The following is a 288,358-nucleotide window of genomic DNA, read 5'->3' as shown; positions in this document are numbered from 1 at the left end:
TGTATACCTGGAGCAGCGTCTCCACCCCCATCATTCAGCCCAGACACGGAGGTGCTCAGAGACTTTCCAGGCACTGGTGCCATGTCAGTAAGCTCTGATTTCAATGTACACCTGCCCTACCAAGAAGGTTCAGGGCAGGTGACATCACCTGCCTCCACCACCATTGCATGCCCTTCCCACTGCCTTGCTAGAGGTGCAACCCCATAGGCTCACCTTCCTGTTCTGGCCGCAGGGCCTCCACCTCCTCCCTGCTCCATGGCTGCTGCCTCTCAGGGGAGGTGCTCACGGAGGAGCTGGTGGTCATGTCCGCTAATGCTAAATGATAAAGAAGAAGGGAGAGGCTCAGGGAGTGTGGACTGCTGGTTACTCGAAAACCTGAATGCTGCGTCCAAACCGTTTCCCCCTCGATGTAAACAAAACCCACGGCTTACACATGGCAAAGATTTTCCCATCCTCCGCCTCTGACCAGCTCCTTTTCCTGCTTCCTCCAGTCCGGAAGGTGGAAGCGCAAGCGGAGGGAGCAACTGGAGGGCTGGATCCGCCTTGTGTATCAGCATTTTCCAGGCTAGGGGCATGCAGGTCCTCCTCCACTGCATCAATTTTAACTGTGCACAGAAATAAGGAATCAGACCACTTCCGCCCCAATCCAAAAAATAACCCATCACGGTGAATTTGGGTCCCTAACTCCCCGAGGGTTTGAGACCCATCAGCTACCCTCACCTAATTTAACTGGCCAATCAAAGCCGTTCTCTGGGTGAAGTAGTGTTTATTTGCTAATTAGTCAGTTTAGTTTATTATTTGAGTATTGATAATGTTCGCTCCTATTTATATGGATGGGATGCTTTTTACAGCCTATGGCTGTTACGCTATACGATTTCCCCCATTCCTCCGCCCCCATGGTATTATTGAAAAACCTGGTCCAACCCCTGCAACACAAGGAAGTCCAAGCTAGGTGCCAGGGTGGAGCAGAAGGAACTGCTGGGCATCCTTAAACCGGAGTGTGTTTTTGCCCTGTGTTCAGACCCACCTTGGCCAGGGGGAGACCCATAGGTTTCTTTCCTTGTCTTCTGCTGCAGGGCTGGCTGCTGGCTGCTGCTGCGGTGCCTGCGGTATATGCGAGGGCAGTAGCGGAGGACCAGTTTCCTCAGGAGATTCAGATCCCCTTTCAGGGGCTTCTTCTTTCCTGAGCAAGAAGAAGAACAAGCCATGTCGTCATTTGGGGAAGGGGCACCAAGCCAGGCTGGGAAAGGAAGGTGAAGAAGACTCGGGAATTCCACTGCTATCCAGAGGGGCAGTGCAAACTGGTCAGCCTCTGCGCGTCCCAAATGGGACCCCGCCAGATTAAGTATCAAGGTGTCTGGATAGGCTCTGATAAACAAAAACAGGCACCCGAAAGGAATACAGCGAAGGCACCTGCCTAACAGCTACAAGCAGCGAGTTCCAAAGTTTAGGCACTGGCATAGTAAGAATGATTTCTGGCAAGTGCGGAATGACTCTTGCCACTCTTGCCAATGAAGCTGAATGGTTAAGCCACAAAGCCCTTTCCCCAGGTGTCCCCCCCCCCAAAGGAAATGCAGCGCTGAGAGGGGGATGGGGTCCTTGGTCAGGACAGAGATGATCCAATATTCTGGCAAAGGGAAACGATGGAAACAGTTGTTAGTGCTTGCTTGGTGGGTGGATCTGGGCTGCGACCACAACTGCCCAGCCTCACCGCCTCCCGACAACATCACCCAGCTGAGTCTGACCTTTCTTCTTCCTCTTCTCCCGGGAGAGCCTGTCTTTGGAGCTGCCCATGGAGGAGGTGGTGGTTGATGCAGAGGGCTGGCTCTCCAGGTCTTGCATGTAGGTGACACGTCCTGGGGGTGGGGAAAGAGGGAGAGAACGGTAAGCCGGCTCCTAAACCACAAGGCCTGAAGCTCAATAAGAACTTCCAAAGAGTCTGCTGGATCAGGCCAGTGGCCTGTCTAGTCAGGCATCCTGTTCTTACAGTGGTCAACCAGATTGTTATTATTTATTCAATTTGAGTTCAGCCTTCCATCCATAGATCTCAGGGCAGCTCACGACATGAAATTGCATTTCCACCATTCTGTGTGTTTACCTTGGTGAATCCTGGCACACACGGCACACAGGCAGGAAAGCCGAGGCTGCTTCGCAGGTGTTTCAACAACGCAGGTCTCTGGCCCTCGAGGGAGCAAACTCTCTGGAAGAAATGAAAACAGGAGGCCATCGGTCCCTGTTCAGACGGCCATCGCTGCCCCTCAAAGAATGAGCCTTTTTATTAGGTTTTTCACATTAAAATTTTACAATCATAAACATACAACATAAAGACAAGATTCCCTTGGCGGCTGATAAAACTGAAGGCTTTCTTATTTGGGAATCCAGTTGGATACTCTGACCATTGCTCTTGGTCGCCCTTTCTGTGCACACTTAGCAAGACTCTCTGCAGGCTTGCATTCACCCCATCATCGGGTGCGATTGCTCAGCGAGGTCAGGGCAGACCTTGTGATGTGGCTTGAATTCATGAGGGAGTTCAATGGGGTATCCCTGTGGCAGGACACATTTCCAGGTCCATTCGGACGCAGCTGGATCCTTGGGTTTGGGGCATTGTTTCCATGGCCGTTGGTGTGCTCAGTCATGGCCTAGAGCACTGGGAGGGCACAGCCATTACCCGTGATTTTAGGTTTCTGGAGTTCCCTCCCGCATTATAGTAGCAGTGCACATCTGGACCATGGAGTTGAAAGACCGGTGGGTCTCTTTCTGGTCCGATAATCAGGCCGTTGTGAGCGTTTTGGCAAAGCAGTCGTCACGCTCCAGTAGAATCTCTGCCCTTTTGTGCACGTTTCTGCTGCGGTACCTCAGTTTCAACATTGTGTTTTCTGCCTGATTCATTCCTGGCGCTTCTGATGATATTGCTGATGCTCTGTCCCTTTTCAGATGGAGCGCTTCAGATCACTGGCTCCGGATGCCCAGCAACTTCCGGAATATTTGGAACCTTGGCAGCAGCTAGTCCTTCAGGGAGTAATAGCTTCTGTTTCCCCTTCCACATTGAGGTCTTATAAGAAGGCCTGGATGGACTTTTTAGCGTTGAGATCACAGCATTTGACAAGCGCCAGTACGGTACTGATTTGTTTCAGGCACAGTGGTGGAGGAAAGGGACCGACTGCCCCGTGTTTCACCACTGAGGGGGGTGACCAAAACCCAGGTGGCACTCAGCGTGGGGCCTGCAGTGCGCCCAAGCCACGCGTCTCTCCTGGGAGAAGCATGGTGGCTTGGCATGCACAGGCTCCACATTATCAAAGCGCCCCACTGCCTCCCCCCCAGTTGTAGGGCGGCTGAGTGGGAGGTGGCAGGCAGACTTCGCCCCTGGGCTCCCAAGCGGCTTCCTCCGACGCTGTTCAGGAGCGCCAGTTTCCCCTCTCGCTACGAACATGTTAGATCCCTGCTGTGTTAGGGCCCGGAGACAAGAATCCTCGTGACATAGGGCCCCCGATAACAGCAGGTGGAACCATCCCTTGGTCCCTCCCTGATGTCCCTCCCAGACACCTCGCTTCCTTCCCTGAACACATCAGTTAACAAACTGGCATACATATGCTATAATGTTATTATTTTCGTTATATAGAGCTTGTTTAAATTGTTATTAAGGAAATGATGGGTTTTTCTCCTTCCGATAAGGTTTAGCAGAAAAGTTGTCCTAATAGAAACAGTTAACTTATTAAACCTCACGATAATTTCATAATTATCCGTCTATGTATTCATCATCATCACCATCATCATCCACTATAACTGCATGTACTTGACAATCGTTTTTAATTGTATTTCTAGGCAATATTACAGACAATTTACTTTTAGAGGACATCTGAAGGCAGCCCTGTTTAGGGAAGCTTTTAATGTTTAACAGACCATTGTATTTAAATATTTTGTTTGAAGATGCCCAGAGAGGCTGGGGAAACCCAGACAGATAGGTGGGGGTATAAATAATAAATTATTGTTGTTATTGTTATTCTAATATCATCATCATCATCATTATTATTACCAAGCAAAACTGAATCATACAAATTTTACCAAAATATCTTAATTTTAATTGATTTAAACTTTCCCTTCTGAAAATAAATTATAAAAATAGTATCAGTATATAGTATAAGTACTTGGCAGTCCTTTTGAATGATTTCTATGCCATTTCACACACTTTTTACTTACCAAGCGAAAGTGAAATAAATATTAATTAAGCCAAAATATCTTTCGAACTCCCAAGTGAAGTTGCAACGTTTTAGCACCCCTCCTTTTGGGAAGTTGACAGCTGACCAGACCCTTTCTGCTCATACCAACCTGGGATTTGGGAATCCTCCCCTTCTGCCCTGGCAGTGCTGGCCGCTGTGCCCAGGGGGACGGGGTCTGCCATGTTTCCCAAAGGGAGCAAGCTCTCCAGAGGATCTTCTCTTCTAACTGCAAGAACAAAGGAAATGGACAGATGATTTACGGATCACGAAGGGATCCTTCCCTGGAACATGACAGGGAGAGCTGAACACAGGGTCCGATTCTGCCTTGGTCAGAGCACACGTGGCGTCCTGTGTCCAGCTCTGGGCACCCCAGTTTAAGAAGGATGTTGACAAGCTGGAAGGTGTGCAGAGGGGGCAACCAAGATGATCAAGGATCTGGAAACCGAGCCTTATGAGGAACGGTTGAAGGAGCTGGGCATGTTTAGCCTGGGAAAGAGGAGATATGAGAGCCATCTTCAAATATCTCAAGGGAAAAGGGAGCAAGCATGTTTTCCCCTGCTCTGGAGGGTAGGACTCGAACTCATGGCTCCAAGTTAAAAGAAAGGAAGTCCCAACTAAACATCAGGAAAAACTGGGGGTAGGAGGCATTTGATGGTGCAATGGACCCCCCTCAGAAGGCAGCCGACTTTCTTTCACTGGAGGTTTTTAAAGATGAGGTTGGATGGCCACCTGTCAGGGATTCGTTAGCTGTGATTCCTGCATTGCAAGGGGGTTGGACTAGATGACCCTGGGGGAGCCCTTCCAAGTCTACGGTGCTGTGATTCCAGCACTCCATTTCTCTTCCCACTCTTACCGTCCCGGTTGGTAGCTGGGGTCAGGCACCTCTCTCCCTCCTCAGTCACGACCTCCAGAGGGACCCTAAAACACTTCCCCTAAAACAGAAAAGAAAGCTTCAGGGAGCTTGCCCCAGCCTGGTGTGTTTCTGATGTTTGGACTGCAGATCCCCTGGCAGCAATCTGGGACCCCTCTAGGTCTGTCCTTTCCACTGGGCAGAGGTGTGGGGGGGGGGGGAGGCTTTAAAAACCAAGTTTCTGGTCCTCAATATTTCCTTCTGGCTGGTTGATGAAGGATGACAGCTCCACCAGAGGAACAGAACGGCCCGTTTGCAAAGCAGAAAGGGGGTGCTAAGTTTGAAACTGGGAGCTCAAAGCCAAGTTACAGCTGTGGACACCAATAAGGTTTTGGGGGGCCAGGAACTGTGTGTGTCCACTGAGGGCTCTCTGACCCACTCACAAAAGGGGACGCTGCAGGGGGTTGGACTAGATGATCCTTGGTACCCTTCCAACTCTACTATTCTATGTTTCCATGACACAGAGTTTTATAACTTTGCCTCATTTGCAAATTTCTATCCCATTTTCAGGACGAGAGATCAAAAATAAATAATTTGCAAAGGCAGAAAACGCTACAACGTGACAGGGTCAATCTAGTCAGTTCAGGCTAGCTGGATTTTCAAAGCAGAGAAATGGGAGGGAAACCTACAAACACAAAGGGATGCAACTCAGGGCAAAATTTTGCTGCACAGGCTCCATCAAACTGAATGGGGGATGCGTGAGAGCTCTGGCAGGAAAAGTAATTCCTTTTTGGAGCACAGCCATGAAGCTTTGTAACGCAGAGGGACTGGGAATCTACTGGTTAATCTAATTCAAGCGTTTGAATGAACTTCTACTACTTTCCATTAGTTGCTGCTTTCATTCTGTGTTATTGATTGTATTTTTTGTAACTGCAATGATTCTTTTATTTATTTAATGTGTTTAATAATGTGTTTTAAATTGTTCTTACATCTGTGGCCTTGAGCAAAGGAACGTTCTGCCGCACAGCAACATTATGCCTTACAGCAATCTAATAACTCCTGTCTTATGATTTTTACTACTTTTTCATTTCCCACAGTCCATGTTTCTTATTTATTCAAGCAATAAAGCCTAATCGACGGTGTACGAGAATGATCTTGCACATCAGTCAAAGCATACAATACAGTGGTACCTCGGTTTACGAACTTAATCCATTCCAGAAGTCAGTTCTTAAACCGAATCCGTTCTTAAACCGAGGCATGCTTTCCCTAATGAGGCCTCCTGCCGCCAGTGCCCTTCCACCGTTCGTAGACCGAGGCAGAGTTTGCAATCCGGAACACTACTTCCGGTTTTGCGGAGTTGGTAAACCGAATAGTTCGTAAACAGGGCTGTTCGTAAACTGAGGTACCGCTGTAGAAGCATTCTAATTCACAATTACCTCGTCGTCTGCAATCCTTCTACCCAGATTCTACTTTTCTGAGACCCTTTGCTTTTACGAAAAAGCGACATTTTCTTTTCTCACAATTTCTACCATGTCGCCTCTTTGAATTGGGCGTCACATGGCTACTATTCCTGTGTAATCGTGGAGCTTTTGGCCTGGGGCCTATTCCAAGTCCCCTCCATAGTTGCCGCCCTTCATCCTAAGGTCCCAGTTTGGGATACAACATTAAAACGCACTATTGAAACAACCTGCAAGCGTAAAAACGAGCCAGGTCCTAAAAACAGATACCTCAGGCGTCAGAAGCCGGTGTCTTCGGTATCCTCTGGAAGCTGTGCAAAGAAGGTGTCAGACGTACCTCTTTTGGGAGGTAGGTCTACAGTTTAGTGGCCACAACAGAGAAGGCCCTGCCGTGGGGGGACACCCCACTGCGAGCCTCTGAGGGCGGCGAAATTACCAAAAATAAGCACCAAGAGGGTCTGTAAGGAAGGACACGGAGAAGAGGGTCTGTAAGGGAGGACACACAGAAGAAGGTCTGTACGGAAGGAAGGTTCTGGAGGGTAATGGCTGCGTCACTTTGCTGGAGGGAATGAGGCACCCCTGAGCGTTCCATTCTCACACAGTTCCATAACTGCCAGCTTGGAGGCAGCATCATTTACCTGGTTCCACAGCAACTGGCAAAAGCAAAGGAGGCCGGAACGTTTTGCCACATTTCTCTCTCTTTTAATTTGTTTATTGAGTATTACAGTTTTATATCAACATAGTCATAAACAAGAAAAAACAACAAGAATGCATAATTCCCATTCTCCTCCCCACCCAGCGACTTCCCTCAACTTCCCCTTCTGCTTCTTTAAGTATTTGCTACTTCTGCTTACACTATTTTACCTTCATTTGAAAACCTTTTAACTAAATGCTCTTATTTTCTTGTCATTTTTGTACCGTATCATTCAGATTACATCTTGCACTTAATTGCTTTTCAGATGATTGTTCTTTATCTTTTACATTTATTTTCTTAGTTGTGTTTACTCAAACCCTGCTAGCGAGTCTATTTCTTTACAATATTTCTGCAAGTGCAACTTAAATGGATCCCAGTTTTTTTTAAATGAAAGTCTCTACTGTCTTTGTCTCTTAGTCTTCCTGTAAGTTTCGCCATTTCTGCATATTCCATCATTTTAACTTGCCAGTCTTCTTTCATTGGTATCTTACCATCTTTGCATTTTTGAGCTAGTAGAATCCTGGCCGCCGTTGTAGCATACAGAAATAAGTTCTTTGATTCTTTTGACACAGGTGGGTAGCCGTGTTGGTCTGCCATAGTCGAAGCAAAATAGGAAATTCTTTCCAGTAGCACCTTAGAGACCAACTGAGTTTGTTCTTGGTATGAGCTTTCGTGTGCATGCACCCATAACCTGGGGCCTAAGGCAGCGCCCCTGTAATCTTGTGCACCACCCTGAGATCCTCGGATGAAAGCTGATACATACATACATACATACATACATACATACATACATACATACATATGTACATACATATATAACAAGCATAAATGCAGGATTTTTTCTATTTTGGAAAAAAATATTTATTTTTTCACAATTCAAGAAAAAAAGAATCCACGAGAAATAAATAAAGGGGTGGGGTACTAAGGAAGAAGGAAGAGAAAAAAGAGCTAAAAGACACTCCCTCAGTATTATATCTTAACTTTCATTCCGTACAAAGGAAGGTTTAGGGCTGGATATTGTTTTAATTGCCAGCATAAGTTTGGCAGCCATAAAGAAGTGACTAGGAGCAGAGGACCACAGGGAGCCCTCTTGCTCTGCATCTCAACAGATCTCAGGGCACAGATGAATTTGAGGTCTTCTTCAGTTGCTGCTTCATTCTTTACTCTGGGGAGAAAGAGTGGAGGTTTTTGTCTCAGTTCCCCATCAGATTGCATCACTGTGGAACTTGCTACTACCAGTGACCTCCCAGGCACCACAGTAATAAACAGCCTCATCTTCAGCCTGGGTGTTGGAGATGGTTAAATAGCCTTTGTTCCCAGAGGCCGAACCTGTGAACCAATCTGGGATCCCTTCTTCCCTAGTGCTGGTGCTGTAGAACAGAAAGAGAGGAGCCTGTCCAGGTTTCTGTTGATACCAGCCAAAGCTGCCCCAGCTACCACTACTACTAGAGCAGGGGAGTTACACAGCACTTGCCTAAATGTGCTCAGAGTCTCAGCTAATATTCTTGGGTTGAAAAAGTTATTTTGGGGCCCTCGAGCTCTAGCCATGAGTGAGTTGCAGTGAAAAAGCACCTATGCATAGCCAACATTTTCCTGCCGTGCCCCAGGTGGAATGGGAGTAAGAGGTCTGTTTTGTCATCCTATTCTGCCAAATATTGAGAAGATGCATCAACATCTCCCCTTAAAGGTTGAGAGCTGGAACCGCAGGCATTGCACACAGGCAAGAAGATCTGACCTAGAACTGTCATTGAATGTTCAGAAATAAACACAATTTGCAAGGCAAATATTCAGATTCATAACATTGTGAATTAACCTTTGCAAACCCCATTGCAAAGTACAGAGGATCCTAACGATGGAGACTTGGCCATGAGCTTCAGTTTAAATATCTGGATTTGCAGCCAAAACCTGGGCACATAAATGTTTTTAACAGACTCTCTATGCCTGGACAAGCCAGCCTGAGCCCATTAACCCTCCATAACATAACTAGACCTGAGCAATAACTGAGAAACACGAAGAAGAGAACAAGGATCCAGGCCATGTGCATAGCTGTCAACTTTTCCCTTTTCTTGCGAGGAATCCTATTCGGAATAAGGGAATTTCCCTTAAAAAGGGGGAAAAGTTGACAGCTATGGCCATGTGGAAAGTCCAAATTAGGGTGAGCCTGAGAGGCAAGCAGCTCTCTGATCTAGCTTCATCTTCCTTCTGCCTTTTGGAATAAAATTTATCATTTATTTATAGGGGGAGGTGTAATATCTCCATCAGTTCTAATGCCGTGTTTGCAACTTCATGACAACTCCACTTTAGAAGTTTCTGCTCTCCTGTCCTGTATACATTGAAAGACACATAATAGCTCAGTGGTGTGAAACACATTCATGTTTGTTGCACGCATATCCATTATTTCATGAATCTGTGTATGCACTGGTTATTTTTGGAAACCTGGAGTTTCCTAAAATCAAATAAAACAAAATCAAATCAAATAGCAATGCAATGCAATATAATATAATATAGTATAATATAAATATATATTATATAATATTGTTCAAATGGTAGTTTATATAATACACTAAATAGTTTATTGATACTTGCTTCATTTTAAGTTCAAGGAGAGAAAACCCATGCAGAAAAACTCATCATTGAGAGTTCAGTCTTCACTCTGGTAGAAAAGCAAGTTGCATTCGGAGTTCTTGCGAGGTCTTGGCCCTAATCTCAGAGACCCCGTGAGGCAAAAAGCTCTCTGGTCTGGTCTAGCTTCACCTTCCTTCTGCTTTTTGCAACAAAATTTATCCTTTATTTATTGGGGGGGTGGTACAATATCTCCATCACTTCTAATGCCATGTTTGCACCTTCATGACAACCCCACTTTTGAAGTTTCCCCTCTCCTGCCCTGTATACTTTGAAAGACTCATAATAGTTCGGTGGTATGAAACACATTCATGTTTGTAGACACACATATCCATTATTTCATTAATCTGTGTATGGATTGGTTACTTTTCAATACCTGGACTCTCCAATAATAAAATAAAATAGCAAAGCAATATAATATAATACAGTGGTACCTCGTGTTACAGACAGGAACCATTCCAAAGGCTTGTCCATAACGTGAAAAGCCCCCAACTCTGCACAGGCATGTGGCAGTGTGGCACGATTTGGTGCTTCTGCACATGCCCGAGCAGAGAAACCCAGAAGTAACCCATTCCAGTATTCCGGGTTGCAGCGGGACACAAAGAATACAAAAACACACAACCTGAAGCAGACACAACATGAGGTATGACTGTATAATTATAATAATATAATATAATATAATATAATATAATATAATATAATATAATATAATATAATATAATATATTGTTCAAATGGTAGTTTATATAATACACTAAATTGTTTGTTGGTACTTGCTTCATTTTAAGTTCAAGGAGAGAATACCCATGCAGAAAAGCTCATCATTCAGAGTTCAATCTTCACTCTGGTAGAAACAGGAAGTTGCATTCAGAGTTCTCGCAAGGTCTCGGGTCCTAATCTCAGAGACCCCATGAGGCCTTGGAAGAACCGCCGTGCCGATGACGCAACATGACATCATGACATCACGACATCATGTTACGTCACAGGTTCCATTGGGCACCCGGAACCTGGGGCCTAAGCCAACTCCCCTGTTGTCTTGTGAACCACCCTGAGATAGTCGGATGAAAGCTGCTACATAAGCTACATACATACAAAACATACACAAATGCAGGAATTTTTTCTTCTATTTTGGAAAAAAACATTGAATTTTTCACAATACAATAAAAAAGGATCTACAAGAAATAAAGAAAAGAAAAGAAAAAAACTATAAAAAGAAGGAACAGCTACATGATACACCCTCAGTATTATATCTTAACTTTAATTCCCCACAAAGGAAGCTTTAGGGCTGGATATTGTTTTAAATTGCCAACACAAACTTGGCAGCCATAGAGAAGTGGCTGGGAGCAGATGACCAAGGGGAAACCTCTTGCTCTGCATCTCAACACATCTCAGGGCACAGGTGACTTTGAGCTCTTCTACAGTTGCTGGTTCATTCTTCACTCTGGGGAGGAAGAGTGGAGGTTTTTGTCTCAGTTCCCCATCACATTGTATCACTGTGGAACCTGCTACCACCAGTGTGCTCCCAGAACCTGCTAAATATGGACACAAAAGTTGATCTTTTGGGGGCAAAGTTGTTGAGCTTTGACCTAGCCATCAAGCAGAATTAAGAACTGAGGGCTGCAATTTATTGGTGAGCTGTGCCAGATTTTTACAACAAGGCCATTTCATAAGTGCATTCCTTGTCTAAATAATCTGATATCACTCTACATTCCGTTCAAAAACAGTCAGAGCTCATTCAGGCCCAAGTCTGCTCTCAAGGAGTTCAGGTTTCGTTGTGGCAAGAAGGGAAAGCAAAGGTTTTTGTCGCAGTTCCCCATCAGATTGTACCACTGTGATACTTCCAGCTACCAGTGGTCTCCCTGGCACCACAGTAATAAACTGCTTCATCTTCAGCCTGGATGTTGGAGATGGTTAAAGAGCCAGTGTCCCCAGAGACTGAACCAGTGAATTGATCCGGGATCCCTTCTCCCCTGGTGCTGGAGCCATGCCTCACAAAATGAGGAGCCTGTCCAGGTTTCTGTTGATACCAGTTCAAGTAGCCCCAGCTACCACCACTACTTGCAGAGCAGGAGATTTTCGCAGTCTGACTAAGGGACACAGACTGGAAGCCTGTCTGAGTCACTGTTGGCTGTGAGTTGGCACCTTTTGAAAAAGAAAAAGAAAAAGCATGATTCTCCATCCTCTGTGTTCGAAAACATCACTGGAGCTTAAAGTTTCCATAATAAATAAACAATACAAGTAATTTTGGTTTTATCACTCAGGTCTACATCAGGTTACCTTTTTGCATCCTTACCTGAACAGTAATTGAGACGGGCCAGGAAAAACAGAGTCTGGGCCATGGTGAGGGGCTTTCTGAAATACAAAAGCAACTGGCTGCGATCTCACCCTTTGCTTTCTTAAGTCCTCTAGGGCCGAGGAACGCCCCTCTTCATGCAAATGCACCCAGATTTGCATAAATGATTTTTTTAAATTTAAATGAGAATGGGTCTTGTCTTCTACACAGTGAACATTTCCCACCATGGAAACATGCCTCGCAAAGGATGCAACATCCTTGCGCCCCTCGTCTTTGTGAGGCTGGGCTCATTCATCTGATCTCAGCAGGGCTGGCTCAGGGAGGGCGTCATGAGCAGCTCACCCCCCCCCCCAATAAAAAATGATCCCAGGGCAATTGCCCCGGCAGCCCACCCACACATTATCTCTGTATCTGAGATCAAGAATTGCAGTCACCTGTGTATGACAGTGTGGCGTCTGCTCTCTTATGCTAGTGATGTCATCCCAGTATGAGAGGGAAAGAGTTAAATGTTTGTTAAATGACTGTCCAATGAAGACCCAGGGAGTCATCTGTGGTATAAGACTGAAGCACAGGGGGTTTGAGAGTCAGATGAGTTCAGTCAGGAGTTCAGTAAGATCAGTTGTCAGTCTGTGAGTTGAGTGGAACAGTGTGTCAGTTTAGTCATTGAGTCAGTTTGAGAGCTTTAGCTAGTCAGACAGTATGAGCTAAGAACCTAGACAGTTTGGTTGGGAACTGGGAGGTGGTTGGTTCGATAGGAAGGTATAGGCCGGTATAGGAACTAGCAAAGAGATATTGACAAGATATTATCTAAGAACGTAAGCAAAACACTGTGTTCGAAACCATAAGCTTGTTACTGTGTGAAAAATAAACTTATTCTTTTTGGTTCAATTTTAAAAACCTGAGAAGCCCTCAGAAGCAAGCATATTTTATCCATCCAGTAGAGCAGAATGAGCCTAGTCAAGCTGCCATGGCAACGGGAGCACAAGATAGGCCGCAGCCTGCTGAAGAAGTTGAAGCATTGCTATGCCATTAAACAAGATAATTTGTGGTATAAGACTGAAGCACAGGGGTTTTGAGAGTCAGATGAGTTCAGTCAGGAGTTCAGTAAGATCAGTTGTCAGTCTGTGAGTTGAGTGGAACAGTGTGTCAGTTTAGTCATTGAGTCAGGGTGAGAGCTTTAGCTAGTCAGACAGTGTGTGAGAGTCTGAGCTAAGAACCTAGACAGTTCGGTTGGGAATTGGGAGGTGGTTGGTTCGATAGGAAGGTATAGGCCGGTATAGGAACTAGCAAAGAGATATTGACAAGATATTATCTAAGAATGTAAGCAAAGCACTGTATTCGAAACCATAAGCTTATTACTGTGTGAAAAATAAACTTGTTCTTCTTGGTTCAATTTTAAAAACCTGACTGGACTCAGTGATTTACCAGGGAGGACCTGGTTGGTGGCAGCGGGACTGTGGTGGCACAGGGATCAATAGTCCGTTCAACGACCGGGGACCCTGTGTGAATGCCACAGATAGCTATGTACATGTTACAATCTTTTATGTGCTGAAAGCTGCCCAGAGTGGCTGAAGAAACCCAGCCACATGGGCGGGACATAAATAATAAAACCACCCTCATCCTCATTATCATCATCATTACACCCCTGTAGATACATATATTGTCTAATGATAATGTATATGATATGTGAGAATTGCTCCTTTTTAAAACATCTGCTGCTGAGACCCACACACCCCTGATTTGCAACAGCTGCTCTTGGCCCCTGACCTCTGGGTGGGGTGGGAAGATTAATTAGGGGGGGGGTTGTTGGTTTGATGGGAATGTTTTTTGGACGAGGGGAAGTTGAGGTTTTGTTTATTTTTGTTTATTGGTTAATGGGTCTGATTATTGCTTTGTTTATTATTTGAGCGTCTTTTTTAATAGATGTTATGTTACATGAAATATCAATGCGCTGTTAAAACCAGGAAAAGGTGGGGCAGTTAAAAGACTCCCACAAAATCCCAAGTCCACACCACCATCTTGAACTAAGGCTAAAGGAGTGTGACTTTCCTTCTGAAGGAGACCTAGTTGGGGGCTCTTCTTCCTCCTTTCCAAATTCCCCAAGAAATGCCAAGCAGGTCCTTCATGAAAATTTATTCTTTGGTTATTGGACCTGCCAGAATGTCTTTATTTGCTTGCTTGGGGGAGTGCACAGCCAATGCTGATTAGATAATTTTGCATAAAACTGTTGTAGGCGGTCCTCACTTTGGCCAGGATAAAAGGGAAGTGGCAATGGTACAATCAGGGCAGGACTTGGGGGCAGGCAGATGCCGTGGACCAACTCCACAAAACGAGGGTCTCTAAAATGCAACAGTACTGGTTCAACACACTTTGAATTGAAGCAACACATATTTCCATATAGAGAGCCACCTTCCCAAGTTAGTGCATTAAGTCCACAGCTGAAAACGACCTTAATTAGGGATTGGGAAGCTTGTTCAGAGTGGCGGCTGCATTCCCATCTGGGCAAGGCAAAAGTGGGCAGAGTAACTCAGATAAATTTTACCTTTGTATCATAGGCAAGATTCTGCACCCTCACACTTCTCTCTTTCCTCGATTCATGTCATCAAAAGGTATTATAAGGGTTCAAGGACAGACTATAGTAGACCAAAAACACTCCAGGAGATTGCAAGCAGTGGAGTTAGGGAATGACCTGAGAAGAGTGTGATGCATCAGCTACAGAGATCGGGGGGGGGGGGGGCTGCATTTAGGATCCCAGATCGGAAGCTTGCCACCTACAGCCTAACTGCCACCCTGTAAAGCGTTTTTTGATTGTTGGAAAGGCTTCAAACCAATTTCTGCACACTAACGGAGCCCGGCACACTTCCTCTGTGCAAGTACCTGCCTGAAGCGTTTTTCCTTGCTGCCGTCTCCTGTGCTATTCAGCAGTTATCTTCTTATCTTCTCTCACGCAGCGGGGTGTGTGCATGCCAGCATATTACAGACAACAAAGTCCGGCTTCTTTCTAATCTAGAAGCTTTATTTTACAAGGCATAAATCATTACATTCCGGGAGAGTCGCAAGCCATGTTGGTGGCTTCTCCCTTCTCTCCGTTCTCCGGAAAACAGAAACAGAAAGTATCACATTACACAGTACAACAGTACACAGAGCATCCGGTGACGCTCTTCCTCCTGTGGGTGGGACAATCTGGTTGAGCTTGTTAACTCTAAAAGCTCCAAACCTCTACACCCCCTCTTGTCCCGCACACAGGGGCATTGTAAGCTTGCAGCTTACCTCACACAAACCCTCACAGAACTCCCCATGACGTTGGAAGCTCAGGGGCTTCGTGAACCCAACCTTCTGGTTCACCTGACCAGGACAGTACTTCAGCTTCTCCAAGCCGGTCTGAACGCACATGTCTCGAAAGAGAACGTCTAGGTGTTTGGGTCTGGCCTTGACTTGTCCAGACTCTGCCACCAACGAACAGAGTTGGTTGTCCTCCCAAACCATCACGGGCAGGCAACTCTGAACGCAGATCTCTTGGACCAAACACCTATAGAACTCCAGTTCCCTGCAAAGCACTGACAACGCACTGTACCTGGCTTCTGCACGAGAACGAGCAATGAGGCTCTGGCACCGGGACTTCAGCCCGCCTAGAGCTCCTCCACACTGTACAACCATTCCAGACACAGATTTCCTGTCCTCGGAATTTGCCCAACCGCCGTCGCACCAGTGCGTGAGCTGGGGCTCACCGGTAGCTGACAACTCCGGGCAAAACTCCTTAGTCTCCTGCAAACTCTGGAGCACTCTCACCATGCCATTCCAGGCATGCATGCTGGGATTTGCAGCCACCTTGCTGAACAGATCCACAGCAACTGCTATGTCAGGTTTGCTCAACCATGAAGGAAACAACAGCCTCCCAGGAGCTGACCTAAACACCTCGGGGCTCTCGAACTCAGAGCGTTCCCCGGTCTGACTGTCCTCACCTAGACACGTCTCCATGGGTGTTCTGACACTAGCACATTCAGACACTCTGCACTTCTTCAACGACTGCGCTACCTTGCCAGTCTGATTGAGCAAGACACTATCGTCTTCGGCTCTGTCTACCTGCACACCTAGGTAAACACCAACAGGGCTTAGGTTCCTGAGCTGGAAAGACTGACCAAGCTCCTCTGCGAACCGTTGCACCTGTCCCCTGGTCTCCACCAGGTAAAGCATGTCCGCACCGGATTGCCGAACTAGCTCCTGCTCTGGACTTACTCCTGCCAGAAACAGGCTATCAGCACAACTCTGGCTGACACCTAGCTTACTCAAAGCTTCTTGCACGCCTGAGGACCAATCTCTGGCTGACTCCTTCAAGCCAGTGATTGCCTCGTGCAAATTCCACACCTGATTCGGCCTGTTGTCCTCGAACCCTGGCGGAGGTACCTCGTACCTCTCCTCATCCAGGTCGGAATCCAAACAGGCACCCAAACCAAAGTGGCTTGCCTCAAAGCTGCTTTGAGTCGCGACCGCTAACAGCATGCGCGTGGTTTCGCTTCTGAGAGAGAGCGCGTCCAGTACCTCGTAACAATGGACCCCCTCCTCCTGAGTGAAACCTCTGGCTACTGACCTAGCCTCGCACTGCAACTCGCCAGTTGCTGCCGTCTTGAGTCTGTACACCCAACGACCTTCTGACAGCGTCGTGGTTGTGCACACACCCAAAGACCTCATTGAGCCTACCTGCTCTACCATGGCATCCTGCCATTTCTGGGCCTCACCTTGAGATACCCATTGAACCTTCACAAGGCTCTCCGGTTCACACTGAACCAAACAAGCACTCACGCTAGTGGCCGTGAACCTTTCGGGCAGAATCCCTTCAGTGGATCGTGCAGACTGCTGTGATACCACTTCAGATTCTCCCTCTGCTCCAGTTGCACTGGATTCCACCTGCACGTCCTTGACGTCAGGCATCTCACCTACAGACTTGCTGTGCCTGTGCATCCTAACTGAACCACCCAAGGATGACGTTGGCGCACCTTTGGGCTCCTGCTTCACTCCCAAAGAACCCTGCTCTTGCTCCAGGACGAGACCTGCGCAAGGCTCTCCTGGAGAAGAGTTGCCACACAAAGAGTCACCAAGCGTGGCCTGCCTCCTAGTCCGTGACATAGGAGTTGCGGGTGCACTCCCAGGCTGCTGCCTTGGAGTTGCCCCTAGCTGCGCTGCACCCTGGTGATGACCGGGAACTCGGCCCGAGCCACCAGCAGGTGCCAAAGCCACAGCAATACCCCCTCTTGGGGCTGATCCACCTGGACCACCACCGCCACCAGCAGGTGGCGTATCTGCCTGTCCATCACTGACAGGACCATCCAGAACATCAGGGCTTCTAGGGATGTGTTCCAATCCATTCTGCTCAAATAATTCAGCACTCCTGCTGACTAGAACCTGGGTCTGGTCACTATCTGGGCTAACTAACCTCCAGCTACGCAAGCTGGGTTCGTACCCACAGAAAAACACTTTCAGAACCTTGGTATCACCCAGTTCCACCTGGAACCCTTGTGGAAGCTCTGCATCCAAGAGCATGTCTTCAGTGGCAGCATGCAGCATCCTTTGCTGGCTCTCTGCAAGACCACATACCTGTGAAGAAAGCAGGTTAGTCACACTGTGCTTACTCCCCCTCTCACTGAGGACCTGGGAACAGCCTACTCCAGTAGAAACCTGCTGTTCCACTGCAACCAGTGGTGCTGCCTCAGTTGGCTCCTTGAGCAACGCAGACCACATGTGGTGAGAGAAAGCATCAGCCAAACACTCAGAACAACACGCTCCCCCCAGGTTAGCTTCTGGCATCCCTTCAGAAACAGCCACATGAACCAGGGAAAAAGGACGCGTGGTTTCCCTTTCAGACGTGGGGTAGCAGGATGTCGACTCCTCGACCTTGCAAACCCTGCAATCAAGAAAGCTGTTACATGCCCTTAACTTGCACCCTTCAGAGAACTCAGGCTGCTTCAGCACACTGTCCCAGTGGCGATTTGCCAGCCTTTGGTACCACTGACACAAACATAAGTGGTGCACGGGCACATTGGCGCATTGAGCAAACACTGCATCAGTGCCACCTTCCGCTGTTCTTGCTTGAGGCCCCTCGACAGCAAACAGCCCGTCCTGGCTGCATTCCATGCGTAGAAGCATCTTCTGGCCCCTGCAAGCAGAACAGGTGATAATCACAAAGCAAACAGCAAAAACATTGGACAGAAGGTTTGACATAAACAGATACACAGCCACGTCAGCAACCAAAGAAAACGCCAGTTCTGTCCCTTGGATCTGTCCCTTGACTGTTAGCAAAAAGTCAAGCCTTTTCTTGCCTCCAACAGTCAGTTCTCCAAACTGCTCTATAGGAGACTCGCAGTTCCTCACATGTCCACCAGGAGGAACGATGACGATGCAAAGAGACGCTGCACAGGCACTCATCACTCGCAGCCCACCAGGGTTGGCCTCTCTCAGCGTTGCCTCGGTGACTGCATCACAACAGTAGGGCTTATCTCGGCTCCATCCTTCAGTGGCATCAGGCTTCTCACACTCAGCTGGGCACGTGACCTGATGGCTGTGAGAAGCGGCCTTGCCCTTATCTTCAGCCATGCACGTCAACAAAAGACCAGGTGCAGGCTACGTGCCAAAACACAGCTCCACATTCAAGGCGTTTACGCTGGCTTCAGACTTGGAAACAGCCCCTCCCTTTCTGGGAGCAAAGCCCACGGCGATCTGGCCCCCCTCCTGCTTTCCATGGCACTGTTGCTTCTCAACAGCCATAAGCCGAGCTGGGGGCGAGCTTTCCAAAGCCACTTCAGCCAGTCCCTCAGCCCCATGAAACTGGGCTAGGGTCTTCTTCCAGGCTTCACAAGCACTGGCCAGACCTTCCTCCTCACAGGCGTTGGCCAAAACATCAACGCTCTCAGGGAACAGCCCTCTGCATCGAAGCTGTGAGGCTGGAGGTGCTTGCAAACAAAAGCTTCCCTCCTCCTTGCTGGGAATGCTATGGCTCCCTCCATCTTGCCCAGGGGTAGCGTACTTACGAATCTGTAGCTTCTCACCCGGCTCCACAGATGGGGGTTTCACCAGAGAGGTACAACTGCTCCTGCAGCCCTCGATCTGGGCTTCCCTGCTGCCTTCCAACCTCTGGCAGCAGGTTTTAGGCTCCTGAGCCATTCAGCAGACTGCTGAATGCTCCTGCTGGCAAAGCAAACTTCCCTGGATGCTCCATCACAGTCCAAACCAGGGAGGCACTTCTCAGCTTGGCACACACGTTCTGGATCCTTGGAACTGCTCCAGAATCAGTCCAGAATCATAAACAAGCGCAAATATGGGACACCCATAACCTGAAGCGTTTTTTGATTGTTGGAAAGGCTTCAAACCAATTTCTGCACACTAACGGAGCCCGGCACACTTCCTCTGTGCAAGTACCTGCCTGAAGCGTTTTTCCTTGCTGCCGTCTCCTGTGCTATTCAGCAGTTATCTTCTTATCTTCTCTCACGCAGCGGGGTGTGTGCATGCCAGCATATTACAGACAACAAAGTCCGGCTTCTTTCTAATCTAGAAGCTTTATTTTACAAGGCATAAATCATTACATTCCGGGAGAGTCGCAAGCCATGTTGGTGGCTTCTCCCTTCTCTCCGTTCTCCGGAAAACAGAAACAGAAAGTATCACATTACACAGTACAACAGTACACAGAGCATCCGGTGACGCTCTTCCTCCTGTGGGTGGGACAATCTGGTTGAGCTTGTTAACTCTAAAAGCTCCAAACCTCTACAGTTAACCTGATTCAGGGAGGTACTGTTTGGTGGGGAAAATAAACCAGACAGAGGGCCTTCTAGGTAGTGGCGCCCACCCTGTGGAACACCCTTCCACCAGATGTCAAGGACATAAGCAGCTATCCTATTTTAAAAAGACGTCTGAAGGCAGCCTTGTTTAGGGAAGTTTTTAATATTTAATGCTGTATTGTTTTAACTCTCGATTGGGTGGCTGGGGAACTCCAGAGTGGCTGGGGAACTCAGCCAGATGGGCGGGGTACAAATAAATTATTATTATTATTATTATTATTATTATTATTATTATTACTATTATTATTATTTATATACAGTTGTGCTTTCATTCGGCATTCTTGCCAAACACATGTTTTAAAGAAGAAAAGAAACATTGGAATAGGTAGTGAATTTTCTGAATGCAACATGAGAATAGGGCTTCCATATGTCCGGGGTTTTGCCTCAGGAAATCTCATCCAGGGGAAATTTTCAGTGTTCGTGAAAATGTCAGGTAAATCCCAGCCGTATGGCAATGGACGTTTTTGACAAATTTTACCTAACTAAATATTTTAATGTAGATTTACAAAAAAGGTGTCCAAATTTTCAACTCTACATAAAAAGCATTTTCTTTGGACTCTGTTGTAATCACTGTCTGCCTCATTTCCAAATAATTCAAAGAAACACACATGTAAATATGATTTTGTGTAGAGCACCCCAACTGGAAACTGTCAAAGCTTGATCAAAGAGGGAGCTGGGAACTGCAGCTTTGACCTGACCATTGAGATCAGTCAAAAACTGGCGTGCCATTCATTGATGAAATATATTTGATATTTAAGGTGAGGTCCTTTCAATAACAGCACCAGTGTGTCTGTATTACCTAGTATCATTGCATGTTCTTGTTAAAAATACAGAAAACAGAAGGAGAGTGAAGGTTTTTGTCTCAGTTCCCCTTTAGATTGTACCATTGTGAAATTTGCTACCACCACTGAGCTCAAAAGTACAACAGTAATAAACAGCTTCGTCGTCAGCATGGATGTTGGAGATAGTTAAATAGCCAGTGCTCCCAGATTCAGAGCCAGTGAACCAATCTGGGATCCCTCACAGAGCACAAAGCAAGGAGCCTGTCCAGGTCTCTGTTGATACCAGTAAATAGTGTATCATGACCACCACTTTGGGAGCAGGAAAGTTATCATATTCTCTGTGTGGAATAACCATTCTCATATAACCAACCTACTTAAGTTTAATTAACATGTGAAGGGGTTAATACCATAGAGTAAGCCATGCTGACAGGCATGTCCACTTCCCTTCACCTTGGGAGAAACTAGGTCATCAAGCCTTTCTTAATCCCCACACCCCAAGTCTACGTACAAATTCAGTGATATGAAAAAGTTTGAGCTGGTTGCTCCAGCTCACACCGCATGGCTTTTACAACCCTCTCTATCCTATGCTAATCATCTAGGAACTTTTACCACTTTGGAACTAAGCTGAGTTTTACTGCCTGTGCAACTTTCTGCAACTGAAACTGACCTTTGAAGAGTTTGGAAGTAAACCAATGATCCACTTACCAAAGGTCTGGTCTTTTCCTATGCTGGAGGAAGAGGGAAGTTTTGGAACTCACAATGACATATTTTTAATGGCTAACAGCCTATATTTCCATGCTTTACTCTCCTGCATATTTTGTGATTTTAAATCTCTGCTGAAGTTCCATGCCCACCGAGTACTTTCCCCAAACCCAGATCTTGGCAACAAGGAAATTCACACTGTACACACATTCACCAACACATAGCTATTGTTTGGCTTCTGTGCATCAGTGAGTAGGAAGGGCAGTGGTGGGTTGGTGGAATCCTGACCACAAGTGTCCTCTTGAGCAGAGTCCTGCTCTCTATGAACTGTAAATTTACAAGAAATATGGTGAAAGTTGTCCAACATCCCCTCCTGCAGGTCAAAGGGAAAAGAGCTAGCATGCAGAGCAAGGCTTTATTTCATAAAACTTTAAAAAAATAATGATGATGGAAGGGGTACAAATGATGAAGTCCCGCAAGTTAATAAGAAAAGCTTCAGTTGCAGATCTTGTTGCAAATAACTAACAGACTGTGGCTTTGGCTTACCCAACACTTGTGCCTTGACTCGTTTATTTTGGGGAAACCTTGCAAAATGTCAGATCTTCCTAACAAACTTTGCCTCTCAAATGAGTACTGCTTGTCAACTTCCCGCCAAAACCTACTGGAAAATCACTTGCGATATTTAAGGCGAGGCCCTGAATTTGCTTAAACTTGAGGTAGGGAACCTCAGGTATGAGGCCAAACCTAGGATTGGCACCTGTCCTGTATAATCCAGCATTGTCCCTCATTTCAATGCCAAATGTGATGTCCTGTATTGATTCAATTGAGGGCACCCTTTGTCCTGCATTCCCCTCATTTCCATTCTGTACCCCCTCCCCCATCTCTCTGCCAGGTTGGGGATCTTCTCCAAATGCTCATCCCTGCTCCTACAGGGAATGCATTGCTGGGCTGGCTGAGAAAACTGCCTCTTGCTTCTTTCATTTCCCTTTTTCTCCTCACTCCCTCTCCCCATCCTGTACCTGAGAAGGAGCAAACAGTGACTTTCATGTTGCTGCTTCCAGTTTTAAGGTGGCCATTCACAGAGCTGCAGCCTGGGAGTGCCAGAGGGGACTCCTCAGAGGGGAACAGGGTTTTTTTTTGTCTTTGGGATAAGCATTTTTGTTCCAGTGTAGCCCAGAAGCCCCAGTTATGAACATGGTTCTGCATGATATTTGAGAGGAGGCTGGGGGAGAAGTAGACCCCCACAAGGCTTGCCTCTCCCCATTCCCTGATATATATTTTTCCTCTCTCTCTCATAAATTTAAAATGTAGAACAAAACTTGTCCGTTCATCAGACTATGCCCCCTATTTATTTTTGCCCTGGTGTGCAGGTATTGCTGTTGTTGTTGTTGTTGTTCAGTCGTTCAGTCGTGTCCGACTCTTCGTGACCCCATGGACCAGAGCACGCCAGGCACGCCTATCCTTCACTGCCTCCCGCAGTTTGGCCAAACTCATGCCAGTCGCTTCGAGAACACTGTCCAACCATCTCATCCTTTGTCTTCCCCTTCTCCTTGTACCCTCCATCTTTCCCAACATCAGGGTCTTTTCCAGGGAGTCTTCTCTTCTCATGAGGTGGCCAAAGTACTGGAGCCTCAACTTCAGGATCTGTCCTTCTAGTGAGCACTCACTATTGCTGTAATGTACTGCATTTGTGTGAAAAGGTTTGTGAAAGGTCTTTGTTCTGGTAAAATACAGGACAGGACAGCGGTGGGCAGGGGAGTTGGGGGTGATATATTTTTTTCACCCGGTGCTGAAATGACTTCAAAGCAATCCATTTCTTAACACAGGAAGAGAACCATCTTCAATGGGCTACGCTCTAGCCATTTCCAGTCTGATTCCCTTGAGGGAACAATCAAAATCTGTGCTCTGCGTTCCCTGGATTGGGGGATTCACAAAGCTGTCCAAAGCCTGACTGTGTGCCAAGGCCCCGGCACCCACAGTTCCCTTTGATAATAAACACATGGACAAGAGTATTTAGGTTTTTGGGATTAAAAAAGGCCACAACTTTGTTGGTTACAGATGTGAGCGGTTTGTCTTAGGCATTGGGTGAAGCCAGGCTATATCTTGACTCCCACCCATTTGCAGGGAATCCAACCAGTGCCAGATTTATGTATAAGCTAAATTAGCTATAGCTTAGGGCCCCACTCTCTTGGGGGACCCCCAAAAATGTAAAGAAAAAAACTGGATGCACATTTCCAAAATATAAGATGAAAAACAAATAAAACAAAAACTACATACAGTGGTACCTCAGGTTACAGATGCTTCAGGTTACAGACTCTGGGGGTAGGTACAAGGGGGGTGTCACCCATCCGCCCCCAGCCGGATCACTGCAAGGACCCGGATGCCCGGCTGCAACACCACCCACCGGGGAAAGTGAGCTGATTTAGAAGGGCGCGAGGTTTCACTGGCTTCTATTGTGTGCACACTTCTCATTAGTGTTTGATTTCCGTGTAGGAATGAGGAGACAGGAATGGGGGGGGGGAGAGAGAGAGAGAGAGACATAACCAGATATGTCGTCCGGGGGGGGGGGTGTACTGCTTCAATCGCTCCGGAGGTGAAAGTGGTGCCCACAGTTGTATAGTGTGTGCATGTGCACCCCTCCCCTTCGCGCCTGCCCTGCCCCCGCCCCCACCCGGCACATGAACATCCACCCATCAGTGGCAGGGACTGGGTGAGTGTGGAGGGTTCCCTAAAGCCTGTGACATCCGGGGGGAAATCGTGCAACATCTACTCCTACAGATAAATATAGATAAATGGAAGGTGAGGAGCAGGTTTCTGAAGGTTGTCGAGGGCCTAGTTGCTGCTGATTTTACTACTGGGTTGTTTAAGAGGGCAAGTAATTGGTGGTGTGTAAGCCAGGACATTTGGGTGTCCCCTAGTGTGTCTTGTATTTCTTGTGTTGATATTTTTGTGGAAGTCTGCTAGGTGGCAGAAGCCTTTGGCTTGCCAGGTTTTTATCTGGAGTTTTTGCGCTGCGTGTTGGAATAGTGGGTGGTGTGCCAGGCTCAACATCCCCCCTTCTTCTGTTCTATTATTCTGCATTTTATATCTTTATGACTTCCCGTCTGCACCTTTGAAGAACACAGATTGTAACTAGAATAATTTTTTTAAATGATCTCTATTGGTTTTACAAGTTTTACAGTCATACTACGTATCTTATTTCTTTTAACCTTTTTTTTCCCCAAGTGTTTTTTATTGCTTTTGTTCGTTACATCAACAAATTCACATAAAGATAATAAAAACAGTTCCAAAACTTATTACACACCATTATGAGTTCAGACATTTTCTTTGTATATCCCTATACTCTGCCGAGTATTGTGACTTCCCTCCCTTCCATCCCTGGGTTTCAATCTTCTCATCCTTCTCTCGCTTTAGTTATTGTCCATTCACCATTGATATGTACATTTTTAATTTATTCTTATCTACATCTATTATCGAATGTTCTCACATTGCAAGTATTTTGTTAAATCCTACTACGCATCTTATTTCTTTTAACCTTAATACTTTTGCTCTGTCAAGCTTGTACTTCCCTCCCTCCTACTCCTGGTTTCTCTGTGTTTCCTTTATCTTTACACATTTGTTATATTTACAATCTACGTATATGTGATACTATAAAATAATACGGTTCAAGTTTCTTTTTCAAATTAAATTTTTATTGAATTTCTCATATTGCATTACCTTGCAATCTATATATATAATGCAAGTGTCACTGCGTCCAGTCCGTGTGTCTCTGGGTTTGCGCTACTGCGCATGTGCCCCAGGGACACAGGGATTGGATGGAGAGAGATCGGGCCGCGAGCAGCGTCGGCAGTTGAAGTGGGGCGGTTGAATCGGAACGCCGGCGCTGCAGAGGACGAGGGGAGGCTGAGGAGGGAGGCCACGCTGCTGCTGTCGCCGCTGAAAGCCGAGCCTCGAAGGCTAACGGCCCAGGAACAGCACAGAACAGCCCGCCCCATGCAGCGCCGACGTTCCGCTTCAACTTTGTCGTCATCCCCACCCTGCCAGTTTCCCCACTGAAACCCAGTTGCTGAGGATGGAGGCGGCGCACACACAAAGGGGCTTTGCCTCGCCGCTGCCGGGCGAGGGGGGACCCCCCTCCCGCCCCACAAAGCCCGGCCCCTGGGTCCAGGGATGCTGCCCCATCTCTCTCCCTCCCTACCCCACACTCTCACCCAGAAGGGCTCAGAGGCGGCCGGGCCCCTGCAAAGCCGCTGGACGTCCATGGCGGGCGTCGACGTCGGGGCTTGCCCATCCTGGCCGACGAAAGCTCTGCCTCGCTCGAGGGAAAGGAAGAGTCTGCCGGGGAGGAGGAGCCGCCGGCTGAGCCGGGCCAGTGCTGATTGGGCGGAGTGGCCGGGGGCAGTGAGGGAGAGGCTCCCCTCCAGCCCAGGAGGAGCCGCCTGACAGTGACGACCTAGGCACACCCTCCTCCTACTCCTCCCCGGCCCTCGCCCGGCAGGGGCCTCTGACAGACAGGGAGGGCCAGGGGAGGAGGCCACGTAGCGGTCTGTGATGGCCTGGGAGTCAGACTCTGATGCTGAACCTGAGGGATCCCAGCCTGCACAGGATTCCCCGCCTCCAGAACCAGCTGAGCCGGGGCCAGGGCTTGAGCCTGAAGGATCCCCACCTGTGCTGGATCCCCAGGTGCAGGCATCAGCAGAGTCTGCTCTGGCTCCTGATGGGAGGGAGGACCCATTGCCTGCAGGTGCTCCACTCCCAGCCTCTTCAGAGGAAGCTGAGGCAGCCCCTGGGTCCAGTAACCCACCAGCCGCTCCTGAGCTACAGAGGCTCAGGGCAGAGAGGCGAAGGGAGTTAAGTGCCTACAGGAGTGCTCGCCTCCAGGCCCGGAGGAGAGGCGAGTCTCCAGAGGATCGGGCCGCCCTAAGCATAGGGCCAGATAAAAGCCAGCCATACCCAGCCCAAGTTGCGTGAGCAACTTAGTTGCAAGCGTGTGCTCAACCTGCAACCTTGTGCCTGAACCTGCCTTGGACCTCGACCTGCTCCCTGCCTTGCTCCCCGCCGGACTGACCTCCTTTGGACCCCTAGACCCAGGACTGGACTTGGACCTCGCTTCACGGACAAACCCTTGGGGCCAGCACACGGCCCACGGGCGCCTTGCTCAGAGTAGGCCCCCTCCCGCTGCAACCGGCCACGCTCAAAGGACACCCTCCCGCTGCTGCTGCTGCCGCCCTCCTTCTCCTCTTTCCGGGTCTCGCCCAGGCAGCTGGCGGCGGAGGAAGAGAGCCGGCAGCGAGGGAGGGAGGCCGGTCGGCTGAGGTGAGACCGCTGGCGGCGGCCGCGCTGAGGGATACGCACTGTTCTAGCGCCCATTATTTTAACGGGCTGAAACCACTAGTATAATATAATATAATATTCCATTGCAGTACATATAAACCTAATCCACACCCATTTTCTCCCCATCCTCCCATGTCTACTTCCCCCAACCCCCACTTAATTTCCATCGCAGCTCTATATATTATATATTATATTATAGTAATCTGTATTCTTCTCAGATCATCGTTATATTCTTGTTTTCTTTCATTATTAATTTTCCTTCTAACAAATACTTCACATTTTAATCCAGTTTATCTTGGCCAATCTAACTGCAATCCATTTACATTTACATTCTACATATACGTAATACTATAAAATAATACTGTTCAAGTTTCACTAATAAACAACCTTCAATTGTTGTATTATGTTCCTTCAATTGTTGTATTAAGTCAAACCAAATTGTTTTTAATAAAGATTACGAGGTCTTTATTAAAGCAATTAAAGCTGCTGGCAAAGGAAATGCTAGGCGACAGAGCTCCAACCCACCTCGGGCAGAGCAACAGCTTTATCGAGGTTATCTGAGGTCATAAGGCAAGGTCAAGAGCCAAGGTCATAAGCACGCTCAAATTCCAGACCCCACCAGCCATGTGCCCTAATTACGTTGACTTCAAACACAATGGCAGCAGAAACAACTGACACAGAAGGAGTAACTAAAAACCAGCCGCAATGAATAACCCCCATACAAACCTCCCAATTTCCACTAAAGGCAAACGGACTCACTGAGAGGTAAATGGGACCCAATTAGCACGAAAAGAATGATAATTCTGACTAAATATACCCTGGACTCGATATGAGCCTATTGCAAAGGGTGTAAACAGCCCCCCGCTTACGCCGCGGCTGCTGGCAGGGAATTCCACAGCTAAAGTAAACTCAGGAAGCATGATCTAAATTGGTGACCAGCCACGTGCTCTGTACCTGTGCCTGCCATGGGACCACTTTTTCTCCGCCTTTCCTGAGATCTTAGCCATCAGAAGCAGAGAGAAGATGTCTACATAATCGCCATTCGATATTTTTGCCCTTTTCCTTTCCCCGGCTGCGCCCTGCCTTTAAGGGGGCAGGCCACACACCTTGACCAACCTGATTGACCAGCAAGGGGTGCAACACAGCCAGGAATCCCCCAGTCGTGTGGGGCTGGCCTCCCACTACGCATGTGGGGAGGTCATGAAGCCCGCAACCCCACCTCCTCCATAGGGGGAAGTGGCTTTGGGGAAAGTGGACGCCTGGCTCTGCTATGTGGTGAGCATTGCAGGGGGTTAGGCTAGATGACCATTGGGGGTCCCTTCTGACTCTCCAATCCTGCAATTCACCCCTCATTTCCAACACAGCCTGGAGCCCAGTGACCAGCCCAGGGAGCTTTAAAAAACAGGTGGCATGCCCACCAGGCACATTACTAAGGCTTGAGACGCTCCCTGCAATCTCCTAAGCCTCTCCCACCCTTGCCAGCCACCCAGAGGGTGAACCTGATCTTCTCTTTCCTCCTTTCAATGGCTCTTTTCCTCCACCTTCTCTTTTTCTAGGTGCAGCCTGAGGCCTGGGGACACAGATGTCCTTCTCGCAGCTTGGAAGGCCATGGGGAGGGCTGGTCACTGGGCTCCAGGCTGCAATGGAAATGAGGGACAAATTGCAGGATTGGAGTCGGAAGGGACCTCAATGGTCATCTAGCACAACCACCTGCAATGCTCACCACGCAGCAGAGCCAGGCGTCCACTTTCCGCAAAGCCACTTCCGCCTATGGAGGAGGTGGGGTTGCGGGCTTCATGACCTCCCCATGTGCGCAGCCCTGCTCGACTGGGGGATTCCCACCTGCGTCACACACCTGGCCGGCCAATCAGGTTGGTCAGGGTGTGTGGCCTGTCCCCTTAAAGGCAGGCCGCAGCCGGCGATCTTCCTCTTTTGCGCCTGCCAGCTGCTCTGGTTTTTCCTTCTAAGCTGCTCCAGTTTCGTCAGATCTATGAACTTTGCATCATGGGATTTATTCCTGAGTGGAAATCACTTGTGGAGCTGAATCACTCTTAGGAGCTCATTTAGCTCCTTTCGCCTCCGGTACCTGTTTAACGCTGGCCAGCTGGCTGCCAACTCAGGATCCGTGTTCATCTACCACTTTGAGCACAGCCGCTTCTGCGGGGATTTGCAGATCTCAGGAAAGGCAGAGAAAAAGCGGTCCCATGGCAGGCACTGGTATAGGGCTCCTCAGGCAGATAGGACTTTTGAGAACTGGTTGGACAGGTTCCATGTTTGTATGGGGGTGGTCATTGCTGCTTACCCCAAACGCGCTATGCATCTTTTAGTTTATATGTACCATGTGAGGAGGGCCTTTGCTCTCGCGGCGGAGTCAGCAGCTTTAACGTATGATGAGGATTTTCGTAGAAACGCTTCCCTATCAAAGGCTGTCAAGTCAGACCTTGAGGTTTGGTTAAAGTTTCTGGATAAATATAATGGCAATTCCTTATGGCAGGACAATTTGAAGTTGCATTCAGATTTTCAGGTACAATCAGATGCAGCAGGTTCCTTGCAAAATGTGGCAGGATGTCTGCTTTGACAGATTTAAACTCGGTGGATCTGGGCTTAGGACCCATGGAAGGGATGGGGGAAAGTCAAGAGATTCAGAGTAATTCTCAGTATTTGGAATATGAATCGTTGTTTGTTGTAGGTTTATATTTAAAAAAAATCAAAGGAACAAATTATTAAAAAAACTAAAAGTGAAGGAATGTATGGGGGAGGGAGGAAGTCTGGCTGGGTGCAACACAGTTTGCTGAGAGGGGTTTGCATGGGGTAATAGGGGGGAAGGGGGAGAAGGCACGATCTACATCGGACAAATTGTTTCCTCCTGCATTTTTTCTAATAATACAAATCTAATCTCCATTATATTCAAAATTCCACATAAGTGTTATTCCAATCCTACTCACAATTTTAACTGTTTACAATGGTTTTAAAGGTAAATTTTCCTCATTCATCATTTTAGGAGGCGAAACTTAACAGTTGTTGATTTCTTCGGTGAAGGATCTTAAAAATATGTTTCTGGGATGTGAGGAATTCAAACCTGCTATTGTTTTTTTGATTGGACAACATTTAGCTTGGCAACTCTCCATTTGTCAAAGAAGCACGTGAAACGTTTTTGGAAAACCAAAGAATTCTAATTGTACCTTCAGGGCGAAATTAGGTTTTCAATCTCCTAGGTTTTCAAGTCACATTACAACTTTTTAGTTCTCTGTGGGGGGATCCTCCAGGACCTCCTCTGTTTGGCTCCGCCTGCCTCCACCACCATTGCCTGACAAAGAAGCACATGAAAAGTTTTCGGAAAACCAAAGGATTTTAATTGTACTGCCTTGCTCGAGGTGCAACCCCAGAGGCTCACCTTCCTGGGCTGAACTCAGGGCCTCCACCTCCTCCATTGTCCACGGGTGCTGCCTCTTTGGGGAGCTGCTAACAGAGGAGCTGGTGGTAATGTCAGATAATACTAAATGATAAAAAATAAATAAAAATAATAAAAATAATATATCCTAGAACTGCAAGTACTTGACAATTATTTTTTGCGATTTCTATGCCATTTTACACGCATTTTATATAGCAAGCAAAATAAAATTGTATTAATTTAAACAAAATATCTGTTTTGTCCAAGTCACATTACAACTTTTTAGCACCCCTCGTTTTTGGAAGCTGGAAGCTGAAGAAATTCAACCTGCCCTAATGGGTTAATGGAGTGGGGGACCCCCAACTCCCCTGGAACTTTTCCTCTATGCTGACATCTCTCTTAACTCTTTGATGCTTAGAGGGATAAACCTGAGTTTGCCTCCAGCTTTATAGTTCCCTGCTCCTCTTCCCATTCTTAATCTGGACCTTGAGGGGGAAGGGTCCTCTTGGATCTACCTCCTGAGAAGAAAGGGGCAAGGCTGTTTTTTTCTGCCATGCCAACCAGACAGCCAGGGCTATAGAACTCTTTTTCCTAACCCTTAAGAAATGTAAGAAGGAAAGTTGTTGTTGTTGTTGTTGTTATCTGCACACAAACTTCGCTTTTCCAAGGGATCTAAGTCAGATCCAATAGAATCTGCGCCTTGAAAACCTCAGAGAGAGAAAACAGGATGTGGGAAAGGGTGTCTCTCTTCCCCACTTGCGCCTTCAGCTCTGTTTACTTTCAGAGAGGAACAAAAGATAACCTCCTCAGCCCTTCACAACTAAAGGGGGGGTGTAGGTGCTCAGAGGCTTTCCAGGCACTGGTGCCATGTTAGTAAGCTCTGATTTAATTGTACACCTGCCCTACCAAGAAGGTGCATAGCAGGTGACATCACCTGCCTCCACCACCATTGCCTGGCCTTCCCACTCCCTTCCTCGAGGTGCAACCCCATAGGCTCACCTTCCTGTGCTGGCCGCAGGGCTTCCACCTCCTCCATTGTCCATGGGTGCTTCCTTTCTGGAGAGCTGTTCCCGGAGGAGCTGGCGGTTGGATCCCGGGACTCAGGCCTCAAAATATCTCCCTCAAAAGAGCAGGTGGAGTCTGGCAGAGGGGGGTGGCCAGTATCTTCAGCATCTTCTGCTGAAACAAAAGAAATCCAGGAATGCACTGCATCAGCATTTGGCCTCTCCTGCTGGAAGTTCAGCTGTAACTCTTTCCATTAGATGGGAAGAAGATAAACTCCCTCCCAGAGAAGAATGGCAGACCAAATGGATGGATTATGCAGAAATGGCCAAAATGACCGGAAGAATCAGAAGACAGGAAGACCAAAATTTCAATAAGGGATGGGGGAAATGTTTAACCTATCTTCAAAACCATTGCCAACAGTTAATCGTTAGTAGGTTTGGAATATCACTTGCAGTTTAAGGGTGAATTTTGGACACAATAGAGATGTAAAAGATGTGGATTATCACTTTTTAGCACCCCTCGTTTTTGAAAGCTGAAGAAATTAATCATGCTGTAATGGGTTAATGGAGTGGGGGACCCCCAGCTCCCCTGGAGCTTTTCCTCTATGCTGACATCTCTCTTATCTCTTTGATGTTCAGAGGGATAAACCTGATGTTGCCTCCAGCTTTAGGATTCCCTGCTCCTCTTCCCATTCTTAGTCTGGACCTCGAGGGGGAGGGGTCCTCTTGAATCTACCTCCTGAGAAGAAAGGGTCAAGGCTTTCTTCTCTGTCTCTCCAGCCAGACAGCCAGGACTATACAACTCTTTTCCTAACCTTTAAGAAATGTAAGAAGGAAAGTGCCAGTGGGGGAGGGGGGAACTCTACCCCCTCTCTCCATGCCAGGCATCAGTTTATCCATTGGATTGGACTGTGGGGTTCCCTCTCTTCTTTGTACCTCCGTGGGGGGATACTCCAGCCTCTTCCACACTGCAGGGCGGTCCAGAGGTTCTGTGGGCGTGGCCTGAGGAGGAGGCTTGGTTTGCATACTTTTTGGGTTTTTACCTTGCATTTATATGTTGTGAACCTCACTGAGAACTATGGAGGATGAACAGCATACTAATGAATTAATTAAGGGCAAGGTGCAGGCCCTGAGTCAAACCTACCGTCATTGTTGTCCAGGAATCTCTCCTGGATGGGGAGGGGGGAGTGCGACGACTCTCGGCTGCTTATTAGTATAAACTCTGGTTCTAGGGCAGAAGGAAGAAGAGTTTGGATTTGATATCCTGCTTTATCACTACCAGAAGGAGTCTCAAGGGGGCTAACATTCTCCTTTCCCTTCCCCCCCCCCCCAACAAACACTCTGTGAGGTGAGTAGGGCTGAGAGACTTCAAAGAAGGGTGATTAGCCCAAGGTCACCCAGCAGCTACATGTGGAGGAGCGGGGAAGCGAACCCGGTTCACCAGATTATGAGTCAACTGCTCTTAACCACTACACCACACTGGCTCTTTCCTCCTCTGGAGCGAGCAATGCGCTCCGAGGCCTGAACTGTGTCCCCTTCTGCCTCAAAGTGCAATCTACCTCCAATCCCCTGTCTAGGAAGAATGAAAACACTCCAACTGACAGCCAGGACTATAGAACTCTTTTTCTAACCTTTAAGAAACGTAAGAAGGAAAGAGGAGATTGCTGGGTCCGGCCAATGGCCTTTCTAGTCCAGCATCCTCTTCTCACAGGGGCCAAAGAGATGTCTGCGGTAAACCCTCCAGCAGGACCCGAGCTCAAGAGCTCCCTCCCCTCCCGCGGTTTCCAGCAGCTGCTAATTCAGAGACATTGCTGCCTCAGACCGTGGAGGCAGAGCAGAGCCATCCTGGCCAGGAGCCCCCGACAGCCCTCTTCTCCTCCATCCTAGCCCTTTTTCCAAGCCATCCAAGTCACTGGCCATCGCCGCCGCCTCCTGTGACAGGGAGTTGCACAGTTCAACCTTGTGTTGTGGGAAGGACTTCGTTTGATCTCCCCTGAGTCTTCCAACTTTCAGATTCACGGCCAGGGTGATATTGGTTATGACATTGATTTGATGTGATTTTCAAAGGTCTATCAGCATGGTCAAGTACAAGGGGATACAATGTTGACACTTTCTTGCAACAATGCAACGCGTTTTGCAAACAGAAACCAGATGGGATACAATTGGGGAGCTTTCTCCTGGGGTTTTGAGGGAGGAGAGGTGTGGCCCCCCTTTATTTCCACAACAAGTCCCTTGCTGTTTCTGCACTGTACTCTGAATAGTGACACCAGAGACCTCGAAGTAGCAGCGCTTGTCAGTCCAACCCCTGCAGAGTCTCATCAGGGCTGCCTTAAGGCAATTGGAGCAATTGGGCCAAATTGGGCCCCACTGGCTAGCCCTGAGTCATCATCATCATCATCAAAATTTTATTCGACCGTCATTCAGAAAACAAGGATTTATCCATACAAAAATTAAAACGACTTAGCATCTAAAGGAACATGACACTTAAGCCAACAATAAAAGTAGATTATACATTTAGACCCATGTCAATGCTGTCAATTTTAACCTTCCGGCGCTTAAGGGCCAAAAACAGGAATTTGGCCACCAAGGACGCTGTTGGTCCAGTAAAGTTATTCAGCAAAAACAAAACCTGTTTTTCTCTGTCTACAGGACTAGCTTGGGGTAGCAGTGGAACCAAATTTTTTTGTCTAAGGTCTACATAAAATGGGCAGATCAGAAGAATATGTTCAGTTGACTCAACCTCTCCCAAGGCACAGGGGCAAAATCTCTGGGCTTATGGGACTCCCCTGTACCTTTCCAACAAAACCGCTGATTCCAGCATATTTAACCTGGCAGCTGTGAAAAGCCTATGGTACTCCACGTAGTGGATTTCCGCCAGATAAGGGGCTGGTGAAATCTGAAATATCTGGTCCCCCCAAAACACCCCACGTTTCACAAGAGCAGTGTCCTCTTGTCTTGCAATGTCCCTCAATCTTTGAGAGATCACAGCTCTAGCTTGACTGAATGTCATAGATTCCAGGTAAAGATGCGACAATCCGCAAGCCTGTACTTCATGTATAATCTCCTTTTCCCACGATGATTGGAAGTCATCCCTCAGTATCAAGGGGGCAATGCCCACCGGGTTAAAACATAACTTGAGCCATTGCCAGAGTTTTACCTTTAAGGCGACATACCGGAAAGCTTGCCAACCCACCTCTAATCTCATGACCGCGCCCGCTACAGAAGGGGGGATCCTGAGGATGGCTCTAAGAAATCGTGATTAGATAGATTCCAATCTAAGAAAATCCCTACGTACGCCCAGGGAAGTGCCCACCAACGGAAGAGGCAGGACTTTCATTTGGAACAATCTCAAGGCAACTTTCACTGACTGAGCCTGCTTCTTGGCATATAGAGATCTAATCATCACGGCTGCTTTAGATGCATTTGCGGTTAAATACTCTCTGTGGGCCAGAAAAGACCTATTTGATCGAATTACTTGCCCCTAGATATTTAAAACAATTAACCTGCTCCAATGTAGTACCATTCATTGACCACAAATGAAGTTTTGGTCGGGCGGAGAAGACCATAATCTTAGCATAGTTGAGTTGAAGCTCATGCTGTACACAATATTCATGGAGAGCTTGTAACATTCTCCTCAGCCCAATGGGAGATCTAGCTAGAAGTGCGGCATCATCCGCATACAGAAGAACATTTAGTAATCAAACAGCAAATTTGGGAGGATGGAAAGCATTATTGGCCATGTTGGTCACCAGCGAATTAAGATAAAAATTAAACAGTGCTGGGGCCAAGAGACATCCCTGTCTTACTCCCCTGGAGGTGGTAACAGGGTTAGACACTAGACGATTGTTGTCTAGCCTAACTCTCAAAAAGGTGTTCGAATGCAGGTTAATAATCAGATGGAGAAGGCGACGATCAATTGTTGCAGCAGCCAATTTCTAGCCCTGAGTCTTATACTTACTGGGCCCGAGTTGCCCTGCCCTCGCATGAAGTCTTGGGTTTGCAATTTTGGGAGAGGTGAGACTGCCTAATGGGGAGCAGGCGGGCTGGTGAGGCCCCCTAGATTTAGAGGCCCTAGGCTCCGGCCTACTTAGCCTATACATAAATCCAGCCCTGTTGACGGGACATTCCTGGGCGCCAGTGGGGGAGGGGGGAAAACTCTACCCCCCCCCCTCCATGCCAGGCATCAGTTTATTCATTTCCACCCTGTCGCCTCCTTGAATTGGACTGTGGGGTTCCCTCTCTCCTTCGGGCCTTCTCTGTTTGGCTCCTCCTCTCCCACTGCAGGGCGGTCCAGAGGGTCGGTGGGTGAGGCCTGAGGAGCAGGCTTGCTTTGGATACATTTTGGGTTTTTACCTTGCATTTATATGTTGTGATGTGATCCCCGCTGAGAACTAGGGAGGATGAACAGCATACTAATGAATGAATTAATGGCAAGGTGCAGGCCCCGGGTTAAACCTACTGCCATAAAGGGCTACCCACACCCTCACTTACTTGTGGGATGTGATCCAACCATCCCTTGCCGGGATCCCCTGGGTGCCACATCGCCTGGACCCTTGGCTTCGTCAGGTGGGATGTTGGAGGGGAGCAGCTGGCTTCCCATCAGATGTCAAGGAGATAAAGTACTATCTGACTTTTAGAAGACATCTGACGGCAGCCCTGTTTAGGGAAGCTTTTTTTTTTTTTAATAAGATTTTATTCTTTTATCATAAAACAAAACAAAACAAGAACAACATTACATAAACACAGTAGAAACATAAAACACAATCAACAATAAAAAACACAGCAATACCATACAAAATAAAAAGAAAACTTATACATACCTTACCAAAACCTTATCTTAATTTCTGAACTTGTTTTATACTTCTTAAGGGGGACTTCCCCTGGTCCCTCCTCTGTCTTCAAATACATATATACTTTTTAGGTAGCTTCATTTCTTTCCCATTGACTTATACTCAATATCCTAATGTTCTTCCAATTTATCTAAACCAATAAATTTCTTAACTTGTGTTCTGTATCTTATCACCTTCTTATACAGATAAATCTAACATATCAAAGTTTTTCTCTAAACCCATTGTAACTAATCTTAAACTTCTAAAGCCGATTCTTTTATATATTTCTGCACAAATATTCAAACATTCAATTTAGCATGCTTAACTAAATATTCTTTGAATTTCTTCCAATCTTGCGACACCTTCTCCTCCCTCTGGTCCCGGATTCTGACGGTCAGATCTGCGAGCTCCATGTACTCCATCAGCTTCATCTGCCATTCTTCAATTGTCGGTATCTCTTCACCCTTCCAATTTCTTGCCAATAAAATTCTAGCCGCTGTCGTGGCATACATTAAAAATACTCTATCCTGACTGGGTATCTCTTCGTTGGTCATGCTCAAAAGAAATGCCTCTGGTTTCTTAGAAAAGGTAATTTTCATTACCTTCTTTAGCTCATTATAAATCTTATCCCAGAAGGCTTTTACCCCTGGGCACGACCACCACATATGATAAAAGGTACCTTTCGACGATTTGCATTTCCAACACACATCCGACATTTTAGAATTCATTCTGGCTAATTTAACTGGTGTCAGATACCATCTATATATCATTTTCATTACATTTTCTCTTAGACTATTACACGCCGTAAAATTGATACCTTTCTGCCACAATCTCTCCCAGTCATCCATCATAATATTATGGCCCACATCTTTGGCCCAATCTATCATTGTTGATTTAACCAATTCATCTTTCGTATGCCACTCTAGCAACAAATTATACATCTTGGAAAGGTTTTTGGAGTTCGATTCGATCAGTTCTGTTTCCAGTTTTGATTTTTCCACTTGAAAACCAATTTTTTTGTCTAGTTTAAATGTTTCGTGAACCTGATGATATTGCAGCCAGTCAGGGACTTGACTTTTGACCTGATCATAGCTTTTCAGCTTAAATGAGTCCCCTTCCTGCTGCAATATGTCCATATATCGTAACCAACTTGCAGACATGTTTGGTCTCTTATAGGCCTTGGCCTCCACTGGTGATATCCATCTAGGAGTCTTTCTCTCCAATAAGTCCTTATACCTGATCCAAACCTGATACAAAGATTTCCTAATTATATGACTCTTAAAAGTTCTGTGGATTTTAACTTTGTCATACCAAAGGTATGCATGCCAGCCAAACATATTATCGTGTCCTTCCAAGTCCAACACATCTACATTTTCTAGTTTAAACCAATCTCTTAACCAGCAAAAGGCCGCAGCTTCAAAATAAAGTCTTAAATCCGGCAGGGCAAAGCCTCCTCTCTCTTTAGAGTCTGTCAATACCTTAAACTTAATTCTCGGCTTTTTGCCCTGCCATATAAACTTCGATAAGTCCCTTTGCCATATCTTAAAACAGTCCATTTTATCCAGAATTGGTATGGCTTGGAATAAAAACAGCATCCTTGGTAGGACATTCATTTTAATCACGGCAATTCTTCCCATTAACGACAGTTTCAACCTTGTCCATATCTCCAGATCTTTTTTTATCTCAGTCCACAGTTTTTCATAATTATCTTTGTACAGGTTCACATTTTTTGCTGTGAGATTGATACCTAGATATTTTACAGATTTAACAAAACTAAGGCCTGTGCCAACTTGTAATCCTTGTATCTGTTCTGCACTCATATTTTTACTTAAAACTTTGGTTTTCTGTTTATTTAATTTGAAGCCAGCTACACGTCCAAATTGTTCAATTAGTTCCAAGGCTTTGGGGACACTGCTTTCCGGTTCTTGTAGGGATAGCATCAGATCATCTGCAAAGGCGCGTAATTTATATTCTTTCTCTCCCACCCTAATTCCTTTTATCTGTTTCTCTTTTCGTAGCATATTTAAAAGGACCTCCAGGACCGTAATAAATAATAAAGGGGAGATAGGGCACCCTTGTCTTGTTCCTTTTTCAACTTCAATTTCCTCCGATATCACACCATTTACTATTATTTTTGCTCTTTGTTTTGTATAAATGGCTTTAATACCATTTAAAAATCTTTCTCCAACTCCCATCTTTTCCAAATTCTTTTTCATAAACATCCAAGAAATCTTGTCAAAGGCTTTCTCCGCGTCAATAAACAGTAGTGCTGCCTCTGTGTTTATGTTTCTTTCCAGTTTTTCTAAGATGTCCACAATAATTCTTGTATTGTTGCTTATTTGTCTTCCTGGAAGGAAACCCGCTTGATCTTTATGTATATAATCCTTCAGCACTCTTTTTAATCTTGTAGCCATCACATTTGCAAAAATTTTGTAATCCACATTCAAAAGGGAGATTGGACGATAGTTTTTCATTTGCGTTCTATCTGTATCTGGTTTTGGGATTAGTGTGATAAAGGCTTCTTTCCACGTCTCTGGTGCCCTATCTCCTTCCAATATTTTATTGCATACTTCTTTCAAAGGCTGCGAAAGCCAATCTTTAAGAGTCTTATAAAACTTTGCTGTTAGTCCATCTGGTCCTGGTGCCTTTCCTAGTTGCATGTTCTTAATTGCATCCTCAATCTCTTGGGTCGATATTGGGTGGTTGAGAGTTGTTAGTTTGTCCTCTGGGACTTTTTGCAGACTATGTTGTTGCAGAAATCGGTCTATCTCTTCTTCTTTTATCCTCTCCTCCTTGTACAGTTGCTTGTAGAATTTTTGAAAACACTTTCTGATTTCATCCGGGTTCTCCACTATTTTTCCGTTTACTGCTAAATTACTAATGACATTTGCCTTTTGTCTTTTCTTCAGTTGCCAAGCTAGTAGTTTTCCACATTTGTTCGCAGATTCAAATGATCTTTGTTTCATCATTTTTAATTTCCATTCTATATCTTGATTCATAGTTTTAGCATACTGGGATTGTAAGTATTTAATTTCCTTTTGAATTCTTAGTGATTTGGGATGTCCTCTTAACTCTTTTTCTTTGACTTTGATTAATTTCAACAATCTTTCCATTTCCGCATTCTGTAGTTTTTTTCTTTTTTGCTTTTTCACTTATAAGGAATCCTCTCATTACCGCTTTACTTGCATCCCAGGCAGTTCTTTTTTCTACTTCCGAATTCCAATTGATTTGAAAATACTCCTTCACCTTTTTCACAGCTCTTTCTACTAGCTTGGTGTCTCTCATCAACGCGTCGTCCATTCTCCATCTGAAGGAACCCTTAGAAACCATCTTGAGAGTTACCTGTACAGGGTTATGGTCCGAATAAGTCTTTGGGCCGATTTCTGCTTTTTGTATTTTCGGTGCCAATTCATTCGATATCCAAATATAATCTATCCTCGACCATGACTTCTGGGATTCACTGAAATAAGTTGCCTCAGTGTCGGTGGGATTTTTTAACCTCCAAGCATCCTCCAGATTTAAATTATCCACCATTTCAAAAAAAGTCTTAGGTAGTTTCCCATCATTTGTTAGTTTAGTTCTTTGGGATCTATCCATTAAAGTGGAAACTGCTCCATTAAAATCTCCAAGGCAAACTAGTTTATAATCCAAATAGTCCAACAGCAGGTCGTGTATTTTTTTATAAAAAATTGACTTTCCATCATTTGGTGCATAAAGTCCCAGAATCAAAAATTTTTCGCCTTGTATTTTAATTTCAATTGCGATGTATCTCCCTTCTTCATCTTTAAATAGCTGTTTTGGGCTATATTTCTCCTTTGCGTATATTACCACTCCTCTCTTTTTGACCTTGTCTGATGATATGAACTCTTGGCCTAGCTTTTTATTTTGTAGTAATCTTCTATGTCTCCGAACTATGTGTGTCTCCTGTAAACAAATAATGTCCAAATTTTTCTTTTCCAGTCCATGAAATACTCTGCGTCTCTTTGGTCTCTGGTTCAATCCCCGTACATTCCATGTCATTAGCTTGAGCGCCATTTTCCTTTGTTTTAATCCTCTCCTCCAGTTGCTTCTGGTTTCTTGCCTTCTTCTGGGTCCTTTTCACTTGGTCCTGGTGTCCCTGGCGGTGGAAGTACTCCTGGACGTCTATGTAAAGATGATGGGTCGAGTGGCCCTTTGAGCTCTTCCAGATGTTTTTCCAAAAATTTTTGCTTTTCAGCCAGGGATTTAATTCTTATCTTTTTCCCCTCGAATGTGAATGCAAGACCTTCTGGAAATTCCCAGCTGAAGGAGATGTTATTTCTTCTTAGCTCAGCAACCAGGTCGTTGTATGGAATTCTTTTGTCCAAAAAGAATCTGGGGATATCCTTATAAAAAATGACTTTACTCCACTGTACCACCAGGTTATTTTTGTAATGCAGGTCCAGAAAGAAATCCCTGTCGTTTCTATCATGCAACACAAGCAAACAGTCACTGACTGTTTTGGTACTTTTCTTCCCTCTGGATCCTCTAGGCCCAAATCTGAAGGCCTTCACTATGCGTGCTGCAACGTTTACTTCTTCCAGTTCCCAATATGACGAAAATAACTTCACAATGTAGGCTTTCAGGTCTTCTCCTTCCAATTCTGGAAGACCCCTGAGACGGATGTTCCCCTCTCTCTGGTGGAGTTGAAGAAAGGCAAGAGACTCTTCCACAGTTCTCTGTCGTGTGCCAATTCTCTCTAAATTCTCCAAGTCTATGTTGTCCAGTTTCTGTTCCACTTTTTTTATTTTTTCCTTAACCACTTTAAATTCCTCAGAGTCCTTTTTCAAAGTTGTTACCTCCTGTGCTATTTTATTTATTTGATCTCTGTTTTTTCTTACGTTCTCCTCAATTTGGCCAATTGATCTCTCCAATGTGTCAGTGGAATTTTTAATGTCAGCTTTTAAATCGACTTGGAGTTTTTCTATTGCAGAATTAACTGTAGCATTAACTGATGCACTAATTGTATTAACTGAAGCCTGCGTTTGCTTCAACCCCTCTGTCACGCTTTTAAGTCCTTCTGCTATTTCTGCAACGCTAGCAGTTAGTTTCTCCATCTGTTCTTGTAAAGATAGGGAAAAAGAGCCTTTTCTTTGTAAAGAGCTAGATGTTTTGGATCTAGTGCTCTCATGCATGTCCTGTGAGCTCTGCAATTGTAATCTCAAGGTCACTCCAGTTGCTGTGGTAACCGTTTCAGACATTCACAGCAGAAAGCCAGCAGTCTTAAAAGTAAACACCAGGTGGCCAGCAGTTCCCTTCTGAGAACAAAGAGACTGCTGAGCCAGGAGTCCCACACAAGTCCAGTATTCAAACTTCTAGGCACAGAGTTCACAATTTTAAAGTATCAAAGTATTTTACAGTCAAAAAGAATAGCTTTTTAAGTAGCCCAAGCCAGTAACTATATTTCCTTTGCAGTGTTACCACCAAGTCTTCATATTAAGCTGTAGCTGGCCACAAAGTATCTAAAGTATCTCCACTGGTAAACAGTCACTGATACAGTAGCAAGGAATAAAAAATGGCAACAATTTACTGCAGCCCGCTACCGACCCGGAATCCTAGTCCTGAGGGAGAGCGGTGTCTTCTTTTGCCATATCTCCTGCTTTTCAGTCTTTAAACGCCTTTAAAACAACTTTTAATCCACTTTTAAAAAGTTTGGCAGAGTTCGCAAAACTTTCCCGTTAGTCGCGGCTTTAATCTTTTAGCGCTACCAAGCTCCGGCAAACAGTTCAAAGGGAGCAGGCTTCCTTTTAGCTTTTCTCTGTAAGTTATTATTCTTCAAAGCTCTAAATCAGTACAGAGTCTTTACTTACAGAGTTTCTTCTGAAGTTTCTAGGTAGGAAGTGTCGGGTGCTCAAATCTGGCGGGATCGCTGCTTTGATCCTCCGAAGGCAGTCACCTCTTCAGTCCCGTACCGGAGCTCCGCTCGCCTGATTTTCCCCCTTACGAGGGTCGATCAGGAGCGGGGACAGCACGTCTGGGACCCACGAGGAAAACGGTCCACGGGACGCTCTTCCCGTGGCTTTAAGGGACCCGTGGCGCAGGCACGGTAATCCCTAAAGCCTTGCGGAGGACGGAGCCGTCGGACTCCCGTCCGCCATTGACCGGCACCAAACCGGAAGTGTTTAGGGAAGCTTTTAATGTTTGATGTTTTATTGTGTTTTCCATATTCTGTTGGGAGCCACATGGAGGTGGCAACCCAGCCAGATGGGCGGGGTATAAATATATTATTATTATTATTATTTGCACACAAACTTTGCTTTTGCAAGGGATCTGGGTCAAAGTCAGATCCAATAGAATCTGTGCCCTGAAAACCTCGGAGAGAGAAAACAGGATGTGGGAAAGGGTATCTCTCTTCCCCACTTGTGCCTTCAGCTCTATTTACTTTCAGAGGGAAAAAAGATAACCTCCTCAACCCTTCACAACTAAAGGGGTGATGTAGGTGCTCAGAGGCTTCCCAGGCACTGGTGCCATGTTAGTAAGCTCTGATTTAAATGTACACCTGCCCTACCAAGAAGGTGCATGGCAGGTGACATCAAAATAAGTTGTTGTTGTTGTTGTTGTATATTTTTCTTTGCTGTAAGTCACTTGGCAAACAACTGATAAGTTAAAATATAAATAAATAAATAAATAAATAAATAAATAAATTCTTTTTAAAAGATTGTTCCAAAAACCTCCCTTAATAGAATCAAGAATTTTCCATCCTCGGGTGGTTCTTCCATTTTAACTGTTGCAAAGAACCAAAAGGGGGGGGGGCAAGGTCAAAGTGTAGCCAGTCCTCATCTTATTTCTTCCCCACCTCCTACCCTGCCTGAGAATTCCAGGTATTCCAAGGCAAACCATATTTGGATCAATTCCTTTGGGAGGAACAGAATCCAAACATACATTCACACCACTGAAGGCCCTTTGAGAAGGGCCATAGCAAAATGTGGCAGAATATCTGATTGGAGAACTGGGCCCTGTGAAGGACCCTTTTATTTCCAGTCTAAGAGCCCTCACACTGTAAAACGTTTCCCCAGACCGTGTCTCTCCCTAGGTTTCACCGACGACTAAAATGAATCCTAAAGTGATATTATGAGAGATGTCCTCGGGGTACCTCAGTGCTCCACGTTCGAAAAAACTCTTGCCACCTTGGGACCTCCCGCCCTGGGTTCCCAAACTACTGCAGCTTGCCTTCCCTTTTTGTCTTGGCAACTGCGTGGCACCTTTGGCTTCACTGCCCAGCCCTCTGTATGATAGGAAAATAAGCCACCCGTTCCCTCTTCCACAGGAAACCTTTTGTGCTTTCCCCCTCAGCCACACCTTGTGAGGCACTGACGCACTGCCAGAGTCCACAAACGTTGAAACACAAAATAAGTTTATTGAGGTAACTTAAATAACATGGATGTTCAGGTATAATGCGGTTACAAATCTTCTTTTCAGGTACATAAGCTTGGTTACAACATTAAACAGGATAATAGCCTTTCCTTCCCTTGCCTAAGCCTAACCTCCAACCCGCTCACCCTCAATCCCTGACCCACAACAACCGCCCAACTGCCATTCTCCCCCTTTTAAAAGGTCGAAAAGCCCCGCCTCTGCGATTGAGCTGCCAGTCATCTAGAGTGGGTGTTAACTCTTTATGCTCTGGGCCACTGACCATACCCAGGCTCAGGCATGATCCGTCACAGGCCCAAACTAACAGAATGAATTTCAGTAGGGACAAATGTAAAGTTCTTCACCTAGGCAGGAAGAACCAGATACACAAATATAGGAAAAGGATCTAGGAGCCTTGCTGGACCACAAGCTTAACATGAGTCAACAGTGTGATGCAGCAGCAGCAGTGGGGAAAACGCTAATGTTATTCTAGGCTGCATCAACAGAGGTCTAGGGCCCTGATCCAAGGAAGTCATAGTCTCTCTCTGTTCTGCCTTGGCCAGACCACACCTGGAGTCATATGTCCAGTTCTGGGCACTACAATTTGAGAAGGATGTTGACCAGCTGGAAGGTGTACAGAGGATGCATGTTTTTTTCCGGATAGGCAGAACCCTTGGAACCAAGCCTCCGCATACGATGCGATCATACTGTACTCCAGAACTGACCCCCTATACCCCACCTAAGGGAAGGGGCGCCCCTAAACCTGTGTACCAACTTCAGGCATGACAAAGCTCTCTGCTTGAGCATTTCAACTGTTCAACTTACAAATTTAACTGATGTTTTTAAAGAACCGTTACCAAGCTTAAAGTGTTGTCTTGCAGGACAAATGCATGTACAGATGCGAAGAGTTGCATGCATTCACACAGCATTGAAACAGACTTGGAAAACCTTTTACATGACACATTAAGCTCGCATCCAAAGCATTCAGATAATTTCTCCACAGTGTCTGCTGTCCGAACATCACCGCAGTCTCTCCGCTGGGTATGTCCCATGGCAAGAGCCCCCTGCTGATCCCCCTTCCCCCGTGGTGATCTAGTCTACTGCCTTTAAGAGACCGGGATGCTCTCCTGAGATCCGGGAGAGGCTCAGGAAAGTGTGGATTGCTACTTACTCGAAAACCTGAATGCTGCGTCCAAACGGTTTCCCCCTTGCCTCGCTCCTTTCCCAGGGAGAACCCACTCTAAATCAGCACTAAATCAGAGTGGACTCAACCCCTGCTGAGACCCACACACCCCTGATTTGCAACAGCTGCCCTTGGCCCCTGACCTCTAGGTGGGATGGAAAGATTAAAGCGGCGGGGGGGGGGGGGGAATTGTTGGTTTGGTGTGGATGTTTTTTGGACGATGTATTGTACTGTTTCCTCTGACAATCCAATATAGACAATGGTAGAAACTTCACAAATAATTAACAAAATTCAAAAGTTTGACCGATTTCCTTGGTTACAACGGCTAATGACTCCCCCTGCCTCCATAATCCCTTAAGTATAAGGTCACATACTCCTTGCCCCCCCCCATAAGGCATGAACTTAGCCTCACAATAGCAGGCAGGAGGCACTCAAGGGCAGCACATAACCCAGACAGAAATCCATCGGGATGGAGGATTGAATCTTGCTACTTTCAAAAGAGAAGCACAGGAAAACCTTCCAGCTAGGGGGATGTGCCAATACTTTTATTGTTCTTTGGGGAAGAGGAAGAAGAAGAAGAAGAGTTTGGATTTGATATCCCGCTTTTCACTACCCGAAGGAGTCTCAAAGCGGCTCACATTCTCCTTTCCCTTCCTCCCCTACAACAAATACTCTGTGAGGTGAGTGGGGCTGAGAGACTTCAAAGACGTGTGGCTAGCCCAAGGTCACCCAGCAGCTGCATGTGGAGGAGTGGAGACGCGAACCCGGTTCACCAGATAATGAGCCTACCGCTCTTAACCACTACACTACACTGGCTCTCGGTAGTTAAAAGGTGCTGGGAACTGGGGCTATGGACAGGGATGGGTGATGGGCTCATGTTTCTACATGCCAAACACTCCTACTTTGTGACGTATTTGTGATGTATTGATGATGCTTTTCAAAAATGTATTATGGGAAATGGAGAGGGATCTTAAAAGTTCACACAACCCCATGCTCAGGTTTCCTACTCTTTGTGTGCTTGAACCTTGTTGCAAGAAATAAAGATCAGGTCTACCAGGGGCGTACCCAGGATCAAAACTAAGGGGGGGGGGCAAGCCATGGTCGTTCAGGTTGTGACATTTCAGCACGGAAAGGCGAATGAAACCAAAATTTTAGGAAAATTATATATAATTACAGTGGTGCCCCGCTAGATGAATGCCTCGCTAGACGAAAAACTCGCTAGACGAAAGGCATTCGCTAGTGGAAGGCTGCCCTGCAAGACGAAAAAGTCAATGGGGCTGCCTCGCAAGACGAATTTTTTTTTTCGTCGCGAAAACCGCTATTCTGCCTTAGTGCTTCGCTAGACGAAAAATTCGCTATACAAAGACACTCGCAGAACGAATTATTTTCATCTAGCGAGGCACCACTGTATAGCAGTGCTTTATTATGGTAGTTATTAAAATTATTTGCTTGAATTTTTTTTTTAAATTTTTATTCTATGTCTTATACCAGGGGTGGCCAACTCCCAAGAGACTGTGATCTACTTTCAGAATTAAAATCTGGCGGTGATCTACCCCCACCTTTTTTTAGGGGTTCAGTTCATTTTTAGTTGTTGAGCTTTTTTTAGGGACTAGACCTTCTGAAGTAATTGATTTAAAAACTAACTCAGCAAGACAGAAGGCTGCCTGCTTTGTAAAGTGTGACAAACTTTGAGGTACAAAACACCCAGACAAGGAGGACCAACTCAGCTACCTAGTTTACACAGATCTGAGGAGCCAGTTGATGCGTGCCAGGCCTTCAATTTCACATATGGTGCCCAAACAACTGTACCCACCCCACACTACCTCCAAAGTAAACCAAAAAGCTAAAAGCAAATGCAGTAGCAAACCTCAGAACTGAACTTAAAACAAAATCTGTATTCCCCTGCAACTGCACAGGCAAACCACCTAGAAATCAAACCTTGCTGCAAAACAATGCCACCCCCAATGGAGACTGGAACCTGCCCCACAAAAGGAACCTGGGACAAGCTGAAGCACCAATGGCTCAATTACCCTCTTTGGTAACATAAAATGCACAATGATTATTTAAAAAAATATTTATTCCTTATAATTAATTTACTAAGCACTAGAAACTTTAGCAAGAGCACACTAAATCCTGAATTATTTGATTACTGACCACATTATGTAAACAGCAAACAAAAACAGCTTCAAAAAAACAGAAAAACTTCCCCCCCCCAAACAGAAAGCCCCAAATGGCTGAAAAACTCAGTTTCCCAAGATCCTCAGCCCTCGCAAAGGAACTACTCACCATGCAAGGGAACTCAGTTTCCAAAGCTCCCTTGCAACGATCAGCCGGTGCAACACACACACACACACAGTGTCGGCTCAAGAGCTCAATTGTTATTGAGATTTTGGGAGCGGGAGAAAGACCAGTAGTAGAGCTTTTTTCCCTTTTAGGCTGCCAATAACCATTTAATTTTTTATTTTATTTTTGCTTCTAGGGGGTACGCCCATGAAATCATCCTAGCTAAAGGTAAAGGGACCCCTGACCATTAGGTCCAGTCGCAGATGACTTTGGGGTTGTGGCGCTCATCTTGCTTTACTGGCTGAGGGAGCCGGTGTACAGCTTCTGGGTCATGTGGCTAGTATGACTAATCCGCTTCTGGCGAACCAGAGCAGTAACAATGGAAACGCCATTTACCTTCCCACCGAAGGGGGATACCTATTTATCTACTTGCACTGTGACGTGCTTTCGAACTGCTAGGTTGGCAGGAGCAGGGACAGAGCAACAGGAGCTGACCCCGTCGCGGGGATTCGAACCGCTGACCTTCTGATCGGAAAGCCCTAGGCTCTGTGGTTTAGACCACAGCACCACGCACGTCCTAATAAAACCATCCTACCCATTCCCAAAAGGCCAGCCTCTGTGGGTGCAGCAGAGATCCTGCTGGCACCCCCGATAAGGAAAAGTCCTCTTCGCCAACCCTCTGGAGGGCTGAGCGTGCCCAGCTAGCCTTGGTGCTGCTGGCGTGATAATTGCCGCGTGTTTGTGTCACGCCCGCGCTGGCTCTGCAGTACCTTCCTGTGGCCACCGGGTGGCAGCACCTGCCCCTGCTAGTACGCCTGTTGCCGGAGCAGCAGCAGCGCTTGCTGACGCTGCTCAGCGAATGATGAAGGTAGCAGCCGGGCTGAGTTAGCAAAAGGGTGCTAACTCTGCTGGGACTGCACTCAGGATCAGCCCCCCTGCTCGCCGGCATGTCCCCCCCTTTTGTTTCCTCCCTTGCCTCTCTCTCCGGCAACGAGGGTGGGATCAAAACATGAAGGCTGGGCATGTGACTAGCGCGGGGGAAGAGAGAGACGCAGAGCGGAATCCCAAGTCATAAAAAAACAGTTGCCTGCGGCAGCTTAGTAAATCAGGAGGAAAGAGAGTAGCAGCATGAAGCGTGTTTGCGTTTCCATGTCCTGCCAGGGACTCAAGGCTGCTTCTGGGGGGGGGGCAGCTGGTTTCTAGGGGGGGCAGGTGCCCCCTCCTGCCCCCCTGGGTACGCCCATGAGGTCTACTGACCGCTGTTTGCTTCTTTAACATGACTGGAGAATCCTCCTTTGGATGACCAGCGAGACCCATGGGGAGTGGCATCCCGGCGAACCGGGCAGCGGAGTAAATTTGCACCCCCCAAAATTTTCCTTATCAGCATTAATGTATTATTTGATTCCCCCTACTTCCCCCCCCCCAAAGTGTTGTGTACTGTATATCTTTTTAATGTCTCTTGGAGATCTTCAGGTGACAAGTGACTAATAAATGAAATGAAGGAGCAAAATGGGACTAAGAAAAGGTCCATCAAGATTTGGGGGGAAATTTCCTTTCTAATGGGGTACAGATTGCTGGTGCAGTTGGTTGGTGGGTGGGTGGGTGGTCCTGCCATTGACAAGTGTCTGAGCCCAGATGGCCTCACTGAGCCTTACAAATCTAGATATCAAAAGATATTCTGGCACAGATGAAATTAAGCGCCAAGGACCTCATCCATTCTGCACTCTGGGGAGGAAGAGAACAGGTTTTTGTCTCAGTTCCCCATTAATTTGTATCACTGTGAAACTACCAGTGTGCTCCCAGTCAACACAGAAATAAACTGCCTCACCTGCAGCGTGGATGTTAGAGATGGTTAAATAGCCAGTGTTCCCAGAGGAAGAGCCCGTGAACTGATCCTGGATCCCTTCTCCCCTCTTGTTGGCACCGTAGAGCACAAAACGAGGAGTGTCTCTGGGTTTCTGTTGATAGCAGTAAAAGCTGTCCAAGCTCCCACTACTTTTGGAGCAGGGGAGTTTAGTCACCTGCCCCAGAGACACAGACTGGGAGTCTGGCTGAATGACCGCTGAAACCTTTACAGAATGGACACCTTTACAGAAACAGACAGAAAAAGAGAAAGAAACTATCCTCTTCATAATTTGTCCCATCCAGCATCACAATGGACTGTGTGGACTCATGGATGGTTGGTTGGTTGGTTGGTTGGCTGAGTGGGTGGGTGTGTAAGTCCTGCCATATTATTTATTTGTTTAAAAATATTTATACCACACTATTCAGGGGGCGGGAAACATATCACAGCAGTCTACAACAATCAGATGTAAATCATACAGTGGAAACATAAACATTTAATATCAGAGATCAACTAACTCTTAGAGGAGAATATTTTCTTAATTGTCTGCGTAAGATGGCAGCCACAGAGGAGTAAGCGCACAGCCCTTTGGCTTGAGACTTTGAAAGATCTTAAGGCACAGAGAAAATGAGATCTGCTTCATTCTTCACTCCAGAGAGGAAGAGCAAAGGTTTTTGTCTCAGTTCCCCATCAGATTGTACCACTGTGAAACATGTTGCTGTCATACTCCCAGGCACCACAGCAATAAACTACCTCATCTTCAGCCTGGATGTTGGAGATGGTTAAATAACCAGTGCTCCAAAAGGAAGAACCAGTGAACCGATCTGGGATCCCATCTCCCCAGGTGCTGGTACCAGCAAACACAAAGTGAGGAACCTACCCAGGTATCTGTTGATTCCAGTGAAACCTGCTCCAGCTACCACCACTATTTTGAGAGCAGGAGAGTTTCACTGTTTCACCTGGGGACACAGACTGGGAGGCGGGCTGCATGAAGGTTGGCTGTGAAGTGACACCTTTGCAAAAAAGGGAAATGGAGGAAATCAAATACTTTGATCACACTTCTCTCTTTCCTCGATTCAGGTCATCAAAAGGTGTTATCAGGGTTCAAGGACAGACCATAGTAGACCAAAAACACTCCAGGAGATTGCAAGGCAGTGGAGTTAGGGAATGACCTGGGAAGAGTGTGAAGCATCAGCTACAGAGATCGGGGGGGGGGGGCTGCATTTAGGACCCCAGATTGGAAGCTTGCCACCTACAGCCTAACTGCCGCCATGTAAGGGGAGTGGAAACCTGACTCAGGGAGGTATTGTTTGGTGGGGGAAATGTATACAGTTGTGCTTTCATTCGGCATTCTTGCCAAACACATGTTTTAAAGAAGAAAAGAAACATTGGAATAGGCAGTGAATTTTCTGAATGCAACATGAGAGTAGGGCTTCCATACGTCCGGGGTTTTGCCTCAGGAAATCTTGTCTAGGGAAAATTTCCGATGTTCATGAAAATGTCTGGTAAATCCCAGCTGTATGGGAATGGACGTTTTTGACAAATTTTACCAAACTAAATTTTATAATGTAGATTTCTTTTTTTAAAGTGTCTGAATTTTCAACTCTTCACAAAAAGCATTTTCATTGGACTCTGTTGTAGTCACTGCCTGCCTGATTTCCAGATAATTCAAAGAAACACACACATGTAAAGCACCCCAACTGGAAACTGTCAACGCTTGATCAAAGAGGGAGCTGGGAACTGCAGCTTTGACCTGACCATTGAGATCAGCCAAAAACTGTGGCGTGCCATTCATTGATGAAATGTATTTGATATTGAAGGTGAGGTCCTTTCAATAACAGCACCTGTGTGTCTGTATTACCTAGTATCATTGCATGTTCTTGTTAAAAATACAGAAAACTCATTTAGGTTTAACTCTGCTTTTGTGTGATTCTGTGGTTTCCTTGCTGTGGGGAAGGAGGGTGAAGGATTTTGTCTCAGTTCCCCATTAGATTTTACCATTGTGAAACTTGCTACCACCAGATACCTCATAAGTGCAACAGTAATAAACTACCTCATCTTCAGCCTGGATGTTGGAGATAGTTAAATAGCCAGTGTTCCCAGATTTAGAGCCAGTGAACCGATCTGGGATCCCTTCTCCCTGGGTGCTGGTACCAGCAAACACAAAGCAAGGAGCCTGGCCAGGTCTCTGTTGATGCCAGTCAAATCTGTATGAGGAATCACTGCCACCACTTTGGGAGCAGGAAAGTTTCACAGTTTGGCCCAGGGACACAGACTGGGAGGATGGCAGAGTCAACGTTGCCTGTGAAGTGACACCTTTACACACACACACACACACACACACACACAACACACAAAGAAAGAAAGGAAAGGGGAGAGGAGAAAAAAAGCCCACGATATTTTATTGTCTACTGCATCATAAAAGCATCGCAATCCTATGATGAATGTTGTTGCTGTTGTTCAGTCGTTCAGTCGTGTCCGACTCTTCGTGACCCCAACCTATGATGAATATATAACATAATATATAGCAAAAAATTGGTGTAACATAATATATAGCAAAAAAATTGGTGTTATATATTCCTATGATAAATATATAATACCAATTTTTTGCTGTTTGTTCCTATGCAAAATAAGATTCCTTCTCCACATCCTTACCTGAATAGTAATTGAGAAGGGCCAGGAAAAACAGAGACCAGGCCATGGTGAGGTCTCCAAAGCAGGGTGGTTCTCTTAATCTAATAGGCAACTGACTGGGACCTCACCCTTAAATCCCCCAGATCTGATGAATGGCCCCTTCATGCAAACCATCCTGTGCTCATTGGCTCTGCTATCACTGCGTATTGTCACGCAAGCACCGGGGGAGAAAAAAATATAGACCAGAGGCAATTGTGTTTCATCCAGCAGAGCTTTACTGATACTGAAGGCAACTGAGCATATTGGTCACAAATCCAACGCATTCAGGATTGGCACAGTCCATAAGAAATCCAGTTGCAGCACTTAAGAAAACCTTACACTTAAAAGAACTTAGAGCTGTACTGAAGTACCGAAGGCTATTTACAAAAGCCAGACAATGTCTTCCCTTCTGCAGTGCTGGATGGCAGATTGAGAGGTGTTCCTTACCAGGACAGACTATGCTCGTGTGACCAAGACATTGACTCTATAAAACATATTTTGCTGCACTGTGTGAAATTTGAACAAGCCAGGGCTGAACTGATATTGTTAGTACCTTTCCTGGGAAAATCAGAGACTTACTATGTCAGGCTCCTACTGTATACAAAACTCTTGCGACCAGACGCCATCTCTCTCTTTTGGATTCGTCTCTTCAAGGAAGAACACCTTAGGACAGAATGCTCTCTTGGCCTAGTGAAGCCTGCTCCCTTATGGAGATAGCTTCACCCACATGCAAATAGATTTATCTAAGCTAGCCTGCCTTCTGAGACTGTACTGTAACTCAGGATGATTGTAAGTAAATTCTTTTTATATCTTTTAAAGAGCACTGTGTTGTGTCTTTATTTTTAAGAGGGAAGAAGGGGAATATACCAGGAATATATATATGTTTTGACTATGGCAGACCAACACGGCTACCCACCTGTAACAGGAATATATATGTTATTCTGAGGCTTTAGCAAGCCTGTGCAACCGTTTCTGCTGTGCTTTATAAAGGGAATGCAACTCTGCTAAGTTTGGAGCTTGTTAACACAAGCTGGGATAGGATATCTTAATCAATATATCCTCATCCACATTCCTAAGCATTCCCAAAGGTCTGACAAGAGCTGCTACGTCTAGGTCCCTGGTGCCACTATTCAGAGTACAGACACAACAAGGGACTTGTGGAAATAAAGGGGGGGCAGTGACTTGGATGGCTTTGAAAGAGGGCTAGATGAATTGATGATGATGATGATGATGATAATTTATTTGTACCCTGCCCATCTGGCTGGGTCTCCCCAGCCACTCTGGGTGGTTTCCTACAAACATCAAAATACATTAAAATATCACAGATTTAAAACTTCCCTAAACAGGGCTGCCTTCAGGTATTTTCTAAATGTCAGGTAGTTGTTTATCTCTTTGACCTCTGATGGAAGGGCGTTCCACAGGGCGGGTGCCACTACCAAGAAGACCCTCTGCCTGGTTCCCTGTAGTTTTGCTTCTCGCAGTGAGGGAACCGCCAGAAGGCCCTCGGAGCTGGATCTCAGAGTCCGGGCTGAGCGATGGGGGTGCAGACGCTTCTTCAGGTATACAGGACCGAGGCCGTTTAGGGCTTTAAAGGTCAGCACCAACACTTTGAATTGTGCTTGGAAACGTACTGGGAGGAGGAAAGGGCTGTTGGGGGGTCCTGGCCAGGATGGCTCTGCTCTGCCTTCACGGTCGTTGGCAGCAATGCATCTGAATCACCAGCTGCTGGAAACTGCGGGAGGGGAGAGAGCTCTTGGGCTCGGGTCCTGCTGGAGGGTTTACCACAGACATCTCTTTGGCCACTGTGAGAAGAGGATGCTGGACTAGAAAGGCCTCGGAGAGAGAAAAAGAGGATGTGGGAAAGAGTGTCTCTCTTCCCCACTTGCTCCTTCACCTCCATCTACTTTTCAAGAGGAAAAAAAGATAACCTGCTCAGCCCTTCCCAACTAAAGGGGGGGGGTGTAGGTGCCCAGAGGCTTTCCAGGCACTGGTGCCATGTTAGTAAGCCCTGATTTAAATGTACACCAGGAAGGTGCAAAGCAGGTGACATCAAAATTTGTTGTTGTTGTTGTTGTTGTTGTATATTTTTCTTTGCTGTAAGTCACTTGGCAAACAACTAATAAGAAATAATATTTTTCCTCAAAAAAATTTTATTGGTTTTTACAATTTAAGCACATTACATACTTGTTAAATTTATTCATCCCCCACCCCACTCACTGGGGGGAGCAAATTTCCACTCCCGTCTCCCACAGGGGAAAACATTAAACATTTTCAAAATTTAACATTTTTAACATACAAAAAAATCATAGGTTGTGTCTGGCCTATTTCCCTAGGTCAAACATTCATCTTTTTTTTCTTACCGTAATTTCATTGTTGATTGACTTCCCCGAATCCCCCCCTATCAAATCTATTTTACCCACCTATAAAAGTTTTACCTTTATCCTATTACACAAAATCCATTAATATATACTCAAATCCTTATATTTCTTACCAAACCTCGGCTCCTAGACACTTTTGAACCTTTCCTAAACCCTGCCAATTTTTAACCCACTCCCACCCTCGCAAATTCCTGAACCCAAAAGCCACAGCCCACCCCAGCCCTCCCCAAATCTTTGGCCCTTAATTTAGTCATATCTATCTTTTGTTCTCTTTTCATCTTTTACAAGATGTTGATCCATAAGTCCTGATATTTATAAACAGGCCAGACTTCTTGTATCCTTCTTCTGTCCATTTGCAGAGTGGAGTCTTTATTTTCTTTCTCATTTTCTCCTGCTCCCTTTATAGGTAATAAGAAATAATATAAATAAATAAATAAACTTCTTTTAAAAGAGTGTTAAAAAACTCCCTTAAAAGAATCATGTCTTTTTGTTCTAAGAAAGTCTTGAAAAGAATCCTTATAAAAAAAATTAAAAAACATTTCTTCAGAAGTACCTTACAGACCAACTAAGTTTGTTCTGGGTATAAGCTTTTGTGTGTATGCACACTTCTTCAGATAGAATAATAATAATAATAATAATAATAATAATAATAATAATAATAATGGAATTGTAGAGCTGGAAGGGACCCCAAGAACCATCTAGTCCAACCCCTGTAATGCAAGGAAGTCCAAGCGTGGACCAGAAGGAACGGCTGGGCATCCTTAAACCGGAGTGTGTTTTTGCCCTGTGTTCAGACCCACCTTGGCCATCAGGAGACGCACAGCTTTCTTTCCTCATCTTCTGTGGCACGACTGGCTGCTGGCTGCTGTTGCGCTTCCTGCGGAACATGTCAGGGGGGTGGCGGGCAACCAGTTCTTTCAGGCCCTTCAGCACCCCTTTCAGGGGCTTCTTCTTTACCGCCGCTTCTGAACAAGAAGAAGAACAAGCCATGTCGTCATCTGGGGAAGGGGCACCAAGCCAGGCTGGGAAAGGAAGGTGAAGAAGACTCGGGAATTCCACTGCTATCCAGAGGGGCAGTGCAAACTGGTCAGCCTCTGTGCGTCCCAAATGGGGCCCCGCCAGATGTTGTGGACTAGAACTCCCAACAGTCCCCCCCAAACAGCTGTCTTCAAATCTCTGAAAGGCTGCAACACCATGGAAGATGGAACAATATGGGTTCCTGCTGCTCCAGAGGGCAGGACCTGAACCGATGGATTCAGCTGAGAAGGACAGGTTGGGAGAGGCTACGGAAAACAGATTTGAAATTCACGGCATGTTGTTCACTAAAAGAAAGCTACATGAAAATGATGTACCAGAGGTATTTGGGTCCTGTTAAATTAGCAAAAATATACAGAACGAGTACAAATACTTGTTATAAATGTAAAGAAAAAGAAGGTACCTTTTATCATATCTGGTGCACATGTAAAATAGTAAAGAAAAAATTGGGAGATGATGTACAATGAAATAAAAAAAGGTTCAAAATAATAGGACTAACAGGTACCAGTTTTCCAAAGGATCAGAAAAGATTGTTTATGTAGGCGACAACAGCCGCACGGATGCTACAGGCCCAGAGATGGAAGGAAGAGACAACCCCGACCAGAGAAGAATGGCAAATCAAGATGATGGACTGTGCCAAAAGGGCTAGAATAACTGGGAAGCTCAGAAATCCACAAGGCAATAACTTTAAAAAAGAATGGGGAAAGTTTATCATTTATAAACGAGACCACTGCAAGCAGGTTAAAACATTGGCAGAATTTTAAACACACTTGTAATGTAAAGGAAACTATGGACAATTCAGAAGGAAAAATACTTGGATAAATACTGATATGCAGTTGTATTTCTTTTCATTAGGACCCATGGAAGGGATGGGGGAAAGTTAGGAGATTCAGAGTAATCTCAATATTTGCATTCTGAATAGTTGTTTGTTGTAGGTTTATATTTTTTTCAAAAAAAAATCAAAGGAAAAAATTATTAAAAAACTAAAAGAGAAGGAAGGAGATTCTGATTCAGTCACAGAAACAACTTTGTGACGAGAAGAGCTCTTTGATGGTGGAACAGGCATCGCAGACCTCAGACAAGAGAACAGGTCCGTTCCTTTGTCCCAAACCTCCCGAGTTTACGAACCTTCCGTCAGGCTTGAGTACGAGCAATGCGGAGCGTCTTCTGGGCAGGCTGTCGGATCCAGCGACTCGGGCACAGCAATATCTCCCCCAGCAGGGCAGCTGGACTCTGGCAGAGGTGGGTCTGCAGCAGCTTCTGCTGAAAAAAAAGAAATCAAGGAACGCATTGCATCAGCGTTTGGCCTCTCCTGCTGGAAGTTCAGTTGTAACTCTTTCCATTAGATGGGAAGAAGATAAACTCCCTCCCAGAGAAGAATGGCGGATCAAGTTGATGGATTATGCCAAAATGGCCAAAATGACTGGCAGAATCAGAAGACAGGAAGACCAAAATTTCAATAAGGAATGGGGGAAATGTAGAACCTATCTTAAAAACCATTGCCAACAGTTAATCGTTAGTAGGATTGGATACTCCGTTGGGGGATACTCCAGGACCTCCTCTGTTTGGCTCCGCCTCTCCCGCTGCAGGGCGGTCCAGAGGGTTGGTGGGCGTGGCTTGAGGAGGAGGCTTGGTTTGGATACATTTTGGCTTTTTACCTTGCCTGCATATGTTGTGAACCCCACTGAACACCATACTAATGAATGAATGAATGAATGGCAAAGTGTAGACCCCAGGTCAAACCTACCGGCAAGGTTGGCCATGAATCTTTGGAGGATGGGTAGCGGGGAGGTCGATGAAGATCGGCTGCCCATGCTGAGAAGCTGTGGATCTCGGGCAGAAGGGAGCCCCCTTTCCGCCTTCTGCCATAAAGTCCAATCTACCTCTGATCTTGTGTCTAGGGAGAAAGAAAGTACTCCAAATGAAGGCGCTGAAGGATGGAACGCCTCTCCTCTCCTCTCCGCTCCTCTCCAAGGCCCCCGCCCCTGGCTGATTTGGGACTACAGTTCCCATCATCCCTGACCAGTCCAACAACAACTGGGGATAAAGAACTATCTGACTTCTGGAAGAAATCTGAAGGCAGCCCTGTTCAGGTAAGCTTTTAATGTTTAATGTTTTGTCGTGTTTTTCATATTCTGTTGGGAGCCACATGGAGGTGGCAACCCAGCCAGATGGGCGAGGTGTAAATAAATAGTTGTTGTTGTTGTTGTTGTTGTTGTTGTTGTTGTTGTTGTTGTTGTTGTTGTTATCCGCACACAAACTTCGCTTTTCCAAGGGATCTGAGTCAGATCCAATAGAATCTGCGCCTTGAAAACCCCAGAGAGAGAAAACAGGATGTGGGAAAGGGTGTCTCTCTTCCCCACTTGCGCCTTCAGCTCTGTCTACTTTCAGAGAGGAACAAAAGATAACCTCCTCAGCCCTTCCCAACTAAAGGGGGGGTGTAGGTGCTCAGAGGCTTTCCAGGCACAGGTGCCATGTTAGTAAGCTCTGATTTAATTGTACACCTGCCCTACCAAGAAGGTGCAGGGCAGGTGACATCACCTGCCTCCACCACCATTGCCTGGCCTTCCCACTCCCTTCCTCGAGGTGCAACCCCATAGGCTCACCTTCCAGGGCTGGCCTCAAGGCCTCCACCTCCTCGATTGTCCATGGGTGCTTCCTTTCTGGAAAGCTGCACCCGGAGGAGGTGGAAGTTGGATCCTGGGACTCAGGCCTCAAAATATCTCCCTCAAAAGAGCTGGTCGTATCTGGCAGAGGTGGGTCTGCAGCAGCTTCTGCTGAAACAAAAGAAATCCAAGAATGCACTGCATCAGCGTTTGGCCTCTCCTGCTGGAAGTTCAGCTGTAACTCTTTCCATTAGATGGGAAGAAGATAAACTCCCTCCCAGAGAAGAATGGCAGACCAAATGGATGGATTATGCAGAAATGGCCAAAATGACCGGAAGAATCAGAAGACAGGAAGACCAAAATTTCAATAAGATAGGTTAATCTTCAAAACCATTCCCAACAGTTAATCGTTAGTATGAATGAATGTACTTTATTCGGTCACAGACCAGCATAAAACAAGATATTTACATTTATAAAAACAATGTAAAAAATATATGTTTAAATGGGTACTCATTACATGATGAGGGCATATTCAACATATCCAGCCCAACTTAAACCATGTCCTTAAAATCATTGATTAAACATAGATATAACTAATAAAATTTAGACTCGGGTATCGGTTCTATGAGATAGGCTACTAAAATATAGATCCAACAATGTTTTAGGCCACTATTTAAAGTCGATTTACATCACAGACCATCTTTCGACGTATATCTATCAAGCCTGCACAGAATCTGGCGACAGCGTAAGTGATTTCTGGGCTTTCATCCTGTAATAGCAATGAGATATTATGTTGTTCTGAAAGCCCAGGAAACTTATCTAAAATGGGTTGGATAAACCTTGCTCGGACGTCCGTATAATACTTGCAGTAGAAGAAGACATGTTCTAATGTTTCCTGCTGCCCCGCACCACAAGGGCATTTCCTTTCTTCATGGGGTATCTTCTCATAGCGGCCTTCTTGCATTGCTGAAGGTAATGCCCGACATCAGGCCAAAGTGAATGCCCTTCGCTGCTTTGGAATTTCAAGATTAGCTACATATGGCATTTGGGTGGTCAGATATCGTCTATTTTCACTAATCGGAAATCTTGGGGAGCTGGCCAAGTCAGCTTGTCTTTGAGTGTCTACCACTCGCTGTTTAATAGTGTTTCTTGCTCCTTCATACCCCATGGCAAGCAGGGTTTGTGGATTAAATCCCAGGGTTGCTATTATTTTTCCCACTGCTCCTTTCCATGTTGTTTGGAAGTCATCTTTGATGGTCAACGGAGCCAGGCCACTCGGGAAGAAGACTAGTCTCAGCCAATAAGACAGGAAGACAGGAAGACCAAAATTTCAATAAGGAATGGGGGAAATGTTTAACCTATCTTCAAAACCATTCCCAACAGTTAATCGTTAGTAGGATTGGAATATCACTTGCAGTTTAAGGGTGAATTTTGGACGCAATGGAGATGTAAAAGATGTGGGTTATCATAAAAGATGCAGGAGCAAATGGTTAACAGCAGCTCCCACAAAGGGGAGGATAGAAGCCCAGGAGATTCCTGGGAATCTTGTTTCTATGTTTGATATGTGGCTGTAAAGTTTCAATCTGAAAAACCAAATCAATACAGTGGTGCCCCGCTAGACGAATGCCTCGCTAGACGAAAAACTCGCTAGACGAAGGCATTCGTCTAGCGGAAGGCTGCCCCGCAAGACGAATTTGTCTATGGGGCTGCCTCGCAAGACGAATTTTTTTTTTCCGTCTAGTGAAAACTGCAGTTTGCATTGCCGCTTCGCTAGACGAAAAACCCGCTAGACGAAAATACTCGCAGAACGAATTATTTTCGTCTAGCGGGACACCACTGTAAATGTATGGGGGAGGGAGGAAGTCTCTTTGATATTTAGAGGGATAAACCTGATGTTGCCTCCAGCTTTAGGATTCCCTGCTCCTCTTCCCATTCTTAATCTGGACCTCGAGGGGGAGGGGTCCTCTTGAATCTACCTCCTGAGAAGAAAGGGTCAAGGCTTTCTTCTCTGTCTCTCCAGCCAGACAGCCAGGACTATACAACTCTTTTCCTAACCTTTAAGAAATGTAAGAAGGAAAGTGCCCGTGGGGGAGGGGGGAACTCTAGCCCCTCTCTCCATGCCAGGCATCAGTTTATCCATTGGATTGGACTGTGGGGTTCCCTCTCTTCTTCCTACCTCCGTGGGGGGATACTCCAGGACCTCCTCTGTTTGGCTCCGCCTCTTCCACACTGCAGGGCGGTCCAGAGGTTCTGTGGGCGTGGCCTGAGGAGGAGGCTTGGTTTGGATACATTTTGGGTTTTTACCTTGCCTTCATATGTTGTGAACCTCACTGAGAACTATGGAGGATGAACAGCATACTAATGAATTAATTAAGGGCAAAGTGCAGGCACCGGGTCAAACCTACCGCCATTGTTGTCAAGGAATCTCTGCTGGATGGGGAGGGGGGAGATCGACGACTCTCGGCTGCTTATTAGTATAAACTCTGGTTCTAGGGCAGAAGGAAGAAGAGTTTGGATTTGATATCCTGCTTTATCACTACCGGAAGGAGTCTCAAAGGGGCTAACATTCTCCTTTCCCTCCCCCCCCCCAACAAACACTCTGTGAGGTGAGTGGGGCTGAGATACTTCAAAGAAGGGTGACTAGCACAAGGTCACCCAGCAGCTACATGTGGAGGAGTGGTTAAGCGAACCCGGTTCACCAGATTACGTGTCGACCGCTCTTAACCACTACACCACACTGGCTCTTTCCTCCTCTGGAGCAAGCAATGTGCTCCGAGGCCACCAAGACCACATAACACCGCTCCTGAAAGACCTACGTTGTTTCCCAGTACTTTTCTGAGCACAATTCACAGTGTTGGTGCTGACCTTGGTCCTGTATACCTGAAGGAGCATCTCCACCCCCCCCCCATCATTCAGCCCGGACACGGAGGTCCAGCTCCGAGGGCCTTCTGGCGGTTCCCTCCCTGCTAGAAGGTTACCGAGAACCAGGCAGAGGGCCTTCTCGGTAGTGGCACCCACCCTGTGGAACGTCTTCCCATCAGATGTGAAGGAGATAAGGAACTACAGTGGTACCTCAGGTTACAAACGTTTCAAGTTACAGACTCCGCTAACCCAGAAATATTGCTTCAGGTTAAGAACTTTGCTTCAGGATAAGAAGAGAAATCGTGCTCTTGTGGAACATCGGCAGTGGGAGGTCCCATTAGCTAAAGTGGTGCTTCTGGTTAAGAACAGTTTCAGGATAAGAATTGTCCTCTGGAACGAATTAAGTACGTAACCAGAGGTACCACTGTATCTGACTTTTAGAAGACATCTGAAGGCAGCCCTGTTTAGGGAAGCTTTTAATGTTTGATGTTTTATCATGTTTTTCATATTCTGCTGGGAGCCACATGGAGGTGGCAATCCAGCCAGATGGGCGGGGTATAAATAAAAAATTATTACTATGATGATGATGATGATGATGATTTGCACACAAACTTTGCTTTTTCAAGGGATCTGGGTCAAAGTCAGATCCAATAGAATCTCTGCCCTGAAAAACTCAGAGAAAGAGAAACAGGATGTGGGAAAGAGTGTCTCTCTTCCCCACTTGCTCCTTCAGCTCTATTTGCTTACCAAGAGGGAAACAAGATAACCTGCTCAGCCCTTCACAACTAAAGGGGGGGGGTAGGTGCTCAGAGGCTTTCCAGGCTCTGGTGCCATGTTGCTAATCATTAATGGGGGTCCAGAGGGTCGGTGGACGTGGCTTGGGGAGGAGGCTTCGTTTGGATACATTTTGGGTTTTTACATCTTGTGAACCCTGCTGAGATTTATGGAGGATGAACAGCATACTAATGATTGAATTAATTAAGGGCAAGGTGCATGCCCTGGGTCAAACCTACCGTCATTGTTGTCTGCTGGATGGGGGAGGGGGGAGATCGACGATTCTCGGCTGCTTATTATTACAACCTCTGGTTCTAGGGCGGAAGGAAGAAGAGTTTGGATTTGATATCCTGCTTTATCACTACCCAAAGGACTCTCAAAGCGGCTAACATTCTCCTTTCCCTTCCTCCCCCACAACAAACACTATGTGAGGTGAGTGGGGCTGAGAGACTTCAGAGAAGGGTGACTAGCCCAAGGTCACCAGCAGCTGCATGTGGAGGAGCGGGGAAGCGAACCCGGTTCACCAGATTACGTGTCGACCGCTCTTAACCACTACAGCACACAGGCTCTTTCCTCCTCTGGAGCGAGCAATGCGCTCCGAGGCCTGAACTCCGTCCCCTTCTGCCTCAAAGTCCAATCTACCTCTGATCCCGTGCCTAGGAAGAATGAAAACACTCCAACTGAATGCGCTGAAGGATGGGATGCCTCTCCTCTCCTCTCCTCTCCTCTCCTCTCCTCTCCTCTCCAAGGCCTCCGCCCCTGGCTGTTTTGGGACTGCAGTTCCCATCATCCCTGACCACTGGACCTGCTAGCTAGTAATGATGGGAGTTGCAGTCCAACAACAGCTGGGGACCCAATGATGAGAAAGACTACATCACCTAGCTGCAATTGTTCTCCAGCGAATTGCCTCGCCAGGGTGGCACATGCTCCGGTTATCTCCATCTACAAGGGGCTACCTTTGAAGGTGACCCAGAAACTACGTCTCAGCTAGAATGCGGCAGCTAGACTGGTGCCTTGGAGTGGCTACCAAGACTACCTAACACCGGTCCTGAAAGACCTACATTGGTTGTTCCCAGTACTTTTCTGAGCACAATTCACAGTGTTGGTGCTGACCTTTCAAGCCCTAAATGGCCTCGGTCCTGTATACCTGAAGGAGCATCTTTCAGCCCCTGAACTGCCACGGCCTTGTATACCTGGAGAAGCGTCTCCACCCCCATCATTCAGCCCAGACACGGAGGTCCTCAGAGGCTTTCCAGGCACTGTTGCCATGTCAGTAAGCTCTGATTTCAATGTACACCTGCCCTACCAAGAAGGTGCAGGGCAGGTGACATCACCTGCCTCCACCACCATTGCATGCCCTTCCCACTGCCTTGCTAGAGGTGCAACCCCATAGGCTCACCTTCCTGTTCTGGCCTCAGGGCCTCCACCTCCTCCCTGCTCCATGGCTGCTGCCTCTCAGGGGAGGTGCTCACGGAGGAGCTGGTGGTCATGTCCGCTAATGCTAAATGATAAAGAAGAAGGGAGAGGCTCAGGGAGTGTGGACTGCTGGTTACTCGAAAACCTGAATGCTGCGTCCAAACCGTTTCCCCCTCGACGTAAACAAAACCCACGGCTTACACATGGCAAAGATTTTCCCATCCTCCGCCTCTGACCAGCTCCTTTTCCTGCTTCCTCCAGTCCGGAAGGTGGAAGCGCAAGCGGAGGGAGCAACTGGAGGGCTGGATCCGCCTTGTGTATCAGCATTTTCCAGGCTAGGGGCACGCAGGTCCTCCTCCACTGCATCAATTTTAACTGTGCACAGAAATAAGGAATCAGACCACTTCCGCCCCAATCCAAAAAATAACCCATCACGGTGAAATTGGGTCCCTAACTCCCCGAGCGTTTGAGACCCATCAGCTACCCTCACCTAATTTAACTGGCCAATCAAAGCCGTTCTCTGGGTGAGGTAGTGTTTATTTGCTAATTAGATAGTTTCGTTTATTATTTGAGTATTGATAATGTTCGCTCCTATTTATATGGATGGGATGCTTTTTCCACCCTATGGCTGTTACGCTATACGATTTCCCTCATTCCTCTGCCCCCATGGTATTATGGATGCCGAGACCATATCACACTGGTCTTGAAAAACCTGGTCCAACCCCTGCAACACAAGGAAGTCCAAGCTAGGTGCCAGGGTGGACCAAAAGGAACTGCTGGGCATCCTTAAACCGGAGTGTGTTTTTGCCCTGTGTTCAGACCCACCTTGGCCAGGGGGAGACGCACAGGTTTCTTTCCTCGTCTTCTGCTGCAGGGCTGGCTGCTGGCTGCTGTTGCGGGCGACCAGTTCTTTCAGGCCCTTCAGCACCCCTTTCAGGGGCTTCTTCTTTACCGCCGTTTCTGAACAAGAAGAAGAACAAGCCATGTCGTCGTTTGGGGAAGGGGCACCAAGCCAGGCTGGGAAAGGAAGGTGAAGAAGACTCGGGAATTCCACTGCTATCCAGAGGGGCAGTGCAAACTGGTCAGCCTCTGCGCGTCCCAAATGGGACCCCGCCAGATTAAGTATCAAGGTGTCTGGATAGGCTCTGATAAACAAAAACAGGCACCCGAAAGGAATACAGCGAAGGCACCTGCCTAACAGCTACAAGCAGCGAGTTCCAAAGTTTAGGCGCTGGCATAGTAAGAATGATTTCTGGGAAGTGCAGAATGACTCTTGCCACTCTTGCCAATGAAGCTGAATGGTTAAGCCACCAAGCCCTTTCCCCAGGTGTCCCCCCCCCCCAAAGGAAATGCAGCGCTGAGAGGGGGATAGGGTCCTTGGTCAGGACAGAGATGATCCAATATTCTGCCAAAGGGAAACGATGGAAACAACTGCCCAGCCTCACCGCCTCCCGACAACATCACCCAGCTGAGTCTGACCTTTCTTCTTCCTCTTCTGCCGGGAGAGCCTGTCTTTGGAGCTGCCCATGGAGGAGGTGGTGGTTGATGCAGAGGGCTGGCTCTCCAGGTCTTGCATGTAGGTGACACGTCCTGGGGGTGGGGAAAGAGGGAGAGAATGGTAAGCCGGCTCCTAAACCACAAGGCCTGAAGCTCATTAAGAACATCCAAAGAGTCTGCTGGATGAGGCCAGTGGCCTGTCTAGTCAGGCATCCTGTTCTTACAGTGGTCAACCAGATTGTTATTATTTATTCAATTTGAGTTCAGCCTTCCATCCATAGATCTCAGGGCAGCTCACGACATGAAATTGCATTTCCACCATTCTGTGTGTTTACCTTGGTGAATCCTGGCACACACGGCACACAGGCAGGAAAGCCGAGGCTGCTTCGCGGGTGTTTCAACAACGCAGGTCTCTGGCCCTCGAGGGAGCAAACTCTCTGGAAGAAATGAAAACAGGAGGCCATCGGTCCCTGTTCAGACGGCCATCGCTGCCCCTCAAAGAATGAGTGGGGGTGCCTTTTTATTAGGTTTTTCAGATTAAAATTTTACAATCATAAACATACAACATAAAGACAAGATTGCCTTGGCGGCTGATAAAACTGAAGGCTTTCTTATTTGGGAATCCAGATGGATACTCTGACCATTGCTCCTGGTCGCCCTTTCTGTGCACACTTAGCAAGACTCTCTGCAGGCTTGCATTCACCCCATCATCGGGTGCGATTGCCCAGCGAGGTCAGGGCAGACCTTGTGATGTGGCTTGAATTCATGAGGGAGTTCAATGGGGTATCCCTGTGGCAGGACACATTGAACCTGCAATCTGATTTCCAGGTCCATTCGGACGCAGCTGGATCCTTGGGTTTGGGGCATTATTTCCATGGCCGTTGGTGTGCTCAGTCATGGCCTAGAGCACTGGGAGGGCACAGCCATTACCCGTGATTTAAGGTTTCTGGAGTTCCCTCCCGCATTATAGTAGCAGTGCACATCTGGACCATGGAGTTGAAAGACCGGTGGGTCTCTTTCTGGTCCGATAATCAGGCCGTTGTGAGCGTTTTGGCAAAGCAGTCGTCACGCTCCAGTAGAATCTCTGCCCTTTTGTGCACGTTTCTGCTGCGGTACCTCAGTTTCAACATTGTGTTTTCTGCCCGATTCATTCCTGGCGCTTCTGATGATATTGCTGATGCTCTGTCCCTTTTCAGATAGAGCGCTTCAGATCACTGGCTCCGGATGCCCAGCAACTTCCGGAATATTTGGAACCTTGGCAGCAGCTAGTCCTTCAGGGAGTAATAGCTTCTGTTTCCCCTTCCACATTGAGGTCTTATAAGAAGGCCTGGATGGACTTTTTAGCGTTGAGATCACAGCATTTGACAAGCGCCAGTACGGCACTGATTTGTTTCAGGCACAGTGGTGGAGGAAAGGGAGTGCAGTTGGGGCCGACTGCCCCGTGTTTCACCACTGAGGGGGTGGCCAAAACCCAGGTGGCACTCAGCGTGGGGCCTGCAGTGCGCCCAAGCCACGCGTCTCTCCTGGGAGAAGCATGGTGGCTTGGCATGCACAGGCTCCACATTATCAAAGCGCCCCACTGCCTCCCCCCCAGTTGTAGGGCGGCTGAGTGGGAGGTGGCAGGCAGACTTCGCCCCTGGGCTCCCAAGCGGCTTCCTCCGACGCTGTTCAGGAGCGCCAGTTTCCCCCCTCGCTACGAACATGTTAGATCCCTGCTGTGTTAGGGCCCGGAGACAAGAATCCACGTGACATAGGGCCCCCGATAACAGCAGGTGGAACCATCCCTTGGTCCCTCCCTGATGTCCCTCCCAGACACCTCGCTTCCTTCCCTGAACACATTAGTTAACAAACATGGATACATATGCTATAATGTTATTATTTTAGTTATATAGAGCTTGTTTAAATTGTTATTAAGGAAAAGATGGGTTTTTCTCCTTCCGATAAGGTATAGCAGAAAAGTTGTCCAAATAGAAACAGTTAACTTATTAAACCTCACGATAATTTCGCGACTTCCGGCGAGGACGCCATCGTGGACGGTCGTGGGTCGCTTCGGCAGCGAAGCGACCCAGGCCGGCCGGGGGTAGGAGCCCCGCTACCGCAAAGCGGGGCTCCAATAAGCCACGGGAAGAGCGTCCCGCGGCTTGGGCTCTCCGGCGAGCCCGTTATGGCTCCGAACCCTTCCCTCGTTCCCCCTGTAAAGGGGGAGCGGGGGTGAAGGGACCACGGAGCTGGGCTGTGGAGGTACGCCCCAACCGGTTCGGCGAAGCGGCGGCCGCCGCTCGCGATGAGCGAGTTCGTTCTACCTGTCAAAGGGAAAAAAAGAAGAAGCCCGTTGGCCGTGAGTACGTTTAAATTGGATTTATCATCGGCATTTGGCGCTCCGGGAGCTATTACGAAAAGGAAGCCCGTTTATCTCCCTTTGTGTGGAGTGAAAGTAACTGTTTCTGACAGCTGCTGTTGCAGTGCTGGATATAATGTTTCGAATTTTGACAAGTGAGACTGATTAGATCCCTTTTGAGGGATTCAAGTTAGTGGAAATATTTCTTCTTAAAGTGGAAAGAATGTAATCTTTTCGCCCTGACTCCAGGGAAAATGGCTGCGGAAATCTGTGGTTGAGATGGAAAAATACTGTGACTAAGATGGGAAAACACTGAAATCTGATACCTTATACCCACTTGTACCATGTTGGGTTTCACTTTCAAGTTGGCCTTGGACTCTGGATTAACCCACGAACAAAGGACTATTCTTTTGAACTTAGAATTGCTGAACCAGAAATTAACTTTGCTGACCCAGGATGACAATTTATACATCACAAGAAAGACTATTCAGAATATTGCTTAAATGGAACAAAACCTTGGCAGGGAACTCAAGGGAATTATTGAAGTACATACTACAATGCTCTGGCAACTCCGAGAAGATGAAAAATCCTGTTGGGGTGAGGGACCCAGGATTAGGAGACGGTTTATATCCAATTCCTGGGGTGAGAGTCCAGGAATGATGGGGAAAAGATTCATATATCTACAACTAGAAGACGAATGGAATTTTGAAGCGGAGATGCTGCAAGGTGATGATTTGTGTACCCTGATGCTCCCTGCAAGGATTGTCATAGACTCTGTCTGGAACTGTGGCCATACAAGGAAAGAGGACACTTTGAAAAAGGGTTTTGGCGTAAGATGGAGGAATGTTTGTGAGGAGATCCAGAGAAGGCACATGAAAATGGTTAGAAATGGGATAGGGTGAAATATATTAAATAGAATTAGGATTTATTATGGTACCCTGAAGCCGGTGTGTTAAGATTTTAAGTTTTTGAACTAGAGAAGAGATATTTGAATTTTTTTATTAACAGCAGTTTAAGTGAAAGAAGATGTATGATTTGAAATAAGAAGTAATTTGTTATGTTATGAAGTTATATTATTAATTAATATGAAGTTATATTTGGAATAGATTGGATTTAAGCTAAGAAGTGATTAGTATTCATTTTTGAATGATTTAATTTTTGAGAAGAGAAGTTACTAAAGTAAATTAGAATTGGAACCAAAGGAGGGAAAACGGGGGGAAGTCACCTAGTAAAGATTCGAACTAGAAAAGTTTTTGTTTTGTATAAACAAGAAGAAGAATTGTTGGTGTGATTTATATTTGTTTTATTATGTTTTGATTGTGGGGTTGGGTTTTGGTCTGTGTTAGTGTATGTGTTGTGTTGTTTTTTGCTTTGTAAAAACCAATAAATTCTTTTAAAAAAATAAACCTCACGATAATTTCATAATTATCCGTCTATGTATTCATCATCAGCAGCATCATCATCCACTATAACTGCAGGTACTTGACAATCGTTTTTAATTGTATTTCTAGGCAATATTACAGACAATTTACTTTTAGAGGACATCTGAAGGCAGCCCTGTTTAGGGAAGCTTTTAATGTTTAACAGACCATTGTATTTAAATATTTTGTTTGAAGATGCCCAGAGAGGCTGGGGAAACCCAGACAGTTAGGCGGGGGTATAAATAATAAATTATTATTGTTATTGTAATTATTATTATTATTATCATCATCATTATTATTACCAAGCAAAACTGAATCATACAAATTTTACCAAAATATCTTAATTTTAATTGTTTTTAACTTTACCTTCTGAAAATAAATTATAAAAATAGTATCAGTATATAGTATAAGTACTTGGCAGTCCTTTTGAATGATTTCTATGCCATTTCACACACTTTTTACTTGCCAAGCGAAAGTGAAATAAATATTAATTAAGCCAAAATATCTTTCGAACTCCCAAGTGAAGTTGCAACTTTTTAGCACCCCTCCTTTTGGGAAGTTGACAGCTGACCAGACCCTTTCTGCTCACACCAACCTGGGATTTGGGAATCCTCCCCTTCTGCCCTGGCAGTGCTGGCCGCTGTGCCCAGGGGGACGGGGTCTGCCATGTCTCCCAAAGGGGGCACGCTCTCCAGAGGATCTTCTCTTCTAACTGCAAGAACAAAGCAAATGGACAGATGATTTACGGATCACGGAGGGATCCTTCCCTGGAACATGACAGGGAGAGCTGAACACAGGGTCCGATTCTGCCTTGGTCAGAGCACACGTGGCGTCCTGTGTCCAGCTCTGGGCACCCCAGTTTAAGAAGGATGTTGACAAGCTGGAAGGTGTGCAGAGGGGGCAACCAAGATGATCAAGGATCTGGAAACCGAGCCTTATGAGGAACGGTTGAAGGAGCTGGGCATGTTTAGCCTGGGAAAGAGGAGATATGAGAGCCATCTTCAAATATCTCAAGGGAAAAGGGAGCAAGCATGTTTTCCCCTGCTCTGGAGGGTAGGACTCGAACTCATGGCTCCAAGTTAAAAGAAAGGAAGTCCCAACTAAACATCAGGAAAAACTGGGGGTAGGAGGCATTTGATGGTGCAATGGACCCCCCTCAGAAGGCAGTCAACTTTCTTTCACTGGAGGTTTTTAAACATGAGGTTGGATGGCCACCTGTCAGGGATTCGTTAGCTGTGATTCCTGCATTGCAAGGGGGTTGGACTAGATGACCCTGGGGGAGCCCTTCCAAGTCTACGGTGCTGTGATTCCAGCACTCCATTTCTCTTCCCACTCTTACCGTCCCGGTTGGTAGCTGGGGTCAGGCACCTCTCTCCCTCCTCAGTCACGACCTCCAGAGGGACCCTAAAACGCTTCCCCTAAAACAGAAAAGAAAGCTTCAGGGAGCTTGCCCCAGCCTGGTGTGTTTCTGATGTTTGGACTGCAGATCGCCTGGCAGCAATCTGGGGCCCCTCTAGTGCTGTCCTTTCCACTGGGCAGAGGTGTGGGGGGGGAGGCTTTAAAAACCAAGTTTCTGGTGCTCAATATTTCCTTCTGGCTGGTTGATGAAGGATGACAGCTCCACCAGAGGAACAGAACGGCCCGTTTGCAAAGCAGAAAGGGGGTGCTAAGTTTGAAACTGGGAGCTCAAAGCCAAGTTACAGCTGTGGACACCAATAAGGTTTTTGGGGGCCAGGAATTGTGTGTGTCCACTGAGGGCTCTCTGACCCACTCACAAAAGGGGACGCTGCAGGGGGTTGGACTAGATGATCCTTGGTACCCTTCCAACTCTACGATTCTATGTTTCCATGACACAGAGTTTTATAACTTTGCCTCATTTGCAAATTTCTATCCCATTTTCAGGACGAGAGATCAAAAATAAATAATTTGCAAAGGCAGAAAACGCTACAACGTGAGAGGGTCAATCTAGCTAGTTCAGGCTAGCTGGATTTTCGAAGCAGAGAAATGGGAGGGAAACCTACAAACACAAAGGGATGCAACTAAGGGCAAAGTTTTGCTGCACGGGCTCCATCAAACTGAATGGGGGATGCGTGAGAGCTCTGGCAGGAAAAGTAATTCCTTTTTGGAGCACAGCCATGAAGCTTTGTACCGCAGAGGGACTGGGAATCTACTGGTAAATCTAATTCAAGCGTTTGTATGAACTTCTGCTACTTTCCATTAGTTGCTGTTTTCATTCTATGTTATTGGTTGTATTTTTTGTAACTGCAATGATTCTTTTATTTATTTAATGTGTTTAATAATGTGTTTTAAATTGTTCTTACATCTGTGGCCTTGAGCAAAGGAACGTTCTGCCCCAAAGCAACATTATGCCTTAGAGCAATCTAATAACTCCTGTCTTATGATTTTTACTACATTTTCATTTCCCACAGTCCATGTTTCTTATTTATTCAAGCAATAAAGCCTAATCGACGGTGGACGAGAATGATCTTGCACATCAGTCAAAGCATACAATACAGTGGTACCTCGGTTTACGAACTTAATCCATTCCAGAAGTCAGTTCTTAAACCGAATCCGTTCTTAAACCGAGGCACGCTTTCCCTAATGAGGCCTCCTGCCGCCAGTGCCCTTCCACCGTTCGTAGACCGAGGCAGAGTTCGCAATCCGGAACACTACTTCCGGTTTTGCGGAGCTGGTAAACCAAATAGTTCGTAAACAGGGCTGTTCGTAAACTGAGGTACAGCTGTAGAAGCATTCTAATTCACAATTACCTCGTCGTCTGCAATCCTTCTACCCAGATTCTACTTTTCTGAGACCCTTTGCTTTTACGAAAAAGTGACATTTTCCTTTCTCACAATTTCTACCATGTCGCCTCTTTGAATTGGGCGTCACATGGCTACTATTCCTGTGTAATCGTGGAGCTTTTTGGCCTGGGGCCTATTCCAAGTCCCCTCCGTAGTTGCCGCCCTTCATCCTAAGGTCCCAGTTTGGGATACAACATTAAAACGCACTATTAAAACAACCTGCAAGCGTAAAAACGAGCCAGGTCCTAAAAACAGATACCTCAGGCGTCAGAAGCCGGTGTCTTCGGTATCCTCTGGAAGCTGTGCAAAGAAGGTGTCAGACGTACCTCTTTTGGGAGGTAGGTCTACAGTTTAGTGGCCGCAACAGAGAAGGCCCTGCCGTGGGGGGACACCCCACTGCGAGCCTCTGAGGGCGGCGAAATTACCAAGAATAAGCACCAAGAGGGTCTGTAAGGAAGGACACGGAGAAGACGGTCTGCAAGGGAGGACACACAGAAGAAGGTCTGTACGGAAGGAAGGTTCTGGAGGGTAATGGCTGCGTCACTTTGCTGGAGGGAATGAGGCACCCCTGAGCGTTCCATTCTCACACAGTTCCATAACTGCCAGCTTGGAGGCAGCATCATTTACCTGGTTCCACAGCAACTGGCAAAAGCAAAGGAGGCCGCAACGTTTTGCCACATTTCTCTCTCTTTTAATTTGTTTATTGAGTATTGCGGTTTTATATCAACATAGTCATAAACAAGAAAAAACAACAAGAATGCATAATTCCCATTCTCCTCCCCACCCAGCGACTTCCCTCAACTTCCCCTTCTGCTTCTTTAAGTATTTGCTACTTCTGCTTACATAATTTTACCTTCATTTCAAAACCTTTTAACTAAATGCTCTTATTTTCTTGTCATTTTTGTACCGTATCATTCAGATTACATCTTGCACTTAATTGCTTTTCAGATCATTGTTCTGTATCTTTTACATTTATTTTCTTAGTTGTGTTTACTCAAACCCTGCAAGCGAGTCTATTTCTTTACAATATTTCTGCAAGTGCAACTTAAATAGGGAATTGAATCTGTATCAGGTGCACTCAAAGAGATCTCTGGGTGTTTGATTTTGATAAATGAATGAGGACATGGAAGTGAGGGAAGGATCCTGACCCTGCAGGGGCTGAACATACATGTGTGTGAATGTGGTGCAAAGAGTTTGACATTTTGATTAAATATAGGAAACCTGGTCCAGCCGCTCTCCTCACAGGTCAAAGGTCAGAGAACTGGAAGATCAACAACTGTGATTACCAACATTTCACATACAAAGTTTTGGGGAAAGCCAAAACCTGAAAATTTACCCATTAATCCAAGCTGAAATTATAAGGGGAATACAATATAGGGTTTCCTTCATACCTATAATTTCAGCAGAGCTCATCTAAAGTGCACATTTGAATTCATGTCATTCCAAAGGAAGTTTTGATCATGATGTCCGGTTTTCAAATAACCCCACCCTGCCCACTTTGGGTCATTTTGCATTTTGCTGACATCTGTTAGCACAACCTTATTCAAAACACAGTCCAGACCCATAGCCTTTTCCTTACGGAATGCCAGCAAGGCCACACATGATAGGTGAGGGGCTTGCCAGTACCATTTCACTTTGCCCAAGACAGCAAATCAAAAATTGTGAAGTCCATTTATGGGAGGAACATGTCAGCTGTTAAGGTGAGATCATTTCCTTAATAGCACCAATGTGACTGAATAACCTAATATCATCACACATTCCTGTCAAAAACAAAGAACGCTCAACTATGGCCAGTGATGTTTTTGGGAGGAAGAGCAAAGGTTTTTGTCTCAGTTCCCAGTCAGGTTGAACCACTGTGAAACATTTTACTGTTGTTCTCCCAAGCAAGACAGTAATAAACTGCCTCATCTTCAGCCTGGGTGTTGGAGATGGTTAAATAGTTAGGGTTCACAGAGGAAGAAGAGCCAGTGAACCAATCTGGGATCCCTTCTCCCCTGGTGGTCCCATAGAGCACGAAGCAAGGAGCCTGTCCGGGTTTCTGTTGATGCCACTGAAAGTAGTACCAGCTACCACCATTACTGCCAGTGCAGGAGAGTTTAGCTGTTTGGCCGAGGGCCACAGATGAAGAAGCAGGCTGGGTCACTGTTGGTTGCGAAGTGACACCTTTACAAAAGAAAGACGGAATAAATCATGACTTTGTTAAGTTACACAAATATCACAAAAGCATTTTGTTCCTTTAATGAGTACATAGTGAAAAGAGATTTGATATTGGCCTGTGTTCACCAAGTCCTCCATACATTTGTTTTCAGAATGCTTGAGAGCCTTGAGATGCTCCCTGCCACCTCCTAAGCCTCTCCCACCCTTGCCCGCCACCCAGAGGGCGTACCTAATTTTCTTTTCTTTCCTCCACTCCTTGGGTTTTCTCCTCCACCTCCTCTTTTTCTAGGTGCAGGGCTGGTCACTGGGCTCCAGGCTGCATTGGAAACAAGTGACAAATTGCGCGATTGGAGAGTCGGAAGGGACACCCAACGGTCATCTAGCCCAACACCCTGCAATGCTCACCACGCAGCAGGGCCAGGAGTCCCCGTCCCCCAGTGGGAAGCAACAGGGTACCCAAAGGCCCTTCCCATCGCAGATCTGACGCACCAACCTTTAACTCCCCTTCTCCAGGTAACTAGGGAGAGAGGCCCCCAGGGAGGCCAGGATGAGCCCCCTTGGTGAAACACAGGACCTGGCTAAGTATGGACAAGCCTAGATCCCTTCTACCTTCTCCAGTCACTGTGAGTGCTTCACTACTCTATTCAAATACTCTCCCAACCCATGTTTTCGGAACCAAAGAGTCCATCTACCTCACCCTCCGAATACTGGTCCCACACCCATAGGTCAATCTCTGTCTCTGGGCTGCCTTCAGGGAGTCTAGGTGCCTGGTGTCTCTGCTCCTTGGTGGTTTCATTTAGGTCTTCAACAAGGTTCCCGGCCTCAGATTCTTCTGGCATTTCAAGTGTTGCAAAGCAACGGGGGGGGGGGGGGGACGGGACAGGACACCAAGGTCAAAGTGGAGCCAGCACTCATCCTTTCTCTCCCCCACCTTCCATTCTGCATGAGAATTCCCAGTGCTCCAAGGCAAACCATATTCAGATCAATTCCTTTGGGAGGAACAGAATCCAAACATACATTCACACCCCTGAACATACATTCACATACATTCACACATAGCAAAATGTGGCAGGATATCTGCTTTGACAGAGTTAAACTCGGTGGATCAGGGGAATGCTCTGGGCGTAGGACCGATGGAAGGGATGAGGGAAAGTCAAGAGATTCAGAGTAATTCTCAGTATTTGGAATATGAATTGTTGTTTGGTGTAGGTTTATATTTAAAAAAAATCAAAGGAACAAATTATTAAAAAAACTAAAAGTGAAGGAATGTATGGGGGAGGGAGGACGTCTGGCTGGGTGCAACACAGTTTGCTGAGAGGGGTTTGCATGGGGTAATAGGGGGGAAGGGGGAGAAGGCGCGATCTACATCAGACAAATTGTTTCCTCCTGCATTTTTTCTAATAATACAAATCTAATCTCCATTATATTCAAAATTCCACATTAAACTATAAGTGTTATTTATTCCAATCCTACTCACAATTTTAACTGTTTACAATGGTTTTAAAGGTAAATTTTTCTCATTCATCATTTTAGGAGGCGAAACTTAACAGTTGTTGATTTCTTCGGTGAAGGATCTTAAAAATATGTTTCTGGGATGTGAGGAATTCAAACCTGCTATTGTTTTTTTGATTGGACAACATTTAGCTTGGCAACTCTCCATTTGTCAAAGAAGCACGTGAAACGTTTTTGGAAAACCAAAGAATTCTAATTGTACCTTCAGGGCGAAATTAGGTTTTCAATCTCCTAGGTTTTCAAGTCACATTACAACTTTTTAGTTCTCTGTGGGGGATCCTCCAGGACCTCCTCTGTTTGGCTCCGCCTGCCTCCACCACCATTGCCTGACAAAGAAGCACATGAAAAGTTTTCGGAAAACCAAAGGATTTTAATTGTACTGCCTTGCTCGAGGTGCAACCCCAGAGGCTCACCTTCCTGGGCTGAACTCGGGGCCTCCACCTCCTCCATGGTCCACAGGTGATGCCTCTTTGGGGAGCTGCTGACAGAGGAGCTGGTGGTAATGTCAGGTAATGCTAAATGATTAAAAAAAATAAAAATAAACTTGGCAATCATTTTTGTGATTTCTGTGCCATTTTACACACATTTTATATAGCAAGCAAAATTAAATTGTATTAATTTCAACAAAATATCTGTTTTGTCCAAGTCACATTACAACTTTTTAGCACCCCTCGTTTTTGGAAGCTGGAAGCTGAAGAAATTCAACCTGCCCTAATGGGTTAATGGAGTGGGGGACCCCCAACTCCCCTGGAACTTTTCCTCTATGCTGACATCTCTCTTAACTCTTTGATGCTTAGAGGGATAAACCTGAGTTTGCCTCCAGCTTTATAGTTCCCTGCTCCTCTTCCCATTCTTAATCTGGACCTTGAGGGGGAAGGGTCCTCCTGGATCTACCTCCTGAGAAGAAAGGGGCAAGGTTGTCTTCTCTGTCTCGCCAACCAGACAGCCCGGGCTATAGAACTCTTTTCCTAATCTTTAATAAACATAAGAAGGAAAGAGGAGATTGCTGGGTCCGGCCAATGGCCTTTCTAGTCCAGCATCCTCTTCTCACAGTGGCCAAAGAGATGTCTGCGGTAAACCCTCCAGCAGGACCCGAGCCCAAGAGCTCTCTCCCTTCCCGCGGTTTCCAGCAGCTGCTAATTCAGAGACATTGCTGCCTCAGACCGTGGAGGCAGAGCAGAGCCATCCTGGCCAGGACCCCCCCCCCCCCCCCGACAGCCCTCTCCTCCTCCATCATCCATTTGTCTAGCCCTCTATCAAAGCCATCCAAGTCGCTGCCCCTCCCGTTATTTCCACAACAAGTCCTTGAGTCTGTACTCCGAATAGTGACACCAGGGACCTAGAAATAGCAGCGCTTGTCAGCCCAACCCCTGCAGAGTCTCATCAGGGCTGCCTGAAGGCAATTGGAGCAAGTGGGCCAAATTGGGCCCCGCAGGCCACTCCTAAGGGGCCCCCCGCACCAGGGCAATCTAGATGGATTGTATTTATATCTCTAAGATTCCAAGTTGGGCCCCACTGGCTGGCCCTGAGTCTTATACTTACTGGGCCCGAGTTGCCCTGCCCTCGCATGAAGTCTTGGGTTTGCAATTTTGGGAGAGGTGAGACTGCCTAATGGGGAGCAGGCGGGCTGGTGAGGCCCCCTAGATTTAGAGGCCCTAGGCTCCGGCCTACTTAGCCTATACATAAATCCAGCCCTGTTGACGGGACATTCCTGTGCGCCAGTGGGGGAGGGGGGAAAACTCTACCCCCCCCCTCCATGCCAGGCATCAGTTTATTCATTTCCACCCTGTCGCCTCCTTGAATTGGACTGTGGGGTTCCCTCTCTCCTTCTCTGTTTGGCTCCTCCTCTCCCGCTGCAGGGCGGTCCAGAGGGTCGGTGGGTGAGGCCTGAGGAGCAGGCTTGCTTTGGATACATTTTGGGTTTTTACCTTGCATTTATATGTTGTGATGTGATCCCCGCTGAGAACTAGGGAGGATGAACAGCATACTAATGAACGAATTAATGGCAAGGTGCAGGCCCCAGGTTAAACCTACTGCCATAAAGGGCTACCCACACCCTCACTTACTTGTGGGATGTGATCCAACCATCCCTTGCCGGGATCCCCTGGGTGCCACATCGCCTGGACCCTTGGCATCGCCAGGTGGGGTGTTGGAGGGGAGCAGCTGGCTTCCCATCAGATGTCAAGGAGATAAAGTACTATCTGACTTTTAGAAGACATCTGACGGCAGCCCTGTTTAGGGAAGCTTTTAATGTTTGATGTTTTATTGTGTTTTCCATATTCTGTTGGGAGCCACATGGAGGTGGCAACCCAGCCAGATGGGCAGGGTATAAATATATTATTATTATTATTATTATTTGCACACAAACTTTGCTTTTGCAAGGGATCTGGGTCAAAGTCAGATCCAATAGAATCTGTACCCTGAAAACCTCGGAGAGAGAAAACAGGATGTGGGAAAGGGTATCTCTCTTCCCCACTTGTGCCTTCAGCTCTATTTACTTTTCAAGAGGAAAGAAAGATCACCTGCTCAGCCCTTCCCAACTAAAGGGGGGGGGTGTAGGTGCTCAGAGGCTTCCCAGGCACTGGTGCCATGTTAGTAAGCTCTGATTTAAATGTACACCAAGAAGGTGCAAAGCAGGTGACATCAAAATAAGTTGTTGTTGTTGTATATTTTTCTTTGCTGTAAGTCACTTGGCAAACAACTAATAAGTTAAAATATAAATAAATAAATTCATTTTAAAAAGATTGTTCCAAAAACCTCCCTTAATAGAATCAAGTATTTACCATACTTCCTTTGATTTCAATATCCAAGTGCTTTTAGCTTGCTTGGACAAAGGGAAGCGAATGCTTCAGTAAACGGAAAGCCAGATGATGATCTCAAAGCCACTAAAAGAACAAACTTTGTTGAAAAGCTTTAAAATATACTAAATTTAAAAGATAGAAAACTAATTTTATATGTATGGGTAACCCCGGAAGGCGTTGTGAGAAGGAATGCACTGTCCTTTCACATTTTTATGCTGTGTGATGTTAAATTTACGTTGTGTGATTCTAGAAGAATGTCATCTTTTGCCTTGGAACTAAGCTCGACCGCCGACCCGAGGCTGCTGCAGCCGGAGCGCGGCGTGGGCGGACTCCGCCGTTGCCGTGGCGACCCCAGACCGGGCTGCGCGCGCGCTCGGGGGGGGGGGGGGAGGCAGTTCCCCGGCGTCGCCCTCGGCGGCTGATGCGGCGCTTCTCCCGCAGCCAGAGCGGCGGCGAGACCCTCCCGGCTGGCCTCGGGGGCTCCGTCCGTGCAGCAGCCGCCGCCGAGGACGGAGCAGCCGGCGAGGGCAGCGGGAGCCCCGGGGTGGTGGTGGTGGTTTGCAGGGCAAGCGGAGAGTCTTTGCCGACGTGGACCTGTTGGATTTCTGCCTGCCGGCCGTTTTCTTCTGTTCCTCGTGGCGCTGCGCGGCTACCCTCCGTTCTCTGTCTTCCCCAGAGGGACGCTCGTCTCCCCTCTCTTGGAGGATTGCAGCACGATACCTTTGCGGGGACAGCAGCCCACCTGGGGATGCGCGGAGACTTTTCTCGCAGGTTTTTTCGAGGGTTTTGTTTTTCCAGTGCCTAAGACGCTGTCCTGAGCCTGCTCACCTGGAAGCAGCTGGGGAAATTTAGGCTTGGCTGACAGTTCGCAAAAAGGTAACACTGATTTATCATTTTATTTATTCCTTATAAAAATACAATAGCATCATGAAAATTTTAAAACAAGTTAAAAGCAAAAATACATTAAAAACAGACATCAGTAGACCATGCTTGGAATCATCCTGTTCATTATCTGCATAAGCCTGGTAGAAAAGTTTTCAGCAAGTGTTTAAAAGTTGGCACGAGAGGTGCCTGGTGACTCTCCAGGACTGGGCCAATGACACTTCCTTATCAATTGGTGTACTGGGCAGTCTAAAAGAGGCAAGGCTTCATGACAGCAGGACATGTACAGTAGTACACAGTGCGGTCTCCAGGGAAGGAGCGCCAGACCTTTATTTAGAAATATGTCAGCCAGGATTGGCAAGGAGGCATCACACTTTGTAGTTACTTGCACAAAAATGAATTTTTGGGTGGACGTGATGGTAGGGCATCTCATGGGTGACCCAGAGCTTATTTTGGGGGCAGAAGTATGCACACTTCAGTTCTGTATTAAAGCTTAATAAGCAAGTAGGAATCACATTCAGCCGCAGGGTTTTGAATTCAGAGTTGCCTCTTTTTTTAACCCCTGGTTTCCTGCCCAAGTGCTAGATCAGCCAACCAATGCCCCTTTTATGTGCTACTCAGGCAATCCCTGCTCTTTGTTGCTAATAGACAACTGCTTGTAAACTATGCTAATTGAGACTTCCCTTGGCTGCTGGGAGCAGCTCCATTGACTGATTCACTGGACCACGTGGTTTCACAATCAGACTCTTGTGTGCTCCACAGCAGCTGGTCTGTGTGGTTGAAGTGAACTTGCACCATGCCAGCTGGGGGAAAGAGCTCTTCTGCTCTGCACCCAGAAAACTCAAAACCTGAAGATCTGTAACTGCCTGTTGCTGCTTTTCATCATTATTCTTTCCCATCAGTTTCTTCAACCAGTTGCTCAACTTGGAGGTATCTGTGTCAGTTTGCATCAGCAAATGTTTAGGTAGCTGGGCAGCCACTTGCCTTTATTCCAATGCTCTTGGGGCAGAAATAGTTAGAGAAATGTCAGCTAATGAGAAAAGAACATGGTTGTGGTGAGTGGTGACTGAGGGAGGGGGTGAGTGCAGATTATAGGAGTTTGCGTGTGCCTCTGAAAGGGATTCTGATCCAGAGCTTCATGTCTTTTGTAGTACACAGATGGAGCTCTTGTGCAAGTAAGCTTTCCCACTGACTTTACTTGCAAGGCACAGCTCCATGTGATCCATGGGAGGTTGGATTCCACTCCATCACACTAAGAGTCCCAGTTTTGAGCCAACTGCCTCTATGTCTTCAGTTGTGTCTTTTTACAGTCATGTGAAGTGAACTACTCATTTGCTTTTTGTGTGTCAGGTGGGTTGCAATGAAAGTGGCAGTTCTTGGAATCTGATGCCTGTGTGGAGCTAGTCATGTTGGCTCACCCAAAATGAATGCCCTGCTTAGTGTAGAAACACTGAGAAATTATGTCCTGGGGAAAACATTAGCAAGAGCTTCAGGAAGGCAATTTACAAGGGTGTTGAGGTAATAAGCAGGGCTGCAATATTTAATTGATTAATCTAACCAACCAATGGAAAAAACCCTTTGATTACATAGTACTCCTTGATTAATCTGTAGCAGATTTGACATACACATAATCTTAACAATATGAAGTACCCATAAAACTGAATTTGCCAACTACTGTTTCCCTCTCTTCAGCAAGGAACTTAGTTGTTGCTTCAGCATTATTTTTGCTCAGATTCAGATTTGTTTAATTAATTTGCTGAAACTTATACTATTTATTTGCTAAGATGTCTTTAATTGGGTTGACAGCCCAAGTAATCGGGTGTGGGGTTGTGTGATTTTATGAAGGCAGTAGGAATCCCACCTGTGCTCATAATATTTCAAACAGAACAGATTGTGTGCTCACTTGCTTAACGTAATACAGAGCACATGGAAAAGTAACCTCACAGTTGTCCTCCGTCTTTGCCATGTAGGGGTTCAGTTCTCCGACATTAGCTGAGATGCAGACCAGGATGAGAAGATTATCGGTGTACATCTTACCAGCTCTATTACTTGCATGCTTGGTCTACTTAAGGAGAGATGCCAAGCTGGTTTCATCTTCGGCAAACAGAGAACTGTGCAGGCCAAACGTGAGTGTTCCCAAGTTGGTGAAATCAAGCAAATGCTTGCCAGACATGATGGTTGCGAATTCCTTTCTCTCCCTCCCTGAGGTTCACCGTGTTTTCTTAACCTATAAACACTGCCGGAACTTCTCGACATTGCTGAAGCCCTCCAGATGTGCTGCAGAGACCTTCCTCCTGCTAGCAATCAAATCCACCCCTGTGAACATAGACCGCCGTGCAGCCATCAGGAGCACCTGGGGGAAGGAGGCCATTATTGGTGGGAAATTGGTGAGGCTCCTGTTTTTGCTTGGCCGCTCAGAGGTCAAAGTTCAGGCTCACTCCCTCCACCAGCTTTTGGCCTATGAAAACCTGGAGTTTGACGATATCCTCCAGTGGGATTTTGTTGATAACTTCTTCAACCTCACACTGAAGGAGCTGCACTTCCTTCGGTGGGTGGCAGAGGACTGCCCCCATGCGTGCTTTGTGTTGAAGGGTGATGATGATGTCTTTGTGAACACGTACAACATTGTAGAGTTCCTTGAGCATCTGGACCCTGACAAAGATCTTTTTGCTGGGGATGTCATCAGCAAAGCTCAGCCAATCAGGAACACCAACACAAAATATTTCATCCCAGAGTCAATGTATCCGGCATCTTTCTATCCACACTATGCTGGTGGCGGCGGATATGTCATGTCACGGCTGACGGTGCAGCAGCTGCAGGTGACAGTTGAGGACACTGAGTTGTTCCCAATAGACGATGTCTTTGTTGGGATGTGCTTGGCCAAAATGGGGATCATCCCAATGCACCATCCTGGCTTTAAGACCTTTGGAATCCAGAGGCCCTTTAATCCCTTTGATCCCTGTCTGTACAAAGAACTGATGATTATACACAAACTGAACCCAACGGAGCTGTGGGTCATGTGGACGTTGCTGAAAGACGACAACCTCCGATGTGCCATGTCAGTAACTCAGAAACTATAGGATAGATTAGGATGTGTCTAATGCAGTAAAACTGCCAGACTAAGACTTTGATAGGAGCTGGCTTAAATTGATATAAAGAGAGATCTTTCCTTTTTTTTAAAGATTGTTTAGGGTAGAATAATTTTATTGCACTGATTTCCCACCCCCAAAATTGTTTACAGATGCCATGCCGAGGCAGCTGCTGCGGAGCAGGGGTGGGGGGAGGGTTTGCTTTCGTGCTTTTCCTGGTACCATCTTCTCCATGGTACTGGAGTAAATGGCTGTGGCCAGGCCCCCCCTGCATCCTAAAATAAAGTCGTCTCTTCGGGTACCTGCTGGAAGTACTTGTCAGGAGTACATTGGTCCATAGAGAAAAAACTTCCAACTGAGAGAAAACATTAAAAAATCGTATTTTCTCTGTTGAAGCACTATGGTCAAAGGTAAAGCAATCAGTGTAATACTTTTGGCAGTCTTTGTAAATGTCTCACTAGTGAAGATGAGAAGTCTCAAATATTCCGGGGGAATGTTGGTTGCAGGATGTGGTCTGAGGGCACACAAAATGGAGCTAAGCAGGTTCGGTCTGTTCAATGCCTGATAAGGCTATCAAAGACTACCAGCCATAATGACTATATTCTTCCACTATTGTCAGAGGAAACGTCCCTCTCAGCACCAGTTGCTGGTACTTACAGGTGAGGAGCCTGCTATGGTACTCAGGTTCTGCTCATGGGCTTTCAAGAAGAGCAGGATGCTGGCCTACACAGACCATTGGCCTGGTCCAGCAGACCCTTCTTTTCTTATGAGCAGAGAGCACCAGTGGATACCCAGGGTTTCATGATGGTGAAAGGCAGGATGGTTTTTGTTTTTTTTAAACAGAAAAAGCACAACTACAGTGGTACCTCAGGTTAAGTACTTAATTCGTTCCGAAGGTCCGTTCTTAACCTGAAACTGTTCTTAACCTGAAGCACCACTTTAGCTAATGGGACCTCCCGCTGCCGCTGCACCGCCAGAGCACCATTTCTGTTCTTATCCTGAAGCAAAGTTCTTAACCTGAAGTGTTATTTCTGGGTTAGCGGAGTTTGCAACCTGAAGCGTATGTAACCCGAAATACCACTGTAATAACATTCCCCATGAGACTAATCCCAGGGTGCGTCCTCTTCTAATCTGGCACCAAGACATGTCTCCTCTACACAGGTTTAGATCAGTTTAAAACCTGTTTAATCATTTTCATGGCTTCCAGGCTAGGGATGAGCTTGTAAAAGTACAGATCCCATAATTCTCACGGAGGACCCACAAAAGCTAAACTTGTTAAAATGTCTAGTGTTGCTAGACCATTGGAGTCTCCTACAACAGCAAGCCACCTTGGCCTTGACATAAAGTCCAGGGGTATTTTGAGTTGTTCTCCAAACTCAGGTGCTTCTCTTCCCAATTTGAGGGCCCTCCAGATGTTTGCACTTCATTAGCAGTGGACAGGGGTTAAGGAAGATGGGGTGGTAGTTAAGCATCTGGAGGAAGGCAAGTGCAGTGCGCTTCACTAGGCCTGGGTAGCTGGGCTCTTTGAAGATAAAAACCCCGAATCATGCCTAACCAAGAGCCATGTCTTGATGGTTTTCATGTTTCAGTAGTCATTTTTCTCACTGGAATTTGGGCAGGAAAAGCACTGTGTGTTGGGGGTGGAACTGCAAATAACCCTGGCTTGCTTCGTTTCCTTCCCTTTCACACCAATGCTGAATTATTTGGAAGAATAGGGGTTGAACTCCCATGTGACCACAGAGAAAAATGCATAGAAGAAATGCAGCATTTAAAATTAAAGCTTGCAGGGAGATGAGGAATAGAAAATGGGGAATGCAGCTGATCACCTGCATGTGTGAAGTGTCTCCAGGTGACTAACTGGTGGTGGTGGTGGGGAGATGTTAATAAATAGGAAAACCATGGTTTTTTCTCTCTTCTCCCCCTCACCCATTTTTTAGTCTTGTCAGCTCCATAAATTTACATAAACAGGGTAAGTGAACCGGCTAGTAAAGATGTTAATGGGCAGGTAAGTTTCCTGGGCTTAGTTGTAAGGGTGATGTGGTGCATTACAAGCACACATAGACACATCTTTTCATATTATTATTATTGTTGTTGTTGAAATTAAAATCCTAGTTCAAATTTCTGAATAATTTTTAAAAATTATTATTATGCAATGTCATCAGCTAAGTTGGATGCTCCCCTTCTAACATTTTCTCAAGCTGCATCTTTTGCATTCCCCTCTCCTGAAAATCTCTGGGCCTTCCATGCTGCAGTTTTTGTTTTGATGGACTGTCTTGTCTCCAAATAAGCATCATGCATTGTCAAACAGCAGAAATCCAAATAAATCATTGCTGACAAAGCCCACAAGTCCCGGCTGTTCCTTTTAGCATACCTTTCCTGTACTTTAAAAAAGAACTGTGACTACTTTCTTTTCTGATGCAATCTGATTTATGCTTCCCTAAAGTTGGGAGCTGGTGGGTGGAGAATAGAACATTAAATTTAGTTTGCAATCTATGAGAACGGTGTCTTTCTTGGGGAGGCATAGATGTGTTAAATTTTTGCAATTAGTGTGTTCATGTAGGGCTGCAATTGGTAGCATGGGACATTCCATTATGGTGGTATGAAAAAGATGAAAGGACACTTGTGGTGTGTCTTTTGAGCCATGATGTGTGTAGCAGTGAGAAGTGAATGTTTGTGTGCAACAGTTCCATCTGACCACTGGAAGTGATTCGCCTTTACAAAAAGCCTATCCCACCTTTCTTTCTTCACTTTTGGCATTACCTGGCTCACATAGCATTCCAAAGGCTTCTCTTCACTTTGTGTTTGAGCAAGATAAAACCTACCTCTGTATCTCATAAGCTCCAAGCTATATAGAAGTGTATTTGATTTGAAATGCAGTTTTGTTGGAGTTAGATTAAATGCACTTATGAGTAAGTCATATTGAATGTGCAAGATTGCACTGACAATTTAAATCACTTGTCTCGAAAGGTGCCTTTTAGTATTGTGATAGATGCGGCACAACCTATTCTCCCCATCACCTTTTGAATTTTTTACTCCATGATGTTAGGACAACAGATTATTCCCACTGCTGGGTGCAGCTATCTGAATTGAGTGATTAAATTGTTGTTGTGTGACTTCAACTGCTGTGTGCTAGCATGTAGATCACCCGTGCCATATTGGGACTATTGTCTGCATAGTCCACTATTGAGCATTTGCCTTTAGCTACAGTTAAAAGGTAGAAGTCCCGCTAACTTTTATTTTTAAAAAGAGGTTGCTAAAGTTCACATAATTAGGGGGGAGCATATACACACACAAGTGACATTTATCTTTTAAACTGACTGTCTGGCAACTTACCATAGCTGTCAAGTTCTCCCTTATTTTAAGGGAAATTCCATTATGCCAAATAGGCTTCCTCATGAGAAAAGGTAAAACTTGACAGCTATGCAACTTACTTGTGAAATTTCAGGTGCAATAATAGTTGGCATGACTTCCATTTCCTTTACAACCCAAGTAAATATTTTCAAAGAAAAAACCCAACCCTTTTGAAATTGAAACTACAATTAGCTCCAGGCTTTTGAGAATTTGAGGACCTGTTACTGAATCATCTTCATTAGCCATTCTAACAATAGATCTCCACAGCCAAGAAAGGACCCCTCAGCTGGCTACTTTCAAATTTGCATAGTTGATTTAAGTAGAAACTCTTTCCCACATATCAGAAACACAACTTCCAATGTCAAAGACCTGCAGCTAACAAGGTTGGTATTTCAACTTGGTGCCTCCTTTCCCCATCAAAGTTGGGGGCAAAATCCTCAAGGCTAGCAACACTTCAGTCTTCACGCAGATAGGCTTCTTCATCGGTTTCCTCCACGCTGGCTTGTCGACCGGCTGGCAGCAATGGTGGCTCTTCTGTCAGTTTCATGAGCTCCTCAGTTTGAACTTCTGCCAGCTTAGTCTCTGCTTTCTGTGACAGCTGCCGCACCTCTTGCACTTGGGTTTTCACCAGCTGAATGTGGTTATGTGTTGAAACGGATGCTTGATCGGCTCCTGAAAAAGTAATGTTAAAATCAGCAGTTTCACACCACAACACTGATTGGACTTGGGTCCAGGCACAGATCCAAGGGTGTTCATGGATGGGCACGTCATTCACATTAAGACATGGCTGTCATATGACAACAACATGCAGACATACATGGTTGCAGACTTTCCTTGCACCCATATTGCACAATTCCTTCCATTATTTTCTTTCACCACATCACAGGACAATAAATCCTGAGGCTGGTTTAAAAAGATCTCTCCAAACATGGTCTGCATTTGATGAAACACATATGTGCATGTTGTGCTATTTTCTTTTAACACCTCCAATATGCTTTTAGAATGGGGGAGTGGGGGCCTTCTACGGTACAAACCAAACTCCAAAATCAGTTTGGACCAAAGTGTTTGAGAGACAATTCAATGCATTGTGAATACAACTTGTCCTAAGATGCAAATGCCTTGGAAAGGACAACAGTAGGAAACTATTCAATGATGGGGATATGCTCCAGTGAATAATACCAGACTGATACGCTGCTTCTGCTGCCATCTCTGAAAGGCGCAATGCAGTCATCCACCTGGATTCTAACTTCAGGAACTCCTGTTGCTTTGCAGTCATCTAAATACAAAAGCTACTATGAGAAACAGCATCTGAACTTGCTTATTTCACCAAAAATAAACATTTTATAAGCAGGTTAAATAAAAGCAAACTTCTGATTTGGCACACTTCGTTTACAACCACTCTCATTTGAACTTACAGCTGTATATCTGATCACTGCTAAGCCTGCTTTTTTTTAAAAAAAGGCTCTGTATCAAGTGAGAATGGAGCAGGGAATTTGAAATCAGGCCTCTGGGGTCCACATCCAGAATATCAATGTTGGAATACTGGTTCTTGAAAAAGATGCATTGAACCCAAGTTTCTTGCTGGTTCCTTACCTCTACTCGAGCACCAATGATCACCTGCCATACTGCATCCTCCTCATTGGAATTCATTTTCCCAAGGAGGTGTGTGTATTTCTGGTACAGTGACACCAACGTGTAAACTGCCTGCAACAGGAAACAACCCATACTCAGTAGCACCCAGTTAACTAAAAGTTTGTGTTATGCTACAGAATTCAGAAGTTCAGAGACAGAGAGCATCTTACCGTTGTATACTCTGTTAGAGCTTCAATTAACGCATATGTTGTTTGAGAGAGAAGGGTACCAGCGCTATCGGTTACTAAAGACACAGCTCTTCGAATTAACGCTTCATTGCTAAGTGAGCTTGGATCATGTTTCTGAAAGACAAATATTATGCCTTTTCAAAATACAGTAATAGCTCTTCAAAATCTGGAAACCTGACGTGGCTACTGGCAAAAAAGGAAAAAGCCAGAAGTCATTACCGGTAACTTTAAAAAATATTTTATTAGCGTAACAGTGAGTACACCAATCAAAAGTATAAATATATATATAAGTATATGAATGTGTAAAATATATAAAATGATACCAAAATGATAATACTATCTGTTACTTATAAAAAAGTGACCTAAAACAACTGGAATGGTTAAACCAGTGTTCACTCAGATAAAAACCATTTAAATTAATGGACCTAAGTTAGACATGTCCATTAATTTCAGTAGGTCTATTGTGAGTAAACCTGTTAACTGATCATTGAAACCTAGTACAATATTTACTTATCCTCAGGCAATTCCTAATAAAGTATGTGGCTCAACATTATCCCATATTTACATAATTAAAAAGTCTCTACTTTTCACTGAACAGATTGCCAAGGCTTTTCTTCTGAGTTTGTCAATTTTATCACATGTACAATATCTCACACCTTAGCTCTCCACTCATCTAAAGTCAGAGCACTGGGTTTCCCCCAGTTATGTGCGGCTGTCAACAGATGAACTGTTAGTTCTTTACCTTCTGCTAAAACTAAAACCTTTCCATAACCAAATAAAAACTAGAAAATTCATTGGGAAAACATAACCCGCAATTACTTCTATTTTGTGAACTACAGCCATACAGAATATAATAATTTTTGGATAAGACAAAATTATATGGTGCATATCTGCAGCTGTAGCTTTATACCTCCAACATCCTTCAAACTAATACTAAAAGCTTGATAGGGCTTTCCATCACCAGTTCCAAATATCTGGAGCTATTTCAACCACCCAGATCTTGAAGGTTTTACCATCTCCAAACTGTAAATCTTGAGGGTGGTCCAGCAACACTTCCTTGCATAGCAGAGTGACGATCACACAGCTTAAGCACTGAAAGAATCAAGTTGTGTACAGCCAATGGCAATAAAACACTCATGGAAGCAGTAAAGCTCAGTCAAGCCTTGTTTACCTGAAAGGTAGTAACAATCTTGACAGTAGAAGACTATTTACAACTTTACGCACAGAAAGTAAGGCACACTTCAGTCCTACATGCTACCTGCACTCAGCTCAGCAGTCTCTCCCCTGCAGGAATTGTGAAGTCCATAGATAAGTGCTCCACAGCTATTTATAGCCGCTGTAGACTAAATAATCTTGCACCTCAATGCTTCAAGAATCTTCTCACAGTTACTGGAAACAAATGGCTCTTTCTCACTTGCTCTAACAGTTCTTGCTCCCATTTTAAAGTTTGGTAACTAAATGACACCTCTTGCAATTGGGTTTTTACCAGCTGAATGTGGATGTGAAGGACACTGTCACTCTTAAGAATTTTGCTGTATCACAACAAAGATCCATCATGTCCAGCAGGCTGTTTCTCACAGAACTCAGCCAAGTAAGTACTGTATGTCTGAAAAGCCCCCAAGAAGAAAATGAAGGAAAACTGCTTTCAATAGCCACCAACAGATCTATTCTCCATTCATCTCCCCCTTTAAAGCTAGCAGGTATCATAAACGTTATCTTGCAACAAATTTCATAAATGAATTATGCACTGCATGAATGTCTAATTGAAAATTCATATTGAATCTACTGCCAATCACTTCAACTGGATTGCTTGAAGTTTAGTGTTTCATAAAAGGAGGAGCAGGAGGAGGAGGATGGGGGCTAATCTGTGTGCTTAGGAAAACATTAAAAAGTCATCACTTTTAAGATAGCTTTACTGCTTTTTAGAGTACAAAGAACCCTTACAAACCTCATCTAATGTTATAATTACTCTAAAAGGTAGATAAGCCGCCTGGAACACTTCATACTTTAAAAAAATTTCATATTCCACAGTAAGTGGAAAAGCTCAACAGAATCTATTCATTCAAAAGTGTTATTGGGCTCACTCTAGCATTACTAGAATCCTTATTTCTCTGGGTCTTTGCTGTAGTGGCTCCCCAGCTGTGGAATACCCTCTGGTGCCACCTTAAGCTCAGTTCCATTGCCAGGTAGTTGATTTCTCAGGCATTTCTGAATTACAAACTTTGCTGTGCGACAATAAGACAGGAATGGGGAAACTGAGGCCCTCTACCTGTTGTTTGACTCCCAGCTCCCATCAGCCACAACTTGCATGGCCAATGGTAAGGGGTAATAGGAGTTGTAGTCCAATAACATAACTCTGTCCTAAGATACAGGGTATGATACAGGGTTAGTGTTATTTAAATATTTTATTAATTATAAGGAAATAAAGTATGACCACCCCAAACAACACTATTAACAAAGTTTTACAATTAAAAACAGTAAAAACAAATTGCAATGGGCTACTGCAAATGGTTTGTTTCACACTTCCACTTAATTCCATCGTGTCTGCATATAAAGAAAGCCAAATGTTGTGATTTCTCAGTTAATTGTATGAGAAAAAAATAAAGCAGCAATGATACCTTAGCAACTAGGTGCTACATGCTTATAATAAGAATATAAGAAAAGCCTGCTGGTTCATGCCAATGGACCATCTTGTTCTCACAGTGGCTCACAAGATGCAGGTAGGATACCAGCAAACAGGATTCAAGCACAAGAATTTCGTAGTTTCCAGCAATTGGTATTCAGAAGCATTTATGCCTCCAACTGTGGAGGCAGAGCACAGTGTTGAACCAGACCAACAAGGATGAGCAACTGAATTTTTAGTTCTTTATTTAGCAAAGCACTTGGTTACATTACAAGAATACTCATGCTGACTAGCTGTCTAGGCACCTACGACTAGCAGACCCGTGCTCCGTCTTGGACAGCTGGAGCTACAGTGTGGCCCCATCCCATCCTGTCTTAAACTCGCAGTGCATTCCCATCCTGTCTTAAACTCACAGTGCACCTGACGGATCCTCCTCAACAGCAGCTCTAGCTGTTCCCAGCACTACACGCCTCTCCTTGAGCGTGGAGACAACAAAGTGGGGTTTCCAAAGTCTTGACTCTCTGGAAGCACCTTGGTCTCTCCAATATTTGAGGCCTCCTGCAGCTCTTCTGTCTCTCATTGCCATGTCTCCTCTTCCTGACTTTCCTTTTCCACCACCATTCCCTGCCTCCCTCAGCCCATATATCACCGCCCCCACCCCACCCTGTTCCTCTGGCTCCTGCCCATCCCTGACAAATAGCCACATTTTCACATACTGTTTAAACAGCTGCAAACAAGTAGAGACACAGGTGTCAGAAGGCAGCAATTTCCAGATAAAAGAGTAACAAGGACAGAAAGGCTGGAGGTGTAAATAGAAAAAAAATTCAACACAAAATGGAAGGGAAATTATTTGTTTTAAAAAAGAGACTACCAAATAATTTAACAATTAAGTTGAACCTTGGGTCCTGACATTGTAACTGATAAATATTTCCCAGAGGGTTACCTGTGTAATAGGAATTGCAGACAAGGTTACTCCAAACCCCAGTGCTACCACTTTGCTCCATGGTCTCCTCAATCCTGACATGCAACGAGCTTTACCATTTGCCAGGATGGGAAAACTGTGCCTGGGGGGAAAACACATCCATCTTAGGTACAAGTGCTATAAGCAATATGAATTCTGGAGGACTAATAAGCAAAGATCCACCATATTTGGAGTCCACTGCTAGCCAAGTCCTGCTTACAGTCCTCTCATTTCAAGAGCCAGGCTGTTAGGAAACTGAGCAGGAACTCCTTAACTGTATATCTGTCACTACAAAACAGTCTACCTCCTCCAGGATTTAGACTATAAAACATTTTCAAAGATACATTGTACCTTTGAAGATGCAGATATTGATTTCTTTATTTGCTCACGATGCAATACAAGCAAAATAATCCAAATAAAACAATACAGGCAAACTACGTCGAGAACGAGCAGTTAAAAATCACAATAGCAACAGTTAGGAGATTTGTACAGTGAATACAAACTGGGTTCTGTTGTACTTAGCTGGGTGTCCAGATCAAATTTCGCTTCAATTATCTACCGAGGATTTACTAATTCACTGCAGGGGCCGCTCCTATAGGAAGCGGCAGCACCTCCGGAAGCGAATTCACCCCAGGCAGACGTCGCTATGGAAGTAGACTGAAGCAAAAGGCACGGCTGGGGGGAGACTTCACAAAGCTGCGGGGGCGGCAGAGCGAAGTGAAGGAAGCTGGTTCCTTCCCACAGATACCTGAAGAAAGCGTAGCAGCTCCGCAGCCACCGGTTACTCAAGGCCGCCGCCATCTTGGTTCGGTCAAGGCGCACCGGAAACACGTCATCTCCAGCGCCACAGCTAATGCCATAGAGCTGATTTCGTAAGGGGGAGGTGTAGCCCTCCGCGCCCCTTTTCTTCTTTGAGAGTCCCGGTCTTCACGTTTCGCGCCGTCGCCTTCATCAGAGACTGATCCCGGCTGGGTCTATGAGGGATTTATACAGCTAGAACGCCGACAAAAATCCACATTATTAAAAAGCCGCCGCCTTCTATCGTCACTTCCGCTCTGGAACGGATCTGGTTCTGTTTATGCCTCTACGCGGAGCAGGAAGGAGAAAATACGCACTACAGAGATGCGAAAGGTTAGAGTGGCGCTCTTCTATGGACACGGCAAGCTTGTGCCTCCGAATCCCAGTTGCTGGAAATCATGAGCGAGATGGAATTGGCGTCGACGGCTGTGAGAACGGAGCGTCCTTTCGTCTGGTTCTGCAGAGTCCATCTGTAATGATCCAGCGGCTGTTTCTTTACGGATGTTGAGCCCTTGTAGCTTTGATATTTTCTGGCTCTAGGAGGTTTCAAGCAGAAGCGCTTGGACGAGCATTTACGCATGCGTCGGAGTCAGAAGGGGGGGCGAGAGGGCCGTTTGCGTGTTAGCACGTGATCCTTTCACCGGGAAACCTTTTGGCGGGAGAGACTCCATGGCGCGTGCGTGTTGCGAGCCGCCCCTTCCTTCTTCAGCTGATAAAGAGACCCGGATTTGTTATTGTTTGTGTGTGTGTTTTATGTTTAATAGACAAAACAAAATAGAAAATTCCTTCCCGTAGCACCTTAGAGACCAACTAAGTTTGTTCTTGGTATGAGGTTTCCTGTGCATGCACACTTCTTCAGATACACTGAAACAGAAGTCACCAGACCCTTAAATATAGTAAGAGAATGGGGAGGGGTATTACTCGGAAGGGGGGTGGGAATGGGGGATTGGCTGATAGGCAGGGGCGGGAGGGTGGGCCGCCCCGGGTACCGCCCTGGGGGGGTGACACTTGGGGCGGTACCCCGCCCCTGCAATCGGCGCTGCTGGCTTGTGTGGGGCGCGGCAGGTTTTAAGGCTGCAGTGTGCGAATAGCACAGACGCTGTGCTACTATTCGCACGCTGCAGCCTTAAAACTTGCCATACCGTCACACGGTTGGGAAGGGTGCCGGCCGCTCGCACCCGCCATCTTGGATGGATTGCGCATGTCCACACATGCGCAGTCTACTTGGGATGCTGCGCGCGCTGACATCACGGTGCATGCGGTGTGACGTCAGGGCACACACCCGCTAGGGAGAGGCCCCGCCCCCAGGGGATGCCCCTGCATTTGCCACCCTGGGCAGCAAGGCGGCTCCCTGTGCCCCTGCTGATAGGTGTAGTAAACCTGTTGATGACTGTTAACGACTGCAATTGGTTTTACAGGAAAAAGCAAGGGGTGAGATAGGTTTGTCATGTATAATGAGATAATCCAATGTCTTTGTTCAGACCAGGTCTCTCCATGGTTTTAAGTTTGGTAATTAATTGCAATTCAGCAACTTCTCTTTCCAGTCTTTTTTTGAAATTCCTATTTTTGTTTAATAGAATTTGCCTTTTGCTTAATTTTGTATAAGTAAAAACATCACTTACACTTAGCTGCCAAACACTGAGAATCCTGGCTAGAACTTCAGGGCGGCAACTTCATGGCATCCTTCCTTGCAAATGTCTCCTTTGTGAAAGGAGTCCCTGGGCTTATCTTTTTCCTCTTCCCTCCCTCCCCTCTTTTCCTTTCGTGTCATGCTTTTCAGGCTGGTTACTGGCAGAGACCATCTCCTCAATATATTATTATTTACTTCTGGATAGTGTTACTCAACTCTTTTACCGGACTATCAAAGCACCATCTTGTGAACTATTTTTTAAAAAACAAATTTAAAATGTAAAAGAATTTAAAAATGAAATGGACCCCGCCATGAGATATGGGATAAAGGGGGAAGAGGCTGAAGTAGAAAGCAATGAAATCAAAGCAGGTGTGGAGTTGATCACTGCTGAAAAACTTATTTAATTTGCCCAGAGCTAATTAATCTTCTGTAACTGAAATAAATGCATATTTTCATTTCCTGTGTGCCTCTAACTCCATTTCCCTCCTCCTGTGTCCGGTCTTGGGGCAGACTTGTCCTTTTTCATTGTTAAAGATTCCATGATCAGTTCTGCTGAAAGAGCTGCTCCATTGCGCCTTCTCTCTCCTTCACTTGTCTGTCTCCTGCCATCAAGCTCCAGCCATTGGAAAGGGGGCCTTCAGGCGGAGAGACCAGCTCCACGGGATTCTCCTTCTTGTTCTTGTCCCTGAACTGCTTCCATTCCACCTGGTCACAAAAACTTCCTGTTTAACTTTTACAAATGGGTGCCTAAAGTTGCTCCTCTCCTCGCCCCCTTTCCCCTTTTGTGCCAGGTCTTTTGAGGTGATAAGCTTGCAGGCAGGGGACCGTCTTGTTTTATTTTTATTTTTATTTGCTTGACCCGTATTGGTACCACTGACATCAGTACTGTACCAGTATTATAATAATATTTCTACAGATAAAACAGATAAAATCATTGGGGGGAAGCAATAATGAAAAACAATTAAACATTAACAGAACACACACACATATAGATCATTGCAACAAAAGCATCACAGCACCAGCCCTTTCCTTAAAAACAGTTGGTTACCAAAAGCCTATTGAAACAAAACTCTCCAGCTGCTGGTGGAAGGTCAATAAGGAGGAAGCCAGTTTAGCTTGTCTGGGGGGGGGGAGTTCCACATTCTGGCTGGGGCAGCCACAGAAAAGGCCCTCTCCTGTGTCCCCACAGGATCAGAAGAGCCTGCTGGATCAGGCCAAGGGGGCCCATCTAGTCCAGCATCCTGTTCTCACAGTGACCAATCAGATCATGCCTGTGGGAAGCCTGCAAGCAGGACATGAATATAACAGCACACTGCCCAGCTGTTTTGATGTTACAAAGTGTAGTGATATGTTTTTCTCCGATGTTCTGCTCTGCAGTTATTGAGGATTTAATGCAAACAATCTCAATCTGAACAGCATAAATTATACAAGACCCACAGGTAACTCGGTTGCTTTTATTTTTAGAGAGAACAATTGCACTGGGGTTTAATCCTTCTCCAGACAGCGTTGTGCCAGAGATTTTGTAACAGAGAGAGAAATTAAAAGCAGAAAGCCTGGAGTGTATGCCAAGCGAGGTAACAAATCATAATTTAAAAAGTCAACATCTGAGCCTAGTTACAGCCTGATCAACTAGTTTCTGTTTTATAGTAGTACTCCCATGGAGAGACAAGAGAAAGAAGATGAATTTCAGAGGATAAATTTGTAATTGATCTTCTACCTGAAATACCGAATCCTGAAACAATATTCAAAAAGCACAATAAGATCTGCACCACCACTCGGTACTTCCAGAAGGCTGGAGAAGAGACTTACCACCATTGCCCTCCCTGACATTTGCCTTTTGCTGCTGTCAGCCTCCTCTGGAGTAAGGAAATGGGAGGCAGCTGTACGTCATCTAGCCTGAAAGCCAGCAGTATGTCATCTACTCCTCCCTTCTGAATTGTATTTAATTAAGCCAGGCTCCTTCGAGTGCAGCAAGACTAGAACCTTTATTATTGGTTAACTTGTTTTGCTATGTATTTATGTACTTAAGCCTATATTGTTTGGGGGTGGTTTTGTTGTTGTTGTTTTGGTAACGTTTGCCAATTGTTTATTTATTTTTTGTTATTTTGATAGAATTTACTCACATGTTCTGTATTTTGTATATTTGTATATTTCCAATGCTCTTTATTTCAGTGTTTTTTAATGTTTGCTGTGAAACTGCTTTGGGTACAGAAAAGCAGCATATAAGTAACCTCAATCAATCAACCAACCAAAAATAATTCAAATAATTTGCCTTGCATTTTATATATCTAAAAGGTACACAATTAAGCAGGTAACAAAATAAACTTGTCGAGTCTCTAGAATAGAAACGGAATTGTGTTTATTGATTGGGTGTTGGATAGACAGTGCATCTGGGCTCCATCTGTAAGCTGCTGGTGGAAAACATGAGCTGTCACTTAAGCACCAGGAAATAAGTGGTCCAGCCAGCCAACAGCAGCGCCCCTAACAGCACTGTGTAACTGAACAGCACAAAAGCCAAGAGTTCCTTCAGCACCTTAAGGAAATGGACAGCAAACGATTCCTGCATGATTCTGGCTTTGCAATGTGGTGGAAATAAATGCATGGGAATAGTCTGATCTGCAAGGGAGACAGAGACAATACAAAAGGAGGATTAAAGATGTATTGTAAAGCAGAAACTGATCTTGTGATATACAACAGTAGCCTAAGTCGATATATATAACAGAGCAATCACATACACGTTAACTCATAAATAAGTTCTGCTGAATTCAACGGGGCTTGACCACAGTCTAAGTTGGTTAATAGCTAGAAATCTGTGTTCAGGCCGCTGATGGTTGCAGTACTCTGGACAGATCTGAAGGTAGTTCTGCAAAATCTAAATTAGGAGTTTGAGACCAAGTAATATGTCATCGACACAAATGATTACCTACTGATGCAAGGGGTCAGCCAAACATGAGGAAATTAGACCCCGCAAATGGATTGTGTGCAGTTGGAGAACAAAACCTCTCAATATATAGCTGATAATGCATTAATACTGCCTAAATGCACCAATAAAAAGCAGTCTGTTCCTCCAAAGGGAGGGAGCCTCCTTTAATATTTAATGTTATAATTGCAACTAATGGACAGACTGGCAGAAAACTTTTGTTTTGATTTAGGGTTGAGTACATATTGTTTGGCTTGCATCTTTATATCTGCCCCAAATAACCAGAATTAAAGTGGGAAATCCATTCCTGGTAAAATTGATATACAGCACTACTGCAACATAGCAATCTGCAGTGGTCCTTAAACTTTGGGAAAGTAAGGGTGCTGCACCTTTTCAGTTCCCAGGGCTTTGGAGCTTATATGCTTGGTTGTCCTATTCCATACTGCACATTTTTGCCATTATTAAGATTTGATGAGCCAATTCAGTATAAAGATAAAAAAAATCCTGTTCTTTCTCATGGTGTTTGTATATGGAAGGGATTTTTTTTTTAAGAGACACACACACACATTGAAAGGGTCACAGACTAAAGAAATGCACGTTTGTCTCAACAACAGAAAAATAAAGCCAGGAAGCTAATCCAGGAAGATTATTTTTCTCCCACACAATATGAAAGCTGTTGGAAGTGAACTGAGTTTCCATAATGCCAAGTACCTGCAATAATTAGTAAAAGCAATGATCAGATAAATTTGTAAAGCTGTGTTTAATAATTTGTTAATTATTCTTAATATCAACATATTTCTTCTGATCTCATGCAAGGTTTTATTATATATGTGAAGAAAACAATATAGTAATCAGACCACAAGTTTTAAAATATTTTGCATGATATAAACTAAATTATAAGAAGTTTCTTACCCTGGGCAAATGACGGCATTTGCTTAAAGTTGCTCTGCGCCTTTGTTTCTGGTCTCTCCCTGGCTCGTGGGGAGGCTGGTGATGTAGCTGGATCTTCTTTGAGTCTGTTGATCTGGAGAGGCAGGCATAATGACGCTGTATTTACAAGGCAGCTTAAGTAGGAATGGACTAGGTGTGGTCAGGGACAGGACCACAGGATATACATAACTCCTTTGTTCATCTTCATTGTCCACACAAAAATATCGCTAGTGGGTTTGTTAAGTGAAAGTTTAATGCACACAGCCTGGGTGTCTTAAAAATTGCATTGTATAATTACTGTATTTCATAAACTGTCATTCCCCCCACCATTTACAATTGTGCTTTTGTTTCTGGTTCTCCCCGTCCGCTATTTTCAGTAACAGTTGTGTGTATGATTTCAGTTATATATAGCAGCTGCTTAAGACAGGCACAGAAACCAGCAGGCTGGGAAGTTGTGGCCCTCCACATGTTGTTGGGCTCAAGCCCCCCCAAGTCTTAGCCGGCATGGCCAGCAGTCAAGGATTATGGGAGTAATAGTTCAACAGCAACTGAAGGGTCATAGGTTCACCAGCCCTTTAGAAGGAAAATAAGGCTGCATATTCCAAACTAAAATTTCCTCCAATCATCATTGACAACTATTGGCCTCATATATCCAGCTCAGCTCCAATGTTTTTGGAAGCTTATGATTTCCTGCACATTTCCTGTTACAATCTTTTTAATGGTCCTGTGCATAGAAGCCAACTCCTAGGGGCCTGGGGGCTTTGCTCTCCCCAATAAAATATTTGAGGGGGCCATGCCCCGCCCCAGTTGACAGGCATTGCCATTCAAATAGTGTGTGTACACCGCATCGTGTGATCAATTATGCAGGGTGGGGCTTACCTGGGCCACCACAATATTTTATTCAACTTGACACCCCTGGTCCTGTGTGTTGAAGATTAGCACCAAAGGCACAAATCCCCTTGTTTAAGAAAAATGAGTGGATGACCAGTGATGGTAAAGTTGCTGTATGAGATTTTTAAAAACAATATATTTTTTAAATTTGCTCCTAATCGGTCATAAATATTTTCAGGAGAAGGCTGATGTACTGTCTAACTTTGCCTTCTACCCAAATGGTGTTCCCAGTAGCCGTCGCTTTGCCTCTTGAGTAACTTCATATGTATGTTTTTAATCATAGTCCAGCTTTCTTAATACAGTGAAACATGTCAGCTTCATTAACTATGAACCCCCAATCTGGAATCCCATAGAAACTGGTGTCAATAATTAACATCCAAAAGTAAATGTTGTCTGATTCACTCCAAACTGGCACCAAAGTCTGCCAAAAGTTTTGTGGTGCCCCACAAACAGAGCAATTGACACTCAAAATGGGGGTCATCAGGTCACCCCAAAACCCAACATTGTACAATTTGTTCCAAACTGATGCCAAATTATGGCAAAAGTTTTGCAGCGGAAACCACACATTTTGCAGTGCCCCACAAACAGAGTGGCTAAATATTAATTAAATATAACAACTGGAGGATCTGCACAACGAATTAACTAGTCAGATTCTACCAATGTAACCAAATCAAATTAAGTCAGGGCAGGTGTTCATTTCTACCCCCATCACCTGGGCAAGTGAACAACCGCACACTGTGCTCACAGCAGTGTTTCCTATGATTCCTTCCTCCCCACTGCAACTGCATGGACCTTGGGTGTAAGAGCCCAACAGGCACACCGTAGCCCTACTGGCCAATGTTCAACCCAATGGGTGAGTCCCATAAACGAAAAATATGGGGAATAAATCAATATATTAGTTGTTGTTTTTTAATAATTTTTGTTTCAGAATGCCTTTAAATTTTATGTTTGTTTGCCACCCTGGGCTCCTTGGGCTATAAATAATATAGTCCGGCACCCCGTTCTCAGCAGGACCCAATGTCAACATTGTGAGTTTCATGGTTCTCAGCTCCATGGAAAGCAGTAGCACTTGACATGTTTGGGCAGGTTCCTGGGCTGTTTCCATAGCAGGGTTCACCAATGCTGTAATTTGGCCCACTCACCTGCCTGGTTCTTTCCACTTGGGATGATGGTGTGATTGTGACGCTGCTTTCTCAAGATGACTGGACCACCCAGCACCCTATTGCATCAGAGCAATGGCATCTCCATATGTTTTGGATGACAATTCCCATCACAGATATCTCATTTCTTGGTTGAATCCAGAGAGACTGGCACAAGGCCCATGGCTGATTATTTTATTAAGAATTTGCATTACTGAATTGGGAATAAAAGGCATCTTATCTCATGACAGCAGTGAGACAGGCACACCTGTATTGTGTTACACAGACCTCCCATCTCAAAACAGCCATGCTTCCCACCATAAAACTACCGGGTATATTATAAATTATGTGTTTTTAAACCAACAGCTTTATGTCTCTTGCCATAAACCAATAACACAGTAAGTTTATTTTAAATACATTGACTACACATAAATTGCAAACAATAAAACCATCAGTTATGTAATGGCATAATGGTTGCGGACAACTCTGGGGTTTTGGCGCTCATCTCATTCTATAGGCCAAAGGAGCTGGCGTTTGTCCACAGACAGCTTCCGGGTCATGTGGCCAGCATGACTAAGCCACTTCTGGCGAACCAGAGCAGCACATGGAAACGACGTTTACCTTCCCACCAGAGTGGTACCTATTTATGTACTTGCACTTGAATTGCTTTCAAACTGCTAGGTGGGCAGGAGCTGGGACCGAACAACAGGAGCTCACCCCGTCGCGGGGATTCGAACCAAACAACCTTCTGATCGGCTCTGTAAGGCATACATGTAGTAAATTGTTACTTGAAATCGATTAGTTTGAACAACTTACTTTCTCGGGGTTTATCCCTGAAAATCGATATATTTTCTAAACAGATAGGGAAAGAGAATGTAATACTGTACTTGCTTAAATTCTGTTTAGTAAAGGAATGCATTTATCTACTTATTAGCCTGAGGTTGGTTTCTCAACCTACAATTTTTGTGTGCTAAAAATCAGGAGGCTAATTCTTCCTTTAATGCAGTATCTGTTGTAGACGGAAGTTAAATGATTGAGCAGGTGGTTGCTGAACAACTTCAGGCGCAGCTGGAGGATGCGGACCATTTGGATCCCTTCCCATCGGGATTCAGGCCTCATCATGGGACTGAAACCGCCTTGGTCGCGCTGGCTGATGATCTCCAGCGGGCTATGGATAAGTGGGTAAGCTGTTTCCTAGTTCTGCTGGATCTCTCAGCGGCCTTTGATACCATCGGCCATAACATCCTTCTGGACCATCTAGAGGAGCTGGGAGCTGAGGGCACTGTTATACAGTGGTTCCGTTCCTTCCTCCTGGGCCATGTTCAGAAAGTGGTGATGGGGGATGAGTGTTCAGACCCCTGGGCCCTAACTTGTGGGGTGCCTCAGGGTTCCGTCCTCTCCCCCATGCTTTTTAATATCTATATGAAGCTGTTGAGATAGATTATCAGGGGGTTTGGGCTGGGTGTTCATCAGTATGCGGATGGTACCCAGCTCTACCTCTTTTAAATCAGAACCAGTGACAGCGGTGAATGTCCTGTCTGGAGGCGGTTGGAGAATGGATGTTTTGGGGGGACAGGGGGCGAGCAGGTGTGAAGGATTCCCTGGTCCTGAATGGGGTAACTGTGCCCCTGAAGGACCAGGTGCACAGCCTGGGAGTCATTTTGGACTCACAGCTGTCCATGGAAGTGCAGGTCAATTCTGTGTCCTACCAGCTCCATCTGGTACGCAGGCTGAGACCCTACCTGCCCACAGACTGTCTCGTCAGTGGTGCATGCTCGTTATCTCCCGCTTGGACTACTGCAATGCGTGGGACTACCTTTGAAAGTGACTCAGAAACTGCAATTAATCCAGATTACAGCAGCTAGACTGGTGACTGGGAGTGGCCGCCGAGACCATATAACACCGGTCCCAAGAGATCTGCATTGGCTCCCAGTACGTTTCCGAGCACAATTCAAAGTGTTGGTGCTGACCTTTAAAACCCTAAACAAACCTCAGTCCTGTATACCTGAAGGAGCGTCTCCACCCCCCATCATTCTGCCCGGACACTGAGGTCCAGCGCCGAGGGCGTTCTGGCGGTTCTCTCAGTGAGAAGTGAGGTCACAGGGAACCAGGCAGAGAGCCTTCTCAGTAGTGGCACCCGCCCTGTAGAACGCACTCCCATCAGATGTCAAGGCAATAAGCAACTATCTTACTTTTAAAAGACATCTGAAGGCAGCCATGTTTAGGGAAGTTTTTAATGTTTAATGCTGTATTATGTTTTTAATATTCAGTTGGGAGCTGCCCAGAGTGGCTGGGGAAACCCAGCCAGACAGGTGGGGTATAAATAAATAATAATTATTATTATAAGTGTCAGACCCAGAGTCTGCTATATACGCATCACACGTAGAAGTCCATTTTGCACAGAGGAAAATTTGTCACAGCTTCTCCAGAACATTACAGCAGCATTTAAAGGCGACTTCTGCTGTAAACACAAGTCTGGTTTCCTGAGCTCAATCCAATATATCTTTCCTCTAAACACCACATGGCAAGTGCTTTCTCAGCAGGCTTACTGCTCAAATTCTGTCTGTACACACCCTTTATCAAACAAGTACCACAGTCATCTACCCTTTAAAAATAAAGTTTATTTTTGACCCTTAATGCTGCCTGCCTCCTTCTGGTTATTTCAGATGAAAGCATCTCTATTTAAAATGACATGTTTCACTGAGATGCATTACAGCTTAGCAAATGGACTCTAAATTTAATCAGGCACCCTCATTATCAAATTATTAGCCTTGGGAAAAGCAAGGCCTTCCCCACAAACAGATCAAAATCAAGCTACTCAGGAAGCCAGTTGGGATGCAATTACTCCCCCAATGATATGGTGAAAAGTGCCAGCTTTCCCCCAGTAACATACAAGCTCTTCCTCATGTACGAATCTATTAACTGACCCTGGAAATTTGAAGAAAGCAATGAAGGGCACTATTGCCTTTACAGCAATAAATGATGCTTAATGTGAAAGTATTGTGTACTTGTTCTGAAAGAGATTCATTTACCTGTGCTTCTGATACAGAACAATTAGTACAAATTAACAATTGCAGCAAGAACTATTTTCCTTGCGAATTTGGCACTTGCGTGTTTTGCCTGAATTATAAATTCTAGTAGCTACTTTTCTTGTTTATCTTTATAGTTGCCCATTCTTTATTGGGAAATCCAGGGAAGGCAAAAGAAACCAAATTAATTTAGTGTCAGGGCACAAAAAATTACTTTTAGGGAACTTTTAAACCCATACAAAAATTGAGTTGATGGAACAGTGCTACAACACCGGATTTGCTTTGTGAGAATGCTTGCTCCCTTTGGAATACCCAAGAGAATGTGCTAGAACTTGACATGCAACACAACTTAAAAGTTAAGAGCAAGCAAGTCTCCAGGAGCAATGACTGAGAAAAGCACAAGGTAGCAGCATGGATGTTCAGGTGAACTGTCAGGAGAAAGGCGAATCCATCAATTGTGGCTTTTCTCAGTTCTCATTTTTCCCATCTTCAGTTTTCTACATTGCACAATCAGTTTGAGGATTTTAAAAAAGTGTTTATGACATTTCATGAGCATTTAGTGCAAATTCTTACTGATATATTTTTTTGTATACAATTTTGAGTAATATACACATTTTTGCAAAGCAGTGTCCCTTGATTTAATGCGTTTTTTGTAGGTTATTTTCAAAAATATATGCATTTGTTACACATTTTCCACCAGTACATTTTTTTGGTACACATTACTTGGGCTGGAGAAGTGCAAATTTCAAAGGTTGGTTGTGTTTCAGTAGATGTGGATTACATTGATTTGCCTTTAAATACCAACTGAATCAAATTTCTCCACTATCCCCTAATTGTCAGAGACAAAAGTCATGATCTATCATTCTCCCTCCACAACCCAAGAGGTGCAAAAGTTCCTACATGTTCCACCATCTCTCTGTGTATCTTTACCAAGATTAAACAAGTCTGACCACAACACTCTGCAACAGCAGTGCACTGAAATTTACAGTAAATATCCGAGATTGATGACTTTGACTTGAGAACTTATTTCGAAGGAATAATAAAGACAATTTAATACTTATTTGCATGTCTAATACAACATATACACACAATGGAAAACCGTTGGAACTGCATCTTTATAATCAACATTTGTCTCCTTGAATTTACACATGAAGTGAAGTATCAGGGAAATCTTCCTGAGAGGTATGGAATTGTGGAATATGTTAATTCCCAAAGAGATGCTTAGAAACTGCAATACACAGATAGATAGATAACCTGGGAATGAAGATAGTGGATGCACTGCAGGGCCCAGTCAAAGCACAGGCCACATTATTTAAGTTTCCTCCCAAGCTTATTTTTCAGGAAGCAATGTAAGGAACTATCTTCAAGGCATTTCATTTCTTTTATTGTTCCCTTTCAGAGAGGTATCAGCCCCTTGCAAAGTTATGGACAGAGTTGATGGAGGAGAACAGCACGCTTTCTGCCCTGTATCCAGCAGCAAGGCCAGCTTCCATTCGCACTGCCAGCACACCTCTTCTCTGCTATGGTGTCTCTTGATCGCTGTGCAGATTCTCGTTCTAAAAGGGCGGAGGCTCCAGCTTCTCCATTAAAGATTTGACCCAGCTTGTTCCATTGATGAGTTTAGTTGTTGCAATGACATATTCTGTTCCCCCATCTTCCATTTGAGACAGAAAGCGGAGGGCTGCAATTTCAGCATATGTCACTCCACCCAGGAAAAATACCAGAGTGACTCTGTTTTCTCCGTGCTGACCTGCATTGTTTACAAGGTAGAGTGGAAAACTGACTTTGAATTTATTTTTTTGTGCAACACAACACCTACCCAACCCTCACTTCCCCAAGCTCGGTTTTAGATTGGTTATTTGACAAGAAGTTTGCTATGCTGCAATTTGGAAGAGGGAAGCTAACCTAGGCAGAATGAAGCAACAGCGAATAAATATGCAACATCTATCACTCAGATACAGGGCCCAACCCACTGGGAATGCCTACGCTGCATTGAAATCAGTGGGAGTTGTGGGAGGCTGAACCCATGCATCTGATCCAGGGCTCCGTATGAGCTGCAACATGCAAGAAGAGCGGCTGAAATTGCATGGCCATTTAAAAAGCAAGTCCATACAAATTTGCACCCTCTAGGAACAAGGAAGCCTTTGTTTACACTGGAGCTCCAGTGTTAACAAGAAGCCTCTGTACTGTAGCTGAAGCTGCAGTTGTCATAAGCAGCCCTTTGAGCACAGTATTACAACACAAATTGTGCGTCCAGATACCTACGTTTTTTTTGAAGCCCTGTTGGCAATTGCTGCCTCTCTTCGAAGTGTGGTCCTGGAAGCATCTTTAACACTTCTTCTATGCTTCGCCACCCAGGACGGGCAAGCAATTGTGCCAGGCGCACACTTAGAGGAGCATAGCCACTGTATACATAAGAGATGTCATTGGGATTCTGCAGGAAGGATGGAAGGAAGTGGGACCAATGAAGAGCAGCTTATCACCACAGTGCATTTCATAAATTTTTTTAATCAATGCCATAACTGTGTGATGAAGTGCTTAACTTACCTGTTCATTGACATCATCCATCCATAGACGCAGAGTTTTCCGAATTGTTGGGTAGTTGTTTCTACTGGTTAACTGGGTCTTCAAGAGTCCAGCCTTTTCTAGATTATTTAAAGTCAGTATATGTTCATAGCCATAAGTCTGTAACAAGAACATGTGTTGTCAGGGGTACCAACTTGAATAAAATATTGTGGGGGCCCAAGTAAGCCCCATCCCGCATAATCAATCACACAACACAGTGCACACACACACCAGGTGAATAGCAGTGCCCATCAACTTTGGGGGGCCCACCTCTTCAAATATTTTTTGGGGGGAGAAATCCCCCATAGCCTCTAGGAGTTGGCTCCTATGTGTGCTGCTTAATATTGGTTGTATTGGTGGACTGGTGATGTTGTTCGGATGCCTGATTATTGTTTTCCAAAGCAACTACTCTATTTCAAACTTAAAAATGGAAAGCGTAATGCTGGTGGTCAACACAAGAAGTTTAAAGACTCTCTCAAGGCAAATCTTAAAAAATGGAGTATAAACACCGACAATGGGGAAACACTGGCCTGTGAGCGCTCCAGTTGGAGAACAGCCTTTACCAAAGGTGTCATGGGCTTTGAAGATGCTCAAACTCAGGATGAAAGGGAGAAATGTGCTAAGAGGAAGGAATCCTCACCGTGATCAACTCTCGCCCAGAAATCTATGTCCCCACTGTGGAAGGAAGTGTGGAGCCAGAATTGGTCTCCACAGTCACCTACAGACTCACTTTTAAGACCATGTACGAGGGCTTGCCAAAGAAGAAGGTATTGTAATTAACTTTTTTTAGAAAAATGTTCTTTTAAAATTTATATTTTATGGATTTTCAGTTACAAATGAATTAGATATTAAAAAGAAGAAAAGAAAGAGTATAAACAATAACAAGTTGGGAGTACTGAGACATCACACACTAAAAGGGAAAAGTATTACAGACGCTATCCCAGTTGTACAGTTGAATGTACTTGTCAGTCCACTATGTTCAGCGTGATGCTTTTGGGGGGGGGGTGGAAGTCATGAGGGTGGCAGCAGTTACAAGTTATAGGTCTATCTTACTATTTAATAATACACAGAAAAGGAACTGAGGCAAGTAGAGAACAGAGGAAGGGGATGGTACTGAAAACCATTTGGGGGAGTGTCAATAGTACTATACCATATTGTATTTTATATAATATGTATGAATTGTCATTTGACCTGCTTAAGAGATGCACAGTCTATCTGCAAGAAAGCAAAGTCAGGTTTTTCAAAACCATGGACTGATTTAGCATAACCAGTCTTGGGTTCATTGACAGTATGATCCTGTGTACAGTCGTACATTCCAGAAGTCCGTTCGACTTCCAAAATGTTCAAAAACCAAATCTTGGCTTCTGATTGGCTGCAGAAGCCCGTCGGATTTTCAGGTTCCAAAAGAATGTTCACAAACTGGAACAATCACTTCTGGGTTTGCAGTGCTCGGGAGTCAAAATGTCCAAGTTCCAGGGCGTTCGAGATCCAAGGTACAACTGTATGTTGTAGGAGCCAATGTGATCAAAGGGAATTCCTCCAAGGTAAGTCTACGTAGTGCTGTAGCCCGAGACTTCAATCAATAAACCATCTGATTTAAAGCTACAGTGAGGGGGGAAAGTATTTGATCCCCTACTAAATTTGCCTGTTTGCCCCCTGACAAAGGAATGACCAGACCACAATTTTAATGGTAGGTTTATTGTAGCTGTGAGAGACAGAATAACAACAGGAAAACCCCCAGAAACCCAGAAGACAAAAGTCAGAGATTGATGTGCATTATAATGAGTGAAATAAAATTTTTATCCCCTTTCAACCAGCCAGATGTCAGGCTACCTGGTATCTTCACTGTATGTAATGAGCTGAGATTAGAAGCACCTGCTGTAAGGGAGAGGTCTTGCCTGTAATCCCAGCTGGTTACAGTACCTGTAGAAAGACACCTGTCGACAGAAGCAATCAATCCAGCAGATTCCAAAGTAGCCACCATGACCAAGACCAAGACCAAAGAGCTGTCCAAGGGTGTCAGGGACAAGACTGCAGACCTGCACAAGGCTGGACTGGGCTACAAGACTATTACCAAGCAGCTTGGTGAGAAGGTGACAACACTTGGTGCAATAATTCGCAAATGGAAGAAACATGAAATAACTGTCAACCTCCCTCGGTCTGGGGCTCCATTTAAGATCTCATCTCATTGAGTTGCAATGATCAGGAGAACGGTGATGAAGCAGCCCAGAACTACACGGGGGGAACTTGTCAATGATCTCAGGGCAGCTGGGACCATAGTCACCATGAAAACAGTTGGTAACATACTACACTGTGAAGGACTGAGATCTTGCAGAGCCTGCAAGGTCCCCTTGCTCAAGACAGCACATGTACAGGCCTGTCTGCAAAATACTTCCTGAGATGTGTGCAAACCTGGTGGCCACCAAGTACTAAGTCATCTTTTGCAAAGGGATCAAATACTTATTTCACTCATTATAATGCACATCAATCTCTGACTTTTGTCTTCTGGGTTTCCCTGTTGTTATTCTGTCTCTCACAGCAGGGGATCAAATACTTTTTTCCCTCACTGTAAGAACACAGTGAAAAGTAAAAACAGGAGCTGAGCAAGTCTAGATTGAACCAAGATAGATAGCTATACAACGGGCTATAACAACATTTCTTGATATTTTTAACAAGCTTTTCTGTGCCACCCAATCCTACAGAGGTAACATTCAATTTAAAAATGCAATGCCCACATCCGCATGTAACAATAAATCATGGGTCAATGGCAATGTCAGGATCGAGCAGTGTACAGAGTCCCCAAAAGCTCTTGCTTTGCTCCTGCCTCAGTGTGAGCAACAGGCTATGAAGCCTTAAGTTATCATTATGTCTGAACCTGGAATTGTGGTTTGTTTCTCCTGAATAACCATGAACATGAAGCCACTGTTCCTGCTTTTGCAATCATGGTTCATACAAGAGAAACAAACCACAACCATGGTTCATATATTGGTAAGTCAAGGTTGCCTGGCTTGTTGCTCTCACTTGCTCCAGGGAAGGAAAAGAGCAGCACGAACTAGCAGACTGCACAATCCCAATAAACTATTAACCATGTTTGTTTCTCTTTTTATTTATTATCCTTTAAAAAAATACAATGCAAATAGAAAATATACTCCATCATTAGAATAAAAATACACCAACCTTGACATTAGATTCTAATTACTGAGAAGAGTTAACCAGCAGCTGGCCCAATGACTTGAGTTTCCCCACTAAACAACCGTGCATAAGGTTCTCCCAAGAGTGATCTATATTTGATTTGGCTAACCTGGAGAATCTCTCTCTTATAATGATCCAGGACCTTCTGTTTCAGTCCACTGTTGCACACCGACTGCAGACAAACAAGTCTTAATATCTTGATCAGGGGATGCTTTTGGGCAATACAGTCTTCAATGTAGTTGTTGACCTAAACAGAAAAATCAAACCAACAAAACTACACCAACTGCTGAAATGGTAGCTAAACAAAATGTTTAGCTCTTATTCGTAGGGATGCAAAAGAGGACATGGAACCTCCTCCATCACAATATCAAGAACAATTTGCATCAAAGTGAAACCAGCCACAATACAGGATGCAATTTTTGGTGAGCAGTTTTTCCTCATCAATAAGAGAGGTTGCAGTCTGGGGCAGAAGGACTGCAGCTGCAGCTGGTGTTGAGGATGTTGGACCAAGGAAATTTAGCTTCCAGAAGATTCAGTGGAACAGAAACAGGTTCCATTTAGCAAAAATGACACCCACCATTATTCCAAGAGATACTAGGTAACAATGGGGGGGGGGACTATTTTAAGAGCATTTTCACCTACCTTATCAGTGTCTATTCCTGACATAAACTCTTGTTCCACTGTTAAGTTATCAAAGAAGTCTTCCGATGCTTAAATAAATAATAAAAAACAGTAAACAAACATGCTGCATTTGAAAATAGTTTTCAGTCAGGAACAGTGCTGATATCTGGCCACTGGCAGCTTATTCACAGGAAATTTATTAAAGCTATAGCTGGAATAGAATACTCTGTAAGCCACCTTGAGTCCCATATGGGTGAAAGGCAGTGAGTGAGTGAGTGAATGAATGAATGAATGAATGAATAAATAAATAAGTCACTCACTAGTGATATCTTTGATGAGCTCCGCAATGGAAGTGTGGTTAGCTAAAGAGCTTCTTGCTGCTTGCATGTGCGGTAGCTGTGAGACAAACTGTTTGATCTCTCCAACAGTTTTAGCATGGTGTCTTTCCTAGGAAAATAGACCCAGCAGTTAGCAGTTTAGAGTCAATCCCCAAGGGCACATGGAAATCTTATGTGTCTCATTTACTATGTTCACTATTTTCAGTTAAGGAAAAAAATAGTTAAGCTGCTGGTGAGAGAATATCCAGTTCCCCATCCAATAATCTTTTTTTGTTGCATAATCAGTTTTGCAGTGTAAAACAGCTAAATGAATGGCAAACTCTGGCAGCATGAGCAATTTCCTACCTAACCATTTCTAACTAACTGGCATCTTTTCATGCATGTTCCAGTTTTACACATCTTAAAAGCATTCTTCCTTTTCTAGCATCAAAAAAGCCTGTGGGGCCGTGGAAACTGTGCTGAATCAGGAGCTGCCTGGGGTGAGTATGACCAGGTTGGATACCGGCCCCAGCAGAGTAAAACTCTTCTCTAACCTAATGAACTTGAAATATGAAACGAGCAGGGGACATTGTAATTCACACCGAGCTCTTATGACAGAGTGGAAAGAAAACCTCCATTTATAAAGTCCAAGATGCGCCCCCGCCAAATTACTAGAATACACGTGCCTTCTTTAATGACCACCATTCACTCTCATGGTTACAAATTGTCCATTGTTCGGATGTTTGCATTTTATTGATTTTACGTTTATTTTGTTTCTAAATTTTGCTCTTTGATTTTGAGAACTTTGATTGAAAAGCAGGTTATAAATGATCCAAAGTGAGAAATTATCTGACAGTCCATAAGAATGTTTCCTGAAGAGACATAAATCTTGTTATCTCAGTAATGATGAAAAGCAAAAAGCTTAACTCTAAGGACTAGATTGCCAGAGGTGTCTAATGACCTATTAATAAGGACAATCCAGATGTATGTATTCCACTTCCAGTTTCTATCAGACCAACAAGAAAGAACTACACACAACCACACATCCAAACACATTTATTGAAAAGTGGAATTTGGTTGAAGTGTAAACTATATGAATGGCAAGCCCAGGCAGGAAGATAATAATGAAGTATGCCATTAATAAGCCTTTTGCTACCCACAAGCTGCTGTTTCATTATCACCTATTATATCTGACAACCTTGCACTCTCTCTTGTTCCTTCCAACATAAAAGTGCCAATTATAGTACTCAATTTTAAATGGTTCCTCTTTCAATAGGCAAGTGCAGCTGCTCTGGCCTTCTAAAGGAGCAGAAAGAAATGCAGAAAACGTGATCAGATTACACAGCTCAGCACACAGTCATCTATGCTTTTATGTACCATCATACTAGGCCAGGCATGATGGAATTTCCCGAAACTGCACAACATAGAAGCACACATTTGTGACTGACTGCCAGGACAAAGCCACATGCCCAAATTATTATATGGCTATACCATCCCATGAGATATGTGACATCAGGAAGATACATCTGATTCCAACATGCCATAGGCAAGTCCACATGTATGCCTTGGTAGTATGGAACTGGGGGTAGGATTCAGTTCTCTAAGAATCTCAGCTTTCATTAAAATGCAAGCAAGTTTCCAGGTCTTATGAATGTAATGACATGTTCAAAAGTGTGCTTTCTGAATTCTCAGAAGCTAAAGGGGAGGGCTTCAGTGTCTTCCATGACTTATTGTCTTTCTTCATAAGCAGTAAAACTGGAAGGGTACAAGATGTGGAAGTATAGATTGTGTAGATCTATACACTAATATGCATAACACATATATGTTGCTGATTCAGGTTCCTCTTGGTGCGGGGTTTGGATTGCAAGGGCACAAATTTTCATTGTTTTTACAGAACACACAGCCTTGATCAAGACTAGTGCTGAAGCAAAAGTGCAAATCTGACTTCTGATTTGACCAGCATCCTGCAACTGCAAGGTGTGTATGGAACACTTCTGAGGCGGAATGGACAAGCCAGTTGAATCTGGACTCATCTGTGGGGATACAATGACACAGGTCCATTACCTCAAATGCAGCTGAGATTATTTTGGCTCTCTTGCTCAGCACAGAGCCCACAGCATTGAAATTCTTGTCCCGGATCTCTGCATAAAGCTCCTCAGCAGAATTCAGCTGCAGCTTCTTGGGCTCTGTGGGGAGATCCTTGCCACCCTCCCCCTGCTTCTTGGGGGCAAACTTTTCTGGAGGGAGTTTCACGTAAGCTGCCAAAATACAAGCCAAAGAAAACAGAGCTGACGGCTTTCCAACACACAGAGGAATAAACGCAGGAAAAATAAGGAAACTGAGCTGCCACTTGGCAAGTGCTAAGCTAGCTCTTGAGGGGCACCAGTTTTATTTTTTTCCAACCAAAACTGATACAGGAGAAGCATCTTATTCCCCCTCTTCTCCTCTGCCCACTTGTGTAACACTTTCCATACCAGATAATACCACTGGACAAAAGAGCAAAATATTTCCCCATTAAGTCAGGTGAAATAAATGAGAGTTACTAAACTGCTGTTAGAAAACTTGGGTGGGATGGGGGTCCTGTGGCCCTCCAGGTGCTTCTGGACCATTCTGGCTGGGGCAGTCCAACAACGGCTGGAGAGCGACAGGTTCCGCACCCCTGCATTAGACAAGATGAGGAGAACTAGGGTCATCCTGTCATCCCCAGTGTCTCTAAAATGCTGCTTAAGGACACGAGAGTGGGAGACCCTGAAAAATCCTCTGAGGAAGAAAGGAAGGAAGGAAAAAAGAAAGAAGGCAGAAGACCTACAAGGAAGAGGAGTGGCCTTGGCTGGGGGAAAAGAAAGGGGACAATGACAACAAAAGACCAATTGGCATATTGTGAGGGAGCTGAGAAAAAAACCTGTTACTGGGGATTGTTGTCCCTCCTCTGAACAGAACTGCTTACCTACTCCTTGACTAAGGAAAGGATGTGACCTGTAAGAAGAAACTGTCCACTACAATAAGAAGAGAGAATAAAGATGTATGTACTGGTCAAAGACAGGGTCTTTTCCCATCTGAGAATCAATTACTCAGTAATTTTGTTACATCCTGGTCACAGCTGCTAACTTACTATTCTGAATTCCGTATATCTCATCAATAAGCCCCTCATAAGTCAGCTGTGTGGCCAGAGGTGACATCAAGTCTATGTTGCGGTCAAGCAGCAAGAGGGTATCAAAGACTGGGAAGATTGGATTCTGGCTCCCAGAAAACTCCCGCTTCATCCTGATCATCATATTTGCCACGTGCTGAAGAAAGAAGTGTTTGGAAGATTATGGCTCAGGCTACAAGCAGCAAGTAACACATCAAACATTGTAGACATCTTTGAATATGCACCTCTCACTTCCTGTGGTGGTGAATCAAGCTCTAGATTGGTGTTCTGTCATCCTCTTTGTGCAAGAGACAGGCCCAAACTGACTGCTGCTCCTCAACCTCCAAGGACAGGGGCAATAACCAAAATCGGCAGCCTTATCTTCTTCACATCTCTCATATACACCTCATATACCCACACACCCATCCATTGTAACACAGAGTGTGTGGATTCATTAGACATTAAAGACCACATGCCTCTTTATAAGCAGGGTTAAGAAAAGAAAGAAAAAAGTAGAGCAATTCCAAAGTGATTGTTGTCCATACAAAGAGGCATTCACACAGTGAAATGGCAGACAAGGGAGGCATTCTAGATCATATTTACCCTTGCACATTCCCCTTTCCCAAAGATCTGTGGGATTGTTCCATAAAGTGCCTGGAGTGTCATGAGTCCCTTTGCTGCGTGATAGAGGCTGGTCTGGTCATTTTCTAAGTAACACTCCTATATTTTCAACAATGACAAAGAAAGGATGGTAAGAAACTTAGGATGCAGGTGGTATCCTCGGCTTACAGCAACTGAAAATAAAAAGGCATCCTATAAACACTGTACAGTACTTTAAATAAACAGGATCAGAAAACTGGCACATATGGCAAAGTGCTTCCTTGTGCTAATAGGTGTGTGTGTCAATCTGAATTTATTCTGCTGGCTCTCCTAGCTCCACGGACGACCTTCATTTAGTGATCACAAGAAATGAACACACAAGTATTAAGGATAGTTAAGGACATGGATACTCCTCCTCCCCTCCCTTTCTTAACTTACTAGCAGTATGGGTCCTGCTGCCAAAATTGTCACACTCATTTCTGTAGGCTGAGACTAGGTAGAGACAAGGTGTGAAAGTTAGGTAGTTCCTGCCTGCTTGAATTGTAATTTTACTGTCTGAAACAGCATTTATTATACATGACAAAGCTATTTTAGCCATCTCACCCCTTGCTATTTCCTGTAAGACCAATTGCAGTCATTAACAGTCGTCAACAGGTTTTCCACATCTATCAGCCAATCCCCCATTCCCACCACCCTTCTGAGTAATACCCCTCCCCACCCTCTCACTATATATAAGGGTCTGGTGACTTCTGTTTCAGTATATCTGAAGAAGTGTGCATGTACATGAAAGCTCATACCAAGAACAAACTTAGTTGGTCTCTAAGGTGCGACTGGAAGGAATTTTTTTTTTTTTTTTTTTTTATACTATGGCAGACCAACACGGCTACCTACCTGTAGCATTTATATACAGTGGTGCCCCGCTAGACGAAAATAATTCATTCTGCGAAAATTTTCGTCTAGCGGGTTTTTCGTCTTGCGAGGCAGCCCCATAGACAAATTCGTCTTGTGGGGCAGCCTTCCGCTAGACGAATGCCTTCGTCTAGTGAGTTTTTCGTCTTGCGAGGCATTCGTCTAGCAGGGCACCACTGTATTCACTCAATTTCATTTCATATAATAAAGCAAGCTTTCTTTGTCAATGTCTCTCAATAATCTTACTGTAAAGCCCTTTGTTTGCCTCTAAGAATTACTGGGTTGCCCATCTGGCAGTTAATAGGTCTTTAGGATCACCAGCCCCAAACAAAAAGTATCAGGTGTCAGTTTTATTTAGGCAGGAATGGAGGCAAACAAATGTTCATAAACAGACACACATTATAATGCTAGTAAAAGATCCCAATCCTCTTTGATGGTGTGTGTATGAATACACATGAGTGGTGGACACGCATGTGAGTTCAGACACATACTGTAACACCTCCAAGGTGGTAAAATTTGCTGCAATTGATTACTATATACTGCACTATATATATTGGCCAGCTTCCTTTTAAAAACCTCCAAGCAGAAGGCAGCCGCCAGCTAATTGATTGTCATTGTCGAAGAGGGTTTCCATAGTATTTGTCATTTTAAAATATACATACCCCACTTTTAAATCAATTTTTTCAAATTAGCTTATATAAAAAACACAGCATGAACAAAAACAAAACAAAACACTTAACACACCTAAATAGAGCAGCACTAAAATCAGTTTAAGGCCTGGGTGAAATTTTCACCTGTGGCTCTGGGAAGATCAACCGATAATCAACACTCAGAAGAGGGTTCTCTTCCTGGTTACCAACACTCAAGAGAAGTGAAACAGTCCTTAATGCATGGGAAGAAGGAAGTGACCCTCTTAATATGGAACCTTTATCTGTTTCCTTGCAGTTGAAGACTTGTCATACAACACAGAGAATAGTTGCTTTCCTTATAGCACTGAGGTGGTGGGGCATACAGAAGATCTGGTTCCAGTCTAGACCTCAAGTCAACAGGAAGCCAAAGCCACTGCCAACTAATGACTCCTATGAGTGAGCACTGGGGTGCCAACTGGGGGCTATCAGGAGCCAGTTTAGAAATATACCCCACACTGCAAAGAAACAAAATACTGACTTTGAAGGCACTTTCAGACTCCATGGATAACAGGTCTCCATCAAATGGAATGAGGTCCAGACTATACTCCTCTCTGTGAATGAAGGAGCCCAGAACTCCTTGATCCTTCAGTCGCTGCTCACACAGCAAGCTGCGGCGTGGCACAAACAGGATGTGGAAATCCCTCTGTGGACAGCGGACTCTGTCTTCACTAGAAAGGAGACAAGGAGATACCTTAAGAAATATAGAAACTACCAGTTAAAGTGAGAAGTTGGCCTTCAATAAGTGATGTCACCTGAGTTAAGGTGTAACTTTTCAGTCAAGGAAAACAAATAAGGGAACCATGAAGTTTCTACTCAGTCTGCAGAAAGCAAAAAGGTAGGTCTGGAGAGCTACTCTACCTGAGCACATTTTCAGCAATGATGTCCATGAGTTCTAGCCTTGGTCTGACAAAGAAAATAATATTCTTGACATCTGCAGGTGGGAGGCGGCCTGCTTTGAGAGTGAACATTTTCTCCACCTCATGTTCCTGGAAGGAGACAAAAGTGGAATAACTACCCTTTATCCTAGGACACCAAAAACATTTTTTCCACACATACTGGATAAAACTCTCAACAGGAAAGCACACTATTTATGGCAAAAATCAGACTTAATATATTTAAAAATCTTGCCCAATCCTACCTTTAGAAGTGAATATTGTGCAATCAGCCCAAATGGACCTGTAAGATACTCATCCCACACAATGGCCTATGAAGAGGAAAGCAGAGAATCAGCTGACACTTAAAGCTACATCAAGTATACAGAAGTGAGTGGGGTAGAGGGAAAGTCTCTGACAATTCTATGCAGAGAAACTTCATTATTTGTATTTCTAGACTGTCCTTCATCTAAACCTCTGAACATGGGCTCCTGCTTCATTTCCCCAGATGGTAAGTTACAGAACAGGGGCTCCCAAACTGTGGTCCACAGTTCATTCAGGAGGTCCATGACACCCATCACATTAAATATCCATTTTGATCTTTAATTATGTTTTTCACATCAATATTCATATTGATCTTAATTGTATTTTTAATACAGTGTAATACAATGAGAAATAAAAGGTAATAAAATTTTGACTTCCATATATAATATCTAGCCCAGTGCATTTGAATTGCTAAACAGACAGAAAAATCATTTAAGAGACACAACAATTTTCAGGTAGTTGGGGGTTTAGGAGTATTAAAAAAAAAAAAACCATTGCCAGAGAACAAACTTTCACTACAGCTTATGGTTTGTCAACATAAACCATAGGCTCAGGTTCAGACACAGTGCTAAGCCAAATCATGGCTTAGCTCCCAGCACTGAAGCAACTGTAAGACCAGAGGATGGAAGAGCAAAGTAGCTGCCATCTTCTCTCTGGAAACCTGCAGGTTTAGTTGTGCCAAGTCATGGTTTGGCTTAGTGTTATGTGCAAAACCCATCACTGCATGGGCATGTATGAAAACATTAAGTAGTAGATTCTGAAAGCACACCTTAAAGATCATGCTCTTCCCAGGGAGGTTCAGCTAGTGCCTTCATGATGCACCTTTAGGCACCAGGCAAAAATGTTCCTCTTTAACCAGGCCTTTGACTGACATTCAATGCCCTTTTAAGTGTGTTGTGGAAGAGGGATTATTGAGTTGTCTTTGTTCTTATTTTTAATATGTATTTTGTGTTTTTTATATTGTAGTTTTATGTTGTGAAGTACCCCAAGATATACGGGTACAGGGAGCAATAATTTTTTAATACTACTACTACTAATAATAATACTAAAATAGTTACACAAAGCACATTATAAAGCTAATTTTGGCCATCTCATCCCTTGCTTTCTCCTGTAAGACCAACTGCAGTCATTAACAGTCGCCAACAGGTTTACCACACCTATCAGCCAATCACCCATTCCCACCCTCTCACTATAGATAAAGGTCTGGTGACTTGTTTCAGTGTATCTGAAGAAGTGTGCATGCAATGAAAGCTCATACCAAGAACTTATTATATATATATTTCTACTGTGTCAGACACAGCTACCTACCTGAATCTATAACCTAGTAGAGTAAGCTTCATTGAGGTGGTAAGGTCCTGTGAGAAAGCTAGTGCATGTCTGTATGTATGCACCATTTTACAGCAGAATTCTGTGCATGTTTTTTAAGAAATAAAGCTCACTAGGCTCATTAGAATTTACAGTGGTAATTTTAGACCCCAGATGTAGTGGTTTTACGAGGGGGGGGGGCTTTAAACAGCATTTTAAATTTTTTAATAAATGTTTTCAGCATTAGGTCAACAGAAATAAAGCCCATTTTAGTGACAATTTAAGTGAATTTAAAATGCAAAACTGTGTGTGCTCAGAATATTTCTTGTTTTTAATTGACAAGCCTTTTGTTTTTTGATCTAACTTATCAGGAAGGTAGAGACAGCTTAGCCACGACTACAGAAAGTTTCAAAAGTGAGCAGAAAACACCTAACGAAGGAAAGTCAATTTTTTACAAGAAGATACACGACGTGCTAATGGACTATATGGATTACAAAATAGTTTGCCTTGGTGACTTTAATGGGGCAGTTTCCACACTCATGGATAGATCCCAAAGAACTAAAATGACAAATGAAGGGAAACTGCCCAAAACTTTCTTTGAGATGGTGGATAATTTGAATTTGGTAGATGCATGGAGATTAAAAAATCCAATGGACACTGAAGCAACATATTTTTCTGAACCTCAGAAGTCGTGGTCGAGAATAGATTACATTTGGATTTCGAATGAATTGGCTCCTAAAATACAAAAAGCAGAAATTGGCCCAAAGACATGTTCAGATCATAACCCTGTGCAATTGAACTTAAAAGTGATCTCCAAGGATTCCTTTAGATGGAGGATGGATGATGCGATGATGAGAGACACCAAGCTTATCGAAAAAGCTGCTAAAAAGATGCAAGAATATTTTCAGATCAATTTGAATACTGAGGTAGAGAAAAGAATAGTATGGGACTCAAGCAAAGCAGTAATGAGGGGTTTCCTAATAAGTGAAAAAACTAAAAAGAAGAAGCAACAGAATGAAGAAAAAGAAAAAGAAAAGAAATTATGAGGTCACCCCAAAAATCAGAAAATTCAAAAAGAAATTAAATTCTTGCAGTCCCAATATGCTAAACTATTGAATCAAGAAATAGAATGGAAAATAAAGTTTATGAGACAAAGAACCTTTGACTCGGCCAATAAATGTGGAAGATTGTTAGCTTGGCAGTTAAAAAAGAGGCAGAAAGCAAACATCATCACTAATTTAACAGTCAACGACAAGAATGTGGTGAATCTGGAGGAGATCAGATGGTGTTTTCAGAAATTTTTTAAGCAATTGTACAGGGAAGAAAAAGTAGAAGATACAGAGATTAGCCAATTTCTGGAGAAAAATGGATTGCAAAAGGTCCCAGATGAGAAAAAAAAACTTTACTCAACCACCCAATTTCAACTCAGGAGATAGAAGAAGCAATCAACAACATGCAGGTTGGAAAGGCCCCAGGACCAGACGGACTTACTGCAAAATATTATAAGTCCTTAAAAGATTGGTTGGTCCAGCCGTTGAAGGAAGTGTGCAATTGACTGCTGGAGGGAGGTAGGGCACCAGACTCATGGAAGGAGGCCTATATCACACTAATTTTGAAACCGGAATCGGATAAAACTCTGATGAAGAATTACTGACCAATTTCACTTTTGAACGTGGATTATAAATTTTTTGCTAATGTCATGGCTATGAGGCTAAGGAGGGTGCTAAAGGACTATATCCACAAGGATCAAGCAGGTTTTTTACCTGGTAGACAAATAAGCAGTAATACAAGAATCATTGTGGATATATTGGAGAGACTAGAAAAGAATATAAATACCGATGCAACGTTGATGTTTATAGATGCAGAGAAGGCCTTTGACAATATTTCTTGGACTTTTATGAAGAAAAATCTAGAAAAGATGGGAGTCGGTCAAAAAATTTTAAATGGCATTAATGCCATATATACTGAACAGAGAGCAAAAATTATAATAAATAGTGTGATATCGGAGGAAATTAGAATCGAGAAAGGAACGAGACAAGGGTGCCCTATCTCCCCCTTATTGTTTATTACGGTCCTGGAGGTCCTTCTGAATATGATCAGAACAGAGAAACAGATAAAAGGAATAAGGGTGGGAGAGAAAGAATACAAGTTAAGAGCCTATGCGGATGACCTGGTGTTATCCCTACAAGAACCAGAAAGCAGTGTTCCCAAAGCTTTGGAGATAATTGAATCATTTGGTCGTGTAGCAGGCTTTAAGTTAAATAAAGCCAAAGCTAAAGTATTAACAAAAAATCTGAATCCATTGCAGATGCAGAAATTGAAGAATTCTACAGGACTTAATTTTGTTAAAAAAGTAAAATACCTAGGAGTCAATATAACCCCGAAAAATCTCAACCTGTTCAAGGACAATTACGAAAAACTATGGGATGAGATAAAGAAAGACTTTGAGATATGGTCTAGGCTGAAGCTTTCTTTGATGGGCAGAATAGCTGCGGTAAAGATGAATGTGTTACCAAAGATGTTATTTTTATTCCAAGCGATACCAATTATAGACAAGTTAGATTGTTTTAGAAGATGGCAAAAGGATATGTCGAAATTTATCTGGCAGGGAAAGAAACCTAGAATAAAATTTAAAATATTAACAGACTCTAAGGAGAGGGGAGGTTTTGCCCTGCCAGACCTAAGAATTTATTTTGAAGCAGCTGCCTTTTGCTGGTTAAAAGACTGGTTTAAGTTAGAAAATACAGGTGTTTTAGACTTGGAGGGACATGACAATGTGTTTGGATGGCATGCCTATCTTTGGTACGATAAGGTAAAAGCCCACAAAGCTTTTAAGAATCACATTATTAGGAAAGCCTTGTTTCAGGTTTGGATGCGGAATAAAGATTTGTTGGAGAAAAAGACTCCTAGGTGGATATCCCCAGTAGAGGCGAAAGCTTACAAAAGGCCAAATATGCCTGCAAGGTGGTCGAAATATGCTGATATACTGCAACAGGAAGGTCAAACTTTTAGGCTTAAAAGCTATGAACAAATGAAGGAGGAAGTTACCGACTGGTTGCAGTATCACCAAATAAATGAAACATTTAGGTTGGACAAGAAAGTTGGCTTCCAAATAGAGAAATCAAAGTTGGAGACAGAATTAATTGAACCGAACTCTAAAAACCTTTCCAGGATGTATAATTTGTTGCTAGAGTGGCATACGAAAGATGAAATGGTAAAATCAGTTATGACAGACTGGGCAAAAGATGTTGGACATAATATAATGATGGAAGACTGGGAAAAACTGTGGAAAGAAGGTATTAAATTTACAGCGTGTAATGTCTTAAGAGAGAATATTATGAAAATGATTTACAGATGGTATTTAACACCAGTTAAGTTAGCTAAGATGTATCATCGATTAAGTAATGTTTGTTGGAAATGTAAAAAAGTGGAAGGTACCTTTTATCATATGTGGTGGACATGCCCAAAGGTAAAGGCTTTCTGGGAGTTAATTTATAATGAACTTAAAAAAGTGATGAAAGTGACTTTCAGTAAGAAACCAGAGGCTTTCCTATTGGGCATGACCAATCATGAGATACCCAGGCAAGATAGAGTGTTTTTTATGTATGCCACAACAGCTGCTAGAATTTTGATTGCGAAAAACTGGAAAGGTGAAGAGTTCCCGACAGTAGAAGAATGGCAGATGAAGTTAATGGACTATATGGAATTGGCTGAGCTGACCGTGAAGCTCCGAGACCAGAGGGAGAAGGTGCAAGAAGATTGGAAGAAATTTAAAGATTATTTAAAAAATCGTGAAAAATTAGATATCTGAAGCAGAATCAGTGAATATTGATGGCTTTAGTTATAAGATGTTAAAGTAAAATAGTATACTACAAGTAATGTTGATGAAAGATGTATGCTATTAATTGTGGTAATAAGTAATAGGTAATATGAAGTAAGTTAGTTATTTGAAATTGTAATAAGAATAATGATGGTTGACGGAAATTAGTTACAAAGTTACTAAAGTAAATTAGAACTGAACGTTGTTGAGAGAACGGGGGAAGTCCCCCAGTTAAGATTCAAACTAGATTTAAACATTAAGCAATAAGTATTTGAGAGTTCCTGTTTTGGTATGTATAAGTTTTTATTATTTTTAATTTCTCATTTTCATATTTTGTTTGTTTGTATTTGATGTGTTTCCATTGTGTTTCTATGTTTGTGATTTATTTAATGTGAAAACCAATAAAAAAAATTATTAAAAAAAAAAGTGAGCAGAAAGGATGCTGAGGCAGCCAGCATCAGCCATGGCAGCCCCCTTGAGTCCAGGGTCGCCCCGGGAGAAGGCGGGCGACACGCAGACTCAGAAGGGGAGCGATTTCATGTGGGCCTGGCTGCTCCCGGAGCGATGCGTCCAGGGTGGCAGGCCCCCGAAACACACCTCCTGCGTCGAGGGTCCCCAAAGTGGCGCTCGCGGAAGCCCTGCTCCTCTCAGCTTTTAAATTTTGTTTTAAATGGGTTTTATGGTGGTTGCCGATTTCCAGGCGCGCGAATCGCAATGTGTGCGCTTCGCCTGCCTTCTCCGCCTTCCTTCCTTCCTTCCTTCCTTCCCAAAGGGGCATTTTGTGAAGCTAGCTCCTTGGCTTTGCCAAAGGGGCCCAAAGAAGGCCGAGGCCCTTCTCTGAGCAGCGGGCCTGGCTCCCGAGGAGACAGACCCCGCACTGCACCGCCGCCCGTGTGGCAGACGGACCCCCGGCGCCTCCCGCCCCTCCCTCCCTCTTCAGGGAACGTGAGGCGGAGGAGCGGGCAGGGCGGGCCTGAGGGGAGAAGGACGCAGGGAGTAAAGCGCGCGCGGAGCTCAGCCCCTGAGAGGGAGGCAGGAAAGGCGCCGGCTGCGCGCGGCCTCCCCTCCCTCCCTCCCTCCCTGGCTGCCGCCCGCCTCCCTGCCATCCCGGGCCGACCTTGGATCCGGCGCACTTGTCGAGGAACTCGCGCAGCTCCTTGCGGCCGGCCTCCCTCAGCGCCATCAGGTTAACCCGGCCCGAGTTCAGGTGCGCCGCCATGACAGCTCCTCGCCGCCTGCCTTCTCGGCTCCGCCTGCCGGGCTGCCTGCTTGCTGCCAGCCCAGCCCAGCGCCAGTCATGTGGAGCCCGAGACCGACGGGAAGGGACGGAAGGGGCCGCCGCCTCCGCCTCCTCCAGCTGGGCGGGCCCAGAGCAGCGGCCGGCGCGCGTCCCGGAGCCCCTCAGGCGCTGCAGGAAGGAGATGCTGGCTGGCTGGCTGGCTTGCTTGCTTGCTTCTCCTCCTTCTATCCCTCTTAACCGAGTAAGATTGTCTTCCATAAACACCGTCTTAACAGTGAGTCCGTAAGTGACTGTGGAGGTCAATTCCTTCCACTGTGGGGACATTGGTTTCCTGGCAGGAGTTGATCATGGTGAAGGTTTGCCAAGTGCGGCTTCCTCTTAGCACATTTCTCCCTTTCATCCTGAGTTTGAGCATCTTCAAAGCCCATGACACCTTTGGTAAAGGTTGTTCTTCAACTGGAGCGCTCCAAGCCAGTGTTTCCCAGTTGTCAGTGTTTATACTCCATTTTTTTAGATTTGCCTTGAGACAGTCTTTAAACTTGTGTTGACCACGGGCATTACGCTTTCCATTTTTCAGTTTGGAATACAGTAGTTGCTTTGGAAGACAATAATCAGCACCCGCAAATAACCAGCGCAAAATAAGGTCTGAAGCTCAACATCAAAAAAACTCAGATCATGGCACACACGAGGCAGCCTTGAGATACTAGCTCCCCATGTAAGGCATAGAATCCAAATCCAAAGCCATATTTGTAAATATGAAGAAAATGTAAGTAAAGAACCTTTTTTTCTGTTTCCCAATGGGACCTCAGTGTCTTTTATTTACTCTTTTATGCAATGATAGTGATGTGTGAATGAGACAGAGGTGGTGGAGGAAGGATTGGGTAGATCCAGCTTCCAAGTTTTTAACTTTGCTATATAAACTGTAAGCCAGTTTTCTTTTTTTTTAAACCCAAGAGAACTTGCACAGGTGTTGTCTCTTACAGCCTGTAGTGCTAGTGGTAGATGCAGAAGGCACTGGGGAAGCAAAAGTAGTAGAAACTTCTCCCTTCAGCATGTCACAAAGTCAATCAATCAATCAATTTACAGTATTTATTGCATTAGCCATATGGCCATAGCACATAGTGAGAGACCAGGCAGTGACCTGTCACAATTATACATGGAATACTACAGATACAGTTAAAACATTAAGTGTAAAATCATGCTGAGTAATACAGATAAAATAAAGAGCAGTAACAGGGCATGTCGACTGTGTCTATGTCAGGAAGTTACATAGGACTAGGGCTGAGGCAAGTTAGCCAAAAAGGTGGCCCTGAGTTTCAGGGCCTGTAATATGTAGATGGCCACTCCATGTGAAATCGGGGTTGGCATCCGCCAGTAAGTATTTCATGCGGTCATCGTCCCGGGCAATGATCAGCGGGATTAAAAGGAAAAGTCTGGGTCTTACTGAGACATATAGTGGGCAGTAGAAGAAAAAATGAATAAAGTCCTCTATCTTTCCCTGGTTGCATGGGCAGAGTCGAAGATCCAGAGGAGTATTAGAAAGTCACAAAGTCTCCAAAGCTTTTGTTACTGAATACAGTGGTACCTCAGGTTAAGAACTTAATTCGTTCTGGAGGTCCGTTCTCAACCTGAAACTGTTCTTAACCTGAAGCACCACTTTAGCTAATGGGGCCTCCCGCTGCTGCTGCACCGCCGCTCCCCAATTTCTGTTCTCATCCTGAAGCAAAGTTCTTAACCTAAGGTACTATTTCTGGGTTAGCAGAGTCTGTAACCTGAAGCGTCTGTAACCCGAGGTACCATTGTATGTGTCTAAATGAGAACTAGGACTTGGTGGATAAACCACTAACTGGATTTCTTTTAGTGGCAGCACATATGAGTTATAGCCACATTCTGGAAGGACTTAAAAGGTGAGAACTTGGGTAAAGAATGTGGTGTATGGCCCTCATGGAAAAGCTGACTTGCAGAGTAAGACTGGCAGCGGAACAAAGCACAAATATACTGGTACCTTTGCCTGAGAGGGGTAGAGCTTCATTTTGTTTACAAATTCTCCAGAAAACCGAAGACCAGTTCCAAAGGTTTAAACTAACTTGTGGATTACTTAATAAAGAAGATGTGTACATTGCAAGTTGTGGTGTATATACGAGAATTCAGGTTTAAATAATGTATTTTGGGGGTAACTAGGGAAATAAAAAAGAAATTTCCCCCCAGCTGTCAGATGCTTCAACTGCACTGGAATGGTTATTTTTGTAATGAAAAAATATAAATATAAAATGAACTCAATAAGATTATATATATTTTAAAGAGTGTTGTGTATATGTTTGAACACAAAGTTTAGAAATAACATTCTTTTTTAAAAGATCTGCTGCTAGTTTCATTGGATTGAGGCATCTGAGCAACTAGGTTTCAACTTTACTTTCTTAATGCTGCTTCTCTGAAAAAATCTCTCTTTCTTTGGAAGTATAAGAAAATTGCCTTGCATGCAACACAACATTTTTTTCCATGTGGTGTGTACTGAAAAGTCATACTTTCCAAAAAAAAGAAGACAGTAGCAGTAGTAGGGAGAGTGAGTGCAGTTACCTGCTATAAAACAGATACAGAAGTATGATAAATTGTCTAAGGCGGGGCCAGAAGATACACTGGTTTGGTATATCCATAAAATAGGGGCTGGAAACATTGGTGAGCTTGGATAGAATGCCTGAGTGGACGGAAAGTCATAAATGGTGTCAACATGTGCATTGTAGGGGAGGGGGTGATATATAGGCCTACTTCTGGGCAGTCATTAGATATTGGAGTGGGCAAACATTTTCCTGATTCTAGGTTCAGATTTCTTATAAAGGGTTCACATCATGGTATTCCTTGCTCCTACTGGAACCTTAAGAGGCTAGCTTCCCATCTCTCTCCCTCTTCCCACCTCTTATCAGTGCAATCTGATGCATGTCTAATCAGAAGGAAGTGCTACTGCGTTAACGGGGCTTACTTCCAGGTAAGTGTGTATAGGACTGCAATCTAAAACTCTCAAAGGTTTGTCTTAGAGCAGGGATAACTAACCTGGCACTATCCAGATTTTGCTGGTGCTGGGAGCTGGGAGTCCAACAACATCTAGAAGGCACCTGGCTACCTACACCTGCCTGAGACAGAAGTAAGGACACTTGCTTCTCACATCCAAATTTCCCTTAGCAAACCTGATGAAAAACCATTGCACCATAATAAGATAATTTAAAAACATGCTTAGGATTATGTGATGACCACAAACAAAAACAACAGAACCTGTCACAGAGCCGACTTAACACTTTCTTGGGCATGGTCCCAGTTCATAGAATCCTAGAGTTGGAAGAGACCACAAGGGCCATCCAGTAACCCCATGCCAAGCAGGAAACACCATCAAAGCATTCCTGACAGATGGTTGTCAAGCCTCCGCTTAAAGACCTCCAAAGAAGGAGACTCCACCACACTCCTTGGCAGCAAATTCCACTGTCAAACAGCTCTTACTGTCAGGAAGTTCTTCCTAATGTTTAGGTGGAATCTTCTTTCTTGTAGTTTGAATCCATTGCTCCATGTCTGCTTCTCTGGAGCAGCAGAAAACAACCTTTCTCCCTCTATATTACATCCTTTTATATATTTGAACATGGCTATCCTATCACCCCTTAACCTTCTCTTCTCCAGGCTAAACATACCCAGCTCCCTAAGCCGTTCCTCATAAGGCATCGTTTCCAGGTCTTGGACCATTTTGGTTGCCCTCCTCTGGACACGTTCCAGCTTGTCAGTATCCTTCTTGAACTGTGGTGCCCAGAACTGGACACAGTATTCCAGGTGAGGTCTGACCAGAGCGGAATACAGTGGTACTATTACTTCCCTTGATCTAGATGCTATACTTCTATTGATGCAGCCCAGAATTGCATTAGCTTTTTTAACTGCTGCATTACACTGTTGACTCATGTCAAGTTTATGGTCTACCAAGACTCCTAGATCCTTTTCACATGTACTGCTCTCAAGCCAGGTGTCACCCATCCTGTATTTGTGCCTTTCATTTTTTTTGCCCAAGTGTAGTACTTTACATTTCTCCCTGATAAAATTCATCTTGTTTGCTTTGGCCCAGTTCTCTAATCTGTTAAGGTCATTTTGAAGTGTGATCCTGTCCTCTGGGGTATTAGCCACCCCTCCCAATTTGGTGTCATCTGCAAACTTGATCAGGATGCCCTCAAGCCCATCATCGAAGTCATTGATACAGATGTTGAATAAGACTGGGCCCAAGACAGAACCCTGTGGCACCCCACTAGTCACTTCTCTCCAGGATGAAGAGGAGCCATTCATGAGCAGTTCAACCTCTGCACTGCAGAATTTTTATTTGTTTACTTACCCACTTATATGCCCAAATGTCTTGTAAGCAGTTTGGCATTCTGGGTTTTGTAATCTCAAAAAGAAAAAAGAAAAATGCAACACAGGTGACAAGAGAATAACCGTTTTATTAAAGCTACAGTACACTCCGTTTAGTTTAATACTGATTTCCCTGCTTTCCCTCCTATCCCTTTTATACATTCATTACTCCAAATTTCAAACAATTACATTAAATTGTACTCGTATGCCAAATACTGTCTGTAATCTGGAGGAAAAATACATCAGAGGTGCATATATATATATATATATATATATATATATATATATATATATATACATACATACATATAAACACACACACGCACACACACACACAAAGTTATACAAGAGTTAAATTCCTCTTTAATGTACAGAGAGCAGGGAACATATAGTTTCTCTTTTTTACATTTTTGAGACATTCAAAAGAAGAGAGACCTAAACCAGCTCAAGTGGTGTCACCTTCACTTGGGTTCAGTGGCCCACAGCATCAGCTCCATCAGACATTTTACATCCGCTTCAATGCGTGGCACAATTTCACCCATAACAGCATAATCCTGTTGGTTTTACATTTTCTTCATTTCACATAAGGTTTTTTTGCTTCTTAGAAAATCCATAATTCTTAAATATTGAATTTTCTGTTTTACATTCTTCTGGAAATAAATTCAGACCAAGGGGGAAATAAATAAATTATTCGTTCATTTAAAAAGTCTTGATTTGTGAATGGGCTTTAATAAAAACCTTTTACAGGATACAAATTTGCTGGAAGATTTTTCTTTTTTTGCAAACACACAAAATAAACTCAGTCAGAAAAAATCTCCCAAGATTGAGGTTATCTAACGTTATTAAATCAAGTGACTGTGCTGTGCACAAAGGTTCTCTGAGGAGTTCAGATGAACAGAAGCACTGAAGACAACAAGAATTTTCCAAAATATAAACCTTTTTCTTAAATATATTTATATATGTACTTATTATGTACAACTCTACAGAAGCTGAAAGAACGTGGAAAGGGAGGTCCGTCCATGTGCGCAGCTTAGAGGCTTTGTTATAAAAAAGTTTCTGCACAGTAGCTTGTTGGCTTACCTGCTTCATGATATTTTTCTAAACAAAATTTCACACCGTTAAGAAATCTTGCTGAAATAAAGGCACTACTGATCTCTAGGTAGCGCACCGGAGCTCACATATTCTTTGAACAAGAGATAACTGAGCAGATGAAAATAATAAAGAAGAGCTTATCTCTTAACTCATTCCAGTGTTGAAAACTTTACAAAATCTAAAAACGTACAACTGCAGCTTTAAGAGCATAGTGCAAATATGAAAATTAACAGCATAATTTTAAAGGTCTTTAAATAAGCTAAAACAACTAGAGTGTTGCAGTTTCCCCCTTACAGCTAAACAACATGACATATGGGAAGTTCCTCTTTAAAGATAATGCAAACCCAGAAGTTGGAAAAGAAAATGGCAGCAATCTGCCTAGTAAATTATTTATTTCTATTTTCATTTAACTTAGGGCAGTATAAAGTTATTTTGCTATGGAAGACCAAAATATCTCTTATGTCTGTTGGTTGTGAAGAGGTTGGGGAGGGCAAGGGTGGCTGTCCTTTTCTTTCCGGCGTCATCAGCCCCCTCAATGGCTGGGGGTGGACATGGTCCGACTAATGCACAGAGCAAAGTTTCTTTTCCCTGGTCCTCTCCTGCATCAGAAGGTCTCGTCGTCATTGCAATTTGTAGCCCAGTGCCCAAACACTTCGCAGATTTCGCAATAGGGGCGCTCTTCTTTTCGGCTGCCATGGTAAGTTGAATGTGGAGGTTCGTCTAACGCCTGTGCTTGAGTTGGACAATCTTCAGTGTCATGGAGATCAAAACAGTCACAAATGTCACAGAAAAGGCGAGGCTTCTTCTTGACTTGATTTTCTTCCTCACTGCCAAGATAAACATTTGATAAGTAAGACTAGAATTTTGTTATGTTTTTACTGAGAACGGTGATTCTAAAGAGACAGGAAATCTATAGGAAATCAAAACACTTCCTGGCATTGTACTGATTGGGGAGGGTTTGGGCCAGGAGGCAAGATCTTCTGCCTTTTGCAGAGGCTTTCCACACCTTACCTTGGAAACCTACACAGAAATAAATTACTGCTTGTTGTGAACTGCAGAGATTTCTCGTATCTCAACATATTTTTGGGGGGCGAGGGGGGAAATAGGGATACAAACAGTCAGAAATTCACACCAAGGTTTTAGACCAATTTAAAAAAGGATTGTCCCATGTCCTTGACTAGTCTGAGTGTCATGCACTAAAGAGAAACAGGGTTAAAATATTAACTTGTCTATATCCTTGACAATTGTGGGACAAAGTTTCAGCAAGTCTCAGATGGGGTAGCTGTTGACTCACATCCTGCCATGTGGGAATCAAATTCACTGGGCTGGAGGAAGTCAAAACTCTATCCACACTGGCACCATGAAAACAGTGGCTGAATCACGACACTCAGTAAAGATGAACAGTAAATAAAGGTGCATGATGTGAATTAGCAGTGACACAGCCATAGCATTTAAAAATCCTTTCTGGGCACTCAGAGGTTCCTCAGAAGCTTACCAAGTGTTTGTCAATTAGAAGGTCAATACTGGTGAATAACTTATGGTTACCAGATTTTTTTCAATGAATCCGGGGACACTTTTTTGTTTTGTTTTGTTGAAGCTGAGTAGCAACATTGAGTCAGTCAGTAGTGGGGATGGTGAGGCAAAAGACCCTGGGCCCAAGCACACATGCATATTGTATAAAGGTGCAAAGCCCTTCTTTCGCACCCTGTGAAACATAAATGCGCAGAGTTTTTAAAAACTGGGCAACGGTGCACTGCACACCCGTGACTCCCAAGCCTCCCCTGATCTCCTGTCCCCTTCCTCCTTTGTTTTGACTGATTGGGGGAGGCTCGGGAGTCATGGGCGACAACTGTTGCCCAGTTTTTTTAAAAAAAACTCTGCACATTTATGTTTCACGGGGTGCAAAAGAAGGGCTTTGCACCTTGCCTGGCAGAGAAACCACGTGCCTTGCGCCCCTCCTGGGCACCGCCCGGCCGCGACTCCTGAGCCTCCCACAATCTGTAAAAACAAAGGGGGAAGGGGGCAGGAGATCTGTACTGCAGGGTGTCCCTGGTTCCCCTTTGACAGTGGTGGCGGCAGCGAGCAGCTCCTGAAGCCAGCCAGAACCAACTACGCTACCAGGCTGGCTCTGGGCTGCTGAGGATGCCCAGCGACAGATTTGCAAATCTGGGGACATTCTGGGGATGGAATTTGTCTGAGGAAAGATTTGCAAATCCAGGACTGTCCCCAGGAACATCTGGTAACCCTAGAATAACTCCCCAAAGATAGCCTGCCCACCATAACTGTGTGTTGCACAGTTGCTGGGGGACCCTGGGTGTGTCTGAGGTCATCTCTCAATTGGCCTAGTGGCCATGGGGAGGTCTAAAATGCTCACTCTGTGAGCCCCATGAACGGAGTGTGCGCTCTACAGATGGCCCAGGATCCTCTGCAATGCCAAGGTTCTTCAATAGGGTTACTCACAAGTATACAGTTTGAAAACCACAGTAATCCTTCAGGATTTTTTGGCTGGCATTTGTTGAGGCCAGTTCAACAGCCTCAATTCTAAAATGCTACCAAGATATCCAGCTGATATTGTAAGTAACCAACCTGTCATAATTAATAGCTTCTTCCTCATTGCCATTGAGTGCTGCCTCAGACATCATTTCCACTTTCAATTTCAGTTCTTCATTTTTCCTTTGAAGATCCACAATCACTGAATTTAGAAAGTCAATCTGAAGTGTACATGGTGGAAGAAAGAAGAGACAGGATTATAAACTCAGAATATTTAAGGCAAAGGTTTTAAAAAATATTAATAAACTTCATGGTATGTAGAGGAGTGAATTGTCAGAGCTGGAAAACCATAACTCACAGGATAGCAATTCTCTTAGATAAGCACGTTGTGCTCTGATGACCCATTTCTAGTATTATGAGAGATTCTGTTTCCATTTTCTCAACACCATGAATAATTTTATACTCCTCTATTGTGTTCCCTCCCTTGTTTCTAAACCAAACGAAAAACCTTTCATAAAGGGGAATTTTTCCAGCCCCCTGGAACATTTTGGTTGCCTGCTTCTGAGTCTTTTCTAAGGAGACCTGTCATCTTATCCTGTGATAGCTAAGCTTACTCGGGAGTCGTTGGAGAGGGACTTTATCAAACCTTCCAGTATACAGTATTTCCTAGATCCTTACAATCCATATGCTTAGAGAACCAGATGCCTCTGAGAAGCACATCAGCAGGGGAGGAAGGTAGCAGCCCTGGACACAGAGGCTCCAAAGAGCCACCATGACAAGTGGCGGTTTCTGCTCTCCACAAATTTGTCTAGTCACCCAAGTCACTGACAACCACTGTGTCGTGCTTTAGTGAATTCCATAAATTCTGCAGTGTGTGAAGTAATTTCTTCTGTCTGTTCCAAATCTACTGCCAGTTCATTTTATTGGGTTACCCCATATTCAAATATTATGGACCATGGAAGATCCCCTTCCCCACACACTATTTATTCACTCTTTCCACAACATACATAAACTTACAGACCTCTGTCACATCTTCTGTTAGTCACCTTGACTTTAAACCAGGGGTAGCTAAACTTTTTTGGGCCACAGGCAGCATTGACCAACAATCCTCTGGGAGCTGAAGTGTAAAAGTGCATGAGGCCAATTTTAATTTTTGTATGACTGGTGGGCCACAAAAAAACCTTCTGGCATCAAATAAACTATGGGAGCACTCAGCAAAAAAGAAAAGAAAAATGTAAATGTTCTTTTTTTAAAAAAATTACTGGGATGCTTGGGGGCAAAAAGAAAAGTGTTTGGCATCAGAAGACCTGTGGGAACACCCAGAAAAAACGTGTGTGTGTGTGTGTGTGTGTGTGTGTGTGTGTGTGTGTGTACCTGGAGTCTTTGTGGGGCAGAACAAGGCTTTTGGCATCACAGCAGGGGAGCACTAGAAGCAGTCAAAACTTGGCTTTAAGAAGGTAATTTATGTATTTATTTATTTTAAAAAAACACTAATTTTTGTTTTGGGGCCAAAAAATCCATTTGCTTAAATTAAAAGCCCCCAAAGCTGCAACCTTTTTGTGTCAGAGAATTCCCAAGATTTTTTTTTTTTAAAAAAAAACTGCCCCTGGTTTATTCTGATGGGTCTTCCCCCCGTTCCCCCCACCTCTATGATATCTCTTTGAATATATGACACCCCCAAGTACTGTCCTCTAGCAGATTTCCTTAACCCTGGTGGTTCAGCATCCAACACCCAGAGCATGCTTCTGAGACAGGTGTCTGACTATTTATTCATGTAAAAGTTCCCAGAATAGGGCAGCTTTCCTCCTTTACTTAGGTACAATCAAGGGGTGGTCCAGGAGAACAAAACCCTGGATCTTCTGCACTGGGTCCTGTCTCTCTGGGCTGTTTTATATACAGTTTACGCTGCTCTGCAGGACCACTGGGTGCACTGCAAAGTGCAGTACCAGTGAGACTGCAGCCACCTGCACGGGGTCTAGAAAATGCTGTTGGCACCCCATAGCTCAGAGTAAGCTCTGGAAGCAAGAGCTGGGGTTTACCCCCCACCCACGCTGAAAGTGGCTCTAAATATACATCTATACATATAAATTAGCACGTGCCATTTTTATGCAACCTTGTGCCATGGGCCTCTGCCCCTAAGCTTAAATAGCTAGCACCCCAATTGTCTCTTTGCACTAAAGAGAGGACTGTTCCTCTTACAGAAGGCAAAGCAGAGGAGAACTATGGGCAGCCTCACAAGGGATAAGACAGTAAGAACCGCCTCACAAAGCCACAGCAAAATGCTTGAAACTGACAAAGCTATTTAAAAAAGGAGAGAAAGCGGAAACAAACCATATGCTGATTGGAGAAAAACGTTCCCAGAGGCAGATGAAAGCAAGGGAAGGTGGGGGGAAGAAAAAGCAAGCAAGCATCAGTATGTTAATTATACTATAATTATAATTAAACATATGTGAAGTGTATTACACTGAAGAAGGCCTGGCAGATACAATATCTAAGCTTGCCCTTCCAACCTTTCACCCCAGCTGCAGCCTGGAAAGGGGACTTTCAAGGTATTTCAGGGGGGCCACCTTCTCCACTACTGCAGTGCGGGGCTTGCAGAAAAGGATCCTCTCTTCCCAGTGCAGCATGTGGTGGGGAAGGCAACTGCTCTCTCTCTCTCTGCTCTGCAGAGCGGGGCTTCTGTAAAGGTTCAATTAAATTTCCACACCGGTGGGGATGAGTGTGCTCTTTGTCCATGAGTCAGCAGGAGACCATTGTGTAGCTGTTTATTGGTGTGTGTTTTCATTCTTCTTGTGTGGTGTGTCAGACCCTCCAAGTGTTCCTATTTTCCAGGGATGTCCCTGATTTAGAGAAGCTGCCCCAGTTTCTGATTTGATCCCAAAATGTCCCACTTTTCCTTGGGACGTCCCTATTTTCATAGGAGAAATGTTGGAGGGTATGGAGATATGTGACCCTCGAGCTGAAGGCAATCCTGTATAAGGAATGTTTTATTATGTTTCTATATATGAGGGAAGCTGCCCAGAGTGGCTGGGGCAACCCAGTAAATAGTAAGCTGGGGTATAAATAGTAAGATGATCATTATGGAATGGGATGCCCCTGTTTTCATCAGAGAAATGTTGGAGGGTATGTGTGAGCCCTGAGTCTGTGTGTGCATGTCAGCCTTTGTGGGGTGTGTGTGAGGGAGACAGTGGGATACAGTCACTCTTGCTGTATCCAAAAAAAGGAGCCTGTAAAATCTGCTGAGCTGGTAGCTATCAGTTCCTAATGAAACTCATCACTAGGGCTGGGTGATATTAGGCTTTTAACATTGTGGTGCATCACCAGCCAAACATTGCGGTTTGGCGATATACTGTACCGCGATGCTGAAAAAAGCTGCATTGGCCCCAGCCATTGAGGTGCTAGGTAAACTGCCACAGCTCTCGCCTGACAGCTGAGTGAGCCAGACCACGCCCCAAGATGGAGGGAGCCCCGACAGGTTCCGTCAGCAGGGCTCCTTTGCCTTTGCCAGCAAGGGGAAGGGGGTGGGCAAGCAACCACTTTTTTCAAGAAGGAGGGCACTCGCTGAGAGGCTCCGCTGACAGGGCTCTATTGCCAGCAAGCTGAAGGGGGCAGGCAAGCGGCCTCCTTCTCCTTGGAGAAAGAGGCCGCTTGCTTGCCCCCCACCCAGCTGAGGGAGCCCCAATCCTTTTCCCGCTTGCGCGCCAGCAGGAGAAGGATCAGGGCTTCTTCAGCTGGGGAGTGGGAGCAGTTAAGGAGCGACCCCACCCCACCAATGTATCGTGCGAGCTGGTGGCAGGGCAGGTCCGGGGCTCCATAAAACTTCTTGGCTGAGGAGAGCCAGTGAGTAGAGGGCAGCTGGCTCTCCTCAGCCAAGCAGTTTAAAGACCCATAGGGAGGAACAAGCTGTATTGGTGCCTCAGCGATGCATCTTGATTCTCCCTCTGCACTGGTATGAGGGACCAACCATGATGGTGGTTTCACTCAGTGGTGTATCGCTGGTGAAACCACTGTGGCTCCTGAGTCCCGCTGCCTCCAGCGCCCAGTTACAGCTTGTTTCTCCTTTGCTGTGCTGGGCGCTGGAGGGGCTCAGGAGTGGCGGCAGTTTTACCAGCCATATACCACCGAGTGAAACCACCATCGCGGTCTGGCCCTCATACCAGTCCTGGGTGATATGTCGATACATCACCCAGGCCTACTCACTGCCTTTTTAACTAAGACAGATGCTTGGAGGTCAGTCTGCTCTGATTTGCAGCAGCTCTCCAGAGCCTAAGGCAATGATGGGTGCAGGGACCTGGACCCAGGACCTTCTCCATGCCACAAAATGGGTCTGTTGCTGAGCTGCGGCCTCTTTCCCCATTCCAGTATGGGTGGAAAGGATCCATCATAAAAGGAATCAGGGTGCATTGATTTTGCATATTATGGGGCAGGATTAGAAATTGATATGGATATGTGGTTTTGGAGGCAATTCCTAATGTCTGATAATGCAATAATTCTACTCAGATACTTTCTGATCTGAGAAATGACAAATCTCACTGCTGATGTTAGGCCCAGCTCTTACTCCTGAGACATAGATTAAGTCACTGGGCCCAGAGAAGGGTCAAAGGGAACAGACGTGGTTCCATTACCAGAAATTAAGGACACCTGAGCAGCTCCTGCATCCAGTCATACCTTATTCACACCCCACCAGTGGCTCATCCTTCTCTCAGTCAAACAAGCACCACCATCTTTGGGATGCTGCACTACCGATTGCTCTTTTACAGGTTGCTTCTCTTTACGCAAATTAAGCCATAATTTTTCATCCTCCCCATCAGGAACAAATGAGGTAGGAGTCATCCCATGTTAATTGTACGCGTAGCCAACCCATAAAATGCTGCTTTGCAGCTAACAGTCTATTTCTGCATGGGGCCAAGAGGGTATAAGAAATACCTGGCTTTCTTGGTTATTTTCATCCTGGAGGTCATCACTGGCTGTGTCATCTTAGAAAAGAAGAAGAAGGAGAAAACACATATGAAAATATTTCCAACAAATAATCATTACTTATGTGCTGATACAACTGGAATTTAGGACAGAACTAAGGGGGTGGAGAGAGAAATGGAGAGAGATGAGAGAGGGAGAGAAAGAAAAGGAAATCTGGCCACATATCTATACTCTGATCAAACTTCCAGATTGGAGTAATGTAGTGAGCTGTACATAAGACTGCCCCTGGAGGCTACACAAAATCTTCATGCCTGCTTTGAAACTGTAGCATGGGTTACTGGTCTGGTTCTGAGCACATTTCAAGCTCCTCATTCTTACCTTTAAAGCTCAAAATGACATGAAGGGACTAGGATACTTGGTTCTGCAAGAACCTGCCCATATATTAGGACAACGTTTGAAAACCCTGCTCCAAATCTCTTGCCTTCTGAAGTGATGTCTAGGGTGACCAGGGAAGACTCTGCCATCTTTACTGAACCATGTAAAGACCTTACAATGTTTTATTTTAGATCTTTTTTAAACCTGGTGCTCCATATGTTTTTATTTGATTCCTCAGCTATAAAATGCTGGATTCTGTGACTTATTTTTCAAAGTATTTTGAAATCATAATCAGATCTCAAAGTGATTAGCTCACTAGAGTGAGTTAGCAATAAATAAAATAATTTTTTTGTTATAAGTGAAATGGATTGTTCAAGGAAAAGTAAAAGCACCAATTTAAACCACACACAAATCCCATATTCCTTTTGACAAAGGAGCAAATGCAGCAAAGTTTGAGTGATTTTGCAAAAGGAACATGGTTGAACCAGAAAAAAATTTCCGGCAGCAAATACTCTTGATGCAAACCCAAGTTGGTCTACAAGTTAGTACTGCAGAGCATATTACAGGGTGGGTGGTGTGGTGGTGAAAGGACTTAAACACAGACATGCAACAGGAGTGATGCATTGGATGGCAATGTGAGGAAAAAATACTCAATTATCTGAGACCATATTATCCCATCTCTCTATTCTCTGTTAAATGAATTTACTAGGTGCATGGAGTCTCATGCTACTTAATAGTATGGCAATATCAGCATTAAACTGATAATCAAAGTCTCTGACTATTGAAATGCTGAGGGTGCTTTGATAAATGAATATAGGGACCATTATTTCAGGTTCCAGAGTTTTAAAGCCTGCAAGCTATAAATTTGAAACCAAATGCCTGCAAACCTATTGTCTGAAAATCCATGCATGAACAACTGAAGTGGCCCCACTTCTCTAAGGCAGGGAACTGACCAGCAGTATCATTATGCCAACAGGTGCCAATGTACAGAGTAAGATGACTGTCACCACACGTGACAACAATACATTCTGAGCAGTTTATTCGGTGATTACATGTTCACTGTGGCAACCCTGGGGAGAATGGTGATCTGTGTTCGCTCTCCAATTAGAACAGGAGATGGTCGTGGTTGCAGGGAGGGAAAGGGAACTCAGGTCCATAAATTACACATCCGCTCAAGCTGTTAAACCACTACCATGTGGTAACATTCCTACTGTTGAGTGCAATATTAGGTTCGAAGGGCCTCTGAAGAGCTACAACCCCAAAGGGCTTCTACTTTGTTTCTAAAGACATAGAAACATATTTGAGTACTACGGAATATAAGACAGTTATTTAGGATTCTGTTGCTGCTGGAATCCAGTGATGGCCCTTTTACACCCCAAAGGTCATCAAGCGATAACACCAACCACATACGTAATGTGGCAACGCACCCCTAACTGAACTAACAAGTCACTTAAGTGATGCAGGTTTTTACCACCACATGAAGACGTCTGCTATCACCACATGAAGGGACTTAACTCTGCCATCCGATGGGATCCAAGGTGCGATATACCCTGCAGCCAACTCACTTTCAGCGAGCTGCACAGCAAAGATGCAGCAAACAGAGCTGGCTTTACCTGAGGAGCTACGTGGTTGTTTCTGGCTCTCTCTGAGCTTCTGCTCCAGATTCTTTACTTTTAGTTCAAGTTTCAACTTATCAGACTCCAGAGACTGAACTACGGAATGCAAATTCCTCGCAGTGGCATTCTCTCCACGGAGCACGGTCACCTGAAAAAGTTAAACAAAGCAGAGAGGATGCGGCTCAGGGGAGGGAATTCTTTTCAGCCTGAGGGCCACATTCTTTTGTGGGGAACCTTTCAGGATCCATAATCACTTTCTGCTACTTCCCTTTCCATGCCCACAACTTCCTCTGCGCTCCTGCTTTTTTTCCTGGCTGTGTGTGTAAATATTTACAGAATGCTCCTGAACTGAGGAATATATATATACTTCTGATCCCTCAGATTTGAGCACAATTTGAACACTGCATCAGGAAACTACATAAAAAAATTATACACCAGAAGTATTGAAAAGTGTGTGCTGAGAATTTACAATTGCTTTCATTTCTTTTTCAGCATGTTAGTAAGGGTGTTTCAGGAGCTTAGACTTTAATGAATATTTTCTTCTTCTGATCCCTCAGATTTGCACAAGAAAATTTAGAATTGCCTGACTGGGTCTTTCTGCACACTTCCTGTGCAGAGCCCCGCCAGGCCTACTCAGACCTGTGGTGGGCCCTGGGTCCCGCCCCCCCCAGCTGTGACGGACCCTATTGGGCCTCCTCTTGCCGCATAGGATCTGTGTGGATCCCAGTTCAGCTACTGATTGATTGATTGATTGTGTGACTGTGGAAATGGATAAAAGCCCCCCACCCAAAAAAAGACCATCATCAGTGCAGGTAAAAAAAAAATTTAATTTTCATTTTTATCATCTACAATACTGTTTTTTTATAGTATAGTATAGTACATTGATTATTGTTTTCATTTTATGGATAAATGGCCTCGTTAGATAGTAAAATTCATGTTAAATTGCTGTTTTAGGGGTTGTTTAGGGGAACGGATTAATCCATTTTGCATTACTTTCTATGGGAAAGCGTGCCTTGGTTTAAGAACACTTTGGTTTAAGAATGGACTTCCGGAATGGATTAAGTTCATAAACCAAGGAACCACTGTATCTGAAAGCTTTTTATATTGTGTTTTTATATGTCTTCTCCCATACCAGCCCACTTCATCACCGGAATTGAAGGGTATATTTTGCAAACCAGCTAAAAGTCAGCAGACATTGCTTCTAAAAATAGTACCTCATTTCTGAGTTTTTCCAGTTCTTCATCTTTCTCTGTGATCAAGGCACTAGTAATACTGATGGATTTCTGCAAGGATGTTCTCTCTTCATCAATTTCTTTTTTTAAGTCAGATTCTCTAAAAGAGAGAGTCAAACAGTTTCATGAGTTAGGTGAAGACTTGCTCCATTAGTATTGCTTAAAAAGCCAAGTTGGGCAGGGGGAAGAGCTTGATTTTTTAAAACTATTATAGAAGTAGAAAAGGTTCTTATCAGAAGTTTCAGTTCTAGCTTTGCTGAGATTTAATACTTGGCAAAATTATTTGGGATTTTACAGCAGTTGAAATAAAGTGAAAAGTTTTACCTATGTAGATTCATGCCAGAATCTGCATATCATTGTATCCATTTGAATTTAAAGAAAAATGTTAATAGGATTGGGAGATAGAAAACTGAAAAGGAGGGGGAAGGTTGCATAGAGGGAGCCTAATTTCAGACTTTTGTTACTTCTTGTAACAGTTATTAACAAGCAACGAAAAGTGCATGCACAGCTGTCATGCAAAGCAGGGATGAAGCTGGACTTATCAGTTGGTCCTCACTAATTTCTGTTAACATCCAAATTTCCAGAGAAAGCACTTTTTGACCCAGAGTAACTGGGAGAGTTTTAATAGAGGGCTGGTTGGTCTGTAACAAACTAAAACACAAATGTACAGTTCAAAGGGTTGTAAACTATTATTATTCAGCATATAAAAAACACTAAACACCTCTATTTCTTGCTTGCATCTCAGTAAGTGGCTTCCTAAGCAAATAGCATGATAGATGGCTATGGGGGGGGACCCACCAAGGAGCTGGTTGAGGGGCCTTCAGAACACACTTGGAAGCTATTTACATTTGCCTGCATCTTAACATTGGTTTTGTAGCATTTGGATGGTGCTGGTGGTGATGTATAGCTCTCTCAGCATTCAGGAAAGGCTTGGCAACTGAGGCTTTTAAAACTTTCTTCTTAAGCATTTGATATCCAATACTTTTGATAATAAACTTTTAAAGATGAAGAAAGCAGCCTGAAAATCCAGGCAAAAGCACTTGAAGTAGCCTAAATTTACTAAGGGAGCTGCTGCTAAACAGGGAACTGGTGAAGAAAACAAAGTTGCCTTCAGATTTTGTCAAGTCACTTGAAACACAAGAATTTAAATGCCTTGGCCTTCCAATATTTTTGCATCGCTGACTCAATGCGTGAATCACAGTGGGCCCTGCCCTTCTTAGCAATTCTGACAGCCCCCTTGACTACTGTCTTCAGAAGACCACAGGCCAGGACCATGACTCGGCGAAGAAGAGAGGAAGAGACTTGTGCAGTTCATTAAGGGCCCCTTCTGTCTTTCCCCCGACAATTCAAGCTGACTCCGCAGGGCTCCTTCATTGACCACCACAGCGAGCAACTGCTGCTGCCAGGACTGGCCCTTCCACTAGGCAGAGTGAGACATCTGCTTGGAGGGGGGGGCTTTAAGTGTGTGCCATGTGGTCTGCCCAGCAGCCCCTAAGCTAGCTTGCTGCCCTGCGGTTCCATCATGAATGCTGAAGTAAGACCCAACTACCAGTCTAGTCAGGTTTTGTGCACAGAATGGGGAATGCACCACCTTGTCCTTTGGCTTGGGCTGCTCCTGGCTGCTGCTCTTCTTCCTCCTGCTTCCTTCCTGCCACCTGCTTCCCTGCCCGGAAGAGGACTCTGCTCCTGCTCCCTCTCATCCCCACAGCTGAAGGGGCCAAAGTAAGAGGCAGGTGAACGGGCAAGAAGGCTGCAATGGTGAAGAGTCCAGGGGGCTCGTGTCAGTGGGTTCATGCCGGGCCCTCAGCAGATGACCAACAATACCAACCCTTGAGGCAGGGCCCTGTTACTTTTCTGAACGCAGTCACAGAAAAGAAGTCCTCTAAAAGCCGCACTGAAAATAATGGGATGCTACTGTGCAATTCCTATTTATTTAAATAAGGCCTTAATGGGAGATACTACAAATTGGTTCAATCCCTTTACTGGGAGAGTGGGCCTGTTTTTTGTTCTTGTTTTTAAAGACAGCCAACAAATGCTATTGGAGGAAACTAAGATCAAGCAGAGGTAGCCAGAGAAAGAGAGCGCAAGAGAGTATCTCATGCACAGCCAGATGGAGCAGAATGCAAAGTTAAGAAGGGGATAATCAGTAGCCCTAAACCAAAGGTTGCTAAGTGTCCATGGTATCTACAGTTAGTGAGAACCACGATAACCAGTGGGTGAAATACAGCACAGTCCTTGCAGGAGCCCAAGAAATATGGCAAAAACAAACAAACAAACAACAGTGATAATACATCACAGAATTCTATTTGACGTTATGCAGATGTTTAGTCTTAGTCATGGAAGCAGCAACTGGAGAATCTGGGATGTACAGACATGAAGGCACACACCACAGCTGGGTCAGAGTTGTTGTTTTTTAAGACAGAGAAGGAATTGAACAGAATCAGGCCACAGCCCCGAACAGCTGCCCAGAGTGTCTCTTCTAAATATCAGAAAGGCTATGTTTTGTTCCAGAAAAGCTCCATGGCATTTAAGTCTGCCTTTGATTCTGCAGAATGCTTGTTGAGCACATGAGTGACAGCTCCTATATGTCAACCATTGACCACTGGTCTGCTAAAACTAACAGCAGCATGCCTTGCATAATTACTGGGGCCGTCTGGGCATCGCTGGGTATAATGCTGTGCGTGCATTCAGGGTATGTGCGTGAGTGTAAGTAAAAGTATTTGCATGTAGGTAAACTCTGCACACACACACAAAGCAAGTTGTATTCACACTATTTGGCTAGTTTTGCATCATTTTTGCGCTGGTTTACAAAATTTGAGAAGAAAGGAAATGGCAGGAGGACACAGAGAAGGGTATAGGCGTCTCCTGACAACCATGGGGGCTAGGAACTTGGTTGAAAAGCAGAAAAGAAGAGCCAGGATTATTAAGATGCCAGTCTTTGCACTAGGCAGAAAACATTGTGTTTTGGGGTGTGTGTGTGAAATGCATCTAATTTTGGAGGTGATCCCAGCTTATCATACAAACTGTTCTTCTGGCCAGTGACATTCCACACTTCCACACTTCACAAGCCATTCTCCAAGTGGGAAAGCACACGGCCAGTAATTACTACCGTAGGGCTGCAGTGCTTAGTCACTTAAAAACTGTGGACAGACGAAAAAGGTGCAGATACACACATACATATATATAAATTTATATTATTATTTATAATACAACTACTTATGGAGGTAGCAAGTACCATCCTAAATGAGGGTCTCTCTCTAATGTGAGAGACAAGGGCGAATATATGCCATATCTAAGATGATGCACTGCTACAATGCATGCACACACCATCTAAAGAGCATTTCTTTACTCATATGCAAATTTAAGCAATTAACTAGAACCCATATAATTAATTAGGTAAGCTATTTCAAATCAGGTGACAGGCCTAATATACAGTATACACATTTCTCAGATACCTCTCACATCTGTTCCCTTCCACCTTGACTTTGAAAAATGCCTCTTGCATACACCTCCATACACTTCAACTGGATCTGCCAGCACAGAACCCCCATGATACACAACAAGAGGCCCAGAACCATTGGGCTCTTAGCATTGGGCAAAATGAGACAGTCCACCCCTGGCCGCAGTAAGGTAAGGCACAGCAAATAATCATTTTATTATGTTTTTACTAACATAAGGGAAAGTAGTCTTTTGGAAATTCTGCCTTGGCACCAAAATGCTCTGCCAATATTTATCCTTGGGTTAAAAAAATGTGGCCATTCTATGGTTAAATTGGAAGTTGTTCTTTGAATGACAAACTATATATATATATATATATATATATATATATATATATATATATATATATATATTTCTATATACAGTAGTTGTGTGTGTTTGTGTATACACCACACCCACACCCCAGCAATTTGAAAGTTCAGTCATGCTGAGAAACCAAATCCATTTTCTTGTAGGATGGGAGCACAGTTATTATCAACTTGAAAAGTATAATTTCATGGCTCAAAAGACCCATTTAACAACAGTTTCCAATTGGTTTATTAGGGCAGGGCTCATGACCGTTTTGTACAGTAATTCCCATGCTTTGTACCAATTTTTTTAGTGACATTTAAGGCTGCAAGGGGCTCACCCCACCAGAAGCATCTCCTGAGCAAGTTCCACTGAAATGAATGGGATTTGCTCCACTGAGCGAAGTAGATTTGTGCAGGAGACATTCTTAGTGGTTTGTGCCCAGAAGCAGTTACTAAATATATCACATGGGTGACTCCAATAACCCCCAGCTAGAAGCACACCCAGATTCTTCGCTTGCCACAAAAGAAACCAAGAAATTCAAATAATGAAGCAAGTACCTTAAAGTGATACTGGGCAAGCTTTAAAAATGCAAGATAACAAGAACCACATGTTAGAAACATGGAAGAGAAATGCAAAATACAGTAAAGGAAGAACTAAATTTGCACTGAAGTGGATTCTGTTGTTGTTGTAAAAAATAAATAAATTTAATACTGCTGAGTATTTTACGAAACAAAAAAACAAACAAACCAAAAAAGCAAGACACCAAGGAAACAGAAAGGCAGCCGAAAAATATGTACAACAATTTTTATTGGCGAGGAAAAAAAAAGTTATTTATTGTAACGTGGATAGACTTTCTTTAGTCTTACCATTAAAGACACACAGATATAGCAAAGGAAGCAAGGGTAGGAAAGGGAAGAGAGAGGAGTGAAATGAGTATTGAGAAAATAGCGCAGGCTCAGAGACAAGTCAGACAGTTAGCAAATCCACAATGGATCTAATGAGCTGAAGCAACACTGAGCCCCCTTTTAGCTAGAGAGCCCCAAAATTCTCAAACTGCGCCTTCATCAACCTGGTGCCCTCCAGAGGTTTTGAACTACAACCGATAGGAATCAGTGGCACTTACTTAGCTGACCTCCCTTCACGTGTATCACTGTGGCTTACCCAGGGGGGAGTGCACCAACCTCGCTGCCACCTCCCCTCTCTCCCTCCTGGTAACCTGAGTGCTGCTCTGCTCCCTGCGATGCCATAATCTCCAACCCTTGGCTGGGGCAGATGGAAGTTGCAGTCCACAATATCCAGAGGGCACCAGGTTGGAAATACCTACCTAATACCTACTTTCACAAAGACAATTTTGGGGGCAGGAGAAGAAGAATTATTGTGGGTGAAAGGGTGATGGGCAAGACTGCTCACTCCATGAGTTCTCTCTATGTCAACCGACCAAAGATCTCTTGTTTTTGCATCACAAAACCTGAGAGGTTAGACAGAAAACCTACTGCTAATTCCCGAGCCATGAAAATGAACTGTTTGGAAAGTCTCTGGTTAATTTAACTGTCTCAATCACTACAAGGTTATATACACTACAAGGCACCCTGTAAGCATACTTCAGAAATAAAACTCATTCATATTTCTATTCCAGTAAATTTGATATTTTTCTGTTACAATACTGAATTCCACCAGTGTAATTGCTGGATACTGGGAGGGTTAACTGCATAGCATAAGCTGAAAAAGGAAAGCACCACTAACCCAGAATATTTATGTTTGCCAGGATGCTTTTTTTCTAAATTAGTTATCCCCTGAAGGTGTTAAAATGTCAATGTTAAGATGTTTCACTCCCAGCTTTACAAGTTGTTGGCATTTGTCTGTCTAAAGAGGCAATGGACAAATGTGCCATTGGGTTGGGGGTTTAAAGTCAAACTGTTAGAGAGTTGTGAGCCTGCAGTGGAGTGTAGAGTTTAGCAATATTTTGACAAAACCACTTCATGAAGAATTTCAGAGCTGATCCATGGGGAGGCTATGCGCATTTTCCAGATCTGTTAAAGCGATTCAATACTCTAGTGCTAAAAATGGCACAATTATCTAGGTGCTGAAATGCAGAGAATAGAAGGGAACATCTAACCGAGTATGGCACATGCTAGATTAAGCAATATTGAATGCTTCTTAAGGTCAAGCCTTTTCAGACAAATTTTAGTGATGAGAAGGATGAAGCTGTTTGCAAGTATTTAGTATTCCACATGCATTTTCAACAGCTGAAGTGTGCAGTCCTGGGTTATTTCAACTAAAGAAGGGTAGATGGAATCAAACAGCTTCACTGTGGGTTTATTTAGTCCTATTTTTTCCTAATTGTCTGTAGGTACACACACCCAAACACCACCCCCCTGTGAGAAAGCTTACCTCTTTTTCATCTCTAGCAACTGGTTATTAAGGACAGATCTTTCTTCGTCCAGCTGAAAGAGAAAAACGGTCATTTACCATTTAAGAATCAAACAGTGCTATCTTCTAATTCAAACATCCTGCAACTTTCCCTAATTTGCAGATTGTCTTCTTTCCAGAGGTGGGAAAAGGGGGGGGCAGGGGAATCCTCTGCAACTTAAGCCATTTTCACAGAAATTGGTTATTTTCAGCAGGCGCATGAGGCCTCTTCCCCAACTCTTTCTCCCCTCTTCACATGCTCTCATTGACCATAGGGATTTGTTGAATCCCGACAGGAGAGTCCTCCTCTGCCCCTTTTAATCCCACAACAGCAACCAGCCAGATCACACCCCCCCGGCCCCCAGATCTCCCTAGCTATAGCCATTCCCCTCCATGTCTCTCAGCTCTGAGCTTTGGCCCTCAGTTCCCAAGAGAAGTTGGTGCTCTTTTTTTTTAGACCACAAGAGAGAGAAGGAAAGTGCAAACCATGGGAGGTTTGGCCTAGAACAGACATCATATTGTGCCGAGAATGTGCTTGAAGTCTAATATAGCTATTTTCAGTGACAGCTTCAGAGGACAGCTCCTCTGCCTCCCCCGCACAGGCAGGCTGCACATGCTTTTGCTCTCAATTTGAAGGCTTGCTGTAGAGGCAAGAGAAACTGAAACTCCAGAGGTGGAAGGAGAAGAATTTGGAAGGGAAAGTGCCTTTGTTCTCAAGGATGCAGGACACAAGGGCTTAAACCGGAGGTAAACAAGGGCAGCCCATGAAATCTCCTTCCTACAAGCTGCGGAGATATAACCTACTGCTAAAAGGTAAAATTCACATTTGTTGCTCCACCCACCACTGCCATGTCCCCACCCCAATCGACTTCAAGGGGCATCTTTGGCAATAGCCTGTCATGGAGAGCCCTGAGAGATCTCCTCTGGACAGCAGACTTCCTCAGAATTGAGGAATGTTGTGAGATGACAGGCACCCCCTCTGCACCTTCTGAAGACAATTGTTCCAATGGGTTTTCCCAGCTGGATGAACGGTTCTCTGCCATGGGTGTCTATTTTGTATTCTTTTGATTAAAAAACAACAACACATGTATTTGTTTTCCTCTTTCTGCTGTACATTGCTTTGATGCACTTGTGCAGAAGAATATTAATAAATTACTAACTATAATAATAATAATCTGCCAGTTTAACCTCACCATGGAGTCAGAAAATCCTTATAAGGCCCTAGAGCTGGGTCAGTATTCATGGAGAAACAGGTCTGCTGTACAGAGTGTTTGATGAGAAAGTATCAACTCCCTCTCCCACCCAAATGGCGCAGCCAGACTACATGCACTTACTACTTAGGAACACCACATCTCTACATATTATGTGATATAAATAACCACCACAAAAACTCTGAATATGCCATACTTCTTTTGCAACTTATTTTTTATATATCCAAGAAAAGACCTTTGGGTCTTGCTGAGAATTTCTGGCAGTAGCCCTTCTCCCTGCCCCCCCACGTGAAACAATGCCTTAGCATCAACAGACAAAATTTCCATATGCTACCCCCAGCAGGACCAAATGGGTTATGGGAAATTCCTTCAGCAAAAAATACATAGGAGAAGTTTGGATTTGATATCCCGCTTTATCACTACCCGAAGGAGTCTCAAAGCGGCTAACGTTCTCCTTTCCCTTCCTCCCTCACGACAAACACTCTGTGAGGCGAGTGGGGCTGAGAGACTTCAAAGAAGTGTGACTAGCCCAAGGTCACCCAGCAGCTGCATGTGGAGGAGCGGAGACGCGAACCCGGTTCACCAGATTACGAGTCTACTGTTCTTAACCACTACACCACACTGGTGGATTAATTTTTTTAAGTAATAAAACTTCCTAATTTTAAATTAAGCGCTGCTACACAAAGATTTGAAATACTGCAAGTCAGAAAAAATTCCCCAAGGTAAGGGTCTAATATACGATTGAATATCCTTTAATTAATTACAAAGCAGCTAATTAATTAAGCAGCCATGAAGAGAACACCCACATTTCCCCTTCCCAAGCATACAAACTATAGATGTAAATATAAAACACTAATGAAACAATATCAATCAAATCTGCAAAATGCCTCATGCATACACAGATTCACTAACAGATACTGTCCAGAATTTATATTGTTACCAGATTTCTTTACTCTAGGACTTCTGTGCTAACAACTGTCATATGCAGCAAGGGAAGGTGAAGAAGAGGCAGAAAGTCCTTGGACCAGATTTAACTTTGGGTCAAGCTCTTTCTCTTAACCAATTTCCACCCAATCCTACAACACCCAGTCACCCACCCACCTGGAAGCCCCTTCTGAAGCATTGCACGTAATGGGGGCAGCTGAGGACTTCCGGCGTGAGCGCCATAGCTGGCGGTCGGGAGTCATCTTGGTTCCGAGACGGCTCCGGTTTCTCCGGGGGTCAGGAGCTCCGCAACCGCGCAGCGGGCTCCGAAACCACGGGAAGAGCGTCCCGTGGCTTGGGTCTTCCAGCGGGCCCGTTTGGTGCCGTCCAGTTCTCGAGCCTCCCTTGTAAAAGGGAGGCGCGAGTGAACTGGCGCCGGCGCTGGGCTGAGGAAGTTGTCCCCCAACCGGAGAAACTAGCGGCAGCCGCTGCCAGCTGTGAGCACTCCGTGCTTCTGCAATTGGCTACAAAAGAAGAAATCCGTAAGTAACTAACTAATTTGGACTAATTTGGACTTAAAGAAAAAGGAATTGGCTTATGGAGAGGGATGTAAAACAGGAAGTCCGTCTCTCTCCTTTGCGCTAAGATCGAAAGTGACACCGGATTTGGCTATTGCTATTTTGAACTGTTTTGAAGTTTCTGCTGATTCTGATTCTGACCATTCTGACTGTTTAAAAACCCTTTTTTGGGGGGTGAAGTTTGAGTATGTTTTCTTCCGATGGATAAAGTATTAAAGTGTAAGAAAATCTACCCTCTGAGGAAGGGGGGAAATGGCGGCTGAACTGTGAATGAAAATGGAAAAGTACTGAAACTTTGTTATTTCCTGTTCACCCCTGTTAACTCATATCTGGTTCTCACGGTCCTCCCAGATCTGGCAATGGAGGAAAGAATTTTACAGTGATTAGAACTTTTGCAACAGAATGTCATTGGAACATTTTCTGGAATTCAAAATGCTGTTAAAAACTTGGCTGAGGAACAAGGAGAAGTCTTAAAGATTTATTCGCAATTAGAGAGGATTGTTCTCCAGAGTCTTCATTCGAAGAAGAGAAAATATATGCATTTAAAGAAGAGAAGCCTCATCGATGTGAGAGATCGGAGGTTGGCGACAGTGACATTAAAACGGCTTTCTGGGATGGGAGCCCAGAAATGCAGGACTATAAACTCGGAGATTTGAAATCTGATTTGAAGACTGGACGAAAGACATTTGGAAACAAAGTACAAGTAGCTGATAAGAGCTCAGCAAAGACACTTGATTGCAAGGTTTGGGTTTCTATGTATCAAGGGGAAGGTGACATTCTGGAACAAAGACAATGTGACATTTGGGAAGGAAGATTTGGACTGGGAAAATGCTGGGGGGAAGACTGGCGGGAGTTTGTGATGAGAGGAGGGAAGATGGTGAGGAGGGGGGTGGGGTAAGAGAATTTATAAGATCTATTAGGACGGCTAACCATGGCACCCGACCTCAGAGGGAGATATGTGACTTGGAGAAGGAAGGAATTTTCTAGGTTTCTTTTTTATGATAAAGTTCGGATGATAAAAATTATTTTCTTAAGGTAGGAATTAGAATAAACAAGAGCAATAGTTTTATTGAGTTAAGAGAAAAAAAGATATAAGAAGTTAAGATTGGAAATATTGTGTTGTATTTGATTTAAATAAGTTAACGGATATTAGAGGTTTATTTGAAGATTAAGAATAATGATGAATGATTGGTGAAATTAGTTACAAAGTCACTAAAGTAAATTAGAAATGAATGCAGAAGGGGAGAACGGGGGAAGTCCCCCTAAGAATGATTTGAAGTAAGATTCCAAATAATAGAATGGTGTGATCCTGTGTTCCTGTGGGTTGTTAGGTATGTATCTGTTATTTTTGTTTATTTTTTTGTCTGTTTTTGTATTTTGTAGTATGTTTGTATTTTCTTTGGTCTGTTTGATTTGTATGGAAATACCAATAAATTTCTTTTTTAAAAAAAAAAGTAATGGGGGCAGCTGAAACGCAGGTAGGTGAGCAACTCCGTTTTCTTGCAAGAGGGCCTATGCAGGAGAAGGGACTGGCAAATTGTGCTTCCTGGTGTGGTTTTGAATTTTAAGAAGTTAGAGAGGTAAATTTAGTGTGCCTCCACTTCAGCATTCCTTACACACCAACTCTGTAAGCTACTCGCTTTTGCTGGGGTGGGGGTGCTCATTTATCGAAAGACAGCATTGGGATGCCTTGCAGAAGTGGCTGATCTGGGCTAATTAGCTACACTAGGCTTTATTTAACTCCATGATTACCATGCCTTGAGCAGACACCCATTATTAGTGACCCCTCTTTATCCAACAAATTTAAGCTGCTTACAAATCAAATTTAAAATTCAATTTTTAAAAAAATGTATGTCTGCGAGCCATATCCAGAGTGCTTTGTTGGTACACGTCCAGCACCGGAGCCTGTGCTTGCAATAAGGTCTACATACTATTTTAGTTCACATTAATTAGTCCAGGGACCCCTGCAAGTTCTCCCAAGAGACAAAAGGACAAGAATTGCTGTAAGAGGCTGAAATGTAATGCCCGGGCTCTCTGCCTCCTCCGTGTCCCAGTTTCTTCTCAGCTTCCCAACTCCTGCTGATATAGTTTTCAAGCCCAAAGCGATACTCATGACATAGCTTGGGCATTCTGCATAGCCCAAGGTTGCTGAGAAGGACACCTGCTTCTCTTTTGAATAACCAAGTTCCTAGTCCTCATATTTGCAAATAAAAGCTTGGAGAAGAATCCATGCTTGTCTCCTACTCATTCCTCTTGCACAAAAACCCTAACCCCAATCAAAATATAATGATTGCAAATTACTTCAAAACATGATGCATGGCGGCAAAATTAGAAAGATATAAAGTAGATGTACCCAGATACTTGGTTCTGACTACAGGTTTTGGATTGTCTTGTTACCTTTGCAATGAATACACTTACAACCCAATGAGGAGAAGGATGAAAAGATGACGACAGATTGTGTGAACATAATATGCTCTCTAAGGAGTTGGGGCCATTACAGAGTTTTTCTTAGATCCCTGACTTAGAAGTTAGCCGAAAGTTGCTTGCTTGCGTGTGATGTCAAAGGCTGAAGCAGAACACAGATCCCTTGAGTCAGCTGCACCAAGTGTGTGATCCTGGCCAACTCCCAGTCATTTCAACAGAGATTGTGCATTAAAGGCCCATGCTATATGTCTATGTTAATATGTGGTATGAAGTAGATTTTATACAGCTACTAAATGACCACACATCTATCCCAAGCAAATCTCACAGCAAGCACAATGAATCTCATTTACACATATTCCAATTCAAAATCATCACACACAGCTTTCCAATACTCAAAAACAGTTTTGCTCACTTGCTCAAACATCCCTTATACAAATTAGTGCTGGGGTGTGTTGTTGGTTGGGGGGGACGGTCCAGCAAGCAGCTTCAGAAGCTCACTGTGATGAAAACCCCATTATAGAGATATTAATGTCAGGAAAGCCACTGGCAGAAAGACTGACCAATCTCTAAAGCTAATAGATGTAGGCCCTTGCTAACAATCAACTCTTCTTTCCATCAAACCTCCTCTCTCCTGCAAAGGATTTGTTGGGCATTATGCAATTTCCCCACTTTCTTGGATATCTTTGAAGATATTATGTTCAAATACTTTCAAACCCACCCAATGGAAGAGCTACAAATGTAGCACCTTGGAGATAGACTGGCTTTGCTGTCAGGGTGGACTTTTGCTGGCTGCAGCCACCCACAAGAGATCACACCACAAGAAACACTGAATTCATTTTAAGTTCTCATTGCCTTGTTGCTGCTGCTGCTGTTCTCCTGGCACATTTATACCCTGAAAGACAAATTCCCTCAATCATCAGCATGTGCCAAAATCCCCCCCCCCTCTCTCTCTCTCTCACACACACACACACACAAATGGAAGCGCATGGCTAGCTCTTAAAAACTCGCTTACAGCAAACTCCACCTCTGGAAAGCCAATGTGAAAGGACATACCTTCTGGTGACTGGTGACTTCCCCTTTGCCAAGCTCCTCAGCAAGTTTAATGTTCTCTTCTTGCAAGACAGCAAGCTGCTGGGACTTCTCAGCCTCCACCAGCTTTAGTACTTCTCTGTGAAGACAGAGAGCACATGGTTACCATAGGAACAAGAAGGGCAAGGGAGGGGAACAGTGGGAGAGAAATCAGCTTTGCAGCTTGCAAAAAAAAGGAAGGGAGAGAAAATCTCATGCTTGATGAGATATTTAATAAGGTGACAACCCACATCCCAAATGCCCTCCTCTGTCCAGCATCGATCTTCAAAAGTAAGCCAGTGGGTGCTAGGCGTGGAATCACTTCTTTTAAAATGAATTACTTTCCATGCCCTTTGAAACAAGCAAATACACACATTTATCATAGTGGTAAGTGGGCTGGGTCAAGTATAACCGTGTTAAGATACTTCTCTCATGAATGGTGTGAGATGAGAGAGACTGAAGAAGAGTTCAGGCAGCAGACTGCCACAATCCCCCCCCTCCAACAACAACAACACGCACACACAACCAGACCCCAGATGTTGCAGCAATTAGTTTCTAATTAAAACCCCACTCAACAACCGCGCAATAGGTACAGGGTGAAATATGCAATAAGGTTTATGTTATATATAAAGACAACTCACAAAGTGGCAGCTATGTTATTGTCCAGACTTATTTTAGGGCTGATTTTGGTGGGTTTTCAGTGCTTTCTACTCCCCACTCCTAACTCTACCCCCCTCCCAGCTTTTTGCTTCTCTCTCTTCTGCTTGTGAATGGCAAACATTCCACAGCCATCCAGAAGAAAGAGGGAGATTAAAATAAAATAAACTAAGTCAGTTGTGTTACAAGATCAACCAGGTACCTTGGAGGGTAGGAAGCAAGAGCCCACAAATTGCCCTCTGCATGTACATGAGAACATGTATGGCTTGCACTACTACACTGCTTGCTTGCTAATCATTCCCTAGTGGCAAACAACTAGAGCAGTGGTTTCCAATTAGGGGTCCAGGGCCCCCTGGAGGTCCACGGAACGCACCCAGGGAGTCCACAGCCCCATCGCTTGCATCCCCCTGAACTACATTTTTGTCACTTTTGCATGGTAATATCACAATTTTTATGGTCTGTTTTAGCACTGTGCAATTTTTCAATATATTGGCCAAAATTGGTTTTGAAATCACACCGCGATAACGATTTTGACTTGGCAATACACAGAAATATGAGTGCAGGGCAGCCAATTTCAAGGCACTGCCGATATTGCATGATGATCTCAGCCAATAACGCTGCTGATCTGAGCTGGCGGAGAACAGGGCAGCTGATTGCCCTCACTTCAAGGCACAGTAGCACTACCTTCCCCTGGCACTGAGGCGGAGCAGCTTTTCTCAGTCAGCAGGAAAGCAGCAGCAGCCACAGAAGACAGGCATCTTCACTGGCTGCCTTCCCTTCCAGCTCAAACCACGTGATGAAGGTGCCCAGCCCTAGGGTTGTTGTTGTTGGGGTTTTCTTAGTATATACCTAAAATCCTTTGCTTATTAGGGGAGACCTCATATTTTGTTCAAAAAATTGCTTTGCAGAGGTAACTACCATAGTTACCAAAAAAATTCTAAAGCAGGGGGTCCTCAGTAATTAGCTAATTGGGAACCACTGAACTAGAGAGAAGCAGTGCAGGAAGAATCAAGAATAAGCACAGTCCAAGCAGCACACCATTTAGTGTGCTCCTGGGTCAATTTCCATCCACAGAGGGGTCATAACCAAAAGACTCAGCCACCCAGCTCAAATTCAAAATGTTTGATGGTGAACGATTGGAGTAAGCAACACTGAAGAGCCCCGAGATCATCTGCATTAGGAGTTCCAACATCTAAGTGTTTTCTAGCTGTTTTCGTTTGTCACCTCAAAAAGCAACCATGCACTTGTTCTGTAAGTGGTCTTGAGTGATGCTTGGATTGCTGGAGAGTAAGAATGAGGCGCAATAATAGACATTTCTGGAGAAAGAATAATAGAATTGTAGAGTTGGAAGGGACCCTAAGGGTCATCTAGTCCAATCCCCTGCAATGCATGAATTTCAACCAAAGCACCCATGAAAGATTGGCATCCAACCTCTGCTTAAAAATCCTCAGAAGGTGGAAGAATCCATTCCACTGTCAAACAGCTCTTTTTGTCAAAGAGTTCTTCCTACTGTTGAGTCAGAATCTTCTTCCTTGTAACTTGAATCCATTGGTGTGGTCCTACCCTCCAGAGCAGGAGAAAACAAGTTTGCTCCATCTTCCATGTAACAGTCCTTTAGATATTTGAAGATGCCCATCAGATCTCCTCTCAGTCTTCTCTTTTCCAGGCTCTTCAACTGCTCCTCCTAAGGCTTGGTTTTCAGACCTTTCATCATCTTGGTTGCCCTCCATGTTCCAGTATCTCAATATCCTTCTTAAATTGCGGTGCCCAGAACTGGACACAGGACTCCAGGTGTGGTCTGATAAAGTGGGGCGATTACTTTTCTTGATCAGGACACGAGACTTCTGTTAAGCCCTTTTGCTGCTGCATCACACTGTTGACTCATGTGAAGCTTGTGGTCTACTAAGACCCCTAGATCCTTTTCACATGTAATACTACCGGTAGTAAGCTAGGTGTACCCCATCTTATATTTGTGGTTGTTCCTGCCCAAGTGCAGAACCTTACATTTGTCTCTACTGAAATACATTCTGTTAGTTTGGGTCCAGTTCTTCAACATTTTAAGGTCATCTTGAATCCTGATTCTGTCTTCCCTGGCATTAGCTGCACCTCCCAGTTTGGTGTCATCTGCAAATTTGATGAACATCCTCTCAATTTCTTCATTTAAGTCATGAAACAACAATGGGCCCAGGATGGAACTCTGCGGTACCCCACCTGTCCCATTTTTCCAGAATGATGAGGAACCATTAGTGAGCACTTTTTGGGTTCTGTCAGTCAACCCACTGCAAATCTACCTAACAGCTACTTCCTTCAGTGCACATTTTGCCAACTTCTCTGCAACAATATCATGAGGGACTTTGTCAAAAGCCTTACTGAAATCAAGATACACTACATCCACAGCATTTCCCCGATCCACCAAGTTTGTAACTCTATAAAAAAAAGGAATGAAATTCCTCTGGTACTACTTGATTTTGAGAAACCCATGCCTTCTATTGAGCCAGACTAGTTATGAATCCAGCACAGTATGGCCAAGATTGGCTTGGCTAGACCAGCATTCAGATACAGGTGTCCCCTTCCCCCCCCCAAAAACCCAGAGAGTCACTCCAAACATTATGTGGTAGCAAGCATGTTTAACACTGGGTGGGGAGCCAAGGCCAGTTTCAGTTCCTTGGCACTTTCAGCTGTGTGAAACATGCAATTGTAAAGACATACTTCTTGCATGTATTAACACGTCAAAAGAGTTCTGTGTAGAGAAGTTAGAGGTGCTTTAACACGGTAGTGGAGAACCTCCGATCCAAGGGTCTGATATATGCCATTCAGCATGGGAAAGTTCTATCCATGGTTGCTGCAAAAGAAGAATCTGGAGCTCACTCTAAGTCCATTCCTGAGAATTATGTGACGTGGGTTTCTTTCCACCTCTACCAAAAATCTGACCACATAGATAAAGGATAATTCTAGGACAGGCATCAATCAACTCAATAGTAATCTCCCGCCTTCAGCATCTTGCAATAAAATCTAAATAACATTTTTCTATATAGTTTTGAACCCTGACTGATTCAATCACGCTTGTTCTGTTCTGAAACCCAGAGCAGCATTCATTCCTGGCTGTTTTTGAACCAAACACAACCCTAGAAATAGTATCTCCTCTTCATGTCTCCTGAGAGCAAATAAATTGGTTTGGAAACACCATCAAATAGCTTCTCAAATATGCAAATATGGGGTTGGCTTGGTTTTAAAGAGAAACGAGGGACCACTGTGAGTTGAATTTGAACCATACCATGCTTTGCGTGACAGAGCCTGCCTCTCTCTCTGCCCACAGAGACTGCCAAACTTGGCTGAACCTGCATCTCTCCCACAGCTAGTCGTGAAAAACCAACATGTTTGTTTCTGCTCATGCAAAATAGGGGGGGGGGGAATCCCACACAAAATAAAACAGATCATAACCACCCTGCTGGAAATTAAAAATAAAGGCTTTTTTTGCAAACAAAACCCCTTATCACTTAGCATTAAGCATTCCACATTCTCTGGTATCTGTGCTTGGGGTTGTTCCCCTAAGTCTAAGGCAATACCAGTAATGCTGTTATCAGGATTAATAACAAGCAGAGCAATGAAAAAAAGAAAGAGATCAGCTTTGTGTGTGCACAATGTGGGGACAGAGGAATAGGCCCTATTTGAAAAGTGCTCATGCCCCCAGGTGGCCAAACTACGCATAGTTTCAAATCAATTAACACAAACACAGCAGTATACATAACATGATTTGTAGTAACAATCGGTATCGCCCAGTAACTTTCAGTGACCCATAACTGCATAACTTTTGCCACTATCTCTTTTTTAAAGAGTCTTGTGGCACTTTAAAGACTCAACGTTAGTTTTTGTGGACTTCTGTCTCCTGACGCAGGAACTGCTACCATGCATCTGATGAAGTGGACCCTCGTTAAAAACAAAAAAAGTTTGTGCTTTTAAATAAAGATATTAGTCATTCTTCATTATCATCATGTTTCAGAAGGAAGAATGGTTCTCGCAACACAATTTCTGTTGTGTCGTGGGTTCTGGTAGCAATAAGTCCAGCAACACTTCTTAGTGAACAGCTCTTTATTATAAGGGATACGACAAGACTGGGGAATAGGGGGTAGGGAAAGCTCTATTTATAGACACATTGGGACAGAGGGAAAAGATACATTTTAGCGGGAACCAATAATATGCAAACTTTCCGGCGGGACCCAATCAGGCTGTGGATTGTAATTGTACTCTTCAAATTGCCCAATAACATTACTTTACCCGGCTGACAGAATATCTTATTTAATACACAACACTCCCCCGCACCCAGTTGATACTATGCACGTAATCTTTCAAGTGTTGCGGAGGTCTTCGAATCCTACCGGATCGCCTAACCCCCGGTGTGTCACTCCTTGGACTATCCGTGGTCAGACCTCTCTCCCCCATAACATCGGGTACCTCAGCTGGAACTGTGTCACTAGCTGACTCCCTAGGCTGACTAGTTGTCACCGGGTTAGGTTCATCAGTGGTGATCTCAGCTTCCTGACTCTCTGAGCCCACAGCTTCCTGACTCTGAGCCCTCCACCACCTGTGGCCGGGAGCCATCCTGGCCAGACTGCTGCGATTCACTAAACGCCGGCAGAGTTGTGCGCGGCTCCTCCCCACTCGGGCTTACCCTGCTTGGAACCCGGCGCCTTAGCTGGTCAATGTGGCGGCGCATTACTCTGCCATCCTCTAACGTCACAAAATACGACACTGGCCCACTGGGTCGGGTGACCACCCCCGGCACCCATGCTGGTCCCCTTGCATAGTTCCGGACCCAAACCAAATCCTCTGTTGTCAGGTATCGGGTTCTATCAACCTCGGCAGCCGGTGGCTCTCTTGCATCGCGGCCCGGCACCTTGTCAGGGTGGACGTAGTCTAGGATTGTGGCTAACCTCCTCCCCATTAATAACTCAGCTGGGGACTTGCCTGTAGATGCACACGGTGTTGTGTGCTGCAGGAACAACATCCTCGCAATGCGAGCAGACCAATCCCCTTCCAAGAGGCGTGCTATTGCACCCTTGGCTGTGCGCACCATCCGTTCGGCTTGTCCGTTCGAGGATGGATGAAAGGGAGCTGAAGTTACCCCTTTAATGAAGTTATCGGCCAGGAATGCCCTGAACTCTTGGGACACAAAAGCCACCCCGTTGTCTGATACAATGGTCTCGGGTAACCCATGCGTTGCAAACAAAATGCGAAGGGCCCTGATTACAGCAGCTGAGGACATGTTAGGAACAATCGAGACCTCCAGCCATTTCGAGTAGGCGTCTACTACGATTAAGAACACCTTTCCCTGATACGGCCCTGCAAAATCTACATGGAGCCGGCTCCACGGGTTCTTGGCCCGCTCCCACCAATGCACTGGTGCCCTGGGCATTTCTGGGTGCACCTCCTGGCACGCTCGACAGGTGCGCACCCATTGTTCAATGTCCTTGTCCATGCCTGGCCACCACACATAGCACCTGGCTAACGATTTCATCCGAACCATGCCCGGATGATCCATGTGTAATGTGTCTAACACCTCGTTCTGTAGAGACCTTGGAATAACCACCCTATCGCCCCACAATATGCAACCCTTATGGAGGGACAGCTCATTTTGTCTTGCCATGAAAGGTCTAAATTTCTCTTCCTGAGTCCCACTTGGCCATCCCCTCCCCACCCACACAAGGACATGGGCGAGGACGGGGTCCCTTTTTGTTCTCGCAGCGATTTCGACGGCAGTCACGGGTGGCCCGGGAAGTGTCTCCATCATCATGACGTGCTCGGCCGGAGCTGGGTCGTCGTCAGCTGCTCCAGGTAGTGGTAGACGACTCAGCGCATCCGCATGGCACAACAGCTTACCCTTCACATGACACAGTTCGTATTGAAATCCATTCAAAAAGATGGACCATCGGAGCATACGTGGAGACAAAATTTGAGGCGTTTGTTTATGCGGGCTGAACAGACCCAGCAAAGGCTTGTGGTCCGTTTGAATTGTGAAAGGGCGGCCGTACACGTAGTCATGGAACTTCTTGATTCCTGTGACTATAGCCAGTGCCTCCTTATCAATCTGGGCGTAGTTCCGCTCTGTGGGGCTCAAGGTTCTGGAATAGAATGAGATTGGACGCTCCGACCCGTCCGCCTCCCTGTGACTCAAGACAGCCCCCACGCCATATTGTGAGGCATCACACGCCAGCACCAATGGTTTAGCAGCATCGTAGTGGGCAAGTGTACTTTCCTTTGACAGCACGCCCCGCAGCGTTTCAAAAGCTCTCTGTTGCGGTTGCCCCCAACGCCATGCACACTTCTTTTGTAGTAGCCGATGCAATGGTTCGGCTATCGATGCCTTGTGTGGCACAAAGGCGTGATAGAAATTGACGAGGCCCAAGAAGGACTGCAGCTCAGCCTTGTTACTAGGTGTCAGTGCTGCGGCAATAGCCTTAACCTTGTCTTCCATGGGGTGGATGCCAGCAGCATCAATTCTGTACCCTAAGAAGTTCACAGCTGCTACCCCAAAACTACATTTCTCTTTTTTTAGTTTTAACCCCGCATCCCTGAATTTGCATAGGACTGTCTGGATGCGTCCCAGTAGCTCTTGAGCATCCTTGCCCGCGATTAACACATCATCAAAATACAGAAGGACGCCTGGCAGGCCCCGTAACAGGCGCTCCATAAGACTTTGAAATATGCCAGGTGCCACGCAGACTCCAAACTGTAGCCTATTCACCTTAAAGGCGCCCTTGTGCGTCACAATTGTCTGGATTTCTGCGGATGCTGGAGTCACTGGAAGCTGCTGGTATGCCTGTGCCAAGTCAATCTTTGCAAACACCTTGCCCCCAGCCAGCTTCGCTAATAGTTGGGACACTACTGGAATTGGATAAGAGTTGCCCCTGATGGCCCTATTAATCGTACATTTGTAATCCGCACAAATTCATATTTCCCCATTAGCCTTCAGGGGTGTGACAATGGGTGTTTCCCATTTAGCAGAGTCCACTGGTGAAAGCACCCCTTGCTGTATTAGCTTCTCCAATTCAGTCTCTATTTTAGGCTGTAGAGCAAATGGAACCCGCCTGGGTTTGAGGCGGATTGGCGCAACCCCCGGGTCCAGTTCTAAGTCAATTGGAGGCCCTTTATAACATCCTAACTCTCCATTAAATAGCTCCCCAAATTCCGTGTACAGGGTATCAAATGTCTCGGAAGCTATCTGGACCGTGTTGAGCCCTGAGATTCCCAACCCTAAGGCCGGGAACCAGTCCGTACCCAGCAGACTAGTGCGCTTCCCTTTTGCGATCACAAGCTTTAATACGGCCTCCCTCTCGCGGAACTGTACGTTAACTGCGCACATACCCATAATGTCTATGCGGCCGGCGGAATAGGATTGTAGAGTAGCCGGGAAGGGCTCCAATCTCGGAAGCTTACCTCTAGGGAATAACGATCTGGCCGTGTCCTCCGAGACTATGGAGAATCCGGATCCGGAATCCACCTCCATGTTACACGGCTTCCCTTCGATTAGGACCCGCACAGCTGGTTTCCCTTGGGCTGGAAATGGCACAGTTTTGCCCTCGATTTGCGTGAGGTAGTTGCAATCGTCGAGTTGGTGCGTCGCTGTGGATGTCCTCTGACCTCTTGGTTTCGCGGACCCCGACGTGCCACTCGACTTGCAGACCCTTGCTATGTGCCCCGTTTTCCCACAAGCATGACACGTTGCTTCTCGGAACCGGCACTTTCTTCTCTCATGTGATCCGCCGCAGCCAGGGCATACCCCCCGACGATCTTTATTTGCTGTGCTCTCCTGTTGCACCATCTCTATTCTCCACACCGGGCTTTGGTTGGGGCTGACATCCTGGTCGTCCACGGTGTGGGTTGACTCTCCAGCTCTCTTTTCAGCTCGCTGGCCCGGGTTTTGCTCCTCTCTCTCAGCGCTTTCTGTCGCAATGGCCTCTCGGAGCGCTGTCGTGAGATCCATGTCTTGTTTTGCTGCAATCCACCTGCGGCCCTTGCTGCTGCAAAGACCGCACACAAACCGATCCAGCAGGGCCTCTTCCAAGTTGGCGAACTTGCAGTGTCTCGCCAGCTTCCTTAACTCTGTGAGAAAAACTGCTACCGTCTCTCCAGGTCGTTGTTGTCTCTTATGGAATTTGATGCGCCATGTCATCTTAGATGCTGTAGGATTAAGGTGTTTCGAGAGGTGTTCCGTAATACTCGCGAACGACGCCTCCCGCAGTGTTGTGGGGGCCAGAAGTGCCCGAGCCAACTCAAAGGTCTCTGCCCCGCAGCAACTCAGGAACAACGCCTTCTTCTTATCCTCGTCAGTGACCCCTTTTGCAGCCATGCTGAATTCAAAACGCTCGAGGTAAGCATCCCACGCCTCAGTTGCTCCGGAATGAAATGGTTCCATGAACCGTGACGCTGCCATCTTAGTGGACTGATCTGTCCTGTCAGTCACAGGGAGTCTTGTCGCCAGAATCAGGTTGCTAGGGTTGACAACCCTCAGACGGCCTAATTCAATCCCACCTTCGTCACCAGTATGTTGTGTCGTGGGTTCTGGTAGCAATAAGTCCAGCAACACTTCTTAGTGAACAGCTCTTTATTATAAGGGATACGACAAGACTGGGGAATAGGGGGTAGGGAAAGCTCTATTTATAGACACATTGGGACAGAGGAAAAAGATACATTTTAGCAGGAACCAATAATATGCAAACTTTCCGGCGGGACCCAATCAGGCTGTGGATTGTAATTGTACTCTTCAAATTGCCCAATAACATTACTTTACCCGGCTGACAGAATATCTTATTTAATACACAACAATTTCTCCACTTTTTTTCTAAACAACTGAAAACATCCCTCATACACCATGAACAAACATTTTGTTTTCATGAATAATAAACAGATCTCACATAAACAGAGTTTCTAAAGAGTAAGAGAGTTAAACACTTACAGTTCTTTTCTCATCTCTTCCATTTTCTTGTTCTCTGTTTTGAGGAGCTCCTGAGACTTGTTCAGCTCTTCTTTGCTCTTTAGAGCACTTCCTTTAAGGGCATCCAACTTGGAAGAGAAAAGAAAACAAGAAGGATACTTGGCTTACTATTTTGGGGGACTGAAAGGACCGAGGGGGCTGAGGCATTTCTTTTCATTTCTTTATCCATTTTTAATACTGCTTAATATAGTAAAAATTGCTAAGTAGTTTACAGAAAAATAAAAATACAAAAAACAGTATCATTTTCTTTAAGGTAAAGGTAAAGGTACCCCTGACCGCTAGGTCCAGTCATGGGCGACTCTGGGGTTGCGGCACTTATCTCGCTTTACTGGCCAAGGGAGCCGGCGTTTGTCTGCAGACAGCTTCCGGGTCATGTGGCCAGCATGACTAAGCCGCTTCTGGCGAACCAGAGCAGCGCACGGAAATGCCGTTTACCTTCCCGCTGGAGCAGTCCCTATTTATCTACTTGCACTTTAACGTGCTTTTGAACTGCTAGGTGGGCAGGAGCTGGGACCGAAAAATGGGAGCTCACCCCATCGCAGGGATTCAAACCGCCGACCTTCTGATCGGCAAGCCGTAGGCTCTGTGGTTTAACCCACAGCGCCACCCGCGTCCCCATCATTTTCTTTAGAACAAGATAAAAACAAGGTAAAGTACACAACACAACATTGTTGCACAAATAAAATTGATCAGTGGACAAAACAAAACAAATTAAAAAGGGAGAGTCCAGTAAAGACAGGTAAGCATTTAAGCTTTAAAGAGGTGTTTAAAGGTCATTATTCTTTCCATGTCATGAATTACCTGAGGGAGGGCTTGGGGGGGGGTTGCTATCACTTAGAAGGGCTGTTTTCATGTAGTCACTAAATGATAATCTGCTGGTCATTCCATAACCATCAGGGTCTCTACAGAAGACTGGCTGTGGAGTCACGCACGGGAGAACAGTGTTGAGAGCTCTCATCTATTTTGCTTTCTTTTAAAAGCAGCTGGAGGATTACATTTATTGGACTGAGACTGTAGCAGTAGGCAAGACATTTTTATTATTATTTTAAAAAAAAGAATTATAGTTTTAATCTGACTTGCAGAGAGAACCTTTCCAAATTTAAGGTAAGTAATGCCTGCTTGGAATCATTTTAATATAGCTACATTTGTCGGAAAATAAGAGGGTGCTACACCCCAAAGTGCATTGGTATTTCTATTACTTTTCCATTTTTAAAAGTTGTGACACACCTCAGAGTCTGCTTTAAAACAGGTTCAGTACAGTATTGGCAGTATACTCCTTTTCAGTAACTTCCAAAAGTAAAATGTATTAAGCTTAATAAGCTACAAGGCAAACCAGCTAGCTTATAATTAGATAAACAATCTTGCAAAGAAGTTTTACCATAAAACTTCCTAATGTGATTTAGGAGCCCCATCAAAGGAGAGGTATTAATCAAACATTAATTGGCAGCAACAATGAAGGTAGACAACCCTAATTTGACATCCCTACGCATTTAGCAGCAGGTGACAGGTGCAGTGTGCCCAGACAAAAGAAAACCCTCTACCGTGAGCTGCTACAGTACCTTAAACAGAGGGAACCAAAGAGAGAAGCCCTGAGCTGGCGGTGCTGAGACTATCATCTTCAATGAATCTGATGTTTCTGGTCGAAACTGACCCCCAGCCTTTATTTATGGCGGTTTCATTTACCCTGTAAGAGCTTGCCAGCAGCTGGTAAGCCTAGTCTGTTCACATGCACTCAGCAATGTGTTTTATTATGTAACAGATAATCTCCAGATGCTCTGTAAGAATTACAGAGCTGCTGGATTTTAATTTTAATTTTCAGCCATCTAGCAATCAACCATTGGCATTAGATGACATCAAGGTCCTGAGTGCTCTATGATCTCCAGTAGCATTGATGGCTGCTGCTGCTGCAGGGAACAGGGAACGCCAGGCTGGGGAAATGCAGCTCCAGGGCTTTCTTCCGTCCAGGAGCAACGTCATTGTCTTTGGGGCGCCAGGGCAGCTGACACACCCTCCTCAGTCCAGAAAGTGAACCGAGCAATAGGGAGGCTTTCAAGTTTAAGTATTGCTTGTGGCCAATTAACAATACTAGAGGAAATCAGATTGTGAATAAAATAACTAGAGGCTGTGCACTGCTTTCCTTTTTATGGGTTTCCTACATCATGCTCGCAGGATAAGGGGCAACACTTCTGGCCAAGAAGCTCATTCTTTAAAGCTCTATATCCTGCAAATTGATGTCTCCCCCTGCAAACACCTGTTCTATAAGTGTAAACTGCTGCTCTTGGGGGAAGGGGGTGCATGTATGCCTGCATTTTTGGTCTCTCCTTGGGGGTGTGACTATGGGAGTCACCATGATGAATGCCTGGCATTTCAGAATTTATCATTACACTCCTACTGAGGATGTAGACTTTGGTAGACTTTGTTTAAACCTTTGAAGATGTGTCCATTGTTCCAAGGGGGATGCTACTGAAGCATACACAGAGTCCAGAACCAGACATGGCTGGGAAACATCCTCTTGGAGAATTGTCACCACTCAGAGTAAACAGAATGGAGACCTCTGTCTGACTCTAAATAAACCAGCTTCATTTGTTCCGAGAGGTAAAATTATTTACAGGTACCACCAGAAGATACACATTCTCTATAATGTTCAGCACACTGGGGCAAGAAAAGGGGACAGTGAGTGGCATTCCCTCTACCAAAGGCTACTAGAATCTGGGCTCTGGCCATTTGTCATTTGAGAACAAAGAAGCTGCCTTGTACCAGGGGGCAGTCTACCCAGTAATGTCTGCTCTGAATGGCAGTGGCTTCTTCCTCCTCATCTGCTATATGACCCCTTTTCTAAAATGGAAATGCCAGACATTGGACCTGGGACCCCCCGCATACAAAGCACCCATTCTGTCACTGAGCTATGGCCCCTTCCACCTCACAGTGACTGGATGCACTATTCAGAAACATTTCCCTGCCCTACCCTTGGAAACCCAGCTATCTGCAGGAGAGATTTAAGAACCAGGCTCTCCAGCTTCAAGTGACACACATTTTTCCAAACAGCCAGGATTTGGGTTTGCTTACCTCCTTCTGCAGCTTCTGATTAGCCTGCCTGGAATCCTCCAGTGAGGTCAAAGTATCCATCTTCTCTTTATGAAGGACTTCCTTCTCTTTGGTCACCTGTTCAACTATCTGCAAAGCATCTTCTGCTGTTTGTGCAGTCTACAAGACAAAAAGCCACATCAAATCCTGTGCAAAACCATACCAGACTCGGGATACAAATTTATAGATTGCCTACTCCACAGATGGTTCCTCAAGCCAATGGGATTTCTCTTTAGCAGCATGTAGAGGCCACATAAACTGACTGCAAGCCGCTTGCCAGTGTGTAATCACAAGCACTCCATTTCTACCTGTGTTTGCATTCCAGAACTTTGCAAAATATATTGAATTAAATCTATCGATCATCTTATTCCATGCACAAATTACAGTCCCATGCTAGTGTCAGTCTTCAGGTGAGACTGGTAGCCCTAATTATGCCATCCTTTTGAATTTCGTAAAAAAAAAAGTAGTTCCAGCAATATTCACTACCAACAGATTTGTCATTTGCCCTCTTTGTGTTATCATAGTACTGAGATATCAGGACAGCAGCCCTGCATCTGAATTTGGTAGAAAACACTGAAGTTAAAAGATGGGGGCAAATATATGGTTGAAAACTTTTGGTACTGTGATGTCTTTTGGGGAACAAAGCAAAAGCTTCCTTGGAATAAAAACTTTATGGTTTATGAAGCCCAGGGAGGAATGTCTCAAAATTCCATTTTGTACTCAGTTGGTAGAGAATGCAAAGCCTACTGGGAATAAAAAGATAACAGACATTGCCAAATCCTTTGCCACAGAAGCAATTCTGCTTGGACAGTGAGTGTCCTGCTGCCTTTTATCCAATTAAGAGTAAGAAGGCTTTGGAGGAAGTTTTCACAACTAATTTTTGGATAACAATTTAAGTGTACATTTAATAAGGTTACATGTGCCAATGCACATGTGTGTAATTTTAAGCTCCCACAGATCTGGAAACCTGCCTTTTTATTCACAACTGAAAAATTGCCTTGCAACATTGCCTAGCTATGAGGCCCTTGAAAGTTGGTGTGATATTTTCTCCTCCCCTGCCTGATTCTTACAGCAGTTGAGAATTTTTTTTGATATTCACAAAGAGGTAAATTCACTGTGAGCAAGATAATTAAGGAGGGTGTTCAGACTGAGCCAAGGTGCTGGATCATGCAAAATTAAGTGCAGACACAAAAACAACTGAAGTTAGTGTTGTGTGTTAGTAACTATACTCGACTGATTTATCAGTGTCTCGATACCTCAAATCTTTGCATTGCCGCATGTGCCTGAAGATTCTCGAATTCTTTCAGTTTCAATATAAGCTCATCCTTTTCTTTCTGGAGCACCAGGTTTTTATTCTGAGATGCCAAGAGGCTGGCTGACAGCTCACTGTTGGCCTGTGCTAGAAGTGTTATCTCCTCATGAAGCTTATAGTAGTCTTCAGAGAACTTTTCTTTCTCTTTCAATATTTCTTCTTTTATTGTGATCAGATGTTTCTGCTCGGAAAGCAGAATCTCATTCTCCTGAAGAAGTTTAACACGTTCCAGTTCAGATGTTTCATGGCTGGAACGGAGATCTTCTAGGATCTTGGAGACACAGCTGTGCAGTTCCTGGAGCTCAGCTTTGGACTTCGTCAATGCCACAAATTCACCCTTCAACTTCTCAATATTGGATGCGAGCTGATCTGTTTCAACCCTAAGGATCTCCTTTTCCTTCATAATTTCCTCCAGTTTAGATTCAGATTTTAACTTCTCTTGTTTCAGCTTATCCCTCTCAGCCAACAGCTCCTTGTTTTGGGATGTTAGCTGTTCATTCTCAGTCTCTAACTGGCTGACACTGTTATGAAGCTGTGTGTTCTCTACCACAAAGGACTCTTTTTCCAGCTTCCTACTGTCCCGTTCTATTATCAGATTATCATGGACCGTTTTGAACTCTTTACTCAACTTTTGACATTCCTCTTGCAACCGAACCTTCTCTTGGCTCAGTAGCTCTTTCTCAGAAGAACTACTTTTAAATGAAGCTGCTAACAGTTGCTTGGCATGAAGCAAAGCAGAATACTCATTTTCTAACACTGTTTTGGCGCTCTGGGTCTCTTTCAGGATTTTGGACAGCTCACATTTGTAGCTAGCAAGCTCTTGGTTTTCTTCCGTTTTTTGGTCAAGCTCTTGCTTCAAAGTTTCAACACTGCCCTGGAGTCTGGCCTTTTCTTGAGTGAGCATCCGCTTTGCAGAGATGTCCAATTCATGTTTCCTCTTCAAGTCGCATAGGGCTTTGGTCACAGACTGCTTCTCTGAAAGAAGCTCAGCACATTTTGCTTCCAGAATGGCCTTTTCCTTCAGAAGGTTCTCATTCTGCTTCTTGAGCTTTGAGGACTTCTGAGAAGTCAACTCCTTCTCTGCGCTCATCTGGCTTAGCTTTTCATTCAGCATCCTCTCGGAAAGAGTGGCATTTTCAGAGACATTAGCCAGCTTTTCAGAAAGGGCCTTGTTTTCATTCAAAAGCTCTTCTCTTTCACTCGAAAGCCTCCTCTCAGCAGAAAACAAGGCTTCCTTCTCTTGCAGTAACTGAATACATTCAGAGTCTGTTGACTCCCTACTGGCCTTGATCTCTTCTAGGAGCTTCGAAAGGCTGGCATGAGCAGCCTGCAGTTGAACCTTGTCTTTGGTAAGCTTTTTCAGTTCCTTATTTGCTGCTTCTAGATCAGTGTGCAGGCCTTCACTTTTCACCTCAAGCTTCTGCTTTTCATCTAGAGCCTGCTCTAAGCTTTTATGCAGCTCTTCCTGGCTTTCCAGGAGAGTCTCCTTATCTGACTGTAGATCCTGGCTAGTCTGCAATAGATTATCCCTTTCTCTTTTCAAAGCCACATTCTGGTTTTCGAGATCCAAGTGTTTCCCTAAGAGCGAGTCCCGCTCAGCAGCCAGGGAAGTGACTTCTTGAAGCAGCTCTTTTTGGTCCCTGGCCATGTCTTCATAAGAACTCTTTAGCTTCTGAATGACGTCATCCTTATCTTTGAGAAGAGCAGCATTTTCCTCGGAAAGCTTTCTCTGGCAATCCTGGAGCTCTTCCCTTTGGCAGATATGCTTCTGACATTCCTGTGCCAAGGCATCTCTATGGGTCTGGAGCTCATCCACCTGGTGGAGGAGAGCCACCTTTGAGGTGCGTAGAGCATCATTCTCTCTAGTTATTTTAAGAAGATCATCTTGGGCTGCCTCTATTTCTAAGAGCAACTTTCCTTTCTCAGAAATTAATTCATCATTTTTAGTTTTTTCCTGCTGAGTTTTATTCTCAGCTTCTTGTTTCTCCTTTATGATTTTTTTGTTCTCTAGGTTAAGTTCTTCATTCACTGTCCAAAGCTTTTCCTGATCTTGTTTTAATAACCCAGTCTTGGACTCCAACTCTACAAGTTTTGATAACAAGGAACCTTTTTCTAATTTTAAAGCATTCCCCTCCTGTGCCAAGGTTTCTTTCTCTGATATCAAAGCCCTCATCTCCTCTGACATTAGTTCAATCTCTTTTCTGGCTGCTGCTAACACAGAGGTTAAGGACTAAAGAAACAAAGGATGGGGAACAGGGAAACAAAAAACAAAAAATGAAGTCAAGCAGACTAGTGCAAAGTGTGGATTAAAGACAAATAGCGTTACTGTTGTTTTTTTAAAAACAGAAGTATATAATGACACACACACAGCCCTGCTGAATACTTCCAAATCTTTTTGAATGCTAAACAAATGCCATTATAGTGAAATGTCTTAAGCTCACAAATTGTATAGTCTTTAATAAACTTTTGAGCTCACAAATGATCACACAGCCCAACTATCAAATGAGTGTTTAAGGCAATGTAGCAGCTGGAATATAGAAGGGGATTCTAGCTAGACAAAAGCTGTAATCATGTGTTTGCCAAGGCAGGTAAAACTCTAACTTATTTAAAGGCAGAAAGATTAGAGCCTTTGCTCAGTTTCAACAACAGCTGCAATGTCATAACGAGATTTATATTTCAACATGAGCAGTAGTTATGGCACAATCTTTGGCCTACTCTTTGCAGTTGAAATATAACCCCCCTTCCAATTTTGAGAGGAAAGAACTGTGCATGTTTGCCTGTACATGTTGTCAATGAACATGAAACCCAGAGAGACAAGGCTGAGCTGTTCCATGAGCGAGTGCACAACTACTGACCTATGGGACTCTGACAGTGGAAACTTCCCTGAACTGCTCCATAAGGAGAAGCAGATAGCTCAGTTGGTAGAACATGAGACTCTTAATCTCAGGGTCATGGGTTTGAGCCCCACGTTGGGCAAAAGATTCCTGCATTGCAGGGGGTGGACTAGATGACCCTCGTGGTCCCTTCCAACTCTATGATTCTGTTATGATAGCGAATGTTAAAAGTGTCCCATCCTTAAAAGGCATTTTCAGCAGTTTGTGAGCTGGCTGCCATTCACTCAGCTCCAATTTAAAATGATTTTTTCTGAGGTGTTAAAGTCCTACAATGGTAGTATTACTGAAATGTCTAAGAAAGGGGAAATGCTCAGTAGTCTCAAAGTTTAATTTATATCAGCTTTGGTGACAATGCAAACCCATTCTTTGGAATATGGCAATTTACAGCTGTATTTCAAGCTTTTCTTCCCTATGTGGAGAGCATTTTATATGTACCGTGCCTTATTGTAGTAATTAAATGCAAATAACCATATAGTATTGGATTTCAGCTCATAGCCCTTTGGCCTGTGTGTCAACATATACATATGCAGCTACCAGTGTAATAAAATGTAAAACTCAAAGCACATAGGCAATGAATGGGAAATGAACACAAGGAACAACGTCAAGGAAATGCAAAAAATAAAATTTAGGCTATTCAAGTCACACTAAGGACAATGTGGAACATGGACAGCTTTTTGCAGGATATCAAGCATTAAGAAATGCCAGTAAAACCCACCACCTCTAAAGCTTGTTTTGCCACTTCAAATGGGATAAGGGATTTTTAAGCATCCAATGAAAAGATTTTTAAAAAAAAGTAAAGTCAGTTACCTACAGAATAAGGGAATGAGAAATTACAGGGCTACAAAGGATCTAGAATACATTTACTTCCTATGTCATTGAACTGGGCCTAACTGCACTTAACTTTATTCTTTGGAATACTTTGACCTTCTTGTAAAATTTAAAAGTAATAATCCTGGGCATATTGCATCCTCCGAGCAGCTTCTCTTTCTATCTGATCATTTTTATTTTTATTTTGTAAATTTTCCCCATGATTGCAGGTCTTAACTTCCTTTCTTGCATCTAATTCTTTGGAAAGGACATAAAATCTGCAGCCAACACCTGAGAATTAAACTGGCCTAATGAACAAATACAAAAACCCTAATTCTCAAGTGTTGGTCACCTCTTGAGATATAAATCAGCCAACTAGCATTGACCTTTATGTGATTTAGTGACCCATAAGGCAGTGTTAGGCTTCATTTTGGAAGTGTCAACATCAAAGCCTCTCTGCAAACTGTACAGGAGTTCTTGCTCCCAGTGGCGGAGGAAGCCTCTCGGGCACCTGGCGCGGGGCGAGGCGAGGCGAGGGTGGGGTGAATCGCCCACGGGGGCAGGGCAAACTGCTCATAGGGACAAATGGGATGGGGCCCATGGCACCCCCCCACCCCCCCCCCCGTTGTTTGCTCACCTGCCTCCTCTAGCCATCCCGCGACTCCCGACCCAGGGGGCGGGGCACGCCTGGCTGAGGAGCGCGATCTGGTGCTGAGGCCTGGCCAGGAGGCACGACCTTGTGTTGCAGCCCGGCCGGGAGGTATGACCTGGCGTGGATCCGCCTGGGGAGATTTTGTCACACACACCCTGGCATGATACCCAGGGCAGACCGCACCCCCCTTGCACCGCCCCTGCTTGTTCCACTGGGTTTGGGAAGCCAAAGTTCAGTCTGACACGGTACCAGTCATACAGCTCCCTCATGGGTGAGTGGCTACCTGTTTCAGAGAAATACACACCTTTGCATGCTCTGCTTCCTTTTTCAGCTCCTTGGTCTGTTTCTCTAAGTCACTGTTCACCTTTTGTGCAGTTGCCAATAGCTGTTGCGTTTCCTGAAGTTGTTGCTTCAGCTCCTTGATGGCTGCATCATGCTTGGCGGCCATCTCTGAATGCGTTCTTTTATGCGTTGTCTGCAGATCTTTATACTGATTTTGGCCAGCCGAAATTTTCTTCTCCTGTGAATATAGAGCCAAGGTTGAGATACAGCTAGCCATGGTGTTCTGCAACTACTTTCTCACCATGCAAGAGCACATTTTTCTTGAATTAGAGTTGAAAGAATAGCTGTGCTAAATCTAGGGTAAGCTGGGTCTTTGAAGCCTTGTGGTTTATTAGGTGTAAAATAGGTTGTTGGTGTGTGTGTGTGTGTGTGTGTGTGTGTGTGTGAGAGAGAGAGAGAGAGAGAGAGAGAGAGAGAGATTGAAGTAAGTAATTTTGGTGTAATGGTTTCAAAGAGATGAAGAGTCAGCATCAGCGGTAAAGCAGTAATGTTTCGCAACATAAATATCTCAAGCTGCAGAACAGCTAATTAGGTTTGAATTTTTTATAGAGAGAGAAATGGAGTTAGCAGGAGCAGCGATGATTATTATTCTCAGCATTACTATTTCCTTGATCCGTCAGTAGAGAGCAAGAATGCTTGTGCTGGCCTATGCTTGCTTCCTGGCTACCAAAGTACCAAAGCCCTGGCCACTCTGGCAAAATGCCCCCATAGCTGCTCTTACCAGGTTGCTTAATTTGTCCTGCATCTTTTGCAGTTCAGCCTGATGCTTTTTGTGCACTTCCTCTTGTTCCTCTTCAGCTTTACGTGTCGCCTGCTCCACATTTTCCTGCAGCTGAGAAGCTCTCTCACTTGCCTTGGTGAGCTGAAGCTGAAGCTCCTCTACTTGCCTAAAATGAATCATAACCAAAAAGAGAGAGTCAGCACTGCAACTCTTGGAAGCCTGCGCTTCATAGCACAAAATAATTGCCTTCCTTTAAAAAGTCCACAGGGTAGGGCCAGGTGGTTGGTTTTATACTGTGACCATGTTGCTTTTTTAGGGTGCAAAGGACAAAAACAATTTAAATTTTGCTTACACACTTTTGAATTTCAGGGCGATTGGCAGCAGACAGTACAGGTATCGCTACCCACTGATCATACAAGTGGACATGTGAAAAAGTTTTGCAGAGGAGCAGTAGGGCAAAGAGGAGCATATGCTTCCATTTTCTACCTCCCTCTGCATTCCTTTGCCGTAATTACAGATGTAAACTAGACACAGGTTTACAAAGAGTTCAAGGAAGCTTCAAGCCTCGAGCTAAGCAGAAGCAAACAAAATAAGAGAGCCTGGCTGCTATATCAGACCAAAGGCCCATTCAGTCCAGTATCCTTGTCCTCACAGCTGCTGACCAGATGTCTCTGGGAAGCCCACAAACAGGAAGTCAGTCCCCTTTACCTTTACCTTATTGTTGTTCTCCAGCCATTCTTATTTAGACAAGCCAACCTTATCATTACTACGGAAAACCCCAAAGAAAGTTTACTGAAAGTGACTGAAGTGATAAAAGAATTTGGACAAGTGGCTGGTTTTCAAATTAACTGTAAAAAAACAAATTTGTTAGTTAAAAATATGGGGCCGGAGAAAAAAAAACAAAATTCAAAAAAAATCACTGGATTAGAGGTGAATGGCAAAGAATATCAACCTATATCAGGATAATGACGTAAAAACTTGGAATGAGATAAAAATAAATTTGGAAATTTAGGATAGACTACATCTTTCTTTTTGGGAAAGAATATCCACAATTAAGATGAATGTCCTTCCGAAAATGATTTTTTGTTTCAGACTATTCCAGTGTTAGGGGGAATGCACTGCTTTAAGGACTGGCAACGAGACATTTCAAAATTCATATGGCAAGGACCTAGGATTAAGCATGAACTATTAACTGATCTGAAGAAGTGTGCATGCACACGAAAGCTCATACCAAGAACAAACCCAGTTGGTCTCTAAGGTGCTACTGGAAAGAATTTTCTATTTTGTTTCGACTATTAACTGATGTTAAGGAGAGAGGGATCACAAATTATATCACGATGCAGCATGCCTAACTTGGATCCGTGAATGGGTAGTACTGCAAAACACAGACCTGTTGGACATAGTGGGGTGTGACAACCGTTATAGTTGGCACGCATATTTGGCCTATGACAAGGTGAAAGTCCACAAGGGTTTTTTGAATCATATGATAAGAAAATCCTTTTGCAAAGAATGGGCTGAATATAAAGATTTACTCGAATCAAAAAACCCTTAGTGGCTTTCCTTTATAGAAGCTCTTGCAGTTAGGAAAAAAAATATGAAAGAGAACTGGGCAACTTATAAAACCTTGCTGGAAGAAAAAGATAATAAATTAAGCCTAAAGAAATTTGAGGAGATCCAAACACAACTAACTGACTGGCTCCAATATTTTCAACTTAATGAAATATTTAGAAAAGACAAACAAAAAGGTTTTGCAACAGAGCTATCAAGATTAGAGAAATATTTAATTAAATCAAAAGAAAAACTTTTATCCAAAATGTATAAACTCCTCCTTGATTGGGTGAGAAGTCAAGGAGGAGGAGGTAAAATCAGTTATGGTTCAATGGGCCCAGGACTTCAGTTATAATATCCATATGAAGGCATGGGAAAGACTTTGGAAGGCAGACATAAAATTCACTGTAGGTTATAATCTGAAAGAAAATCTGATGAAAATATTTTACTGATGGTACCTGACTCCGGCCAAATTAGCCAAAGTTTATAAAAAAAAGATCGGATGTTTGCTGGAGGTATAAGAAAGAAGATTCCACCTAAATATTAGGAAGAACTTCCTGACAGTGAGAGCTGTTCGACAGTGGAATTTGCTGCGAAGGAGTGTGGTGGAGTCTCCTTCTTTGGAGGTCTTTAAGCGGAGGCTTGACAGCCATCTGTCAGGAATGCTTTGATGGTGTTTCCTGCTTGGCAGGGGGTTGGACTGGTTGGCCCTTGTGGTCTCTTCCAACTCTATGATTCTATGATTCTAAGAAGTCAGAAGGTACAATGCTACATATGTGGCAGAACTGTGTGAAAGTTAGAGAATTCTGGGACATTATATATATTATATATATATATATTTAAATGTTCATTCCAAAAAACCCCAGAAACTTTCCTGTTGGGAATCATGTATGATGAAATCCTGAAAAATTCTAGAAGAATCTTCATGTATGCAACAATGGTGGCCAGAATTTTGATAGCAAAAAATTGGAAAGGAGAAGTGATACCCACCAAATTAGACTGGCAGGTGAAGATGACAGAATATACAGAACTAGCCAAAATGACTGGAAGTTTAAGAGATGATTCAAAACAGAGATTAAATAAAGAATGGGATGTCTTTAAAGAATATTTACAGATACATTGTAAAAATTTAAATGCTTTGATGAGTCTAGACTGAACCTTGCAGGACAATATGGAATCTGGAATATGAATAAATTAATAAATTAAAATATGGAATATGAATAAATTAAGCGATAATTAAAATTAAGAAGTGATAATACGAAGTGTGAAATTGAAAAAGAAGCCTAGAAAACATAGCGGGATGAATGGAAGTCAAAGGAATATGTGGTGTTTTTTCTTGTTTGTTTGTTCTTTGTTGTTGTTATTGCATTGTTTTGTTTTTTGTTTATTCTTTGTTCGTTTTTAAAGTATTGTTTCAATAAAGTATTTTTTTTAAAAAGTAGACAACCTAGCTAGATGTTTAGAAAGTTTGTATGAGTTTAAATTAGTTTTACTCTATTGTCATGTTAACCTTTTGTATGTTTCTAATTATGGCTGTAAAAACTTTAGTGGTTATTTTTTGTAAACCGATTTGAAGTTTTTTCCTACAGTCAAGTGGTATAAATTTTATGAAATAAATAAATACACAAAATTGGTATCTAGAGGCTTCCACCTCTGATCCTCCATTAAGATTAATAGCCACGGATAGCCTTATCACCCATGAATCTGTCTAATCAAGCTCCTTTTAAAGCCATCTAAGTTGGTGTCTCCCACCACTGCTTATGGCAACAAATTTCATTGTTTCAGCTAAGGCTAAGCACAAGCCATTTGGTTCTCTTCAGTTCAATTTTCAGCCCTGGCTGGCTGACGGACGAGGGGGCACTTGCACACAGCTCTCTGTCCCCAATGCACACACAGTTCACAGTTCTGGACTGCTTTCAGATTGGGAGGGTGGGGATTTAAAAAACAAACAAACAAGATTTCCCTGCTTACCCCTTTGGCATGCAGGAAATCATTCCTGGCCACACCCTAGATTCCTTGGCAACCAGCATGTCCACACAAGGGGCACCTATTTTGCTGGGGGCAGAGCGATAAATGTTTCTTCTGTTGAAGCAGATTATTTGTCCATTTAACCCAATACCGCTCTATAGGTCTCAATCCAATGGTCTTTCCCCACCTGTGCTGCTGAAAATCCTTCTAACTCCATCTTTGGGAGGGAATGTAGCCCAGCGCTAGAGTACATGACACCTTGGGCTGGGCAGTATCTGGTTTTCAACATTGTGATATATCACCAGCTAACCATCGTGATATAGTGATATATCATGATGTCTGAAATAACACTGAGGAGCAACCAGCCGGAAGGAAAGAGGCACCCCGCTTGCTCTGGCAAAGGCAAACACACAGGCAGGTGAGCAGCCACTTTGAGCTGGCAATAAATTGCGGCTCACCGGCCACTGCCAGCACAGTAGAGGCAGGCAGGCAGGCAGCCGGGAGTTAAATGCACTGTGCTGGCAGTGGCTAGGAAGCCGTGATATATTGCTAGCTCAAAAAGTCTGAAACCAGTACCACAATCTGAATTTCATACCAGTTTCAGACAATGAACTGAAATATCACCCAGCTCTAATGACATGCATGCAGACTGGGAAGGGAAGGGAAGGGCTGGGACTTCAACTAGAGGAAGCTTTCTGAACCTGAGAAGCCAAGAACTGACTTCCGCAGGTGATCTGCCACTGAGATCCCCACCCACCTGGCTCTACGGTTTGCTTTGCTTACTAGCCAAAATACATGCAATAAGAAAGTTTTTTCCTTTGCGGTTCCCTCACTGCGAGAAGCAAAGCTACAGGGAACCAGGCAGAGGGCCTTCTCGGTTGTGGCGCCCTCCCTGTGGAACGCCCTCCCATCTCATGTCAAAGAGATAAACAACTACCTTACATTCAGAAGACACCTGAAGGCAGCCCTGTTCAGGGAAGTTTTTAATGTGTGATATTTTCATGTATTTTAATCTCTGTTGGAAGCCGCCCAGAGTGGCTGGGGAAACCCAGCCAGATGGGCAGGGTTCAAATAAATTATTATTATTATTATTATTATTATTATTATTATTATTATTATTATTATTATTAGTTTATGTTGCCCACATTCCTTGGGTTGAAATCAACAGCGCCACACATGAGGAACAGTTTAGAAGTATTATAACCCAAGAGCCAGATGCACAACTAAAGAGAGTTTGGTAAGATGAACTCATCCTCCTCAAAACAAAAAGAAATCAGAGAAAAGACACAGCTCCTGGCAACTGGGTCAAGGATAGCAGGAAGTGCCAGGAAAGGTAAATTACTTCTCTTTTTGCCGGAGATCATCATTCATCTTTGTAAGCTGTGAAGAACTGTCTCCCGAGGATTTCATTATTTCGGCTATATCATTTTGGAGTTTGGCTTTGGCCTCGATCAGCTGGTGTTCTCTCTCTTCTCTTTCTTTCATTTTCTTCTCCATGGCTGAACAAGGAAGAAAAGTGGTCAACCAAGTACATAAACAGTATACTGTATTCAAAACCAAACCACATGCCCTGAAAACATAAGAGATGGAAAGCATAAACTTTAATGTAAAGTAAGGATCTATCTATCTATCCCTCCAAGCATGCAGCTGACTTCAGATGGAAAGTTATATGTGGAGTTTCAAACTTGGAATTGAATGTAAAAACGACAAAAGCTTTGACCAACAGGATAAATAGCAAAAAAGCCTAAAGTCTATCTGGCGTTAAGCAACTCTGGAGAAATCCTGCAAAAGAAAAACTTGTTTTTTCAGTGGAGGCAGGACAGAATCAGAGAGGGGCTTCTCCTGCTAGTATGAAAGATAGTTTGCAAAGCCCCGTCTCTGAGGGTGGATGGGAGGAGCTGACCATCATGAAGGAGAGGAGTATCAGCAAGTACAGTCCAGAGGCTGAGGAAAGTGGGCAGGAGACGAGCGGTCATGGGATGGGGATCTGACCTTCCAGCAATGTTGTCTAGATCTAGAGTGGGGGCAAATGTCTAGGCAGCAAGGAGGCTGAACTTCAAGATCTAGGCTTCATTTTCAAGAGGCCAGATGTCACATGCCCTGTGGTGGATTTCTTGATGCTGTTTTTAGAATTGTCTTTCAGGTTGCATTACAGGTAGGATAAAATTACCAAAAATAAACCTGTAACATTCGTGTTGTTTGTCCAGAATTTATGAATAAAATAAAATGCGCCACATTTAATGGTTGGAACATCACATGAAAATGTACTATTAAAAAACCCAGTATTTCAACCTAGTCACCTGTTCTTACCTGCCAAGTTAGATCTCAGCTGATCCAGTTCAGATGACATGTGTGCAAATTGTTGCTCTTTTTGGTTTAGTTTTTCAACAGTTTCTATGGGAATAAAATGTTAGCATTGGTCAGATTTTTAAACAAGGTCACATTACATTTAGAGTAAGGCATGTATGATAAAAGGAAGCCATTCTGTCTGTCTGCCACACTCATTTAAAAAGATTCAACTGCATTCTTAGGAACCATACCTTGCATAGATTTTTGTATACTTTCTGCCTCATCACCAGCCTCAGTAAATTTTTCTTTCTGGAAGGTAGGGGGGAAAATACATTTAACCATTTGGCTTAATATGGTAAGGTAATACATTGATTTTTTTAAAGATCTAATTGGTTCAATACACCTTTAAGCCAACAACACAGGATTCTTCACAGCACCTCACTCTTCTTTACAGGGCATGTGAAAAAGACACGCAGTCACCTGAAAACTCTGTACAACACAATGACCTTTGCTACAGACCAATGGAGAAAACTCCGACTTGGTGTATTTCGAGTTTGAGAGAGCATCTGGGAAGCAGAACTCCTTATTTTGTGTTAAAACCAACAGCCTTGGGTTTTCCAAAATCTGTAACATGTGGGCTGTTGCACAGACAGATGCCTGTACCCTATTGCATGGTGTGCTGTTATAAAGAAAAAAATATTATGGACCATGTCTTGCTATAACACTTTTCTTGGTCTGTGGCAATTGCCACTTAGTGCAACATCACACCTATCAATAAGTGCCCAATAGATTGGGGGTGGAAGGCAGGAGGAGCGAGTACATCGTGGCTTCCATCTCCAGATATAAGCGTCAGTGTGGAGTGTCAGCCACTAATGGATATGTCCTTGCTTTCTGTCAGATGCTCATAAGGGCTGCAGCCCAGCACTGGGACCCATGTTTTGTATGCAACTAATTGTGCTGCAGGCAGTATAGAAAGAGCAGTGGTCTTACTCTATACAATGCAGCTTCCTAGGTTAATAAAATATTGAGCTTTTAATACTCCAAAAATTGCAGTGACCCTGAGACAGGCAGACCAGCAACGTGTGGACCATGGGCAACGAGGGGGAAACAAAAGGCAAGGCTCTTGCCCAGACACAAACATACCAGTGGAACCAAACAGATGGTGCAGAAAGGCACTTCATTATGTTTTTAGGATTTACTGCAGGGCAACATTTCAAGCCACAGAGTTTTAATCAACAAGAGAGCTAATAGTTTCCTGTCCAATTTTTTGCCAAAGACACAGGTGGATGTAAAGATGACTAGATCCAATAAATCTAAATAAATCCCCATTATAAAAGCCCCAAAGCAAAGCTCAGGAGGTTGCAGGTGAAATTTCCAACAGCTACTCACCAAATCTTCAAGCTCCTTTGCCAAACAATCTTTAAGTTGATTTACTTCACCCAAGTGATTTTCAAGATCAAGAATCTTTTGCTCTTTCGCTTGTAGTTCTTTGACCAGACTAATAGCCTAGCAAGGATTATTATGTTGAGTGAAAATAAAAGTTGCAAAAGGACAAAACAAAGGATTTTGTTGAAGTATTAAATAATAATAAAAAGGAGGTGAAAATAAACAAAATCCATGAATATAAACTAAACAGAAAATGGTATGTAAACTAAATTAGAATTGTGTTCAGAAGTAACATGTATATTTTCATTTTTGCATTAGGAATATAATCATGATTAGGCTACTGAAAAATTTAAACTGTCTTAGTTTCAGGCTCCAATACTAAATACTAAACGGCCAGTCCACTGAAATTAATGGGGCCTATTTCTGATCTTAAGATTGTGCAAGTATTTGCTCTGATCACACTGTGAAACAATAAGCATTTGTGACTTTGGACATACATTCATTCCCATGACTGAAATTATGGTCAGTTGCATGAACAGCCTTCTAATGGTAAAGGTTTAACTGTTCAACTTGCAGGACATCTGCAATTCCACAATTGATGCCTGAAAGGAACTATGCAAAAGCTAGTATCTAAGGTATCATGTGAGGAGGTTTTGTGACAGGGCATTACAAGCACTCTTATTATCTTGTGAAAGAAGAAAACCTGCTAGCTATTTGCTCTAGCTGGAACTTGTAAATCTTGAGAGCACCTGGTGCTACAGCACTGCTAAAGCTAAGCAGGTGTCTACATGCTCAGTAGCTGCACAAAGCACCACTAGGAGCCCTGCATAACTAAGAACAATAAATAACTGGGAAAATCAAAACCTATTTTTTCCATAATTCAAGATAAACAACCTCTCTCTCTTAAAGATCTTTCACCTCTCTCTTAGGGAGATAAAATATTTCTGTTGTTGCTATAATATTATTCTATATAGCCTACTGCTTCTATGCCAAAATGGCTTCTCTGCATCTCACCCTGGGCAGAATTCCCAGGAGTCAATAAGCAGTTCAGGCAGACTCTGAACTCTGTAGTTGCAACAAGCAGATTTCTAGACTGGATTAAAACTCTGGTAGTTTGCAATACAAACAGGAAGTGTGCTCATTGATGCCTGAATAGTTAACACATATAGCAAAATAGTCCTTAAAATAAAAGCGCATCTAGCCCACCATCTTATTTTTCCATAGTGGCCAACCACAAGCCCACAGCAGGCCCATAAGCAAGACATGGGCATAAATGCATTTTCCTGCTGTTGCTTCCCAGCAACTGGAATTCAAAGGCACACTACCTCTGAACCAGTAGCATCTAGCCATCATGACTAGTAGCCATTGACATTTATCCTTCAAGATGTCGTCTAATCTCAATCTAAAGCGATATAAGCTGTGGCCCTGACAGCCATCTTGTGGCAGCAAACGACATAGTTTATGCACTGCGTGAAGGACTTTGTTCTGTCTGCCCACTAATAGATATGTTTTATGTCGGATTTTTAAAAACTAATCACAAAATAATATTTCATAACACCCTTTCTCTAAGAACAGACTACCAGAAAACAGCATAAATAAAAGGTTTTTTTAAATGAAATAAATAAATAAATGGATGGATGTTGGTACAAACCTGGCTACTTTCATTATTCCTGTCATTCTCTAAACTCTGTATCTTTTTTTCAGCTGCCTCAAGCTCCTTGCTAAGCTTCTCCAGCTCCAGTTTACCTTCAGAACTTGCCACCTGAAGAGCATCTAGTTCCAAGAGCTTTGCTTCAGTGCCTTTGATCTTTGCTTTAAGATTATCAATCATCTTGGCTTGTTCTGTGCACTTGGCCTGGAGCCCCTCTAGCGTCTTTACCTTTATCTCGGCCTCCTGTAACTTGTTCAGAGTGTCTTCCATTTCCACCAAATGCTGATCTTCAGCACTTTCTAATTTGGTGTTCAAGGCCTCCAGGCTTCTCTCCTTGTCCTCTGTGACTTCCAGCAGCTTCTCTTTCAGAGTTTCAATCTCCTTCAGGAGATGCAGCCTCTCGTTTTCTTGCTTTAGTTTCAGGTTTGATGTTTCGTGCTGATGCTCCACTCTCATCTTCTCAATCTGGGTCTTGAGCTCTGCAAATTCAGCTGTCTGAGCCCCAACTCCTTTGCTGAAAGAGGTCTTCAGCTCTTCCATTGCTTGATGATGTGAAGCAGTGGCAGACTCCAGCTTGGATTTCCATAACTCAATCACATCTGAATTCTCCTTGTGGGCAGTATCCAGCTTCATTTTCAGGGACTCGTTCTCTTTCAACATCTTTTCATTGGATGCCAACAAGGTTTTAATTTCCTTATGGCATGACTCTTCACTGATTCCAAGCTTCTCTTTCAATGACTTCACCTCATCCTGATGCTCCTTGCTTAGCAGTGCCATCTTCTCTTGCAGTGTGCTGATTTCTTGCAGCAGTGAGAGAGAAGTGTCCACATTGCTGGCTGGCTTACTGGACTCTAATCTTGCTCGTAACTCAGTTACTTCTTTCTGCCGCAGTACTAGATCTCTTTCCAGTTCCATGATCCTAGATTTTTCTGATACAGTGGCCACCTAGCATCAGAAGCATTTCAGAAAACAAAAAGAGGGGAGAAATGGTTAAAACAGTGGATTTCATTTAAGAGTGGAGTGATTTGCTGATCACCTCCTCAGGACAGTAACTTGGCTTTTCTAGCACTTCCAAGGCAGGGTTTCCGGAAGGTTAACCAAATCTTGGCAATCTATTTTAAATTTCTACCTTTGGTGATATTGCAAATTGAAGTTAAGGAATGCTAAATTAAAAGCTACTGAACACGTGCCTATAACAGCTTCATGGCCATCATTTAGTTGTTGTTTTTTTAAAAAAAGTATTTGCCTCCAAAAGCACATAGTTCTCAGGTATATTCAAAATTACACTTCAGCTCCAACTGATCTGTAGGTTATCTGACTGAAGTTAGTGATAATACAAGACAGGTTAAGTCAAAAGCTTAGAACGGCAGCTTGCAGGTCTTATCAAAGTTTGAGAACCACCTCTCAGAATCCTCTTTTTTTTAAAAGAAAATAAAAAGTGACTGTATTGTTAGGAAATGTCATCTAAAATAATAGCTGAAAGTCATTGTTTTATACTGATCTCATGAGGCTGAAAATGGGGGTTTACAACTCTTAAGTTCATAACACATTTTACTTGAAGTTTATAAAGCACAAGGCAGATCTAGCTCTGGCTGGAGATGGAGGCAGAATGTGGTCATGGCCCTTTCAACCATACTAAAAGGGGCCTTAGACTAATATTTCCTTTACATTTTTAGGATTATACTAAAAATGCACACAGTAGAACCTTGAGTTGCAGACGTAATCCATCCCGGAGGCACGTCCACAACTCGAAGCATTCGCATCCAGAAGTGCTGCGTCTGTGGACACACGCGGCACAATTTAGCGCTTCTGTGCATGCGCGAGCGGCGAAACCCGGAAGTAACCGTTCCGGTATTTCTGGGTTGCCACGGGACGCAACTTGAAAAGACGTAACCTGAAGCAAACACAACATGAGGTATGACTGTATGTGCTGGATAGGACTGATTTAAGTCCAAAACATCCAGGATGGTGAAGAAGGATGTAAAGCATCTAGAATAAATGAAAATAAGATTTTCATAAAATCCTGGGTGTGGTAGACAGACAAGAGTTTCCCTTCCCAGCCCTATAAACTAAGCTACCTCCATCCAAACCCAAGCTCACTCTAAACTTTGTCAAGTCTTTCCTCGCCCCCCCCCCCCATGAGACTCTGAACAAGTGTCATGTGCTAATATTTGGACACTGGCACTTTTCTGACTGGGATGAAAATTATCCATTCAGTTAAGAGTCTTATTCAGATGCAAAAGAAAGATGATTTGATAAGCTGCAAGTACGTTTTGGAGCAGGACGCAGCAAGTTGACATGTCTGAAGTTAAGATTCAGGTTTTGACCTCCAGAAGTGAGATGTCTAACTGACAGAGGCTCAAAGTTAAAGGAATGCTTCAGGTTCTAGCCACAAACTATTCCATTTCAAAGCAAAATATTCAAATAAAAGTTGTGCTATGTCTGCTAAAAGTACAAAACAGAAGTTCAGGACACAGCTACAAACATTTTCAAACCCTGACTGTCTGAAGTGATCCAGATTCAGATGAAGCACCAAGGGAGTTTGCCTCATCTATCTTTCCTGTCTTCAGCAGAGCTCTTATTGGAAACAGCTTAAGAACTGGGGCTGCTGCTTCTAACCAAGACAAATGGCAGCGTGTGTAGAAATGGGTAACAATACAACTCCATCCCCTCAGGTTCTTCACTAAAGGTCACGTTTCCGTACAAGCCCCACAAGTAACCAAAGCAGCACTGAGCTATCCAAGAATTTTTAAAGCCCTTTCCTTACAACATCAATCACTGCAGGAAGAATCTCCACTAAACTGAACCAAAACATCAAAATTAGTCTTCACAACAAACTATTTTATCATCAGCTGAGGAACGACTGTGTAGAATTGCAAGGTCTTCACTCACTGTGGATGTGCTTTTGGATGTGTTATTCTCTACTCTTTCATTTGAAAGTATCTTACCTGGATTTTGTTACAGTAAGAAAGCCATTTTAAGATATTAATTGTATGTTTAATTGTACCCAACACCACTGTACTCTTAATAGTATAATGGCAGTAGAAGACAGGGTGACATGTCCGATCTTCTCCCCAGACATCTTATGCCCATTCAGCTCCAGCCTCAGGAACCTTCCCCATCACGAAAAATCCCAAAACCAAAATCAGGTCTTGTTCATTTAAAACAGTGAAGTTCATTACCCTAGTGTCTTCTAACTCCCTCTGGAGTTTCTCAGCTTTGGTCTTTTCAAAGAGCAGGCTCTGTTCAAGCTCCTTAATGCGCGCATGCTCCAGTTTGGTCTGCGTCTGTTAGTAAAAAGGGAAAGGAAGAGAACACAACAGTGCCACCATCACATGCCAGCACAAGAGGAAAGAGGAGCTACATGCAGGATGTGCCACCAGTTGTCTTCTACCAGTGATGAGCAGCAAAAGAGGCATGTGGGTAATGAAACCAAACAAGAAAAAACAAACAAGGTGATGTTGCAGGTGAGAAAGACTGACTTGAAAGTGTGTGACAACAAATGGCTGATATGTTGAGAGAAAAGATGTGCACACAGAGAGACAAAGGAGCATGGAGGAGAAGGAGGAGGAGGAGGAGGAGGAGGAGGAGGAGAAGAAGAAGAAGAAATGGCAAGGTAAAGTCATGCAGCCAAAGTTATTTATCAGTGTGACAATTATCAGCACAAATTAGAATAGTTAATGCTTTGTAAGATGCGATTCAAATACCTGAGGGCAAAGACTTGTTCTGTGCTGTTCCAGAGGGCAGGACTAGATCTATGGCCTCCACTAAGTTATTGGAGAATAGATTTTGGCTGGACTTCTAAACAGCAGGAGTAGATGGGCAATGGAACTAATTAACCACGTGGGGTTCTCCCTCGCTGGACCTCTTCAAGACAAGGCTAGGCAGCCTTCTGCTGGGGATGCTTTTGCTCTGGATTTCCTACATCAAGCAGGGGGCTTGATGGCTCTTCAGAACTCCCTACAACTCTCTGAAGCCCTCCTTCACCACTGCAAGACTGCATATCTATCAGACTCCTGGTGTTCACTGTGAAATGTTGACTGGCTTTAAAGATAAATAAATAAAGGCTTGTGGTAGCAGGCAAAATATCCACTCACTTTCTGCTTATGGACAAGTCTGAATGCAACCCTAGAGACTTACAAGCTTTTATGCTCATGGTCTTGCTGTACTTAATAGTTTATTCTATTAAGAGAAGGGTAGAAGATTAGAGATTCACTTGTCACCCAAAACGCATAAATTGTATGAACTGCCATTAAATTCCAGATTTATCTAAAGGGCTGTGTGTGTGACTAAAGGTAACTTGGATTCCTTCCAAAGATTGATCTAGGGTTTCTCAGGGGCATCTTATTAGTGAATTACCACAGGATGCCCACCAAAAAGAACTGCTACAAAATTGATCAGATGTGGTAAAAGGTAGGGGGCCCCTTCCCCAATGAAGATAGCTGGAAATTGCTTCAAACAAAAAAGTGATGCAGGAGGATTTGGGGATTTTGTGATGTTAAGAGACACAATTGCCTTGAACAGGTATAATGTGACACGCCCATGAATCCTGACAATAAACAGGTGCTGCCATCTGTGGAAGATCAAAACATTCACACTGACACTATCTGGTAAGTCGCAGGTTTCCTCCAGGAGGGTCTTGCAACCCCCACATGCCTCCTCCTTTCCTTCTCGGCCCAGAGAGGCACATGGGAATGCATAGTGGCAGCATCCGTAAGCAGGAGGAGGCAGGCTCATTTGGGGAGGGGAGCACTACACGGCGCCTTGTCCAAGGGCCCTTCCAAACCTGGAACCAGCACCAGTGAGGGGTGATGTACTAGGGCATCAACAACCATCCTTGAAGTGGACTGCAAGGAAAACCCAAACTCCTTGTTAAACATTGAGAAGTTATTTTTGCCTACAGAAGCCATTTACTGCTCACCTCTTTTGCTGCAAGGTTGGCAAATGAATGGCTGGACAGCATCCTAAGAAGCCCTGAAGCCTTCAGTTGCTGACATTTAACTCAGAATACTTAGAAACAGAATACCTGTAAGCAATATCTGCTTTTAGTACAGGCACATAAAAGAGCTCTCCAAAAAAGTCCTGCATTTTATATAGATGACAAAAGTATTTAGCATTTATTTACCTCATGACTAGCATGCCAGGTAGAGGAGTCACCTCCAGAGTTAATTACTGGGCGTGAAACTGGAAGGTCTGGTTGAATTTTGCCCTCCCTGAAGGCCTGGCAGGCTTAGCAAGATCCAAGAGAAGCTGCTTGTTAAAAGGTGCCTTCCCTGTGAGCCCCTAAGGCCAGTCCTGAGCATGCAGCTAAAGAGGTGGGGATTAGGGGACAGAGTCCTGAGGGGGGCTGAGGGGGTGTCGTGCTGTTGAATGCACAGCTGGGTGAGACAAGAGGGCCGTTCCCAGTGGCTGCACCCAGATTATGGAACAGCACGCCCTGTAAAGGGCACTCGGTCCCCTCCTGTTCTTCACCACTTACCAAATGCCATTTTTATTAAAGCAGGCTTTTTTGTTGATGAGGCAGACAATGTTTCTTTGATTTTTCAACAGCTGACCCTATCCCTTTTTTGTAATTATTTTATGAAACAGCAGTATTTTATTTTATAAACTGCCCTGAGTGGTATTTTTATACCAAAAGGGCAGGGTATAAATGTTTCAAATAAATTGATTTGAAGAGCTCAATTAATAGAGAACTTGTATTTTATGTGTTAAAAAAAATGAGGGATGGCTAACAATGAGGGATGGCTAACTTTTTACCACTTGCAGCACAGAATATTTCAACCAACGGGAGTTAGAAAGTGAGTAAAACACGGTGTTGGCGGAGCATCTGTGAAAAGTTTCACTGGAGAACAGCTACAGCTCTGTACAAGGCAGCTTGTACAAGATACATTTGTGGTGATGGGACAATAACAGGCACGATAACCAGCAGCCACCATCTCTAGTATACCAACTGGAAAAGATCAGTCAGTCTCAATCCATTCCAAGTATACCCAAAAAAATGGATGAGATGTATTTCTTTTTATTACCTGCCATTTAAATATCACTTTTCTACAGCTGTGTATAACTAATGAAGAAGCCACATATCATTAAAATCAATTCATTTAAACAATATTACAATCAGTAACACTAAAGAGGAGGTAGAAGCAGAACAATTAAGGCAATTATTTTTTTTAATTCTAAATGCCTACTAAAATAAATATTTCTTAACTCACTTAAATTAGGGGTGGCTGACCCATGATTCTCCAGAGGTTGCTGAGCTGTAACTCCCATTGTTGGTGGGACTTGGAGTACAACAACATATGGAGGGCCACAGATTACTCAGCCCTGATCTAAAGGCAGGAAAGGAAACAAAGTGGCTGACTTGAGCTCTCCAAAGAGAATTCCATAATTGTGGTGCCACTGCTGATAATGCCTTGTACTTAGTACGTGCCAACGGTATGGCCCATGGAGACCCAAAGAGAGCCTCTGAAGCTGCTTAAGGACTCAGGCAAGTTCGTATGGGCAAACACAGCCCTTCAGGTAACCCTGTCCGGGATCCCTCCTTCCGCCTCCTACAAGTGATCAACAGTGTCCCCTTGAAAAAGATAGTCCTCTCAATAGGGCCATCACTGGAGTAGATGTAAATCATGGCAGTGTCTGACTCTTCAGTTTCCCAGATATAGAAAGGAGTAAGAAAAACGGGATCTAAATGAGTCACTGGATCAGTCCTTGTTCTCTTTCTTCATATGCATACTGCTGAGCTTGTAAGGCAGACATGCACAAAAGCACCCTGGAAAAATCAAATTCTTCCATGGGCAATGTCTGCTAACAAGCACTGCATGCAGCTAAAGATAAACTAGCTATGAACTTTACTTCCAATTGGCTTCACATGATAAAAATCCAAAAATTAGTTACCAAGAAGAACTGTTAAGAAGAAATTACCTTGTTCTACTGGGGGTTTTCTGGGTGGGGTGGGGTGGAATTTGGTCCCATGTATGGCATTCTCTTCTAAATTCTGTTTTACAATTGCCTGTAGGCAAAGGATAGCTATACAATTTTTTATTTTACTCACGAAAATGTGAGATTATACTGAATTATGCTTTCCTCCAAGGGATGTTTCTCAAGACAGCTAATTTTTTGAGATGTTGTTTTCAGTTTTACATCAATGGCTCCCATTTCTCGAGATCTGATACAATTCAGAAAGAGGCAGGGATGAAATCTCGAGAAGAAAAGCAGCCTGGCCTTGTATCTTACTTGCTGCAAGTAATATGGACATACACAAAATTGGAAGAATTTTTTTTAAAAAATACACTCTAGTTTTGAAGTGTGAGGCCTGCATCTCTGCAGTTGCAAAAAATATCTCACCAATATGTGTAACAGGCCCACTATTTTGGGCCCTCAGTATAAAATCTATAACTTTATTTCTGCATAAAAACTCCCGGAGGGGCAGTTGCATTAGTCGGTTGCAGGGGGGAAAAATCAGTGTCCTTTAGCACGTTGAAAACTTAAATTTATTTTGGAATAAGATTTCATCATGCAAAGTGGACTCCAGGACTCTTTCTTCTTTCTGCATAGAGTTCACAGGCTTTTTACTAGCTGTTGCCTCATGCTTCTCATACCTGTTTGGCCTTCAGACATTGTAAGTCAACAAGGCAGTCTTTCCTCTCAATACCATGAAAACCTTTATGCCCTAAATATATACAATTATGTTGCTGTAAATGCAAAGGAGCAGGTCCCATCAGACATCTAGGGAAAATGTTTCTGCACTAGCACTAGTACAAACTGGATTAATTGGGGTGGTGATCATTCCAAATCCCCTGTCCTGGGAGGCTGAGAACCCTCCAAGATATGGCATCAACCTTTTAGCAAATGCTCAGATAAAAAGCCAACAGCCAGCACTTCAGCCAGCTTCCCTGAAAAGCAAAGACGTCTATGTGGCAAGATGCCTGATGCATTAAAAGTGAAAGGAGGCAACCGGCACATCAAAGATATCAGAGCATGAGGGAAGCACAAGTATCCAAAAAAGAAAAGGGGGAAAGGAACAGATTGCATGCAGATTTATTTGAACACACTATGGCCTGATTTTGAAGAACAGAAGAGACCAGGTTTGCTACACTTAGCTCTGTGCAAATGGAACATGGAAGAACGCACAGCTGAAAACAAGCTTCAGATTTCTATTTTGTTTCGGTTCTGTCCCTGGGGATCTTAGAAAAGCCGCTAACTTTTTTCCTTTTGCAACAAGCAAAACGAGTCAAGCAGGGAAGAGAATCTTCCATGTAATGAAGTGAAACTATTTCTCTAAAACATTGAAAACTGAACAGGTGGGAGATATGCTAATTGAAGGTTAAATTTTTTATCTTCTCCTTTTTGCCTTTCTCTCTTCTCATGGAACATGGGAGTCTCATCTCCTGAACTGCCATCCACTGAAATATGTCAGAGCTCCTAGGCTGGCCAACAGAATTTTGGTAGAGGCTGAGTGTTCTGGTGGTTTTAAACAGAACCCAGGATTAACTGCCTACAAAAAAAGATCACAAGGCTTTAGAATTAAGGGCACTGTATTAAGCTTGAGGACTGGGTGTAAAACACAAACCAAATCTATGAATACAGCATTATTTCTTAACAAGAATTACACAAGACCCTACATTTAGAATGCTGCGGTGGTTCTCACAGCTACATGCACACAAACAGGGAAGCTTAGGCCCCAACAGCAGATTATTTCATTAGTGGTTTAAATACATCATCATCAAAAAGAAATTTTACTGGTAAACAATCTGTGTTAAAATGGGGTTGGGGGGAATGTTTCCACACATTCAGATGTCCTCTTACATTCTCAGGATCTTCAGAAATCTGCCTCTTTTGCTATCAGCAAAATTAAAACAAAGAGAATTCACGGGAATGCTTAACACTACAGTTTAAATACAGTGAAGAAGAGGCAAGTAAGATAGAACATTCAGACTCTTCAAACTGGGGTGGATTTATAGAATTGTACCTCTTTCTCTCTGAAATGAATTTCCTCTTCTCCCAGTGACCTCATAATACAAGAATTACCTGAAATTGAGGGGCTGTCCACAAGCATACCCACCCATGGAACGGGGGGGGGGCTGGGTTCACAGTGTGATCCTTTGTTGGACCTTAACATAAACTGAATTGTATGATATGTCCAGAATACAAAGTGGGAATGTAGCCAAAGTGTTTTCCAGCAAAACTGATTTCTAAGACTTTTCCAAGGTCAACTTCATATAACACTGTAATTTAAACTTCTCACTGTGGTGATGATGGGGAGGGCACAGCCACTTTTCAATGGGAGAAAGTTAATACATTTCCACCCTTTATTAACCTAGGTCCACAAAAATTAAGGCTGGGTAAAAGTTATTGAAATAAATAATAAAATTATTGGGTTTTTATTTGTATATACTGAAAACACAAAAAGGACATAAGACTATAGACTGAAAAGAGAAAATGAGTGTTCCATGAATTCTAGATAAAGTGCATGAAAGACTAATGTAAAAGTTGAACTAAAGAAGATTTGAAATGGACATCTCAATACAAGGCTAGCATTTCCAGATTGAAACTACTTGCGAGTCAGTTTCTGCAAGTCAGTTTTGAATTTTGCATTGCACATATTACAGTGACTAAACATTCTGGTTTTTTTAGACTAAGCAAGAACATGTTAAAGAAGCTTCAAGATAGCCAACGTTATAAATTAAGAGCCCAAAGCAGCAGTGCAAGCAGCTGTCCTAACAGCTTCTCTGCTGAAGCCCAACATGCAAATCAATGTGTGCCTACAGATTTTGGTAAAATACGTGTACTGGCAATGAAGCAAGAAGATGCTCAGCATCTACATTTGATTACTGCACTTTATCCAATACTTGAGTAGAACATAGTCTAAGAAACTAAAGCCATTGTCTAGAAGTGCAGAGTGATATTTACTATAAATGATGGACTGGGCTATTTACTGGTGCCTTAATGTACATACCAAAATATACCAACTTCAGCATTCATTTCAGTAAGGATATATCTATACACTGCAAGTTTTATAAACTTTACCATTGGATTTTTAGTTGGCAATTGTAATAAATATTTTGGAGTGGTGCCTGCAAAATATATAAATGATGGAACTGAAAACATATGGATGAAACTAGGTTACTTGTTCAGATGCAGGATGAAGAATTAGGGGGGAAATTCTTCAGTATTCCTACCAGCTACGTACCGTATTTCTGGACTGTCAACCACAGAGCATAAAATCCTGTAACTTTCAGCTGCTTATAACCTGCAATAGTAATAGCTAGAATAATCCTAACTCATACAATCAACTTTGCAGAGTTGGAGGCATTTTACCTCTAAATCGCCTTTTGTAATGGATTCCTCTTCTACACGGAATTGGAGGTCTTCAACCTTCCTGAAAGGAAGAAAAGAAGGAGAAAGATCTGCTCACTTTATTTTACTTATTCAAATTTATATACCATGTAATAAAAGAGCTCTATGTGGTCAACATAAAGTATACAACTATCAAATAAAAAACAACTACCAAAAGAAACTAAGTAAATAAAGAATAAAACTATATAGCACAGATTAAAGCTGAGCACTACACAAAAGAAAGAAGTCTAAGAATGAAGAATTAGAGCCCAGGAAGCATATAGGTCTTCAAGGGATGCTTCAAGCCCACCTTTGCCTCCCAAGCTACCAAGGGGGAGGGGCACAATCCAGAGAGTAGGTGCTACCATGGAGAAAGTCACTTCTGTATTGTCATTATCAAGTGACCGTTTCCTGGCCACGGAAAGGTACACACTAGAAGCACTATAAAATTAGAAGGAGGCAATGGATCCCTGCTCCCACTATGACAATTCCAGCTGGGGCATGCATACAGCAGCCATTTCTTCTGCAGCCTCAGGGGAACATCTGGTGTCAGGTGACATGACAGGGCCAATCCTCTTCCACTGTCTCATAAAACCGAGCCTTATGAGGAATGTTTGAAGGAGCTGGGTATGTTTGGCCTGGAAAAGAGGAGACTTAAGACGAGATATGATAGCTATCTTCAAGTATCTTGAGGGCTGTCACATGGAAGATGGAGCAAGCTTGTTCTCTCCTGCTTTGGGAGATAGGACTCTAACCCATGGCTTCAAGTTACAAGAAAGGAGATTTCAACTAAACATTTGGAAAAACCTTCTGACGGTAAGAATTGATTGACAAGGGAACAGTCTCCCTCGGAAGGGTGCAGGCTCTCCGTCCTTGGAGGTGTTTAAGCAGAGGGTGGGTGGCCATCTGTCATGGGTGCTTTAGTTGAGATTCCTGCATTTTGGGGGTTGGACTAGATGACCTTTGGGGATGCCATCCAACTCTATGATTCTATCAAAAGTCAATGCCCTCTTCAAACTCAGGTTGTTGCTGAAGGAGAACATCTAGTACTTCCTCTTCACAACTTGGATGCCAGATGTCCACCTATCTACTCAAAGGACTTGCCAGTTTACACATCCCAGTGCCTGAGACCATGCTATTTTTTAAAAGGTGTTTAAGTTCTTTCAACTGTTCTAGATATAATTATTTCCTTGGTATATGTTACATCAGGCTTCCCCAAACTAAGGCCCACAGGCCGGATACGGCCCGAGGGACTCAGTTTTCCGGCCACCAGCAACCCCTGCCACCCGCCGCCACCCACTCTTACCGGTGCGGCGCGGCACAGCTGCCCACTTCCAGGGCGGCAGAGCGCTGAAAATAGCTTGTGCGCGTGCGCACGGCCTCCGCTACCCGAAAGTGCACCGGAAATAGCGTGCGTGCGCAATCGGTGCTGGAGGAAGCGGTAAGTTTGGCGACCCCTGTGTTACATCCTCCAAAACAGGCCATTGAGGCAAACAAGTGGAACATATTACACAGCTGCTCTATACACAGCACATCTTTGTTGTTACACTTCTGGAAATTTATACAACTCAAAGCCATTTAAATATCGAGAAACGTTTATCTATGTCATTGGCAGTCGCTGGAAGCATGTAGGAGTTCACAGGGAAAATGTATCGTTTTTACCTTAACCACAGTGGAATTCATAGCCAACACATTTCAAGAGGAAAGGGGCAGTTCCGATGAGTACACTGGTCTTCATTGCTGCAGCCCCAACCAAGGGGGAAGTGGGTGAAAAGAGGTAAGTTGCTGCTGACGGGCAGAGGCTGCATTTTGGGTGCCATTATGAGCAGAGATTGGGACCCAGGTGGCGCTGTGGGTTAAACCACAGAGCCTAGGGCTTGCTGATCAGAAGGTCGGTGGTTTGAATCCCTGCGATGGGGTGGGCTCCCGTTGCTCGGTCCCAGCTCCTGCCCACCTAGCAGTTTGAAAGCACGTCAAAGTGCAAGTAGATAAATAGGTACCGCTCTGGCGGGAAGGTAAACGGCGTTTCCGTGCACTGCTCTGGTTCACCAGAAGCAGCTTTGTCATGCTGGCCACATGACTCGGAAGCTGTACGCCGGCTCCCTCGGCCAGTAACGCGAGATGAGCGCTGCAACCCCAGAGTTGGACATGACTGGACCTAATGGTCAGGGGTCCCTTTACCTTTATGAGCAGAGATGAGTCACATGGAGGACTGACTACTTACTGGAATGGGTATGTTCTGTCTCCACTTTTGGATGCCTTATGCCTCTGAATACCAACTGCTGGTAATCACAAGGGGGGGGTGTGATGCTTTTGTTCTTATGTTCTCCTTGTGGGCTTCCCAAAGGCAACTGTATGGTCAGTGTGAGAGCAGAATGCTAGAATGGATGGCCCCCTAGACTGTTATGTTAACCCACCGGGAAGTTTTCTTGTGGAACCATCATTGTTGTTGTCGTTCAGTCGTGTCCGACTCTTCGTGACCCCATGGACCAGAGCACGCCAGGCACACCTATCTTTCACTGCCTCCCACAGTTTGGCCAAACTCATGCTAGTCGCTTCGAGAACACTGTCCAACCATCTCATCCTCTGTCATCCCCTTCTCCTTGTGCCCTCCATCTTTCCCAACATCAGGGTCTTTCCAGGGAGTCTTCTCTTCTCATGAGGTGGCCAAAGTACTGGAGCCTCAACTTCAGGATCTGTCCTTCCAGTGAGCACTCAGGGCTGACTTCTTTCAGGATGGATAAGTTTGATCTTTTTGCAGTCCATGGGACTCTCAAGAGTCTCCTCCAGCACCATAATTCAAAAGCATCAATTATTCGGCGATTAGCCTTCTTTATGCTCCAGCTCTCACTTCCATACATTACTACTGGGAAAACCATAGCTTTAACTATACAGACCTTTGTCGGCAAGGTGGAACCATCATGGAAACAAGCAAAGGCCAAGCAAAAACACTAACTACCAACTCATTCATTTCAAACTGTCTTTCACAGTTGTTCACAGTAGATTGTTCTCTATATTAATTAGCAATATGAACTTCTTGCACTGGGCACCAAAATACATCCCACAGCCTCCCACAGGAAAGCCCTTGCATGTGATGAAAATCCTATTTACTACATTGTGTGTGAGCATTGCATGACATTTTTCTTAAGTTACTAAAAATTCTACAGTAAACACAAGGTGTGAACAAGACCCATAGCAGGAACGGAATTCTAGAGGTTTCATAAAATCACAGAGTTGGAAGGGATGACCCAAGGGTCATCTAGTCCAACCCCCTGCAATGCAGGAATCTCAGCTAGTTTGTCAGTGGGATGCAGAGAGACTCAATTTCAAATCTGCATTTATCAGTAGTTTCTGATGACTCCATATTTTTTCTGCTTCTGAGGCGGCTCATTTACAAGTTACAAGGGTACGTGGAAGTGGAGGAAATACTAGACGGCCGAAGCCACGAGTATTTCTTGAGCTGCAAAATGCCAGTTCAGTGAATGTGTACCAGCCAAGTACACTGGTGCTCTTAGGTTGCCTGGCAACTTGCTCAAGGCCAACCAGGGACAAAGTTAAAGCAGCCACTGAACTGGAACTTCTTATGCCTTACTGCTGTACAATATAAATATAAAACAGTAGGTCTGCTCAAAAACTTTCTGAAGAGTATTAGTACATTTACAAAACTGTTTTCAGATGCAAAATTACCTCCCACCTTTATCTGGTTCATCTCCACAACCCTGAAAAGTTAACTATGCTAATATTCCCAGTTTTTACAGAGATGAGGAACAGAGATTAGACAACAGATTACCTCCTCCCAAGGAGATTTCTAAGGAAATAATCATCCTAACCTAACTGCAATTCCTAAGATGATTTGAGGGAGGCCTTTACAGCTAAAAGTAGAATAAAACTGATTCGAGCCTGTAGTACAGATACAGAGAGGGGAAATTTCTGGAGGTTACACACTTAATCAACAGCAAAGATGGAAAAGGAACCTAGCCAGCCTCATTTCTTTTCTTCTTCCTCACCAGCACCACCACAATTTTAGGCACGTGGCCCTAATTTTTCTTTTTGTTCTCCTTCAGCATCACCATCAAATACTTATAAGGATGATTTACTCAATGCCACTCAATGAGTACCAAGAATTATAATTTGTTCTAAAATATCAAAATACATCTTTCTGCATATGTTCAAATTACAAATTTAGCATACCTTCTTTCTTCCTCCAGTTGGTTAAGCAGTTCCACCTTTTCTCTGTCCGCGGCTTCAACCAAAGCCCTCAACTGGTCCATCTTAGCCTCCATTTCCAGTATTCGCTGATTAACAAAGATGCATATTAGACAAGCCACCCATTTACTTAAAATCAGGTTACCGTGAACTATATGTGGTTTAACGCCTTGAATTTGCCCGCATCAAGAAAGTAACATCATGCCTTATCAAAATTGAGCTAATGCAGAATTAATGTGTTTTATCCTAAGATCTTATCTGGCCAGGGCAGAAAGTGTTTGAGGTTGGATGGTACAGGTCATTTTTTCCATATTAATGATGGAGCCTCTTTAACAGACCCAAGCAAAACTTCTCTCTCAGTTTTTGGCAGTCTTTTTACTTATCCATCCTCTTGCACTAGGAAACAGAACAATCCACATTTCAATGTGTAAAGGGCCTACCTGATCATGGCCATCTTGTGCCAATGCCAGCTGTTGCTCTACTTCCCCAACATGGCTGGTGGCCTTAGCAACCTCTGCTCTCTCCAGGTCCCTCTCAGCCAGGAGCTGCTCAATGTGCTGCTGTTTCTCTTTCAGCGCTTCCTGCAGAGCAGTGGTGCCTGAAATCTTCCTTGCATATCGTGAAGATGTTTCTGTCAACTTCAAGGATAAGATATGCATATTTAAGAGCCTAGCCACCACCTTTAAAAGCATTAAAAGTGCACTAACTCAGCATACACAGTCAACCTATCATTTCTTCTTATATACATAAAAATGTAAGACTGTCATCATGCAGCCCCAGTTGGAGGATTTGTAGTGCTTCACCACAATCTTAAATTTGGAAGAGGAGGGGAGCAAAATAAAAGGCATGTTTTAGAATGTCAGTTTTAAACAATAGCAGAGGTTTGTATAAAGCAGGAATGGAGAGAGACAGAGGAGCTGTGAGGATATGGGGTTTGAGTGAGTAAAGGTAAGTGAGGTGGGGGCAGGTGGGATTGGCAAGCAACGCAAGGAGGGGCACCAGCCTCTATAAGCAGTATGAGTATGCACACGTTTACAGGCGGAGCTTCCATCACGGGACAAAAACAGGCAATGGGGAGGTAAAGGAAGGTATAGAACCACCCTTAGATTATCAACAGTTCACAGGATCCAACCCATGTGTATGTTTCTCATTCAAGACCACCACAGTACAAACGGACTGATTTGTTCTGAAGTGAGAGAGTAGAGAGCATATTCTGCACTGGGTACCACTTTAGTCCAAAGAAGTGAACAGCTTAATCAGCAGTCCTAAGTGCATTCCTATACAGGATGCTTCCCTGACTTTTGGTATGTGCTTTGTTTGATAGATTACCAGCAGCAAAGAAGTCTGCATTGGGGCAGTGGCCGTGGTACTAACTTCACTGCCTCTCTTTGTCCAATCAGCACATGATTTCCATCACAGAGGGCCTTCTTGGTAGTGGCATCCACCCTGTGGAACGCCCTTCCATCAGAGGTTAAGAAGATGAGTAATTATATAACATTTAGGAAACACCCGAAGGCAGCCCTGTAGAGGGAAGCTTTTAAGGTTTTATTATGTTTTTATATATGTTGGAAGCCACCCAGAGTGCCTGGGTCAATCCAGTCAAATGGACAGGGTAAAAATAAATTAACAGTGGTACCTCTGGTTACGTACTTAATTCGTTCCGGAGGTCCGTTCTTAACCTGAAACTGTTCTTAACCTGAAGCACCAGTTTAGCTAATGGGGCGTCCCGCTGCCACTGCGCCGCCAGAGCACAATTTCTGTTCTTATCCTGAAGCAAATTTCTTAACCTGAAGCATTATTTCTGGGTTAGCGGAGTCTGTAACCTGAAGCGTATGTAAGCTGAGGTACCACTGTATGGTGGATGTGGTGGGTGTGGCATGTTGGAAAGAGAAAGATTCAAGCTTCAGTTTGCATAGATGGCTTCTGACCACTGGGACTTTGCCGCAGCAAACAAGTATATCTATAACAGAGAAAATTCAGAGCTGAAGCTCTCTTGTGACTACTTTTTTAGGGTTTTTTTTAAAAAATTGTTTCTCAGAAGAGTCTTAGTCTGTTGCAGCAGAAATAACAAGTTTTGCTACACACTGAACATCAACAATTTTATTATGTCAAAGCCTTCTGAGAGCCAAAGTCCACTTTACCAGACGCATGGAGTGTTAACAGGTATAGCATATAGTTTTGGGGGTGGGTGGGGCTGAAAACAAAGTGTGAAAAAATATATGTATCATACAGCCAAACTCTTCAGAGGGGCAGGGCGGACTGTGGCTGACGGCTGCCTGCATGCAGTGTTTCCTTGGCCCTTAGTAACTGTCCTAGTTTCCTGTTGTGTGTAAACGTAGCATAGTGTGAATGTGCTGTGCTAGCCCTGGGATGGAGGCTGAAGGAGTGGAGAGATGTGACATTGCCACCAGTCTTCTGCTAGTGATGTCGTAACAGCCACACAAGGAGGCCAGGCATGCTGCTGGTACCCAGTGGAACCAGCTCTATGGAACTACTATAGCTCCATGCTGGCTCTTCTTAAAGGGTCATTCACACCAGTAGCAGATCTGGCACAAGGTGTGCCTAGTCTGTGTAACCAGACAGTAGGTGGAGGAAGATACCAGGCCGCCAGCTCACCAGCTTCAGTGAGGTATACCTTATAGGGATTTCTTTTGCCTGAAAAAGCTAGTATTTACTTTCCTGTTCAGTTTTTCACTTTAGTAGTTCAAGAAAGGAAGCAAACATACCTGTGCAGCTAGACTCTTAATGCAGCAAGGGGAAGATAGGAAGCAGAGGGTTCAAAGGGAAACAAAGGGCTGGCCTCAACCTAAGATGCGAGCCTGAAGAGCAGATTAGCTTGTTAAGCTGCTAAGCATTCTTTGGCATGGCTGCTGGCTAAATATAAAGAGTGTCCTCCTGTTAAGCCAAAGAATTCTCTCACTTGTTCAAGTCAACCTAGGATCACATGAAGCAAAAAGCAGTTTGCCAATGTCTTGTGGAAAAAAATATTCCTGGGTCCCACTTCTGGGTAGAAAATATACACCAGCAGTTCTTGCTGTCTTTACTGAAGCATCTACCCCACCAAAATTGGAAGGAATCTTAAATGGACTAATAAACAGAATTTTTTGGAGTGCCATTTTTAAGATCCTGTTGGAAATTGGAATTAACCTGCTCAAATTGACTCAGTAGGCTCTGTAATTAGTTAACAGTTTCCCCTTGCTCAGAAGACACTGCAAAGAGGGATTCCATCACCACAAATCCCAGCAGACAGTGTATCAGAGAAGCAAGGAATTATTTATGATTAGGCAGCACTTACCCTTTTATTAAAAACTCACATTTTTTGTCACATTCACTTTGCCGAATGCCTAAATGCTAGTTCTAGTAACAATTCTACCCATCCTATTAACCAAAATATATTGGTTCTAATGGTTTTTTAAAACCAAATGTTGTCAATACCATCTGTTCTAATAGCTGGCACGGAATAACAAACTGCAATAGATCATTGTTACAAAGTTATTAAAAATGGTCATTTGAATGGTCATAAGATACAAAAACAAAACTTTCTGAAACTTTCTGTGATGTTTGGCCCAATTTTAATCCATCAGTATAAACTAACTGGTAGAGCTGCAAATTTCCATTTGCTGCAGGTGACCCAAGGTTAGAATATTAAAAGTTAGATATTAAGGTTAAGCATTTTATCTACAGCATATAAGATTTTAACATAATACAAACTTTACACTTTTCTCGTGTCCAGATCTTATAAGATAACATGGTTTAGAAACTAAAGAAAGAGGCTTCAGCCCACAAAAATACTTCAGACTTGAATACTCAGCAACTGGGAAGTTACATATAACCATGATTAAAGTAACAAAGTGGAGGAAAAACTGTTTTTAAAACAGACAGTGCCGAAAATAAGTGTGTGGAAATACAAAAAAGAAAAAGACACACTATTCACACACACACACACCCCAATAATTTCTCTTTAAACTAAAGAGGGCCAGAACTGAAAAAAGGAATGAATGAAGCCATGCTACCATTTTAACAGTGCAGCGCCATTGCATATCTGAGTCCAGTTGTCCAAAAGACTGCATTTAACACTGCAGCCTAGCTCTGTTACTTGGAAGGAAGTCCTACTAGCTCCAGCGGAAATTGCTTCCAAGTAGGTGCATTCAGGCTTTCTGCCCAGATTTACCACAAAATGCATTCCTGAGGAACTTATGGGGTAGATCCCAGGCAGGTTATTCAGAAACCCATTAATTAAAGCATATGCCTCTTTCTTATTTTAAGTAGCAACTGTTAGTTTGAGTTAAACCTTAAGTCTACAAGCTTAAAAATAATCTAACTCTTCTATTCTCCAGGGCTAGCTAAGATTCTTTTCATGCATGCTTTAAGCGAAGACAAAACAGAAGAAAATGGACCATGGGAAATGGGCCGTGTCTTTCCCAAGAAGCCAAGCACAGGCCACATGCAATGCCAATCTCTGTAAAGCATGCAGTCAGAAAGTAAGCTTACTAGTCCTGTACGGCTTGGCTTGCTGCTTACTGATGATGCCACAGAACTCAGTGAGCTGACGGAAGAGGCACTTGGGCTGCGTTTCAAGCTTGAGGGCATTGGGATGGCTTTCCTGACCGCTGCCTTGGCTTTGGCCGGTGTAGTCGATGGGAAGCCAATCTTGGTAACTTTATGGACAGGGGCAAACAAACCATATTTGGGCTGGCACTGGAAGTACCTGTGGGGGAGGGGAGAACATCATTAATACTCCACAAACAAACATAATTGCTAATGTATAGTTCTATTCAAGTATGTAAAAACATGTTGTGCATGCAAACATTCACAAAGACACACACACACGTCAGCCCTAGTCATAAATACCTTGGGTCAGAAGCAATTCAATGAGATGCTTACATGTTAAATTGCCATACAGTCAATAGGACTACAGCAGTATATGAAGAAATGCAATTGCTCTGTTACGGCTTGGAGAGACTATATTTTTTAATTCAGCAGATTTTATATATATATTCTGTTTTAACTCCTTTTAGGTTGTTTTTTTTTTAAAAAAAGAAAGATTTAAAATGATTGCATCCCTGCTTATGGAACGCAGGTGGCACTGTGGGTTAAACCACAGAGCCTAGGGCTTGTCAATCAGAAGGTCGGCAGTTCGAATCCCCACAACGGGGTGAGCTCCCGTTGCTCGGTCCCTGCTCCTGCCAACCTAGCAGTTCAAAAGCATGTCAAAGTGCAAGTAGACAAATAGGTACCACTCCAGTGGGAAGGTAAACGGCGTTTCCATATGCTGCTCTGGTTCGCCAGAAGTGGCTTACTCATGATGGCCACATGACCCGGAAGCTGTACGGCAGCTCCCTCAGCCAGTAAAGCGAGATGAGCGCCGCAACCCCAGAGTCGTCTGCGACTGGACTTAACGGTCAGGGGTCCCTTTACCTTTATCTTTACCCCTCCTTATGCTGGTCTATGATCGTAATAAAGTGTTGTTGTTGTTGTAACACTAACAGGCCCTCCTTGTCTACATAATACTGACTCCACACTGCACGACTTAGTGGGAGAGCTTGAAAATTAGCATCACCTTGATGCTCACTATTCAGCATTTCCAAAGATGTTCAGTGAACAGTTTGCACTCTACTTCCTTCACTTTTCATAACCTCTTGTACACTTCTATTTTAAGAGACTCTTCTGAGCAACCTGCATGCAGGAGGCAAGTTTTGGGGGTGGTGTGTGGCCACAGAAATACAGAAAATCTGAAGAAGCCATTTGTACCAGAAAAGGGGAGTGGGGAAAATGGGTAAGCAGTAAGTGCCCATGCTTCCACCTGGGGCAGGTGGCCCCTATGCAGGAGGAAGGTGGAATGGTTGTACAGTGGAAGGAAATAAGAAACCCTGTGAAAATTCTGTTAACCCCGCAGTTTCTAATATTACCTTCTTTAGGAATTGGGCCAAATATCAGTTCCTGTTTACTTTAGCATCCATTTAATGTGCTGCTACATCTTATGCATGCTTATTCCAAAGGGGCGCCATATATTTTTGTCACATGGGAAGCCATCAAACAGTCTGAAATGGCAGTTCTCACGCATGGTGAGGTTCCCTTGACACTCCCCCTGCCCCGCATCTATGGAAAAAGTTACTTGCTGTGCCATGGGGGGACTGTGGGATGCAAGATACACAAGATACGAAATGGGAGAGGTGTAAAGGGGGGGGGTCTACTAACAAGAAAACTAAGGGGAAAGGAAAGGCTCACTATCAAAATAGGAGTTGAAGGTGACTCACAGAAAGCAAGTTCCCTAAGCTGCAGCTTGAGCAGTACCATGTGGGTAGCTGCTCATTCTGCTCCTTGATGCATGTGCGGTTGAGATTAAAAAGAGATTCCTCTAGAGTAGGACGTGGAGTGAGTGCAAACTCCCTGGCTAGGATGCTGGAACAGACAGAAGTTGGCTCAGCACAGGTGCAGAGCCCTCGTGTGAAAGCACAGAGACAGTGATATGCCCTCCCAGAACTTCCAGGATTTTCAACTAACCTTGTTCCAGCTACTGCACCATCGTTCTTCCCTAGGGGTTCATCTAATTCAACACCACACCATTCTCCCTTCGCAAAGTCGGTCTCCCCCAGGAAACGGACTACGCCAGCTTTCGTTCCACCAACCTGATTGCAAGGAGAAAGAAGGATTTTTAAACAAAATTAATTTCCTTTTAAAAAAAGAGGCACCAAAACTAAATTGGAAGCACAAGAATTACTTTGCATACTCTAATCATGTATCTGTTGCATTTTCATATTTAGCTAATTTTTAACCTACTACCATGCATTCTCCAATGCACATCCAACAATTCTTCCTAATTGGTTACTTTCTTCCTCACACAACTCCTCAAAGACTTTGACAACAGATTACGCAAGCACGAGAAGACTGTATGGTGGAAGCTTGTAACTGGCTCAATTCAAAACACCATGCCATACCATTTTTTTAAAAGGCTCACCTTGGTTTGGCAAGATGACCAAACTGGCAAACCAGGTTTTCAATCAACCAGCAACCAGAATTAGAAGCCATGGTTTGAAGTGGGTTTGCAAAGCATGGCTTACATTCCAGTTTCGTAAACTATTGTTTGGCCTCCAGAAGCTGTTGTGCCATAGAAACAAAACAGTTGCAAGGATGGAAGCAAAATGCCCACTTGCATATTTGGAAGCTCAAGCTTCCATTGTACATTTGCACAACTGAGACAAGACTGAACCACTGCAGATGCCAGGAACTGCCATTCTCAGCACATGTCAAATTCAAAATAGTAACTAGTTCCTCAAAGAAATGTATTTCATTCAGCTTAGTTACCGGTATTTTGGACATTTCATTTCTTTTTTTGGCAGAGGAAGCTACAACTGCCAACAAGCACAATAGACCAGAAATGGCCCTTTTAACCTTGACAGGAAATTTGAAGGGCAATCCACCAACACAAACTTTCCTAATACTAAGAGCTTCTAATAAATTTTTACACAAGAATATAAATTAAGTTTTATTTTTAAAGTGCACATGTTAAATTGTGTTCACAGCACCTACTATATGCACAACTTGATTCAGGTTACAACTTCTCCCAGACCTTTGGATAATTAAACAATCCATGGCCTTTTAAGCTGGGGGGAGGAGCACTGTTTTTGTTTGCTACTATATTATGTATTTTTGTGTTTTAATGTTATAAACTGCCATGTGATCCTCACAGGAATCCTCAAATTTATTTAATAAATTTGTTGTTGTTGTTGTTGTTGTGGCTTTCTCACCCTTGATATGGATGGTACAATTTATGCTGTAAACATTAAGAAATAATAAGACATAAGTGGTCAATGTATGGAACAGGAATTTATGACAAACCTGAAGACAAGCAGGCCAGGGAGAGGGAAAGAGGATCTGGTAAGCTCATGAAAATTTAACAGTCCTGTCTGCACTTCAGCACAACATTGCTGCTTGTTTCCTAGAAGAACAGGCCAGAGCCCAACTCCAGAGCATGCCCTGGAGTAATATGCTGGGCCTCTGCTTATAACAAATTTGCCCAAAGGGCTTATTATGACTGTCATAGACTCTATTACAGAAAGTCAATTAAATTTCAAGTTTTTGCAGAAAAAATTACGAAACATAATCTATTGCTAGTATTTAGCTCAACAATAGTAGTTGTTTGACATGCTACTATGCTATAGTTTTGCTGAATGGGAAAACTTAGTCCCAGAACACATAGCCAGCCCTGTATTGGGAAGTTTAAATGTCTGATGTTTTGCTATGTTTTCATATGTGTCATAAGCCGCCCAGAGTGGCCAGGGAAACACAGCCAGATGGGTGGGGTATAAACAATTAAAGTATTATTATTGTTACTGGTATTATTCCCCTTGTCCACTTGACAAATTTACCAAAAACAAGGGTAAAGTTGCAACAGCTGCACTCATGTCCTTCACTCAAATGGGGGGAGTGTGCTAAAAAATTGAAGAGCATAAGAAGAACTGCCAAATCTTTTTTTAGCAGAGCATGACAACCCCATATAATTCAGAAAGGGTGATGTAAAATAGTAATGAGCCAAAGCAGCTGATCTGGCAAATCACTGGGACTATTTTGCAGACTGGGTTGATGAGAGGAAGAGTTTAGTTTGGTACTCGGTTGTGTTTTTAATCACAAGCATGGATAACACCATGATTAAACTTCATTTGTCAAATCCAAAAGTAGCATATTTTCCACAATGTGGACTTGAAGGAGATGTTTATCTCTCTTTTCTACAAGCACATAAAATGCTTCCTGAGGAGAACAAATGGCACGAACAAGCCCAGCAATGTAAACAAGTGTCTTTAAAATTCTTCACCTGCAGAACACAAAACTGACTGTGTGGTATACAGAATGCAAGAAGGCAATACAAACAGTCCCGATCCAAGGATCCCCAGGGATGCTCCTCCTGATGGTGGAGACCTCAGGTGCCATCTTGGTTGCAAGTGGACGATAGTCAGGGGCCAAATGTGCCTGGCTCCTGCCAAATTTCAAACGCTGGCTCAGAGTGCACATGGCAGAGAGAGAAAAACTATCCTAGCAGGGCCGGCCCACTCATGAGGCAAGGTGAGGCAACCATTTCAGGTGACAGGATCCACAGGGTCAGCAGATTCCAATGTAGATCTTTATTCCCTCTTGTTCCTGATGTAGATCTTCACTCACCCATTCCTCCCTGGCAGGGAAGGAGACAACATTTTGTGGTTTGCTTGAGATGCCAAAATGTCTTGGGCTGGCCCTATATCCCAGGCATCCAGGGAGCTCAGAAATTTGAAGCCTATTTCCTAGGCTTTTGAAAATAGTCCCATGCAGGGCACAGGCAAAACATCTAAACCAAGAAAACGCTAGATTTACAGAGACTGTAACAAATGGGTTTATTGGGGCATGATGCATTTCACAGACAAGAATCAACTTTATCTAAAGCACAAAATGGACTGAGCTGAGAATGATTAATGAATGTGTAAATACTAGAGCACTAGAGCAGGGGTCCCCAAACTAAGGCCCGGGGGCCAGATGCAGCCCAATCACCTTCTAAATCCGGCCTGTGGACTGTCTGGGAATCAGCGTGTTTTTACATGAGTAGAATGTGTGCTTTTATTTAAAATTCATCTCTGGGTTATTTGTGGGGCATAGGAATTCGTTCATTTCTCCCCCCCCCCCAATATAGTCCAGCACCACACAAAGTCTGGGGGACAGTGGACCAGCCCCCTGCTGAAAAAGTTTGCTGACCCCTGCACTAGAGCAGTGTTTTTCAACCACTGTTCCGTGGCACACTAGTGTGCCGCAAGATGTTGCCTGGTGTGCCGTGGGAAAATAACTTTATATATAGTCAATATAGGCACAGAGTTAAATTTTTTAACATTTTCTAATGGTGGTGTGCCTCGTGATTTTTTTCATGAAACAAGTGTGCCTTTGCCCAAAAATGTTGAAAAACACTGCACTAGAGCATGAATGGACACACGGACACACACACACACACACAGAGTGGTTTAAGCCTCCAGAGTGTGTATCTTGTATTTTTATGTTGTGATCTGTCCTGAGATCTACAGGTGAAGGGCATTATACAAATTTAACAATAAATAAATAAATGTAACAAGAAAAAATGCCACTCATCAATCTCAACATTACCAAAATTATCCTGTAACAGCTATTTTTTCTGTATCACTGATCTAAAAATTATATGTTTGATGTGATACTATAGTACAAATGTTACTGCTGTTTAGTTACTATCACCAAACCTCCATTATATTTTAATCTGTACATAAACCGCCTTTTTTGCTGTGTGCGACAACTGTGAAATTTAATGTGGACTTTGCCTTATCTATCCATACTCTGAGGAAGATCAATAAAATGAGAGATAAGCGGAACAATTCACAATAAAACCCAAAGCTGCCTCCTTTTAAGCCCCACCCAAGCAAGGAAATCTGCTTTGCAACATTTTGTGAACATCTGGCAGCACAAGTTTCTGCTTTAGAACTCATCTGTAGGAATGGGAGATTTTATCAAGCTATGTCAAAGCCATACAAGACCCAACCGTAAATCCTACGCCAGGAGTAATCTTGTTTAGAGACCACAGAACTGTATCCAAATCCAACAAGCCACAAAATGATTTAACTGTTCATTTCCCTGTTGCCCTGCCAGCTTCTGCAACAAGACCCTATTTGAAGTACGCATGCACTATGGCCTGGTTGCAGATTTAATGTGGCAGCCTTCAGTTCAGTCTTCATACAGTGATATAAGAGTTTGAAACAACCTTTTAAGTGAAAAGAATTCCTTAATCTAGAGTTCGGGGATAGCAGTGAGGTGGCCAAGGCCACGGGATGCCTTCGTCTTGATCCAGTAGAGTTCTTATTAGGCTCTTAATTCCAACTGTGATCCTCTGACTTGCTCCTTTATTTCAGTATTTGCCTTTACTCTTAACTTATAGACGCAGCCACACGGGCTAGACGTCCTTTCAAAATATTAAGAAATTTTAGTTGGTCTATCCAAAAATATATTTGGGAATCAAATGCCTGTGCATAGCTACACACTTTCTTTCACCCCTAAGTGGAAACTTCTGCTTTGGACCATCACACCATCTTCTGAGCCATGCATTACCCTTCTTGGATGCCCTACCTCCATACATAAATAAAACCAGTTCCATTTCTTTCTGCAAACTACAGAAACATCATCTGAACAAGATGTTGAAAAACACAGAGTATTAACATTTATTCCTTTCAAAAACTCTGAAGTGCTTCTGATACAATGGCAGGAAAGGCAAATGTTTTAGACTTGGACATGCTTTAACCAAATATGGGTGCCCATTCACTTCTAAGAAGGACAAATGCTTCATTTGGTTGCTGGATGCAAAAGCAGACATATCACTGACTTTTCTATGCTCCTTATCTTCTAGAAGAGTATCACTTGGCTGGAACTCCACACACCCTGAAGCAACAATATTCTCAGAACCCTTTTACAGAACAAGGAAAGCCACATCCTCCACGGACTTTTAAAAAGCAGACTCAGCCTTTGTGTACCAGGATCATTTAAGATAGCTCTTATTACACAATATTCAATGTGACCGTTTAAGGCAAGGTCCTCTCAGGCGAGCTACCTATTTTTCGCTCCATAAGATGCACCTGACCATAAGAGAAGGAAAACAAGAAAAAAATATTCTGAATCAAACCTGTGGGTCCCCAGATGTTGTTGCACTACAACTCCCATCATCCAGCTCTGGCCTTGCTAGCTAGGGGCGATGGGAGTTGTAGTTCAACAACATCTGGGGACCCACAGGTTGAGAAAGGCTGATACGGTATGTGAGGTGGGGCTTACCTGCCCCCCCCCCATATTTTATTCAAGTTGGAAGAGGGAAGGGAGGGAGGGAGGGAGGGAAGGAAGGAAGAGAGAGGGAGAGCTCACATTTGTGCGTGCCTGTGGCAGGCAGCTTCCTCGCCTCGCCGCCGAGGTGACTCTGGAACCGGAGCAAGAAGAGGAGGAGGAGACACCGGCACGGGAGCCATGTAAGTGGCTCTCTCTCTCTCTGCTTGCTTTACAGTGAGGCAGGAGGGGTGGACGGGAGCCCCATCCACCCCTTCTCCTGCCTCACTGTAAAGCAAGCAAAGCAGGACAGAAGCCGTGTAAGTGGCTCTTGCTTTGCTTGCTTTACAGTGAGCGACGGGCAGGAGCCATGGCTCCAGAGGCAGAGGCAGCCGAGGGATCCCACTGCTGTCCAGTGCCTTCGCTCCAGAAGACGCACAGACATTTCCCCTTAGTTTTTAGGAGGGAAAAAGTGTGTCTTATGGAGCGAAAAATGCGGTATATTTTGACTACAGAAGCACATGTTAAGAGAACTTAAGTACATTCACCAAACTGGGTCAGCAGCATCCCTCTTCCTTGGACAAGAACCAACTCTGGAGGAAAGCCACAAATGCTTAGGCTCACATCTGTCATCAAATGTCCTCCTTGATGGAAACTGAAAATGAGAATCATCTCATTGGGCTGTTTGCTCTGTGTTCATTATAACAGGGGAGAGAGGTGTGGGCAACAAGTAGTCCCCCAAAAGTATCCCAAAAGCCCTCAAAGGCAAAACAGGTGAAAGATAACTAGCGGTATGTTACAACGGCTGTGAAGGTGGATGAAGGCTGCAACAGTAAGAAAATACCAACCGTCGTGCTACTCATGCCATCAGAAAAGAGCCTTTCTGCAAAGACTGTGCATGGATCAGTGTGCACTCATCTCCACACATAAAACAAATGAGTGCACAGGCGTCTTCCAACCCCCCCCCCCATAAAAAAAGTCCCATGGAGAATACTGTGATGGATTTTGAAGAAGCATGAATTCAAGACGAAAGGTAGAAACAAGCAAAGAGGAAGGCACGTTTGACAAATCGTCTTCATGATCAACTCCCACCCGTAAACCTATGTCCACACTATGAAAGGATGTGCGGATCCAGAACCGGCCTCCACAGTCATTTACGGACACACCACTAAGACTGTGTTCATGGAAGACCATCTTCCTTGACCACGCGGGATCACCAAGAGAGAGAGAGTACAGCTACCACAAGTTAAAGATTACAGATAGGAGATGAAACAGTTGCTCTGGTGGGGAGGGAGCTCAAATAATAAAGCTAACCAGCAAACGTATCCATCAAAGCAGTGAAAACTATTTTCTTACTGAAAACTAATAAAGAAATCATGTTATCTCAAAAAATTTAAACAAAGTATTCTATTCTAAATAATGTAGCAATTTAACTGCAAATTAAAATGATCAGATTTACACCACTGGTTAGGATATCTATGTAGTAGTATCAGTGGGGAACTGGACTTAAGGCTGCAATCCTACACACTTTTACCGGGTAGCAGATAATCCTATTGACCTTTATGGGGCTTACTTCTGAGCAGATATTTATAGGATCACTTTCAATGATTAAACTGGATTTTTTTTTCTTGCTCAGGTTATGTGTTAAAATTAAGACATTAAAATTCTCATTTCAAACCCACTTACTTCCATTCTAAAATACGGTATGCTGCCATCACAACAGCCTATATAAACAAAAGCTGTAATTCTAGACAGGATGGATTCCTTACTGCTTTTGGCAGGGCAAGGCCATGATGAGCATGATAACCAAAATGATTCACAAATGACAGGCCCTGAAAGGCTTTCCAGATTGTTCTTCCCGTTGACAGTCCAGTCAAAACATCTACTTGTATCTAACAGGTCTCAGGTTAAGTTGTGCTTTTTGGGGAGAAACTGCCATGTCTGCAGAGCTGTGACAAGCAGGCAAACAGAGTCACTTAACTTGTCTAAGAAAGTAACAAGAAGTACTGTAGACAGAGTTCATGTAATGTTCCTGCTGTCAGTGTGTGCAAGGTAATGAGCTTTTTCCTTTTAACTGGGCAAGCCCAATAGCATTTACAGTATGTTGCCTTGAGGAAGAACGTCATTCAGACTTGCAGCAGCAGGTCATGGGCTGGTCTTCCCCAGCAACTGCCAACACCAATTGGCCTTAACTGCCCACAAGCATGAACAGCAAACGCAGTTGGAGAATGTCTGGGTCACAGGATATTGAATGAGAGCGGGGGAAACTTTTAAGACCCAGGAGAAGACTTTGCTCTAACAAGTTTCTGAACTAGCAGGTTATACTCCATAGACTTACAAGTAGAAGAAGAAAAAGAAGAGTTTGGATTTGATATCCCGCTTTATCACTACCCGAAGGGGTCTCAAAGCGGCTAACATTCTCCTTTCCCTTCCTCCCCCACAACAAACACTCTGTGGGGTGAGTGGGGCTGAGAGACTTCAGAGAAGTGTGACTAGCCCAAGGTCACCCAGCAGCTGCATGTGGAGGAGCGGGGGACACGAACCCGGTTCCCCAGATTACGAGACTACCGCTCTTAACCACTACACCACACTGGCTCTCCTTTGGTTTAATTCTAGGGACTTCTATGGTTTGATTAAATCCCTGCAATTTAGCCACAGAATCATCTGAACCCTCCGTCTTAGCTGCAAGATGTGAAATGCTGGGAAGGCACTAGATTGCAATTCTCAAACTGTATGCTGCTGCAAATAAGTTGTTTCAACTATCAAAAGGTCCCTGTGAGCCCAAAGGGTTGTATCCAATGCTAGACCTATGCAAAGCAGTTTCACTGATGTTAATGGACCTGTTAGTCATCTCCATTAATTTCAACTGATCTGCTCTGAGCAGGAGCCACAGCAGATACAACCCAAAGATTTTGCCCAAAGCAGAGGCTGCCTGCTCCATGATCCTACTTCCTTCCAACCAGCCTCTGCTGGACAGACAGGTGGTCCTGCCATATCTGCATTTGGTATGACTGGATCATGCAGACTCTCCTGACAAAGAGATGTTGCTTAATTGCCTGCCCTTTGTGGAGACTGCCTACTTTGCCACCGCTCTGGGCTTGCTTACATCCAATCAGAAGGTATGCCTTGATTCATGCAAAAACTCTTTAAGCTATACCTTTCTTTGGAATGAAAGTGAAGCATGCCTCCACATAATCCAGAAAAAACTGTACTTCAGCCACCATACTGTAATATAGACTTGCATTATTAATTATTAGTATTATTCTGATGAATATATTTTACCATTCAATATACAATATTTCAGTGCAGCTAACAAGATAATAAAGCACAATACCACAATACTTATTATTATTTATAAATTAAATGTGTTATCCAGGCCAGCCCAATGTGACTTACAATCAAATAAAACAGACAATAGATACATTAAAACCAGGAAGAAAGAGAAATACATTAAAAATATCCCACCCACTTCTAAAAGGCCACAGAGAGCTGTTTCATTTATATATGAGAAAAATCTTCCATAAATTAAAAGATCTTCATGTGAGCCCTAAACAACAGAGTTGGCCCCTGGCAATCCACTCTGGGTAGGGAACACAGCAACTCGCCTGCAGCCTCTGCCACCCAGAAGTCTCTCTCCCCAGCAGCCACCTGCCTCAGCTCTTGATAGCCTACAAAGGAAAGCTTCCAACAATGATTGCAGTGAATAGGCAGGTTGACATGGAGGCACAGTTTGCTGGTTAGTGGAAATAAAGCAAACTTACCAAAACTCTGTCCCCCATTTTGAGTTCTCTTTCTCCTTTCTTCAGAGAGCCAGCTTCAGAAAGGTTTGATATGGATTCACTTGCTGTTTTGGAAAGATTGGTAATTTGAGAAGTGGGGAGTTCCTTAGCAGTAGGAGGCGATGTCTTATGGGGAATACCTGTGGGGGGCAGGTGCACTGCTGCAGACGGTGAAGACACGAGGCTAGCAGCTGACACAGAGGTTGGCGAAGTTGCCCGGGAAGCGTAAGAGGCCTGCGTACCATTGGCTTCATCCTCAGTCACTACTTTCCGTGTTAGCTTAGAGGGTCTCGTAAAAATTCCCCTTAGAGGCTCGCACTGGAAATACCGAACTCCAGCCACAGACCCATCATTCTTGCCAATGGGTTCGTCCAAAACAATCCCTGCCCACTGTCCAGGAGCAAATTGTGTTTCTCCCAGGAATTGAATAAAACCAGGCTTATTCCCATTGACCCAAACACGCTCCCCGATTCTGAAGTCATCCACAAACTCATCCTGTGCTTCTGAAGTGGGTGCAGCTGGTGTCTTCTCACAGGCTGCTGTCTTTTCTGACGGGGCTAGAACCAAACACAGCAGAAAGAGTCAGACATATTTATTCTACAGCTATGTATGTCTGCTTTTGTATCCACACTTTGGTCACATCACCTAATCAGAGTTTCTAGTCCCGTCAGACCGATAAGGACCAGGTTATATAGTTAGGTCAGTATAATGCAGTGTTGGCTGGAGGTCAACCCCCCCCCCCCACCTCCCTGTGAAATGAGAGGATGTCATGTTCCAAAGGTTTGGAGGGGAGCTGGGAGAACACACACAACCAAACATCCAACTGACTCCTGTTTTTGCAAAACATCTTCAGAAATTCACCCCCCTACATAGCAACTATTAAAAATTAAACATGCATCAGAAATGTGCAGCATTATATTTTTATCAGAAGATGTTAAAAAAGGAAAAGCCACATCACTCATCTTCCTTACCAGGAGCAGCTGATGCAGCTATTTTCAGTAATGCGCCTCCAGGCTTGCTGATTTTGGTGGGGGCCTTAAGCCCACTCGGTTTTAACATACTCATCTTCTTGTCAGTGTTTGATCCCCTCTTGTCTGCAGTAACTATCTTTTCCCAAACATGGATGCAATATGGGTTTCTACGTCGTTTGCCTCCAAGTTAAACCTGTGTATATATTAGAGAAACAAAAAATGAAAGATAAAATGTAATTTTTGCTCTTAAAGGACTTGTAAAGAAACTTCTGGGCACAAAGCCTGCAAGCCTCAGCAAGAATAAAGGAACATTTGCAGGGCAAGATTAGCTATGGCCACATTGGAAGCCTATTTCATATTAGAAACAACTTTATTTTTTTTAACTTAATTTCCACATTTCATCTAAAGGTTGGGGGGGGGGGAGAGAGAGAGAGAGAGAACAGAGCCCTTTATGACATTACTAACATTACCATAGAAAATATTCAGCTATTTGAGACGTTCAGACAATTCTATGTATTTATAAAGTGCTGTGACATTGCAGAGCAAAACGCACCCCCAAGCAAAGGGGAGTGAGCGAGTGGGGGGTGGGGAGGGAGATGGCACATGGGGCCTGTAGAGGAATCAAAGCTTTTAAAGAGCTGAACAACAGCAACAACAAAACTCATGATGCATTGCTCAGCCTTGACAGCAAATGAATAGACACCCACGTCTTCTCTACGGGAATTCCTGGCTGAAGATCACAAGACGTTCCACAGCCCCCCATACAGTCCCCCAGCACTGCAGCCAGAGTTATAAAGGAGTCTCCTCCTCCTTCACGGTTTCTAGGAAAAGTGAATAGCTTTGATTTAGAGGTCCACTAAAGGCTTTACAGAAGGAAACAAATGGAAATATTATTTTTCCTAAATCAATTTTAATCAGTCATTCCTTACTATGTGCTGAGGACTGGCTTCCTTTAACTGCAACAAGGCGGCGGTGGATTGTTTCTTTTCTTTGGCTGTTTGTCAACACACAACTTATGCCAAAAGGTCCTTGAGAGAGGCATCATTTGTGTGCTAGTGGTTACAGGTGGTGGTGGCGGTGAGAACAATTAAATAACCTACAAGGAGCACTTAGAGGAGGTAGAGAAGTTTTGAAATGGTTTCGAAAAAGCAACTTGGTTGCTCAACTGTTTTCTCAGAACTTGACATACAGGTTATGGAATGCAGCTCCTGGTCTAAAGTGTACACAGAGTGTCCTGGCAGCAGGACAAGTCTCTGTGCTTGCAGCATTTTTAGGTCATCCTCTAGGACTGCTAGCAATACTCTGGCACGGAAATGCATTGTAAGAGGACAGGCTGCTCCTCTGTAGGAACAGAAGCAAACTCTGCACACATCTTCTACTCCTCTTGACCCAAGATGGGTTTCAAACTTTTGTTTGAATATGTATTGGGAAACAAAAACAGGCAGCTTCTTTTACCTTTTTGTGCAATGTTCAGGGACTTGCTGCTGTTTAGCACAAAATCTGCATCAAAGCCTCCCAAACTGTCCCGGGACTTTTCCTCTCCTCTCTCTGCACCCTTATTTCCCATTCTATCCGTCTGCATGGCCCTCACTCCTTCAGCTGCCCTCTTTCTTCTCTTAAGAGGACCCTGTTCTTCTTCACTGTCCTCCACAGCAATACTCCCACCGCCACAAGCTAACTGTAAAGTGCTACCTCTCTTATCATTTATTTTATTTAAAACATTTAGTTCCTGCCTTTCCATTAAAATGCCTGAGGCAGCTTACGATAGGAGTTAAAATAATAAATTCAGAAGGTAAGAGATCAGGAGAGAGATGATTAAAAACTAAAAAAACAGACAGCTTTAGCCACCCGTGGTTTGGTTGCTAGCAAGGCAGGCTAGCCATCATGACTAGGTGCAATTCAGGGGGCAGCAAAGGAGAGGGCTCTGGGCTCACCTTAAGGAGGCTTGCCTGGTGCCCAACCTCTTTATTCCCCAAGGCATTTTGTATTTTGAAACATTGGAAATCAAGTTTTTAACTTTGCTATTTTACTTGTGTGTTGCATTGATTGTTATTTGGTACTTTTAATAGGTTTACTGTAAAAAAATTTAGTATTTATTTATTTTTGCTTTGTTGTTGTTGTTGTTGTTGTTGTTGTTCAGTCGTTCAGTTGTGTCCGACTCTTCGTGACCCCATGGACCAGAGCATGCCAGGCACGCCTATCCTTCACTGCCTCCCGCAGTTTGGCCAAACTCATGTTAGTAGCCTCGAGAACACTGTCGAACCATCTCATCCTCGGTTGTCCCCTTCTCCTTCTGCCCTCCATCTTTCCCAACATCAGGGTCTTTTCCAGGGAGTCTTCTCTTCTCATGAGGTGGCCAAAGTACTGGAGCCTCAACTTCAGGATCTGTCCTTCCAGTGAGCACTCAGGGCTGATTTCTTTAAGGATGGATAGGTTTGATCTTCTTGCAGTCCATGGGACTCTCAAGAGTCTCCTCCAGCACCATAATTCAAAAGCATCAATTCTTCGGCGATCAGTCTTCTTGATGGTCCAGCTCTCACTTCCATACATTACTACTGGGAAAACCATAGCTTTAATTATACGGACCTTTGTCGGCAAGGTGATGTCTCTGCTTTTTAAGATGCTGTCTAGGTTTGTCATTGCTTTCCTCCCAAGAAGCAGGCGTCTTTTAATTTTGTGACTGCTGTCACCATCTGCAGTGATCATGGAGCCCAAGAAAGTAAAATCTCTCACTGCCTCCATTTCTTCCCCTTCTATTTGCCAGGAGGTGATGGGACCAGTGGCCATGATCTTAGTTTTTTTGATGTTGAGCTTCAGACCATATTTTGCGCTCTCCTCTTTCACCCTCATTAAAACGTTCTTTAATTCCTCCTCACTTTCTGCCATCAAGGTTGTGTCATCAGCATATCTGAGGTTGGGATTCATCCAGTCCAGCCTTTTGCATGATGAATTCTGCATATAAGTTAAATAAGCAGGGAGACAATATACAGCCTTGTCGTACTCCTTTCCCAATTTTGAACCAATCAGTTGAGAGCCAGTGTGGTGTGAGAGCCAGTGTGGTGTAGTGGTTAAGAGCGGTAGACTCATAATCTGGTGAACCAGGTTTGTGTCTCCGCTCCTCCACATGCAGCTGCTGGGTGGCCTTGGGCTAGCCACACTTCTTTGAAGACTCTCAGCCCCACTCACCTCACAGAGTGTTTGTTGTGGGGGAGGAAGGGAAAGGAGAATGTTAGCCACTTTGGGACTCCTTCGGGTAGTGATAAAGCGGGATATCAAATCCAAACTCTTCTTCTTCCATATCCAGTTCTAACTGTGGCTTCTTGTCCCACATAGAGATTTCTCAGGAGGCAAATGAGGTGATCCGGCACTCCCATTTCTTTAAGAACTTGCCATAGTTTGATGTGGTCGACACAGTCAAATGCTTTTGCGTAGTCAATGAAGCAGAAGTAGATGTTTTTCTGGAACTCTCTAGCTTTCTCCATAATCCAGCGCATGTTCGCAATTTGGTATCTGCTTCCTCTGCCCCTTCAAAATCCAGCTTGCACTTCTGGGAGTTCTCGGTCCACATACTGCTTAAGCCTGCTTTGTAGAATTTTAAGCATAACCTTGCTAGCGTGTGAAATGAGCGCAATTGTGCGGTAGTTGGAGCATTCTTTGGCACTGCCCTTCTTTGGGATTGGGGTGTAGACTGATCTTCTCCAGTCCTCTGGCCACTGCTGAGCTTTCCAAACTTGCTGGCATATTGAGTGTAGCACCTTAACAACATCATCCTTTAACATTTTAAATAATTCAGCTGAAATATCATCACTTCCACTGGCCTTGTTATTAGCAGTGCTTTCTAAGGCCCATTTGACTTCACTCTCCAGGATGTCTGGCTCAAGGTCAGCAACCACACTGCCTAGGGTGTACGAGACCTCCATATCTTTCTGGTATAATTCCTCTGTGTATTCTTGCCACCTCTTCTTGATGTCTTCTGCTTCTGTTAGGTCCTTCCCACTTTTGTCCTTTATTATGGTAATCTTTGGACGAAATGTTCCTTTCATATCTCCAATTTTCTTGAACAGATCTCTGGTTTTTCCCATTCTGTTATTTTCCTCTATTTCTTTGCATTGCTCGTTTAAGAAGGCCCTCTTATCTCTCCTTGCTATTTTTTGGAAAACTGCATTCAGTTTCCTGTATCTTTCACTATCTCCCTCACATTTTGCTTGCCTTCTCTCCCCCGCTATTTGTAAGGCCTCATGGGACAGCCACTTTGCTTTCTTGCATTTCTTTTTCATTGGGATGGTTTTCGTTGCTGCCTCCTGTATAATGTTACGAGCCTCCATCCATAGTTCTTCAGGCACTCTATCCACCAAATCTAAATCCTTAAACCTGTTCCTCACTTCCACTGTGTATTCATAAGGCATTTGATTTAGACTGTATCTTACTGGCCCAGTGGTTTTTCCTACTTTCTTCAGTTTAATATGGAATTTTGCTATAAGAAACTGATGGTCTGAGCCACAGTCAGCTCCAGGTATTGTTTTTGCTGACTGTATAGAGCTTCTCCATCTCTGGCTGCAGAGAATATAATCAATCTGATTTCGATGCTGCCCATCTGGTGATGTCCATGTGTAGAGTCGTCTCTTGTGTTGTTGGAAAAGTGTGTTTGTGATGACCAGCTTGTTCTCTTGACAGAACTCTATTAGCCTTTGCCCTGCTTCATTCTGAACTCCAAGGCCAAACTTGCCAGTTGTTCCTTTTATCTCTTGACTCCCTACTTTAGCATTCCAATCCCCTATAATGAGAAGAACATCCTTCTTTGGTGTCATTTCTATAAGGTGTTGTAAGTCTTCACAGAATTGGTTAATTTCAGTTTCTTCAGCACTGGCAGTTGGTGCATAAACGTGGATTACTGTGATGTTAAAAGGTCTGCCTTGGATTCGTATTGAGATCGTTCTATCATTTTTTATTTTTTATTTGCTTTAAGTATGGAGTAAAAACCTCCTGAGATAAATTATAATGGAACTTACATACCAAAAATAAATATGTTACGTTATTCTATGAAGTGACGCATATACCAAGAAAGCCTTATACAAAATAATATTAAAGTCAGGTCTTGGGTGTGCACAGATGACCTGGTGATGAGCAGGGGGCGGGAGATGCCTACGGTGGCGCCAGAGTTCCACAAGTGCCTTCCACCCCACCACAACAATACGTGAGGAAAAGTAGCAGCAGCAGGAACCCAGCTTTGGTGCGGCGGTTGGGGGAGAGAGAGGTGGCAACTTCCTATTTTCACCTACAGTGGCAAAGTGGGCTGTGCTGCCCCTGCCTCTGACCATAGTTTGTTCTTGGTTTATGAATGCTGGCTTGCTAGGGAGCTACAAACCAGGGTACTGGATTTGGCCATCACAGGTAGGTAGCCTCGTTTTAATGGCAGCTTCCTGGTCCATTTCTCCCACTCACACCAGGGGAGGAACACAGCAGGCACACTCAAGCAACAAGCACCAGCACATGGCCCATTAAGCTACAACAATCCTGCAGCCCTGGCCTACCCTGCTGCAAGAAGGCAGTCAATGGGTGAAAAATCAGCCACTTGTTAATATAGTGCATAGAGTGACAAGGGGAAATGGATGAAAAAGGCCTTTAAAAGCATAAGAGAATTTATAGATGGCCCCCAAGAACAGATTCTCCATGTGGAAGGAAGGAGAAGCACTTCTATTCCCTGGTATTTCACAGGCCCTTAAAAGCCACAATTCAATTTATATAGTCTAATGCCAGTGGTGTAAATCCCTTGAGCTAAAACACCCCCTGAAACCCTTCAAATGATAATTCCAGCAGATTGACCACAAGTAGTGGTTATGGGGGGAGGAGAATAACTGGCATGCAGAGCATTAACAGTTCATCTGCTAGGGAAATCAACAAGAGGCAACAAATGGTCAGGGGTCCCTTTACCTTTACCATACTTGGGGATGGCTACAGAACTTAAGCAGCAATTTATTTCCATTGATGTTTATATAGCTATTAAGGAAATTACAGGGCTAAAATGAAACCTTATATTCAGAAACTCAGGTCCCCCCCCCCCTCAAATTCCCTTTAGCGGGTCCAAACTTTAGATCTTCTGCATGGCAACCTGCATTCTACAGCATTATTTTAATCGAATGTCAGTGTTCAGGATAAATACCCCTCACTATCTCATTAATTCTAAGAGCACTGCAGCAATCCTATGGAGTCAGGCCAAAGGTTTCTCTAGGCCACCTGACACTCGGCAGCCAACACCAGATACAAACAAAAAGCAGTTGTCTCCATACACTTTCCTTGCAACTTTGAGAAATCCAAAAGTTCAGGGACATGTTGAACAAACCCAGTTATCCTTGTTTAAGCATAATAGAATCAAAGGTCTGAAGAGGATCCAAATACCATCCAACCCTAGACATAAATCTCTATGCACTGTCCCTTTTCTCATTACCCTTCCTTGCAGCCCTTTTACACATTATCTCACATCCTCAGTATTATTTAACATTAAAAGGGGCAAAGGTTAACATAAGCTCCAAGACTTATATCCCACCTTTCAATTCAATGAGCCCAAGTGGTGTACATGGTTCTCCTCCTTCCTGTCCTCACAGCTACCCAGTGGGATAGGTTAGTCTGGAAAAGACAATAACTGGCCCAAGATTCGAACATGAGCCTCTCATATCCTAGTCCATAGGTAGGCACACTAAGGCCTGGGGGCCAGATCCGGCCCAATCGCCTTCTAAATCTGGCCCACAGACGGTCCGGGAATCAGCGTGTTTTTACATGAGTAATGTGTCCTTTTATTTAAAATGCATCTCTGGGTTATTTGTGGGGCATAGGAATTTGTTCATTCCCCCCCCCCCAAAAAAAATATAGTCCGGCCCCCCACAAGGTCTGGGGGACTGTGGACTGGCCCCCTGCTGAAGAGGTTTGCTGACCCCTGCCTAGTCCAATATTCTAACCACTACACCACACTGCCTGCAAAGATTACCTTACCATCCAAAACAAGCAAGAGAATCAAAGCCATTTTGCCAAAAGCTTTGCTTTTGCATTATTTAGCCAAACTGCCCACTTGCTTTTCTGTTTTCTTTTCATATGTTTCCCTTCTCTCCCTCCTCACCATCCCTAAGCTGCTAGTTTTCTTACATGCAAGAAGGCAGCCTTTAGAAATGCCATCCCATCCTGGCAGTCCAGAATGATGCAGTCTAAGGAGAGCTTTGCCAAGTGATCTTGCTGAACAGATGGATCAGCACAGCAAGCAAAACTCCAACAAAATCTTTCAGCAGGCTGCCTGGTGTAGGGCTTAGGCTGTTGTTGTTTAATAAATCTGTATACCACCCTACACCCATAGGTCTCAGGGTGGCTCACGACATAAAAGTATAATATAAAAAAACGCAAAATACATATAAAAAATGAGAACAAAGACAACCCAATAATTTCCCCTTCCACAGCACATTTAAAAGGGCATCGGGTGTCAATCAGCCAAAGGCCTGGCTGATGAAGAATGTTTTTGCCTGGTGCCTAAAGGTGTATAATGAAGGCGCTGCCTGAACCTGCATGGGGAAAGCATTCCCTGGGAGCCACTGCAGAGCAGGCCTGTCCTCGTGTTGCCACCCTCCAGACCTTTCATGCGGGAGGCACACAAAGAAGGGCTTCATAGGATGATCTCAGGGTCCTGGTAGGTTCATATGGAGAGAGGTATTGCAGTCCTGAGCCACTGAAGGCTTTACAGGTCAAAACCAGCACTTTGAATTGAGCCCAGAAACTAATTGGTAGCCAATGCAGTCGGGCCAGGATCAATGTAAGATGCTCAAAACATCCTGCGCCAGTGAGCAACCTGGTGACTGAATTCTGCGTCAGCTGAAGTTTCCAAACCATCTTCAGAGGCAGCCCTTACATATAACACATTGCAGTAATCTAACCTAGAGTAAGGTTACCAGATTTTTTTCAATGAATCTGGGGACACTTTTCAACTTCAATTGATTTTGTATGGGACTAATTTGTAAATTATTATAAATCCGGGGACTGTCCCCAGGAAACGGGGAAGTCTGGTAACCTTAACCTAGAGGTTACCAGAGCATAAGACAACAGCAGTTAGGCAGGTTTCCTCAACCTCGACCCTCCAGATGTTTTTTGGCCTGCAACTCCCATGATCCCTAGCTAGCAGGACCAGTGGTCAGGGATGATGGGAATTGTAGTCTCAAAACATCTGAAGGGCCGAGGTTGAGGAAGCCTGAGTTGAGCTTTCCTGTCCAGATAAGGGTGCAGATGGACACCAGCTGAAGTCACTTTCAATAGCTTTTTCAACTTCACAGAATTATAGAATTATGCATCTCAGTTTTGCTTATCAAACCCACAAGAACATAATGCACCAAATGGATCATTGAAAACAGTTTGCTTCAGGTATCTTGAACACTTATGTTGCACCTGATACCTGGGGTCATAGGAAGTAAGGCTGCTGTTCAGATTCAGCTGATTTCTTTGTAAAGATAAGTAGTGGGTGGTTTGTTTTTTAAAATGTCTCATCTCCTTAGCCTCGGAAGAGATTTCCTTCCATGCCAGCAGAGTACTAAAGATTTTCCCACTCATCAATTTTCCCTCACCCACTCTTTCTTCATTCAAATGCTAGTTATTGAATGATAACTAGTGCAGGAGCTAAACCAACTCTGTGTATTGTCTTCTCAATGGAGTCATCAACTCAATAAACTGTAGGATAGCTCAAATTATGGAACATCTCCTAGGCAATTAGGAAAAAGAACTGCATGAAGCTCATTTAAACAATGCATTGAGAGTAAAACTGATTTAATACAAAAAAGAGGGATTAAAAGGGTGAAAAAAAATGTGAAGTACACTTTCACAAATGCATGTCAGGTCACCTAACATGTCTGAAAGAAGACATGAACACCAATATAAACTACAGCCATACAAGGCAGCTTCCTGAACTGAGGGATCAGCCTCAGAGTCCTCTCCCCACAAGTCAGTCAAGTCCAAGGTATCAAATGCCCACCAGGTGTCCACTCCCCATTGAGGTTCTCATACTATTTTCAAAAAGCAGGCAGGTCATATTCTGCTTCCCCACCCCTTCTTATGCCAGGCAGAAGAGACACATGAAACAGGCCTCCCCCAGATCTTAACTGCTTGCTGGGCTTGTACATTCATATATGAGCATCTAATTTTTGTCAGTCTTAGTATAGTAAGGTTGGCATTCAAAAGAAACGCTAAGTGGAAGCAAACTATTGGGAAATTAAATTTTAAGCCCAGCAACATACTACATGCACAGGAAAATATAAGACAAATGGAACTTCTCTGATACAGAAAGCAGTAGAGAGTCCAGGGTACCAAAAGAGCAGAAGTGGAATTATTGCAGCAGGTCATATTCCGCTAAAATGTTGCAACCTTTAAGGATTTCTGCCACAAGGCGATGTTTTGTGGAAGTAACAGCTGAACCGCATACAGAGGTATGAAATAACACAAAGTCTATTTAAAGCCTAAAGTTCTGGTCATTCTATAAGTTACCTACCCAAACTGAGATATGGCTGCTTTATTTCTGTTATTCACAACACTAATATCTAAGACAGCTTCCAGGGGATCAAATCCTTGAGTGGCTTGGGAAAGCTTCAGCCTGAAATTCCCTCAGCTTGTGCTCTTTAATTAGCAGCACCACAGTGCACAGTTAAGTCCATGAGGGCGTGGGCTCTCTCCTCACTCCTACCTTTTGTATTATGACTTCATTGTCTCTGACCTCATAGCAAGAACACGCCTTGGAATGCCACTGCTGGTCAGGCTCAGTAGAGAGGAGAGGGGGAATGTTTATCCAGCTTCTGCCATTCCAGGAAAAGGAAGGAAAAGCCCCTCAATGCTAGCCTTGTTACTGCTTTCCTTAGAAGAACAGGAGCTGTAATTCCCAATATAGTACTTACATATTCATAGAATCAGAGACTTGTAGAGTTGAAAGGGACCCCGAGGGACATCTAGTCCAGCCCCTGCAATGCAGAAATCTCAAACAGATCATACATGACAGGTGGCCATCCAACCTCTGCTTAAAAAGCTCCAAGGATGGAGAGTCCACAACGTCCTAAAAGAGACTGTTAGAATCTCCTTTCTTGTAACTCGAATCCATTGGTTTGGGTCCTAGCCTCCAGAGCAGGAGAAAACAGCTGAGGTAATCCCTCCCCTACCTTCCCTGGGGCAACTTGAAACGAACCTGTGTCATCAGCTCCTGAAGAGATCATCAGCTGGCCTGAGAGGACTCTGTTGTTCTACCTAAGTATTTTTAAAGTATATTATGTCTTGAGTGCCTTGACAGAAAGGCAGTATTAATGAAAGCTAGTCTGGGGCTTGTTGACTAAAAGCAGGATATAAATGTTTAAAATAAATAAACGGTTATACAATATTGTTGTGTATGGTTATAACACAGGAAAATATTTTTTCCTGACAGAGGGAAAAAAGTCAAAGCAACAAACCTACTGCACTTCTACTATAAATTCTGCAATAATGATGTCTATCATTATTGCACTTGCCTGTCGTCACACAGTAGTTCCCGTCATTGCTGACAGATGGCATTTGAACTACAGCGTGACAAGTGGTGGCTGCAGCAGTCTGCTGGCTGGGGTGGAGATCCACAGGCTGGCCAGAGCCTCTATTGGCTACCTTCTTCCTCCTCAGCCAGCCTAGGGATCCACTGCCACCACCAATTAGCATGAGGAGTTGGCAAAAGCAGAAAGAGGAGCCACATGGAGAGGAAGAGGCATCCAAAAGTGGTGGCCAGTTGGCCTCAGAATCCATAGGAGTGGCAGAAAGAGGTAGAAAGAGGAAGGTTTAAGAAGTTCCGATGGGTGGAGTGGGAAGGGTGAGGGGAGGAGGGAGGGAACAAAGGGAAGGGTCAGTGAGCCAAAGGAGGTATGCACCTGTAGAAAATGACAACTGAATGACTGACAGAAGCCTGAGAGAGTAAAGGTACTTCTCTTTTTGCAGGTTATTAAAGGCAGACCTGCTGCTTTGAAAATGGATAGGGGTTAGAAGGGCTGCAGTTTATTAGTAATACCACATCTCCAAAATGCACAGCCATTGCCTCCCTTCCAGCCCCAAAGTATCCCATTTCCTCTTCTGGCATCACTATAGGGTTACATTTTGTTTTCGCACCAAAGCTCCTTAATGGTATCCCCCACCCCAAATGGCAGTCCTCCAGCAGTCAAGAAATTACTCGCATTAATATTGTATTTATTGGCTTAAAGGTAAAGGGACCCCTGACCATTAGGTCCAGTCGCGGACGACTCTGGGGTTGCGGCGCTCATGTCACATTACTGGCCGAAGGAGCCGGCGTCCAGCTTCCGGGTCATATGGCCAGCATGACAAAGCCGCTTCTGGCGAACCAGAGCAGTTTAGGGTGCTGTTAATCCTGTTCTCTGCAGTCCAGGGTTATATATCTGCTGTGTCATATGTTTTCTTCTTCAACAGAACCCTGAAGCCAAACCAAAAACACCCCCCTCTTATAGTCTTAAACTTTTACTACAGGTTCACTCAAAACATACCATAAAGGCAGAAACATTAAATAAGTCATCTATACCCAGCTATCTACACACCTGAGCTGCCACCCTCAGCACACTTTTATCAGATCTTGCCCTTTAGAGAAAGTTTAGGTGTTCTCTCCCCAATATTAAAGGTGACTTGATATTTCAGCATTTGCCCTTAGGTTCTGAATAGTTCTCCCCATTTGATGCTGTCAACTCTTCTGGTACTTAAAAATGAATTAACAACAACAGCTCACTTCCTTTATTTGAAACAAAATCAAAAATTCTTTCCAGTAGCACCTTAGAGACCAACTGAGTTTGTTCTTGGTATGAGCTTTCGTGTGCATGCACACTTCTTCAGATACACAGAATTTTTGATTTTGTTTTGACTATGGCAGACCAACACGGCTACCCACCTGTAACTGTTCCTTTATTTGCTAGCAGTGCTTGCCCTTTCCGTTCCTCTTTGCTCCTCACTGGAGGAGTGGAGTGCAGTTTCCTATGTTTATGAAAGAAAAACTGAGTGCTTTTCAAAACTTTTTCCCTTTACACTAAAACATTTTTTTAAAAAATCTTAACACATAACCAGCCTGAGAGCAGGTTAATTCACAATATAAAGTTATTATTTACTAGTTCAGTAACTAACATAAAAGTTTTTATGGAGTCAGAAATTTAAAAAGATGTAACTGAAATTACAATGTTTATTTTTAAAAAACAAATTTGATAAACCTTTTTGTAATAAAGCCTCAAAGCACTTTACAAAATTAATTTTCTTAGTGCAACACAAATAAATGACATTTGGATGGTTTTATAACATGAATCTTTCATACAAGCTACACAAGCTACAAATTTTATCCCTCTAAGTGGATCCAAGGGCCCCTCAGAAGCTTAACAGGGGTTTCTCAGTGTAGAAACAAGTCATGGTTAAAAGCTCCTCTGAAAAATAGCTTGATCACAGTTACAGAGCCCCCTTGCAGCAAATAGCTGCAAACAGGATCCTGAGCAAGTTCTAAGATGAACACAGCTCAGGTATCTGAAGAAGTGTGCATGCACACAAAAGCTCATACCAAGAACAAGCTTACTTGGTCTTTAAGGTGCTAATGGAAGGAATTTTTTTATTTTTCATTTTGTTTTGACTGTGGCAGACCAACACGACTACCTAACTGTAACAGCTCAGACAGAACATGTCTTGAAATCCCCTGCTATTTGCAGAAATGCTGCAACAGATGTACACAAGCAAACTGATGTGGAAACAATTCCATGGTGGTAGATATTTTAGGAGATCACTGGTCTAAGGCAGTACTGTACAATTTGCACACTGCATTAGCCAACAGCTCACAACACACTTATATTCTATGAGTTATGGCATGCAGATTTGGACACAACAACTTGGTTTATGCATCACATTGAAACCACAGTTAAAATAATGGTATAATGTGAGCAAGCAGCAAGCTGGTGGGTGCCCCAAACTCCATGTTATATTTGTTGTTTCGTGGAACATGGGCTTATGGTTTGTTTCTGTCCAGAAACAGAAAAAAACAAGAGTCCAAATTCCAAGAAACAACAAGCCAGACTCTGGATTGTTTCCTCCCCACTGTAGCAGCAACAGAAGCAGACTTTTAAACTCAAATCTTTAACAGCTGATATAACAACAGCTAGTTATAATACCACAACTAATTAACATGCTTGTTAGTAAGTTAGAGTTTCCATTTATTATATGTCTTCTGCTATTATTCCAAAGCAGGAACCTTCAGATTCTTGCTAGAACTATAGTTCATTATATATAAACCACAGAGTAACTGGAGGATTTACATATAACGTAAAAACGTATGTGGAGCCAGGACAACAAAGAAAATAGTCATACATTGAATCCACCCAGTATGTTGGCTCCAAATGGAAATTGTGAGCAGGCAAAGCCACAGTCTTAAATATTCAGCTTACTGTACAAGCTTCTGTCTGCTAAAGATTGGGGGGGGGGGTCTTAATACTGAAGCTGTTTTATGCCACCATAGGTCACCCTAGGCCTGCTTGTTCAAGAACTATTTTTTGGGACAAACAAAGATACAGTACATATATATTCAAATAGCTATGTGTTAAATCCCTGTGCAACATCTCAAAGAGGCAAACTCTTTAAAATGTACTGTCAAAAGATATACAGTATTCTAAGTCATAGAAAAACATTAAAACTTTCATGGTACATCTAAGAATGCCTGCATTAAGACATTCAAAAGCAGGGCAGACTACTGAACTAGAGAGGTGAAGCATGGGAACGACCCACCAAGCATTTCTCCCACGCAAGCCCCATTGAAATAAATGGCTCATTCATTCAAATGTTTTGTTTCTGCTCAAGCTCCATTTATCGTTGAGGGGCATGAGTAGAAAGCACTCTCATTTGATGGTAGCCTACGTCTTACATTTAAAACCCCAATTAAATTAAACAGATTTGTTCTCATATCACCGGATGGCTCAGGAGATGCTTACTGGAACGCACATGGACACGACTGCCTTCCACGAGATGAACAATTTTTTCATCGAAATGTGCATTCCTATTTGGGCACATTTTAAAACACACCATAAAAAGTGTAATACAAGTATCTGGAAAACCGAAAACTGAGCATTGAACAAATACTTTTCTTTTTTATAAATGATATGGAAAAAAAGAATCAGAAACTTAAAGTAGAATATGATTTTCAACAGCACTTGAAAAATTATGAAAAAATAGTAAAATGCACTTTTACCCCATGTAGGAACTATTCTCCTGATCTGTTTTAACTAAATTTTTGATACTGGTGTTAAATTAATTTTGAAAAATTAACTTTGAGGTTATCAACTTCCTGCCTGCCTTTCAGCTACCCATCTAGGACAACTATTACAATGCTAACATACAGGGAGAGCCCAGTGGTACACAATTGCCTTGTACCCAGGAGCAGCCATTGCAGCCCCAAACAGCTGCAAGGGGAAGGGAGAAGCTTTGGGGAACTTATAGCTGATGTGAGGTGCTTTGCATGCCTTGCAGCCAGGCTGGCAACTGAAGGGAGCCAATCAGCCTTGCCAGGGATTGAAGTTGGGACCTTCTGCATGCAAGGCTGACGCTCTACCACGGAGCTACTGCCCTTCCCAGTATATAGGATACCCTCTTGGTGGGTCAGCAACGGTCAACCCTGGCTGTTGAAAAAGCTCATCAACCAGCAGGTAGGCTGGTAGATAACATAGATTCATGCCCAATGCCTACCCTAAGAAAGCTGTGGCCTACTTTTATCCAACTCAGGTTGTGCTTGTCTTCTATTAATACTTTTTCCCACACCCCTCCCAGATACAATGTGCATGGGTCCACAATATGGCATTCTTGATTAGGTATGTGCAAACCAGAGACCAATAAAACTTGATCTTGGCAACAGATACAGATACACAGTGCAAGAATATGCAGGATGCAGCATGCTCAAAACTTACTTGTTTGCTAAATTTTGCCATTAACTATTCCTCAATAGAACATAGTTATAACAGATCCATGTGTGCTAAATTCTTGTGTTTGATTAATGTTAGAATTTAATTAGAACCGTTAGGAATAGCTAGACCCAAGTGTGGTATTAGGGATAATAAGGTGTGATGGAACCACTCATCATCCTCTGTAACAGCACACGTAAAAGCTAGTTAAGTAGGCACACTTCCTGGGTTGTATATTGGACATTATAATCCTAACCCAATCAGCAAGTGTTAATGAAGTCAGACAGACTTCCTTTGTGAGATGACCACATGGGGGAGATAAACAGCAAGAGAGTTCAGAGCAGAGGGAGTTCAGAGTGTGTTCCCACTACACAGTGGGAAATGGGTGTGAGAATGCAAATGTGAGGGCTCTCCGTGTGTTAGAAAAGGAGATCTTAGAAGTTATGAAGTTAAGAGTTGGGAGGGATGTAAGCAGGAAGCAGGGATGAAGGGTTTAGCTGGGATGCATGCTGCAGAGCAAGAGAGGCTGCAGAGAGGGATGCCGATACTGTTACTGCAGCCAATGTTCAAAATTAGGCAGGTGCCAGGTGCATTTTGCACCTGACTATTGGCCACTTGCAACCAAGTGAAGACGTCTCCACCATCTAGAGGTGCATGCCTGGGGGATCATTGGATCTTGACTATTTTCACACACTGATACCCCATATTTATATAATTCTACCAGTTACATTTTATCTGCACAATCAGAATGAATTTTAGAAACCAAAATGCATTTTCTGTGCCACATGAGCAGGATCAGTGACCGTTATAGTTAATTTTTGTAGCTTGCCTTCACTTACCCCACCCCACTTCCCTTCTCACAGTTGTGAAGAATATCCCTAAATTATGAATGGTCCATGTCACCATTAAGAAAAAGAGGTCAAAATAGGCTAATATATATGTAGACTGGCCCTGGATAAAGTGAATTTCTTTTTTAAGTTCTCAAAGTTCTAACTCAATGTTGTCATATGTGACTTGCCATTATTTTTATTGATTATAGTTTAGTAATTTTTTTGTAATTGATAATCGTAAACTGTTTAATTATTATTTGCTGATATTTAATTTACTGTTTACTATTAGAGTCTAATGGATAATAATAATTTTATTATTTATACCCTGCCCATCTGGCTGGGTTTTCCCAGCCACTCTAAGCTTACAGCATATATAAAACGTTGTAAAACATCAAACATTAAAAACTTCCCGATACAGGGATTATTGAATACTGCTTTATTTGATATAAGTGGTTTAAAGTTATTGTGAGTTTTTTATTGGATCAGGTTGTTATTATTAATGTTTGACTTTTTAAAGTTTTTATATTTTAGTCCCTTGCCTAATCATAAAGATAAAGGTAAAGGTACCCCTAACCATTAGGTCCAGACGTGTCCGACTCTGGGGTTGCGGCGCTCATCTCGCATTACTGGCCGAGGGAGCCGGTGTACAACTTCCAGGTCATGTGGCCAGCATGACTAAGCCGCTTCTGGCGAACCAGAGCAGTGCACGGAAACACCGTTTACCTTCCCACCAGAGCGGTACCTATTTATCTACTTGCACTTTGCCGTGCTTTTGAACTGCTAGGTGGGCAGGAGCTGGGACAGAGCAACGGGAGCTCACCCCATTGCGGGGATTCGAACGTTCTGATCGGCAAGCCCTAGGCTCAGTGGTTTAACCCACAGCGCCACCTGCTAATCATAGCAGCATGTAAATTCATTCCAACTGTATCCACAGCAACAAGAATATGAAAACAGTTCTTCCTCCCAGCAAAATCTAGCTATCTGACTATTGTGCTTGCTTTAACAACAATATGAAGTCTCTATACTGCTGAAGACAGTGTTCATAGCTCTTACTTCATCCTCACAATAATCCTGTGAGGTAATTTACGCTCAAAGCCACGCAGTGATCTCTCACAGCCTACGGCTACCGGCCAGTCAGGAAGGCTCTCTCTTTACCATGCACAAAGACTTTCCAAGTATCTGGGTAGTTTGAACTTTATTCATCAATGATGATATTAACCAACATACATGTAGGGGGGAAACATCTCTCTAAAGACATCGTTGTATCCTTGAGCACTTTAAAAACAGACAAGTGGACATGGAAAACACCCGCAGGCACAACCATTTGCACATCTAAATAGATTAAACATGTGCAAAGGTACCAGTCAACCTATAAGTCAGTTAAGAAATAGTCTTGCTTGTATTATCACCAAATACTAAGGTATGCTTTTTGGTCCCGTCTTTCCATCTTCAATTTTGCAGCCATGAAGGCAACAACGTTATTTTCCTCTGAATCTCAGGACTGGAAAGCTAATGACATATATTCTTTTTGCATGTTCAGACCTTTTAACCTCACCCCAAATAAACTCAGACAAGACTCAAATTTTGGTTTGGTTTTTGGCAGAATTTAGGCCACAACTTTATTGATTACAGCAAGTGATTGGTTGCATAGGCTCTGGTTCGACTAGCTCCCTGCCATGCAGGTAGCGCTGACCCAGGGTTCCAGCATAGTCAGCCAAGGGTGAGCAGAAAGCTGGGAACAGACTATCTCCGCCACCCAAATGTCCCCCTGGACTCAGGCACGGGCACAACCCCCTCTCTGGGGTTGACCAAACTATCGAGTCCCTGGATTCCTTTAACGGAATACCCTTCACATAGGGATGGCAAGAGCGTTCTCCCATCCCTATCACCTGAACCAGAGCCTACCCACAACCTTACAAGTTGTGACTGTTTGATACGCGGCAGACGAAACCCAAATGGCAACAGCCAATCAGCCAAGTGGGGAAAATTCCTGCCGTGCCCCTGCCCCAATGACGGATGACACACGACGGCATAGCAAGGTCAAACACACAAGCCCTAAAAGTAGGGAGAGGTAGGCGGGTGTTCCGATGCACGTGCCAAAAAGAGGAAGCTCAGGGTCACGTGCATGGGTATTTATAGGTCCCTCGGTCGTTTAGCTTGCGTTCATTGGCCAGCTTGAACCCAGCATTGAGGGACCTACCGACTGGGTGTTCTGACTGTCAATCAAAACCCACCCACAACACAGGGATTTGGTTGCCAAGTCTCACCGCAATACATGCCCTCTTTAAGGGAGGACCCGATTTCTCTAAAGAGTGATAGGTATGGAAGCACATGGACATGGATAAAATCAACGAGAAAAGATTTTAAATCTCATTGAGTTATGAGTGTTGCCCAGCCCTGCTGTGAGCCTCCAAAAATATCTAGAGTTTATGCAGGAGCTGTAATATGTGACACATTTGAAGGCTGCCTGACTTCTGCATGCCTCCACTTCATGGTTTTTTAAAAACATGCTCAAGTAGCCATTTTGAACTGCTGTAGATGGTTGATTGGCCTGTAAAGTAATCTTAGTGCTATTTCAAAACAGCAACTTGAGAAAATTCCCACCTTTAATTAACAGGGGAGGTAAAACAGATGTTTTTAAAAGTCTCAAGATTTGCAGAAAGTAAAGATTGAGCTGTTAACACCAGTTCAATTTGCCAGAATCCACCGCCATTGTTGCTGCTTTGCAGATGCCATCACACAACCCAGTTACGGGAGGTGGGGGGGGGGGGCTTCAGCCTCAGGAAGTGAAACAGGCTGGGCCACCCCTGCATGGTTTTTGTCTGCAGGTCCTATAACCTGCATATTTGTTGTGCTCGTCTCCAAACCTTCCTCCAAAGAATTCAAGTGTGGCATTTCAAACACACCACAGTCCTCTGAGGTAGCAATTAGCTCAGGACCACCTAGTAAGCTTCACTGTTGAGTGAGAGTTTAAAGCAGGAATGGGAAACCTGTGCTCCTCCAGAGGTTCTTAAGACTACAATGCCCATCCTCCCCCAACCGCTGGTTGTGCTGCCTGGGGCTGATGGGAGCTATGAGTCCAACATCTGGAGGGCCACAAGTTCCACACCCTTGAGTTAAATCCAAGTTTCCCATAACCAAGCCCAGCACTCTAGCCACTACATCACAGTCTGCACATAACCCTGAAACAAGCCATGAGTGGAAGCCAAGGCTAATTCTTGGCTTATTGCTTGTGAATTTTGGAATAAACAAGTGTTGGTTTGCACATAACTCTAAGCCAGCACTATAGTTTGTTCCCCCCCAGCTCAGGGGCAATTTGAGCAGCATGAAACCAGCATGCTGCTCATTCATAGGAAGCCATGGTTTGCCCCCAAAACAGGCCTGTGGCCCTCAGAACATCTACTTTATTCAGGAAGTCCTCCCAATATTACCATTGCATTCAGATATTTTCTCTGGGATAAGGCCTATTAGGCTTATGTAAATCAGGGGTGTAAATTAGAATCAGGTAACCTCCTTCAACTTGTCAAAGACAACTTAGTTTATGGAAAAGACTGCTAACAAGACAGTACAAAAGAACAGTCCAGCACATTTGTTGTGGCACAAGCTTGTACAAAGTGGAGTCTCCTTCACGGATGGGGGATCTGTGGGCCCTCCAAATGTTGTCAGATCTCAACTTCCATCAAACCAAGCCAACCTGGCCAATGGTCAGAAATGAAGGGAGGTGGTCCAGCACAATCTGGAGGCTCCCAGGCCCCCCAATCCACTTCATCAAAGGCATACTGCTACATGACGTGACATGGTGTTTGCTGTAAGAGACTAATGTGACTACCCCACTTAGAAATCAGAGCAGGGGTAGTGAACCCTTGGTCCATGTGCACTTTTTAGTGGGGCCCAAGCCCCCGCCCTCTCGTTTTGGTGGCATGGCAAAAAGATAAAAGTAGACACAAGTGTTGAGGATATGAATTCCCAACCCTGATGGCAATGCATATCTCATCCCTATCAGTCATAAAACCAATCATTGGATGAGCCAGGAGGAAGGACATGGCATCCTGGCTGTGAGTCCTGGGAAACCTGCTTGTTCCCTGCCTGGCCTGGGAGGTCGGGGCCCTGACTGACTCTAGCTACAAAAGCTGAGGCTCCTGAACAGACTCTTGGGCTGGGGGGTTGTGGGGGGGGGGCGCTGTTGCTGTTGGTTTTTGTATCTTTATTTTAGATCTTCTTGTGATTGGTGTGGAAATTGTTCAGTTTGGTTGGATATTTTTTAATGTTTTATTTATTGTCTGACTACTTTCAGTATGTGGTAGTTATTTACCGGTATTTTCTTCCTGTTGTAAGCCACCTTGACTATGGTTACATGCAAATAAAATTATATATGTTTCCATAACCTCGCCACCTGATTTGATCTGCATGCATTAGCTCAGGAGGTGTGTGTGTGTGTGTGTGTGTGTGTGAGAGAGAGAGAGAGAGAGAGAGAGAGAGAGAGAGAAGAGTTTGATGTGGCCACGCTTACCACTGACCTGCAGCTCCCACAGAGTAGGGTCAAGAAGGCTGAACAAAGCCTCAGGCCAGAAAAGGTTAGGCACCCTGCATCAAATTAACCCTAACAAACAGATTTCTGGATGAATCCAAAGCCTTCTCCTTGGTGATTTTAAGAACATATTCTATTAATAAAAACAGCTAAAGAGCTCCATTAGTTAGGGTGAATCTTTAAATTCATTTCTCATTTCCTCCCTGAGAAAACACTCTGCAAAGTGCAAAAACAGCACCTACCCCCTCAGATTAGATCCAGATTTCCCAGGTTATGAGTAACAGGGAAGAATTAGTCCCTTAAAGATTAAAAGAAAATTTCTAATTCTTCAGGCTTCCTTTGCATCTATAATGTCTGTTTCTAATTTAATATTCCAGCACAATTTTTGAAGTGTTTGGAACACGTCAGGAACCACTCAAAATGCAGAGCAAGAAACCAATTTAATTAGAACTTGAAACAGCTAATAAGGGTGAAGGGGGGGGGGAATGAAGGAGCTCTGTGTTCTACTGCCTTTCCAATATTCTCCTGCTCTGCATCCAAGCTCCTTGAGCAGAAACCTGTGTGGAGCTAGTGCAAGAAACAGGGCTAGCTTCCATGCTCCGGAGACACCACTATCAGGCAAGCGAAGAGTGCAAAAATGCCTCAGAGAAGCTGAGATCATCGCCCATGTGCTGCAAGCACACACTTCATTTAAATACCAAAAGGCCCTTTCCCAGCTGAGGCAGCTGGAAACATGTTAACCCAAAGACTGAGGAAATACTCCCCACAGGAACGCCAAGAGCATAGACAAAGGAGGCTCTCATGAGTTACACCCCTCCCTCCCTTTGCCAATTCCCAGGCACTAGAGAACTTGCACCCTCATTTGAACAACTAAACGGAACGTTGTTCATCCTTTCAAGCAGGAAAGGAGAGCAAAATAAGGTGCAAGACAAGTTTATTGACAGGGAACGAAGACAATGCTTTTTCCTCAGCCACCACCAAGCAGGATGCAAGGAACAGCACAAGAGGAGACAAACTGTTCGGCTGGTGAACACTTCAATTTAGGGAAGGGAAGTCTGGCCATGTTGACATTTTTTGGCTTGTGTGCCAAGCCCTCTTTGTGTTAGATCACTGCTTCCAACGAAACCCCCAAGGAAGACTCAAGTAAATAAGACACAAATGAGATCCCAAAATATACCTACAGTTTAACCCCCCACACACTTTCAGTATCTAGCTTTTCAGGGTCCACTTGCAGATGTGGAAAGACTGCAGAACAGCTAACCCATGTCCTCACAGGTTTACTCACAAGAAAGTTTCATTGACGTTCATCACTCAATGGTCTGGAAACCAAGCACTACAAGAAATAGTTGGGGCAACTGGGTATGTTTAGCCTGGAAAAGAGAAGACTGAGAGGAGATATGATAGGCCAGATATAGGCTATTTAAAGTTAAGACGAACAATGATAGGAGACGTTTGTAAGGCATCTTGTATTTCTTGGCATCTTATTCATGGCCTTTAGGGTTAGAAATCTCCAAGAACTCTTAATGCAGAGGAGTCAGAAGGTAGCCCACAGTTTGTTAGTGGACTACTTAACAGCAGCTGGTTATTGGGATTCTTGCAAAGGAGCAGGGACATCTCACCCATAGATGTTAGTGGTGCGGTCAGGGCGGAGCAAGGGGGCAGGGGGCGGGCCGCCCCGGGTAGCGTCCCGGGGGGGTGACACTCGGGGCGGGGCCCCACTCCGCCATCGGCGCCTCCAGCCAGTGGCAAAAAAAGCCGCTAAAAGGGGGCTTTCCCCCTTTCAGCGGCTTTTTCCACCACTGGGCTCCCTGGGTGGAGCTGGGGAAAGGAGAGGGGCAGGCCACCCCTCCTTGCTGGCCCGCCCCTCTCCATTCCCCAGCTCTGCAAGCCAGCCCAGCAGCAAAAAAAGCTGCTGAAAGGGGGCTTTTCCCCTTTCAGCGGCTTTTTCCACCGCTGGGCTCCCTGAGCGGAGCCGGGCGGGCCAGCGAGGAGGGGCGTCACACCACCCACAAGCGTGATGCCCCTCCTTGCTGCCCCGGGCGGAGGCGTTGCTCCGTGCGCATGCGTCATGACGTCATGCGCACGGAGTGACGCCCCGCCCCCGGGGGTGCCACTTGGCTTGCCGCCCCGGCAGCCAAGGGGCTCACTACGCCCCTGGGTGCGGTGTGCCACCACGCAAGGTTCTGGGGATCACTGCGCCAGGTGAGAGTCCGGGGAACGCGCTGAGTGAGTGAGGGTGAGTGCGCCACTCCTGCCAAGTGTCGGCTCGGTTTTTCCCCTTTTAGCTTGCAGGCACCAAATTCTGCGGGGTGCCAGAAGGCTAAAAAGAAAAAAACCGACCCGACCCTCAGCTGGAGCAGCGCACACACCCTCGCTCGACGCAGGCCCGCCCCTCTCCCCAGGCGCCTGGCTTTGCTCTGTTGCTGCCTCATGCTCTGCCCTGCTGTGGGGCGGCCGGCCCTGTGGGAAGAGGGAGGCGGGCGATGGCGAGGGGGAAGAGGAGCACGAGGAGGAGGAGGAAGGAAGAAGAAGAAGAGAGGCGCCTACGACTTGCCCCCTTTCTTCCTCCAGCTGCTAAGCCTCCATGTTGGGTTTGCAGCTACATGTAGCCTGAGCTGTGAGTAGCAGCTGCTGCCGCCCTGGTTTCTCTCCCTGGAATCGTGCCCTGTGTTTAATGTTACGGGCAACTCTATCCCGGTGAAGGGAAGCCTCCTCCCCTCACTTCTTATTCTTCTTCGTCTTGGGGGGTGGGCTCCTTATTCGCCCCCACCCCACCCCACCAACAAGGTCCCTAGGGGTTGTAAAGCAAGCCAGACCATTTAGCACCAACCCCATTCATTCCAGCAGCTGGCCATCATCCGCTCACTCCAACCTCCGCAAAAAATATCATCACCATTGCAGTATTATTATTATTATTACTACTACTACTACTACTACTGCCCTCCACCCATAGATATCAGGGCGGCTCACTGCGTGAAACTACGGTACTAAGCACATGCTAAAAACTAGAACAAAGGCAAACCAAGCCAGCAATCCTCCTTCTCCCTTATTTGTGAAACAAGCCTGTTAATTGCCTATCCAACTAAAAAAAATGGCGCTGCAGGTTTTTAAGATCAATGCAAGCTATAAAAAGCATTGCAGGGGGTTGGGCTAGATGACCTGCAGTGTCCTTTCCAATTCTACGTTTTTCTGAAAAACACACACGCACAACCCAACTATGGTCCCTCTGCAGTCCTTGCCCCAACCATGTGTGAGACTTGCTTCCCAGAAAGTGTGCCTTGTCTTGCTAACTGTGGTTTTTGGTCTCTCGTCAGCCCCCGCCCCTCAATCTATTCATATTCCTTTCTCCCTAATCTCCAATATTACATTTTTCTCTGGTTGAGACTTAAAACAGAAAGCCCTAATTCCCAATTGTGTTTCTTGCTGCAGTCCTACTGTCTACTCAGAAGTAAGGTCCTATTAGATTCAGCAGGGCTTACTCTCAGGTAAGTGCAGTTAGGGTTGCAGCCTTTGTGACCCAAGTTTTGGGTCCATAGCTGTCAACCTTCCCTATTTTTGCAGTGGGAAACGGTGCTGGAATAAGGGAACTTCCCACCAAAAAAAAGGGAAAGTTGACAGCTATGTTTGGGTCCTTTTTTAGGTTCAGGATGTCATTGCTTTACGTCAGCTTTGTACTTAAACACAAATTGGCCGGGAACTTCATTCTCTGTGTCTATCAATTTATTTAAAGAACAACAAATTGGTGATTGTTTTAACTTTTTGATATGTGGTGATTTGAATCATGAGGATGAATTAGAAGAACTGCTGAGTCTTGAATGAGTCTTGCTTTGGAATTGAGGACCTCAATCGATTTTCTTCTGCCTTTTCATTCTATTTTATTCTAAGGGCATTTTATTTTGTTCTAAGGGAAATGCCCCCCCCCCCCGCCAGAGGGATATTCGCACCACATTGCACCACATCGGTGCCAGATATGCTTAAGATGGCCCTGCAAAGGAGGTAGGACTGAGTAAGCCTTGGTATGGTCTAGGAAGCCACCCACTTCTGACTTAGGCAAGAAAATGTACTTTAGTCTCTCCTCAACTATTAAGAGATCCTGATCTTTTATGCATTCATTTTGATAAATTAAAAAATGTATTGCTGAACACAGTTTTCTAGTAAAAAGCAGGGCTTGTATGTTTCAAAGTCTGCCTTCCCTTGTCCTGATGAACTTGGAATCATACCTTAGTATTTATTGATCATACTTTTCTTGTTTGTACAATAAAGGGGATTTAAATTTGAATTCCACCCCCCTTTCATGTAAAATAATGGGATCATTAGGAGTTACAAGACCTTCATTAGCAGGGCGGGGTGCAAATTACCTGGTACTCAGAGGTGGGTCTATGTGTCAATGCCCATTTGCCCTATATATTTTTAATATCATTCATGAAAACACGACACATACAGTCATCAGGGATTCAGTTTATTAAGAAAACTCTACACTCATGATTTCACCAGCTCAAGGATTAAACAATGCTAGTTATTCCATGGCATGGATGAGTAAACTGGGAGGAGGGAGGGGTAGATACAGATTGACTAAATAGAACCCTCATCAGCTTCCCTCACCTAAAATAACTAGTTAAATTATATGTAAAATACAAAGCTTTGAATGCCTTTGGTTACATTAACCCTACTTTGAAAACAGTGTGCAATTATTTTATTTAGATGTGTTTCTCTTCCACTTATTCTAGTTGGGCAATTTAGAAATAGTAAGTCAACTATGCATCCTTCCTTTATTCAACTGGACTCAAGTATAAAAACATAAAATTGGAAGAGCCAGTTATGAGTATGGTATCTCTTGGCCCCAGATACAGGCATACCAAAGCAGGCCTTGATCATGAGCCTGGTTAGGACTGACCCTTTACAGCAGGGGTCCCCAAACTAAGGCCCGGGGGCCGGATGCGGCCCAATTTCCTTCTAAATGCGGCCCGCGGACGGTCCAGGAATCATAGTGTTTTTACATGAGTAGAATGTGTCCTTTTATTTAAAATGCATCTCTGGGTTATTTGTGGGGCATAATTCGTTCATTTTTCCCCAAAAATATTGTCCGGCCCCCCACAAGGTCTGAGGGACAGTGGACCAGCCCCCTGCTGAAAAAGTTTGCTGACCCCTGCTTTACAGCATCACAGTCCCATGGATATCATGCTTATCCCCTTATTTCCGCACTTTAATTTTCAATAATAGATCCAGCAACCCTCAATAGAACCAAAATGTGGCCCTTGTTTGTAAGGAGGACTGTACAAATAGAGGAAGCCCTTCCAACAGTAGGAAAACAATACTATCTTAAAGGAAATTAAGTCCCCTTACTTTCCAACTCTGGGTCATTGCACATTTCTGGTACATTCACATAGTCAGAGGTATGACAGCAGTTAAGTATTTGCAGATTTTAAAGATTAAGATACCATATTATACCATATTATTAAGGGCAATATGAAAGGGACATTTAATATGCTCCCATTTATTTAACCTACAATTCCATTTCAAACTAGAACAGAAACAAAACACAACCCTGCTCTCATGCACACTCTCTCTCACATTCACACACAGGATTATAAATTGCTCGATCATTTTTTGCAAGGCTAAATTTACATGATGGCAGAATATGGTATGTTTTACCTGCATTTATTTACTACAGAATCTACTTCTCTTACATTTATTACTAAAATGTGGATTCACAGTCATATTGTACTTTTTAAAGTCACAAAGATGCTAAAGCACAAAACCTCAAAAAGCAGAAGTTACAAGACGTACTTGAACTTAATTAGAGTTATTTGATATTTTCTCCTTGCCCAAAAGCTATATATACGGAGGCATGAAGAAACTCATTTGCACCATGCACAAGAGTAAGGGAGAAGCATGCCACTCTTAATTTTTTTCATCACAGGATATTTAAGCTCTAGACGCATATCAGCAACGGAAAGATTCTTAAACCACCAAATGCTTGGCAACAGGGGCGTACCCAGGATCAAAACTGGGGGGGGGGGGGCAAGCCATGGTCGTTCAGGTTCAAAAACAAAAACAGCTTCAAAAAACAGAAAAACTTTCCCCCTCAAACAGAAAGCCCCAAATGGCTGAAAAACTCAGTTTCCCAGGATCCTTAGTCCTCGCAAAGGAACTACTCACCATGCAAGGGAACTCAGTTTCCCAAGCTCCCTTGCCATGATGAATCCCAGCTATTTCAGAAACTGTTCCTCTCTTGCCAGCACGATGTAGTGTGGATACAAAAAGCAGGCAGATGAGGAAGGATGAGAACCCAGGCTAAGACCATGGTCAGCCCTCGGATTCGCCCCCTGACACTGCCCAAGTCTCAGCCCGCATCCCCATTTGACCAGGCTAGGATCCGGTCTCTGATAGGCACGCCAGCTCTTTGTCGGCATGAGGGAGGGGGAAACAGCCGGCGTAACACACACACACAGTGGCCAACTGTGCCTCAGCAAGAGGGCAAGAGCTCAATTGTTATTGAGATTTTGGGAGGGGGAGAAAGACCAGTCGTTGAGCTTTTTTTAGGAGAGTTTTTTTTTTCCTTTTAGGCTGCCGATAACCATTTGAATTTTTTTTTGCTTCTGGGGGGGCAACTGCCCCCCCCAGGTACGCCCATGCTTGGCAAGGATAACTATTCTAGCCAGCTGTCCATGCAACAAAGTCCTGGTCATGTGCTAATTTCACTTTACACACATCTCCCTCACACACCAAGCAAAGTTGATTAATCACTCAAAATGAATCTGAAAATTGAAAAATCAGTCTCTGGTAATAAACATTGTCATTGAGAAACAACTTAAGGGCAATTTATCATTCTAAACATGCTGTTCCTTGCAGTCAAGATACAGTATTTCCAATTGTAAAAGTGCACATTCCTAGCTGCTCTATAAGGAAATCCATAATCTCAACACTCGTGGCAGGAAGTTCTGTACTTATTCTGCTCCGTTTGGCCAATGGCACTTCCACCCAACCAGTGATGTCATGCAGCAGACTGCTTACCAGTTGATTGCTGCATCTCTCCACCCAGTTCAAATGACACTGCCTGCCTCTCCGCTTACAAGAGCATTTGTTACAGGTAGGTAGCCGTGTTGGTCTGCCATAGTCAAAACAAAATAAAAAAATAAAAAAAATCCTTCCAGTAGCACCTTAGAGACCAACTAAGTTCGTTCTTGGTTACAGGGTCTCCAGCACAAAGCAGATGGCCTCCACCTCCCAATGCTGGCCTACCTCTGTCGTCTCCCTCTCCCTCTCTCAGGCAAGATCTCTGGGTACGAGGCAAGAGCAGATCAGATGACTTGGCACAGTCTGTGTGACTCCATTAGCAGACTGACAGGCAGAGCTCAGGAATGCTTTTTCTCAGAGCCAGCCAAACCATGAGGCCAGGCGAGGCAATCGCCTTAGGTGGTAGGATCCATGGGGCAGCAGATCTCCCACCCCCTTGTTTCTGAAGTAGCTCTTCCCTTGCCCCTTCTTCCTTGGCAGGGACTCCATTTTGGGGTCCACTGCAGGTCCCAAAATGCTTTGGGCTGGCCCTGCTTCTCCCACCCTCATTATGGCAGACTGAGAGGGAGAACTTGACAGCTTTGAACCCCACACCCCTCCAGACACACATTCCTAAAGTCTGTGCATGGAGAACAAGGCGGGTGAAGGGGCACCGCGGGGTCTTTTCAACTCCAATCTGGAGAACCAGATACAGAGTCTGACCTATGCTCAACCTCTGCCACCCTCCTTTTACAATCCTATTAGCTCAACAGCCATAAATGCAAGCCTCCATGCCAACTGAAAAACATAAATAGACCCCTAACCTAGGAGTATTAAAACAAAACACCACCCACTCCCCCCAAGCTTGCAAAGGAGCCTAGTCTTCACCACCTAACAATTAACCCTTTAGTGAAAGGCTGAGATTGGCTTCAGCTGCTACCTGGGAGGGAAAATAAAGCTTCTCATGCCGATCCTCCCAGAACATAAGAGTCCAAGCTGGAAAGCAGAGTCCGCCCCCTCCCCCGCGCCTCAAATATCATATTTTACCCCAACAAAGCAATCAACCCCCGGGGCTGCAAAATGAACAGGTAATCCCTTCCAGGGACGCCTGGCAAATGCGATACAGGCTGCTACCATAGAATGGGGGGCGAGGATCCCCCCCCCAAGTCCCCCCCCTCGCCACTCCTGACAAAGAGTCTCGCGCAGCGCATCCTTCGCCCACCTGGAGGGAGCGCGGCCCTTTCCCAGAAAGCGGGGGGGGGGCACGGAGAGTCCCCTTTTGCTCAAACCCACCACACCTTCAACAGTAGGGGAGAGCTTCCAGATCTCCTCCATCACGTAACCGCACCCCCCACCCCAAGAAAGAATGCAAGCGAGGCTGCTGCTGGGGGGGGGGGTGCACAGCTAACAGACGGCAGAGCAACAGACCCCCCCCCCTCCGCCCAATTCCGTAACGTTTGTTTCCCCCCCCCCCGACAACGCCGCGTCCTCACCCGCAGGCAGGGAGCAAATGGGGAGGCGGCGGCGGCAGGGGGCCCGTCCTCGAAGCCCCCGCCCCGGTCGCTGCCAGCCGAGACAAAGCAGGGGACCCCGCTCCCCACGCACGTATTTGGAGAGGGAAGAGAAGGCGCGAGCCGTGGACCCCCCCCCCCGCCCCCGCCTTCGCCTCACCCGCCAGAAGCGCCGGCAGCGCCCACGGCTCCCTCCAGGCACCGGCAGCGGAGGCGCCTCCTCGCTCTTCCGCCTTCCTGCCTCGGCTCCGAGGGGCGGGAGGAGCGGCCCGGGGGCTCCGCAAGGGCGGGCGGGCGGGCGGGCGGAGACGCGGCGCCAGGCCAGCCCCGCCGCCGCCGCCTCCTCACGTGCTGCGTGCGCGTTGCTTTCTCTCCGTCCTTCCTTCCTTCCTTCGTATTTTCCTCCCCGACAGGCTCCGCCGCTTTCTGTCGCAGGCGCTCCTCCAGTCCCTCCTTCCCACGCCCGTGTTTGGATCCGTCCGTTCTCACGCGTCGAGTCCGCGGGGTCCGTGCGAGAGACGAGGGCGGGCGTGGGAAAGCGGCCCTGGAACTTGGCCGCCGAGGCCTCCGGGTTGGGGGGCGCCGTCCAGGTCGTCGCCTTCCTCTGTGGATTCCCACAGGAGTTTCCCATTGGGAGGACTTTGCAGTTTAGAGAAAAGGCAAGTCAGAAGACATGGTGGAAGTTTATGACGAGAGTCTGTATGGCGTGGAGGAAGGGGAAAGGACAATGTGGGCAGGTGAAAGAAACACTCTGGTTCTTTGCAGCACATAGTTCAGCTACGGAACTCACTCCCACAGGAGGCAGGCAGTGATGGTGGCCAGCGCCAGCCAGCCCACCCAGGAAGAAGGGCAAGGATCTGGACCCCCTGGGAAGGACAGTAGATCTTCCACCACGCCAATGCTGATCTTCATCCCAATGTTGTTTTGCACTCCCTCTCTCCTCTTCACCGGCTGGTGGGGGTGCATTTTTGTGGTTCACCTCAGGTGCCACAATATTTTGGGCCAGTCCTGGAGATGGTCATGTACTTGGATGGCTTTAAAAGAGGATTCAGCAAATTCATGGAGAAGGAGAGAGCTATAAAGAGCCAGTGATGCTTCTGAATACCAGTTGCAGGAAGCCACAGGAGCAGAGAAGGCTCTTGCACCCGGGTCCCACTTGCAGCTTTCCCAGAATAGAGGTCTGGTTGGCCACTGTGAAAACAGGATGCTGGATGAGATGGGCTCTTCTTTTGTTATGCCAAGTCAGATCTAGTCCGGTATTGTCTACACTAACTGGCAGCAAGTCTCCAGGGCTTCCGACAGGAGTCTCTCCTAGCCCTACCTGGAGATGCCAGGGATTGGACCTCTGGGCTTCAGCATGCAAGGCAGCCACTCTACCATAGAGCCACAGGCCTTCCTTCCTTCTCTTGCTTTCCTGTTTCCTAGGAGTAGCGCCCCTTCTGCTACTTATGCTTACATCCTCTTTCAGTAGAAGTTCTGCTTTTAAAAAATCCTCTTTCTTTTCCCCCACTTTGTTTTCTCATAGGCCCACCTAATCCTAAATATAAATTAATTAGCTCTATCAATATAACTTCTTCCCCACCCTTTCTCTCTTCCCCTTTAAAAATTCATTCATTTTCACTTTCCTTCATAGAGAAACAGCCAACCCTAGCCACATCCTATTGATTTCAGTGAGGCTGCTGTTTCCCCTACAACCTCTTTTTGTAAAGCATCCATTCCTACTTTTCTCACAACGAATCAGCAAGCCATGTGTACATCCTATTGATTTGAATGGAATATTTTCACCACAGACAGGCTGGCTAACAAGTGGAATCTGACACATGCTTACCCTGAAGTCAGTCCTGCTGAATTCTATAGGGCTTATTTCATCTGAAGCAGGGCAGGCACATTTCTTTGCAGAAATCCATTGATTTATGTGTAAGACAGCAGAATAGTAGGTGTTGGTTTTTTAAATAAAAGCAATGACTTTGTTCTTCAGGGAGAAATTGGCAGGAGGATTCATCAGCCAGAATTTGCACCTTAAAACACACCAAGTGCTATTGGAAAACATTTGCAACATTGTCAAAGAAAATGGCAAAATTATTTAACTAGTCTTTAGGGGCATGAGCTACTGTATGCCATATTGAACTATGGCACTGGAATTCAAGTCAGTGTGGAAGTTCATACCACATGAAGACACCATGAGTAATAATAATAATAATAATAATAATAATAATAATTTTATTTATACCCCGCCCTTCCCAGCCAGAGAACCGGGCTCAGGGCGGCTAACATCAATTAAAATCACAACAAAAAACATAAAAACGATCAATTTAAAATAACAGATTAAAATACAAATTTAAAATTCAATTAAAACTGCAGGTCTCAATTTCAAAATAACCCACCAATAAAAGATGAAGCATAAATATTAAACAGAAACCAACCCAAAGGCCAGGTGGAACAGCTCCGTCTTGCAGGCCCTGCGGAAAGATGCCAAATCCCGCAGGGCCCTGGTCTCCCGTGATAGGCTGTTCCACCAAGTCGGGGCCAATATTGAGAAGGCCCTGGCCCTGGCCCTAGTTGAGTAAGGGTTTTTTACCGGTAAATTAACCCTTTTCCTTCTACAGACCAAGATGGTTCTGGGCTGATTAAGAAAAACACCTTAATAGGATGCTTTACTTTTATTAATCTATATCAGTGACAATGAGTAGGATCAATACAGTATGCTTTTTAAAATAAAAAAGTAGTGATGGTGAAAATACAGAAGATATGTAATAAACAGTTTCAGAAGGAGGCAGCTTTGTCACTTACAACAATGGAAAACCCACAGCTACGGATAAAATGGGAGCAGTCTCTTTATCCTCAGTGGCCACATGGCCATGAAATTCCTCTATCTTGCGCTCTTTGAGCAGATATATACATCACCACCCCCTGCTCTTTCCCCCTGTAATTGGCCAAGCAGAATCTGAACACTGAGGGAAACCCCCCCCCCATAGCAATGCAAACCTTCTGCCACCTTTTGTTCCTCTTTTTGCCTACATATACTGTATAACTGTAGCATAAGCAAAAAGAGTTTACAGAGTGCAATTCTTCAGCACGCAAACAAAAGGGGGATCAGGATAGGTTTCTTCCCGTCTGTTTTTTGGGGTGAGATTACTCTGTGTACTTTTTGGACAAAATAAAATATTTAGGGGAGACTAATATTCAAGCAAGTATATGAAGATGACCATTACTGCTTAAATCTTCATTTTTTTCTCTAACACTCTCAAAATGTTCAACTCCACAGAATAATATTATTGCTGGTCCATTTTAAACAGTCTCAGAGGGGCACCAACATATTCTCTGTGTTTATCAATTTTACCTGTTTGTATCAGCAACAATTGTAGATATTTTTTTCTTGATACAAAATGTGTTTGTTTCTTCATCTTTCCAGGTAGTCACCATCTTCATGACGAAGCAGTAAGTAGCCACTTGTCTATAGATAGCTGTGCAACAATTAAATATTATTATTTGGTGTGTACAGAGGACTAAGAAAAATGTATCACAGTTAATTGTCTGACATTACTAAATATGGAAGAACAATAGCATGAAGTTAAGGAAATTACTTGGTTCAGGGCAACCTTCCAAAGAAGCCCACAAAACTTATGGACCCATAAATGTTTTTAGTAGTTAACACATATTCTGTTAGTCATTTGCAGGAAAACAACCCCTCACGAGCCAGATGAAGCTTGCAAAGCTGGACTCTGAATCTCCAGAGATGCTCAAACTAAAACAAATTAAGCTGGCAGCAGAGCCATGGGGAAAATAAACACTGGATCAGAGCAACAGCAGAAAGACGAGAGGAGTTTCAAAGTACACCAGGAACTGCATTCTTTATTGTATGGGTCTTTGTGCCTCTAAGAGGAAAACAGTATAAGCACTTCCAAAATAAATTCGAGCAGTTTTGCTTCAAAGCATTTGCTCTTGATGTGTGTGTGTGCGCGCACCCACCATTACCCTTCAGTAAAAAGGGAGCCAGCCAGAACACTGATTGCATTCAAAAGCACATTATGACCTTGTGCACGGCAAAGAAGCAGTAAGTTGGCAATGCCAATAAATTGATCGAACGACATGGCAATTCCTTCTTCTAAAAGATGTGGTGAGCGCTTTCTAACGTGTGTTGTTAAATATTGGTTACATCTGCACTGTTGTAAGCGCTTCAGCAAAAGTGGGAGTGAATGATATTATGCAACCCTCAGCAGATGTTCTTTTCACTCCTGGAGTCAATATGGTACTGGCAAGTGCTGCCACATTGACATGCCTGGACAGCAAAGCTCTTTGTTCCACAATGCACAGCACAGGCTTCATTCTTATGCTCCTGGCAACGAGACAGAATGCCTTCATCCCTGAAGAAGCTGAAAGGGAAACTTGGAGGCTTTGAAAGGGTGAATAAACACATGCAATGAACTTAGAAGAATAAAATATAGATCAACACGCACACCTGTTGCAAGTTATTTGCGTTACAGTCCTGCACACCCTTTTACTTGGGAGCAAGCCTACTGAAAATGGAAGTTTCAAGAACACATAAAAGGAGCCCAGCTGGATCAGACTAAATAAAGGTTCATCTAGTACTGCATCCTGTTCCCCCAACAAATGCTAATCAGAAGGCATTAAGGGCATGAAAGGAAAAGGCCATGTCTGCTGTGGCTAACCAGTGCCTGAGAGTCCAAAGTCTGCCTCTTCAAGAGGTTCTATATAGTTTTGTTTCTTTCTCCACATCCAGCCACCTTAGTTAATGGCCATCACCACACTATGGGGCAACTCAATCCATTAATTTTGTAGTATGAATAACTCTTTTATTTTGTCTGTCCCAAACCATTCATTTCCCTGGGTGATCCCAAGTTCTAGTTCTTCGGGATAGAAAAATGTGTAGTGGCTTTCTCTACACCACACATAAATTTATAAACCCATTAATCCCCATTGTAGACATCTTTTTTTCCAAGCTGAAAAAACACAAAGCCCAGCCTTTGGCAACCTGGTGCCCTCTCATTCCCATCATGTGTTGTGCTTCTTGTTTTAATAGTAGTGTTCCTTGATTTTTATTTTTTGCTGTTTTTCAGGGATTACTTAAGATGCAATTCAGTGGTAAACCGGGTTTTCCTGGGGAAAGCAGTGGAGGAAAAAAAGTTCTCAGACCTGTGATAATAGATCCAATACAAAATAGTAGAAAGCATATGACAAAAGTTTGGATGGACCTTAACTTAAGTCCCCTTTCTTTCAAAGGGACTTAAGTAACTACTTTAGCTGGGTTGGAACCTTTGCCATTCACAGCTCAAATAATTTAAAGCAGTCTAACAGGTCTGCATAAATCACCATCAAGTTTATGTGGTAGGAGAGCTATCTGCCAGGTATGAATGGCATTAGAAAAGTTGTGTGGGAAAACTTCAAGGCTCACATCACTCTTAGATCAAGCATTATTACTCACTTATTTTAATTACCTGGCCTAGATTGTCATAGAACACACCACAGCCTAAGGGAGAAAATACACACTCGTTAATAAAGTCAGCTATGAAGGTCTCTCACTGCAATAGACAAAAGAAGGGTTCATTATGTAATAGAGAACTGTAAAAGATGTGAAACTGAACAAATATTTTAAAAAGCAAGAAAGGACAGGAGAAAGGACAGGACAGAAAGCTTTTGTAATATACTATTTAAGAGTTTTGGACGGAATGCTAAAAATAAACATACACATACCTGACAACAGGTAGAAATTAATTTCCCCAATATCTAAATTTAAGTTGCCTTGGAACAATAATGAAACTATAGGAATGCTAATTACTCAAGCACTCAAATAATTTTTCATATATTCTCAAATAACCTTTGCAGCAACTATGCTACAAAGTAGGCCAACAATTTAATTCCTGCACTTTGCAGGTTCAAACATGAGATGAAGATTGGTACAGAATGGTAGTAACTCAATGGTGGAGCATATGTCTTGCATGCAGAAAACTTTCTCCAGGGATGATGAGAAGCGTAGTTCAAAAGATCTGCAGCAACACACAAACACACAAGCTACGTGGCTCTCGGGCCTCTTTCCTAGTGTTGTGTTTGCTAGCTGAGCAACTCCATCAAAGAGTGAACGCCCCCAATTCCTCAGTTTAATCCCTGGCATCTCCAGTTTAGAGCATTTTATGGAAAAGGCTTGCAGTGGAGACCAAAGAAAGCGGCTGCCAATCAAAAGTAGGCCACAGTTCACACAAACCAATGATAGCATGGGCAAGTTCAAACAAAGTCAGAACTGCTCCACCCATTTAAAATCTCCTGTAATGTAGTCAATTAACCCTTCAGATGCAAGCACTTCTCATAGTTTGCTTTTTATTTTATTTTCAGTGATAGGTAGGTCATGTGACCTAGAATACACAATATTAAGAATATATTTATTTATACCCTGCTGCCATTTTCCCCTGACAGGACTGAAAGCAACTTATAGATAGAAACAAGAACCACTAAAAACACACAAAAGAAAAACAATCTCTGAAAACAATTAAACATTGATATAATTAAAAACTATGTACTTTCTTCTTAATAATACTTAAACAGTACATCTTCAATTCCCTGTTCGGAGCCCCTGATGAATGCCGAAGAAACAGAAGTGCCAAGTGCAAGACACAGAGGCAAATGGAAGGAGCTACCTGCCACTCTGGAAAAAAAACCCTGGAAGGTATGGCACAAACCCAAGACACGCCCAGGTGGGTCTGGAGTTGTCCTCCTCTCATCCAAGGAGCATTCATGGTAAGTGGATCGTCAGAGTATAGTGGTCAGTGTCAGACGAGGATCCAAGAGACCAGGACATGAAACACACACAGGGCAGTCAGTCTCTGCCTCTAAGCCTAATTTACCTCACGGGGTTGTGGGGATTAAATGAGCGGAGAACCATGTATACCACCTTGAGCTCCTTGCAGGAAAAGATGCGATAGAAATGTAAAATGTATCTAATGAGCCCTTCTCTGGAGAAGCCTTCCTTCAAATGCTGCCTTAGCTGAGGCATATGTCAATTTTATAGTGCCTGGAGAAAGGAGATGGAGCAGCCTTTGTAGACATCAGTGGATTTCCAGCAAGGAGATATTAGTGGAAAAGATGAGAGAAGCAGCTGGAGCCCGGGTAGAAGACCTGCTAAGGAACAGATGGTGGTTTTTATGTCCTCCTATGTAAAACCACGGGGACGCGAGTGGCGCTGTGGGTTAAACCACAGAGCCTAGGGCTTGATGATCAGAATGTCAGCGGTTTGAATCCCCGCGACAGGGTGAGCTCCCGTTGCTTGGTCCCAGCTCCTGCCCACCTAGCAGTTTGAAAGCACGTCAAAGTCCACATGACCCAGAAGCTGTATGCCGGCTCCCTCAGCCAGTAACACAGGATGAGCGCCGCAACCCCAGAGTCGGACACGACTGGACCTAATGGTCAGGGGTCCCTTTACCTATGTAAAACCACAGAATTCAAAGAAGGTGTACTTCATTTTTCTCATGACTGTACTCGCCCTCTCAGAGGGATGAGTGGGCTTAGGGCAAAAGGAATGGAGAACCATTTCCTATAAAGGTTGAAATAAAGAGTAAGAAAATAGATGAAGGAAAACCATGTTAGCTGAAGAAGGAACCTGTACTCAGTGAGGCAGGCAAAGGGAAGGGGTAAAGGAAGAATACAGCACTTCCACGGATTCTAGGCCACGTCTTGCCTAATCCATGGTTGTTGTGGAGGCCTCACACATACCATACACATCATTGAAGAAACCTTTAAACAAGTGAAGTAAAAAACTAATTTGACATGGCACAGCATGTCTGTATTTGAAAACAGCTAGCTCAGCTATGTTTTGAACCATAGGGCAGGTTCCTCCAAGGGCCAGGAGGGCACCAGTCTTCAAAATAACCAAGGTGCCTGCATTGGAGCATTTGTGCAAGGAGGAAAAGGAGCATTGGTGGAGCAGCTGCACACAAACCCGCACTGTGCTCCTGAGAGATTATCCATGCAATGCCACACCTTCATTTTCATGGCGAAAGAAAGGTAGCGTGCAATTGTACAAGCAGCTAATTATGCATTAATTTTTTGCCATATGTATGCATGCAACTTTAGAGAAGGGCATTCAACTTATTTTCCAGCCGAGGGCCTCATTTCTCATGAGCAACCACCTGGGGGCTGCTTGTGGTGGGCAGGGCCAAAGGGGGTGCAGGAACTGGTGTGATTTTTACATTTGTACAGTAGGCTACACCACACAGCTCTGCATCCGGGCAAGCAAGAGGCTGATTTTTTACCATTCAAGAACACGCAAAAGCACTTGAGGAGGGAGTACAGTAGGGCTGGTGAGAAGTGTGCCACGGGGAGGGCTGTGTAACCTGGGTAGAGTCCCAACGGCCAATGGGAGAGGCCTGGGGAGGCACAACTGACCTCCCAGGCCTATGGTTCCCCACTTCTGCTTTAATATTTACTTTTTTTAAAGGCAGAAAAATGGATTGTAAGATTCAACCACAACAGGATTTTCATATTCAGTTTTCTAGCGGTAGGTTTTTCTAGTTTACCTAAATGTTTACATACAAAAAAGTTATGAAAAATTGTTTATTAAACCTCTGTACAGAAGCATCAATATGTATGTACAGCAAGTTCAAATATGGGAGATTACTAAAAAGAAAGAAGAAAAAAGGTTGTACTAAAAAAATCTGACCCACATAAATTACTTATAAAACTCTTCAAAAAGGGCAGGGATAATTGTGAAACCCCTGATTATTCCCATTTCATTGCTACAATTTTTTCTATTTTAAATGAAGGGAAAACCATTGAAAAGGTTGGGATCCTTTTAAAAACTACTGAGAATAAACTGCTTTACAGTGATGCAGAAAACACAAGACAAACTCCTCCAGTTGCTGCTGCTCTAACTTCACAAGTTAAACAGGGTCAGAAAGATTAACCCATATTCAGGCAACATTTTCAGAAAAGTTAACTCACTTGGTAGCATTTTCTTGTATTAGCAGAAACACTGGTTTTAGGCAGCAACTGGCCCTGATGTCAAAATGGAAGCTCTGTACACTGCACTTTTTAAAACAAGTAACATAATTATAGGAGGAACAAAGCAGGAAGCTTTCAATGTGTCTGCTCTTACTTGGTCATTATTTATAAAGTAAGTACAGAGTAGTATCCAAAGTTAATTGGCCAGTCGGTTTCTTTTGGGTGCAACCATGCTGCAGTAGTAATAGGGGAACTAGGAGGAAGCCTTCTTGCTTTTCTGCTGGTTCCTAGGAGAGTTCTTTAGCACACTTCTTATTCGGAGGTAAATCCCAGTAGATTCAGCCATATTGTCAAATTCAAATGGTGTTATCCCAGCAGCGAACTTGCTCATGTCAGGGACAAGGCTGGCATTTTTGGACACCTCAGCACTGATGACCACAGGAGAGTCACTGTGGCTTACCCTGGACACTGAGGTTGAGGGGCAGTTCTCAACACTGCCTTCAGAATCCATGTGATTCGGTTCTTCATTGCCTGTCAAATCAATCAGTCCATCACCTGAAATCTGTTTCTTTTCAGACTCTTCTGCTTTGAGTACCTGTTCACTGTTGTCTGAAGTCCCAAGTTCCAATACATCCAGCTTCTTGCATGTTATTTCTTCTGGGAAAATGTCTGACTCAACTCGAGATGGTGATGAGGCTACAGAGTTTCCTGTTAAAGGATTCTCTCCAGGTATGTCAGAGTCACTGTTTGCACTATCTGCTTGCTCCAGGGCTGCCCAAATGAGGCGCTGCTGCTCCTCAAGCTCTTCCAGGGTCAAAGTGTCTTCATCCATGGCAGAGCCCTCTGCTCTCAGTGGAGCAGAATCACTGGAAAGAGTCAAAGGTGGAGTATCACGGGGAACAGGTAGGGGAATACATGGAGGAAGCCGGGGAGGGGTCATGTTAGGGGGAGTACATGGAGGGGTCCCACGTGGCAATGGGGGAGGAGTGGCGTTCAGTGGTGACCCTGGAGGCAGTGGAGGTTGGAACTGGAAGCTATCATAGCCAGGAGAACTATGTGGAGCTTCAAAGTCTGAAATCAGAAAAAGAGCAACCATTAGTAAGCATCCCTATCCCTATCTTGTTTTCAATGGGATTCAGGTATGGTGGATCAGAATTTTTAATAGGGATGGGAAGAAGGAAGTTTTAAAGCTATTTTATGAACCATATTTATTGTACAGGTTTATTAGTATTGAAAGGATTACCAGAATCCATCTCCATGTCAGCTGATGATACTTCAGCACTGTTTCCTTTCTGTCTTTTTGGATGATGAGAGTTCTGGTGAGATGAAGATCTTTTATTGCTGGACTTTGGGCTCGACTAAGGAAGCATCACAAAGAACAAGAGAGATTAAGAGTATGCAACATGATTATGAAGATACATTCATGGAAGGTGCTCATGTGCTTCGTGGGCTACAGCCATGGAGAAGAAGGCCTCACAGGGTCACTTTCTCTGAGCTTTCAATATTTTTTTTTAAGCATTTAAAACAAAGTAAATTTCCATCCCTTTTCCTTACTGCTTCTGACTTCCAGTAGTCTGGCCAATCATTCTAAAGGTACCAAAAGAACTGGAAAGCACTTGGAAATTTATATACTGCACACTGCTTGGATTTAGGTTTGTTTTAAAATGTATGTATGTATGTATTGCTATTTTGCAAAATAAATACTAAGAACTGCCTCCAGCATTCTCTGTCTGCTAGCATAAAGCTCTTGCACTAGCAGATGGGCAAGTTTTAATGTTGCATAAACAAGGAATCCAATGCTAGTTATGCCACAGGTTGCATGATCTATTGTGCAGCACATTATCAGCAACCTGCTGAGCATTCTCTTGCGCAACATTTTGCTGGTGCAAAACATTACACCAGCAGAACAAGTATTCCTCTAACTTACGCTACATTGGATTCCACTACACTGGATACAAACCTAAATTTTAATCTGCCCACTAATGTTTCTGGTTATAGAACTGCACACTCTTTATTCACATTATCATAGGTGGCTAAAATGGTTTGAAAGAGTTCAAAGCAACTAACTGCCCTATCTTGAATAAAATATGTTCCCATCAGGGATCCTAGCTCTTCTGTGATTTATGTTAACAGATATCAATAACTCCTATTGCACTCTTCAACCCTGAAAGGGTTCCCATCCAAGTACTAACCAGGCCCAACCCTGCTTAACTTCCGAGATCAGGGTGGTGTGGCTGTAGGCTTTGTAAACCAAGAAAATCTTTAATAACAATGCATTTAAAAAAAAAAAACCTGAAAGGGTTCCTAGAGACAGGCTAATGGAAAAGTAACTAACTGAAACTAATGAACAAAATATGACAGAAAGACACCAGAAGACAAGTATCAAACATGGCAACAATCTACAGATACATGTTCCTCTGACCTATGTATGCTTTTTACTATCATAAATTAGAGAATTTTATGCACAACTAGAAATATGATTGTTAACTAGAAACATCAATACACACAGCTTTCACAAGCACATTTAAATATAGTCACCGAATGATAGGTAGAAAGGTAGTGGGCAAAGATATCCTTCTGCTGACTGGGCTGAAGGGGTACGGAACCAAACATCCTCCATTCCTGCAGGAATATAAATACATGGCTATCAGTAAAAGAAGATGCTGATCAAAGACTAGAAAACTTGCTTGCATATATGTGTTTAGCAAAAAGAGGAAGAAAGCAAAGAATGAACTGTAAGAAAAATATTTAATAAATGTGTATTCCAAACACAGAATTCATAACAGGTGAGGACATAATATATCAGTTTAAATTAAAAACAAGACAATACACCTTAGAATATAAAAACATTGGGAGCTGAAATACCAAGTTAGTATTAAAAAGTAGAACAGACTAAAACACACATGAAAGGTCTGCATGAAAGAAACCAAAGAGGAAACCCCTCCTTGGAAAGGGAGTTCCCAAGTTGAGGAACCACTGTCAAAAAGGTCCAGTCCATGGTACCTACCAACCAGATCTGCCTTAATGGTAGGCCAGAGGAGAGGCCCTTTGAGGACCATCTCAAGGCCAGGGCAGTTAGCCGTGTTGGTCTGCTGTATTCAAAACAAAATAAAAAAAATTCCTTCCAGTAGCACCTTAGACACCAACTACCGGTAAGTTTGTTATTGGTATGAGCTTTTGTGTGCATGCACACTTCTTCAGATACAGGCCAGGGCAGTTCATGTGGAAGCAGGGAGTCCCTCCAAATAAATTCTGAAAGGACTGTCAGATACAGATAATGTGTGAAAGAAATTCGTATGTCACTCTTTGGAGGAAGGAGGTGATGAAAGTGTAAAACTAGTCACTTACATCTGTTACTCCATTTGGAGTGGACATATTAAAACCTGGATAGTTTATCAACTTAGAGACATCATAAGTGACACGCCAATTCTGTTGGTAATATTCTTCCGCCTCTGTTTCACCACCAGGAGATGCTGTAACAAAACACCGCAAATAGTTACTGATACTATTGACAAAAGAGGACTCGGCACATTCGATGGTGAGCTCTTGTTGCTTCTAACCACTTTGACAACAGGGTGTTGGAATGCACAGACTCTGTGATAAGAAGCAAAACAACATTGTATAATTAATCGCAAAAGAAATAACCAGTCATTTTTTATGCACCACATATTCAGAACTAAAAAATTTAGCACCACTCCAGCAGAACCCCAAGATAAACCACCCAAGCTCGGCTTATGGTAGTTATTTAAGGTTGTAGTCAATGCTAGTCGTACTCAGAAAAGACCCATTAAAATTAATGTGACTTAGGCACATTCATTCCAACAGGTTTCCTCTGAGTAGGACTTCACTGGTTACAAGTCTAGCAATTAAGTCCAACTCCCCACAATGCAGGAATCTCAATCAATGCATCCATAGATTGTTCCAATGAATTTTAGTAACAATGGAAGTTATTCTGAAAGGGGGGGGGGAGCTAAGCCACACACTCGTCTTATCACACATATAATAACTTTTATTATCGTATTTGGACTTACAATCCACCCCAAACAGTCCCAGAGGGGTGTTTCAGGTTTCAAATAAGTACAGTATCAGGTTTCAAATAACTACAATGTACATTAAAATCAGAAAATAAAATGAGGAAAAACAACCAATATTAGAACAATAGCACAGAATAAAGAGGACAGACATCTGCTCAACCAAAGCCCCAGGTAAAAAGGTGTGTATTGACCAACTGTTGAAAATCTTGTGTGTTGTTCCAACATCTTAAATTAGGCTCCATAGTGGGCTGACAACCAGTGCAGATCTTTCAAGGCCAGCCAGAATGTGTATACATCCACCAGCAGCCTCCCTAGTGTGTTCTGCACTAGCTGCAGCTTCCGAATGATCTTTAAGGGTAGCCTGACACAGACTGGGAAGTGACCATGGATCACTGTGATAAGTTATCCCTAACACTGGGTCTCAAATGACATAGAAGGATGAAGTAGTACCCACCAAGCTACACACCTGTTCCTGCCAAGGGAGTACATGCATCTCCCTAATGCCTGAACTTTAGAATTGACAACAGATATTACTTTCATGTCTGGATTCAGCTTCAATTTATTGGTTCACACCCAGCTCTTCATTACCTCCAGGCAATGCTCAAACACATGAACTGGCACACCTGATTCAGATGGAACGTGGAAATTGAGATGGGTGTCATCAGCACACTTGACATTTCACTCCAAACTGCCTAGTGACATCTACCAGTGGCTTCATATGGATGTTAAAAAGCACAGGGGACGAGAGACTGGACCCCCCCCCCAGGGAACCCTGAGCTCAAGTGTGCTCAGTGAGCTCAGTGTGCTGAGTAACAGTCCCCCATTGCTGCTCTCTAAAATCAGCCTTGAAGGTAGGAATGGAATCACTGTACAACAGTGCCCACAATTTCCAACGCCCAAGTCGTTTGAGAAGGATGCTGTGGTCAATAGTATTGAAGTCAAAAAGAATCAACAAGGTTGCACTACCCAGTTCCTTTCCCAAGAAACCAAGCCGGCCAAGGTAGTTTTAATGCCTTGAACTGAATTGGGTCCAGATAATCTAATGGTATTACAGAAGTTCAATTATTATTGGAAAGAATCAATAGGCAAACATCTGATATAGCAGGCTGTAACAATAAACAACACTATTTTAACTATTTTCTTTACAGTCAGAAACCAGAAAGGTGGAACGCTTTTCCAAGTCAAAAGCCAAATAATGGACAGGTATCCTCTTATTACGAAAAAATAAAACACATTTGCAGTAAGATAATGAGGGCCTTTCTCACCACTAAACTTACCTTTTCCATCATAGAGTGTTAGTCCAGATTTTTCCATTTCTGCCTCCTTGAGCCAACCTGGGGGATAGCCCAGTTGCCGCATTCGATAGATGAAAGGAGGAAGAGTCTTGTCAGTGACACCAAGTGCATCTTGAAGTTCCTCACTGCAATAGGAAAAATGACATCCTGTTAGAAATATGTAGGGGCTGAACAACATTATTTGTGGAAATTGTATGCTACATTTTAAGAAAACAAACAAGATACTTGTATCCTGATGAAAAACTTAGGTCACACTGGAATTATATAAACAAGCTGCAGAGTTGTGTCCAGCTTGAATATATTTTCATGTTGTTACACATAAGTGACTGATTTTCATGAATATGTTCTTTTTTTAAGTTCATTTTCCATAGACCAACAAAAACCACACACAGTACAAAAGAGTAACAAAAATAACTCATTCCAATTGTTTTTTACACACATTTCAACAAGCTTACTATCTTCATACATTCAAAAAGTACACTTACATATGTATCCCAACGAAAAACCTAATGATTGTCATAACGCACAAGATTTTGTAGTTTCCTAAAAACTTAGGAACGGAAAGGTAATTAAGCTAACATTATTTCCTTTCCCACATCTTTCTTCCCTCTTAATTTGTTTATCCCTTTCCCTTTTTTTCTTTCTTTCCTTTTATTCCAAGACTTTTGCGCTTTCGCTTCTTGTCTTGACTTCCCTCTTCTTCTACCCCATTTCTTCAAATAAAAATAAATTCATTTAAACTTTGAAACTCTCTCTCTCTCTCTCTCTATATATATATATAGTTTTATATCAACTTCTCTTAAAGCGTCCCCTTGTATTTTTGTATACCCGCAAGAGCTGTTATAGAGCAAAACCCATGTTCGGGTCACACCTCATTTTTAGATACCTCAACAACCCTTCCCATTCCTCCACCACTTTATTCCTAGGGTTTTCTTTTATTTTTTTCCGATGAATATGTTATTTTCCATTAATTGTTACTCCCAAACCAGCCAGGTCTTGATGCAGCAAGTACTCTTTTTTAAGAGTTTGCAATCCTTGAAGCAGATTTATTTTCTTGGTTCTTCTTCTGGTTGTTTGACAGTGGAGAGATCTTTCTGAGGGGTGACCACTGCCGCCCCTCCTTTGGCCCATTCTCCTTTTTTGCGCTATTTGAGATACGATGTACACCTTCTATCTGGGTTATTTTTCTGGATCTTTGCTATCCTGTTGCTCTAGATATTCAGGCACTAATGCTGCTGGTAGATCTGTTCTCTGAGATTTGCTGCTGAGAGTGTTGAATTTCCTCTAGTGACTACCAGATGGAAATGAAAAGCCCAGTAATAACATATTCCTTCTTGCAACTTAAACATTACTGGACACATTTCTCTTTTTTTCTCTGTTTCCAGAGATAAATCCTGAAGCACTGTAACTGGGTGAATTTCATGTTCTTCCTTTCACATTTGTTAAAAGCTATCCAAATCTTGTCCTTTTTGAATTGGTGAAAGCACTTAACAGTGCCTCACAGACTGATAGTGCTCTGTGAGCTCTCTCTTGTCCCCAAAGGTAGCCCCAGTGCTTTTTTCTTAAAAAATATATGTTTAGGGGTACTCTCTTTTTCCTACTCATATTGAAATACTGCCCCTCAATGCGGCCAAACTTAAATTCACAAAATGTTTAGGGGTATGCGTACCCCTGCGTTTCTCCAGAAAAAGCACTGGGTAGCTCTAAGGTGGGACACGGGTGGCGCTGTGGGTTAAACCAGAGCCTAGGGCTTGCTGATCAGAAGTTCGGCGGTTCAAATCCCCACAACGGGGTGAGCTCCCATTGCTTGGTCCCAGCTCCTGCCCACCTAGCAGTTTGAAAGCACTTCAAAGTGCAAGTAGATAAATAGGTACTGCTCTGGCGGGAAGGTAAACAGCGTTTCCGTGTGCTGCTCTGGTTCGCCAGAAGCAGCTTTGTCATGCTCGGCCAGTAACGCGAGATGAGTGCCGCAACCCCAGAGTCATCTGTGACTGGACCTAATGGTCAGGGGTCCCTTTACCTTTACCTAGCTCTAAGGTGGGTATCACACTTTTGAATCACTGAAATATGAAGTCCATAATATTGTCTCCTTCTGCCGCCTCTTTAAAGACTCTCACATGTAAAGTAACCTTTCAGGCTCTGTTTTCCACCTCCTCCAGCTTAGATTTTGTATCCTTATTTTCTTGGAGGAGCCGTTTCATTTTTTTTCATCTAAGCGTACCAGATCCATTGCTGCTGAGACGGTTTCGGTGGTGCCAGCTAATTTATCCACTATTGCATCTACCATTCTTTCCAAAGGGGTTATCAGCTCCTTCCACGTCTCCATAATCATGATTTTTAGTGAAATATGCTGTGCTGCAAATTCTTCTATGAGTATTGTGTCTAAGTCTTTCCCTGCTGCAGCTTCAACTGTTTTAGCTGGGGCAGGCACCTCGCCTTACTTAGTCCACACCTTGCTTGCACTCCGCTTGTCTTGGGTACAATGTGATCATGAGGACGCTGCAGTGGGCCTTGAAGTCTAAGGTGCAGACCTGGGTGGAGCCACTGCAGGTGCATATCTAGGTGCTAGTAGCAAATATTGAAATGAGAGCAAGCAAAACATTTTAAAGGTATTTTCAATAATCGGTTAGATTTAGTAAAAATCAGGTCCCTGAGGGCAAGAGTTCTGAGCCATCCCTGCCCCCATGTTTTCAACTTTCTCCAACTTTGTGCCTTCTGGATATTTTGGACTACAAGTTCCAGCAGCAGCAGCAGCCAGCACAACCATGCTGGTCAGTGCTGACATGAGTTGTAGTCCAAAGCTTTCAAAGAGCACCAGGTTGGGAAAAGCTGGTTTATATTCAGTGAGAGAGAAAATACCTAATTATTCCTGGTTTAAACCTTCCAAACCTTTCTTCAACTTCATCTGCATGGTACCGCTGTTGGAAGTTTTGGTTTCCTGCTTCCCCACAAGCATCCATAAACTGCTTCCTTTTTTCACTTATACGGGCAGCATTTCGTGGCTAAAATGTAGTTAGAAGGAGGAAAATCAGGAAAATACCAGCTACCAAGTTACACATACAAATTCCCTTGATTCACCTGTGGGATAACAGTCTGCCTAGTACTATACAGAGTTGGACTATTGGATACTTAAAAGTTTTGGCCTTACAGAGGATATATGTTGCTGAATACAATTGTTTAAACTTGTTTTTTTAAAAGACCCTAGAATATTTTAATAGGGACATACATAGCAGAATATGTGTCTTAGGATATAAAACATATCAACAATATTAAAATGGATTATCTGATTATCAATGTGCTCTGAGGACAGAACATCAGAAGGAATATTTTACCTGTGGACAATCTTTCATTTGGTGGTCTTCAGAGCCACAATTGAAGCAGTGAGATTTTGGCCTGCTTTATAAAAGTAAACAGTTTATAACACTAATATTTAATACTGGCTTAACAAATATGTGAGTCCATTACATATTTCCAACAGCCTTTTAAAAATGTCACCCGTATGCCTAATATACCAAACCCAGTTGTGACAGCACAGAAGAATGCAGGGTGAAATATACTAACAGTAACGTCATCTTAACATTTTAAACATTTTGAAACTATGCCACAACAGTCTGACAAATAAATAAAGTAGTATGTAGTGGAAATTTGGATGTTGGAAAGAAAAAGAAAAAAAATGCTCTAAGACATAATAGTTTGACTCTTGCTATGGACTTTGTGATTTTGTGCTCCTTCTTTCTCTTGCAATCCCTCCCACAGACCATACCTCAATTTTCCATGACATCCAAAGCAGGTGAATACGGTGTGCCTGAACCACGGAAGCCCATTTGAAAGTGTAGTTTCCAATTCAGGTTTGAAGGGAAACCATGGTTTGTGACAATCAGGAAGTGTGAGAGGAAACGGAATGGGTCAGCGCATGAAACAATTATTTTCATGCTTTGGCCATTACGGAGAAGGCCACTTTCACACTTAATATCACAAAATGCTTTAAAAACGGCAAGCTGTTACATCATGAAGGGTGCTCTTTGGAGAAAGGCTGCCATTATGGAGAAGGCCACTTTCAACTTTCATTAGCACCAGTGCACTGCTTTTCTAAATATTTTGGAAATAACTACTTAAAAGTCTATCTTAAGATATGTCAAGGCACATGGCCCTCTCCAATTATAAAGCTGAGGAGTAAATTCTTATTTTTAATTGTTCATGAAATTTGGCTCAATCTATTATTCTAATGCCCTACTTGAAGACTCATCTAGTTAATTCTTAATGAAAGTTAATAAGCCTGTCTCCTAGCAGATTTTATCTGTGTTTCTATCATATTAAAGAAAGAAAATGGAGTTTTACGAGAGTTATGAGCAGGAAGATGGACAGCGAGGTCTGAATAGCCCTTGCTAACCTGGTGTCCTCCAGCATGGCTGGGCTGGCTGAGGTTGATGGCAGTTGTAGTCCAAAACGTCTGGAGGGCACCAGGTTGGCAAAGGCTGCTATAGTTATTTTGAATGTGCCTGAATAAGGTCTTCAAAGCACCCAGAACATTCCAACTCCCTCTCCCAATATACTTTTGGTCATAAGAGGCTGCCCTTCACACTTAATATCACAAAATGCTTTAAAAACGGTAAGCTGTTACATCATGAAGTGTGCTCTTTATGTCAGCAATTTAATCTGTGCTTTGCTCTCATTCTAAGTCATATCCATTACTAATCAACCACAGTACATTTTCGTTTTTTAACTAGAAATCTTCATAGATTTAGAGAAATACAAACCTTTTAGGCTTTACTTGTATCTCCTGTCCCTCTAGAGAAAGAATCTGTGTGAAAACTTGCTGGTATCTTAAGAGTTCAATAAGGAATTGCCATTGTATAAAACAGAACTGAAGTTTACATGCCTGTATATGCATGATGGCTATGACCCAGAAGTGTTTTGGTATAAATTGTTATTACAAACTTTAATTTTGTTTGTTTTTTGCTTAAGAAAGGTAAGATGAGACTCATAATCAATACCATGAAGGCAAGATTCTGCTTGAAAGGATGGCTCCATCATTGTTGAAAGCAGACTATCTTTTATTAGCAGAGTTTAGCCTGATCAGCGTAGCGTGTCAGCTGCCTGACTCCACTATTGAGAAATATAGCATGGAAGCACAGTAGCATCTTTAAGCAGAGCAGGAAATCCAATCACCAGAAATAATGTTTCACCAAAAAGGGCATGCGCTGTAACGTATGACACCACAATTATGTAGTTAATACTCAAAATATGTAGATTATTGAATCTGCTTTAGTACTGATTGGATTAAGTTGCAGTGTTAGCAGGAAAAGAGGAGGACATTAAACTAAATAGGATACTTGGGTATTTCCCATCCGTCTGTCAGCTGAGGGTTTTCATTTAATATAGGCTGCCCCAGTTTATCAAGACAAAAATTGGTAAAATAGAGAACACTTCCTACAACCTGTAGAAAGAGTCAAAAAGTGTCAGCATTTTATCAGATTGGAAGACAACATTCCTTTTAAAAATGTACTTAAATATTTCACAAATTTATATTCTGATATAATTAAGTACATTAAAATAAAGGTTCCCCTGTTTTAAGGTTTTACAAACAAGATCTTACATCTTACACACCCATAACTAAAAGCCCAGCCAATTAATGAGAGTTTTGGCCTTCCAAGAATTACAACAACTTAACAATAATTAAATAGAGTGAGAATTACATGGCTCTTTAAGCATCTTGTCAACCCTTTCCTAATGCCATGGCTCGGAAATCTAAAATATAGGATTCAAGCACATACACCACAAAACAAAGGAATAACTTACACTAAAGGCCTCCTTGATTTTTTTTGATGTATTTGAGATTGTCACTTTATGGTCTTCTTCCAACATAAAACTAGAAGGCTAATAGAAAGACAAATCACAGTTTGCAAAACTAAGGTTTTATTTATCAAACAATGAAGTATATAATTCTGAGTGTTCTCCTATATAACTCATTATGCCTGAACTCACTTCCAGAACATTTGTATCAGGAATAGGGAACGTGGTGCCCTCTAGAGGCTGTTGGGATTCCAATGCCCATCTGTCCCAGCAAGCATGGCCTATTGTCAGGAATGATGGGCAATTCCAGAGTAGAGCAACATCTGGAAGGCAACAAGTTCCGCAGCCTACATGATTCTTTTAAAAATTATTGCATTTATATTCTAACTTTCTTCCATCAAAGAAACTCTTGCCCCCTCCCCACCATCCCTTCAAATTTCAGCTAAAAATCCACTCTCTTTGCTCTCTTTGAAGTATTTTCTTTAGCTTAACCTCCTATAAGCAGGGTGATGTCCTCTTCCACAAAGTGAACAGGGAAGGCCATGTGTGCACAGGTGCTCTGAGTGCACACTGGATGGCCTTAGCACAGGGCTGCTTTGGATGTAGCATCATCTCAAGCGAAAGGGACCTCAGGTAGTAGGGCTGGGAAAGTCCCCTACCTGAGGCCTTGGGAAGCTACTGTTAGTCCCAATAGACAATACTGGGCTAGGTGGCCCAATGGTTTGACTCAGTATTGCCTATCTTCACATGGAGCAGTGGCATCGTACACTGTGCTACTGAAGAACATGACCAGAGTTAACACATTGCAGCAGGACATTTTTGACAGACCAGTCACATGAATAGGAAAATGTTATTTCACGAAAATGTACCTTATGTTCTTCTCTTCTTATGCTTTTAAGGAAACATGGTACACTTTTCATCAATAATGAAGGCTATTAAGGGCTAGTCTACTACAACAGTAACAATGGATACCAAGAAAAGAAAAGATTTAGATAATTTCATTTATAAATACCTGCGGCTTAACATTGAAGTAGGCCTTGTCAGATTCAGCACTTTGTTGCTCCTCATATTTTTGAACTAAACAAGATATAAAATCTTCTATTTCTTGATGATATTGCCTATACAAGAATTATCAAAATAGATATGCTGTCTTTTTTGTTATAAAGCATCTCTCTCACAGACTGCTCTTACACACTGTTCAAGCTGAGGATTTTGTTCTGCAATTCTGTGGAAGGAAGAGCTTGTAGATCAAACTTTGGGGGGAAAGGTATAAGCATTTGTCCTATCCTGTGTTTTGGTAGCACTGCAGAAATTCAAAATTCCTTTCATGTTGCATACATTTTCTTTAAATATCTGTAGAGCAATAGCTTTCAATGTTTTTTAGACTAGGGACAACAACCTACTATGTGAAAACTAATTTAACTTAAAAACAAAACAAAACCCACATATGGCTTATTTACCCAACCACCCAATGTTTCCAGTTCTCATTTGAACACACACACACACACACACACCTAAAAAATTGGGGTACACAGCTACACACATGACACACCTTATATTGGGGGACAGTACACTAGTGGGTTCTGACCCACCACTCAAAGCTCAATACTCTAGAAGGCACCCACGATCCAAACATTCTGAACTTAACCAATATAATATAATATATACTTACTTTGAAACAGTATTGTTCATAAATAAAATTTGTAACAAAGGCCCATCAAGTTTAGAGTCATCAATGGTAAGTCCACTAAAAAAGAAAGCATAAAACTACCATTACAATAGGTAGCAGCAGTTCAGACAGGCCCACACTCCTCTTTGATATAGTTTGGAAGTATTATGGCCACATTAAGATACTTTAATATATGTAGGGATGTGGGTCATGCTGTGGTCTAAACCACTGAGACTCTTGGGCTTGCAGATTGGAAGGCTGGCTGTTCAAATCCCCACGACGGGGTGAGCTCCCGTTGCTCTGTCCCAGCTCCTGCCAACCTAGCAGTTTGAAAGCACGCCAGCGTGAGTAGATAAATAGGTACCACTGCAGTGGGAAGGTAAACAGTGTTTTCATGTGCTCTTGCACTTGTCACAGTCCTCCGTGCACCAGAAGCGGTTTAATCATGCTGGCCACATGACCCGGAAAGCTGTCCGTGGACAAACGCCGGCACCCTTGGCCTAAAAGCAAGATGAGTGCCACAGCCCCATAGTTGCCTTTGACTCGACTTAACCGTCCAGGGGTCCTTTACATTAATATGTATATTTATTTCTTCACGTGCTCAAGGAGGCTTTGTGCCCCACCCCATAAATGGAGGTAAGACCACTTTTTTAAAATCACCTAACATTTTTAAAAGTACTAACATAAAGTGAATTACATCATACATCTAAAACATGGCAAGCCAGTTTTGAAACTGAAAGGAGTTCCACAAGCAATTTATGCTTTGGCATTGTGTGGGTGGGTTGGAATCATACAGGGCATGCCCAGATCCTTACACATTTCTAAAGTGGCTCTTTGGAGCCCATCTACTATTAAACAATGTACTAAACATCACAGGTGATAAAGCAATTTACACATACCTTGGTCGAGTCAGCATATTCAATTTTCTTCTGAGTTCATGATGTTAATTATTTGTTAAGGAATTTCAAGTCATGCTACTATTTCAGAATAATGACTATGGAATAATTTATGACTGCCCCTGTTCTGCACTCTCAGTAATAATTAGAACCAGAGCTCCAGATGTGACATATAAAAAGCAGGTATGAAAGTTAAAGGAAATTATGTTAGCCTCCCCAATTGTGAATCAGAGAGTTGCTGAAACCCAGTCATGGTACTCAATGTACATGAAGGAAGGAAGGCATCACAAGGGAAGCCTGAAGATGGCACAAATGAATGAATATCTTGTCAAAAGCTTCAGGCCACATCCTTCTAGGGCTGCTGACATTTAGTGGTATGTCACAGTACTGCTAAAGGAAGAACTGTACTCCTCCCTGGTACAATTCATGCTTATGAATAGTCCCTTTTTCTTTGAAATCTGGTATCCTGTGCCCTTTTAAAAGCTGCATAAGTGATATATTCAACAGGTGCTGCTCTCCTCACCCCAGATTTGTCATGTGTCCTCTCTGTGTGTGTGACCACAAAATAATTTGCAGAGGGACGATGACAAGCCAGTGTAATACAGTATAAGAGTGCTGGGTGTTCTTCAAATCCATGCTCAGCTACAATGTTTACTAGGTGAACTTGAATAATTCAGCAGCTCATGTACTTCACAGGATTGTAGTCAAGGAGAAAAGGGGACGGGGAGAACCATACACCACTTTGAATAGAAGGAATTTAAAAAGTCAGTGAGGGAGACTGCATGACATAGTGCTCAGAGTACTGGCCTAGGACAGGGAAGACCCAGATTCAAAGTCACACTCAAGCATGAAGGCCCCTGTGTGATCTTGCCCGCCACTCTCTCTTGCAGTCTATCTTATCCCACAAGATAAAATAGGTGGGGTGGTATGGGATGAAGTAGTATAAAATAAAATTTAAAAATCACAGCAAAGTTCCAAGATACAACTTCTCAAGCGGATAGCAGTATGTTGCAGCAAACACAACACAGACAGGATCAGCAGAGTGGGATTTTGGTCAACTCGAGGGGACAGCAAATGGTTCTTTAGTTAATTTATTATTGCATTTTTACTGCCATAAAGGAGAAGAAATGCCTGTGGGAGTTTCTGTCTCAAGTGTCAACATAACATTGCCAGTCTTGTGTCTTACACACTCCAACAGGAGCAGGACAGGGTGAGAGATTCATTGTTCCTGCCCTCCCTGAAGCACAGTGATGTGGGGTGGAAACTTTTTTCTGGTGCCAGAAATAATTTCACCAGTAACAGTGAATGGATGCAAACTACAAATACATTATTAGATAAACCTGGCAGCTTCAACCTTCTTGGCTTTGCTTATAGAATATATTCAGTTGGTTAGCTTTACTGTACACAGCCAAAGCAGCTTATGAAATAAAAGTAAAACAAATGTACTAAATAAAACAAATTAGATCACCCTTTAGGGTAGCCTTTGCCTGCATGGTGCCCTCCAGACGTTGTTGGGCTACAACTCCAAACACAGGGCAGCCAAACATTTGCTAATGCAAAGTACCTTAGAATTTACTTAAGTACCTTTTTGCAACAACAACAACAACAACAACAAACAAAAAAATCCTCATCACCACTCAGGCAGCAAAACGTCTTGGGCAGGGCCAACCCTTTTCAACTTCCTTCAAAGACTAACAGTGATTGTGGCATAAGCTCTCATGGTCCAGGGGGCCAGACTGTGTTGCTCCTTCAAATGCCACGAGGCTCTAATCGCTGCCGCAAGAGGCTAGTCCCTAACACTTTCTGCAACTCCAGCCAAAGCCCCCGGAACTGAAACCACCGCATGTTCTAGATTATAAATGGGGTGGGGATAGGGGGTTACAACGGCTAGGACCCCTTTGTGAAGATAGGCAACAAGATGTCAACAGCACATTGGGCGCCGACGCCCACCCAGAGGCGGCTCTTTTCTCAGCCCCTTTTAAGAAAGCTCCACGCGGCCCCGTAACGGCCGGGAGGCGGAGGGGCCCCAACGGCGGAGACGCAGCGGCGGGGCCTCGAAGGGCTGCACCGGTTGGGCTGCTGCCTCTCGGCGGGGGGGGGGGGAGCGGGGATCATAGGCAGCCTGTCAGTCGAGGGGAGGGGGCGCCCCCAGGCCTGCTTCCCCCGCCAGGATATTCTCGGCCTGCAGCTCCCTGACGGTCTCCTGGCACTCCCTCAGCCGCTCGCTGAGCTCCTCCGTCTCCGCACTGGCCTCTTCGAAGCGGGTGTGGAGCGGCTGCGCGGCCGGGATGGGCGCCGCCTCGCCGGCGTCCAGCTGCTCGAAGAGCTCCTGGTCCCCGAAGTCCACCTCGGCCGCCATCTTAGGTCGGGGAGGGAAGGCGCCGGCCGCACGGCCAAACGCTGCGGAAGAAGCTGCCGTCGGACGGAGAGGAAAGGGGGAGAGAGGCCCCGGCCTCACCTCGGAAAGGCCCGCAGTTTCACGCAAGGCCTTGTCGACAGAGCTCTTCGGGCAGGCGACTACAACTCCCACAATGCAACGAGGCCGGACAGTACCAGCAAACAGAGTGGCTGTGGGCAGCGATGCATGCTGGGATTCGCCAAGCACTTCCGCCCTATTCTCAAGCTTCCGGCAGCGCATGCTGGCGGGAAATGATTCGCAATAGTAGCGGGGGGGGGGCGAGCTGCAGCTGTTTTTTGCTCAGTCTCTTCCTGTGTGCTTCTTGCAGAGGTTTCTTTGTAGCTTGGCTAATACACTTGTGTAGCACGGGTAGTAATTACTAACTTGTACAGCTAGGAGGAAAAGGAGTCCGCCTTTTATCCATGCTCTTCCAACAATACTAGCAGATGTCTTCACTAACAGAGTAGCTACAATCTCATTTTTCCAGTTCCTGGAAGTTTTCTTCCACAAACCTGAAGCACATCACCACTTTCAGGAGTTCAAGCAATAAGAACCTGGTTACATCACAAGCAGGAACCAGGCAACTGACCCTCCTTTTCCTCCACTATTGTCAGGTCTCTCTCATTAAAACATCAGGGCAGCAGCAGACCATCCAGGTTCAATCACTAGGCATGTTCTGATAGAGGTAGAAAAAAAACGCTGACTGAAACCCTGGCAAGCCACTGCCACTTAAAATGTGTTTAGCTTATTTTTAGTTGCTGTTTGATTAATAGTTTTACAGATTGTAATTGTTTTACTGATTATTTGTTCATGATATGACTTAAGCTGTACTTGTGTTCTATTATTTTACTATTATGTTACTATTATGTTTGTAAGCCACTTTCCATTCAAATGAATCAATATATCTATGTTTCTGGGTACAAAAAAGCATACAGTAGTCCATTGAAGCAACCCATCACCAAGCAGTCCCTACCTCCTTCAGTTATTTCCCTTTGAATAAATTCCACAGAAGTCTGTGGGCTTTGATTTCAATTTTAATCAAACTTACTTTTGCAACCCTATAGCATATGAAGCCCTTGGAAGTATTGCAAGAGTACCACTTGAGAAAAACTGCATGAGAAGTCAATCTGGGGCAGACAGTATCCAGAGCTGTCAACCTTCCTTTTTTGCATTGGGAAACAACTTTCCCTTTTTTGCAATGGGAAACAGCGCTGGAATAAGGGAATTTCCCACAAAAAATGGGAAAGTTGACAGCTATGCAGTATCAAAATTCTGCTACTGTTCCAGACCACCCATGCAAACTAGAATGCTAGCTTTGGGTGAACAAGGGCTCAATAACTGAACAAGAATTATTGACAAGTGATTCTGCAAAGAGATTACCTATTGATCTTACAACACTTCTAGTGGTTGTTTCAGTTCTCTTCTTTTAACAGCTATCCTAATCTTATTTAATAATAAACATTTTATTCTCTAAAACTGAGGAGACATGCCATATTACATGGGCATTAGAATCTTAGCATGCAACAAAAGTTACAGTTCAAAAGGTGCAGCGCAACATACTCTGTTGCTATGCAACTTTTTTTATTACATTACACAGTCTAACTAGAAGACATAAAGCCCCCACACAGCATATTATGAAAAACATGTTTTTCATACAGGTCACATTGGAAATGTTGAGCTGGTGGTGATAGTCATACTTTGCCAAAAGCTTTTATCAAAACCTACTGCTAGAATAAGCAGGTATGGGACATGGTAAAAATTCATCTTGTTAAGATATTGGTATGGTTTACCTCTATTTGTTTGGGCAGGTTGTAATAAGACTAGAGTGAGTCCAGTGAGAACTCTGTCTAGAGGAGAGTATCTCCTGAGCAAGGGCTTGCAGTAGCATAATGCAGGAACTCATGAAAATTCAATTTTGCTCTGCTCTAGTTATGTTGAGTAAGCTTCTTTCTCGACATAAAGTTATAATGAATTGTACAAGATTAAGCTCTGAGCAATTCATCCACTGAACTTAAAAACAGTACTATTTGAGAAAAAACATTTTTTATTAACCAGGTTTTTGCACTGCATTATGCACCCACTGGCCCAGTCTGCTAGAGTAACACCTACACAATGTGTTTTATGTTTCAAGAGTTGAAAATAACTGTACAAGGTTAAAGTACAAAAGTACACAAGACAGTGGACACAAAATATCCATGTATGAGTTTATCCTCACCTGTTCTGTTTTGAAACACAGAACTAAAAATGTCCTCCTACAGCTCTGTCAAGTATAATGGAAGTGAGTATAACCTGATTACAACATGGAACACCAGTTATCACTGATCTGATATTTACAAAAATTGTAATGTCAATAAATTAAAGTCAATGCAACACCCCATGCAAGCTAGAATGCTAGCCTTTGGTGAACAAGGACCCAATATCTGAACAATAATCTTTGACAAAGTCCCAGGCTTTAAGATCACGTTCTTTCAAACAGCATCCATTCCTCGCATCGAAGATGTGAATCCCAATCCCATCCCTCTTTGGGTGTGTGTCTGTGACCTTGCCATTTCATATTGTGCATCTAGATTTCTGAATACTTCTTCCTGCTGTTTTAAAGTCTTGTAACTTTCTTCATCCACCGAACTACTACCACCAGCTTCCTCTTCACTCTAGAATTGAAATAATGTATTATTATTTTTATCAAAATATGTTAACAGGTATGTCCTCTAAACTAGTCATCTATTATTCTGGCAGTTCATTCTTTAAAGCATCTTTTCTGCAGCTGGAATTTCCAGAGCAAGTAAATGCAGAGTGCAAATGCCTGAGGAAATATGTTATCATTTTCAAGGATATACAGCATACATAACCTTTATTAAGTCATTTTGGTGTAGGTTTATAGAAGCATTTTGCAAAAAAAAATGCCAAGAATTTAACATTTAAAGGTGTAATCTCCCTTGAGTCAACCCAACACATTTTTGCTTTTCCTTGGAATATTACAGCTTATCTAGTACTTGTCATGGACTGGCTGGATGCAGAGGAATAGTGGGAGGCACCAGCTGGGGAACCCCTAAGGGAAGAGACTCTGAACCTGGGGAGTGGTGGTGGGACGATGGTCAGAGGGAGAAGACTGGGAGGAGGTGTCGGAAACTGAAGAGGTTAACAGGGCTTAGTGAGAAGGGAATCTGTGGCAGAGGGAAGTCCAGAATCAGAAGCAGCAGACTCATCTCTGAGTCACTGTTGAAAAAGTATTGGGGGGATCTCCCCCTCCTTCTGCGACAAGCTCCCATCCCCCCTGGTCTCCCAGCACCAGGAGAGACATGAAGTGGCTGGAATGAAGGCCAGCTCAATGCCCCCATCTCAGATTGCTTGGGAAAGATCTGGGAGAGGAAGGGACTTAAACCAGCTGTGGGAAGGCGAGGACCTTCAGTCCCCACATGTCTCATGGGGAACACCTTCTGAAGACGAGTTCCTGTGATCAATGGGTTTGGTACTCCTGAGCAGTTCCTGTTTCTTCTAATAAAGAGTTAACTCCACTTGTGTTCATATAAGTGCATTACATTTAATAGCACATAATCTCTGTGATTTATTGCTGGCTGACTCTTCATGATTACTTAATTAAATTTCTATTTTGAAGTTAGGTTTTGTGGGCTCGTATACCTCCCCTGATTATACTGTAGGCCTACTGAACTGGCAATGTATTAAACTGACCACCTACTTCTGGGCCAGAATCTGCGGTGAATGGCATCTTGTCTTGCTGTATATGCTGATTTGAACCGCTTCTACAGAGTCATTTAACCTGAGCTCTTACTTGAAAGCAATTTAGGTTAACAGTTTCTCTACATTTCACATACCTTAATACCCATTAATTTTCTAAATTTGACATTTTGGTCCTTGTTTCCAAAGTTCAGTTTCTCCCAGATTTCTGCAGATTGTGATTTATCCTATAAAAACACAAAGTGATTTATTACACACATATATAACACATAGGTAAATTTGCAACTCATTTTGATTTATAGATCTGTTGATACAATGGGGGAAACTGTTTAAATATACTAACATGCAACAGGTCCTAAAGTATTTCTCACACAATCTTGTTTTAACGTGTTTCCTTTGGAACTGGAACGAGAAACAAACAATCTGGCTGCAAGCCTAAAACCTTTCAATAATGTAAATAAGAATGTTGTAGGACTGCTGGTTTAGTGAAGATTAAGCAAATATTTTTAATCCCAGCACCCTTAGGACAAGTGCCCTTTCTGAATTTCTCATACAAAGTCTTTTTTGACAGCTATTCAACATGTCAGCTAGAGCACCTACTGGCTCTGTAGACCTTAAGACACTTGAGATTATGATAGCAGATGCTCGTTAGAATTCTGAACATACCAGACTTTTAAAAAATAAAACAATGCTTACACTGCCAAGTATGACCATTAGATGGCTAAATGTTCTGTGTGCTACTAAGAGGCCCCTCTTGCTGACATGTGGCTTGTGCCCATTGTATCACAGAATCACAGAACTGGAAGGGACCCCCGTGGGTCATCTAGTCCAACATCCTGCAATGCAGGAGTATTACAAGTTATGTCCTTGTCATCAACAATTCCCAAGACACAAAGTGGAATAATTAGACAAAGAAAAATACCCCTTCTTTTTTGCCTTGCCACAGCATTTTCCGCTTCTTCTCCTGTTCAGCAAACTTCATGGGATTTACTGCTGCTGGATTATAATAGCTTGGAACAGCTATTCCTGTCTCTGCCAGTGCCTTTGCTTGCAGGGCTGCCATTTGAGCTGCCATAGCTATCTGAGGAGTGACTTGTGTTCCAGAGGCCAGAAGAGCTGCAACATTGATGACAGAAGTGCCGGTGGCAGCAGCCGCTAAAATGAACATTAACATGTTATACAAGGAGCAGCTTCCAGAATTTTTTTAAATCTCAGATACATGGAGTAAGTAAGAAGTTTTATATTAATGGGCATTAAGTACAAGCTAGCCAATTGAAAGACCTTAGACAGCTTTTGCTAGTTCTCTAAGCATTTGTCTGGTGGTGCAAGTATTTTTAGGGACTGTCAAAAAAGAGAAAAGTTTGAAGAGTGGAATAGAGAGGTTTCTGTTGCTTTATTTTAAAACAAATGAGGTTTCTTCTTTTTAAAAGCTTTCAATCTGAAGTTATAAATATTTCCACTACTATTCATTATGTTCTAGCAGTTCATAAAAACAGAATTACCAGCAGCCATTTCTTGTTGCTTCTGTTTTTCAACCAGTTCTTTCTCTCTCTGTTCTTGCAGTTTTTTTGCTCTTTCCAATCTAGGAAATATGCAGAATAAAACAATTGATCAAAAGTTATTATTTCCCCCCACATTGATCTCTTCTTTTCCCCTTTGTTTTTTTATACTAACAAATGTTATGTTATTCCTGAAGGGCATACATAGAACCCTCCAACGCAAAGAACATAAAGGAGTTGTTCTGTGTTGTACGTTTCTAGCTTTCAGTAAAACAAAGGTACTTTCAGTTGTGCATTGATAACAGTGCCAATACATCAAGCAAAAATGTTGTGAGTACACTATGCTTTTGACTTCATCTAGGTATCAGTGGCTAAAATAGCTCTCCACATTTTAATATAAGTTAAAATTTGGTGCAGGGGTGTGTAGAGAATGGCAATGGTCCCCCCTCAAAGCTTGCATGCTGTGCTTCTACTCTGTCAGTAAAAGGTAAACAGAGTAAGTTCTTGGCTTCTATAAACTTAAGGCCAAAAAAAAACCTAGTACCTTCTAGCTAATGCTTCCTGTGCATCCATTGCTGTGTTTCGTCCCCTAAAGGGAGGTGGACTAGGAGTTCGGCTATGACTTCTGCTGAATCTTCTGGGCTTTTCAGGTCTCTTCTTTCTTTCTCTGCAGGTAAAGGTATTTTATCATGTAATTATTTGACTGTTTGACCATAAATTAACTGTATCTACCTGCTCTTCAGAGTATAACTTCTAACTGCTAGCATCGACCCTATGATTTTTATCTCAAGGAAAAAAGAAAGCACTTAACATACCTGCTTCTGCTCCTAGTTCTGCTCCTGCTCCTGCTCCGATGCCTGTGTCTAGATCTTGATCTAGAACGTGATCTTACACGTCGCTTTTTATCTCGGCTTCGAGATCGTGACTTTTTTCTATCACGGCTTCTACTACGGTGACGCCTGCAAACACATTCCAAACTTCTGGTAACATTTCCTAGCTTCATTATTCACATTTAATAGCAACAAGATGCAAAGGAAACCTACGCATTATCTTCTAATGAGAGGTCACAAAAAGCTGTCAGACAGTTTTAGGCTCATCTATAAATAGTGTAACCACTTCAAATGAAGTCAGTGGCCTGAACACTACTAAGTATTTTCATTCTGTAAAACAAATTAGTGGCATAACCTAAAGGTTTGGCAAAAGGGTTACAATAAACAAATCCTAAATCTGGGAAGAAAAAAACAGCTCAAACACTGGCCACTTGATCCTCAAAATCTAGTAGGTAAAAGTTATGAACAGTTACACCAACCCATACAAAATAATGATCTGGCACATCTGTGATGTTGCACCAGGTATGCTGGAACAAATTATGACGGTGCAGCTGGGCATGTCTACCAAAACTCAAACATAACAACAGCATAAAGAACACTGAAGCATTTCCAAAGTAGAAACTGTCAAGTATACCTTTCACGAGACCTAGATCTTGAATGACTTCGTCCCCTTGAGGATTTCCTCTCCTTGCGCTTATGCCGTTCCTCACCATTTTCTGAAGTGCTCAGGCTCTCTCTTCCTTTATCAGAAGAGTGTTCTTTGTCATTATGGTCTTCAAATTTGTGCTTCTTCGAGGACTTCTCTTTGGACCCATGTCTTCTTGCCTGTTTTAAGAAGAAGTTGGTTCTTTCAGGAAAATAGTGCAACAAAGAGAGTTAGTATGGGCATCAGCAGATAAAGAATGATATGTTGTGATGCAACATTAGTAACCTTAGGAGTGTGGCCCAGACAACTGTGATGGCTTTTAACACCATCAGCTACACAATGTTGCAGATGCTCGCTATCATTCCTCCTCCCATTTCCCATCCCACACTTTTCAAACATTTTTGTACATGTTGTTAAAGCAACTCACACCATTACCAGTTTCACAGCATTAGATAGAACAGCAGCCTCTCTAGTGTTTGATTACATCATGCATAGTGACCATGTTTTTCCACCCCTATGCTCAAAAGGTGGATGGGATAAGCATACATATGAGAACTATCTAAACGTTTTATGTACAAGCTCATCAGCAATTAAGATAGCTTGGAAGTACATGCACTCGCAAACTTTCTAAGTATTGTAAGCAAGTATCTCCACCCTAAAGTCTTACACTATAGAGGTCCAATAAGACCAACTGTCATGTTTTGAATCTGCAGCAGTCTGTGTGCTATTTTCTTTGAAGAAATCTCTTACCATATAAGGCCAGTTTACCCAAATTTCTGATTATCTCAGTAACTTTCTTTTTAAGTTAATTGTATATGGATAGATTTCTACTCTAAAGATCATGTGAGTCTTATTATTTTTTAAATCCCCAAACTCACACCCACAGGTAGAAGTAAAGGTAAATCCTAGGTGCTTTGAATACTACTTTGCTTCTTCCAAGTGCAACTAACCCCATTGAAAGACAATACTGCACATGAAAGACAATGCTGCCCTCAACTAACTGCTGAAGAGAGTTGGCTACGCAAAGAAATGTCACCTTCCTACTCTAGAGATTTTAATACTTGTTCATCTTAGACATTGTAGGTGGTGAATTTTTGTTTCAAGTAGTTCCTAACATCAATTAGATCCATTTGGGCTACTTTTTCAGTCACTTGTACAACCACTGAAGAAAGATCATTAGAATTTTGTTGTAAAATAAATAGTGCAAAGTGTCCACTTATTATATACACGAAATGGGCAAGCCAGCCCACAAACATGGAATGAACCCTCCACAAGGTAGAGGCAATCTGTGAGCTTCCTGTGGTGGGCATGCCTCCACACAGGTGCAATGCCCGTACCCTTCTGCCCTTCTTCCTGTCAATTGTCTCACTAGAACCATAAAAGTCAGTGCATTAATTCAACAACTATTGAAATGTTACAGATTTTAAAACATCCACAGCAGTTTCAAATAACACCACCAGTTATTCCCCATTGAATTTAAAAGCTAAAGTGTACAGGTTGTACATAAAGAACTTGTACATAAAGAAACCAGCCTTTTAAAACAAACTTTTAACATGTAATCCTCCTTCTACGCACGATTTTTTAAGTTTGAAAGATTTTCTTATGTTAACATAATGGAGCAGCCTTCTAAATATACACTTTGTATTTAAAACCACCATTATATCCCATAACCGATTTAAGTTGCTTTTTAAAGGGAAATATGAGTTTGAATGACTAATAGTTACCTTATCATGAAGTAGGCTTATAATTTTGCTATCTGAGTCTGGAGCGTCTTCAGTTCAGTCTCTTCGCGCATTAGCACGCTGAGTATGATTTATTATAGAAATGTTATCATGTGATCTAAACAATATAGTCAATTTCACAAATACTCTAATTTCTTTTTAAAACAGAGCTTCCATTGGGTAAAGGGGAAAAGGTCCCTGGCCCCACATTAGAACTGGCCCCATCTCTCTCTAGCCTAACACTATTCCATCAGAAGTTGGCTAACCTTCTGGCTACTGCTAGGGCTCCTCCACTGATATTACTTCACCACTGGAGGCAACTGCCTTACCTAAGGATGTTATCACTACCACTGCCTCATCTCTGTGCCCTTGCCTTTGATTTACTCTTACAAACCCTGCCAAATGCACTGTCACCATAGGAAAACTTAAAATATTAAGTGGATATTTAAGAACTAAGTGGATAAGATTGGGGGCAGGGAGAACACCTTTGCAAATTCTTGAGTAGAACTCTGGTCAATGGAAGCTCTGTGAGAATCAAATATACCAATCCTATTTCTCCAAAGAAATGTTTATTGTGGCTGTTTCCACAGTTAATCTGTCAATGAACTTTTGACAACTGTTACCTTTTTGTCATAATGATGGCTTCAGTCATGCTTCTCTCTCCAAGTACATTTTTCTGAATTATCATTTTTGTACTTACCATTAAGACATTTATATACTAAGATTTACACATGCTATGATGTACTTTTAAATACATCTTGTACAATTACCTAAGCACTACAAAGTATTAATTACCTCTTTGCTTCTGCTCCGACTTCTGTACTTTTTCCCGTCATTATCTAAGGAATAAAACATTTATTGTCAAGTAAAGGTGCTTGGAAAAGGATTTTCATTCTTTACAGACATGCCATTCCAAGTCCTATTTCAATGGTTTACATTTCTATTTGAAATAGCATTTTCATATTTTTGTTACCTTTCTGCTCCTCACCTACTCCAACCCCCAACCCTTAACATGATGCTGAAGCTTAAAGTGTTGAGAAATTTCACATTTTTAAGAGGTTGAAACAGAACTCAAAAGGGCATGCACATAAATCTAAAACTTTATTGTTTACTTGGAAGTCGCAATAATTTCAACTGAATTCAATTTCACCTCTAAGTAAACATGCTTAGGTTAGCAGCCTAACTACACACTACCACTAAGTCACAAGTTTATGCACCAGCAAGTTTTTATAGTGAAAACTCTTAACAGTTAAAGGCTTCCATACCTGACTTTCGTTTTCTCTCTCTTGATCGTGAACGTGACCTTGAATAATGATGTTTTGAAGTTCTAGGAGAATTAGATGCATCTTTTTTCTTTTCTCTATCAGGAGATGATTTCTCTGGGGCTATTGCCTCTCGCTCTGTATCACTAGCCTATGATGAAATGAACTATTGTTATTATTACATAGTTCACCACCATTCTATTGCGAAGTAACTCAACTGCCTGAAGCATTCTAGACCACTATTTTTAAGTCACCACAAACATCCAGAAACTAGTTAATGTTGAGTTGCCAAAGCTATATACTCTACTAGTAGGAAATCAAGTCCACAGCCACTAGATAGGGTGTTAAAATAACAAAATTCAAGCACTACAACATTTTCTACTGCAGAAGAATGAGATGGATTTTCTGTATCCAATCCAAAAATGATGTTCCTCCTCAGTGACATCTATGTCAACGGATACTGATGAAGCGACCCATAGTGCCTTCTTTGAATTGATTCTTTTCTGTACCTCAGGTGATTTTAGATGTTTTGATTAGTAAATTTTGAAAGAGAATGACACATCAGTCCTTGGCCTATTACATTTTCCATCTGTTTATCGCCACCAGGCACAGCAACTGTGGTCTTTACTGCCAACAATAGAAGTCAATACAGCACAGTTTGAGGAATGTTTTAATGCATTATAGCAACTTAACTACAACATGCACTTTCCAAACAGAGTCTTATTTTAAGCACATTTAAATCCAATATATAGTGCTTTGTATTTTTATGCTGTGAACTGCCCTGAGATCTACAGATGAAGGGTAGCAGTGTTAGAAACAGAGAGAGAAAAGCTATCCACCACATGGCTCCAGGAACCCGGGTTATGGGCGCAAAAAAGCGGCCAGTCGCCACCCCCACCCCCCAATGCAACAGCACCTTTTATTTTATAATTGTAGAGAATTTATTTTGTTCTTTTTGCAATTTGTGATATTTAGAAGGTTGTAACCAGCCATAGCAAAACAGGTTGTATAGACAGCTCAATGGGAATTAAGTTTAGGCATGTATAACACACTACAACTGCAATGGTAATTTGAGGTGGGGGCAAACCTTCAAAGAAACCAATGATATTGAAATGGTGGAGCATCACCCTACTTTTTTAAATGTTTGCATGAGTGCTCCTGCACCATTTACAGGGGAATGCTTACTCAAAAGCAAGTCCCAGTGTATGTATCTGATGGGATATGCTGCCACGTAATCCTATATTATATATATGTGGCTACAATCCTTTTTGGAGATTCTAATGAAAGCTATGGACACCCTACCCATAAACATGCACAAAGTTTTGCATACAATTTATCTTATTACATTGCAAACAAATCATATTGGGGTGCCTGGTTCACAGGACCCTCAAAGTGCATCCATGGACCTCAGGTTAAGAACCCTTGCTGTGTATGATTCCCATCCTTAAATACTTAATTTAGGAGTGATTCCAGCCTTGTGCTTAAGCACTAGCCTGATAGACATAGATGACACAAAGCCACATATTGGCAAGCACATGGAATTCCATGCACGTCGGTGAGTGACAGAGCACTCTGCCCCTCCTTTGCAGGAAACACAAGAAACAAGACCCTCACTCCAGGTCCAACAGAGATCAGCAGCAGGGGGTGGGGACAACTTCTCCATCATCCCCACCAAGTTAGCCGGACTCCTCCCCCAACCCCCAGACTACTAACTTCTGTGGGCTTCCTTACAAAGCTGGAGTGAGTTCCATTGAACTCAGTAATGTTATTAAGCATAAAAGGATGAAGTTGCTAGGGATCTGATAATAATAACAATTCCGTCAGTTCTGCTGAGGTTTAAGTTGCACAATTTTTCAAGCTACCACATAATGGCACATTTCCTTCTCCTACCCCAACGTTCTCCCCAAAGCCTCATATATCATCACCCTCAAAACAATCCCTTTCCTCAGACTCTATATTTAACTTAGCACTGTTAATTTAACTAGCTCTCCCCTGCTTTCCTTATTTACAAAGTGTTTAATAAAAACATTATATATAGGTGAGCATGAACCATGAGAACCTTCATGCATTTACCTGGAAATAAGACCAACTGAACATAGTGGGCCTTTCTGTGCAAAAACACATGGAACCGAGCCTTCAAATAACAGCCACACTTATAAAAGGGCGTAATATCAAATATTGTACCACTCATATAGACGATGCCACTACCTTGCTATCTAAAACAGTCAACAGGAGTGTGGAGAGGAAAGGAAACCTCTTAAAAACATGTGTGAATATATCATTACTAATTAAATTTGTATACTACCCTTTACCACAGATCTCGGGGCGGTTCACAACCTAGAAATGCAAGCTATAAACGGAAAATACATAATGATGAGGGAAAATACCCGCAAACCAATAACCGCCCCCTTCCCTCGCGCCATAAAAACCAAAAAAAACCAAGCTACGTTGAAACGGAGATGCCGAACTCAAGGACGTTTCTATTGTGATAAAAACCCTGCCCCCAAGGGCACAAAGGCGGAGGGGCTCCGAGGAGGCGGGCTCGGCAGCTCCCTCCCCCCCCCGGCCCAGGCCCAGGCCCTTCCCGGCCCCGCGGCGAGCGGGAGGCGGGCGCCATCTTGACTGGCGAAGACGACGGAGCCTCCCGCCGCCCTGCCGGCCTCCCCATCGGCCGTTCACGGCGGCCCCCGAGAAGGAGCGGCAGAAGCTCACCGCCATGTCGGGGTGTCGGGAAACGCGGGCCCCTCGCCGGCCCACCGGCAGCTCCGGCTCCTCCGTGCGTCCCCTCGAGCGGACGACGAGCGGCTACAACGCCCGCGACGCCTCGGCTGCTCGGCTGCTCGGCGGCGGAGAGCGGCCAGGGCTGCCCCGCCCACTTCCCAGGGTTCCCGGATGTAACCTGGGCCCCTCGAGGGGAGGGAGGAAAGGAAGAGCGAAGCCGCCTCTGCGCTGAGAGGCTGCGCGAGCAAGAAGCGCGAGAACGGCGGCGGGGAGAGTCGCAGAGGCATGAAAAGAGTAGAGTTGACATCAAGGTTGTTATGGGACGGAGGTCCTTGGTGTGTTTATGCGTTGGGTTGTCATCAGGTTTTGATACTTGTTACTTTTTTGTTACTTGATAAAAGTTTTCCAACTTATTTTTATGCGCATCGGACCATATTGCGATACACTCCCTCTAAAAAAAAACAACCCACAACAACTTCAATCCTAAAAAAAGGATAACAACTTGGGTCGGCCCTCACGACCCTTCATCAAATCTGGCCCTCTTTGAAAAAAGTTTGGACACCACTGCAAGTTTAAACAAAACAAGAGCCAAGCAGATCTATCCTGTTTCCACTTGCAGTTTTAATTTAATCCCATGATCGACCAAGATCAATCCCACGATCTACTGGTCGATTGTGATCAACGGGTTCGACATGTCTGTTTTAGACCACAGTACTACCTGCATCCCTGGAGATAGCCTAGGATAGGCCATTAAGGGGAGAACAAAGGGAAAATGATGAGCCATTAGGAATGCCAGAAAGAAAGGCCCCTCCTTCAGCACAGAGTTAGTTAGAAGACAACATCCGTTTTTAAAAGTTTCCTATATTTCCTGGTATGCTCTGGTCCATGGGGTCACGAAGAGTCGGACACAACTAAACGACTAAACATACTTCCAATAAAACATGCATCTGTTATATATACAAAAAATTCTGTAACTGGGTCCATCTCCAGAAGGGAGTCCATAACCCCGGGAAGAGCGCTATAATTTAACAGCCGCTTCCCAACAACGCAGCACAAAGACAATACTGAGTCTCTCAAAGCAAGGCCTTGTTTATTATAAACTGTTGCAGCAGGGTGTTTTGCAAGCAAAAGATCCCGAACAATGGTGCGCAAGCTCCTATATAGACTTTTGAAATTGCCCCCCTCCAGCTCAAGACCACCCCTCCATACATCATACATACATCACAGATACATCGGAACTACATCACAAATTGGGAGGGTCTGGTAGCAGTGATCTGAGCATCCTGGACCCTGCCCCCATGTCTCCTCTTGCCCTCCACCAAAACCCATCTAGTAAAACAAAAGAGATATTTACATTTCCCTGTTTCCCAGCCAAGGCAATCACACCCTTTTGTCTCCATCTGACCCTGCCATCTTTGGAATGGCCACCCAGTCTGGCACTCAGGCAACAGGATGCCAGGGATTATCACTTTTAATTCCTGAGATAATGGGAAGGTTCCCCCAACCTTGCAGAGAAGTAGTTTATCAGTTTGAGAGTGAAAATTGGTGTGAGGCCTGTTTTTCCTGTGTTTGCTTGGTAAATTAATAATATATATTATATATAAATGAAATACTTTAAATTCCTACAACACATCATCAAAACATCATAGGTATGTCACAGAAAAGGTGTGGTGTCAGGCAGAAATCTGAGATCCAGACATGCCCCTGTCAATCATGCATGGTTCAAGTAAAATAAAAAATAAAAACATCCTTCCAGTAGCGCCTTAGAGACCAACTAAGTTTGTTCTTGGTACGAGCTTTCGTGTGCATGCACACTTCTTCAGATAGTGTGTGCATGCACATGAAAGCTCATACCAAGAACAAACTTAGTTGGTGTGGCGTTTGCCCTTCCTAGGGAATACATATGAGCAGGAGTGAGTAAGGGGTTAAGTGGCTGACCCTAGGCTGACCAATAAACAGAGGGGGGAGGAGCTAGGGGCAGCTGAAGAGAGTCAGTTAGAGTTAGAGAGCGGGGAGTTAAGGGCAGTTGATGAAGAGCAGTTGATCGAGGGAGTTGGTTGGTGGGTGGTTGTTGATTGTGAGGGTTGGTGGTGAGGTAGAGTGGTGAGCGTAGGATTAGGACAGGGTTGTAACCAATATCTTAAGTTGTTGAAGTTTTCAAATAAACACTTGTTATTTTGTTTACAATTGCACTCTGACTGTGACAGTTATTACCAGGGAGGGGATCCTGGTTGGTGGCAGCGAAGCGCCGTGGTGGCACAGGGATCAATAGTCCGTCAAACGACCGGGGACCCTGTGTGATCGCCACAAAACTGGTGGCAGCGGTGGGATAAGATCAATATGCCGGCAGGAGACATCAATAAGCCTGTGGAGGGATATTGAAATCGTTGTGCCTGTTCACCACAAAATTGGCAGAAGCAGCTGGGGTTAAACAATACACCTGGAAGGGGAAGGGTAAATCTGTGAAGTGATAACCTAGCCCGGGGGTGTAGTTGTGGTTACCCAAGGACGCTGCAAGGCTAAGGTAACAAAAGGAGAAAAGAGAGCTCACAAATCTGTTCTGGCAGAGGGTTTTGACTTGGGGTCGGAGGAAGTAAGCTTAACGGGTAGAGAGAAGACCCATAGCAGAACTTTGAGACCCGAGTCTGGAGAAACCTAGCCAGGGGGAACAGTGCTGAGAGGAGATTTCTCTTATTTTGTTAATTTAACTGTCAATCCTCAATCACAAAATATGCCACCTAAAAAGACAAAGAACCCTGTGAGGGAACCAGTTCAAGATAGCTCTGAAGGGGAGGAAAATGGGAATCCTCTGAGGGAAGAGCAGAGCTTAGAAGATGAAACTAATATTGTACCTGAGGCGAGAGAGCCACAAGTGTCTATAGAATTAGAAAAGTGGAAACTAGAACAACAATATAAATTTGAATTAGAAAAAGTTAAGGCTGAACAAGAATTAGAAAAAGAAAGAATTAGAGCTCAGCAACAGAGTGAAAGAATTAGAGCTGAGCAAGAGAGCGAAAGAATGGCAATTTCAGTTGGAAATGAAGAAACTAGAATTAGCAGCAATGGAGAATCAAAACAATAGTAATAACGCCAGTAGTCAAACAACAGGGAAGGTAGATTTAAAGCGATTCCCTGAGTTCAAGGAGAAAGATAGCCCAGAGGCGTTTCTGATATCATTTGAGAGAGCCTGTAAAGATTTCCAAGTGAAGGATGAGGAGAAAATGGTGATCTTAAGGGCTAGAATTAGTGGGGTATTGGCAGAAATATACGCCCAAATGACAGAAGAACAGTCCACAGACTTTGAGATGTTTAAACAATTAATTTATACGAGGTTTGGAATTACCTCAGAACAACTAAGAAAAAAATTCAGGAGTGTGACAAAGTTGAGGGAAGAAACGTATGCTCAGTTGGGGGCAAAAATTACAAATTACCTCAAAAAATGGTTAGAGTTAGAGAGCGGGGAGTTAAGGCAGTTGATGAAGAGCAGTTATTCGAAGGAGTTGGGTGGTGGGTGGTTGATTGTGAGGGTTGGTGGTGAGGTAGAGTGGTGAGTGTAGGATTAGGACAGGGTTGTAACTAATATCTTAAGTTGTTTAAGTTTTTAAATAAACACAGTTGGTCTCTAAGGTGCTACTGGAAGGATTTTTTTTATTTTTTATTTTTATTTTTGACTATGGCAGACCAACACAGCTACCTACCTGTAAATGGTTCAAATACTCACTTCTCAAAAGTTAATGGAAATATCTACATATCCTTTTGTCAGGAAGGCCTCCCTCAGCATCTTTATTTGTTCTTCCTTGGTCTCATTTCTTTCTGATAACACCTAGTCTGGTCGCTTTGTCAGAGCTGTTAGCACCTGTTTGGGATACATAGGATACACACAATTAAGTTTAGAAAACTAATCGAAATACGATACAATTGATACAGCAGGTCGGCCATTTTGAAATCACGATTTCACAGTGTTCCTGTCATTTAATTTTGTCTAATTTTTTATATGTTATTCTACACCCAATTCTCATAAAAATGCCATTAATAGCGTTTATGTTGCAATTTTGCCCTGGTCATTTTGTATATTGACCGGACTATTAGAACTCTGGTCTGGTCTCTGTCCTTTCTGCACAGGCAGGGGTTTCAAAGTAACGTCCTGCCGAGGTTCAGGATTCCACCCAGATTCAGACCCTTTAATGGGATAATTTCCACTAAAATTCTTACAATATGCAGCAGGGATTGTGGAGCATACCAATGGGGTGCTCTTCCAAAAGGAAACTTAGACCTTGTGCAGGTGCTTGGAACCCCTTGAATCTCACACCACTGAGAGATTGGGGGTGGCTTGTAACAATATAAATGAAAATGGGCAAACAATTTATTTAAGGACAATTATATTACCGGTAAGTACATGGAAAGAAGTTAAAAATGATTTGGATATCTGGAGTAGACTAAATTTATCATTATTGGGGAAAATTGTGGCCAATAAAATGAATATATTACCGATAATGTTATATCTATTTCAGATGCTACCAATTATGGCAACAGGGTCAGAATATTTCAAACAATGGAGGAGATATTTAATTAAATTTATTTGGAGTAATAAACCGGCTAGGATTAAATATAAATTATTAATCGACATTAAAAATAAGGAAGTATTAGCCTCACCAGATTTAAATTTATATTACGACGCTGCTTGCTTTTATGGCTGAAAGATTGGATCATGATAGAAAATCAATAATTATTGGATTTGGAGGGAATTGAAAATAAATTCGGATGGCATGCATATTTGGGGGAAGATAAATAAAAAATGCATAAAGGATTTAATACCCATATTATTAAAATATCACTTATGAGAGTCTGGGAGAAGCATAGAAATATTATAGAGCCAAAAACACCCAAATGGCTATCACCTATTGAAATCATTACTGTAAAGAAGGTAAATATGGAAGGACTTTGGGGAAAATATAAAGATTTCTTGGAAGAAAGAGAAGGGAAGCTCAAGTTGAAGAAATATGAAGATATTAAATAAACAGGATGGATACAATATCACCAAACAAATAGTAAGTTTAACAAAGATATTATGCAAAAAGGCTTCCTAGAAGAACCTTACCCTTCATGGGTCACTGCCTTGTCGTGGCGAAGGGGCTTGAATTACTCAGGGAAGCTATGGACAGGTCAAGATGGACAGGTCATAGTGGAGAGTTTGGACCAAACGTGATCTACCTGGAGAAGGAACTGGCAAGCCACTCCAGTATCCCTGCCAAGAAAAAAAGATATGACGCTGGAAGATGACCCCCTCAGGTTGGAAGGCGTCCAACATGCTACTGGGGAAGAGCGGAGGACAAGTACAAGTAGATTCAGAGCTGATGAAGCGGCTGGGCCAAAGCCGAAAGGACGCTCAGTTGCGGATATGCCTGGAAGCGAAAGGAAAGTCCAATGCTGTAAAGAAAAGTATTGCATAGCAACCTGGAATGTAAGAACCATGAACCTTGGTAAGCTGGATGTGGTAAAAAATGAGATGGCAAGAATAAACATTGACATCTTAGGCATCAGTGAACTAAAATGGACAGGAATGGGCGAATTCAGTTGATGACTATCATATCTACTACTGTGGGCAGGAATCCCGTAAAAGAAATGGAGTGGGCCTCATAGTCAACAAAAGAGTGGCGAAAGCTGTACTGGGATGCAATTTCAAAAATGATAGAATGATCTCGATACGAATCCAAGGCAGACCTTTTAACATCACAGTAATCCAAGTTTATGCACCAACTACCAGTGCTGAAGAAACTGAAATTGACCAGTTCTATTAAGACTTACAACACCTTCTAGAAATGACACCAAAGAAGGATGTTCTTCTCATTATAGGGGATTGGAATGCTAAAGTAGGGAGTCAAGAGATAAAAGGAACAACTGGCAAGTTTGGCCTTGGAGTTCAAAATGAAGCAGGGCAAAGGCTAATACTAATAGAGTTATGTCAGGAGAACAAGCTGGTCATCACAAACACTCTTTTCCAACAACACAAGAGACGACTCTACACATGGACATCACCAGATGGGCAACATCGAAATCAGATTGATTATATTCTCTGCAGCCAAAGATGGAGAAGCTGTATACACTCAGCAAAAACAAGACCTGGAGCTGACTGTGGCTCAGATCATCAGCTTCTTATAGCAAAATTCCAGCTTAAACTGAAGAAAGTAGGAAAAACCACTGGGCCAGTAAGATACAATCTAAATCAAATTCCTTCTGAGTACACAGTTGAAGTGAAGAACAGGTTTAATGATTTAGATTTGGTGGATAGGGTGCCTGAAGAACTGTGGATGGAGGCTCGTAACATTATACAGGAGACAGCAACAAAAACCATCCCAATGAAAAAGAAATGCAAGAAAGCAAAGTGGCTGTCCCATGAGGCCTTACAAATAGCGGGGGAGAGAAGACAAGCAAAATGTGAGGGAGATCGTGAAAGATACAGGAAATTGAATGCATATTTCCAAAGAATAGCAAAGAGAGACAAGAGGGCCTTTCTAAACAAGCAATGCAAAGAAATAGAGGAAAATAACAGAATGGGAAAAACGAGAGATTTGTTCAAGAAAATTGGAGATATGAAAGGAACATTTCATACAAAGAGTACCACAATTAAGGACAAAAGTGGAAAGGACCTAACAGAAGCAGAAGACATCAAGAAGAGGTGGCAAGAATACACAGAGGAATTATACCAGAAAGATATGGAGGTCTCATACACCCCAGGTAATGTGGTTGCTGACCTTGAGCCAGACATCCTGGAGAGTGAAGTCAAATGGGCCTTAGAAAGCCTTGCTAACAACAAAGCCAGTGGAAGTGATGATATTCCAGCTGAACTATTTAAAATTTTTAAAAGATGATGCTGTTAAGGTTCTACACTCAATATGCCAGCAAGTTTGGAAAACTCAGCAGTGGCCAGAGGATTGGAGAAGATCAGTCTACATCCCAATCCCAAAGAAGGGCAGTGCCAAAGAATGCTCCAACTACCACACAATTGCACTCATTTCACATGCTACCAAGGTTATGCTTAAAATTCTACAAGGCAGGCTTAAGCAGTATGTGGACCGAGAACTCCCAGAAGTGCAAGCTGGATTTCGAAGGGGCAGAGGAACCAGAGACCAAATTGCAAACATGCGTTGGATTATGGAGAAAGCTAGAGAGTTCCAGAAAAACATCTACTTCTGCTTCATTGACTACGCAAAAGCATTTGACTGTGTTGACCACAGCAAACTATGGCAAGTTCTTAAAGAAATGGGAGTGCCTGATCACCTCATCCGTCTCCTGAGAAATCTCTATGTGGGACAAGAAGCTACAGTTAGAACTGGATATGGAATAACTGATTGGTTCAAAATTGGGAAAGGAGTACGACAAGGCTGTATATTGTCTCCCTGCTTATTTAACTTATATGCAGAATTCATCATGCGAAAGACTGGGCTGGATGACTCCCAAACTGGAATTAAGATTGCCGGAAAAAATATCAACAACCTCAGCTATGCTGATGATACTACCTTGATGGCAGAAAGTGAGGAGGAATTAAAGAACCTTTTAATGAGGGTGAAAGAGGAGAGCGCAAAATATGGCCTGAAGCTCAACATCAAAAAAACTAAGATCATGGCCACTGGTCCCATCACCTCCTGGCAAATAGAAGGGGAAGAAATGGGGGCAGTGAGAGATTTCACTTTCTTGGGTTCCATGATCACTGCAGATGGTGACAGCAGTCACGAAATTAGAAGACGCCTGCTTCTTGGGAGAAAAGCAATGACAAAACTAGACAGCATCTTAAAAAGCAAATACATCACCTTGCCGACAATGGTCCGTATAGTTAAAGCTATGGTTTTCCCAGTAGTAATGTATGGAAGTGAGAGCTGGACCATAAAGAAGGCTGATCGCTGAAGAATTGATGCTTTTGAATTCTGGTGCTGGAGGAGACTCTTGAGAGTCCCATGGACTGCAAGAAGATCAAACCTATCAATTCTTAAAGAAATCAGCCCTGAGTGCTCACTAGAAGGACAGATCCTGAAGTCGAGGCTCCAGTACTTTGGCCACCTCATGAGAAGAGAAGACTCCCTAGAAAAGACCCTGATGTTGGGAAAGATGGAGGGCACAAGGAGAAGGGGACGACAGAGGATGAGATGGTTGGACAGTGTTCTTGAAGCTAACATGAGTTTGGCCAAACTGCGAGAGGCAGTGAAGGATAGGCGTGCCTGGCTTGCTCTCGTCCATGGGGTCACGAAGAGTCGGACACGACTGAACGACTGAACAACAAGAAGAACCTTCTCTATTGGAATAATAATAATATAATAATAATTTATTATTTATACCCTGCCCATCTGGCTGGGTTTCCCCAGCCACTCTGGGCGGCTTCCAACAGAATGTTAAAATACAATAATCTATTAAACAGTAAAAGCTTCCCTAAACACATCTATTACAAAAGAATAGTAAAATAATTTCTAGAATGTACAATGTTCTGCTCGAATGGGTAGTGAAAGATGAAATGGTAAAGGAGACAATGATTAATTGGGCAATTGATTTGGGGAAGACTATGCAATTAGAATAATGGGGAAAATTATGGAAAGAATGGGGGAAATTTACAGTCTCGGAGGGGATTAAGGAAAATATGATTAAAATGTTTTATTAATGGTATATTACACCGGTTAAACTACACAAAATGTACAAAATGAAACATAATCTATGTTGGAGATGTGGTAAAGAAACAGGGACATTTATACATATGTGGGAAAATTAAAACTTTTTTGACTCAATTATTTTAAGAAATTAAGAAAATATTGAAATATAATATTTAAAAAATCCAGAAGCTTTTTTATTAGGCATATTAGATGAAGGAATATTCAAAGAAGATGATAAATTATTTCTCTATGCGGTAGCGGCAGCAAGGATATTAATTGCAACATATTGGAAGAGGCAAGAAGCTCCAAATATCCAAGAATGGCAAGAGAAATTATATAGTTATCTGGATTTGGTCAAGTTAACAGAATTAGTAAGAGGAGGAAGTAATCAAAAATTTTACCAAAGTTGGGAGAAATTTGGGGAATATATTAAAAAAACAAACCAGTGCCCCACCATAAAAACTTGGATCCATTTCTAACTTTACATATTGTTAAAGGGGAAAAAAGGATAGGAGGTTATTTAATTTGTAAGGTATGTGGTCTAGTGGTAAAGGGAAGCAGTATCAAATGATTTAGTCAAATAACCCGAGAGGACGGCAAGTAGAAGTAGATAAGATTGAGTGTTGAATGCAGGTATTATGATTTATTTTGTTGGATTTATGAGTATTGACTTGTTTTTGTTAGAATGAATGAATATGTAATATTTGTTTTGTCATATTTTATTTAAGATTTATTTGTTGTACTTTGTTATGTTGATATTCATTGTTAGGTTGCTGTTGTTGTTGTTTAGTTTGGTTGTTGTTGTATTTTTATTGTATGGTATGATATAATTTTCAATAAAGATTTTTTAAAAAATTCAAAAATGAATGAATGAATGAAAATGGGCAGGCAATGTTATTCCCAATCATTGTGTGATGCAGCCTGAGGGGATCGAGTATTAGCCCCACCAGCCAGGGGCGTAGGAAATGGGGTGGGGGTGGGCTGATCCGCCCCGGGTGTCATCCCGGGGTTTGTGTGACAACATCTCTCCTGGATGGATCGCCTCACCCCCGGGTGCACAGCATTTGCGCCGCTCCGGGTGCCCGAGCAGCTAGCTCTGCTGCCGCCACTAGCTCTTCTTTGCAAACTACAGCTGCTCCCTTTCCCTTATGGGGTACAGTATTCTGAAGCCCACATAGAGTCCTTAAGTGGGTTCTCTATCGGTAGGAGAAAACAGAGGCCAACCAGAGTACAGTGGTACCTTGGTTTAAGAATGGCTTAGTTTATGAACAACTTGGATTAAGAGCGCTGCAAACCCGGAAGTGGGTATCTGGGTATCTGAAGAAGTGTGCATGCACACGAAAGCTCATATCAAGAACAAACTTAGTTGGTTTCTCAGGTGCTACTGGAAGGAAATTCTCAGGTGCTACTGGAAGGCAGACCAACACAGCTACCTACCTGTAACCGGAAGTAGGTGTTATGGTTTGTGAACTTTGCCTTGGAAGCAGAACATGTTTCGCTTCCTGTTGAGTGTGTTCCATTTGTAAATTGTGTCCCTCGCAGCTATGGGAAAGCATGCCTTGGTTTAAGAATGCTTTGGTTTAAGAACGGACTTCCAGAATGGATTAAGTTCGTAAACCAAGGTACCACTGTATATTGAGAAGCAAAGCAGCTAGTAAGCCTGATCTTTATTAAAGGAACTGTTGTAACAGGGTCCCCACTCACCACACGCAGGAGGGAGAACCCCAAACAATGCAATGGTGCACAAGCCCTTATACAGTATAGTGTTACGGAAAAAATCCCAGGTGTGGAACTGCCCAGCCACCTGGCCCTTAGGGATAGGCCCACTGGTTTCTGCGGAGTTAAATAAAAGAAGTCCAGCCACTGGAGTAAGGACAAGACAGGGTTTATTGCGCAATAGGTTACAGTCAAACTGCACACCCAGAACAGTGTTACAAGAACTTTTAAAAACCCCTATCATATCCCAGAATACAGTTTGGAAACATCATTACTACATCATCACTACATCACGAAAGGGAAGGGTTATACATGATTGACATATAGGAAAGACAAGATTTGCATATGGGGAAAACAGAGCAATATCAGGGAGATAGCCCTGGGCCAATGTGAATTGGTGTTAAGTATTTGCAAGGATACCTTGAGCACTTATCTGGGAGAGAACAATGGGATTCCAGCTGAGGGATATTAGCCCAGTGGCTTCCTGAAGCACCCAGAGATTACCTGCTGAGGTCATGGCAGAGAGATGGGTCCCCTTAAGGGCATCACTCCATACCCCAAATGAGTTTACCCGGGAAGAGACTTTGCTTAGGTGACCCCCCCTTAATTTCCGTAACAATAGACTTTTTAAATTGCCCACCTTGTAACCCAAGACCACCCCTCAAAACATCATACATACATCACAGAAGGAGGCAGGTCTACAACATAAATCCTGTCTGCCAGGATACCTGATCACTGATTGCATTACCTCAGCTGTCTGGCCATTATTCTGTGATGGTTAATAATTTAGTTACTGAGTCCAGGTCACAGGTTCACCCTATTCATACACAAATACATCCTTAAGGCAGGATTTCCAAGCAAAAAGAGAATGGGAAGGCTTTCTCCATTTGCCTCCCTTACTTGCAGAGGAATATTTGAGGTCATTGGGAGAGTCAAAACGGTTTCAGGATTGCTCTCCCATACCATGTCAGGCACATGGTTCATATATTTCGATATGTGTGCATTTATGAATAATTATTCTATATTTGAGACCTTGACATTCTTATAACACCTGTATTGGGAAGTTTTTAATGTTTGGTATTTTCCTTTTTTTAAAATTCTTAGTATTTTACTATGTTTTATATATGCTGTAAGCCATCCAGAGCAGCTGGGGAAACCCAGCCAGATGGGCGGGATATAAATAATATATAAATAATAACATCATCATTATTATTATTATTATTATTATTATTATTATTATTATTATTATTATTCCATCAGCGCCTTCTTCCCTGCGTCCCACATGCTATTCCAGATGTTCTCCTGCCCCTGCCCACCCAGAAAAAACCCTAATTCATAGAGAGAGGGGAAAACAATTACGTAAGGATGTATGGAGGGGAATACAGTAGTGCAGGTTTTGATATTTATTTATTTATAAATGACCTGGCATTTCACTTGGTACGGCTAAACTTCCACTGCCCTAAGCCGTATCAATTTTTTTTTTAAAATGACAACATACTAAAACAAAACGAGGCACCAAAACACACACACACACACAGAGAAGTGTGGTTTTTTAAAAAATTAACAGCTTTTCCAGCTATGTTTTCTGTGCAAATGCACTATTGATTAAGGAAATAATATTGCTTCCATGCAACATCACACTTGATATTAAGCATATGACAACATATAACAAAAATATGTATTTTACCAAATCACATCTTTTGCTTGTTTAAATTTGCCAGTCTCAATAGAGGGCAAGGGAATAACAGCCCCCCCTCACATGGGCGTACCGGGGGGGGGAGGGGGCAGCTGCCCCCCCCCCCTAGAAGCAGCCTTGAGTCCCTGGCAGGACATGGAAACGCAGACACGCTTTATGCTGCTACTCTCTTTCCTCCTGATTTCCTAATCCTGGGTCGGTGCACCCAGAGAGGGGCGGGCGGGGGGCAGCTGCCCCCCCCCCCAGAAGGCGCCTGCCCAGCAGGGGTGCTGCTGTTGCGCCAAACAGCGGCTGCCGAGAGGGACGTTTCCTTGTTCGACCGCCCCGCTGCCGCTACCGGGCTCCTTTCAGGGGCAGTGACAACGCCCTCCTCCCGCAAGGGAGAATCGGCGCTGGAGGAGGGAGAGCTTTAGGCAGGCGATGCGAGGGAGGGAGGGAGGGAGGGAGGGGTGGTGGAGTGAGCTGAGGAGAAATAGGGGGGCTTCCCTCCCTCCCCCCCCCCAATTCCAGGGCCTGTCTTGGGAGGGGCACGGGTGGCGGGTGCAAGAGGAGCAGCTCGGAAGAGGAACACGATCCTCAGCCAAGCTCTGCTGGGCAGCCCTGTGGCCACTGTGGAGCGCTCCTTCTGACGTGCTTTGAACAGGAGCTCACTGCGGGGGTCCCCTTGCACCTCTCTCCTCCTCGGACAGGGTTCCCCGCTTCTGTTTCCAAGGGAGGGAGCAGCTCGCCTCGCCCGCCAAGAGAGTCCCCCCAAGGAATCATCTCTGGCTGCGCGATGGATGGGCTCCTGCGGCTGAGCTGGGTTTGCCAAGGGTTAAAGGAACCGAGCTGCATTCCTAGAGAGGAAAGGAGAGTTTTGCTCACTGTTGCATGTATTGCTAAAGCTAATGAACTCGCAACAGTGCACCTTAAAGCTAAAAGCACCCTTTCCTTCACCCTCCCAATTCCTGCTGGACTTTCTATTTACCCCATGTGATGAAGAACCCTAGATAAAACATACGGTACATAATATTCCATAGACTTCATTTCATAGGTCGCTCAGGGTTCTCTAGAGTGTTTTGCATATTCAAATCCATTTAAGGCACCCACTCTTACTTCAGGCCTTGATTACTTCAATGCTTCTCTGTCAATTTATGAGCTACATGTACATAGGGTATTTGCACAGGTGAGGCATAAATCAACTATGTAATTGCACTGAATATGTGTTTCATCTCCCACATGAACAGGCTGGTCCTCCGCAGATTTTCCATTGCACCACCCAAGGAGACAAGGTGTGCTAGAGGTGTAGCTTTCTAGAGGGAGATAACATGAAGAACTATCGGAAGCAGCGGCAACCATTGCTTGCCTAATTCCTGCTGCCGTCCTATGGAAGCAGCAGCTGTTTCTACCAGGAAACATTGGATATTCCCTTCTGTTGGAGTGGTGAAACTGGTGCATTCTTGGCTACATGAGTAAGGGCTAGTCACTGATGAGCTTAGGAAATAGAGGAAACGATTCCTTGATATTCTAAAAAGTATATTGATAGACTAATGGATTTGATAGTCCTGTATGAGTTGTAGAAAACAAACCAGCTCTTTGTTATATCTGGTGAAGAGTTCAGTGTAACAGCAAAGCGT

The 288,358-nt window shown here is 43.7% G+C and overlaps 6 protein-coding genes and 1 long non-coding RNA gene across 22 annotated transcripts; 1 reads left to right on the top strand and 6 right to left on the bottom strand.

The window, feature by feature from the left end:
- Positions 1 to 77,744: 77,744 nt before the first annotated feature.
- B3GNT4 (UDP-GlcNAc:betaGal beta-1,3-N-acetylglucosaminyltransferase 4) lies at positions 77,745 to 80,981 on the top strand. Its single transcript, XM_033136321.1, has 2 exons — positions 77,745 to 77,824; positions 79,801 to 80,981. The coding sequence occupies exon 2, from the start codon at positions 79,828 to 79,830 to the stop codon at positions 80,908 to 80,910; it is 1,083 nt and encodes a 360-aa protein (XP_032992212.1). The 5' UTR covers positions 77,745 to 77,824; positions 79,801 to 79,827; the 3' UTR covers positions 80,911 to 80,981.
- Positions 80,982 to 84,424: 3,443 nt separating this feature from the next.
- DIABLO (diablo IAP-binding mitochondrial protein) lies at positions 84,425 to 90,573 on the bottom strand. Of its 3 annotated transcripts, none has more exons than XM_033174835.1 (6): positions 90,423 to 90,573; positions 89,657 to 89,777; positions 86,073 to 86,204; positions 85,864 to 85,974; positions 85,450 to 85,546; positions 84,425 to 84,942 (listed from the first exon to the last, which is right to left on the bottom strand). In XM_033174835.1, the coding sequence occupies exons 1-6, from the start codon at positions 90,473 to 90,475 to the stop codon at positions 84,725 to 84,727; spliced, it is 732 nt and encodes a 243-aa protein (XP_033030726.1). In that variant the 5' UTR covers positions 90,476 to 90,573; the 3' UTR covers positions 84,425 to 84,724. The 3 variants fall into 3 exon arrangements, with proteins under 3 accessions (XP_033030726.1, XP_033030727.1, XP_033030728.1); XM_033174836.1 differs by lacking the exon at positions 90,423 to 90,573 and adding an exon at positions 90,178 to 90,323; XM_033174837.1 differs by lacking the exon at positions 90,423 to 90,573 and adding an exon at positions 90,193 to 90,323.
- A 3,866-nt stretch (positions 90,574 to 94,439) lies between these two features.
- LOC117061892 lies at positions 94,440 to 96,176 on the bottom strand. Its single transcript, XR_004428162.1, has 2 exons — positions 95,935 to 96,176; positions 94,440 to 94,718 (listed from the first exon to the last, which is right to left on the bottom strand). It is a non-coding gene; the product is annotated as an uncharacterized LOC117061892 (long non-coding RNA).
- A 5,866-nt stretch (positions 96,177 to 102,042) lies between these two features.
- VPS33A (VPS33A core subunit of CORVET and HOPS complexes) lies at positions 102,043 to 120,621 on the bottom strand. 2 transcript variants are annotated; one of them, XM_033174491.1, is made up of 13 exons: positions 120,473 to 120,620; positions 114,173 to 114,238; positions 113,893 to 114,020; positions 113,513 to 113,702; positions 111,440 to 111,556; positions 110,819 to 110,993; positions 109,771 to 109,964; positions 107,710 to 107,836; positions 107,411 to 107,478; positions 106,878 to 107,015; positions 103,559 to 103,696; positions 103,277 to 103,445; positions 102,043 to 102,761 (listed from the first exon to the last, which is right to left on the bottom strand). In XM_033174491.1, the coding sequence occupies exons 1-13, from the start codon at positions 120,572 to 120,574 to the stop codon at positions 102,568 to 102,570; spliced, it is 1,806 nt and encodes a 601-aa protein (XP_033030382.1). In that variant the 5' UTR covers positions 120,575 to 120,620; the 3' UTR covers positions 102,043 to 102,567. The 2 variants fall into 2 exon arrangements, with proteins under 2 accessions (XP_033030382.1, XP_033030383.1); XM_033174492.1 differs by lacking the exons at positions 102,043 to 102,761; positions 103,277 to 103,445; positions 103,559 to 103,696; positions 107,710 to 107,836 and having other exon boundaries at positions 106,880 to 107,015; positions 120,473 to 120,621.
- A 4,937-nt stretch (positions 120,622 to 125,558) lies between these two features.
- Positions 125,559 to 237,477, bottom strand: CLIP1 (CAP-Gly domain containing linker protein 1). Of its 9 annotated transcripts, XM_033174216.1 has the most exons (30): positions 237,268 to 237,309; positions 208,476 to 208,668; positions 207,487 to 208,061; positions 198,443 to 198,567; positions 196,430 to 196,646; positions 194,665 to 194,679; positions 192,379 to 192,576; positions 191,924 to 192,027; positions 187,715 to 187,775; positions 186,203 to 186,235; positions 180,580 to 180,684; positions 177,398 to 178,342; positions 175,750 to 175,866; positions 174,612 to 174,669; positions 174,382 to 174,465; positions 173,414 to 173,570; positions 168,556 to 168,721; positions 167,797 to 168,012; positions 163,240 to 165,369; positions 161,810 to 161,947; positions 158,705 to 158,811; positions 149,080 to 149,194; positions 142,872 to 142,924; positions 141,038 to 141,058; positions 136,674 to 136,791; positions 135,457 to 135,607; positions 133,478 to 133,527; positions 130,883 to 130,888; positions 128,648 to 128,772; positions 125,559 to 126,888 (listed from the first exon to the last, which is right to left on the bottom strand). In XM_033174216.1, the coding sequence occupies exons 2-30, from the start codon at positions 208,567 to 208,569 to the stop codon at positions 126,666 to 126,668; spliced, it is 6,507 nt and encodes a 2,168-aa protein (XP_033030107.1). In that variant the 5' UTR covers positions 208,570 to 208,668; positions 237,268 to 237,309; the 3' UTR covers positions 125,559 to 126,665. The 9 variants fall into 9 exon arrangements, with proteins under 9 accessions (XP_033030107.1, XP_033030104.1, XP_033030103.1 ...); XM_033174213.1 differs by lacking the exons at positions 141,038 to 141,058; positions 194,665 to 194,679; positions 237,268 to 237,309 and adding an exon at positions 237,446 to 237,477 and having other exon boundaries at positions 163,084 to 165,369; XM_033174212.1 differs by lacking the exons at positions 141,038 to 141,058; positions 194,665 to 194,679 and having other exon boundaries at positions 163,084 to 165,369; positions 237,268 to 237,308.
- An 8,907-nt stretch (positions 237,478 to 246,384) lies between these two features.
- Positions 246,385 to 262,330, bottom strand: ZCCHC8 (zinc finger CCHC-type containing 8). 3 transcript variants are annotated; one of them, XM_033136449.1, is made up of 14 exons: positions 262,097 to 262,330; positions 259,925 to 259,967; positions 259,029 to 259,103; positions 258,369 to 258,474; positions 257,363 to 257,440; positions 256,897 to 257,000; positions 256,321 to 256,386; positions 254,896 to 254,959; positions 254,423 to 254,565; positions 251,546 to 251,688; positions 249,583 to 249,707; positions 248,773 to 248,856; positions 247,478 to 247,592; positions 246,385 to 247,305 (listed from the first exon to the last, which is right to left on the bottom strand). In XM_033136449.1, exons 1-14 carry the CDS (start codon positions 262,278 to 262,280, stop codon positions 246,488 to 246,490), a joined length of 2,148 nt encoding a protein of 715 aa, XP_032992340.1. In that variant the 5' UTR covers positions 262,281 to 262,330; the 3' UTR covers positions 246,385 to 246,487. The 3 variants fall into 3 exon arrangements, with proteins under 3 accessions (XP_032992340.1, XP_032992341.1, XP_032992342.1); XM_033136450.1 differs by having other exon boundaries at positions 254,896 to 254,956; XM_033136451.1 differs by lacking the exons at positions 256,321 to 256,386; positions 256,897 to 257,000; positions 258,369 to 258,474; ... (1 more) ...; positions 259,925 to 259,967; positions 262,097 to 262,330 and having other exon boundaries at positions 254,896 to 254,956; positions 257,363 to 257,435.
- Positions 262,331 to 264,343: 2,013 nt separating this feature from the next.
- Positions 264,344 to 274,787, bottom strand: RSRC2 (arginine and serine rich coiled-coil 2). Of its 3 annotated transcripts, none has more exons than XM_033174237.1 (10): positions 274,686 to 274,787; positions 271,977 to 272,124; positions 271,507 to 271,550; positions 268,979 to 269,191; positions 268,330 to 268,473; positions 268,059 to 268,181; positions 267,518 to 267,597; positions 266,938 to 267,170; positions 266,153 to 266,242; positions 264,344 to 264,970 (listed from the first exon to the last, which is right to left on the bottom strand). In XM_033174237.1, the coding sequence occupies exons 2-10, from the start codon at positions 272,055 to 272,057 to the stop codon at positions 264,788 to 264,790; spliced, it is 1,191 nt and encodes a 396-aa protein (XP_033030128.1). In that variant the 5' UTR covers positions 272,058 to 272,124; positions 274,686 to 274,787; the 3' UTR covers positions 264,344 to 264,787. The 3 variants fall into 3 exon arrangements, with proteins under 3 accessions (XP_033030128.1, XP_033030127.1, XP_033030129.1); XM_033174236.1 differs by having other exon boundaries at positions 268,979 to 269,169; XM_033174238.1 differs by lacking the exon at positions 274,686 to 274,787 and adding an exon at positions 270,715 to 270,792 and having other exon boundaries at positions 271,977 to 272,065.
- Positions 274,788 to 288,358: the final 13,571 nt, after the last annotated feature.

The sequence above is a fragment of the Lacerta agilis genome, chromosome 17, assembly GCF_009819535.1.
Source record: "Lacerta agilis isolate rLacAgi1 chromosome 17, rLacAgi1.pri, whole genome shotgun sequence".
NCBI classification, from domain to species: domain Eukaryota; kingdom Metazoa; phylum Chordata; class Lepidosauria; order Squamata; family Lacertidae; genus Lacerta; species Lacerta agilis.
This window is presented reverse-complemented; position numbering and strand designations above follow the sequence as displayed.

Bases quoted from the DNA above. Each gene is read 5' to 3' on its own strand.
- B3GNT4 (XM_033136321.1), top strand. From the start codon at position 79,828: ATGCAGACCAGGATGAGAAGATTATCGGTGTACATCTTACCAGCTCTA.
- DIABLO (XM_033174835.1), bottom strand. From the start codon at position 90,475: ATGGCGGCGGCCTTGAGTAACCGGTGGCTGCGGAGCTGCTACGCTTTC. The intron at 85,975-86,072 runs GTAAGATGCTCT...TTCCTGTTGCAG, and splicing joins CTCTAACAGAGTATACAACG to GCAGTTTACACGTTGGTGTC. The intron at 84,943-85,449 runs GTATTATTCACT...TTACTTTTTCAG, and splicing joins AGAAGCAGCGTATCAGTCTG to GAGCCGATCAAGCATCCGTT.
- VPS33A (XM_033174491.1), bottom strand. From the start codon at position 120,574: ATGGCGGCGCACCTGAACTCGGGCCGGGTTAACCTGATGGCGCTGAGG. The intron at 103,446-103,558 runs GTAAGTTAAGCA...TCCTTCCTGCAG, and splicing joins TGGATGATGTCAATGAACAG to AATCCCAATGACATCTCTTA. The intron at 102,762-103,276 runs GTAGGTATCTGG...TAAACAATGCAG, and splicing joins AACAGGGCTTCAAAAAAAAC to GTCAGCACGGAGAAAACAGA.
- CLIP1 (XM_033174213.1), bottom strand. From the start codon at position 208,569: ATGAGTATGTTAAAACCGAGTGGGCTTAAGGCCCCCACCAAAATCAGC. The intron at 192,028-192,378 runs GTAGGCCCTTTA...TTTGTTAATCAG, and splicing joins CACAAGATGGCCATGATCAG to CGAATACTGGAAATGGAGGC. The intron at 180,685-186,202 runs GTAAGAGGACAT...TTTTACTAACAG, and splicing joins TTTCTGAAGATCCTGAGAAT to ACGCAGACCAAACTGGAGCA.
- ZCCHC8 (XM_033136449.1), bottom strand. From the start codon at position 262,280: ATGGCGGCCGAGGTGGACTTCGGGGACCAGGAGCTCTTCGAGCAGCTG. The intron at 259,104-259,924 runs GTATGTGTAAAT...TTTCTTTTTTAG, and splicing joins AATATGCTGACTCGACCAAG to TGGACTTACCATTGATGACT. The intron at 258,475-259,028 runs GTAAGTATATAT...ATTCTTGTATAG, and splicing joins ATGAACAATACTGTTTCAAA to GCAATATCATCAAGAAATAG.
- RSRC2 (XM_033174236.1), bottom strand. The intron at 271,551-271,976 runs GTATGGAAGCCT...TTTATTCCTTAG, and splicing joins AGAGAGAAAACGAAAGTCAG to ATAATGACGGGAAAAAGTAC. The intron at 264,971-266,152 runs GTATGTGAAATG...TTTCAATTCTAG, and splicing joins GAAAATTAATGGGTATTAAG to AGTGAAGAGGAAGCTGGTGG.